The 243,793-nt window shown below is 38.4% G+C and overlaps 27 protein-coding genes across 30 annotated transcripts in view; 11 read left to right on the forward strand and 16 right to left on the reverse strand.

Annotated features, from left to right (window-relative positions):
- LOC145913956 (uncharacterized) overlaps positions 1-2,041 on the reverse strand; it is a 2,142-nt gene extending 101 nt beyond the window's left edge. Inside the window, exons 1-3 of the mRNA XM_083001725.1 lie at positions 1,650-2,041; positions 587-1,095; positions 1-486 (exon numbers count right to left, since the gene is read on the reverse strand). The exon at positions 1-486 is cut by the window's left edge and continues 101 nt beyond it. Of these exons, the coding sequence (XP_082857851.1) occupies positions 1-486; positions 587-1,095; positions 1,650-2,041 (1,387 nt within the window). The remainder of the gene's footprint in view (positions 487-586; positions 1,096-1,649) is intronic.
- A 4,214-nt stretch (positions 2,042-6,255) lies between these two features.
- LOC145913959 (uncharacterized) lies at positions 6,256-10,279 on the reverse strand. Its single transcript, XM_083001727.1, has 9 exons — positions 10,216-10,279; positions 10,052-10,134; positions 9,691-9,786; positions 9,232-9,340; positions 8,618-8,818; positions 8,135-8,240; positions 7,920-8,050; positions 7,105-7,274; positions 6,256-6,447 (listed from the first exon to the last, which is right to left on the reverse strand). The coding sequence occupies exons 1-9, from the start codon at positions 10,277-10,279 to the stop codon at positions 6,256-6,258; spliced, it is 1,152 nt and encodes a 383-aa protein (XP_082857853.1).
- Positions 10,280-12,944: 2,665 nt separating this feature from the next.
- LOC145913962 (uncharacterized) lies at positions 12,945-15,512 on the reverse strand. The gene is made up of 5 exons (XM_083001731.1): positions 15,248-15,512; positions 14,834-15,013; positions 13,901-13,993; positions 13,230-13,336; positions 12,945-13,052 (listed from the first exon to the last, which is right to left on the reverse strand). Exons 1-5 carry the CDS (start codon positions 15,510-15,512, stop codon positions 12,945-12,947), a joined length of 753 nt encoding a protein of 250 aa, XP_082857857.1.
- Positions 15,513-18,145: 2,633 nt separating this feature from the next.
- On the reverse strand, positions 18,146-21,597 carry LOC145914413 (uncharacterized). The gene is made up of 9 exons (XM_083002242.1): positions 21,534-21,597; positions 21,370-21,452; positions 21,017-21,112; positions 20,482-20,590; positions 19,897-20,097; positions 19,410-19,515; positions 19,196-19,326; positions 19,023-19,087; positions 18,146-18,355 (listed from the first exon to the last, which is right to left on the reverse strand). Exons 1-9 carry the CDS (start codon positions 21,595-21,597, stop codon positions 18,146-18,148), a joined length of 1,065 nt encoding a protein of 354 aa, XP_082858368.1.
- A 21,636-nt stretch (positions 21,598-43,233) lies between these two features.
- Positions 43,234-46,550, forward strand: LOC145914414 (uncharacterized). The gene is made up of 9 exons (XM_083002243.1): positions 43,234-43,297; positions 43,381-43,463; positions 43,736-43,831; positions 44,274-44,382; positions 44,764-44,964; positions 45,312-45,417; positions 45,516-45,646; positions 45,810-45,979; positions 46,359-46,550. Exons 1-9 carry the CDS (start codon positions 43,234-43,236, stop codon positions 46,548-46,550), a joined length of 1,152 nt encoding a protein of 383 aa, XP_082858369.1.
- Positions 46,551-46,985: 435 nt separating this feature from the next.
- Positions 46,986-51,486, reverse strand: LOC145914415 (sodium-coupled monocarboxylate transporter 1-like). Its single transcript, XM_083002244.1, has 12 exons — positions 51,435-51,486; positions 50,872-50,975; positions 50,277-50,465; positions 50,146-50,211; positions 49,960-50,079; positions 48,886-49,040; positions 48,670-48,810; positions 48,078-48,190; positions 47,864-48,021; positions 47,603-47,802; positions 47,413-47,525; positions 46,986-47,212 (listed from the first exon to the last, which is right to left on the reverse strand). Exons 1-12 carry the CDS (start codon positions 51,484-51,486, stop codon positions 46,986-46,988), a joined length of 1,638 nt encoding a protein of 545 aa, XP_082858370.1.
- Positions 51,487-57,228: 5,742 nt separating this feature from the next.
- On the reverse strand, positions 57,229-58,625 carry LOC145914416 (protein SLC31A2-like). Its single transcript, XM_083002245.1, has 4 exons — positions 58,509-58,625; positions 58,327-58,454; positions 58,168-58,199; positions 57,229-57,496 (listed from the first exon to the last, which is right to left on the reverse strand). The coding sequence occupies exons 1-4, from the start codon at positions 58,609-58,611 to the stop codon at positions 57,229-57,231; spliced, it is 531 nt and encodes a 176-aa protein (XP_082858371.1). The 5' UTR covers positions 58,612-58,625.
- A 1,672-nt stretch (positions 58,626-60,297) lies between these two features.
- LOC145913123 (uncharacterized) lies at positions 60,298-67,469 on the reverse strand. The gene is made up of 5 exons (XM_083000665.1): positions 67,113-67,469; positions 66,778-66,917; positions 64,920-66,657; positions 62,930-63,077; positions 60,298-62,599 (listed from the first exon to the last, which is right to left on the reverse strand). Exons 1-5 carry the CDS (start codon positions 67,358-67,360, stop codon positions 62,024-62,026), a joined length of 2,850 nt encoding a protein of 949 aa, XP_082856791.1. The 5' UTR covers positions 67,361-67,469; the 3' UTR covers positions 60,298-62,023.
- An 18,364-nt stretch (positions 67,470-85,833) lies between these two features.
- Positions 85,834-92,983, forward strand: LOC145913086 (sodium-independent sulfate anion transporter-like). Its single transcript, XM_083000620.1, has 12 exons — positions 85,834-86,417; positions 86,935-87,090; positions 88,606-88,767; positions 88,944-89,020; positions 89,176-89,318; positions 89,603-89,869; positions 90,036-90,147; positions 90,227-90,423; positions 90,617-90,731; positions 90,992-91,107; positions 91,344-91,474; positions 91,853-92,983. Exons 1-12 carry the CDS (start codon positions 85,935-85,937, stop codon positions 91,970-91,972), a joined length of 2,079 nt encoding a protein of 692 aa, XP_082856746.1. The 5' UTR covers positions 85,834-85,934; the 3' UTR covers positions 91,973-92,983.
- Positions 92,984-107,656: 14,673 nt separating this feature from the next.
- On the forward strand, positions 107,657-131,346 carry LOC145913181 (uncharacterized). 3 transcript variants are annotated; one of them, XM_083000745.1, is made up of 61 exons: positions 107,657-108,128; positions 108,794-108,967; positions 114,578-114,639; positions 116,103-116,215; positions 116,421-116,609; positions 117,008-117,286; positions 117,496-117,609; positions 118,211-119,049; positions 119,115-119,256; positions 119,322-119,375; positions 119,446-119,559; positions 119,619-119,672; positions 119,906-119,950; positions 120,027-120,080; positions 120,211-120,255; positions 120,386-120,439; positions 120,503-120,547; positions 120,610-120,663; positions 120,726-120,770; positions 121,176-121,226; positions 121,387-121,431; positions 121,567-121,620; positions 121,690-121,743; positions 121,846-121,899; positions 122,018-122,071; positions 122,296-122,394; positions 122,738-122,791; positions 122,871-122,915; positions 122,973-123,026; positions 123,183-123,236; positions 123,298-123,351; positions 123,420-123,473; positions 123,633-123,686; positions 123,808-123,897; positions 124,248-124,301; positions 124,368-124,421; positions 124,782-124,835; positions 124,904-125,065; positions 125,163-125,216; positions 125,305-125,358; positions 125,430-125,537; positions 125,776-125,829; positions 125,892-125,945; positions 126,170-126,223; positions 126,352-126,405; positions 126,554-126,607; positions 126,673-126,726; positions 126,846-126,899; positions 127,088-127,141; positions 127,299-127,352; positions 127,535-127,642; positions 127,851-127,958; positions 128,021-128,074; positions 128,216-128,278; positions 128,635-128,742; positions 128,803-128,838; positions 128,918-129,049; positions 129,261-129,405; positions 129,559-129,950; positions 130,291-130,437; positions 130,653-131,346. In XM_083000745.1, the coding sequence occupies exons 2-60, from the start codon at positions 108,825-108,827 to the stop codon at positions 130,429-130,431; spliced, it is 5,628 nt and encodes a 1,875-aa protein (XP_082856871.1). In that variant the 5' UTR covers positions 107,657-108,128; positions 108,794-108,824; the 3' UTR covers positions 130,432-130,437; positions 130,653-131,346. The 3 variants fall into 3 exon arrangements, with proteins under 3 accessions (XP_082856871.1, XP_082856872.1, XP_082856873.1); XM_083000746.1 differs by having other exon boundaries at positions 108,001-108,128; positions 108,814-108,967; XM_083000747.1 differs by lacking the exons at positions 107,657-108,128; positions 108,794-108,967 and adding an exon at positions 113,841-113,982.
- Positions 131,347-132,117: 771 nt separating this feature from the next.
- Positions 132,118-133,500, reverse strand: LOC145914417 (uncharacterized). Its single transcript, XM_083002246.1, has 4 exons — positions 133,249-133,500; positions 132,827-132,971; positions 132,573-132,679; positions 132,118-132,429 (listed from the first exon to the last, which is right to left on the reverse strand). Exons 1-4 carry the CDS (start codon positions 133,498-133,500, stop codon positions 132,118-132,120), a joined length of 816 nt encoding a protein of 271 aa, XP_082858372.1.
- A 426-nt stretch (positions 133,501-133,926) lies between these two features.
- On the reverse strand, positions 133,927-136,284 carry LOC145914418 (uncharacterized). Its single transcript, XM_083002247.1, has 4 exons — positions 136,033-136,284; positions 134,759-134,913; positions 134,438-134,603; positions 133,927-134,223 (listed from the first exon to the last, which is right to left on the reverse strand). Exons 1-4 carry the CDS (start codon positions 136,282-136,284, stop codon positions 133,927-133,929), a joined length of 870 nt encoding a protein of 289 aa, XP_082858373.1.
- Positions 136,285-138,553: 2,269 nt separating this feature from the next.
- Positions 138,554-140,350, reverse strand: LOC145913702 (uncharacterized). Of its 2 annotated transcripts, none has more exons than XM_083001448.1 (5): positions 140,233-140,350; positions 139,875-140,168; positions 139,497-139,641; positions 139,334-139,440; positions 138,554-138,982 (listed from the first exon to the last, which is right to left on the reverse strand). In XM_083001448.1, exons 2-5 carry the CDS (start codon positions 140,124-140,126, stop codon positions 138,698-138,700), a joined length of 789 nt encoding a protein of 262 aa, XP_082857574.1. In that variant the 5' UTR covers positions 140,127-140,168; positions 140,233-140,350; the 3' UTR covers positions 138,554-138,697. The 2 variants fall into 2 exon arrangements, with proteins under 2 accessions (XP_082857574.1, XP_082857575.1); XM_083001449.1 differs by having other exon boundaries at positions 139,875-140,165; positions 140,233-140,346.
- Positions 140,351-143,375: 3,025 nt separating this feature from the next.
- Positions 143,376-145,368, reverse strand: LOC145914420 (uncharacterized). Its single transcript, XM_083002248.1, has 4 exons — positions 145,117-145,368; positions 144,713-144,857; positions 144,504-144,610; positions 143,376-143,516 (listed from the first exon to the last, which is right to left on the reverse strand). The coding sequence occupies exons 1-4, from the start codon at positions 145,366-145,368 to the stop codon at positions 143,376-143,378; spliced, it is 645 nt and encodes a 214-aa protein (XP_082858374.1).
- Positions 145,369-150,186: 4,818 nt separating this feature from the next.
- On the reverse strand, positions 150,187-151,790 carry LOC145913662 (uncharacterized). The gene is made up of 4 exons (XM_083001398.1): positions 151,391-151,790; positions 151,180-151,324; positions 150,994-151,100; positions 150,187-150,881 (listed from the first exon to the last, which is right to left on the reverse strand). The coding sequence occupies exons 1-4, from the start codon at positions 151,640-151,642 to the stop codon at positions 150,648-150,650; spliced, it is 738 nt and encodes a 245-aa protein (XP_082857524.1). The 5' UTR covers positions 151,643-151,790; the 3' UTR covers positions 150,187-150,647.
- Positions 151,791-153,056: 1,266 nt separating this feature from the next.
- Positions 153,057-154,369, reverse strand: LOC145914421 (uncharacterized). The gene is made up of 4 exons (XM_083002249.1): positions 154,118-154,369; positions 153,765-153,909; positions 153,538-153,695; positions 153,057-153,380 (listed from the first exon to the last, which is right to left on the reverse strand). The coding sequence occupies exons 1-4, from the start codon at positions 154,367-154,369 to the stop codon at positions 153,057-153,059; spliced, it is 879 nt and encodes a 292-aa protein (XP_082858375.1).
- Positions 154,370-159,089: 4,720 nt separating this feature from the next.
- On the forward strand, positions 159,090-159,782 carry LOC145914422 (uncharacterized). Its single transcript, XM_083002250.1, has one exon. The coding sequence runs from the start codon at positions 159,090-159,092 to the stop codon at positions 159,780-159,782; it is 693 nt and encodes a 230-aa protein (XP_082858376.1).
- An 844-nt stretch (positions 159,783-160,626) lies between these two features.
- On the forward strand, positions 160,627-163,362 carry LOC145914423 (uncharacterized). Its single transcript, XM_083002252.1, has one exon. The coding sequence runs from the start codon at positions 160,627-160,629 to the stop codon at positions 163,360-163,362; it is 2,736 nt and encodes a 911-aa protein (XP_082858378.1).
- A 63-nt stretch (positions 163,363-163,425) lies between these two features.
- On the forward strand, positions 163,426-163,998 carry LOC145914424 (uncharacterized). The gene has a single exon (XM_083002253.1). It carries the CDS (start codon positions 163,426-163,428, stop codon positions 163,996-163,998), a length of 573 nt encoding a protein of 190 aa, XP_082858379.1.
- A 696-nt stretch (positions 163,999-164,694) lies between these two features.
- Positions 164,695-166,767, forward strand: LOC145914425 (carbohydrate sulfotransferase 11-like). Its single transcript, XM_083002254.1, is given in 5 exon segments — positions 164,695-164,722; positions 164,979-165,133; positions 165,308-165,560; positions 166,188-166,359; positions 166,575-166,767. Coding segments are annotated over 5 exon segments (801 nt in total).
- Positions 166,768-170,711: 3,944 nt separating this feature from the next.
- Positions 170,712-173,088, reverse strand: LOC145914426 (carbohydrate sulfotransferase 11-like). Its single transcript, XM_083002255.1, has 5 exons — positions 172,911-173,088; positions 172,295-172,449; positions 171,867-172,119; positions 171,119-171,290; positions 170,712-170,904 (listed from the first exon to the last, which is right to left on the reverse strand). The coding sequence occupies exons 1-5, from the start codon at positions 173,086-173,088 to the stop codon at positions 170,712-170,714; spliced, it is 951 nt and encodes a 316-aa protein (XP_082858381.1).
- A 6,741-nt stretch (positions 173,089-179,829) lies between these two features.
- Positions 179,830-180,810, reverse strand: LOC145914427 (uncharacterized). The gene is made up of 2 exons (XM_083002256.1): positions 180,711-180,810; positions 179,830-180,611 (listed from the first exon to the last, which is right to left on the reverse strand). Exons 1-2 carry the CDS (start codon positions 180,808-180,810, stop codon positions 179,830-179,832), a joined length of 882 nt encoding a protein of 293 aa, XP_082858382.1.
- Positions 180,811-185,554: 4,744 nt separating this feature from the next.
- Positions 185,555-187,985, forward strand: LOC145914428 (carbohydrate sulfotransferase 11-like). The gene is made up of 5 exons (XM_083002257.1): positions 185,555-185,732; positions 186,206-186,360; positions 186,528-186,780; positions 187,409-187,580; positions 187,793-187,985. Exons 1-5 carry the CDS (start codon positions 185,555-185,557, stop codon positions 187,983-187,985), a joined length of 951 nt encoding a protein of 316 aa, XP_082858383.1.
- A 5,742-nt stretch (positions 187,986-193,727) lies between these two features.
- On the forward strand, positions 193,728-196,194 carry LOC145914429 (carbohydrate sulfotransferase 11-like). The gene is made up of 5 exons (XM_083002258.1): positions 193,728-193,905; positions 194,379-194,533; positions 194,701-194,953; positions 195,597-195,768; positions 196,002-196,194. Exons 1-5 carry the CDS (start codon positions 193,728-193,730, stop codon positions 196,192-196,194), a joined length of 951 nt encoding a protein of 316 aa, XP_082858384.1.
- A 21,688-nt stretch (positions 196,195-217,882) lies between these two features.
- Positions 217,883-218,860, reverse strand: LOC145914431 (uncharacterized). The gene is made up of 2 exons (XM_083002259.1): positions 218,761-218,860; positions 217,883-218,661 (listed from the first exon to the last, which is right to left on the reverse strand). Exons 1-2 carry the CDS (start codon positions 218,858-218,860, stop codon positions 217,883-217,885), a joined length of 879 nt encoding a protein of 292 aa, XP_082858385.1.
- Positions 218,861-223,189: 4,329 nt separating this feature from the next.
- On the forward strand, positions 223,190-225,621 carry LOC145914432 (carbohydrate sulfotransferase 11-like). Its single transcript, XM_083002260.1, has 5 exons — positions 223,190-223,367; positions 223,841-223,995; positions 224,163-224,415; positions 225,044-225,215; positions 225,429-225,621. The coding sequence occupies exons 1-5, from the start codon at positions 223,190-223,192 to the stop codon at positions 225,619-225,621; spliced, it is 951 nt and encodes a 316-aa protein (XP_082858386.1).
- Positions 225,622-237,083: 11,462 nt separating this feature from the next.
- On the forward strand, positions 237,084-239,515 carry LOC145914433 (carbohydrate sulfotransferase 11-like). Its single transcript, XM_083002261.1, has 5 exons — positions 237,084-237,261; positions 237,735-237,889; positions 238,057-238,309; positions 238,938-239,109; positions 239,323-239,515. The coding sequence occupies exons 1-5, from the start codon at positions 237,084-237,086 to the stop codon at positions 239,513-239,515; spliced, it is 951 nt and encodes a 316-aa protein (XP_082858387.1).
- Positions 239,516-243,793: the final 4,278 nt, after the last annotated feature.

Here is a 243,793-nt window from a genome sequence, read left to right on the forward strand (position 1 = left end):
GTTTGAAGCATCGCGGAATTGACGCGTCTTTCAACAAAGGCACATGGTCCAACCAGACATTCCAATGCTCGACCACACTTTGGGGAAGTGGGTCGTCCCAACCAAGTTGTTGGTTGCACAGATTCTGCATCAGCCTTTTCATGGGAAGAACAAATGGTTGAATAAACCCCAGTGGGTCATAGACATAACTGATCATTGACAACATACCACGGCGAGTATATGGTTTTTCCTTTATATTTACACGAATTCCAAAACAGTCGTTGGCCATGTCCCACTGAACACCCAACGCTCTTTCCATCGGCAGGTTCGATAAATCCATGTTCAACACAGCACCTGAGCGGTCGTCCTGGTCTAAAGATTCAAGCACAACATATGAGTTGCTTCGAAATTTTGCTACATGAAATCCTCCTTCACGCAAAATGGCACTTACATCCTTGATAAGCTCAGTGGCCAGGGCAACTGTTGGCACTGACTTAAGACAGTCGTCTACATAAAAATTCTTTGAAACAGTCTGAACAACATGCGTCGAAAACAAGTCCTTTTCATCCAACCCTGCTTTTCTTAGCGCAAAGCTTGCACAACTAACTAGGCGAAGAGGTGGCACCAAACAAATGCACAAGAATTTGGTAGTCCACAGGGGTGCGTTTAAAATCGCTATCAGGCCACCACAGAAATCGTAGCGAATCACAGTCCTTTGGAACAACCTTCACCTGATGAAACATGCCCTTGATGTCGGCCGCAAAGGCAACAATTTCCTGGCGAAAACGTAGCAGCACTCCCACAAGACTATTGGTAAGGTCTGGCCCTTGCAACAGCTTGTCGTTCAAAGAGTATCCCTTGTGGGAAGCAGCACAGTCGAAAACAATTCGAAATTTGTTACCAGTAGCATGATGTGGTATGTACCATGTTTGCTCTGTACATGGCAAACAGTCCGTGGGTATTCTCCGCGCAAACCCTTGTTTAAAGTAATCCTCTATTTTTTCTTTGTACTTGTTAAAAAACTGGGTATCTCTCTCAAAACGCCGCTTTAGATGTAGCAAGCGTCGCTCTGCCAAGATTCTATTGTATGGCAGCTTCTGTTCGGGCGACTTCCAAGGTAACCAAAGGCGTCGATTTTTTAACGTTTTGTAAAATATTAAGGGTGACATTTCCAGGTTTTAGAAACACGCAAAAAACATTTCGTCAGTCGTATCGCCCTAAACGTAGGCAAACGACGCAAATTCCGTTTCATGTCACTTTGTTTTTACACCGAATCATGTTGTTGTAGCACTAAGTTTTAAATACTTTAATTATGGACCCCCTTACTGAAAGCGGCACATTTTTGTTTCACTCGGTCTATTGCAGTAATTATGAAATAACAAACAAATCTATTACGCAACAGTGCCATTTCTTACCATTATGCTACAACAACTGCTGCGCTGTGTAACAAACCACGAAACACTTGTGTTTGTCATGATGGTGAAGGTGATAATACAGGTCGTTTGAAACTAGCTTAACGCATAGTACAATATATGTGTGGTTTTTCTGGCAATAATTTTTAAATTCAAACAGAATCCAGGGGTGACAATGCATACGTTGTCACCCCTGTTTGTTTGTGAGGGGTGACATGTCACCCCAGTCAACCCTAAATCGACGCCTATGAAGGTAACCCAATCTGGTAATGTCCATCCACTTTGATGACACTCTTCTCCATAATGAAAATAGCGCGTTTGTCATCAAATGACAGTCCCGGGCCCTGATGGCCTTTCTCCTGAAACTCATTACTGTATAGTTGATCCAACTGACGATGTACTTTCGTGTCTGAATGCATGAAGTTGACACAGGCTTTTTGGCTGCGGTGTTCTCTTCCTGGGCCAAACAAGCACCAACCCAACCCAGTGCGTATAGCAACGGGGTCGCCTCGTGTACCACGCACAACACCGCGTTGTTCGTCTGGACAATCAATTACAGGAAATTCAAGGTCGCGGATGTGCTGATACCGCTTAACATCATTTACTGTGGGAATGCTACCCTGTAATTTCGGCAACTTGGGCACGACCATGACATTTTCCATAAAAAATCGTTCGTTCTCCTTTAAACCCTGCACTGATAACGAAACTTTACTACTGCGCAATGTCTGCGTTCCATTTACGGTGGTTATCGTTAAGTTGTCCTCCACACCACGTAATCCCAACCTTTCTGCCAAGACTTCAGAGCAAGGTGAAGTATCCGATCCGTCATCCAGAAATGCATGAGTATAGCAAGGCTCTGAAACGCACAGAGTTAGCTCGTAGCGTGGCAGCAGACGTTCCAGACACGCCGGCCCCATGACCTTCCACTGGTGAACTTGTGCGTTGACCCGATGGACCAGTAGGATGTGTCCAATGTAGTAGTGTGTGGTGCCTTTTGCCACAATCCTCTACCCGCAAAATGGTCGGGACGAAAGCAACGCGTGGCGTTCTATGAGCGACCGTTTCTTGAAGACCTCGCATTTCCACAAAAAATGAAAGGCTTCGCAATCGGGGCAGGTTTGAGTGGGTCGGAGGGAGTCGTGATTCACAAAAGTCTCCGTTGATACACCGTTGGTTACCGTTGAGTAGGTAGCTGCAACCCACTCGGGCAGCTTTCCTTTCAAGCTCGCTTGACCTTTTGACTTACGTTCGTCCACGGAAACAAACCTCATCATAGGTGAAAGACTATCCTCTGCCAACAGCTCAAGAAGATCCAACAAGGTTTGAAAAGTCACTGGCCGATTCCGCAAACGGAGTTCGGATGACTTTGTGATAAATCGTCTGATCGCGTTTTGTGGCAAACGTTGTACAACGGTCTCAATGTTTTGTGGCAAATCAAGTGTGTACCGACAGTTCCACTGACTAAACAGCTTAAAACTCACAGAAGCCTGTGCTCGAAAAGAACGCAAACCTCTGAAGTAGTTGTCTTTAAGTGGCGACCGGCAGGTCAATCTGTCCATATGTGCTCTAACAACAAGGTCTAATCTCCCATGTCTCCTGTGGAGTATATCCAATGCATCCCTGTATCCTAATTCGGGAGGCATGCTTTTGCATTCCAAAATGTTAGTCAGGGCGTCCTCAACGCAAAATTCACAGAGGTATCCCAACTCGGCGTCAGATAGATAAGCCTTGTTTATCTGTCGATCAAAATCGTTCATGAACTTGTGATATTTAAGAGGATCCCCGTCATATTTCTCTAACGTCAGTTTGGGTAAGTTAAAACCTTGCTTCACGGTTTCAACAAATACGTACAAATCTGAGGTAGTCGCCTGTGGACGTATTTTATGTGGTCCCAACGCTCGGTTGAGAGAACTCGTCTCAAATGTGCCGGCCCCAGTGGCATCTACGCTGGTGGCAACCGCTGGACTTCGGCTTCGTAACTGCGGTGAGGTCGCATCCTTGCGTAGATTCGCACGAGTCGAATTCACTTACTGTGTCCGCAGCGAATTCAGCCAATTCCACATCGTCCTGGGCTTTAGAGAGCTCGAGAACAAGATCCAACATTCTTGATTTTAAAGCACATCGACGCTTGAGTTGTTGAAGTCTTAAAGCGGCGGCATCAGCATTTCGGCGACACGTACACTCGCTGTGCTTTTGGGCAGGTTTCACAGCATCAATTACATCAAACAGCTGTTGTGATGTAGGCGGGACTTCTCCTGTGTCTTTAGACATAGATCTTCAATTTGCGATGGTGACCGAGATATCACCGGGGCAAACAAAATCTTTTTAAAATAATGTGGAATTCAAGTCCTTCCTGAATTCCACCTTACAGTTCTTTAACTGGTTGCATAAGGTCGGTCAAGTTTTAATATTCACGTTTATTCCAGTATTCTCGAAATAAATTTCTAGGTTGCCATTTTAAAAAGATTTAGACCACACCTGTATTCAAATAGAATGTTAAAGCACATACAGACTCATTACACTGGCCTCAACATTACACCAGCCTCAACATTACACCGGCCGAAACATGGGGATCATAAGATAGTAGATGCTTATTACGTCACAAGACGTCGACAACAAAATCACTGTAATGGCGGGAAATAATTATTTTGTACTGGGGAGCTTATTGTCCGTAACAAGGTGTAAATATTTTTATTTGCAATTCAGACCAAATGGATTGATTAAATCGTAGGAAAAAAAGCAACATATTATCTTGCAAAGCATGAATATGTACAAATTGAACTTACAGATTGTGCAATTAAATTTACTGAGCAGGTCTACAACAAAACACATGTCCTTTCACATAGCAAGGATTGTACATTGCCGTAAAAGGTTGACAGGGACCAGTTGTGTTTCCCCAGCTTGGCAGCTTGTTATACAACACAGAGTAACGCTCACTAAGTCTTGTTGAGTTCACCTTGTTGTCATTGCCAATGGACATCCAATCGCCCACTTGGTCTTTAAAAAGTGTTGTGCAGGTAAATCGGAAAAAAAAAATTTCAAGTACAAACTGTAACGCGCTATAATGTAATGTGTTTTTCACACTTATGTAACCTGCTATAATGTAATGTGTTTTTCAAACTTATGTAACCTGCTATGCTACGAAAATGATGCAATGAATGACTTGCAGTTCCGCACTGCCGAGGTAAACACTAGTGATGCTCCGAAACAGCTATATTTATATATTCGGCCGAAACTACGGTTCAAATTCGGCAAACCGAACTTTCGGTGCATCCTTATAGTAAACACCTCCGTTCATTGAACTGTCCGAGATAAGTTAAAATTGACAATTGATAGTGATCGCATTATGATAGCATCGTGGCCCCTGCGATTGCATACTTGCTCTATATAGATTCGTGCATATATTCTGTGGTTTTTGTGGTGAGAATCATTCTACATTTGGATCGACTTTGTGTAGAATCATCGTCTGTATTCTGCACGATATTTCGTTCCTATCTTTGGTGTCTATAGAATAAACAAACTAACCCAAGTTTGGTTTGTTTAGTGAAGCGAAGTTTGGAAACGCAGTTGCAGCAAAACACACAAACAACCAATAAACATCTTATTCTCTTTCTTGTTTTGGCAAATTTGTGTGCTGTTGCAAAGATCCCTTGTCGGTTTTACTTTGCAAACAGCCCTTGCACTTTCCCATGTCAAGTTCTTGGCAATATAGTACGAGTAAATTTTGTATGATTTATATTTTGTTTTAGGTATCTTTGCAACGTCTCATAGATTTCCCAAAGCTTGAAAACTCTTCGCAAATAAAACTGCTTTTGGAAGATTAGATACTGTTGCGTTTATCGCATGTTTTTCTGTAAACTTCGTGTATCCAACACCAATCAGGTAAACAATCTTTTATTAAGATGGCTAAAACGTACGGCAGCAGTCCAAATGAAACCACAAGCAAAATGGAATCCTGTGGAATCACCACCGTATGGGTGGATTCATCTTCACGTCCCCCACCAACAACACAGGTAAATCCAATTCATTATATAGTGGCACTGGTCAAAGGCGTCCGCGAGGCATGTCAGGGCGGATCAGCAAGTTACAACAGTTTAGAGACGAGGTTATTGATTTAGAGTCAGGGCGGTCGTTTGTAATTACTTTTGCACACGCTTGTGTTGTCCTTCTGTACGTGGGAAACCGGTCACGAATATAAACAATGCCAATATTACACTTTTCACATTAATATTCACTGTGTTCGCTACAGCCGAATTGGATATTATAAAAAGTAATTTTTGAAACTGTATAAACATATTTCGTACTGGTGTCGGTTGTAACTGCTTGCTATGAAGATTGTGGGGACTAATTGGGCAACTGGATATCAATTGGTGATGACAACATAGTGAACTCAACAAGGCTTGTTAGCGTTACTCTGTGTTGTATCATAGGCTGGGAAAACATAAAGTAGCATGTTGAAACTCTTTGCGGTTTTGCGTAGTTTTATTGTTGGTTTGCGGTGGCATTAAATGTGACATTAATGTTGAATTCTGCGAGCTGCAGACAGATAGCCACTGTTTTGACTTAGAAGGTCTCATCATACATATATAAATGTTGAGGTTTGGATAAAAATCAGGTGACCAGAGAATTTTTTGCCCAGCAAACCCCCCCAAAGTCGCTCTTCGTCCGTGAACCCTGCAATACTGTTTATACGGGTTTCCGCTTGTATTTTTGTTCACCTTCTCCCTTAGTTTAAAATAAAACAATAATTACAGTTGCTGGTTTAATGTTATCACAACTACTTGCGAAGTTGGTTTACAACCAAAAGGAGAATGCTTTTGCTGTTAGGATTAATCAATAATACAGAAAGTATAAACAGAGAAGGTCAATGCTCGTGTGAAAGTCCAGATAGATCGCAAACATTTTGACAAAGGTGTTCCATCATTTCCAAGGCTATTTGTTGGCCAATTCCTTCCACATCTCCATTAGATATAAACACATGCTCCTCCACTCCAGCTATGTCCAACAATTCTTGCATATTCGGTTTATTTATGTAGTTCATAAACAAGACATAAATCTGAAGTGTTAAGAAGTGCAGAAGTATTAACATGCTTTCCCATAGCAAGGCGGGATCGCCCCACTGCCCAGGACCTTTATTTTTGGCGATCTCTCGTATTTTGATCATAAGCTTCACAGGTTTCGCAGCCAAGGCATTGCAGTCAGTATGGATCAGCCACTTTTTCCGATAAATCGGAGCGAGATTTTAAAAATTCAGCTCCCAGTGAGGTTTGAACTCACGACCCTGAGCAAACCAGGCCAAACGCTCTACCAGCTGGTTTCACAACGTGTGTTGTGCCACTTGCCAGGCGACCTTCACATACGTAGGGGATATCTATCACAGTTATCAAGTATTACCATGCTTTCACATTGCATGGCAGGATCGCCCCACCGCGCAGGCCCTTTATAATGGGCGATCTCAGCACTCGTATGCTATAGCAGCTCAATGGCTGCAATGCCTTGGCTGCGCAGCCTGTGAACCTTGTGATCAAAATATATCAATATTCATCAATTTATATCAATATACACATGTAGGCTAAAGGAGCTTTGCAAAGTGCCAATATAATGATAACCTTTTTAATTGTAAACTAACATTTTTTCAGAAACTCTAAAATCTTTTGTTGCAAAGGTTTTTAGAAACTATATCTAAACATACCAACAATAGCAAAATACTTACTAGGACACCTTTGTCACGCAAAGCTTTGGCCACTTCTTTAACATCATCGTCAGAGTTTTTGTCAATAACAACGAAAATGACATCCATATGTTTGACGTCACGATGGTCGTCAACAAACACGTGATCTTTCACAAAACGAAGTGCATTTCCTGTGTTCACAACTCCGTCGTCTGTCGACACATCAGAACAGACATTTTTAATGTGACCGAAATTAGCAAGTTGTAATGTGCACTGATCCATATCGAATCGAATCATACCTGAGTGCTAATGACTACTACATAAGTAAACAATGAAAACAAAAGGTGAAAACAGCTGGGCAACTAAGAAAACCTTAGAGCAGTGTTTTCCAACATGTGGTTATCATGACACAGCATTCCATGTGGTAAAGCGAGCACCTCTTGGTTGTTTCATACAATTTTATAATGCTCATATTATCCGTAAAGTTACGTGTCGCTAGCTGCACATTCTTTATCTTCAGCGATACAACAGCAAAGTATTGCTAAAACAGGCGCATTGTAACAAAACAGCTTAGAGTATACCAGTGGCGAAAATCTTAAGTACATCTGTAACAACACTGGAAGCGCCGTGCAGTTAAAATATCGGTCGACATAGCCGGAAAAGTTGTTGCTGATGACGAATCTACGGATGCCTACTACATTTAACCACTGGTGTTTGTAAGCTTTTCTCAACTATTTCTGTGGCGCTTAGTTTATGGTGAAATATATGAGATTAATCTGCCTTGAAATCATCCATATAATCATCTGTTTTAATTTAATATTATGATTTAGATGAGGATTATAAGCGTATAAAGTTACTTGGCTCAAGCTTCCGAGGACTTCCGCCAGACGCCCATGACTGGTTAAGATGGATTAAGGTTGTTGGATGAACGATGCTACTATACAAAACCCTGGATGCACGGTAGAATTCCGGATCTACGCTCCATAACCTAACATTATGATATATTTATCTTAAACTTTGCAGCTGATCGTATCAAAAAAAGGACAATCCTAAAAATAAATGAGAAACTTACTGACTGAAACTCCACCAAAATGACTGCAGAATCATTCTTCGGGCGATTGCATTATGTCTATTAAGAACATAAACCAAATCGAATGGGGCGTACGGTGGGCATGGTCCTAAAAAGAAGTTGTTTAAGTTTCTTCAAAGATTTTGCGTGGATTTAGACTGAATAGTTTTAATTTAGGTTTTTATGTAAAAGTTCTGTTAACTGTTCTTTATTCTGTCTTAAATATCATTTATGATTTTGCATGGATTCGTATTTGCAATTTCTTTAACAAATAATGTAATATATTTACCCGACAATAAAGTACGTAAACCTGTAGTATCTCACAAAGTAAATATTCCAATGTTTTTTTTTGTTAGGTGAAAGCTTGTATACGTTAAATTTGCAAGATTCGCATAATGTTGCATTACGGACACATTTGTACTTTTTTGCTCGAATCCAAAATATGTTTCCGGCCCTTAATCAGATTATAAAAACACGTTTACTGACTGGCGCAACAGGGAGGGTCGTTTGACCACTGTCCGTTTTCCATGCAATGAATAGATGTAACTCCTTGAGGATTAAGATGGAAACCGGACTTTGTGCAGCGATACTGACACATCGAACCGATCCGATTATCGTTGGTACAAAAATACACCCCGTTCTCAAACTCCTTCGGCTGTCGAGGGCAAGACATGGCGCTCAATTTTCCTGTCAACGACACGACCTTACTTGAAAGTACTTGCACAAAATGATGAGCACATTGATACAGTATATATTACGTTAAAAAAAATGTGGGTCAAATGCATTTACAGGGTAAAATGCAAGATAAATTTACAAAAAAAGAAACATTTTTCTTCATCCACAGGATGTAAAAAATGTGGCTATTTTGATCGTAACGGTCAATGATTGGACAGTCATGGAAGTTATCATCAAGTAAGTAACGAGATAGACAAATGGAAGTTGATACGCCGTGGTGGGATTTAGGGACTAGCCTTTGATTTAAAAGCCATATTGTTTGATACATAATCGACATTATCAACATACTGATGACGCTCTCCTTTTTTTAGTTATTTGTTTTGCTTGTTTTCAAATATTGGAAACAAGTAAAACTAAAAATTCACCTGTGCAAACTTGTTCCAGGTTGCACGAATCCGTTTCACAGCAGCATTGACAAAGCGAAGAAGGTAAATTAGTGTTGCATTGATGTCTCCAACCGTATTTGTTCCAATTCTGCAACAATAGAAACTCATCAGTGGCGAATATCATTTTGTTGCAATGATTAGCCATGATATTTGAAAGATCACATTACGTACTGCGGCAATTTATTTTGACTACTATTATATTTCTTTATATACAGATGTGCGTTACAATAAAAAAACGTGCCCAACTAGAAGCCCACTAGTCAGAAAAACTGTCCTTTACCAAAATATTCCACAATATATATTGATGTCAAAATAAAACGAAAATAGTTAATGAATGGTTTATTTCATTTTTAATGAGAAACACTTTTCCAAGATTAAATTTTAAAAAGCAACCAAAGAAACAAAATTGTGTTAATGTTATAATTGTTACTTGGCAACCTGTTTCATGTCATTGAAGCAGGATTGTTTTTGTTTACACCGTCGAAAAATTCTCGATACAGAATAATCCCGACGGACAGTTGTAGCGCAGACATCCTTAAAGCAAAAAGTTGTTGTTAACATTTGTGAGCAATGACTGGCACATTATACAGATAACATCGTCCTGTTTATTTATGTTTAGTCCTATGTTACAATCAGTAAAGTAAATCGCGAGACTGGCCGAGCTATACGAAATTTCTTCACTGGTTTTCAACTTGTAGTGCACGCGCCAAAGAACTGAAGTTATAAAATGATGTAAAGCATTTCTACATCACATCTCAACTAAACCAGCAGGTTTACATAACACAACACAGAGACATACCTGGTTTGAAGTGCATGTCACAAGTTTTCCATACTTAGCACATTCTTCTTGATTTTTTGCAGAACACTGCCAACAACTCAGTCCTATCAAGTGCTCACTCGTTAAAAACATTATTTTTTGTTTGCTGTTCTATATTTTTGTATTTCAACACCAATCTAACTTACCATAAATGTGGGCAACAACGTTACACATAACGACCAATCGGAAGATGCAAATACTGGAAGCCATTGCTCTAGATGTGAGCTTGATGCACACCAGCTATCCACTTTAAGTTTTAAAAATATTTCACTTTTCGTGTTCGCAGTAACATTAAGCCCTGAGGGAAGGACAGTCTGAACGTCGGCCGGCGTTTCAACATTTACAAACCTTTCCGACAGCAAAGAAAATAGACGATCCTAATCATTTATCATCAACCGTATAAGAATATACTTTAGACACTGCTATAAAATGATTTATACGTTGATTGAAATACATACGTTGTATGGTTTTGAATCTTTTTTCGACATTCCGCCAAACCACAAGATTGTATTTTGTGTTGTTAGCAGCGATTTAACAACATTTTACTGACAACCGATAAATATCTGCTTTAGGCGACAAGAATTGCTTTGAACGACAGAGTCGCCGTAAGGTTTGGCCAGAAAACCTTTAGACGAACCGCAACTGCTCCCATGTTGAAGAAGCTCATTACAGTTTATGGATTGCAAAGCATTTTTTTTCTTTATTAAACATGACTGATTTTAATTTATTGTGTTTCGCAAAATATAAAATAAAAACAGTCAAACTGAAACAAAACAGTCTACAACAAAATCTTTAATTGAAATATAGGTTCATTATGATGTCATAATTATAGTGTTTTGTTTCATTGTTTCCCAACCCGTGGTACACCAGTGGTACGCGACGGCATTCCAGGTGGTACGCGAGTACCTTAACGTAATTTGCAAATTTAAGAAATCGTAACTGATCTCAAATTATTTGTTACTTTATCCCCTAGGTTGCTTTGTAACACTCAACTAGGTGATTCGCATCGCAATTGTTTTACCTTGAAGTGGTACGCAACCACAAAAAGGTTTGGAATCACTGTTAAATAAATACGCTGTATGGGTATTTTTAATGCTTTTTAAAAGAATTTTAAAATCAAATTATTTTAGTAAATTTTGGAAGCATTCAGTTATCTTCGTTATGATAACTAATTGTATGAAATTACTGTAATTTATAAGATATACTCTAAAAGGTCTTCCACATATAAACACACTTACATTCGTGTTATCCCATTTTAACAGAAAGGTCTTGCATATAGAATCAAACAAAACTTTTAGTTTTGTGCTATTGTATTTAAATTGAGCAAACTCTGGTGGTGAGTAGTTCAACAAATCTATGTAAAAAAACATACGGATAGGAAATACATTGGTAATTTAACTTTACAGCCGAAAACAAGCTCATAAATCAAATAAAGTTTAGGGCGACTGGCATTGCAGTTAAGTCATTATCATTGGTCAGGGTTTGCGCAGTGCGGCGATCCTGCCTTGCGATAGCATGACACACATTTGGGTTGCCCAATTACGGTGGTAGAAATCTCTTATGTAAACATGAAGGTCGCCAGGCAGTTTGTGCTCTTGCACACCAGTATACTTTTTCACCATATACCTTTTCCGACCTCTTACAGTAGTTCTGATGCAGCGTTGGGCCCGCTTTGCCCAGGGTCGATAGTTCAAATACCTTGGCCAATATCGGTGAACCTAATGATTGAAATACGATAGCTAAGATCGCCAAGTAATGGCATCCGCTGTCGATCGATCCTGCATTGTCATGCGATTGCATGAAAAACTTCTGCGTTGTTAAATCAAGTTTGTCAGTAGATCTCTCTTGAAACGTTTTGACCACTGAAGGCCCAAAAGCTAAAATGTGTTATGTAATGTTTGCTTTTGCGTGTTATAAGATCCTACATCGTAACACGCCTGTCTATGCTGCGATTGGCGAAAGCTTAGCGTTCCACAAGAGTACGTGCTGAGCTTTGAAAACAATTTTGAACAACAGGGTGCACAGCCCAAAAAAAGTATGCGGCCAATACATTTCTGTTCAAGTAATTGCTGTTACAGTAATTGAAATAAACACTTAAACACATTAGCAATAAGCAAGAACTTTTATGATCATGTTTAACGAAAGGGATATGACGCCATTATAAAGTGATAAAATACACAATGAACATAATGTTTTACGCGTGCCTTGCGTGGTGCCCTTCCGGCCTATTAGTTCCTTAGGTTTTTTTATTTGGTACATTCAACCTATGGCAACAGTAATTTATAAGTGGTTGATTTTTTCTGTTAACATGGAATTGTGCTGTTAAATGTAATAGCATTACAAGGCGGAGAAAACACACCCTTCTTAACCAGATCAATCACCAAGCTCGTCATTGCATGAATGCAAGCACCAGGCGGCGACTCATAATGGTGACACGTCTGGCTTGGAAAACGCCCGAATCCGCAACTACACGTAAACTTAAACATCGGCAGTTCTGGATCCAAAACGCAATATACCTCGTGATCGCCGTAGTGAACCTAAAAAGCAAGCATTTGGTCAAATAATGTCCCAATTTGACCTTGAAACTCAACCACCAGATTGTACAGCCCAGACAACTTATAATCGCACGGCTTTAGCCCAGCGTTTGCAAAAATTATGTTTCACGAGGGCTCATGTCAGTCCAATAAAATATAAATAAATACAGTGAAAAAATTGGGACACTAACTATAGCTTCAGTATATTTGCCACCTAAAAACCTAATTCTACAACTTTTGCTCCCATCTTCCTTACCAACGTGGCTGGATGGAACAAAGACATGGTTTTTAATGTGTTCACAATTGAATTCCAATTTCGACTATACTGGCATTGTGATCCTTCAAAGCAAGGTGGGCATGCACATGTCGGTGAAGGTAACGTCCAGGTTCTGTAGAAGCCACACGTGGTTTGTGATGCTCCCTTTGACAGAAAACAAATAGTTTAATTTCTGCGCAATTAGCCGGTATGGGTTGAGTGGTTTGGGGGTTTGGTTGGCGGAATGTTTTCGTGCCGGTGGCAATAAAAAGTGTAAAATATTATCAGTGACATTTCAAAAATCTAATGTTTTAAAATGCAAGGTCGGTGTAAATTCTACGGGACAACATGACATAAATAAACATCTTACCGTTAACACGAAGTTACTTTTACAAACGAAGTTGCACGAGGACAACATGAAGTTGTGAAAAGTGCATTGATCGATGCGGTTTCTGTCCGGTCGGATTTTGGGACAAGCTTTAAGAGGAAAACTTTACAATTAATGCTATGTGGTAATGGTTCTGTAAACTACATCGTTAACTTCGTTGATTGTCATGCTATCAATTAGTTTGCCATATTTTATATTAATATTTATACCAGACATAATATAATATATGCATGTTTTGGGTGACAAACGATAACAGTTATTTAAAGATGGTTTTAAACGAAATAATTTATTAATTTGGTTAGTTAGTCTCAAGTAAATTTGATAAGTATACTATAGAATCCTAGGTTGAACAAAACGTTGAGTTATTTGTCGGTTTAATACTTGATCACATATAAATAAATGAGCAAAAAAAGCCATAATAATATTGGTAAGTTGCAGACAGGGTGTGTACACGCACTGTTTCGACCTGTGAGGTCTCATCAGTGCAGCTGTTGCAGTGGCACTGTGCTAGCTTTTACACTAGCTTCCACTTTGTGGTACCTGTCCGGTCAACGTCGATCTGTTGGGTACCCTATACTGATGAGACCTCACAGGTCGAAACAGTGCGTTTGCACACCCTGTCTGCAGCTTACCAATACATGTAAATAACTTACGCGAAAGAAAATAGAAGAGAGTTGTCCCTACAACAATAAGAAAAATGACACAAACTGCGACGAGACGACATCGCGTTCCGTAGAATTTCATTCCTGAAACGACAACGGAAAACGTTTACTGGTGATAAGATATAGCTTTAAATCGAGACGCAAACCAAATGTTAAATTAAGTAAGGATCTATAAGTCTATTTGCACCTGCTTGTTGTATCGCATTGTGTTTATTTACACCTGATGAAGCGAGAGGTACTCGCGAAACCTAGTTTGCATTTTTGAATACAATAGTCAGTCTTTTTCAAAAGAGTGCCAAATCAAGATAATTAAGTTGGTATAAGTCTATTAGTCACTTATTTTTCTAAACGTCGGATTGGCACGTGTTGAAAAAGAATGATTAAATATTTCTTGACAACTCGAGGTTCTCCTCGCTTTATCAGTTGGGAGCAACGGGGAAATACACGCAAGGAAATGCGAAAAGAAGGAGAAATGCATGAAGAAACAAACAATAAGATAAAGCGTTACGGTGAGAAATTACTTCAGAGACAAGAAAACGGTCAGTGGTGATATACATCACGATTAGTCAAAAACCGGTATAGCATAACACTTACCGTATTCATTTAATCAAGTTTCTGATCCAATAATTACACTATTCACTCCGGATAAAGCGGGACGTTAATTCGCAATATATGGAATAATAAATCAGACGTTTTCAGAAATGCCAATATATGGCATGAAATAACAGGTATTGGACACACTAATCTTCCACTATTATACGATTAAAAAAAGGATTGAACGGATCTCTGTGTTTTTATGGTTAATAGGTCGTGGCGTTTTTCCCAGGTGATATACTACTTGTCGCATTTTTAACTCGAATGAAAATAGCGAATATTACAAAACTTTAGACATTGGATATAAACCCTCCAAAACTCGTACTGTACCTGCTTCATCAATATTTAAATTGCTGTTGTTCACATCACGTTGTGGTGCTTCTAAAGACAGGGTAGTAGTGACGTCAGTAGTAGTTACTTGAGTCAAGTCTTCTTCATCCCCAGAATCGTCGTCCAACGTTTCCTTCATGCGAACTTGTTTAGGTAATGTTTGGTCGCTCTCAACAATGCCTGTGGAAAAGTGATTTTCTTTCTTCTTGTTAGAAAAAGGGGTGATATTTGATATGCATGAGAATAATATCGTATCAAACAATTAATTTATTAACAGCTAATTTGCTTTGCAATCTCGGAAACGTACAAATATATCCGTTTTTTAAGAAAATATTACCGTTTCAAAAATTACTTCGGTCGTCGACACAACTTTTTTAACCAAACAAGAAAAACCTGCTGTTATTTGTTTCTTACTATTTTGTTGCAATAATGGCGAGGTTTCATCCACAGAGAGAGGTTGGAAATGTGGCCAGTTTCTCTGACCACGTTTTGCACGAATGATGCAAATATCATATTCAGTGCCACCTCCAAAAGGAAAAGGATCTGAAGCTTGGTGATTCCCTCCAAGATTGTAAAATAAATCACTTTCCTGTAGACTGGGGTTCGATTTTGATGCTAAACATGCTCTACAGTTTTCTTCAGTTTCTCCAGGTTTTGTAGTATCTAGATTTGCATTCATATCGTCCCTATTTCGCTCAGGATTTTGTCAACTGTTCTATGCGGGGTATGATGCCCACGTAACTGGACTTGTTCCTGTTGTCAAGTGTTCAAAAGTAGAAAACAAAAATATCGCTGCTTGTCAAATCACGATTTCAGCTAACTAAACTAAACCAGGAAATATAATTTTTGAGTTGTGCCCAAACCCTGATGAAATTTAGCCGCGCTGATCCAGTTGTTCCAGAAATATCCGTAAAGTTCGCCAACTAATTACACTGGCCAATTTCCTGGTAACTTTTCAGAACAATAATGTTTTCAGGTATTTTCAAGAAAAGATTAGGCAATTTTATAATAACTAACAAATTTTACAAAGTTTTCATTGTACAATTAAATACTGATGGTTTGTGATTTAATGATATGTATAATATGTGCGTTTACCTTTTGCCAGATGTAAGGTTTTTTAAAAATTGTTGTGGTTGTTTATCAACTTAAACTTATATGTTACAATCAAGCAAACGATCTGAAATAATAATAACATTGTTGATTGCATGGAAACGTTCGGCAACCATTGCAAATGTGTTATATTCCAAGTAAAATCACTAATAGAAAAATAACTTCAATTCTGCAAAACAGCTGACGTTGAAATCATTGGGTTGCAAATGGAAGACGACAGTTATATACGGTCTTGTTACTTAATTAAACTACTCGATAACAACACAAGCGCAATCTACATGCAAAAAGAAAATGGGATAGGAAGATGAGAGCAACTAAATTATTATTAAGTGTATATAATGTTGAATAAAACTGCCATATATGTTGTTTATAAGTTACATATTATGATGCTGCTGCAAGAAACACAACTACGTAATCTTTCCACATTGTTCTTTAAATTGAAACACAATCAAACTATGTATATTAAGAATTTGTTTCAAATCATTACTTGAATATTAACCAAGCAACTTGTAGCCCCCTGAAATGTAATCTCATATCCTCCGTGGTACGAATACAACCTGTTGAAAATCTCTGGCTTAGGCGGTATGTGTGTGCGGTAATTATAAGCACAGTTTTTGTATGCTTCTGACCCCATTAATAAACGTACTGCAGAAATATATTACGGAAAAAATATGCACGTTCCTGCCTCGGCACTTGCACGAAGTGTCTTCTTAATTCGAAATAATAATCTAAACTTTTGTAAATAGTTTTCTTTGCGGATCGTTGACGATGTCGCGTTGCACTACATGCAATGAGTCAGGTAGTTTTTCACGTAAAGCGTCTTGACTCCACAAATCACCCACATCGTGACTGGGCTAGACAGCAACGTATTTGACTCTACATGTTATCGTATGACGATTTGCTTGCACTTGTGTCTAGACCAGTGTCTAAACACAGCAATGCAGCCTTATGTACCAATATTTCAGATCATGTTGACACATGTGCATGAAGACGGGAATTGAATTGCGCCTGTAGTCATTTTTATTTAAATCTTGAAAGTGTATTCATTTATGAATAAATAAATACCAGGTTTTTTAAAATCAGTCTCACAATTTCCGAAATATCGACGTTTGAAATTTTGAATGGGAAACACTGGCGAAAATTTCCCAATGTTGAGAAAAACTCAGCGGAGCACTGATATCTGGTAGTTCCCGGGCTTGCGGGGTAAGGATATAGTGTGCTGCATTTTTTAACTGACGTGGAAGAATTGTTTTGGATATTATATATACCCTAATTTCATCCACGAAGGAAGGAGGACACTGTCATATATCTGGCAAAAACGCGAGAAGCGTTAATAGGAAGAGGTAAAACAGTAACGTGTCATCCGATAGCATGCTTGGCTCCATTGCGCAGGTCCTTACTTGGCGATCACAGCTAACGTATAAAAGTCAGAACAACGATACGTTTGTAAAATTTTGCTTGGTTTGCAGCCTTGTCTATTTGCTACATTATATTGTGCCTTAAATTTCCACGTCGGTATGTAAACAATATATGGTACAGCCGTAGTTTCGTTCGTATGAAGCACATCTCCCTTATCACTTCCTCAGTAAGATTACAACAATTTAATTTTAGTTTTATCAAAGCCCTCTATGTTTGTGATGTACCCTCGATACAGTTGAGGGTATCGTATGTTGATAACCTCTTACGGGTTTCATGTGAAGCCCTATTGAGGATTCGTGTATTCAAACCGAACCGCCCACGAACGGCACCTTATTCATTGTGTTATATACATTAGATTACAATGAATTCTGCTTTTCAAAACCGAAAAACCCGCCAGTACTTCGGGGTATTCTCCAACAAAAAAACATGTTGAAAAACGAGTTTTTCCTCGAAAATGTAATGCTTTGACACGTTGGTAGTGTGACAGAGGGTGTTTGCTTCAGCTGTAGTGACTGAAACAGTTTGAAATTACATAAATTGTTGTCATTTAAATTTGCATTTTGCATGATGTAATATGGTTTAGCGCAAGACAATTTCAAAATGTGCGAAACACTAGAAACCTTCAAAAATATGACTGACTGAAATCTCTTAAAAGGTATACACTGTTTTTGTAGCAAATCTGAAAATAAGCGTCGTATTCCTACCCAATGTCAAAGTTTAAAATAAAACAATAATTACAGTTGCTTGTTTAATGTTATAACAAATACTTGCGAAGTTGGTTTACTACCAAAAGGAGAATGCTGTTAGGATTATCCAATAATACAGAAAGTATAAACAGAGAAGGTTAATGTTCGTGTGAAAGTCAGATAGATCGCAAACACTTTGACAAAGGTGTTCCATCATTTCCAAGGCTATTTGTTGGCCAATTCCTTCCACATCTCCATTAGATTTAAACACATGCTCTTCCACCCCAGCTATGTCTAGCAATTCTTGCTTCGGTGAGGTTTGAACTCACGACCCTGAGCAAACCAGGCCAAACGCTCTACCAACTGGTTTCACAACGTGTGTTGTGCCACTTGCCAGGCGACCTTCACATACGTAGGGGATCTCCATCACCGTAATCAAGTATTACCATGCTTTCGCATTGCATGGCAGGATCGCCCCACTGCGCAGGCCCTTTACAAATGGCGATCTCAGCACTCGTATGCTATAGCAGCTCAATGACTGCAATGCCTTATCTGCGAAGCCTGTGTACCTTGTGATCAAAATATATCAATATACATCAATTTATATCAATATACATCAATTTATATCAATATACATTGATTAAAATCAATATACAAATGTAGGCTGAAGGATCGTCGACACCATGGCTCAGATTACTTTTAGGCTTCGGACATTTGTTTGAGAGTAAGAAAGTAATTACTTCACACAATGTAGTTTTTGGTGTGCAATAAACAAAATTGGCTGGCGAAGAGAGTAAAAATACAGAACCCACGTTAAATTTAACGTCGTTTGTTGTTGGATTTGTATTTTTCTATTCAGAAAATTAAATAAATATATGATCTCAATTACTTTAAATGGAGCCATCGGTGGTACGTGGCGGCGTTGCGTTACATCTCATGTGGTACGAGACCAAAATAGGGTTGAGAAACATTGCCTGGGAGGTTATGGGTTGCAATCGGCCGTTAGGAACGTTTAGTGGTGCTATTTCTGTGGCGCTTACTTTATGGTGAAATATATGAGATTAATCTGCCTTGAATTCATCGATATAATCATTTATTTTCACTTAATATTATGATTTAGATGAGGAATATCAGCGTATAAAGTTACTTGGTTCAAACTTCCAAGGACTTCCGCCAGACGCCCACGACTGGTTAAGACGGATTAAGGTTGTTGGATGAACGATGCTACTATACAAAACCCTGGATGCACGGTAGAATTCCGGATCTACGCTCCATAACCTAACATTATGATATATTTGTCTTAAACTTTGCAGCTGATCGTATCAAAATAAGGACAACACAAAAATAAATGAGAAACTTACTGCCTGAAACTCGACCAAAATAACTGCAGAATCATTCTTCGGGCGATTGCATTATGTCTGTTAAGAACAAAAACCAAATCGAATGGGGCGTACGGTGGGCATGGTCCTAAAAAGAAGTTGTTTAAGTTTCTTCAGAGATTTTGCGCGCATTTAGACTGAATAGTTTTAGTTCAGGTTTTCATGCTAAAGTTCTGTTAACTGTTCTTTATTCTGTCTTAAATATTATTTATGATTTTGCATGGATTTGTATTTGTGCATTTTCTTTAACAAAAAATGTACCATATTTACCCGACAATAAAGCACGTTACACTGTGGTTTCTCACAAAGTAAATATTCCAATGTCGTTGTTTTGTTGGGTGAAGGATTGTTTACGTTAAAATTTGCAAGATTCGCATAATGTTGCAGTACGGACATATTTGTACTTTTTTGCTCTAATCCAAAATATGTTTCCGGTCCTTAATCAGATCATAGAGACACGTTTACTGACTGGCGCAACAGGGAGGATCGTTTGACCACTGTCCGTTTCCCATGCAATGAACAGATGTAACTCCTTGAGGATTAAGATGGAAACCGGACTTTGTGCAGCGATATTGACACATCGAACCGATCCGATTATCGTTGGTACAAAAATACACCCCGTTCTCAAACTCCTTTGGCTGTCGAGGGCAAGACATGGCGCTCAATTTTCCTGTCAACGACACTCCCATACTTGAAAGTACATGCACAAAACGCTGAGCACATTGGTACAGTATACATTATGATAAAAAAATTTGGGTCAAATACATTTACAGGGTAAAACGCAAGATAAATTTACAAAAAAGGAACATTTAGCTTCCTCCACAAAATGTAAAAAATGTGACTATTTTATATATATTTTATATATATGATAGACAAATGGAAGTAGATACGCCATGATTGAGATTTAAGGACTAGCCTTTGATTTTAAAGCCATATTGCTTGATACATAATCGACACTATCAACATACTGACAACGCTCATCTTTTATTTCTTGTTATTTGTTTTGCTTTAACTTGTTTTCAAATATTGGAAACAAGTAAAACTAAAAATTCACCTGTGCAAACTTGTTCCAGGTTGCACGCATCTTTCTCACAGCAGCATTGACAAAATGACGAAGGTAAATTAGTGTTGCATTGATGTCTCCAATCGTATTTGTTCCAGTTCTACAACAATAGAAAGCATCAGTGGCGAATATCATTTTGTTGCAATGATTGGCCATGATATGGGCATTCACCAACGCTCAATAAGCAGTGCATATAGTTTTAAATCTTTTTCAAATCGGAATCAACTTTGTTATAATTGTTTTTGAAAGATCACATTACGTACTGCGGCAATTTATTTTGACTACTATTATATTTCTTTATATACAGATGTGCGTTACAATAAAAAACGTGCCCAACCAGAAGCCCACTAGTCAGAAAAACTGTCCTTTACCAAAATATTCAACAATATATATTGATGTCAAACAAAATGAAAATAGTTAATTAATGGTTTATTTCTTTTTTAATGAGAAACACTTTACCAAGATAAATTTTAGAAAGCAACCAAAGAAACAAAATTGTGTTAATGTTATAATTTTACTTGCCAACCTGCTTCATGTCACTGAAGCAGGAATGTTTTTGTTTACACCGTCGAAATATCCTCGATACAGAATAATCCCGACGGACAGTTGTAGCGCAGACATCCTTAAAGCAAAAAGTTGTTGTTAACATTTATGAGCAATGACTGGCACATTATACAGATAACATCGTCATGTTTATTTATGTTTAGTCCTATGTTACAATCAGTAAAGTAAATCGCGAGACTGGCCGAGCTATAAGAAATTTCTTCACTGGTTTTCAACTTGTAGTGCACGCGCGAAAGAACTGAACTTACAAAATGATGCATTTCTACATCACATCTCAACTAAACCAGGTTTACATAAAACAACACAGAGACATACCTGGTTTGAAGTGCATGTCACAAGTTTCCCATACTTAGCACAATCTTCTTGACTGTTTGCAGAACACTGCCAACAACTCAGTCCTACCAAGTGCTCACTCGTTAAAAACATTATTTTTTGTTTGCTGTTCTGTATTTTTGTATTTCAACACCAATCTAACTTACCATAAATGTGGGCAACAACGTTACACATAACGACCAATCGGAAGATGCAAATAGTGGAAGCCATTTCTCTAGATGTAAGCTTGATGCACACCAGCTATCCACTTTAAGTTTTAAAAATATTGCACTTTTCGTGTTCGCAGTAACATTAAGCCCTGAGGGAAGGACAGACTGAACGTCGGCCGGCGTTTCAACATTTACAAACCTATCCGACAGCAAAGAAAATAGCCGATCCTAATCATTTATCATAAACCGTATAGGAATATACTTTAGACACTGCTATAAAATGATTTATACGTTGATTGAAATACATACGTTGTATGATTTTGAATCTTTTTTCGACATTCGGCCAAACCACAAGATTGTATTTTGTGTTGTTAGCAGCGATTTCACAACATTTTACTGACAACCGATAAATATCTGCGACAAGAATTGCTTTGAACGACAGAGTCGCCGTAAGGTTTGGCCAGAAAACCTTTAGACGAACCGCAACTGCTCCCATGTTGAAAAAGCTCATTACATTTTATGGATTGCAAAGCATTTTTTTTCTTTATTAAACATGACTGATTTTAATTTATTGTGTTTCGCAAAATGTAAAATAAAAACAGTCTGCAACAAAATTTTTAATTGAAATATACGTTCATTATGATGTCATAATTATAGTGTTTCGTTTCATTGTTTCCCAACCCGTGGTACACCAGTGGTACGCGACGGCATTCCAGGTGGTACGCGAGCACCTTAACGTAATTTGCAAATTTAAGAAATCGTAACTGATCTCAAATTGTTTGTTACTTTATTCCCTAGGTTGCTTTGTAACACTCAACTAGGTGATAAGCGTCGCAATTGTTTTACTTTGAAGTGGTACGCAACCACAAAAAGGTTTGGAATCACTGTTAAATAAATACGCTATATGGGTATTTTTAATGCTTTTTAAAAGAATTTTAAAATCAAATTATTTTAGTAAATTTTGTAAATTTTTAAATTACAAAATTTTTTAAAAGAAAGTAAATTTTTTTCTTCGTTATGATAACTAATTGTATGAAATTACTGTAATTTATAAGATACACTCTAAAAGGTCTTCCACATATAAACACAATTACATTCGTGTTATCCCATTTTGACAGAAAGGTCTTGCATATAGAATCAAACAAAACTTTTAGTTTTGTGCTATTGTATTTAAATTGAGCAAACTCTGGTGGTGAGTAGTTGAACAAATCTATGTAAAAAACACACGGATAGGAAATGCATTGGTAATTTAACTTTACAGCCGAAAACAAGCTTATAAATCAAACAAAGTTTAGGGTGACTGGGATTGCAGCTAAGTCATTATCATTGGTCAGGGTTTGCGCAGTGCGGCGATCCTGCCTTGCGATAGCATGACACACATTTGCGTTGCCTTATTATGGTGGAAGAAATCTCCTGCATAAACATGAAGGTCGCCAGGCAGTTTGTGCTCTTGCACACCAGTGTATCTTGACCACCATAAACCCTTTCCAACCGCATACAGTAGCTCTGTTGGAGCGTTGGGCCTGCTTTGCCCAGGGACGAGAGTTCAAGTGCCTTGGCTCCAATATCGGTGAACCTAATGATTGAAATACGATAGCTAAGATCGCCAAGTAATGGCATCCGCTGTCGATCGATCCTGCACTGTCATGCGTTAGCATGAAAAATTCTCCGTTGTTAAATCAAGTTTGTCAGTAGATCTCTCTTGAAACTTCTTTGACCACTGAAGGTTCAAAAGCTAAAATGTGTTATGTAATGTTTGCTTTTGCGTGTTATAAGATCCTGCATCGTAGCACGCCGGTCTATGCTGCCATTGGCGAAATCTTAGCGTTCCACAACAGTACGTGCTGAGCCTTGAAAACAATTTTGAACAACAGGGTGCACAACCTAAATAAGGATGCGGCCAATACATTTCTGTTCAAGTAATTGCCATTACAGTAAATAAATGCTCCCTTGTAAACACATTAACAATCAGCAAGAACTTTTATGATCATGTTTAACGAAAGAGATATGACGCCATTATAAAGTGATAAAATACACAATGAACATAATGTTTTACGCGTGCCTTGCGGTGCCTTCCCGCGTATTAGTCCCTTAAAGGAAGTAGCTATTTTAGTTTGGTACATTTAACCTATGGCAACAGTAATCTATAAGTGGTTGATTTTTTCTCTTAACATGGAATTGTGCTGTTAAATGTACCAGCATTACAAGGCGGAGAAAACACACCCTTCTTAACCAGATCAATCACCAAGCTCGTCATTGCATGAATGCAAGCACCAGACGGCGACAAATAATGGTGACACCTCCGCTTTAGAAAACGCCCGAATCCGCAACTACACGTAAACTTAAACATCGGCAGTTCTGGATCCAAAACGCAATACACCTCGTGATCGCCGTAGTGAACCTAAAAAGAAAGTATTTGGTCAAATTATGTCCCAATTTGACCTTGAAACTCAACCATCAGATTGTACAGCCCAGACAACTTATAATCGCACGACTTTAGCCCATCGTTTGCAAAAAAAATGTTGCACGAGAGCTAATGAAAAAAAATTGAGACATTAATATGGCTTAACTATAGCTTCAGTAGATTTGCCACCGAAAAACCTAATTCTACAACTTTTGCTCCCATCTTCCTTACCAACGTGGCTGGATGGAACAAAGACAGGGTTTTTAATGTGTTCACAATTGAATTCCAATTTCGACTATACTGGCATTGTGATCCTTCAAAGCAAGGTGGGCATGCACATGTCGGTGAAGGTAACGTCCAGGTTCTGTAGAAGCCACACGTGGTTTGTGATGCTCCCTTTAACAGAAAAAAAATATTTTATTATCTGCGCAATGAGCCGGTATGGGTTGAGTAGTTTTGGGGTTTGGTTGGCGGAATGTTTTCGTGCCGGTGGCAATAAAAAGTAAAAAATATTATCAGTAACATTTCAAAAATCAAATGTTTTAAAATGCAAGGTCGGTGTAAATTCTACGGGACAACATGACATAAATAAACATCTTACCGTTAACACGAAGTTACTTTTACAAACGAAGTTGCATGTGGACAACATGAAGTTGTGAAAAGTGCATTGATCGATGCGGTTTCTGTCTGGCCGGATTGTGGGACAAGCTTTAAGAGGAAAACTTTACAATTAATGCTATGTGGTAATGGTTCTGTAAACTACATCGTTAAGTTTGTTAATTCTTATGCTAACAATTAGTTTGCCATATTTTGATTATATTAATATTTATACCAGGTATAATATAATATATCCATGTTTTGGACGACAAACGATAACAGTTATTTAAAGATGGTTTTAAACGAAATAATTTATTAATTTGGTTAGGTAGTCTCAAGTAAACTTGATAAGTAGAATCCTAGGTTGAACAAAACGTTGAGGTATTTGTCGGTTTAATACTTGATCACATATAAATAACTTACGCGAAAGAAAATAAAAGAGAGTTGTCCCTACAACAAGAAGAAAAATGACACTAACTACGACGAGACGACATCGCGTTCCGTACAATTTCGTTCCTGAAACGACAACGGAAAACGTTTACTGGTAATAAGATAAAGCTTTAAATCGAGACACAAACCAAATGTCAAATTAAGTAGGGATCTATAAGTCTATTTGCGCCTGCTTGTTGTATCGCATTGTGTTTATTTACACCTGATGAAGCGAGAGGTACTCGCGAAACCTAGTGTGTATTTTTAAATACAAAACTCAGTCTTTTTCAAAAGAGTGCCAAATCAAGATAATTAAGGGGGTATAAGTCTATTAGTCACTTATTTTTCTAAATGTCGGATTGGCACGTGTTGAAAAAGAATGATTAAATATTTCTTGACAAGGTTCTCCTCACTTTATCAGTTGGGAGCAACGGGGAAATACACGCAAGGAAATGCGAAAAGAAGGAGAAATTCATGCAGTAACAAACAATAAGATAAAGCGTTACGGTGAGAAATTACTTCAGAGACAAGAAAACGGTCAGTGGTGATATACATCACGTTTAGTCAAAAACCGGTATAGCATAACACTGACCGTATTCATTTAATCAAGTTTCTGATTCAATAATTACACTATTCACTCCGGATAAAGCGGGACGTTGATTCGCAAAATACAAAAAAAAAAATCAGACGTTTTCAGTAATGCCAATATATGGCATGAAATAACAGGTATTGGACACACTAATCTTCCACTATTATACGATCAAAAAAAGGATTGAACGGATCTCTGTGTTTTTATGGTAAATGGGTCGTGGCGTTTTTCCCAGGTGATGTACTACTTGTCGCATTTTTAACTCGAATGAAAATAGCGAATATTACAGAACTTTAGACAATGGATATAAACCCTTCAAAACTCGTACTGTACCTCTTTCATCAACATTTAAATTGCTGTTGTTCACATCACGTTGTGGTGCTTCTAAAGACAGGGTAGTAGTGACGTCAGTAGTAGTTACTTGAGTCAAGTCTTCTCCGTCCAAAGAATCGTCATTTAACGTTTCCTTGTGGCGAACTTGTTTAGGTAATGTTTGGTCGGTCTCAACAATGCCTGTGGAAAAGTGATTTTCTTTCTTCTTGTTAGGAAAAGGGTGATATTTGTTATGCATAAGTGTAAATCGTATTAAACAATTAGTTTATTAACAGCTAATTTGCTTTGCAATCTCGAAAAAGTACAAAGATTTAGAAAATATTACCGTTTCAAAAATTACTTCGGTCTTTAACACAGTTTTTTTAACCAAACAACATAAACCTGCTGTTATATGTTTCTTACTATTTTGTTGCAATAATGGCGAGGTTTCATCCACAGAGAAAGGTTTGAAATGTGGCCAGTTTCTCTGACCACGTTTTGCACGAATGATGCAAATATCATATTCAGTGCCACCTCCAAAAGGAAAAGGATCTGAAGCTTGGTGATTCCCTCTAGAATTGTCAAATAAATCTCTTTCCTGTAGACTGTGGTTCGATTTTGATGCTAAACATGCTGTACACGTTTCTTCTGTTTCTCCTGGTTTTGTACTATCTAGATTTGCATTCATATCGTCTCTATTTCGCTCAGGATTTGTCAACTGTTCTATGTGGGGTATGTTTGCAGACTATTTGCTATGATGTCCAGAAAGTCGGGCTTGTTCCTGTTAAAAACATCGCTGCTTCTCAAATCACGTTTCCAGCTAACTTTCCTAAACCAGGAAATAGAATTTTAAAGTTGTTCCCAAACCGTGATGAAGTTTAGCGGCGCTGATCCAGTTGTTCCAGAAATTTTCGTAAAGTTCGCCAACTAATTACACTGGCCAATTTCCTGGTAACACTTCCAGAACAATAATATTTTCAGGTATTCTCAAGAAAAGTTTAGGTAATTTTATAATAACTAACAAATTTTACAAAGTTTTCATTGTACAATTAAATACTGATGGTTTGTAATTTAATGACATGTATAATATGTGCGTTAACATTTCGCCAGATGTAAGGTTTTTCAAAAATATGTGTGGTTGTTTATCAACTTAAACTTATATGTTACAATCAAGCAAACGATCTGAAATAATAGTAACAGTGTTGATTGTATGGAAACGTTCGGCAACCATTGCAAATGTGTCATATTCCAAGTAAAATCACTAATAGAAAAATAACTTCAATTCTGCAAAACAGCTAACGTTGAAATCATTCGGTTGCAAATGGAAGACGACAGTTACATACGGTCTTGTTACTTAAATAAACTACTCGATAACCACACAAGCGCAATCTACATGCAAAAAGAAAATGGTCAAGGAAGATAAGAGCAACTAAATTATTATTAAGTGTATATAATGTTGAATAAAACTGCCGTATATGTTGTTTATAAGTTACATATTGTGATGCTGCTACAAGAAACACAACTACGTAATCTTTCCACATTGTTCTTTAAATTGAAACACAATCAAACTATGTATATTAAGAATTTGTTTCAAATCATTACTTAAATATTAACCACGCAACTTGTAGCCCCCTGAAATGTAATCTCATATCCTCAGTGGTACGAGTACAACCTGTTGAAAATCTCTGGTTTAGGCGGTATGTGTGTGCGGTAATTATAAGCACAGTTTTTGTATGCTTCTGACCCCATTAATAAACGTCCTGCAAAAATCTGCTACGAAAAAATATGCACGTTCCTGCCTCGGCACTTGCACGAAGTGTCTTCTTAATTCGAAATATTAATCTAAACTTTTGTAAATAGTTTTCTTTGCGGATCGTTGACGCCATGCGTTGCACTACATGCAATGAGTCAGGTAGTTTTTCACGTAAAGCGTCTTGACTTCACAAAAAAACAACCACATCGTGACTGGGCTGGACAGCAACGTATATGACTCTACATGTTATCGTATGACGATTTGCTTGCACTTACCAGTGTCTAAACACAACAATGCAGCCTGATGTACCAATATTTCAGATCATGTTGACACATGTACATGAAGACGGGAATTGAAGTGCACCTGTGGTCATTTTTATTTAAATCTTGAAGATGTATTCAATTATGAATAAGTAAATACCAGGTTTTTCAAAATCAGTCTCACAATTTCCGAAATATCGACGTTTAAACTTTTGAATGGGAAACACTGGGGAAATTTCCCAATGTTGAGAAAGACGCAGCGGAGCACTGATATCTGGTAGTTCCCGGGCTTGCGGTGTAAGGATATAGTGTGCTGCATTTTTCAACTGGCGTGGAAGAATTGTTTTGGATATCATATATACCCTAATTTCATCCACGAAGGAAGGAGGACACTGTCATATATCGAGCAAAAACGCGAGAAGCGTTAATAGGAAGAGGCAAAACAGTAATGTTTCATCCGATAGCATGATTGGCTCCATTGCGCAGGCCCTTACTTGGCGATCACAGCTAACGTATCGCGATATTTAGGTTTACAGTCTAAGCAGCCTAGACATTGCAGACTAGCTTGATCAGCCACTTTTTCCTGACAAGTCGGAGCGAGATGTGAAAAATCAAGCTCCCAGTGAGGCTTGAACTCACGACCCTAGGCTAACCAAAGGAAGAGGTAGGTGCATTTATTTAATATCGCGTATACCTTCGTTCAGTGACGTCAAATTTACATATTCTATAATGACCCCTACCCTACAATACGAAGTCAAAGCTGACGAATTTTTATCTCACAATATATTTGCTGTAAATTGTGGAAGCTTTGTTGTTGGACAACTTGTTGGTTGTTGGAGATCCTGATGCACGGGGAGTTACGTTAGCGCTTAGGTCAGTGAAAAATGTGTTTCAAATTTTCAAGTCACGGTCTTGTAAATCACAATGCTTCACCTTACCGTTTTACGAAAGGTTTGTGAAGAAATATAACGTATTTGCTAAGACTATATGCTAAACGTTGCTTAGCAACATCGAAAGATTCAGTTGTTAACTTTAGGAAATATTTAGGTTCATTGGCATCGCAGCCAAGGCAAGTGAACTTTATGCAACGCAAAAGCAACACTACAATAACGGCTCACTAGTAAAGTTCAAATACCTCACATTGGTTTTACTAAATGGGGGTCTTACTTAAAAATAGACTAAACAAACAAAGGAACACAAATCAAGAATTCAATGAAACTAGCAGAAGTTTCGAATTGAGTCAGCTGATATATTAGTAAAAAATCGATTTCGCCTGAACTGGCATCCTCAGTTTCTGCAAATTCGAAATTTCAAATAAACACAGAAAGTTATACGGTAAAATAAATCCAAGAATAAAATAAATTAAAATAAAATAAAATATAATAAAACTACTAAAGTTAAAAAGCAAGAAACCCTGTACTGCTCCCTTCCCCATGCACTACACTGCAATGGAAGGCGTTCAGACTTCAGAGGCGCAAAGATAAGCCGAATGACGTGACACGCAACGCTACACCACCTGCTGCACGAACGTACGCCGTAAACACAACACATGAGAACGTAGACAGGGCGATGATAAAAACCAATGAACAGAAATACGTTGCAACCGTAGGACACATCAATAAACCATCAACAAGATATTATTAACCGAATTCTGAGAATGATCATTTTTTCGATGTTTATTGAGGCCTGCGTAAGGTTTAACCATTTGGCTTCGCAAACATCCAGCCTGTTGACCATCGGTTGTTCAACAAATGTCACTGCAAAACAGCTGTCAATGGGCTGGTGTTGACTTGACGAGGGTGTGCGCTTAAGTAATGGTGGCGCAGGGCCGTCTTGTCGGTACTCCCCGTTTTGCATGTTGTCATATTCCAATCGGACCTATGTTGCGTCCATCGTTTTGAGAATTTATTTTTGGTCTGACTAACGTACTGCTCATGACAGATTCGGCACGTTGCAACGTAAATGTCATAACTTGCACAGGTTAGGTTTTGCGTTAGTTTGTATTCTTTACCTGTGTTTGTCGTTAAATTGGTGGTTTCAATGACCATAGATTTATGGTTGCCATGGTGTCCGCACATTGCGCACCGTCTGCAAGCGTAACTCCCCGCAGTCCTGCTGCAGTCTGTTTGCAATGCCAGTTGCCGGTAGTTGGTGAGAATATTTTCCAAAGATGGCGGTCGTTTGTAAACAATTCTTGCTTGGCTTTTCAATTCTTTCTCTTTATGCGTTAGTTTAAGCACTTGAGGAAAGGCGGTGCTCCAAGCAACCATTGGGATTTTGCCCTTGTCGGTGGCATCACGAAAGCGCTGTGTCCAAGTTCTTGCCTGTGCAACACAAATCACGGATTTCCTCATAATTCTGAGTATAAACTGATGATGGCATAAGTTTTTGCCGAAACGTTTTCTTTTAAACATGACAATGTTAATAACAATATGGGCCACAGTCTCTTTATACTCTAAACAAACAAACAAACCTAAAACTTGATATTTAGCGGCAAAGATATATTGACGATTTACGGTGGCTCTAATATCTCAAATTTTAAATAACGTTTTGTTTAGATATTGCATTGTATTTTAATGTCGTTTGCATAGAACTTGCCTTGGTATTTTAAATACTTAAACCCTAAATAATTATCACCAAGATACATACCTTGACAAAATTTCACGAAATTGACGATGGAAAAGAGACTGGCTACAACAAAACGCATTACCGCCAATCTTTCATTTTAATTAAAATTTCGGTACTTAATTGAAAGGTGATTTTTTTTAAAAATTGGATATGTTTGTGACTAACACGTAGATTTAGACCTTCAATCGGAACACTCGACACTCGGAAGCCACGATATCTGAAAAAACACTTTGCTAGAGGAATGTTTAGAGAAATGTTTTGAAGAAAACCCGCGTGATGGAGCAAGGAGACTGTTTTAAATAACATTGGCGTGGTTGAGTTAGAGGATTGTTTTATCTGATCTCATCAGGTCTCATCAATGCAGTTATGGTGTGACATACAACGATCTTGTTAAGTGTGACATACAATGATCTTGTTAAGTGTAACATACAACGATTTATCAAAAGGGGTGAAATGGTCGTGAAGATATCCGCATATTGTTTTTTCAGATATCGTTGCTTTTTTATGCTGTTTTCCGCCACGAGTGATAGCGACAGATACGTACAATTAAGTATTGGCTGCATATTATTGATCATTATTACACGACAAAAATATGTTACAACATGTTATCAATAAATTTTATCAAACAACAATAATGTCCAATAGTTGGCGTGTTTATTGGTAAACAATGCGCTTGATGGCAGTTACTATAATTCACTTCTCGCAGCGTTGACGACCATTTGCCAACAGTGCTAACAACTTTTTAAACTAAAATGCAATTATAACGGGATGTAGTGACCTGAGACACATGTACATGAAGACGGGAATTGAAGTGCACCTGTGGTAATTTTTTTTTAAATCTAGAAGATGTACTCAATTATGAATAAATAAATACCAGGTTTTTTAAAATCAGTCGCACAATATCCGAAATATCGACGTTTAAACTTTTGAATGGAAACACTGGCGAAAATTTCCCAATGTTGAGAAAAACGCAGCGGAGCACTGATATCTGGTAGTTCCCGGGCTTGCGGTGTAAGGATATAGTGTGCTGCATTTTTCAACTGGCGTGGAAGAATTGTTTTGGATATCATATATACCCTAATTTCATCCACGAAGGAAGGAGGACACTGTCATATATCGAGCAAAAACGCGAGAAGCGTTAATAGTAAGAGGCAAAACAGTAATGTGTCATCCGATAGCATGATTGGCTCCATTGCGCAGGTCCTTACTTGGCGATCACAGCTAACGTATCGCGATATTTAGGTTTACAGTCTAAGCAGCCTAGACATTGCAGACTACCTTGATCAGCCACTTTTTCCTGACAAGTCGAAGCGAGATGTGAAAAATCAAGCTCCCAGTGAGGCTTGAACTCACGACCCTAGGCTAACCAAAGGAAGAGGTAGGTGCGTTTATTTAATATCGCGTATACCTTCGTTCAGTGACGTCAAATTTACATACTCTATAATGACCCCTACCCTACAATACGAAGTCAAATCTGACGAATTTTTATCTTACAATATATTTGCTGTAAATTGTGGAAGCTTTGTTGTTGGACAACTTGTTGGTTGTTGGAGGTCCTGATGCACGGGGAGTTACGTTAGCGCTTAGGTCAGTGAAAAATGTGTTTCAAATTTTCAAGTCACGGTCTTGTAAATCACAATGCTTCACCTTACCGTTTTACGAAAGGTTTGTGAAGAAATATAACGTATTTGCTAAGACTATATGCTAAACGTTGCTTAGCAACATCGAAAGATTCAGTTGTTAACTTTAGGAAATATTTAGGTTCATTGGCATCGCAGCCAAGGCAAGTGAACTTTATGCAACGCAAAAGCAACACTACAATAACGGCTCACTAGTAAAGTCCAAATACCTCACATTGGTTTTACTAAATGGGGGTCTTACTTAAAAATAAACTAAACAAACAAAGGAACACAAATCAAGAATTCAATGAAACTAGCAGAAGTTTCGAATTGAGTCAGCTGATTTATTAGTAAAAAATCGATTTCGCCTGAACTGGCATCCTCAGTTTCTGCAAATTCGAAATTTCAAATAAACACAGAAAGTTATACGGTAAAATAAATCCAAGAATAAAATAAATTAAAATAAAATAAAACTACTAAAGTTAAAAAGCAAGAAACCTTGTATTGCTGCCTTCCCTATGCACTACACTGCAATGGAAGGCGTTCAGACTTCAGAGGCGCAAAGATAAGCCGAATGACGTGACACGCATTAACGCTACACCACCTGGAGCACGAACGTACGCCGTAAACACAACACATGAGAACGTAGAAAGGGCGATGATAAAAACCAATCAACAGAAATACGTTGCAACCGTGGGACACATCAATAAACCATCAACAAGATAGTATTAACCGAATTCTGTGAATGATCATTTTTTGGATGTTTATTGAGGCCTGCGTAAGGTTTAACCATTTGGCTTCGCAAACATCCAGCCTGTTGACCATCGGTTGTTCAACAAATGTCACTGCAAAACAGCTGTCAATGGGCTGGTGTTGACTTGACGAGGGGTGTGCGCTTAAGTAATGGTGGCGCAGGGCCGTCTTGTCGGTACTCCCCGTTTTGCATGTTGTCATATTCCAATCTGACCTATGTTGCGTCCATCGTTTTGAGAATTTATTTTTGGTCTGACCAACGTACTGATCATGACAGATTTGGCACGTTGCAACGTAAATGTCGTAACTTGCACAGGTTAGGTGTTGCGTTAGTTTGTATTCTTTACCTGTGTTTGTCGTTAAATTGGTGGTTTCAGTGACCATAGATTTATGGTTGCCATGCTGGTGCTCACACATTGCGCACCGTCTGCAAGCGTAACTCCCCGCGGGACTGCTGCAGTCTGTTTGCAATGCCAGTTGCCGGTAGTTGGTGAGAATATTTTTCAAAGATGGCGGTCGTTTGTAAACAATTTTTGCTTGGCTTTTCAATTCTTTCTCTTTATGCGTTAGTTTAAGCACTTGAGGAAAGGCTGTGCTCCAAGCAACCATTGGGATTTTGCCCTTGTCGGTGGCATCACGAAAGCGCTGTGTGCAAGTTCTTGCCTGTGCAACACAAATCACGGATTTCCTCATAATTCTGAGTATAAATTCATGTTGGCATAAGTTTTTGCCGAAACGTTTTCTTTTAAACATGACAATGTTAATAACAATATAGGCCACAGCCTCTTTATACTCAAAAAAAACAAATAAACCTAAAACTTCATATTTAGCGGCAAAGATATATTGTCGATTTACGGTGGCTCTATTATCTCAAATTTTAAATAACGTTTTGTTTAGATATTGCATTGTAGTTTAATGTCGTTTGCATGGAACTTGCCTTGGTATTTTAAATATCTTAACCCTAAATAATTATCACTAAGATACATACCTTGACAAACTTTCACGAAATTGACAATGGAAAAGAGACTGGCTACAACAAAACGCATTACCGCCAATCTTTCATTTTAATTAAAATTTCGGTACTTAATTGAAAGGTGATTTTTTTTTTAAATTGGATATGTTTGTGACTAACACGTAGATTTAGACCTTCAATCGGAACACTCGACACTCGGAAGCCACGATATCTGAAAAAACACTTTGCTAGAGGAATGTTTAGAGAAATGTTTTGAAGAAAACCCGCGTGATGGAGCAAGGAGACTGTTTTAAATAACATTGGCGTGGTTGAGTTAGAGGATTGTTTTATCTGATCTCATCAGGTCTCATCAATGCAGTTATGGTGTGACATACAACGATCTTGTTAAGTGTGACATACAATGATCTTGTTAAGTGTAACATGCAACGATTTATCAAAAGGGGTGAAATAGTCGTGAAGATATCCGCATATTGTTTTTTCAGATATCGTTGCTTTTTTATGCTGTTTTCCGCCACGAGTGATAGCGACAGATACGTACAATTACGTATTGGCTGCATATTATTGATCATTATTACACGACGGAAAGATGTAACACTATGTTATCGATAAATTTTATCAAACAACAATAATGTCCAATAGTTGGCGTGTTTATTGGTAAACAATGCGCTTGATGGCAGTTACTAATTCACTTCTCGCAGCGTTGACGACCATTTGCCAACAGTGCTAACAACTTTTTAAATCAAAATGCAATTATAACGGGATGTAGTGACCTGAGGCCTTGATAATTTAAATATTGAGCTACCTCATTAACAAGACCCGTTATGTTGGTAATGTTGCTTTATTTGTACCAACCACATTTGCGGAAAAGCACAAACAACTATAATTTATAGCTTTCGACAAAAAGTGATATATTAACAACCGCATATCACTGTACATTACCAGAGGGAAGTAACCAGTTACATGCGATCGTTTTAGCGGTTTGCATGGCGGTAATGCGTTTTGTTGTAGTCAGTCTCTTTTCCTTTGTCATTTTCGCGAACTTTTGTCAAGGTATGTATTTTGGTGATACAACAATTATTAAGGGTTTCAGTATTTAAAATACCAAGGCAAGTTTCTTGAAAACGACTTTTAAATACAATGCAATATCCAAACAAAACGTTATTTAAAATTTGAGATATTAGAGCTACCTTAAACTGACAATATATCTTTGCCGCTAAATATCTAGAGTAATAGTTCGAAATTATCTCAAAAAGCAAGAAGGTACTTTTTCTACAGGTCGAATTCGTGCAGGAAAGAGTAGCTTCGACCTAGGCACTACTGCCAACAGTATAAACATTACTGTGGCCTTTGAAAGATGTTTTACCAATATATCGAAGCACGTCGATGCCAGAGTAAGCACAACGTCATCGCTGAAGTTTGAGGTTTACGTTCTAAAAGTTAACGTATTATCTTTCGATGAAAATATTGTTCGGGTAAATAGCACTTCAGGGTGGAATCAAACATATTTTACTGTCCACTGGAAGCGTTATTACAGCAAATGTAAGTCTGTTTTTGATTTTGATACGTGTTTAAGCAAGCAGTATAATTCAAAATGTTGATTGCTGAATCAATCTAACCACCTTTCAGAAACAATTGTTTTGTTCATTGTATTACTATTGTAAATTACCGTGAATTACTATATGTGAATTACTATTTGATTTTTTTTCACAAATTGCACACACGGTTTACAAAGTTTAAACTAAATTAAGAACAATTATCACATTGCGATGATATACCTTGGAATAAGTAATTTTTCAATAAACCTAATTCCTTAATAAGTCTTTTTGATTTGTTTGAAGTTGTTAAGAAAAAAACTTTTGGATTGTACCATTTGAAATCATTTTATCTCGGTGAGAACTCGACGTGGGACAGCGCCCGAACTTTATGCAAGTCCAAACGAGGAAGGGATCTTTGCAACAGCACACAAATTTGCCAAAACAAGAACATCCTGATCACTGGAATTACTTGGGGGAACAACTGGACACCTATAATGTACATGGTTTCAAATTGGTATTTGAGCAATCTGTCCAATGTTCACCAGTTCTTTGGTACAATTCCTTGTCTATATTTTCATTATCTATATAATAATACCGTGACAAGGTAATGATTACTGCGACACTTAATACACACAAACAAAATTACTTTTTATATGATTTTTAACGCTGTATAGACACCAATTGGGCGACTGGATGTCGATTGGTGATGACAACATAGTGAACTCAAGAAGACTTTGTGGGCGTTACTCTGTGTTGTATAACAAGCTGCCAAGCTGGGGAAACACAACTGGTCCTTGTCCACCTTTTACATCACTCAACAACCCTTGCTATATTAAAGGGCATGTGTTTTGTTGCAGACCTGCTCCGCAAAACTAAAGTGTTGAATGCGCATGAAAAGGTCGATTTAATCGTGTATTTGTGGTTCTAAATAAAATGCAAATATTTAGTAATATGTTGGTCCATGTTCGGGAGACTTTGCATTCTGTATAATATATGCACAGCATCCTTTGAATTGCCTGTTTGAAAGAATATATTGCAGAAGTGTAATTTATTCTGAAATGATGCGCAAATAAAAGTTGCGAATGACCAATGTTATTGTGTGCTGTGTGCATATACTCTATTTCTTTGTTTTCATCGATTTCCCGCAGTCACATTTTAATAAATTCCTTTTTGACATCCTCAGTGATTATATGCTGTACGTAAATTGGTTAATTGTGACAGAAGGCGGCAAAAAAGGGGCGCGAATGACCGATAGTCTTGTTGTGGGCGTCGTGCTGTGTGTAGCGATTTTCGGTGTATTTGATGCAAAGCGTTATACCAGAGTATAGCGGAATTCACACCAGACGCGGTTGACGGCTGGCGACGCGGTTTCGAAGCGGCGGGGCATTCACACCGCAGCTTGCGTCATGCCGTGACGGCGTGATTTACTCGCTCGAAGCGTCTGACGGCAGAGTTAAATCTGATTTAACTTTTCCGTCAGCCGCGTTGATCTGAACTTTGTTTTCGCAGGGTTTTTGGCTTGTTACGATTAATTTTAGGTGGTTTCAGGTTATTCTATTTGCATATGGAGTGTTCGGTGATTAAATATCAGAAATTAATTAATGGATTACAATAATTAATGGATTTGCGGTAATTAATTTTTTAGACTTTGTGAAAACGTTTCTTTAACGAAATATTGTAGATCAGTTTCACTAACATAGTCTTTTGGTGCCCTTACAGTAAAAGCGAACCAAGTAATATATAAGTCGTGAGTAAACGCTCCGTACATGAATACTATATAGATTATTAAGTTAATTGTCTTATAATAAAACTAAATGAAGTTTACCATCAAAGTTTTTACGACACAAAGATATTTTCAGATATTGAAATGTTTTATCGTGTTGCCGCCAACCGCACTGCAGGTGTGAATCCCCTTCCCGCTTCAAAAAGCGCGGGAAAAATCCGCTACCGCTACGCATCGCCAGCCGCAACCCGTCAACCGCGTCTGGTGTGCAGAGCCCTTAAGGACTTGTATATTTTAGATTTGTTCAGTTTTTGTCAAAGTAAGAACCTGTTTAGTAAAACCAGTGTGAGGTATTTTGGTTTCTGTGGTGATCCGTTATTGTAGTGGGTTGATTCTGCGTTGTGTGAGTACCGTGGCAGAGATTCACCGCAAAAAATCATATAGGTCAACACACCGGGATCGTGTCTTCAGAGAAAGAAATAAGTGGCTTTGATTCAACTTTGCTGTTTTGGCTGCGATGCCAGTGAACCTTATAATTTCAATAGTTTAATAACCGAATCTTTCGATGACGCTGAGCAAAATTTAGCATATAGTCTTGGCAAATACGTTATATTTCTTCACAAATCTTTCGTAATACGGTAAGGTGAAGCATAATGTATTACAGGAACATGACTTAAAATTTGAAAATCCTTTTTTTACTGATCTAAGCGTTAAAGTAACTCACCGTGCAACAGGATCCGCTTGTTAAGTTGTCCCTCGTTGTCCTACAACAAAGTTTCCACAATTCACAGCAAATATATTGTGAGAAAAAAATGCATCAGCTTTGACTTCGTATTATAGGGTAGGGGTCGTCATAGAGTATGTAAATTTGACGTCACTGAACGAAGTTATGCGATATTAAGACGCGCACCTACCTCTTCTATATAACGCTTTTCGCAATTTTTTGCTCGATATCAAAGTGTCCCCCTACCTTTGTAAATGAAATTTGGGTGTATAATAACCAAAACAGTGCTTCCACGCCGGTTTTAAAACATAGTACATCATATTCCCACAATGCATACCCGGAAACTATCAGATATCAGTGCTCCGCTGCGTTTTTTTCAACGCTTAGAAATTTCACGCCATGCAGCTCCTTGTGCAGTTAAGACGCTTTTTGTGCAGTTAAGACCTGACTCATTGCATGCAACGCATGGCGTCAACGATCCGCAGAGAATACTTTTCACTAAACTTTAGATTAATATTTCGAGTTAAAAAGGGACGTTGTGCAAGTGTCAAGGCAGTAAAGCTGTTTAATGTTTCCGTAATACTTGTTTACAATACGTGTAATAAGGACAGGAGCATCAAACAGTGCTTAATATTACCTCAGGTACACCAGATCTTAAACCAAAGGTTTCCAACTGGGGTGCGCTGAGGTTATGCGATTACGTTTCAGGGGGCAAGAAGTTGCTTGTTTAGCTTTTAAATTACATTTCAAATGAGTAAAAGTTCAAAACAAATTCGTAATATACACAATTTGATTGTTTTTTTTTTCAATTTAAAGAGCAATGTGGAAAGATTACGTAGTTACGTTTCTTGCAGCAGCATCACAATTTGTAACTTATAAACAATATATATGGTAGCTTTATTCAACATTATTTGCTCAGATCAATAGTCAAGCACTTTTCTTTTTTGCATGTAGATTGCGCTGGTGTTGTTATCAAGTAGTTTAAATAAGTCACAAATCCGTAAAAAAATCAAGAAATTGGCCAGTGTAATTAGTTGGCGAACTTTACGGAAATTTCTGGAATATCTGGATTAGCGCTAAGTTCCATTTGTCACAGTTTAGGCCCAACTTAAAACATATATTTCCTGGTTTAGTTAAGTTAGCTGAAGTCGTGATTTGACAAGCAGCAATATTTTTGTTTTCTCTTTTTGAACACATGACAACAGGAACAAGTTCAGTTGCGTGGGCATCATAGCAAATAGTCTGTAAACATACCCCACATAGAACAGTTGACAAAATCCTGAGCGAAATAGAGACGATATAAATGCAAATCTAGATACTACAAAACCTGCAGAAACAGAAGAAACGTGTACAGCATGTTTAGCATCAAAATCGAACCCCAGTCTACAGGAAAGAGATTTATTTGACAATTCTAGAGGGAATCACCAAGCTTCAGATTGGACGACGATTCGGGGGATGAAGAAGACTTGACTCATGTAACCACTACTGACGTCAATACTACCTTGTCTTTAGAACCACCACAACGTGTGAATACCAGCAATTTAAATGTTGATGAAACAGGTACAGTACGAGTTTTGGTACATTACGTGTTTTAAAGGGTTAAGAAACTTGTGCGGGTTTATATCAACGTTCTCTAAAGTTTCATAATATTCGCTATTTTCATTCAAGTTAAAAAAAACAAGGAATATTTACGACATAAGTATAGTTGAAAATACGACAAGGAAATTATCTTAAGTAGCGTTATGAACCACTTACTGTAAGGAAACACAGAGATCTGTTCAATGCTTTTCAAATCGTATATAGTAAAAGATTAGTGTGGCCCATAGCACGGTCCAAAACGAAAAACAAAATTTCCGTTTCGAATTTTTGTTTTCGAAGACTGTGCAGAGTTGCACTATTATTTGTTCAGACTGGGCTCTCAGTATCCAATACCTGATATTTCATGTCACATTGGCACTTCTGAAAACGTCTGATTATTTTTTGACAATTTTTGCTTTACCTAAACAAAAACAATTTCCCACTAAATGATTTACCGCAGAGTTACACACGTTTTATTAAAGAACTCCTATCTGAATCAATACATTTTCCTCCTATCTTTGCCTGCAGCATTGTGACGTCAGACCCATTGTGACGCAAAGTCGGAACCATGAATCTCACTATTTGTTTCTGCATTAATTTCTCCTCGGTTCGCATTTGCTTGCGTGTATTTCCCCGTTGCTCACAACTGATGAAGCGTAGGGAACCACATGTTGTCAAGATATATTTAATCATTTTCTTTCAATACGTGCCAGAAGTGACAAACAGACTTACTATGTGTTCCTTAGTTAATTTGACACGATGGTTTGTGCCCAGATCAGTGTTTCCCAACCGGTGGTACGCGAGCAACCTTCCGTAATTTGCGGATATAGTTTCGAACAAAATGTTTGTTACTCATAGGTTACTTTGTAACACTAGACAAGGTGGTACGCGTCGAAATTGTTTTACCTCAAACCGGTACGCAACCACAAAAAGGTTGGGAATCACTTGTCTCGATTTGAAGCTATATCTTATTACCAGTAAACGTTTTCCGTTGTCGTTTCAGGAACGAAATTGTACGGAACGCGATGTCGTCTCGTCGTAGTTTGTGTCATTTTTCTTCTTGTTGTAGGGGCAACTCTCTTTTATTTTCTTTCGCGTAAGTTATTTATATGTGACCAAGTATTAAACCGAAAAAATCTTCAATGTATTATTAAACCTAGGTTTCTATCTAATTTACTTGAGACTACGTAACCACATTAATTGAGTATTTCGTTTATTACAATGTTTATCAAAATACGAAAAATCAAAAATGATCTTCAAATAACTGAATTCGCTTGTCGTCCCACTCATACATATATTATATTATGCCTGGTATAAATATTGATATAAACAAAATATGGCAAGCTAATTGATAGCACGAGAATTAACAAAGTTAACGATGTAGTTTACAGAACCATTACCACAAAGCATTAATTGTAAAGTTTTCCTCTTAAAGCTTGTCCCACAATCCTGCCAGACAGAAACCGCATCGATCAATGCACTTTTCACAACTTCATGTTGTCCACATGCAACTTCGTTTGTAAAAGTAACTTCGTGTTAACGGTAAGATGTTTATTTATGTCATGTTGTCCCGTAGAATTTACACTCACCTTGCATCTAAACCAGTTGATTTTTGAAATGTCACTGATAATATTTTACACTTTTTATTGCCACCGGCACCAAAACATTCCGCCAACCAAACCCCAAAACTACTCAACCCATACCGGCTAATTGCGCAGATAATAAACTATTTATTTTCTGTCAAAGGGAGCATCACAAACCACGTGTGGCTTCTATAGAACCTGGACGTTACCTTCACCAACATGTGCATGCCCACCTTGCTTTGAAGGATCACAATGCCAGTATAGTCGAAATTGGAATTCAATTGTGAACACATTAAAAACCCTGTCTTTGATCCATCCAGCCACGTTGGTAAGGAAGATGAGAGCAAAAGTTGTAAAATTAGGTTTATTGGTGGCAAGTTTACTGAAGCGAAAGTTAAGCCATATTAATGTCTCAATTTTTTTTCACTGCATTTATATATATTTTATTCGACTGACATCAGCCCTCGTGGAACATTTTTTTTTGCAAACGCAGAGCCGAAGTCGTGCGATTATAGGCTGTACAATCTGATGGTTGAGTTTCAAGGTCATATTGAGAAATAATTTGACCAAATACTTTCTTTTTAGGTTCACTACGGCGATCGCGAGGTGTATTGCGTGTCGATTCCAGAACTGCCGACGTTTAAGTTTACGTGTAGTTGTGGATGCTCGCCTTTTCCAAAGCAGAAGTGTCACCATAATATGTCGCCGTCTGGTGCTTGCATTCATGCATTGACGAGCTTGGTGATTGATCTGGTTAAGAAGGGTGTGTTTTCTCCGCCTTGTAATGCTGGTACATTTAACAGCACAATTCCATGTTAACAGAGAAAATCAACCACTTATGATTACAGTTGCCATAGGTTAAATGTACCAAATAAAACAGCTATTTCCTTTAAGGGACTAATAGGCCGGAAGGGCACCACGCAAGACACGCGTAAAACATTATGTTCATTGTGTATTTTTTCACTTTATTATAGCGTCATATCCCTTTCGTTGAACATGATCATAAAAGTTTTCGCTCATTGCTAATGTGTTTAAGTGTTTATTTCAATTACTGTAATGGCAATTACTTGAACAGAAATGTATTGGCCGCCTCCTTATTTGGGTTGTGCACCCTGTTGTTCAAAATTGTTTTCAAAGCTCAGCACGTACTGTTGTGGAACGCTAAGATTTCGCTAGTCTCAGCATAGACAGGCGTGTTATGATGCAGGGTCTTATAACAAGGTCAAAGAAGTTTCAAGAGAGATCTACTGACAAACTTGATTTAACAACGCAGAAGTTTTTCATGCCATCGCATGACAAGGCAGGATCGATCGACAGCGGATGCCATTACTTGGCGATCTTAGCTATCGTATTTCATTATAGGTTCACCGACAACGGAGCCAAGGCATTGCTTCCAAACTGGATCATCAACTTTTTCCCGACAAGTCGGAGCGAGATCTAAAGAATCAAGCTTCCTTTTAATTCTCGACCCTGGGCAAAGCAGGGACAACGCTCTAAGAGCTACTCTAGGATGTTGGAAAAGGTATATGGTGAAAAGATACAATGGTGCGCAACAGCATTAATTACCTGACGACCTTCGTGCTTGCGTAGGAGATTTCAAACACCGTGATTAGGCAACGCAAACGTGTGTCATGGTATCGCAAGGATCGCCGCACTGCATGCGCAAACCCTGACCTATGCCAATGACTTAGCTGCAGTTTTTCAATTATTATCAGTTATTTTTACTGAAGAAAAAAAAATCTCTTTGCAATCTATAAACTGCAATGAGCTCTTTCAACATGGGCGCTGTTGCGGTTTTTCTAAAGATAACTTATGACCAACCTTACGGCGATTCAGTCGTTCAAACCAATTCTCGTCGCTCAAAGCAGCTATTAACGGTTGTCAGTAGTATGTGGTAATAGCTCAGCTATCAACGCAACATGAAAATCTTGTGGTTTGGCCGAATGTCCGAAATAATTGAAAACCACAACGTTAGTATTTCGATTGTCGATTTAAATCGTTTTATAACAGTATTGCGTTTAAAATAATTTAAAATACATTTCCATACGGTGTATGATAAATGATTAGGATTGACTTTTTTTTGACGTCGGAAGGGTTTGTAAATGTTGAAACGCCGGCCATCGTTCAGACTGTCCTTCCCTCAGGGCTTAATGTTACTGCGAACACGAAAAGTAAAATATTTTTGAAACTTAAGTGGATGCCGATAGCTGGTGTGCATCAAGTTCCGATCTAGAGCAATGGCTTCCAGTATTTGCATCTTCCGATTGGTCGTTATGTGTAACGTTGTTGCCCACATTTATGGTAAGTTAGATTGTTGTTGAAAAACAAAAAAATATAGAATAGCAAACAGAAAATAATGTTTCTAACGAGTGAGCACTTGGTAGGACTGAGTTGTTGGCAGTGTTCTGCAAACAGTCAAGAAGATTGTGCTAAGTATGGGAAACTTGTGACATGCACTTCAAACCAGGTATGTCTCTGTGTTGTTTTATGTAAACCTGGTTTAGTTGAGATGTGATACAGAAATGCTTTACATCATTTTGTAAGTTCGGTTCTTTCGCGCGTGCAATTACAAGTTGACAACCAATGAAAAAATTTCGTATAGCTCGGCCAATCATGCGATTCACTTTACTGATTGTAACACATGCCAGGGTTGAAACATGAATAAACATGACAATAATATTTGTATAATATGTCAGTTTGCTTTCCAACAAATGTTAACGACAACTTTTTGCATTTAAGGACATTTGTGCTACAACTGTCCGTCGGTATTATTCTGTATCGAGGATTTTTCGACGGTGTAAACAAAAACAATCCTGCCTAAATGACATGAAACAGGTTGGCAAGTAACAATTTTGTTGTTTCCTTGATTGCTTTTTATTAATCTATCTTTGTAAAGAATTTCTCAAAAAAAAAATTAAATAAATTGTCCATTTTGCTTTTTCATTTTGTTTTAACTTATATTTAGTCGAAAACAAAGGGCAATTTTTTCAGTGTGCTTCGAAAACTTTTAAGAATTCCGAGAAACTTGCCATTATACGCACAGGTCATTTGCGGGGCACTCTGGTCGTGTTACGCACGTTTAGAGTGTAATCATTGACATTATATCCCAGGACGGAGCAAAGTTTTCATTGTAACACACATCTGTATATGAACAAAATATAATATTGCAATTATAAACAAAGTGGGTCGAAACTGCTTTAAGCGTTTAGGGAATACCCATGTCGCGTATCTTTGCAACAAAATGTTATTCGCCACTGATGAGTTTCTATTGTTGTAGAACTGGAACAAATACGGTTGGAGACATCAATGCAACAATAATTTACCTTCGTCACTTTGTCAATGCTGCTGTGAGAAGGATGCGTGCAACCTGGAACAAGTTTGCACAGGTGAATTTTTAGTTTTACTTGTTTCCAATATTTGAAAACAAGTTGAAGCAAATCAAATAACTAAAAAATGATAAGTGTCATCAGTATGTTGGCGATTTCGATAATGTATCAAGCAATATGGCTTTAAAATCAAAGGCTAGTCCTTAATTCTCCATCACGGCGTATAAAGTTCCATTTGTCTATCCCGTTTGGTGACGTACATGCTGCTGGATATAACTTACATTACTGCCCAAACCAATAGTTATGAACGTAATAGCCACGTTTAATATACATCTGTTGGTGGAAGCAAAATGTTCCTTTTTTTATCATAATATATACTGTGTCGATGTGCTCAGCGTTTTGTGCGTGTACTTTCAAGACATATGGGCGTGTCGTTGACAGGAAAATCGAGCGCCATGTCTTGCCCTCGACAGCCCAAGGAGTTTGAGAACGGCGTGTATTTTTGTACCAACGATAATCGGATCGGTTCGATGTGTCAGTATCGGTGCACAAAGCCCGGTTTCCATCTTAATCCTCAAGGAGTCACATCTGCATATTGCATGGGAAACGGAGAGTGGTCAAACGACCCTCCCTGTTGCGCCAGTTAGTAAACAATGTTTTTATAATCCAATTAAGGACCGGAAACATATTTAGGATTAGAACGGAAAAACACAAATGTGTCCGTACTGTAACATTGTGTGAATCTTGCAAATTGAACGTAAAATTGAAGTGAAATGCTAACAAGCTTTCATTCATTTCACCTAAAAAACAAAAAAAAATGTTTGTAATACATTTCAATGAGTAAAATGAACAAAAAAAATTCCATGCAAAATTGCGTAATATTGGCCACAGGACGGGAAACAATTCATGCATAACTTTAATTTAGCAGAAAATAATAACTAATCTGCACATCACACTTCTAAAATTCTGAAAAACAATTTATTTTAAAGGACCATGCCCACCGTACGCTCCATTTGATTTAGTCTATGTTCTTAATAGACATAACGCAATCGCCCGAAGAAAGATTCAAAAATCATTTTGGTGGAGTTTCAGGCGGCAAGTTTCTTATTCTTTGTCATATTGTACTCCTTATAGCGATCATTTTTGTTTAATGTAGTACAAAGTAAAGTAGTTGAAAGACATTATAATGTTAGGTTATGGAGCGTCGACCCGGAATTCTACCGTGCTTCCAGGGTTTTGTTTAGTAGCATCGTTCATCCAGAAACCGTGATCCGTCTTAACGATTCGTGGGCTGCCAGACAAAGTTCTCGGAATCTTGAACCAAGTAACTTTTTCTGTTTATCAGTCCTGTATCCCTGTTAAAATAATTTTAAATAAAAACAAATTAATGTGTGATATAATAAAGATTTAAACGTAACAACATGTAGTTAAGAATAATTATTTACATATTTTTAACCATTGAATTATTTGTTCTAATGTGTCGACAGACGACGGGGTTGTGAACACAGGAAATGCACTTCGTTTTGTGAAAGATCACGTGTTTGTTGATGACCATCGTGACGTCAAACACATGGATGTTATTTTTGTTATTATCGACAAAAACTCTGACGATGATGTTAAAGAAGTGGCCAAAGCGTTGCGTGACAAGGGGGTTCTAGTAAGTACGACAAATCATGTTGCCTGTGAGCAATATATTTTGTTTGTTATTTCTGAGACTGAACTTGAAAGCCGAAACAAAAATGGGTTTCAAAACGACTGTTGGCCTGTTGGACAAGTGTTTACCAAACAAATGTTAAAGCTATTAATGAAACGTTATTAATTTGACACTTTACAAAGCTTTTTTAGCCTATATTGGTATATTTCGGTAAAGCTTCATAGTTAACATATGCCAAACTACGTTCTGCTTCCGTAAGTTATACTTAAAATGACGTCGTTTTCAGATTTAACAGAAAAAGTTGATTAAACTATAAATGTGAGGCTGGTAGCGTACAGCAACTTAATTTATGATCATATTATAATTATATTTACTTCTTCAGATTTACGTCATGTTTATGAACTACATAAATAAACCGAATATGCAAGAATTGCTGGACATAGCTGGAGTGGAGGAGCATGTGTTTGTATCTAATGGAGATGTGGAAGGAATTGGCCAACAAATAGCCTTGGAAATGATGGAACACCTTTGTCAAAATGTTTGCGATCTGTCTGGACTTTCACACGAGCATTGACAAATACCGATTTGCATAATTTCTGTTTTTAAGCATGCAAAACAACAAAGTGTTTTGTTTTGTTTGTTAACTAACTCTTTTTGGTTGTATATTAACTCTTTTTGGTTGCAAATTAACTCCTTATGGTTGTAACATAAAAAAGTACTAAACAAGTGATTCTAAAAGTTGCTTTATTTGCAGCTTTGCCTTTGTGTCCAAAAAATAAATTTGCGAGCAGAGACGCGTATAAGCAGATTCAGAGACGAGGAGACACAATTATACGAAGTCACCTCGTTCAAACAGTTTCTACTTCTACCACACATTAAACTATTGTTGCCAGAAATGGCCCCGAAACTGACGTTCCAGTGAACATTTGCTGAATTTTTTTTTCAGGCACGGCGTGATATTATGCGGATAAATGTTGCTCTGTAACACTTCATAACAGTTGTAAAATGGCTACAACAGGGCTGTGTTTTGTTCCTGAGTACGTAGTGAGGTGTCCTGAAATTCTTTCGATTGTTGGTTTTCACAGTGGATTCGGTTTGTTAGCTCGTCTTCATACAAGGGTTCTTTCGGCTCCGGAACACCAAAGCGAAAAAACGTGCGAATTACTTTTGGAAATTTGGGGTTGTCGATAATTGGACAAAACAACAGAGGATTGCTCTTTGTTGGATCATTTGGACCTAAAAGGTTATATGGTTATACCAAGACATTTTTTTGGAGATAGTGTTGCTTTTTTTGATTATCGTCAAAGATTATATCAAAGCAAGCGAAATTGTTGTAACGAAATATAGCCTAGAGCATTTCACAATATTAGCCACCATATTGCAAAACTTGGCAAATTGTAACCAACGAGCATTGTGTAGAAATATTATTACATCACCTGTTAATATGGATATAAACATTCCAACAGTGAGAGAAATAAAAAGGCCCAACCCAGCGAGGTACCAAAATGATATTGCGTACACAAGACTGTATTCTTTGCGGTTGGCAGAACTGTTTCAAAATCAAACATTTTGTGTTAAAGCAAATTTTACAGTAAACTAAATAGTTCATTCTTAAATTCAACTTACCTATTCGCAAGCGAAATATCTGTAAATGTTAAATTTTCCAGGAACATCGGCTCTACTAAACATGTATCGTTGGTTACGTTACAACATTGTATAGAAACGGGCAACTTTCTTTGCGATTCCGGGGACTTGCCGAAAATAATCCCTCCCAAGGAAATCCAGAAAGGTATGATCGTCCCTATAATATGACCAACTAAAGCTCCCTGTGTATATAGAGGTGGATAGTTATAGGGTGGAAGTGGTGAATTGTAACAAGCAGCTTACCTTTGTGTTGCACCAAGGAAAAAACACACCAAGGGTAAAAACGCCAAGTACCGCCCCACTCAAGCTACCCTTGAATGATAAGACCATGGAAATCACAGTGCCGTCCAACAACAAGCACATGTATGCAATGCAGGTTATCATGATACCCAGAATTAGTGCTGCAATATATCAAGGTGATTTTTTTAAAAGTGGTGTTACGTGGTATGTATGGTACCAGAAAGTTTGCTGAAGATGTGTTTAAGAGAGCTGCTTAAATTGGGTCGAATCGGAATTAGAAAATCCTGGAGTATTTGCGCACTCACGGAGTTCAGTCCTGACGAAACAGTGCTAGACAAAAATAAGCATTTGAAAAGGATTTATTATGTCTATGTGTTACCAGGTTTACCTCATGGTTCCACTATAAGCTGCAGCAACAAATAGACCAGCCATTCCAGGAATAATGCGAAATACTTTTAATACAAGATATGGGAATATTTGATCCTTTTTCGATACAGCACCGGACGCAAGAGGGTCACAGCCTTCAAAATAAGCATACGCCACGCAACCGCTCAGATACGAAACACCACACAACATAATCTTCGGAAATATAGTTGTTAGAGCAGCTCTGAAACCAACACTCAATTATAACTATGATTTCCGGCCTTTTGAAGTCGAGGTGCAAGGATTAATAAATGACAAACTAATTTAATGCATTGAGCATAAGCTGTGGTAAAATTAAGTGTCGCAATCGTTTTTACATGATTGTGTAGAACATTTCCACAAACTTTATTGCGGGATTTTATTTTATGCAAAAGAATATATCTTACCTTCTAGCTTCGCGTCTGGTTTGACAAGATAAGTATCTCTGACACACTGATTGGTTTACGCAAGCATTAAAAGATTCTGATATACTTGCGCCGATAAATATCGTCCAAAATGTGCTTCGAATCGTTGGATCCGGATTAAATCTATTGATATTGAAGTATCACCTTTTGTCATCACGACATACTTATTTGGCCAAATATTACAACAGTTTTTCCTACTCAAAGAAGTTGAGACGCGCGCCTCTGTCCAACGCTGCCCACGTGTTTCCCAACCCTCCAACATCTATGGTAGCCATGACCAGTGCGGCAAGTGATCCAGAAAACATGATTACGAATTGAATCACGTCTGTCCAAACAACTGCTTTAACGCCACCCTTTAAAGAAAAAGTTGATAAATTTAAATAATATTTATGGAGTGTGTAAGGTTTGAACCTCAACAGCAAACCGTTGTATCCCAATAAACAGTTTATTAACAGGCTGTGGGAATAAATCCCAAGCCGGCGAATAGCTTGTAAAGTCTCAGTAATAATAGCAGTGTAACAGTAATACGATAGAACAAGTAGAATCGAATGGAATCAAACAGAATGAATTTACCGGTCTAAACTGGGCTTTTTAAAGCTCTCCATACTGAGAGCTGATTGGTCAATAATGTCACGTGATATCATGAGGCAGTCGAAGTAATACATACAAGAACATATGTGTGATGTGACATAAGCATAGGAGAACATTTTATGTGGTAAACAGGATGTTGAATGAATCACTTTACTCGAGAATATTCGATGGCTAAATCATTTGGGTTACATTATGGGATTATGCAGTACATGTGCAAAGCTGCGCGCAAAACATTACGCAATTCAAGCACTGGTTTCTGTGACGTATGTTACACACGCAAAACATTACGCAATACAAGCACTGGTTTCTGTGACGTATGTTACAAGTGAAACGAATGGTAATCTGAATTAAAAAATAATCGGTTTATTTTTAAATAAAATTTTGGTGAATAAATGAGATACTCCCGACACCATTAAGGGTTTCATACAATTTATGCGATAGGTATTTTTTTCTATTTTTGCCAAATGAGAACAAACAAACTAATTGGACATATATATATATATATATATATAGATCGAAACAGCGCCTTCTGTCTGCAGCTCACAGAAAATAATTGAACTCTCCATTGAAACGTGTTTTCGATTACATTTTATCATGATTCAGATTCGGTTAAATATACACTCCTGTCATTATTTCAGTATGTATAGGTGCACTTGGGGCATTTGTGCTATGGATACTGACCACAGTTGTGTAGAGAGTGCAGATACCGCTAGTTAAAACGATGCTCCAATGCAAACTGATAGGTGTCACTGCGTTCAAGGCAAGAGAGGGAGCGTACACTGTAAAACTCATGAAAATAACCTGAAAAGCAAAATAGATTACAAAACTACAGTTACGTGAAGGGTTGACAACTTATAATACATTTACCGATGAAACAACTTCGGATGCAGAAACAATCTTTCGAACCACGGGGTCGAATCTCATCTCAAGAAACTTGTTCAATGTTTTTGGCATTAGTTTAATTGTATTGCGACGTTGAATAAACAAAAAACACAAACCTGAAAGGAGGTTTTCACTTGCAACCTATGTAACAAGGGAATGTAGTACCAGATTGATGCAATCACGCCAGGGAGTGAAGTGAATGCATACCAAACCGCAACACTTCCATACAGATAACTTTCTGTAGGTGAACCGATTACCGTAAGGGCAGATATATAGGTAACAGCCAATGATATGCCGACAGCTATCTGTTGCGAAAAAATAATTTTCAAAAGCTACAGTTGATATAGTATGAGTTGTAAGCCGGGCTTTGCGGGTCTGGTTTTCGAGCTTGAGTTTAAAAAACACATTGTGCCCTTAAAATGTTGGGCCCGACTACAACTCCAAAATATTTCATTGGCTCAAAAATAACAACAACAAGTATCGTCAAATTAGTTCAAAACTAAGGAATGTTAATGTTCAGTTTGCAACGTAATGGGCGTTTCATTAAGGTAAAGGCGCTGGACATGATTTTTAATGGCAAATAAATTGGTACTTATATCAAGGCTAACATTACTCTTAAAAAAAATCCATTGTTATTCTAGGGTGAAACTTGTCGAAGGGTAACAGTTTACCAAAGAAACCAGCAATACAAAGATAAAATGTTGGAAATACCGGAGACATACTCTTCCCTCCGAAGTAGTAATTGTCCATATTTGCCTGGTTACGATCTTTTATGGCAAAATACACCCCGACCAATCCACAAGTGAGCAAAGAAGCTGAGAAGAAAACAAATTTAATCACACGTTGTGACGATCTACTTAGAAATGTAATACATGATTTCCATGTCATAACAGCACTAAAACAAGTAGCATGGAAACGCAAAAATTTCCGTAAAATTAAATAGCTTTTTACTCAAGACAAATCTATTTCGCTAAAACAAGTTTCGTCAGTGTCATAATCAAATAAAATCTAGCGAAACATATTTGTCTTTAGTAAAACGTCAACAGGTTTTACACCCCGGATTTAAGGATTTCCTTACTATTAATACAAAGTATGAGAGGTGGAAATCGAGGCAGCAATTGCAACAGAATGGGAAATAATCAGGATCTATTACAAACAACAGTAATAATAATAATTAAAATCATATTAACACCTGGCAAACAAGCTGAGGAGATCAGAAGATATCAAAAATTGATAAAAAGAAAATTTTACAATAATAAACCAACTCCGCAAACCTCCAAACACGACGAAGTCGACAAGTCCAAAGTACGATGTATCAATAATCATGTTTATAAGGTTTCCTAACGACAAAAGTTTTGTTAAAATTGTAGCGAATAATTATTTCGAACTTGAAACATAAAAGAAAGCACAACCACAGCCTTATCTCAACCAAACATTGCGGATTTTTTTCACATAATATTTGTTGAACAGTCGCATTTTTAAGGGTCAAACCAGTTGTCCTCAAAGTAAGGTCAGCGCGAAATTACTGATATTTAATTATAAATTTATGCCCAATTTTGATTCCATCTTTCCATCACCGACCGATGTTTTGTTATTCTACCACAGGTAATAAGGAGAAGATTGTTTGCACACAATTATTTCTGATCGTCGTGAATATTGTAATGGAACCGTCAAGGAAATTTTCGTAAATTTGATATTCATTGATTAAGACATTTGTGACGTCAAGTTTCTCCAAAAGACGTGAGCGACAATAAATATTCAGAAAATGTCAGGGGTCTGCTAAATTCACGTTTTTGGTCAGTTCTACTCTCTCTCAATTTTGCATTTCTATTTCTACCCATATCATTCGTTATCGCTGCGATATTTTGTGCTGTCTTTTGACACAAAGATATTTTCTTGGTCTGCTCTATATGCTGTGGGCACCAATATGCAGTAACCCTGTAACTTTAAACTGTTGTGATAATTTCATAATTAACTTACTCGGTTTTAAAGCAATTAATTTGTGGAAATTGTCACCAAAAGGTCAGTAATCAATAGGTTAACTTCTGTTCATTAGGTTTAGATCCTAATACAAACAGCTAACGTCTTTTTTGGTTTACAACCTCTCAAAGGACATGAATTTGCATGACAATGATAAAATACTATGTCACCTACACTAATTTTGACACAACGGTATATTTAGTAATGTTCCTGAAACATTTTGTTTCGCTTCATAATCTGCAAAACGCCGCACACAGTTCCATTTTTATCCGATACATAGAAAACAGTGGTTACCAAACTGCCGACTGTGGGTCCACCCAGTCCGCTGGGCTTAGCCAACCAAAACAACAACAGTTTTTAAACTGCGTTGTCAGAAAAGTCTCGTTTTTCCTGTTTCGAAAATATTGTTCAGATCGGGCCTTTTTCATTCCATATGTGACCCTATAGGTAAAATGTTTTGTTATCCCTGATATAAAACAACGAATATTGTGTTACTGTTGCTGCCAGACATACTTTTGTTGTATAGCAGATGAAACGTCGGAGTAATACACCACGTTAATTTTTGCTAAAAGATTAGTTTTTTTATTAAAACAACGAATGTCCAACGTATGCCAATCAGTGAATGACCGACAGGGTAAAGATTGCCATACTAGCGGTAAGTGCAACGCAGTTGGAAATATATAGGCTAGGACAAACTCTAGCGGTCACGGCTTGTTTTGTAAATCCAATCGGCCTGGCTACATGCCAACTACCAGGCCACTATAACTTAAACTTCATGCTGTTGGTAAATAACTTTGCGTCACGCTCTCGAAAAAAATCCTGTCACATATTCTGATACAACTGGATAAATTACGGCCATTTTCAACAACGCTATTGCAACGATCTTACCAAGCTGAAGTATTGTTATGTCATCACCATAAAGGTTACCACGGAGTTGCAATTTGTTGAATGCATGTGTGTGTAAGCAAATCCTGTTTCCTATGTGAACTGTTAAAAGCTAGTACATGTTATAGTGCAAATTATTTCCTCTGCTCTGGGCTGCCTGCGTTGCAGTCTTGGTCATTCTAGTCTACTACTATCTCTTGACAAGTGCCCGCCTCGGTCCACCATACGGACCGGGGTTGGGCATTCTATTCTATACTCTATCGGTTGCCACGTAAACTGCTCATGCGAAAAGGATTGATACTTACATTGCCCGCCTTTCGTCTTCATATTGACACTTGGTAAGAATAAAATTGTATATATAAATTCTAGCCCCAAGGTTCAGGCCTTTTGAGGGTCAAAGACCATAAACTCTATAAAGTGAGGTTCACCTATTAAGTCTATGCCTAAGCTAAACGCTACCTATTGCAGCATACACACTCCAACCACCAGCATGCTTGACCTCTAAATACAATGAAAACTGTTGCTCATAGTGAACTTATAACTACTCGTTTGGTTGGTGTGTGCTTGTGAACGCATTAAAACGGATATAGTTGGACACACGTACTGAGCTTTGCACTCGCTTTGTTCGTGTTTGCCTCCACAACCATACGATTTTATGGAGTTGAAACCAATGATTTAAAGTAAATGTGGTAAAACATGATATTTAAAACCTGTTGAGTAAATATGTATAAAAATTATTATAAATATGAAAGCAGCAAACTTTTGAGGCCTTCATTAGGTAAAGCAATAGCTAAAATTCTTGAAATATATGATTTTTTGTGGCAATTATATCGAAATAGGAGTATGCATACAATATGAACACGGGAAAGAACCTGCTACTGAATCGAACCATTGTGAAAGTTACAAACTAAACAAGCATCTATCTCGACTTTAAGAACTGACTTTTTGGCGTGGATTTATCAGGATCATTGCGCAACAATTCAACATAAATCACAAGAAACGCAGAAAATCGAAAAAAACAGGCAACAGGCTAACATCGCTTATAAAGTCATGTGATAGGTCAAAATGTAGGTTAGTAACTGTGAGTGGTTAAATAAATAAAGTGAGACTGCGTTGTACACATTCCAGAACACTCGTACACCCAAAACAAAAGATAAATTATACTGAATATATATATCTGAAAATATACACATGTCTGAATTGCTACGTCACAAATCTAACAAAACCACCCCTTATGGCAGGCGAAACGTTGAATAAATAAAATAACAATCCCTTTTTTTTGCTAAAACGTCATTTTGTGACAATTTCCGCATGCACCAACTGTATCTATAGTATCAGAAAAAAGTAAAATTAGTTAGCTGATGATGTGTATAGCTTCCTTTGTTCATCGAACATCAATAAAACACAAATCGATAAAATTTATCGTTATTTTGTCACAACAATGTAGGGGTGACCGGGAATAGCTCGGACAGTTTTGGGAAAATTGCTCATATTTTTTTGAAATTATGAACCACATTCTTAAATTTTATTTTGTTGTTAGAAGTAAAGCATTACTCAAAAAACAAAAGGTTTTTCGTTCGTTTTAGCTCACTAAAAATGTTTATTCAGCCCATTTTTTAAACAGGTCTCAAATGTCCGAAGTCACCCCGGTACCGGGACGTGACTGGGGACGTGACTGGGGATATATCGGACAGCAAGTTTTAACAGACGTTTTTTTTGTTTATTTAACAAATAACTGAAATCAAACTTGGCGCAATATCAGCATTGGGGCATTAGCGCATAAAATATCATTCAAGCTTTCAGGAATCGGGGCGTGGCCACTTATCGTTTCGACCCTTCCACATGTTCATGCTTTGGGTAAATCGTGTACGTTTAACGGCAGCACGGATATCATAGATTTTAGAGTCAACAAAAGATTTTTTATCTTTGGGGCTTTTTCTTACTGCCAAAATTCGATTATTTCATCCAGCCTCTGTTTATTCTCTACTATGACCGATAATTTTTCATAAAACTCCAAAATTATTGCCTTCTCGCGATTTTTTGCCATGATGTCCGAAGTATCCCCGACCACGTGACGACATAGAAATTCTTAAACTATGGCCGTATTTTTAAAGGTTACACAAAATCATCATTGGCCTATCCAAGAATACATATTTGATTATGCAATCAACCCAAAATTACTGCATTTTGATTAATTGTGACAGATATATAACCTTCCACATACAAATTGAAAAACTTGGTTTCACTGATAAATTGACTTTTTCGATTATAACTTTTTAAGCAGACATGATTTAATTCCAAAGTTCCTGTTAACGTTTGATGGAGACATAAAGCTTTTGTAAAAGTGTCTTAACAATACCTAATTGTGACGTAAAATACCTGGTCCGAGGTATCCATGTGTCCGAGGTATCCCCGGTCTCCCCCTATATACACAGATTATGCGCCTCTTCGGGTTTTCGCAGGGATCGCTATAAAAAAATAAATATTAGTGGTAATTTCACCTTGTTAATGAATAAAAATAGAAAAAATCGTTTTTAAATTTGGTTCCATTGCAAGTGGGTGGATTTTTTCCATTTTTTGCAATCTGATGAACTATTTGTTTGTTATTAAGACGTAAATCTATATATTAATCAGTGTACACAACACTAAGTAGCCACTAGACGCAGTGCAACAAACAAAACCCAAAAAATCGGTAATTATCCAAAAATACACGTATTTTATGATAATCTCAACATAACGGAAATGCCATGCTCCATAACAGACTTTGACTTTGATATCAATGTCATGCATAAGTTTGATGGTCTCCTTAGAGCAGCTTAGTAACTGAAAACGATCTTGCTGGGTGCAGACGATTCCGCATTGAGGTGACTGAGCAGTAGTAAGGTCATTGGAAACCAGATCTGTGTCACAGGAATCACGAGGAAGCAAGAAACAGTGACGTTGATGTATGTAGCCCATTTAGCAATATTGGCTCAATTGCCTCAACTGAAATAAATTTAATGTTTAAGTACTGGAAACTGAAATTATCCACGTGAAAAAAAGCATTGCAAATTATTAATAAACAAAACACATGAGGTTTTCAGGCTTGGCAGCCCAGGCAATGCACAGCCCAGCTGGATCAGCCACTTTTTCCTGACAAGTCGGAACAAGATTTGAAAAATCAAGCTCCCGGTGAGGTTTGAACTCACGACCCTGGGCTAACCAGGCCCAACGCTCTACCAACTGAGCTACAGGAGCTCAGTGGTTTCACGGGGTATATTGTGGCCAAGGTACACTGGTGCGCAAGCGCACAACTTGCCAGGCAACCTTCACATATACGTAGGGGATCTCTACCACCGTATCAGATAACGCAGTAATATTTCATGCAATGGCATGATAGGCAGGATCGCCCCACTATATGTGAAGGTTGCCTGGCAAGTTGTGCGCTTGCGCACCAGTGTACCTTGGCCACAATATACCCCGTGAAACCACTGAGCTCCTGTAGCTCAGTTGGTAGAGCGTTGGGCCTGGTTAGCCCAGTTTCGTGAGTTCAAACCTCACCGGGAGCTTGATTTTTCAAATCTTGTTCCGACTTGTCAGGAAAAAGTGGCTGATCCAGCTGGGCTGTGCATTGCCTGGGCTGCCAAGCCTGAAAACCTCATGATCGCGATACATTAGCTGTGATCGCCAAGCAAGGACCTGCGCAGTGGGGCGATCCTGCCTATCATGCCATTGCATGAAATATTACTGCGTTATCTGATACGGTGGTAGAGATCCCCTACGTATATGTGAAGGTTGCCTGGCAAGTTGTGCGCTTGCGCACCAGTGTACCTTGGCCACAATATACCCCGTGAAACCACTGAGCTCCTGTAGCTCAGTTGGTAGAGCGTTGGGCCTGGTTAGCCCAGGGTCGTGAGTTCAAACCTCACCGGGAGCTTGATTTTTCAAATCTTGTTCCGACTTGTCAGGAAAAAGTGGCTGATCCAGCTGGGCTGTGCATTGCCTGGGCTGCCAAGCCTGAAAACCTCATGATCGCGATACGTTAGCTGTGATCGCCAAGCAAGGACCTGCGCAGTGGGGCGATCCTGCCTATCATGCCATTGCATGAAATATTACTGCGTTAAACAAAACACATTGTCAAAAGCACTGCATCATGTAATTTAAAAAAACGATGAACCCAAACGTCACGGAAAACAGAAGCAAAATTTAAACAAAGCAAAATTGTTAGCTGTCTCCGTCATTGCAATTCACAACAGAATCATCATCTCTATTTGTCTGTGGTTCAGTGTCTTCGTTTGTTGCCTTCACGCTACGATTTCTTGCTGGTGGAATCCTGTAAAAGATTAAATAACCCACGGAACATCCTCCAATTGAACTGATGAAAATCCAGGGGTTAAAGGTCATTGCGGAAAGCATGAGCAAATAAGACCACACTAACAAGGTCACGTGAGTTGTTGTGTCAACCAGACGGCGTAAAATCGAAGGGGATTTTCTGAAATATTCGGGGAACAAACAATAGGTCAAAAACAAAAATTAATTAAATAATTTCTGTTTATTGTAAATTCGAAAACTAAATGAAGTATAACAAATTCATTATTGCAAGATTAAGGGCCGATTCAAATAGCAAACCATCACTCAGTTAAGATGGCATTGTAGTAATAAGACGTGGATCGAAATACTTTACCCAGATTATCCCTAGTGATATTTGCCTTGAGCATATGTAACCCGAATACAGAGGCGGTGAAGCGCTGAAAAGTGGTTTTTACTGGGGTTTGCTTCCAGTTGGTTATAATTCATCGATCTTATTGTCACTTGTGTTTATTTTATCCAGGTGTTAACTTTGAGCTTTGCTTTTGTTTTTATCCTCTTTTTATTAGAACAGAAACTGACGATGCCGTCATGGCGAAATAAATATTTTGGATCCCCTGATCATTTGCATGTTTATGCGCCATTTTATCGTGGTTTCTTATTCCGCTTGTAGGCAGTAGAACACCGGTTCAGAATACCAAGGGTTGTGAGTTCAAGTCTCAACAAGAGAGTGATTTATATTTCGCTTATCGGGTAACACTGGATATGAGCAAACTATTACTACGATGCCAGTTTGACAGATTAATATTTTTAGGGGAGTAAAAGCATAGATGATTTTAGTTACACTCAACGTACCTTTTCATCTCATTTGATTCTTCTTTTGAAACCTGAGGTATATTGTTATCATTACAAAACAATTTAAAAACATTCAAGTTGTGTTTATGTAGCTTAGGCCATTCGCGGAAAATGGTTGCTTACGATGTAAAGATATCACAAATGCGCAAAATAGCTTACATTTCTGCGCGCCTTTCTCCGTAGCGGTAAAGTCAAATAATCCCGTGCGGCGTAGTATGCTTGCAGGCTTTTTAGGTATTCGTGAACTAGGCCGAAGCAGAAAATTCCCAAACAGGAAAAAACAAGACCTGCAAACCATGCAATATTTTTTTTTATGTTTATAAGTGATACCAGCATAATACCTTTCGTTGAGTTGATTTCCCAAAACTTGAATAAATTATAAACGGGCAGTTCTTTGCTAAACCACATGCGGTGGCAGTCAGATTGGCCATCTTCACACGACATTCGAAAAATCGACTTTGAATTCTCCCTGTGTTTACAGAATTGCTATATCGCTATATACTTACAGTATTATTACTCCTACGTCATACATGCTATCTTTCATTATCGCCTCAAACGTTCACGGGAACATAATGGTGTGATAACATGCTTTGTTGTTTATTAGATTAAGCACTGAAATGGCTTAACGTGGTTGTTCCTAAATATGTCGACTTACACTCAACTGGATGATAAATGACTTCAAAATGTAGTAAGTTCTGTAAGTTTCTCAGCACATTTATTGCGCAAAAATGTCAATGCTATACCAAACGTTCTGGTTATCGGCATGCGAGACTTCATTAACTTACACACAAACAAATAAACCTGTTAAATTGCTCGTCACTAACTTGTCTGGACGATTTGATTGTTTGTCGTCTCGCCCTCGGTTGGTTATCTGCTGAAGGTGTTTTTTTGAGATCTGCCTCGGGGCGCGTTTTTACAACTCCGACTTCTTCAGACAACACGCATTCTTCCTCGTGCGGATTACGCATAACAGCTTTGTGCAACGTAAGAACGTCAAAAATGCAGATTATTGACCTTCACGGTTTAGACAGTTTATGCAGCGTCATGCGGCATATTTGAAAATTCATTTTTTAGGCGTCAAAATTTTACAAGATGAAGAAAGTTACAGAAACATTAGTCTAGAATGTAATTAGAACTCACTATAATCATCAAATGTTATTTTTCTTATAGATAAGTTAACATGGTAAATTTTATGTGCACATATGCTGGTATGAATCATTCATATATATAGTTTTGCTTTTAAAGTGTTGCTGGGCTTGATTTTAGTTTTCGATTTGGTCTGTATTGGAAAAATGAAAGCCAACTCTACTGAAGATAATAATACCTTTCATGCTGAAAACCTCACGAATTTTCATTGGGTTCCTGTTGCTGTGACAATCTGCGCCTTTTGTACATTTGCTGTTTACTTGTTACTGATAAGGTAAGAAAGTATTGAAATTTATCTGTGGGTTTGGCTCGAATTGTCAATTTTGTATGTCATTTTAACACAAATGCTATCTCAGAAATGAGCAACATATTTGTCTGTGTTGGAGTAATCGCGGGTCACACTGTTTCCTTAATTGTAAAGTAACGCAAGGATGTTTATTTACGCTTTTGGAAAGCAATATATGAAGAGCGACGCAATCGTATAGTTATCCTTAATTTTAGAACCCCGTTTTACCATGTCTGAGTGTATTTTTGATTGAAAGGTTGGGAATACTTGAAACTCGCCATCAAACTCATTCGAACAGTGATGCCGCCAACAAGGCATATGTAATAGAAAACAAACAAATAGTGGACAACAATGAAGCGTCTTTCTCGAAACTCGCACGTAATTACGAGTCATGCAGCGGGGGATCCAGGTTCGCATGATTGAACAATTACCTCCAAGCCTGTTTGTTGCCGTTGATTAAACCAATTCTTCAGAGACTTCGTGACTTTCTGCTCTATGTGCAAACTATTTCCAAGTGTGAACCGTTTATAATGCAGTTTACCTATTTGTGATCTGGCTTGTGAAAAAAGTTGTTTGTTTTGTCATTTGATGCAAATGTGTACACAAACGCCGTTAATCTATTTATTTGCCTTCCGACTCAAGGCGTTCAGAACTTCAACCTTACTAATAAGAAGCATCAACTAATAATTCATTAGCGGTCCTTTATTTCCGTATAATAATCTCAACTTCGATAAAAGCTATTAGAACGTGTGCGACAGCAAAATGTAAAAGGAAAGGTGTATAAATAAAATGGGACAGCAAGGTAACAAGCGAGCAAAAAAACAAAACCAAAACTCAGACAAAAGGAAACGCTTGACAAGGTTGTGAGAAAATAGACTACACGATAAGAAACCACCACAAATGCTTGCTTGTATGACATATTATTATTTATGTCATTTACGCATTAATTCACCTCCACGATGTGGGTTGGACCCTGCTACGGAACTTGGGGAATAAGACATAGGGAACCACTGTTTGGAAAAGTATATAGTACTGTAATTACACTAAACAATTACTAAATTAAAGTTGCTTTGGCTGCACCCGATGAGAATTCCCCGTTGCTGTGGAAACGTCGCCGTCTAAACAGAATATTTGTATTTTGTCAACAAAGGAAAGACCAACATTAAAAATGGCCAAAACCCAAGCAGTCAATATTTATCCATTAACAGAAACGAAATCTTTTCACTTCAAACAATGCAAATGATAATCTTAGCAAACAGATTACGTCATTGGCGACGTAGCAGTAGCAAGTTTGCACTTAAATGTTTCATAAATTATTTCTAAACGGGCGATTTGAGTTAGTGACGCCATAACGAAAATAGCAAAAGCTAAAGCAGAAAATAAATTGCATGGTGAAATCATTTAAAAAATTCCAGGTCAAAGTAAACGGAGGAAGTCTGTGATGAAAGTGTTACAGTTCGTAAAACACTGTTGCGGTTAAAACGTGTGAGGGAAACAAAGGAAGCTTAAGTTTGTTGTCCCAGATTGCAAACAAACGGGGAGTAAATATGCATCCGGCGATAATGAAGGAACATGGGACAAAAAACACAACAAATAATAACATGGGCAAGAAATGGTTTGAAAACAAAAATAGCGGGGATTGAAGACGCTTATCGACATTTGAAGCCATTGACACACAAGCATAGTCCGAAAACCTCATATAAACCCGAAACACAGTGAACAGATATGGAAATTTAACCGGCTTGCAGGATCTTATTATTCTAATTCTGAAGGTTGTGCAGAAGAGTGTGTTGTTATTGAACAAGCACACAGATTTTAGTAAAACGATGGATAGCGACATTAGGCGGAAAAAAATTTAAAGTATACTTGTCACAGTATGCGCCATTGCGCTGGGACACGACAATAGTGCAAATTGATAGTGCGAAAGCAGCATTGAAATATTTCGGTTTGATAACGCATTTATGGGGCCAGTAGTGGTAAAGCGTTGTGTCGACTCAATGCATTTTTACGGGAGTAAAATTAGTAAAAACAGATCAGCGGAAAAAACAAAAATATTAACTATATACGTCTGAATGCAATAAATAAGTAAGTGCACGCGATTTCGTCGGAATTCGAACGCGCAACGGACAGATGTTTGCGTTTTACGCTTGAAGCAACCTAATTATGAGCTTGTGTGATTTGCTTCCCTTTGATTAAAAACTGAAAATATTTCCTAACATAAAAATCTAAGGAAAAGTCAAAGCGGCGACTGTAACTTAAACAAACCGAGATGGTCAAGTCACGCTGCAACCCAGAATTACTACAATCGTTTCTCGTTACTCTGCGCGCACCAATCCTGGCCCCGAGCATATAGATCGCTGTCCGGGCATCAACATCAACCAAACTCATTTGGCGTCAAGCATCGTGCGCATGCGCATTGAGTAATCACCTCGCCATCTGCTGGAACTGCAGCATCTCCTGTTTTGAAATCTCCTTCACGATGGATTCTTTTCCGTGCATAGCTGAGCAGCCATTAAAAAGAATGAGCTCGTTTGTGTCTTTGTGCTCTTCTTTGGCTGGGACCACAATGATAGGCGTTGCGTCGGTAGGGCGCCATATGAGGGTCTGTGCGTTGTTAGCACTCGGCCGCACAAGGGCGCTAATGGGGATTTGTCCAACGTAATTACTGTTGCTGTTATTATCAGTACCGCGGCGGCGATTTCTTATGGGACTGTTAAAGAAGCTTTTTTCGCACGGGCCGTTGGTAATTAAAGGTTGCTTTTGGATGCGAGGAGCAACAATGCGAGATCTGCTCCCTAACTCCCGACTGGGATCGATGTCGATTTCGAGGTAGAACTTCCACCGAACAGTTTTAAGGACGATTATCTCCTTCGTGGTTTCGTTAATGGCTGCCAACCACGTGACAAAACTCTGGTCGCGGACGATCCTGGTAAGATGGGCGCTGGTCCCCTCGCTCACTGGGATGTCCCACGTCACGGAGGGGTAAAAGTTGTCGTTCATCTTAAAAGGAAATCAAAAAGGTAAAATAAATTACAAGGATAAAGGATTTGTTGAACTTCCCCATGGCACAAGTTTTCGAAACTAAATATTTATACAAAGACTGTGATTAGGAACGCAAATAGTTTTGGAATCAACTAATAATAAATAACCCTTACCAGTAGTTCAAAGACATTATGGTCGATGTGAGTTTACATTGTTATAAGCTAGCCCTTTTAAAGCCTTGCCGTATTGAAACAGGTACAAGCATCCCATACATGCAGTTAGAACTCAGTGGATGGCACACATAATTTGTAGTTTATAAAAAACAAGGCATTTAGTAAACTAACTGACCGTTAAGTTCATGCTTCGATATGAATCGGTCGGGCCAACGATGGTTGCGATTTCAGTCGTGTTGCCATACCAGGGATATGAAACCCCATCGCTGTCGCTCACCGCAGGAATTCGTCCGGATTTAAGAGCAGGGATCTCCCAGCTGGAGCTACAGAATAAATAAGTGGATATAAAAGTCGTCGCGACTCACTACATAGTTCGACGACTGAAGTAACAAGTAACGTATTATCTTAAAAATCTATAAAACGCCTTGTGCATGAGTTAGTTATACAATTAATGCACTTAACTGCATAGGTAAAAAAAATGATGTTGAATGTGATACAACATTCCAAATGTTTCACCGGTTTGCTCTATTCTGAACTAAACACCAAAGTTCAATGTTTGTTGTACGAGCAAAACCGTTGTTTCTATATCATGCGCAAAGTACCATGTGTCCCGTTTAAAGATTGGTTTAAATGAACTGCATGGCTTGCTGAAAGACATAACTGGATGCACTATAAGTTCCGTCCGGTTATAGCGTGAATGATCAGAGTACAAATGAATTATGACCAGCAACAGCAGATAGCCTGTACTTTATTGTTTTACCGGTTTCCTATTGTTCAGCAGCATCCGCGTTTTTAGTTCGCCCTAAATTGTCATTGAGTTGGATGTATGCAACGAATTGGTCGTATATCAGCTCTATGTCAACCAGTGTACATTGTATTCTTTTAAAATTATTGAGTCCCCAAGCACACAGCCCAGACACGCACAACGCAGTTTTAAGCAAGAAATTGGACAGAGGTATAGTGACATGTGTAGGTATATGTGTTTCTTGACCTGGTGTATGAGTCACTACATTAACGTAATTTCCGGCCTATTCAAAACGGAAAGTGAATTGGCCACCTCTGCTTTACATCAGCTAACGCAACAAGACTAATGCTACCATACAATAATAAAGCAATATAGCACCAATACATGTGAGCAACATCTAAGAGACTAGCTTTAAAAAATCATGTTAACGACAATAATGAGGTGTTCCTCTTGTTTCGTATTGAACTTTAGTGCAGTTGTTGCGCTCTCACTTTATAAACAAACGCCATTTTGCGGGGAAAAACGTTGTTGTAACTTCCAATTACGTTTCTTCAACACGATTTTCCTCAGTTCACAATCGTTTTTATTGAAACAACTATTTACTATTCATGACAAAAGTGTAGCATTGTATGACTACACTGCCTATAACGTTGGATGACTTCGATTGAGCGAGGCGTTTAAACACAAACATGAAGTCTTGATATGACGTTTGTCCAGTGCGCGTTTGTTTTGCGCTGTATACGTCACTTCCTGCAGTACATCCCCTCAATATCAGAATTGAAACAATGCAACAGGAAGCGACGAGTCGTGATGTTGTTGGGTTAACTTCACAGACGAGAGATTTATAAAGCCGTATTTTAGAATCACTAGCTGACTAATTTTTTTGTGCGAAAGATATACAAGGGAATATACCCACAATATCGAATGGTAGTATGTCGTCAGTTTTTGCGAGTTGGAAGTTTCAAAATTAAACAAAAATTTGATCATCAAATCAATTTACCACAGCATTACACTGAGAAATACAATTTTCATGGGTCATATACGTTTGGCTGCAAAGCGGATTTTTCTACGAAATCTTGCACGCGGGGTTTTTTGTCGAGCTACAGGGGAAGGGCTGGCTATTTCCAATAACAATCGATCAGACTCTTAACATTGCAGACTTGCCAACGCTTCGGAAACGTATTGCTGGTATTGCCAGATGTCCCAAGGGACAGGCCACGCAGAAATATGTGTATTAAATATTGTTTGCTGTAGACATAGGTGACCGAAAAAACACAAGTTGCGTTTCTTTAAACTAAATCGTACGAGGACCTATCGTTGGTAATTATATTTTGACACTGGGGGAAAACGGAAAGTATATCTTAAACACGTTTTAGTTTGACCAATCAGCATCAAGCAATGTGAAGTACAAAACACTCACCATCCAAGGTTTCCGTATTGGTTGATAAACTTCATGTAGTCACAGGCTTGGATCCAACCAACCGTCCACGTCTCTTTCCTACGTATGGGGGGCATAACTACTTGCGCGCTTGCGCGAAAGTAGGGAGTCCTGTACCTCAGAACTATCGGGGAATACTCCTCAATAACTGTAGGCGATTGATCGATGGTGGCTTGGACGTCGCTGTGTATGTTCGTGCGACAGGGACCAACCTTTGATTTGTTGGAAACGCTATGAAAGCATCCCATGTCAGTCTGGTCGGGGGTGATTATACCCAGGTTTCTGCTTTTGGGCGACGCTGCTTGAGCGGCGTACAGGAGCTTACTGAAAACCAAGGATGGATTCGAAGAGTGAGACGAGGAGCCGCCAAAAAGGAGGCAGAATGGATCACAACAGTGATGTGAATTACGATCAGCCCTTGCACTCTTCTGATGATCTGACTCTTCGAAACACTTGTGGTTGTTCGAAAAAGATCTTTGCTTCAGGAAGTTCTTATTGAATCCGCTGTAGCCTTGCGTTTGTTTGCTTCCACACGAATGCGATCGCTTGAATGCGTTCACTTGCTTGCGTTCAGCTGTGCCAGGTCCGCTTATCGTGATCAAGGACGACTCCTCCAGTGGTGGACTTCGACTAGTTTGATCACGTTTCGCTTGACAAGATGGACACTTCTCTTCGATCCTGCAGAGACAACGGACTGATGCCGCTATGTCTTGATCAAAGCTGTTGCTCTCGACTTGCGTTTCCTTTCGCAGTTTACCTTTACCGACCGGCTCCGGGCTTTTATTGAGGTTTCGCCTCTGATGCGGACGAAACGTCACTTTACGCACCTGTGGTGGGGCGTAAAACGCGTCGCAGGTCTTGGTGTGGACGAGCTGTGACGAGCACGCGCAAATTCGCGTTGATTGTCCTCGTACAGACAACAGGGTGTTGTGATTTGATGACGTCGTCGTCTGTGACGTAGACGACGTAGTAGTTGAGGTAGTCGTGTGACGTGATAGTTGGGGCGTCAGGAGACCCGTGCCTGAATTTTTTGCGACCACTAAGTCGCAAATACCTTTTGAAACAAATTCTTGTTCGACAAGGCCTGGGTTTTTAAGTCTTCTAGTTAGATAAACTGGCCTCTGGCTGGTTGTTGCATTCGTATTCTTGTTCCTCGTTGTAGTCAAGCAACTGCCGTTGTCCGTAAAATCGCCAAAATTGTAACCTTGAAGCGGGGACAGGTTGGCAAATCTGGCAGCCCGAAGGAGAAAACCTTGACGGTTTTCAAAAACTCTTTGACTTCTTTTGTACAAACCAGTATCCGAACTAATATGATTTTTTGTTGACGACAAAGAAGAAGTGGAAGAGTTGGCACAGGGAAAATGCTGCACCGTGGATACAGGGACCAGTTTGGATAAGGAAAAAAATGGGTTGTGGCTTTCTTGCTCCTTTTCAACCGAACCGAACTTTTCACAGGATCTGAGTTCTTCCAACTTCCCAGATTCAAAGTTCGTTTCTGTTTGTGTTGTGTCTAAACGTGAATTATCGAAGGAGGATAGAGGGTTTGTGTTGTAACTGAGTGATCTTCCACTAAGTTTGGCAAATATTTCTGCGCTGGAAGGATCGTCCTCTTGGGAAGTCAAACAGAAATCCGTAAAAATGTCTTTTTCTTCTTCACTTAATTCGCAGTTTATATTCGAGGATACAAGGGTCGAGTTGTCGTTGTTTTCGTTGGCGTTAGCTGAAAATAGTAAACTGTTTTACCAACTTCCAAGTTAGTTTAGTGAATCGCTGGCAAGAATAGTTACGTTACGTTTCGTGTTATTTGTTTATTTGCTAACAAAGAAATGTGTTTGCTTACCAGTAAAGATCGTTTGCTTTAGATCAGAAAATAATAAGGACGTATACGAAATTTGCTTGTCCGTGGTTTGTTCCTCTGATAACCGCACGCGTTTTGTTTGATTTAAATCTGCTGGAATATCTGTTTCTTCTTCTGTTAATCTGTTTACAAGAAACCAAAAAAATGCTTATTAATATAAACATACCCATGAAAATGCACATAAAATAAACAACATATCTGACTGTTTGATAAATTTAAATTTCAAATTCCCGGTATATCATTGATACTGCATGTGTTGTGTAATAGTTCAGCCGTACAATCCCGTTAGCTTTTACATGTTGTAACGATTAACTCACTGTATTTTTCTTTTGCGAGTCAATTTTCTGGTGTAGTCAAATGTCTTCGGAAACTTGACAGCAAACCTTTGAAAGTGGTTGTTTTCCCGAAAATCCTGTTTCACTTGGTCGCCCAGGTTTTGTAGCAGGTCCCGAACTAGTGACGTCAGACTTTGTTGGGGAATAGGGGCGTCCTTAACTCGACTGGGATGGGGAATAAAAGTCCTGTCGGGATTGCGTTCAACGTCGGATGGGCGCTTGTTGATCATTGAGCCGAAGATGAGGACGCGGCATCTAACATCCGGCCTCGGGGATGCACCGCTAGATGGGGATAAGGAGTGAAATGCATATCACGATAACATCAGCGAGTCGCCCTAATTTTCTGTGGGCACCAAACAATAGTTAAAGGCGATTTCTTGGAGTGTCAAGGTGAAAGGGACAATGATTAAAATTATCAACACAGGTTTTGTTATGTAAAGAGGATAATACGTATGCATACTGTCTGTAATTTTAGGCATTGATCGAGCTATGCTGGCTGCGACAAAAGTAGCGTTCTTAGTTCTGTTCCAAATTCTGTACAAAACTCTCACACAGGAAAAAAAATATTTTTAACAAAGAACGCTCAGGTCGTATACAACCAAGGACCGCCCCACTCGCCATAATCGGTTTCCAATACAATCAATGATGTTGACAACTAAACTCGTACTATCCAATCGCTTTCGCACTGGCAACGGAGAAAAAGATTAAAAAGGACTTGCGTCAGTTAAATTGGATGCCGTGTTCGGGTCAAGGCCTTAACTGTGCCTGTGAAATCAATTATCAAGGCAAGCATGCCAACTGCAACTGCCGTCTCCGTCGCTGTAGCAATAATTAAACTTCAACTTGCACAACCAACCGTCGATGGTAATGGAATGTAACAATATATACTGCTTTGATAATCTTTTCAAATCCATGACATGACTCGTACTGCAATATTCACTTCGTGAAACTTGTGGTAAATATGTGAAACTAATTTCAAAGCTTTATCAAGATAAAAGGGAAACAAAGGCTTAAATCTATTTATGCAGATTTCAAAGCTATATTTTTATGCTTGCAATGCATAAATCCATGCACACAGTTTTGTGACAAATATCAGACCAAACAAAAGACGAAATTTAACGTAGGTGTGATCGACACTTAAACATAATTATATTAGGACAGTGACGCACACCGTTGGCCTTGTACTGCATATACGCCCTAATGTAAACTTAGCGGGGTTTCCACTCATGGGGGATTTATGCTGCAGCAAAACAAAACATCAACAGTTCTAGGAAAGAAGCGATTACTTATCCATGCGGGCGGCAACAAATCTGCGCTTTTCGACCCTTAACGAAACCATAACAACAACAATTGTAAAATGACAACATTAGCATTAGGCTTTTGCTGCAATGTCTGGTGTTTTTCGCTGCTGTTTCTCGTGTGTGAGGTTACAGGAAGAAAAACTTACTTGTATTAAATCAAGTTAAGCAAAGCGTAATTTTCCTCGCCGCAAAATACATTCAGTCCTCTTTTTCTGCATAAAATCCCTTACACAGCAAAAAAAACTAACAGAAAAATCTGGTGGCCATTAATTTGAACAGTGTATTGATATATGAGCACAAAGGCATCAGTTGTTGCAGGTGTTAATATGGCGGCTGGGCGCTTCCCAGGGGTGCTAATGAAGACGCCAGCTTCGAACTATCTTGCCACCCGTTTCCTAAACTCCTGGGATTGCAGATTGTCGTAAACTGTGGGCTGAAACAGCATTCTTTTGCGAAGCAACGCGTTTTCTTACTCAGTAAAAAATCAACTAAAAGTAAAGCCTAGTAATATGTTGCTGGCCAAGCTGACGGCAGTAACACGATCTACTGGCGACGTCGCCGGCGGTATGTTGCCAACGACTCGTATGTCCTAAATGCAAAAAGAACGGAATTGTCCGATTGCAGTAGTTTCCTGCCTTGTGTGTGTACTTAAATGACAGGCATATGCAGTAATGTTTTGCCACACAAATGACCAAAACAAAGACCATTAATAATCTGCTCAAATTTAAACTTTTTCTGTACTAATTAACAATTCTCGTCCGCTATATACTGCTTCAACCTTTCCTGGTTGATATTTTTCGTACCAATCCTCACTGCATATGGCACCACTGCAAAGAGAAACGAGTCATAGGCCATATTATGGTGAGCCCATATGCATGGCAGTGCCCGCGCCCTACTCGTGCATTAGCATCTCGGAGTCGTTTTGCATTATTCAGTACCCGGCGGCCTGTGAAGGGCAGCGCTTTGGACGCGAATTCGAAACGCAACGCGTGTTGTTGCCTCAGCAAAATTTTGTTGTTTCAGCTAGATCATGTTGGCTTCCATGTTTTAACGTTATCAGCGTCAATGCAAACGCTGTCATGGCTAAATCCGATCCTGTCTTCCTGCTTGTGCATAAAAGCCAGCTGTAGCCGAGTCAGCAGCTTGTTGAAACATTATAAACCGCGTATGTCATTGACTGAGTTACCACGAAACATGGGCAATATGTTTGCAAGCACTATTTTGTGCATGGAACCACCCTCGCACTTTAGCAAGTACCTTCAACGCACGAAATCAATATTGAGAATCAACCATATGTGAGTTTCATCCTACTTACACACTGCTTCCTGGTTTAAGGAACTTTTAAACTCTTGCCGTAAGTAATTAGAACTGGAATTAGGTTTTGCAGTAGCTGACAACTCGGTGCCCGTCCAAATGACCTTGTTAGGGCGTAAGCAAACAGACCTGAATCGAAATGTTTATTTCACACCAGAATGTGACTGTCTGGGTCGATAGAGTGCCGTGGCAGCCTGCTTTTAATTTGCTCATGCAGGTGGTTGAAATCCGACTAACAGTGGACACTAATTTACATTTCGCCAAAGAGACTTAATTGAAACCTGCGGAATATATTTTGCATTCATAACCAAATCGATTTCCAAGTTGATTGGCAGTTTTCGAGTCAAACTAAGCTTTGTTGTTTAGAATTTAATTCCTTGCACAAGTAAAACCTTTTTGTTCATTTATTTTTTGTGCATTTATCTGAAATATCAGTCCTAGAGCTAAGCGCAGCTATGTATAAGCACTTAGAGAAGCATATGCATTCATTGCATTACCCCTAACGCGAAACGAAAGCAAAAGAAATTGAATCGATGAATTCCTCAGCTCATCCGAATTCCACAAGGCGCTTTCATTTCATTGTGCGCCTACTCCTCTTAGTTTCTTTATGAAAGGCGCTCATAATCGCTTGCGCTCGTAACGTATTCGCTGCGAGCTTTTGCAGCGCCTTGCCAGCTGGTACTTCGCTGACAGATGGGTTGAAAGGCATAGAGTGGACTGTTTCTCCACAGGCAACTGCCGCTACTGTTTTAAAAGTTATTAAATTTATAAAATACCCAAAGTATGTCCAGAAAAGTAGTTATTGCGACTTAAAATCAAACTTTACTCCTCAAAATAGTTGTCCGGATTGCCTCGCAGCTAAACCTCTTGTGTTCTAACGCGATTGAATAAGTCCCGATTGATTTGAATAAACAACATTTGACTCAAGCCAAGTCAAATTTTAAACCATTGGTCCACAACCAAAGATTAAACAACAAAGTAATTACTTCCTAAAATGGATCAGACAGTTCAAATGTAACCTCAAATCGGTTTTATTCACACGTTATCCATTCAGTACGATTACAGCATCGTGAGTATATACGGACTAGCGCAACTGACATTTTAAAGCAGTGGCGGCGGTCAATACACGTACAATGTAAGGTTAGACCGTATCATGGTAAATTCCCGGGAAAATGTAGGAAGTCCTCAACGCGCCAAACGTACAATGTTTAGTGTCCTTTAAACAGTCACATGCCAGGTTACATTTGGCTGCAGAAGGTCGACGTTTTACTTCCCCATCTGCGCAGTACTGTCATTTTAATTTCGTTTGTTTTAACTGACCCTCTGACAATTTCTTAACAATGAGTTTCTGTTCTGAACTACTGTGACAAAACGACAGCAAAACATGCTTTGTATGACGTCGCGATTTTGTAAAGTCGGTACTATCAGTCAAGACTTGTAAACTTAGTGCGGAATCTTGCTTTCATATACACCTAAATGTTTATATATCAAACTACAAAGTTTCTTGCTGAAAAATCATGACTTACTGTACACAGACAAAACTTTGCATGGTTTTTCTAATTTATGGTGTCTAATCTATGACAACACTTTATACGTTTTTAACAAATGCACACAGAACCTTACTATAATACATAGAATCCAGCACCAAGTCTATGTCACAGTTCATTGCGGTTTAATCAAAACTTCCAGGTTGCTGTGACGATTCGCCTTTACGTCATAAAGAGTAACGATCGTTGCGGTTGCGTCACATCCGCCAAGGCAGGTCTATAACTAACGCCTGATGGCCTATAGACCTTTTGTGTATATAAAATTGAATGCAAATGCCTGCTTTAATGGTAGCGCCGAATTTTTTAAAAATATTTATGATGTCATGGAGGACTGAATTGCCCCGAATTTCGTGAAAACTGTAGTTATTTGAAAAAAGTGTTCGAAAAGTTTATGATTTAAGAACAAATAATGAAAAACAGGCTGATGTGAAAGTATTTTGGCCTTTTATCAAATAACATAAATATCTTTAATGCAAAGGCAGTTCTTACTAACGAATGTACCTTGGGCATATCTACCAGCCACTTACATTTTAATGTCACAAATTTAAAACCAATGTGACAAAGCGGAAAAATAATACACAGAAGAAAATCGGCATTAATGGAAAACCGACTAAAGACTTTATATCTTTTTCACAGCATCCCTGTTGTTCATTGTGAGTAACTGTGTAAAAAATTTGCCATGTGGTTGACACGGAAGCAAAATCTCCGTCCTAAGGCGTCCTGTTTTGACTAATATGGGAAGTGATGTAATAAATGACCTCCACATCGTCACAACCACCGCTTCGCAAATAAAAACAAGCAGCGTAAAAACCCACTTAACTGAACCTGATTCACGTCGTGTCATATTTTTCATACATTAACATTTCCTACAATTGAACAAAATACTGACATGACAAAGCTTTTATACACAACAATGTCGTAAATCTCCAAACAGAGTTCGTTATAGCATACTTTGATCTGCCTTACCACACCGCTTTCCAAATATACAAGTTCTTGTTTTTCACCTACAATACCAAATTCTACATTAAATGTCATGCATAAAAAATTTTCTAATTCAAAAATTCTACATAGCTATCTAATACCATTTCGCTGTCTAATTCAGGCCCAGTATTTTTAGTATCTTGACCACAAGTTAATAAGGAAACTGAACACCCGCACCAAACATACGACCGTTGTCAACATTCGTTTGTGTTTTGCGAACTGTGGACCCGCTTTGAGAGAGAGAGAAGTCAGTTTCCGTAAATGCACGACTGTCACGTGACTTGTACTGCGTGGCATGACCGAAAATCGTGATGCGAATTCCGGAGATCAGTCCGGTCGCAACTCATCCCGGTTGTGAAACAAGCACTGAGAAATACAAGGTTAACACTTCTCAAATCAACGCACAATCCGAAGAGAAATGATAGAACTTCTACACTTCTACACTATATCGTTTCTTTCATGTCCATCTAAAATTCCAGTACTGTCTGTATCGTGATTACTGTATCATGATAGGTTTTTCTGAAACAACAAAGCATGAACGAATCTGCATAATTCATCAACAATTACATGAAGCGCCAGATCTGCCAATAGTTTAATACAATCTGCCTCTTCTTTGCAAAGCATATAGGCTACAGACATAACCAAAAACCTGACAAAATCAACAAGAACAATACACATTTGCTTGCTACCTAGTCCCGAAAAATTCATCACAGTGTGCAGCAAATGTTCCAGGGACGTGCATCGCATTTTCGGCCAACTTGGCGAAATCGATTTCGTTGCGCGCACAATATGTCGACGGTCGATAGAACGACAGACGACAGTGGCCGCCCTAATACCTTGCTGGTCCCCGAGAGGTCGCGCAATCAGAAGACACAGCCGTGATCAGATGCCGTTAAGCAAGATAAGAATGAATCGTGTCATTGCAGGGCCGGTGATTGGCTAAAATTGGATTGATTTCGCCCCGCTGTTGTGCTGACTAACCTCGCGACGGTAAGGCCATGTATGATACTTGGACCAAAGTCCAGCCCAGCATTTCAATACACAGTTGTCAAATAATAATAAGAACCTCAGATTTTTAAGGGAGTTTTGTCTCCCCAAAAATCTAAATGAGGTATCACGAAAACAAGCAAAAGTTTCTAATGCTGTGATGGCATTTTGATTTACACACATTCCAACAAATGCATCGGGATGGTTCTTAAATGCGAATTGAGCTATGATGGATTTTGTGTTGACATAGAATACCGATATTTTTCAGCTAAATTGACTTGTAGACATTATCTGTTTTTTTCCAAAAACAACTGAGGCAATGATGTGAGGTCAAAATACACACAAGCCTTGACGTTATTTTAACGGAAATATTTTACAGGGGTCCCCGGTCTAGAGCAAATGCAAATTTTTCAAGTTTTGCGTATATGGTAAACCATTGCCTGATGTGTTTATAATCAAATCCCCATTGTACCTAACGGCGCCGTGGAACGCGTCACCATCGACCGTCTGACTTCTGCTACAAGTTGCCCCACACAATCTGTCGAGCGATTGACACATGCGTGGTTGGAGGAGTAATTTGGTCCCTGGTGACAACACCAATATTGCAAAGAGCTTTCAATAACAAAGGTATCTGTAATTAACAAGTTATCTATAACAATCATGCGATGGCATGAAACATTACTGCGTTATCTATTACATTTAACGAAAACTGGAACTAACAAATATGCCTATCATGATGATCAGTAACAAAACGGCTATAGTTAGTATATAGTTGAATTGGAGCTTAGTTTGATAGGAACTACTGATGTGAATGCTGCGATTTAGTTTTGTGATAACTCGCAATTCTAGTTTTGACAATATGTTTATATTTAACTACAAGGACTATGCCAGACACACTTACTGGATATTTTCGTCCCTAAATCCCACATTTTGTCGTGTTACTCTACCTTAAAATCTACTAAGATACAACTCTGACCTGTCTAAAATCCTATGAGATTAACAAATAAAACAAAACATTGAAACTACGTTAAAAATAATAACCACTTGGTTACAAAGGAAACAAATTAGTAAGCAACGACCTGCTTCAACCGGTGGACGAAATAATAGAGTACACGTTGACATTTTTAAACATATCCGAGCTTATGACGGGCAGTGCTTAATTTTTGTGTGTGTGTTTTTTCAAATTTTTTTTCACACATTAGTTTGTCAGAAGTACATTATTGAAAAAACATGATATTCAATCCTACGCATCTGACTGAGAACAAGATCCAAAAAAGGCTTCCTCCTGATCAATAAAGGCAAGCAATTGTAGCATTTAGCGGTAGCTTTTCGTTTAGTCGGTCACATGCTTGCTAGACACCCAATTTGTTTCGACATTCGCATGTGCGCCAATCCCTTTCCACTTCCGCCAACAACGGAATTAAAAATGCCTGTTTAATACTTTTCAACCAAGGGAATGTTGCTGCGTGCATTTCTTTACTTGCCAACAATATAATGCCGTGATTTGAATGATCAAATTTAAAGATACTGCTATTTTTAAGCAAATTTAAAGAGTTTACAAAAAAGGTCTAGATAGACTGCAACCTTACATTTCATTAAAGGACGTGAAAATATTACTTTTACCAACACCCACAAGGCAAGGCCAAACGAGGATAAAGCCCAATACAGTATTCGTGATACTACGATATTTCAGTTGACTCACGAAATGGGCGCGACCTTCTGTAACGCTTTGTTGCCTTACAACGTGTTGCCAGTATATTTAATGAGGTTGTCTTGTAGCGATTTCCCGAACGCAAAAATGAAAAACGAAACTAATCAAAAAAGGGGCCTTTGTTGCGACCACTTTGTACTTCTGCCGTGGATCGACAGAATTCTAGTGGTCTCCGACCCTGAGAACACCCATGCATTATTCACCAGCACCAGCTCCCGTCTGCAGTGACGCCGTGGCTCTGGCAATCGATTTTCGAGGCCGCTTCTGAACTACTTGCATGTCGCGATGTCTGCCACTCTGGACTTTTAGCTGCTGTCCTTGATAATATGTTATGCGGACAGCAAGTCGCGTAAATTATTTACCTGCGTGTTGTTACATTTACTGGTTTGTCTGAACGAAGATAGGCACAAAATGGAGAAGTAAGCCAGGTCCAAAGACAGCAGATGAAATATTATTTTAGAGGAGCTTTGCAACTGCGCTTTTCATATACCGCTGTTCACTAATAACATATTAAATTCCTTTTATTTTTCGTCGGCTACGTGTTGAATATTTTGGAATCATAAACTATTACAGATAACCATAAGAACCTGGTTTTTAAACAGACCTTCTGAGACCCCATTTCCACTATGTTGTTTCTTCGCTTCGAATCAATGTTTTCGTAAAACTAACACATTACAGTTCACAATGGTTTAACAACGTGATAGGGTGACCATCATAGGTTGAGTACAATATGCAAAATAGGCGAGTGTAGCAGCACTCACGCAACACGACCTGCTGTACAACGTATGCATTTGTGCCAAATACAATTTGTGATGCGACCGCGAAAAAAAACTATCAACATTACTAGAAGCATAACCAAATTTTTAAAGTTTATGAATGACGAAGAAGCTATCTTAAATTTCAAAATTACTACTCAAAAAGCTTTGTTGATTGTTCGGTAACAAACGCCACAAAGTCAAGCGTAAAGCTTGCTGTGCAGGACCAGCAACGCACAAGAGTACTTTTTAATATCAATTACCGAAGCTTTATAAATCGATCGTGTTTCTATATTTAACTGTGCAAAACTATAGATAGAATTTTTTGGCTGCATATAAGCATTGATTAGTTCTCATCTACCCTATTACCTCCACTATAAGTTCCCTATTAGGCTTTCCTGTTCAAATCCCACGTCTATTCTTCATCTGTCTCCTCTTTCGTCTCCAGGCAAAGTTTCAAGTTTCATTCCAGACCTATTTAAAGTCTTCATACCCTCGCAAAATGGCAAAGCCAGCCTATCAATGACTCGCACTCGCTAAAGCACGCACAGAACTGCAAAACAATTTAGCCAACGTGGTGAATGCATACGCGTGCACATCCTATAGCACACACCCGTCTAATCGCTTTTCTGAACGCCTCGCGCGTGCATCTAATCAATCGCACACACTTGTGTTGCGACTAAAATCGGCCTGCGACATCTGTTAAGATGCTTTGGGGATATTGCGACTGACTCTCCAGACATACACGCAGGTTGTAGCAACTGTTCCGTTACCATGGAAAGGTTGGCGTTGGTTGCATGTGTTTGGTTGTTGCAGTCATTGGTGATTATGAAGTGCAAACATTCAATTAAACTTTCTGCAATGATATAAACTTTGGAAACTGGGCGTCACGAGAATGTTCCATATTTGGGTAGAACTTTTCTTTGTATTCTTCACAATCCGTCTGGTTTAAGTGCTAACAAGTATAACTAAAACACATGACCTAACCCTTTGATGTTGGTGTGGGTATTTCCCGAATAGGTGTTTCCGTGTTCATTGCGGGTAATACAGCAGTGTTAGTGGGACCATACGAAAAAGTATAAAAAAAGTTTTCCTATATGTCCAAACAAAACTAGTCATTGTGCAGTAATATCTAACATCATACAAGCAAAATTTGGTATAAACAACTTACAATGCCATGGATGGTGGATAAACACCACACAAAACAGCTGGGCGACAAATAAACATCCCATGGTCGTGTTTTGACTGGGACGTGAATGTATTGTTGTGTCTAAGAAAGTTTGGCATGATGAAATACTTCGTGGGCCGGTAAATCGTCAATGCCTTTTCGTTCGCAAAATTTATTTCAGTTGCGGTGACTTGTCGGTATATAACCCATGCTTTTTCATTGTGCTGCAGAACTCGATTTTCAAATTTCGATACAATTCTCCTAATTTTAAGTACATTTTGTATTTAGCCACATATATTACCTATATATCGCAACAAGCCTTTCTGTTTGGTGTATATTGGTAGCACTTGAGCAATGTTGCCAATCGTATGGTTTCTGATTCCAACTGTGTAGACTAAACTTAGTAATTAAAGGCTCTTCTGGCAAAAAGAAAAACTTGTTAGGACGACGTTTCGGTCGGTCTTCAATGTGTAGACTAAAATATTAACTCCACAACGCTACCTAGCGGAACCCGATATTGATGTATTATTTTTGAGTATCGATTTGCCAAAAAGTGCATGGTAAGTTAATAATTCATATAGAACAGTAAAAACCTAATGTGTTCATCTTATTTTCTTTGTTCTGTTTTGACAAAGTCAATTCAAACAATATCTTGAAAGTTGTTGAATTGGGATTTCGTTGGCAAATATCAGTGCACTCACATATTGGAATTGGAATGAAATGATACAACGCACATCAATGCAATTCGGCAGGTGCGATACATGTACTCCATTGCATAATTTAGCATTTTCTCCATTAAAACCAATTTCGTTGTTTTGCGCATTGGTGATATTAATGTTTTTTATGTTAACTTTTCGAACATAACTTTCTTCGCTAACTTATTTTTCTGTTTATTCACTTTCGTCAATTTCACACGCTCGTGGTTATTTAATGAAATATTTTTATGCCTGGAAGTTTCCTTCAACGAGTTTTCTGTTCGATTTGCTTGGATGTCATTATGTACGTGGTGGGCGTATATGAATGCGTTAATTAGCCGAACTACATAGTTATAATTCTCCAGTTTGACGAATTACAATAAAATGTCAGTAATTCTAATTCGCACCAAATTGAGTAAGAATTAGAATTACTGACACTTTTCTAGTTCTAATTTGAGCGGTTTTCAAATTGCTATTTTGTCTTTGTATTCAGAACAATATTTTACCTCTGCTTTTCCTTAACTGTATGCACACAAATAAAGGATTCCGTGCTACCAGGATTATATAGGAAAACACTTTGGTTAACATATTTTGACTTTGAAGTAAATCTTATGCTATGGCACATTAACTTCTTCAAAACAAACGACCTTTAATTTTTTAACCTTGGCCAACATGTGATAGCCTGGTGTGTCTTGCATTAACTCAATAGAGATTTCCATTACGATCACTGGTATATGGGTTGAGCGAATTTGCCATTGTGGCGACACGCCACTCATAATAACCACAGACTGGCGCATGATTCACAGCGACACTGTGTGATAGTTTGGTTTAAAAATAATCTGCGTTGGAGGGGGGTACAGAGCATAATGCCGATAAAACTGTTTATAGCACACTTTTTCTTTGTCATTTGGGCCCGAACCCAACCTTTAGTTATTTTGGGGGTTTGACAAAATATAGGTTATAAAGTAAAAAAATAAATATTTGCTACGTAATAAAATAAATAAGTTCTGAAACATTAACACGTCATGTTCGCATAGTCTTTTATTTTATTAGATTGCAAAAATGCATTTACCAGACAATGTAAAAGTAACCATGACACAGCAAATTTTAAAGTTGTCTTGTACTTTTCCACCCTCGTTTTACCCACGTTTGTTCTCACGCGGTGAAATACGGTCTCCATGGTACAAAAGCGGCCGGTCACGTCGCCACAGTAATTCTGTTTGCTCTGTAAAAGGTTGATAATTTTAGCGTTAAACTGCTTTTTATGTCGCTATATTAATTGCCTGCACCAGTTGGTTCAACAAACTGCTTATTTACAACTTCATATATTTTAGTGAAATTGTGGATTTTGTCACGTGACACTCCTAAAACGAATCCCAAAAATATATTCTTTACACGTGAATAGTTGGGTGCAACCAACCGTGCAAGTACATCGTGAACTTTGTGTTGCAAAAGCAACTTTCAAGCGGCAAAGTTTTACTTACAAGTAAACAAATTGTAACAAAGCAGCAAGCTTGAGGGGATGATGTTACATTTTGCGCTGCAGTAATTTTACCGTCGTTGTGACTGGCCAACCCGGTGGTGAAAATGCTAAAGGCAAGACCGAGGTGTTTACCCACATAAAATACTTTTGTTTCACGTTATATCGTATTATGTAAAAAGTTATGCTGTTACGACTTTAAAGGAAGATTATTACCATGGCTAATGCTCAAATCGCTTTTTTCCGAATTCATAGAAGCAATTAGACCGATTTTTTGCCGCACTGGGCTCCTGTACACTAAACCAAGTTGCAGTTGAAGTGTAGAATGCTTCCCTTTCTGGATCGTGCTCACAGATAACTTTTTCATTCATCGTACCAGCGCGTTTTTCCTTCAATTCATGCAGTATCATAGTTTGCATAACAATTTTATATTTTCAACGCATGATAAACAATATTTTTAATGTATTATCATACCACGTATCGGCCGTCGCCTTCTTAAGTCTGGTATGTGTACCACAGTTTAGGTAGTACAATTACAATGCAACACTGCAACCACAAGTCTCGAGTATATCACTGCTCTTCTGGCGTATCGGGGAATTGTCTTGGTAATCGCGCAGTCGGTTTTAGGTACTTCCGAGTTTCGTATCGACCAAATGACTGGCAAAGGAGCTAATTTTTGGTAGTTGCTTTAAAACGTACAAACAATCTTTTCCTTCCAAAAAAGTTTTTTTTGTGTCCAGTTCATACGGTAACGACCTCTTAAATATGACGGTTTGCAGGAAACAACCAAAAATAGACTTACTTAATATTTATTAAAAAAAAATTTTGAAACGGACAAACGTTGATTGGGCCACCCTTTCTTAGTGTTACAAAGTTCAATGGATCTGTAAGAAAAAACATATGATGAGCATATGTTGCAACTACAGAGTGCTTTCTGTCAATTGAGCAAAGTAGTTTTACCACCACCGACAATGTCATAGTAACAATGACAAAGGACTTTCTGAATATTCGTGATGATGAAATCAGTGGAAAGGTGGTGTTGTGCGTTTCCAAACTCGTTTTTCGCACGCTTGTTCGCATGAGATGGGAAATATCTCCATTGCGAGAAAGCGCTCGGTCACGTCGCTACAATGATTCAGCAATTTGCATAAAAATACCCAACATTTTTTTTTATTTGTTTGTTAGACCAACGTATCCTAGTTAGGAATAATCAGTTTGCCACAACCAGAAGAATACGTGATGTTTACGGCACTTCTAAAACTGTGTACTTTTTTCGCACAAAACGGAGAACAACAGCAAAAGTTTCATAGAGCAAAGGGTAGACGCAAACCTACATCCAGGTAATTTTTTCTTCCTTTTTCAGAACCATGCAATAATCATTTCCAAGACTATGTAGGTTTTAAATACTTCATTTTCAATTTTGCGACTACATTTTGCCTCTTCAGTATCCATTGCATTCCTTGCACGTGACTAGCGAGGTGCAACCAACCGTGCAAGTAAAATGCAAGCTTTGTGTTTGCAAAGCAAGTTCCCCACCAACCATCGTCAAGGTTAAGTTGAAAACTTTTGCAACATTGCACCTAAACAGCAAACTGGTTGATTATGCATTAATGCTTGAATATTATACGTTTTTAGGCATGAGTATGACCATAAGGTGCCAGCGAAAGGTAGGCGTAGAGTCTAATATCTAATTACGGGAAGGCTACTCCTGTTTTTTTTAAAATAAAGGTAAATTTACCGATGCCTGCACTTAACACAGTGCCACATTTTGTAGGTTAACGGCTTGACATCGTAAGATGGTGACGATTTTGTTTTATTTTAAGTCACAATACTGGTATCGGTTTTATTTTTTACTGCTAAACTTGGTACACATGGCATAAGACATTCATGATACGTAACAAAATACTTCTTTTAACGTCTACAATAAACCAAGTAAAAGTTATGCGTTTACCGAAATGAGAAACACGCAGCCTTAGCGTATGAGCAAATGGACAGAACGCTTTAGCAAGACGGTGCTAACCTAAGGCCTTGCACTGTAGCGCCAAAACGTCCAAACGTGGCACTAGCAAGCCATCGGGAGTGCAATTATGACAATGCTGAATAAACAAATACCTGACAATTGCGTCACTCGTCTTTGGACTTGTCAAGGGTGGATCTTGGAGTATTTGGAAGTGCTTGAAAGGCCAATGGAACTCGTAACTGTGTCAAGTCATGGTAGTGAAGCAGCGATATATCTAGCCAAATTTGTTTGTGCACATAATGTTTTGCTGTAGTTGGTGCAGACTTATATGTTGTGTACTTCATTGCTACTTGATTTAGTATAGCACCAACATATAGCATATTGTTAATCATGCAGCGATCCATTGTGATGTCATACAGAAACAGGCTTTTATCAACCGCAGTATGTATGACAATACAATCAACCTAACAGTATGTGGCACAATTACGGGGCTGCTCATCCGTAGTGTCACAAGGGTTCGTTTTTCTTTCTATAATCGGGTGCTGGTTTAAAGGCTGGTAACGCTATATTATGGGGAGTTGCCCTTCACAACTTCCCGACTTCGACGCTGCTCAATTCGTGATAAACGACCAAGGTTTTTATTCCCGTGACTGTATCCTGCCCGGCTTGCGTATATATGGCCCATCAGAAAGCTTGTTACCGAATTAGTGCCCGACAAGGTAGCAGCGTCCTATTATGAATCATTGTAGTAATTTGGGGTCGTTGTGGTGCAGGCAAGATATATTGAAACCCTTAATATTCATCACCAATTGCTACTTGGAACTGGAACTGAGGTATTTATATATTTGCATACAAGTTATAGCAGTCGGTATGTGGAAGCAATCGTAGTTTTTGTCTGAGTTACGAATTTGAATAGATCAAACACTCAGGTTGGAAACTGGAACAGTATTGAGCATTCATGCGTGACGAGGTACAAAGCGGAACAAATTGGTGTGATGAAAACATTATTAAGTCTGCCAAAATCTTTTGAAGTAGATAAAAGGTTCTGATCTTCAATGCATGTAATGTCCAGTGCTCTTTACCTAATAACATGGTTTTATTTCTTCGTGTTAACCAAATGATGCTTACACATAATGTTAGTTGTTTACGGGGCTCGGATTTAGTTGATTTATAATTTAATCACGATATTTATATTGTCTGTGGCATCTGAAAGTTCTGGCGCAAAACTGTAGTTAGGTCAGTTCTCTTTGATGCAATTACAGGGAGTTAAAGGTGTGCCAATAATAGCGTAAAAATTCTCTTACTTGGCATTAAAATACTGTATAACACTATTTCATTATTCCGAAAAATTAATTAAACATTACAAACATGCACTTTCTTAAAATCTAAAGTAGCGCCATGGGATGATATCATAAACACGTTTACGTAGGGCCAGTCGTACTCCCGCACGTCACCAACTATTGTTACGTCCTAAAAGCGTCCCGATGACTTATTACTAGTCATTTTAAAGTACAACTGATGCAACAGAAGTCTTGTTATGCATCAGTGGTAAGAAACACTAGAACCTTATGTTAGTTAACCTTACTTGAATTAATCGAATTTCTCACATTGCATCAGATTATAAACGCTTGAAATTGAGTTTGTTGATGTCAAGTGTAGTTACGACAAGCTTTTAAAACCATGAAGAAGGTTTGTGTATGAGAGTTCATCAGGATACGTCAGTTCACTGAGTTGTAATGATCGCTAAAAAATGCAAAAATATCTGTTATTTTTTACGGCGCAATCAGTTTGGAAGATCATGTTGTATAATTTTGCTCTGAATCATGTTTTGATGCAGATTCTGTTAACACACGCAATGTGTAAAATGCTATGGTATTATTGAATCGCATATATGTGTTCTTGATCACCCGTGCAACAACTGTGTTGGCCAATCAGTCGAATCGCTGTCAGGTTCAACTTAAATAAAAATATTATTTTATTCTCGTGCTAATTCCCTACAAGTTGAACCTAGCAGGGATTGGACTGATGGACCAACACATTTCGTTTTTAAGGTAACACATGAGGAATTTGATCTGGAAAGCCTTGATTCAAGTACGGCCCGTGGTTCAACTGTCACTTGGCAATGAACCAAAAATTTGCTCATAGTAATTGCGTTTTTATGGTTGTACGCAGACTTTGTTCACCTTTGTTCGCCTTTAAAGTTCCAAACAGAAAAAATCATTTCTTCGGTTTCTAACTTTTCAAACAAAAATCGCTTTGATTGTTAGTTGCGTTGATAATATATGAAATCTCGGATATGTATATCGCCCGAGGCTGGCGTATAGCGTCATCAGTGCATAGCGATCACGTGTCCCGGTGCCTGCGCAATGCTCGTTTCTATGTACAAAGTGGAAAGCGATAGCTAGAATGCAAAGCTGTTTTCTAATGCCTGGTAATGAGCAGAAGTGGCAAACAGTCCGGAAGCGGCTTTAACCTTGGGTGCGTAATGTTGTGAGGGTGGGTTAGAAGATGCTTTGAAAATGCTCATGGCGGATCGTATTTCTCCTCAACTGCCCACGTGAAACGCGTGCTGTTACCAGGAATGTTGTGATGCAAACAGGCAAGATGCGGGTGTTTGTTGGACTTGCTAATGCACGATTTGCGAGTATATGAAGGTGATCAGTGTTGGGTTTCGCTTGTGTTGACGTTTCTAAAGAGTTGGGTTTGGATCAATACGCGCTCCTATGCAAATAATCCCCTTCGAAAACAGTCGAAAACAAAGTTATTGATTACTTTTAGTTCGAAATTATAATAGTTTTCAAACCATTTGTGAAAACTAGTAAGAGGAACAATAATGGGGCAAATTCTGGGTATCCTTAAAACTCAGATAAAAATTAAGTACTTTTATGGTTATGTTTGCCAATTATGGATCTCCCGCAGTATAGTAAGCACATGTATTGGGTATATATGCACTTGTAGCGTAATCCTTTACTGTCATAGTTCTAGTTATTTGTTTTTAATCTGACAAAACGGTGTACCAACCGATTTAGTTCAATTTTGTTATTGCTGAAGTGAGCAATGCTTCATGCATAACCATTGGTTTATGACACACATTAATCCAGAAAAACGTGCTTTCGAATAACGGTTTCCAGCAAAAACGTACACTCGGTACAAACCTACTCCAAAGCAAAGCAAAGGAAGCTATGCATAGACATATAGTCAAACCATTAATCTTGCCAGCTGTAATCGAGGATGTTGTTAGTCACGTAGGAACGTTCTAAACCAAAACACAGCAGGTAAGATATCGGCCTTATATTTTCCTTCGACATAAGATATTTAAGGTAAGAATCAGTTCAACTTTCAAAAGTATTAACGCATTGCTAATGATTGCAGATATTTTTGTCGGAATAGAGACGTGTGTGGGGTGTTACGCGTTAATTCTTAATACCAAAGTGCATTGACGTATTGCATAAATCAGATGTGAATAAAAATGGAATCTTTATACCAAGCCTCGCCGGATGTTAAGCGAAAAGTTGGTTAAATAAAATCTACGAGCCTTGCGTACCAGAAGGTCAGTTGCATTAAAAATTACGTTATGTCTGGCAGCGCACGCAGCGCAATGCAAATGTTTATGTCCATGGTTACAGCAAGCGATTTACAATTGAAAATTTTATATACTTGCGATTGAAATCGACTAAACTATAAAGAACGTTTACAATGGAATTCTAAAACAATTCTAAATAAAATGTTCTTCAAATGAGTTAATTGTTATGTTCTTGATTATTTTAACACGTAATGCGTTGTAACAAGGACACACAACTAAAATAAGGAAGCGTGTCAAAATCTTTTTCTGCACCTCTTGATACACTTCTATATAATTGCTAATATTGTAAAAGCACCCATGATACACGACTGGAAAGCACTTCGCGAAAATCACCTGGTGCAGCAAAAAGGATATGAAGTTATTATGAAGTGACATCAGCGCAATGTTTTACGCGTGCCCATTGCCAACCAATGGCGTGCCAAGTTTTGCACACGTGCCTAATGTATTGTGTTGGTTGAAGGTAGAACATTTTTTTGAACGCGCGCTCGGGTTACATGCAAAATTAGGTTATTATACTCGTGGAGGCCTAACCCAAAACTTGTCGTTCCAAATTGATGCAACGCAGACCCAGAAAGGCAACGAAAAGAAAGCACACATAGTTGATTCCGAAATTTTTAACTTAGTGTTTCCCAGATGATGATTTATTAGTGCTATGTGCATCGTATACACTTAAACACAGGTTTTTGTTGTAGATGTTGACGTGTGACGCGTTCGTATTTTTTGGAATAGTTCAGTCTCATGGTTTGCCGACAAACCCTGACACAGTGTAACTGTATTGATTTTTCCAGATCATTTCATTAGTGATTTTATATCGATCAGGTATCGGGTTGACGAGACATTGAGTTACTTGGTTGGATTGTAAACGTTGTGAAACTTGTGATGCGTTTCAAAGACTGTGTATACACACTATATGCTAAAGTGTATATTGAAGTAGATAGCGCCTACGTTTCAGTGGTATTTGGCTTATCGATGTATTAGGAAGTTTTCTATTACTCAGTGGTTTCTTTGTCGCTTTATGTGGTGCGACTGACAACCAACCAAATGACAATAAATATTAGGACGCGAAAATTTCTTGGTAGCAATTGTATTTGGTGATGTAGCGATTCATTCAGGCAATCTACCTTATCCAAGGACCAAAGGACTCATACTGTTATTGTAGTATGAACACAAAAGTTGCAAGACAAGATTTTAAAACCAATCATTCTTACGCAATACAGGGATAGGTTGCGTGGTGCAACGAACCTCGAATACGTTGAATTAAAATAAAAACTCAAGAGTGCCTACGAGCGTGACACGTTCCACGAGAAAAAGGCCACAGAGAGATGACGGAGTCAGACAGCATGCATAAAAGCGACTCGGACTTGCTGCCCAACAGAACATACCGCCCTGAGGAAGAAGAAACCATCAGCAGCGTTGTAGACTTGACGTCACCTACGAAAGTACGCAAAGAGGAAATATTTGAGTTACTTTCATCTGACGATATGGATTCCAGCACAAACGGTGCAACGGCCATGGGTAACGCCGAAACAGACGTGAACAAAAACGAGAAAACCAGAGGAACTAAGCTGAAGGAATTTAAAAAAGGTGCCTCAGTCGTGGCAAACCGCACTAAATCCTGTTGCGGTACATATTGGTCCGATGTGTGTTCGGTGGATCATCTTAAACGACGGTTGCCGATCATCAACTGGTTGCCGAAATACAGGCTTTCAACGTTCAAATGCGATCTCATTGCTGGCTTGACGGTTGGTCTTACTGTCATACCACAAGGAATGGCATACGCGGACTTGGCTGGTTTGGAATTGCAGGTAAGCTTTGTTTATTCGTACCACGCTCAAAGTAGTTTTCCGTGTAGGTGTGCCAACCATAAGACTGATGACTAGAAAGCTGATGTGCATAACATTGCCAGCGCAGACCCCACCTACTAACGTAACATTACCTGTTTATTTAAACAGCTTTGAACAAACGTTGCGGTTCGCTTAATGCAAGCCCAGAGAGCGTTGTTATAGAAACATGCCAAATGTATATTGCAGTTAGGCCGCAAAATGTTACTGTTTTTTAAGCGTGTATTGTATCACAGGTGCGTTGTGGCCTGTTTTAAAATCGACGAAAGTGTTACATCCATAACAGCCAAATAGTTCCGTTTGGTAAAACCCAAGAGGTCATAAACTCAAAACGGCCTTGAAACTTTTTATTTTAATTGCTCGTTACAAAACTATATGGTACTAAGACAGGTGATGTGACAAGTTATTTGGTAATTAGCCCACGTTTAAACGCTATTACACTTAAGGTTCATGTTTAACGGCAATGCTTTCTTTTGTTCAGTATGGACTTTACAGCGCATTCATGGGTAGTTTTCTGTACGTTTTGCTTGGAACATCAAAGGATATCACCCTGGGGCCCACTGCTATTATGTCCATTCTAGTGTCTGAATATGCACGTGACCCATCGCTTAGCCACGACTCAGGACAGGAACATACAGTAAGTACAAAGCAAAAAATAAACCATTGGATTTAGTCCTCATGTGTTAGCACAAGACAATTCCTTGATCGCAAAGATACGACATAAATTATTCGAAAAAGTATAAAATTAAGTAAGTGTGAATTATCGCAACAGCACAACTACTGATATTAATGTAGTGTTCTGATACACCAGAAATGAAAGGTACCAAACTGCATGGTTTCAGATTATGGCGTTGTAATTGATTGGAACCGATCTCAGAATTGATTATTGTTCCATTTTTCGCTTTCACAACCCATTATGCACATTCAGGTCACCTTGATGAACACAATTAGCTTCTAAAGGGAAATCCTAATAAATAGCGCAACCTTTAATCAATGCACAGATATGTTCTGCCTCAAAATATGTGGATACATGTATTTTGCGTTGTCCACCCGACAGAAGCTCAAGGAAATAATTAAGCGCAATGACGAAACAGCACGTGTGCATATTCGAACGTGCATAAACGTCATCAATTTTTTAAGCGTATTAACAACAGTGTTCAACAAAATGCTCTTGGCGTTTTATTGTTAAAATACTTTTGTGGGTCACGACCTCTACACCAGCAAACTTTTGAACTTCATATCATACTGGAACTGTTCGAAATCATTACTAATGGACAGTGTGGTTGGTCAACCGTTGCTTAAAATCGTGTTGCACGCATACTCGTGGGTCTAAAACTTGCTCCAAAACGTTTCATGAACCGACCATTGTTTGTGTTAATTGAATCGCTTTATCACGAGTCAAGCGATCATCCGTCAACATATTTCACTCGCGGTTTCGGACGGAAGTGGTCGCATTCAGTAACCTTGAATCACGAATTTAAACGAAAGGCATTTCAGGGGACATTGATATGCTATTTTACGAATTGACAAATCTAATTTATTTTGCATTGAAAAAGCTACAAATCAATTCTATACCGCGCAAATCCATTCTATAATAAGTACCATGCCAATAAAAGTCCATTTTGTTTATCATATCAACGTCTAATTTATTACCATATTTGGTAAACGTCGTGCGTACAACACCAACCAACTACGGTTTCCGCCGAACCTGAAGTATTTGGCAAATTTCGCATCTCGGAATAACCCGGTTGCCCCATTATTTTGTTTGCGGACGGTTTAGGAACCTGTGCGCTTTGATAATCTCGCAAACAAGTTGGTGAAGGGCGAACTGTTTGAACCTGCTCTTGGCATGTGGTACCCCACTTAGCTGTGAACTTTGTGTTTGTTTCAACACGGGTCGAGGTTCCAAGTGGTCTGGTAACTCGACACCTGTGTCTTGATTGTAGCTGACTCCAATGCGAGTTTAAACTAGATGCGAGTTTAAACCCACAAACAGCATATACTCCCAATTAGAATTATCGAAAGCAAATTTTTTGCCTTTGTCCAAAATCGCAATACAGCTGTTAGTTTTATAACGATAATAATATACATAAAAACGAATCTCCATTATTGATAGTCCTTCAATGAGGCAAAGTTTCATTTACATTTTTAGACTAATGTGACGCTGGCCATTCTTCTGACGCTGGCGTGTGGAATTATTCAACTGTTAATGGCTGTGTTTAAACTTGGATTTTTGGTTCGATATATTTCCCATCCTGTTATTGCCGGGTTCACATCTGCAGCTGCCATCGTCATATCTATGACGCAGTTGAAGGTACGTTACGTAGTACGTTCAGTCATGTCTTTTAGGTTATTTAGCACGTTTTGCTAATCTGGTTTAATATACTGCATGTAATGATGTATCGCCCTGTTGTATTCAAGTTTAAGTAGTTATAGTTGAAAATTGTCTGCGAAAGTGATCATGTAAAAAAATTTTTCATGGTTTTGCAGAAAATATTTGGAATTCGTACATCGCGGGGTTTTTTTCAAACAATTTATGAACTTTGCGCAAAGATCGCCCAGACCAAGTGAGTCGTTATTATCATGCTTTTAATCTTACTTACATGAAAGTTCGATGCCCAACACAAGCAACAGAAGGATTGTACATTTGCCACCACAACCTCTTGTCGTTTTCTTATTTGCAAAACAGCAAGTTTTTCTTCTTAAACACAACATACTTTAGGCATTGGGACTTCGTCCTCGGTGTGTCCTGCATGATTGTCCTGTTTCTGCTCAAATACTCCAAAAACAGGTGGTCGAATAACAGACAAGGAGACAAAACACCAATTCGTGTATTGAGAAAAATTCTTTGGATATTTGGAACAGGTAAACTAATGTACAACACGCCTTAGTGAAAAGACGCCCGAACCTATTGCATTATTACGTAAATTACAAGGACCATTTTGTTTAAACAGCAACAGTTGGATATTTGGTCAGGGAATTTGTGCGTTATGCAATCATCAAATCATGCGATACGCCGATACCTAAAAGCAACACACGTGTTTCACAGTGCTTACATAATAAAACGATTGGTTGTTAAAAAATATTACATGTGAAAATTTGCTTTTGTTACAACGCCACATAAACGAAATGTTATAAACGATTCACAGGTCGGAATGCGGTCATTGTTATTCTCGCTGCTGCAATCGCTTACGGCATCACCGACATCGAAATTCCAGTGGATCATCGCCCACTCACACTCACCCAAAACATTACTGGTGGAATCCCCCCATTTCGTGTACCTGATTTCTCCTACACTGCCCCAGGAGGGAACACAACCATGGAACTTCCAGACCTTCTCTCGTCGCTAGGTAGCGCCCTTGCTGTCATTCCACTGATGGGATTTTTGGAGTCGATCGCCATAGCCAAAGCCTTCGGTAAATTTATTGCTCTTTACTCCCACTTAGCGGTAATTGTATTTTTTCGCCATTTTGCTAACATAGCATTGATGATAGGCATATTTGAAACATTTGACATAAAAATGATATTCAAAAATATGTCTTCAGGGTATTCTGCACAGACGTTGTTTACAATTTTCTGTAGGTCGCAAGAACAATTACAAAGTTGATGCCACTCAAGAATTGGTCGCCATCGGCGCTGGAAACCTTTTGTCAGCTTTCGTCGGTTCTTATCCAATCACAGGCAGTTTTGGAAGGTTCATATTTTAACATTGGTTGCTTAACGAATTTCAGTTGGAGTTGTGGGTTTAATGTTTCTCATATGAATTTTAACAGATCTGCGGTGAATGCACAAAGCAACGTCATGACCCCGATGGGAGGAATTTTTACCGGTCTTGTTGTTTTGCTTTCACTACAATTTCTATCTGATGCGTTCCAGTATATTCCTGCTGCCGCTTTGGGTGCTGTGATTATTATGGCTGTAATTAACCTGTTTGACTGGAAGGGAATGAAGCACATTTGGCACATTAATAGTAAGTTGATTTGCCCCAGTACATTTCAAGTAACCGGTAGTTGACAGAATAACACAACCAATTCTTGTATGTCGACTTATTAATGAGTTTTTTATTGTTTTTACTAAACAATCCCAAAAATGCTATAGATTTTATATTATTGAACATAAGCTATAAAGAACTACAATGACACATGTATATTTTCTAACAACAGAAATTGACATTATTCCCCTTGTGTTCACTTTCTTCTTGTGTTTCTGGGATATTGCTTACGGAATCATGGCTGGAATTGGAGTCTCCATCCTCCTACTACTTGCCAACCACGCAAGGTGAGCATCCGAATTTTTATTATGAACAATTCAACCAAGAAACTTTCTTCATAGTGGGGATAATTAAATGCGTCTAGCTGTAGTTTATTACCTATATTTTATATTTGTAAGACGAATATCTTTGTAAGATTTCGTGGTAGATATACGACGCAGTGACTTAACGGAAAGTAACAAAAATTTGTTGAAAAGCTAAACAAACTCTGTTCCTTTTCTGCCTTAACAGTAATATAAAGTTTTATTTTTCATATTCTTTTGTACAGACCCCAAGCCAAAATCACACGTAACGAAAACACGGTAACATTTTGTATAAAGCGAGGTCTCGACTTTCCGGGAGCTGAATATATTGAAGAACGTCTTGTTGATCAAGCAGACGAAGGTATGCGAATTTTAATTTGATGTGCAACTGATGCGAAATACATTAGACAGTAATTTGGAAAAGTTTATGTGTTGCGATTAACCGCTGTTTTGAGACACTTTAAATTCAAAGTGTTTTGATGAGTGTACAGACATTGTCGCGTTTAGAAGGAGATAAAATTGTGCCAATCTCAGACTGTTGTTATGTGGGCGACGTTACATTGCTCAATTGTTTAATCAGACTTTATTTCTGTTTAGACAAACTGACAGAAGTTGTGGTTGACTGCTCATATCTTACCGAAATGGATTACTCCGGTGCAGAAGCTTTCCTGCATGGCGCAGAAGCTTTGAAGAAACATGAGATCGGTTTAAAGTTGTGTGGATTAAAGGTAACTGCACTCATTTATAGCAGACACTGTTAGCACAATTTAAGTGTTTTGAAACGGTATGTTCGACACGAATATGAAGAACCACTTTTGTCGACTCGTCTGCATCGCCGGGTCTGCTATAGCTAGGCGACCCCATAATTATTTTGTCGCGAAAATAATCTATGCTTTTATGAAACCTTTACCTAAAACTCTTGCACGAAGGAAGAATAATCTGGTCAGACTTTATTTTGAGTAAACATAGAACGCCACCGATATTACAGTGGCGAACTTATTGCCACTCAGTAACTTGGCCTTATACAAATTTATTTTCCGAAGTGAATAAATATCTCAAATAATATTTTTAATTGTATATCTATACTGGTTATTTTGCTATTTCAGAAGAGGCAACAGAAAAAGTTACAGAAAATGAACCTTTCCAAATTGGGCGTTAAATTTTATCCCTCATTGGACGAAGCAAAATATGACGAGAGCAGTCAAATTCCCGAGCACACCGTGTAAACTATTATAATTTTACAACCGCTAGGTGGCACTAGAAGTTATAAGTTGTTATGCAAACAGTGCCTTACGTTTTAGCTCCTACCATTTGTGTGTTGCTTTATTTTTTTATTCGCCATTCCTTCAGCACTATACTCACATCAAGTGACTTCGTCCTAAGGATTTGATGAAACCAAGGGTTTCCAAAACAGTATTTTGTCTTGTAAATATTTCATTTCTTTTATTTAATTGCACATCGTTTTCTTCAACTCATGAGTGTCAACAAATCGCTTGTTGCAAACCTATCCAAACATTCTATCCGCGTATTCAACCGGTCTCCTTGTTGTTTTGTGACTTAAATGTGTTCCCAAAATGTGCTACAAAACCCGAAGAAAATAATTAACTCACAAAAAGTTTGTTTTCTTCAAAAATGCGTTTAATTTGGAAAAAACTTGTGGAACCGCAAACGTATGTTTTCTAAAAACGAAATATTGCAACAATTTCCTATTGCAAACCGACCAAGCATTTTAACAAAAACTCTTTCTATGAACTGATATTGCTTTTCGCCTGTGGCCGAAACTTTTGCACACGGTTTTGTTCTGCCAACTAATCTGACTAATTTGCATCTTACGCTTGTCTCATTTTTAGGAGATTATTGTTGTGTTTCATTTCTGCTGAAAATTTCAAACCTTATAGTATTTAATTGACGCACATTGTATGTGTATAGCGTGGTGTATTTGCACAAGGGTAATTGTTGGTGCTTCGGGGAGCACAGTTGCTACAACGCTAAACATGCTATTTGTCTTCAGTTATGCACGCAGCAATTTATTGCAACTTCTGTAAGTATGGAGCAAAACCCAGAAACAACAATAACGGTTGGTGGCATTTGGTCAATTATTGTAGTGTTGCTTGCTTGACGTTGTGGAGACAATATTACCTGGTTTCACATTCCAATTGCTTGTGCTCATGAGGGTTTATTGCATGCCGGCGGTGAAATTTTTTCGGACAGATCAAATAAAATTAAAGTGGCCCTGGCGTGTTGGGTGCAGCAGAATTGCAGAAAAGTCCTCTGGCAAGATTTACGATGCCCTGGGCCCCATGAGAGTGGGTATATCCGGTGCTTCCCACCAAGGCAAATACTAGTCTTGGGGGCCCATGGATATAAAAAGGGGTCAACGATTGTCATTGTTTGCTTTCAAATTAGGAGATTTCTACAACAAACGCTCACAAATTTATGCGATCTTAAAAAAGGTTTTTTTAAACCGGCCCATCCCCTCATTGGAACGCCCCAATGTACGTAGTTTAGCGAATAAGTTGTTTATTAATTTCCTATACTTGTATCATATTGGTTTAAGTCGTGAGAAAAGTCTTTGCGTACAATAATCCGAACGTCGCGTATATTAAAATGCATAAATAAACCGACACTTGGGCGTGCTAGAGAAGCATATAGTTTGGTTACGTGTTATCGGTCATTTTAACACACTTACATGTGACACACTTTTACATAAGTTTAAATTTAAGTTCCATCTGTTACCTTACTTTAAACAGAGACTTATTTTACTTCTGGTATCATCCATACGACTGGATTAGGAAAATCAAATATTGTTCGCAGAAGAATGGATTTGAGGTAATGAGAGTTCAGGAACAGTGAAATGCATTTCTCCGCATAGGAATGCAAACATCAAGTGAAAACTAAACCAATATTGGCTGACCGTTAAACTTGGGACGTTAGGAGCGTGGGTGTAACGGCAAATACGTTATTCAATATAGAGTCGTATTCAGAAATAGCAGAATAGTCAAATTGATGATCTTCAAGTGTTATGATCTCTATACAAAAGAAAACAGACCGCGAACTTTTAACAGGGTACAAAATGTGACTTTTTAGGGCACAAACTCATGAAAATTCCGATTTTGAAACAGGATTAACTCCATGCAGAGTTACATAACAAATGAACCCAAAGCAAACACACAAAAGGTATCATTTATACTAAGTAAATCGCATGCCGACTCTGGACAACCTGGTTTAAGGAGCAAATAAAAAAACACCCAAATATACACGCTATATGGTAAAGATTATCATGTGTCGTATAACACAGCTGTGGCTTTAACACAAATCCAACAGATTATGCCACCACTGCTGCTTGATGGAATTGACCTTCAATGTATGTTCCACATACATTCATTCATTTATCATTCTGCGTTTCCAGTGAATATTTGTGAACATGCACGATTCCCTAAATCAGGTTTTCGATGCTTTAGCCTTTAGGGTTTCCATTACCCAAACACACACAAAAAATGACACTTTGTCACAAATAATTGTGGCATGCGGTTATGCAATACCTGCACTATACGACTGAAACTAAGTTATTAAAATCAGGTTTGGACAATTGTAACAAAATATGGGGCTTTTTGGCTATAAATTTCCGATAATGGCGTAATGTGATCAACATAGCGTAATGTGACGGCAAGCAGGATTCGAGTTGTCCAACTCTAATGCGATTTGGGAAATCCTTTAAAACATTAATATTCATTTATTGAATGAAGAACTTTTTCGAAATTATTGCTTTTTGCTTCTTTATGATGTGGATGGCAACCCTGGCCCATATAGAATGCCAAGCAGTCGCGCTTCATAATCCACAGTTGTTTATGGGTGTTGTTTGGAACATAGTTCGAGGAAAAATAGGGAAATTCTGCGCCCGCTGGTTTGAAACAGTTTGCACCATTAACTGCAGCTCAAGGGACTTTTTCTTCGTAGCAAACCAACATAAAAATCATAGCTAAATTTCAAATGAGATAATATTATTGCTCTGCATCGCCTTCCACAATAGCTGTGTTTTTATCGTTTGAAGAAAATGCTAAACTTAATTCGCACTAAACGAATGATGTAAACTTGTGGGCATTGTGGTACTTTTATGCGTGTTGTATCAATGCGTAAATTAAACATCGCAAATGACGCAGAACCGTTTGCAACACTTCTCCTTTACAAAAGTTCATGTTGTCGTTGTAGTGCACGAATACGTTGGGCCAAGCGTGGATTATGCGGACTGGTCGGTCCAAGAATTCGTATTATATGGCTTCTTTTTAATGAATTGCATATTTTGGTTCAAAACATCATTACATAAAAACATACTCTACCAACCAACAAAATAGTCTCACGATTCCGTCACCATATTTAAAGTTTGTAATAATCCCAACGGAACAATAAAACAATAAAGGTTGAAGAGTTGTAAAAGCGCCAGCGCTAAAACCTACGTACGTAAAATGACGAAATTTGTATCAGACGAAATCGCCTTCTTCCTGCGGTGTCTGTTCCCTGTTCAACACAGCAGCAGACGCCGGTGGTGATATTATTGCTAGTATTCGTGTCAAACTTTCGACGTTATGCCGGTGGCTACAGTGGGTTGTGAGCCGGTAAGAAGTCTGGAATCGCTTCTCGTCATCTTAGCCCATCGCAGATAAACTTGACTTTGTAGCTGAGCGCGAACTGAGCCCAGTGTCTGGCAGTTTACGCAGTGGATTTAGATCTAGTCTGCGGCACGTGGTACTGTGTTATTCATGAGATGGATAAGATAGCGCTAGGCCTGGTCTACCCTGTGAGTGAAGTGACATGTCTGTACTACCAGATTAGAAGCAAAGTTTTTACTTTTTAAGAACACATCTTTTGTTGAATAAATGCTAGTTGAAATTCAGCAAGTTAGACCACTACAGATGGCGAAAAGTTGTAAACTTTAATTTCAATTATCGTTGCTGAGTCTCATTTAAATGCGTTTACACAATATGAGACTCAACTTGTACAGCTTTTGTGGTTTATTGACATTCAGACCTTTCTGGAAACTGTCCAGCGAATAAACACAGCTTCCATTCTATTGTTTACTTTAAGCTTGCGGTTTACCAGCTGGTAGAGTTGACTGTAAACTGTCATACCTATCTGCTGTTGTGTTTGTTCAAAACACATCTGAAACTTTGTAGTGAACTTTGTTTAACCGAAATTACTTATTTGGAAAACGGTTGCTGTGTGGCCTTTTTTCTTTGGCAAACAAGCCGTTGAACCACTGTACAGTTTTGTTGTTTCTCCTCAGTCGTTGTATTATGGCATATTTGCATAAGATGACATCAGGTTTTGCAGCATTGGTAAATGTCGTAGCAGGGTTTTATGTTTACTACTAGTTTAACCAAGAAAATAACTAATCAGTTTACCTTCACTTAGTTGTAGAACATTACCTACGTGTTATTAACCTGACAATAAGCGGTTGTTGTTTTGTGTGAATGTTCATGAGTGTGTGGTTTTTAAATGACTGTACGGTAGAGGTAAACGGAAACCTTTCTATCATCGCCAGTCTTCCGCGTTGCGCGTGAATTGCTGTGAGCTCGTCTGTTGGACTGTGAACGGATAGGGAAATTTACTGAATTGTTGCATTTTACCGTCTTGGTCGTTTTGTCGTTGTCTTTTTAATTTGTTTGCTTTGGAGATGCTGTTCCTCGCTTTGCCGGACGAAAAAAAATCTTTCTTGTGAAATACACAAACCTTTCTAGTAAACAATTTTATGATAAACCCGTTGACATTGTTTAAAGTCTGGTGCTTTATAGAAATACAGTACCGTTCATCCACTGATGTTGTTGGCACGTAAACGATATCTAGTTGTAATCAAGATTTAGCTCAAGTGAGTTTGTCAATTTTTCTGAAGAAAATGTTACATTACACATCTAAGCACTTGACCAGGTTCGGCGATAAAACGACGCACGCGACAAGGATCTCCTTTATTGGGCGCTCTGTTGACTGGAGGCACTGGCGTGTAGATCACATCTAGATGAAGGAAACCAGTCTTTTGGGTTGAAAACCTACAGTCTGCTGCTTGCTGTCGGTTGCCCGCCTCACGGCCCGCGACTTTCGAGAAAAATGTGTCGTCTCGGTTGCCAGTTTTTGCTCTCTTCCGCCGCGGCGTCGCGCCTTTCCGACACACACCACCTCCGCACTGCGGTGACGTCATTTTTTGCTCTAGCGTAACTTCTAAATCAGTACAGGGAACCTTTGTGTGGCAATTATCGCGCTGCCCAATTATATGAACAATAAGTGTGCAAAACTCATCATATCCACCATTCTACTTGTATGAGTAATAGAGTAGCTTGTGTCTGTTCGTTGTGTATGCGCATCACGTAGGCCGGTGCATACGGCATTTCAATCACCCCATATTGCGTACTGTATTTTAATGTTTTATTTTGTGCAATATTTATTTAGGTTAAAAAAAAAAACTTTTTCAGTTGATGTCAAAGATTTGATAAAATGCCGCAAGCACCGGCGCTGTGCATAAACAAAGCGCGTTATTTTTAGATACGTTGCTCTGTACAAAATTCAATACTCCAGTTGTCATATAATACAATAAACTCTGTGGTTGTTGGTATGTATGAATATGTATATTAGTCAAAATAACAAGTGTAATAAGTTCGTAATACGATTGTTAAAACAAAAATATTACCGTTACCACCAATCTTGTGTGTGCAGCTAACCGTAAATATATTTTTAACTTTGCAATTGAAGGTATGCTTTAGTCCCTATTTTTAGAAAGATTATTTCATACTTGCCTTTGGAAGAATAACTATCAAAAACTTGTCATTGCCAATAATACAGGAAGCGATATGTTTCGTCTTCCGATCTAAACACAGTTTGTTATTTACGGATCTTCGCTGGTTTTCCAACACCAGTCTTCCGTTTTGGTGGGTGTTGTATCGGAAACCATTCTTTTATGTCACATAAGTGGCGAATTCACTGAGCCTACAAGTTTCTCTTAGCTGGGAGGAAATCGAAATATACAGGGCGGATAAAGCACTCGAGCGACCACTCAACAACACTGCTTTCTCCGGCGAGAGCTATCGTAAACCTTCACGGCTGCGGTTCGAAAAGCAAATCCATTTGTCACTTGAGCATGTCTTTCTGTAGACGTTGCAGAAAATTGCCTTTGCAACTGGGAAATTGCTTTTCTGTGGGTAAAAGTTGTTTTGAGAGGCAATAATGCTGTGACGTGGCATAACCAAAAGTGGTTGTGGTCGTAGCTGGTCGTTTGTGTCAGATATAATAAAGGATGAACGGAAAAATATCTTGCACCTATCAGGAACTCCCTCTGTGGCTTTCAGCTGCAACGATTTGCTTTTTTGTAACTAAGCAATATGGAATATATACATCTTACCGCTATCTAAGACGTTGCATATTGATAATTTGTTTATTTTACTGTTTGTCGCAAACTTGTTTTTATTTCTTTCACCTAAGCAACCTGAAAACAAATCTTCGACAAGTATTCGAACCCGAAACGCAAACTGGAACATCGCCACTAGAAAAATACGTTAGCAGAAAACATTAGCCTCCATCGACGTTGTTTGTATTGACTGCATTTACTACAAACAAGGCAGCTTTTCACGGGTATTGGGGCGTACAAAGGGACGAATGTGACCCCAACAAAGGTACCCATCTTTGTTCTAATAAGCAAAGCCAAACAGAGAGCTTTGCGTTCTGGAAAAAGCCTCGTTGTTTTCTCTGCTAACCTATCAACCATTTTTCCCTTGTTTACCGTAAGTCACTTTAAGTGCTTGCCCTGTCACTTAACTTGCCGCTTATTGTCGTTACTCAAGTAAGGTTTGCCGTCTTTTCCGGTTTTCAAGTGCTCTCGAACGACTGTCTCTTGTAACGTTGGTCGCTCGTGCCCTTTCGACTAAATTGGTCCATTTTTGAATATTTTCTAGGATGATCTTGTGTCAAACTAGAGAGTCCCACTTCAAAGTAACATCCATGTTGCTACCAGTTTTGCTCATCGGCTTAAATCCTTTCATGCGATACCGATAATTACACTCTTTTCGACATTCAGGAAGTTTGAGGTTAATGCCACACTTTTACGAGATGTAAAATTATTGTTGAATACGTGCATTTATGACTTTACTCCACCGCAAATTTAGATAGGAAACCGGGGATACTCGTATTGTAATGTTTGTAGATCCTCACTTAGTGTAGCATCGTTCAAAAAGGTGTTTTGATAACCTGTTTAAGTGACTTTAACTTGGCACAAAAGCGCTGTCCCGTCTTTGCGCTGCAACGTGTCGAATTTGGTCCATGTGACACGCTGACCCGACAAACGAGTGCCAAACAAACTTTTCGTTTGGCCAATATATTGTTCCTGGCAAATGTTGCTACATATATACCACTTCTGTACGTCAAATGTTAAAAAACTTAGCCAATTGCAGTTTGCAAGAGTGTAAAAGATTCTGTAACGACCGTTCGTTCACATAGGACACATATAAAGCCTTTTAAATGCTGTCACCCAAACGAGTTTCTAAAGCACCTCTTGACTGGTGCAAAACAAGATTACGTTTGTTGAAAAACCAAGCACCGCAAATTTGAACGTTGTCAAAAATAAATAGTTAAATAAAATAAATGATTTTACCGCGTAAATGCTGTGTTTGTTTCCACCGAATGTTTTCAACGCCTTTATCGCTTTTGCCTCTCCCGTGTTTTCTTATCTTTTGCTCCGTGTTCTCAACGCTTCTACCGGTAGTGTATGGCAGGTTTTCAGTTGTGTGCAGGGCGTAAGGGGGTGGTGAACCTTTTCATTTTAATCCCCTTTGGATTATTTTTATAGGCACTGACGATGCTTTTGAAACCGAAAAATATTTGTCTAAAATGCTAAAGCTGACTGTTTTTTGGGGAGATAATTGTTTCTGTGCTTGTGGCATAAATTATACATAAGGTGCAAATCGTCATAGCTAATGCAACAGAATGGGAAATGATTTCCAGAATCGATTAATAAAGAATAAAATTTTTAACTTTCGGTTCAGTTTCATCTCAGAAAAATTTTGAGTGTGCCTCACTTTCACGTCTTTGATCAGCGGTTAGTTTCTTTTATCTTCGAACGCGATTAGGGTCACACATAGGTCAGATAGTCAGAAACCGCCCAGTGGTGGTTATTAGCTCACTGTCCTGCCCGTGCAAATAAATCTGTTGTGTGGTTTGTTTGTTCTTCTACGTGGGGGCTTCGCTATATGTGTGCGTTAAGCACTGGCGATCTCGCCTGACACAGTTGACAGGATTTGTGCCGCTTTTATTTGCCACTGGCAATAAACACAATTTTGAGGTTCTTTCATCGCGATTTATGCGAAGAAGGCAAAAAGCCATGTGTGTTACATGAACTTAAGGATACTAAAGGAAACGGAGGGCATTTGTTGACAGTACTGTTGAGCTTGAGTAACTAAATAATAACCGCACAGTAACTGCTATTTTAGCGATAGAGGCATGCAAGGCAGTATAACCAGGTCAGTGCAAGACAATTTTGTTACATTTCGTCTATAGTTTGCACGGGAATTTGGTGCACGAAGACCGGTTTAATTTCTACCGAGGGCATTACGGATGTTCAGTCTTCCGTGCGACAATGCTGCCTTTGTTCACGCGGTTGCACTGTTTGTTGCTATTCGTCCGCGTGATATCCCTGTGATGGGCTTCGGTCCACATGTAAATGCGATCATATCACTTCCTGACGACCGCAGGTTTAGAAGCGTGCTCTGTCAGTTGCTAATTTCCTTTTGATTTTGAAATCACGCTGTCCGATAATTATCAGGACTTTTATTCATTTACAAATAATTTAAAGCTGTTTTTCCGATATCGCGCTATGCTAATATTAGTTTGTGTTCTCGAGCAGATTGTGCCTACCACTAACCCTGACGGTAAATGCGTTGCTTTGTGCGAGTCGCCACATGTCCACATTTTTATCTTAATGTGTATTCAAGTTAGGGGCTTTCCCAAGCTTTTATGCCTTGTCGGCAAACCATCATTTAATATCGTTGAATTGCGTGTAAATATTTGGCGAGTGCGCTTTTGTTGTACTTGATTTTTTCGTCGTTTTGCTTTCGTCTGTGTGATGTGCAAGCCATTACTTAATAGTGTCTGCTTTAAAATATTTGTAACGGAAAAAAATGCTTTTGTTTTGAGCGTATAGTTACCGCAAACGTGTTCCAACCTTAAACAAGCTACAGCTGTCTTATCCCCGCATAACATCCTTCAAACTGCAACTTTTGCGTCAGTGCATGTTTCCGTTCCAAATTTGGCCTGACATTGTAGAGATTCAGACTTCAGTTCGTGGAAGTTGATATACGGTCGTCGTATGACTTGCTGCAACTGCAAGTTCGTTTGTCAAAGTCATTGGCGTGAAAGCTTTGCACTTACGGCGTTTGCAACTGTCAGATACAAATGGGAAATGCTATATTCTGTTTCAGAGTGATTATGCCATACAGGTTGTCAAAAAAATAATTTAAATCTATATGTTTGATTGCAATACAAGAGTTACGTCTTATGTTCCGCAATGCATCCATAAAAGAGTTGTATTTTGAGCGAAAACTATAGTACATTCTAAATGATTAAACCTCTAAACCACATTAATCTTGAAAAGTCACGTAGCATGTTGTTTTCTATTTATCTTGGAGGTGCGTGCTCTGTAAGTGATGAGACGCCTAATCCGTTACGGTTCAACGAACTTGCGAGCACTCTTAGTGAGATAGGTAAACTTAAATACAGGAAAATTGTATTTGTTTTATATGGAGTCAAACCAAGCAGTTCAATGCAGAAAAATATGTAGCTTATATTGTTTTGGTTGCACTGGTGCATATCAAAGGCTGTTGCGTTGATGTTGGACATATATTGACAACTGTTATTTACAACTTTTGTGTTTGCTAAACATGTTGTGGATATCGGGGCAATGATGTATTTCCTGTACAAGTGATACTGGTTTCGCTGTTTGCGAGCAAACCACAAATATACGTTATAATGGCGATTATGGGTCAAATAAATTTCGGTGTAGGATCTTGGCAAGGATTTACTTTGTCCTTTAGAACCGTTACTTTTTGTCTTTTAGACACAAAATGTCGCACTACCATAATTTAATAGGTCAAAGTAAATAAGCATTTGAAAAAAATCTTAAATTTTCTTGAGCAAATTGTAACGAGAGAACTCTCGGATTTTTCTACATGACGTCTAATTCAGCCATTGAGCGACATATTTAGAAACTGTTTATACCTCAGTCAAGTTTGCACAACAAGGAGCCGAACGTGTTTTCCTGCGGTTTCACGAGACCACACCGGTTTATTGTCAATTCAAATACGCGATCACATCCAGCGTTATATCATTGGTTTGTTTTGACGCGGCCTAATACTTTGGAAGTAAATTCTTGCAAATGTATGTACATAATTATTTTTATAACCTAAAAAAACTATTGGACTAATGCAGTGTTTTCTTCATATTTACGTTGATTAAACTTCCGGTTATTCACACAACCGCCGTATACTATTTCACACGTCACGTTTTCAAACATCCTTATCTCTTGTGGCCCCGGTATGCGGCCTGAAAGCACCTGCCATGTCTTTGTTTCGTTTCGCGTTACTCAAAACCTCGGCCCGCCCAGCCTGCAGATTTTCCGATTTGAACAGATCGTATCTTCTAAAGCAAACAAAGAGTCAGCCTGCAATTTGAGCCATTTCGCATTATTATTGCTGCGTGAAATCCGCACTGCGCCGTCTGCAGAATCGCTGTTAGGGCCAGAACAAGCCATAACAAACTTGTTAAAAGGTGAAGATTCCTTTTCATCTCCAAGTGGTGCCAACTAGTCGAAGATATGCATTTTAAATGAGGCACTTTGACCGCACAGGCGTTTGGCAACTCTAAAAAGTCATCTGTGTTGACCATCAATGCTTTTGTTTGACCTTTGGCCTTAATTGACCAACCTGCATGTTTATGTCGGCATTTGAGCTTTCATTTTCGTCGCTCAGGCTAATCTTCTGGCGGCCTTGTTTTTAAACAAGGGCCTTTTTGGCACAGTTTTACTTTTTGATGGTCATCCCAAATTACTGACCGCAGTTTGCACAAGTAATAAATAACTTAGTAATACCGCACAGTGCATCATAAGTTTATGTAAACGTTCTATGATTGGACATTGTTTATTTGTTTATGTAATTAAACTGTTGGGGTTCTATGCGAATGTCCAATGTACAAATGTTTAAAAAAGGCAGACTAAAGAAATCACCGTATTTCATGAAAATTTTGCATTTTGCGAATCTTGTATTTCATAATATATCTCACAGTATTGGTGTATGATGGAAACTTTGAGTTTTTTTGCTCCGAATAGTTGCAAATTATCTTTATATTGATCGATGACGCCTCGCCACAAGCTATTCGCGCACAAAGCCACAGTTCAGTCGTCACCAAAAGAGAAAAGCCACGCGGCGTTTGGATGACGATGTGCCGGCGAATTTCAACAAATTCGGTCCTTGTCTTGTGGTCGCTGTTGAGCCACCCCAGTATGCTGTTGCTCCAGGGCCCTCTAATTATATTGCTGTTTACGGAAACCATCAGAATAGGCTCAGACTGTTGTCAGGCGTGCAGATTTTGTAGTATGTGGATTACCTGTGAGCTTTTCTGTGATAGAACATGTTTGGCCGTACGTGATTTACTTGTCGGTAAACTTGTTAGATTTTAGATTTCAGAGTTAGATTTCAAGTTCGTCATATTTTTGAAAAACGCTACAATTTATAAACAGAGGCACGCAATTACTGCAGGATAATTTTGTCAACAATATATCATTTGCCCAAGGCAATTCCAAACTGAACTTTTCTTCAAAATCACAGGGTGAACTTTATTACACAGAAGAATCTTAACCTTTAACCGCTAACTTCCTTCGTCTTCTTGTTTACACGCCACAAAATACTGAAACCCAGTGATTATCGCCCTGAGTAATCTCATTACATTGTCGAGTACGTTTTTGCTCCTGAACAATATCGGTTAGCAAAACGCAATTACGCACCGCTCGCCTAGCTGAAAATCAGCCTAGGAATACTTGATGTGTGCTGCCTGTGCAACCATCCATGTGACCAAGTTCATGCCGGGACCCAACACCAAATACTCACGCTATGTTAATTAAAAGCCCTTGCAAATCGATACCACCATCGTGTAATTTAAGTAAAACCCTTTTTGCGCTTAAGTACTTTCAATAGATTAGCTCATTCACCGCAAACTTGTTACATTGAAAAGTAGTCAATTTGCGCATTAATGTTAAGGATAATGTTAAGCTATCATTTCTCCGCTTTTTATACGCAGGTTGGTTGTAACATTGTTGCATATTTTTGTCTCACAGAATAGGTAATATAGTTTTATAATTAATGTTTCGCCTCAGATATTGTCTAACTCGACAAGAAAACAATTTATCCGTATGTTATGCTTGAGCCTGCTGTTTTAACGGCAGGGCAGGGTTGAAAACAAGTAAAAATGGCGTCATGGGAATTGATTCTCAATAGTTTTTCTTTTACGCAGTCTACCAAATGTCACTTTCTGACAAGGGATGTCTGAAATACGTCATACCTCGAAACACTGACCAACATTGACATATAAAAAGAAAAACTCCGTTACCGAGTATTCAATGCTAAATGTAAGACCGGGGCTTTTGCGTCGCAAGAATCGACATATTTCTGACGTCAGTGCTTCTCTTTCAAATCATCACGTGACACACGTGGCTGCTTTAAGTGATCGTGACATCAGATTTACATGGCATTACCATCGAACGTTTAAATGACGTTCGCCTTTCCTATAGCCCGACTTTAAGCAAACATTGCCGGTCGATTAGCGAGGACTCGTCGAATGAAGTTATATGTTTGGTGCGACGTTTCATCGCCCAATTATAATCTAATTAGGAAGCTCTCTGTGCAAAGCGATCAAACGATCTTTGCTATTTGCTAAAAAAAAATGCTAGGATCAATTGAAGGACCTCAGCTTGATGCCATTTCCTCGAAAGTATGTGGGAGTACTCTATGAGGCACTTTGGTGTGCAACATTGATCGTTGAATTACAGGGAATATGTGTTGAAGGCAATGGTTAGCGTATCGCATTACTTGGAGGTATAATTTTGGGCAGAGAGTAGAATGATTTGTACTCCAGCTTTAGAGTCCACAGACATTTTTGAAATGCCCAGGTGCAAATATTGTCTGTGCGGCATAAAACCATTTGCAGTGTAACTGAAGGTTCGTATGAACGTTTGAAAGTGCTTTTTATTTGTGTTGGGTTGTGCTGAGTTGTGTTTTGTGTTAAGATGTGCTGTTATGTCTTGCTGTGGTGCCAAGCGCGGTCAACGTTTGACGCTGTCGGCAAAATTTCAGATAATATTTTTGTGTTATGGCGATTTGGAGATCTATGTTTTGATTGAAACAATCTTGTTAAAAGGCAGACAGTTAATGTTCCAATGGAAACAGTAACTTGGTAAGAGGTAAGTTACTCCCATGCTGTCAGTCTAATGATAAAATTGCTCCGTTTCCTCGAACCACGTTTAAAACCAGCCTGAAGTAACACCCAACGCATGTAACGCGAGTTTCAGTTCTTGTCTTTCCAATGTGCACATACTGCACGCTTGACTGCACACAGTTTGTATGCGTCTGTCGCCTCAAAGTTTCCGGCGTTTTGTACACACTGGTGACACCTGTATGTCTTAAGGCGCCCCGTTTCAAAACATTGGCGCTAGTGGCGAATTTCTTTTATATCGTGTCAATCAATGAGTCCCCAGGTTCTTGAAATAGGCATGTGTTCAACGGTACGTTTAGCTAGTATTCTATCTCAATTATGTTTGGCTAGTTTTAAAGTGCAACGTCGCAAATAATACAATAAGTTTTATTGCAACGGTTGACATAGTTATGCCACGAAAGGAACATTTTTCTCCTATCAGGAGGAGAACAAAACTCACACTTGCACCCATTTAACTATTTGCCTACTGTTCCCAGAGGCTCCATTTTGACGGTTATACTGTGTAAAGTCGCAACCGCATAAAAACCATGTGGTCAGTACCTGTGTGCTCACAATCAGTATTGTGACGGTAACAGACGATCACGTGATTATAGCCTCAAAAACTCAAACAAATCGTTTTTTGGCCGGCACCACGAGCTGTCATTGAATGCAAACATTTCCAGGCAGGTCCTTTTGATCTGCCCAAAGATCACAGTGGCGGTGAACTTTTGATCCCAATGCGCCCTGTGCTACTATGCTGGCCGCGTTTTAAACGCATGGGTGTTCCCTTGGGGCCATTTGGGTCACTGCTCTGCTGCCCAGGACAATTAAAATTGGGATCTGGGACGGTCGTTGCGGTAACACCTATTTTTCTGAAAACTTTGATTAAGACGGAATTTCTAATTTTGGAGTTTAAGGAGGTTATCGTGTTAGTCAGCAGTGGTTAGTTGTTGTGTATTTTCTTGTAAATCAACATCAGTTAGTGTTAGATCCTATTAGTAGTCTAGTCTTTTTTTATTTTAGGTTTGTAGTCATCATTGTGTTCGTTTCTCGGTAATCACCCTGGCGGTAACAGCTAATGTCTGCAAATTTTGTCACTATAAACAAAGAGTAGTTAAGGACACAAGAAATCAAATAAACTTGTTATCGCATATAATCTTGATCATTCACATTGAGAAACCTGAAGTTTCCAAGGTATTGAAATTGGCGAAAATTAACTTATAGTCAAGGTGATTCCGAACAAACATTAAATTGTACCAGAACGTTTCCCCATTTAGGCAATAGCGATTGACAATTACCGATACGTTATCTATTGCTGGGCAAGCCATGACGATTGTATTGTGCGAGACAATATGACCGGGGTGCTGTGGTAAATGCTCTTTGTCCCGCTCAGTGATATACCAAAACTTTGCAGTTGAATGACACGTCCATTTTCAGCCCTACTTAAAACTTCGAACAGGTGCGAGGAAAATTTTCGAGCTTCCGAAAGAATGGATGTTTATGGTGGCAGACAGGTTTGCGGTTAGGTCTCATGTTCGTATTTTGGGCGTCGGCTTTCAGATTCGTGTAATTGTAGGTGTAATTTTAGGATACACGTGGTTTTTGTGGAACACAGTGGATATTGAGAGGTAATGATCAACCGCATGTAACGATAGGTCCGCTTTTTCACTGTTTCAGAAACGAATATTTTATAGGTTAAGCTTATATGCATCTCACCTGTGATTGTTAAAGTGAACGTTTATTTTATTTCTAATTCGTAAAAAATAATAAACCTCAAAACTTCGGAAGAATTGTGGACTGAGTTTGCAATCAAACTACGTTTTAAGCCCGTTGTCTGTACAACGTTTCGTTCGTGAGCACATGTCCAGCTGTGGTAGCCGATGCAAAGTTGTTGAGGTCTGTGTGGGTCCTTATATGGCGTGTCCAATACAAACAGGTTTTAAGTGGCACGGGTGGGTTGCAGTCAATTCAGCTTCGTGAGAATATGTCGCAATTACTCAGACGATTCGTTAAAATGATCGAAATGTGCGCCCGACTGTAAGTTTGGTCTATCGCTGGTAAATACTACTTGGCATTTAGTTTTGCGTGGGCTTTATACAGAAACGCCCAACGTGTTTGCGTTGAAAGGTGTTGTCTATTCATTGTCAGGTGAACTTCATGTGTCAACCTTTCAGTTTGTTATCAACCATTCCAAATTTGGAATGCGTTATACAAATTATTATAGTCAGGACACACAAGGAGATTATCGACTGTTGTTACAGTGCCCATTGGTGTTATACGTAACGCAATTTTCGGCGTTACATTTGTTTGTCAAATATCACCAAAATTTAGAATATTGAGCTTTTATGCATTTGTGTGTAAAATATTTGTTAAAAAGCTTACCATTCAGCTTGCTAAACTCGTTGCATTTTGCAGCTTAATTACTCCCATGCTTTACCGAGAATGTGTTAAGCGGGCGTTGACGGCGTTCGAATAGAATCCCTGAACAAATTCGTCCGTGATCGAATCAACCAAGTGCAGACCACGCTTGGTCGACTTCCAGTTCCTTCGGTCGTGGGAAGGTTTTCTGTATCGAAGCAAGTTGCCATTCACAGCCGTCTGCTGCCATAACAAATTCCTTGTCATTTCCACTGGATTGGATTACAACCTTGGCACATTTCGTTCAAACTTCTTCAAGTTGTTAGTACGAAGGGTTGAACCATTAGCAGCAGAATCAAGCAACGTACTGATCCTGTGTGTTCGGTGAAGTGACGTGTTGGATTACGTCACTAACACGTAATTGACTATGTTTTGCAATTTGCGACAACTCTGTGGCAAGTTGGATTTGGAAGAATTTGAATCTTTGTCGTGTGTTTGTGCAAAAGGGGAGTTTTACCTGAAGGCAGTTCGCAGGTACGTAGAATTTATTGAGTTTTGTCGTTTTAATTTTAGTCTATGATTGGCCGCACAAAGTTGGGGAACTTTGGGAAGCAATTTACATGACGTAATAAGAAACGTTTGATGCGTTTGATAACAAATATATTCAACACGCTAAGAAAACAGAGTCGAATTCGTGCAGGGATGTCACGTGATCACCAAACTGGCTACAGATTTTAAAAGTTGCATTAAGCCGTGACGATTGATGCACAATATCAGAGAATGCTTAGTAAGGCAGCCAAAATAATTGGTTGTCAATATATATACCCCCATATTTTACAATGTAATAGCTCACTTATCCTCTTATTACGGATTATTGCGCAAGGCGTAACAAACCACAACCGGTTTATGTAAAATTAAGACCCCTCATGTGCATTACTTATATGCTTATTTTTGCGCACATAAAGATCATTGGTTGGCGGTCAAATATCATTGGTTGCCGGTCAAATATCTTCGGTCGTCGATAATATGTATGGCGGAGCTATAATGTTTCGTTAAGCATTAAACTATGGACAGTAGAACCGGAATGCCCGAGATCGTGAGTTCAAATCTCACCGGGAGCGTTCACCCTCCTGCTTGTAACAAAAAAGTGGCTTCGAGACCATTAAAGTATTTTTAATGTTGATTTCTATTTACTGAAGTTGAGTGGAGTCGTTTGCAGACACTCCACCAATGCACTCCCGCCGCGCACCATACATCTCTCATCCGCACCACGTCACTCCCCTCCTACGTCATCAGCCCGCCACCCTCGCCGACAGTTACCTTCGACCTCGAGCGTGCCACCTTGTGGCCACATCCCCTTTACAAACGTTGAGGTAAGTTGGGTTTCTTTATGATAAACTGTCTTCAAAGCATTGTTTGAACTTTTTGGATAATTCTGCTTTGCCTGCAAGACTTCCGCAACACCGCGTGCTCAATAAAGCGAAACACGTTTAAATCTCTTCTGCAGCATCGTCACGCGTGACTGCGCACTCGGAATTCGTTTTCGTGGGCAATCTTTGACCTGTTTCAACCTATTAAATAGGAGCCACTTCGATTTAAACACCTTCGTTTAAAGTACTAAGCTGTCATGCGTAATACAGTACTGTTTTATCCAAAAGTTATTTGATCAAAAGCAGATTTCACAAAAAAAAATATCGCGATAAACTTAAACTGTGCTTTTATATTTGGAGATTTGCGAATTTGAGGTTCGTCTACGCAACAAGCATTGCCGGGGGCACTGAAAAGCACGTGTTGCCTCACCACAACCGAACACACGCTGCATTTTTATTTTCATGGGAAGGCGAAATGTATTTATACATTGCTATCAAAAACACGCAGAATTAATTGCACGCTAAAACAAAGTTCAGCGTAGACTAGGTGCTTTTGTGTTGTGGGAGTTTGTGTTGTTTATGTGAACAACATCCGCCTTAAGATACATTCGTAGACTCAACAATCGTAAAGTGTTTGCATGGCCGTTGTTTAAAACAAACGATGGCGTTATCGCATCACAAATAGGTCAAATATGGGTTGACCCTAGAAGAGAAAGGTTAGGGGCTCACATTTCATTGCAATCCACCGGGAGTGCCAGAGCTCCACCAGGCGTCATTCTCCCTCTTTAGAATGTGACGTAATCGCCCAGCGATGACGTAAGACCCGGCCCGGCTTTCGCGATACCGGCTACATCAGCAATGATGCGTGGCGGCGAATTTTTTGAAGCATGACGTTGCAGGTGCGTCTTGTTTCATGTGGGTTCATTTATAAGTTGGAATATATTGTTTCGGACGACGCTATATACCGTTTCACAACAACCGAAGTCGTAGAAGCTGCACAGACGCGTTGTTGGGTTCCGGAATTTTGTCCAAAGTCGTTCTAAGGACGGGAACGCCGTACTTACATCCCCAACTGGATAAGTGGGTTCATATAGACCATGCTTTCTCCAGATTGTCGTTTTGATCAACAGCATGTAGAAATTGCGGGTGTGTTTGATAAGGCAGAAAGATATTGTTTGATTAACACATAAAATTGTTGTGACTTCTTTTCCAATGAAAATCACGTTCTGTGTTTGTTTAGCCATAAAACACGGGTATGTAAGACAATTACGTGTATTTTCCAACATTTAAGAAAGCGTGAAGGGCAAATTAGTTTATGGGTTTCGTCGAAAGCTTTTCTGGAATCCACAGTAAGCTTACTGAGGCGAACAGAGTGCATTAGGCTTTCAATAGGGCGGAAAGGGTTAATATTGACCAAACACAAATTTTCGAGCAAAAGTGAAAAAAGTTAATTCTTAGTCAACACTCTCTCTTCGTTCACGAATTGTCTTCCCGTTGTCGTTTTAGAAGGTTACACAAGACTAATGTTTTGCGAAACTATATAATGAAAACATAAAGATGAACACGAAAATTTCACAACAAATGAAATATGAAGAAATTGAAATTGTGGAAAACATAAATGTTAAACAACGAAAACAACAATTAAACAAACCAAGTACTTGAAATTACGCATGAGTACAGGATTCTTATGGTGGCATCGTTGACAATATATGCAATTTTATTCTTAGCATAATCCTATCTTATACATGTTGACATTTGCAAAGAGGAATTGATGTTTTACTAAATATATTAACAAATATTTTTTTAATTGGTTGTGTGCAGCATATGTTTCCCATATGTAACTGCGACAGCCTAAAAATTACGAAATCTTCCCAAACCGGATGAACCTGCAATAACGAAGTAAATAAGCCGTACAAATTCGCCACGAATGTGTTGCAACGACGGCTTACAAGATTAACCTGCTAATACCAGAACATCGACCATCTATGACCTGTACTTCCACTGACCCACTGGCGATTTGGGCGGGAGCCAGTTTAAGCCAGTGTACAGATTGGCTTTTCATGATAGTGGAGAGGAATCTTATCTTATTTGACCTGGTCTTAGCTCTGGAAATAGTGATGATGGATTGTGATGATGTGTGTTCACCGGTATGTTGGTCTGCAGGTTGGGATGGGAGTTAGGTTGACATTTCGAAATTTATTTTATCAGGACGTCACGACTTTGGGGAAATAATTCCGCCAAACTCGCTTGCGTTCACCAAACACCAAGCAATGTTAAAAAATGTTGATAGAACAACATAATTAAGCAACCTCATATATAAATAAATTCCTATACAGCAATCAGCATTTTTACGCGTAGATTAAAAAAATACGCATTCATGTTTCCAATATCTTTAACCCTATTATAATATTTGCGAAAAGAGTCATCATCCTAAAAAAAATGACAACGTGAAGATTGACGAAATTCTAACCACAACGCAACAGGGAATTTCAAGTGGAAAGATAACGTAGTCGACCCTCGAGGCCCCTTCGCCATCGGTTGTAATTGTATCCTGTCACATAAACACAAACCCTGCATATCGTTGCAACTTGCAGTGAGCATAGCAAGCAAAATACAAAAATCATTTGACCACAGAGACCGCCACTTAAAATGTCTGTGTGAGACCGTCTTGGTTTTTAAATGTTGAAGTGCTCAAGATATCTGTCAACACTTCGCGTTCGAAGCGATGGTAACTGGATTTGTCTATTCATTGTGAAGCCACAAGCACTTGTTATTTGCAGTGTAAGTAATAGGACTCCTTGAAGGTCGGAAAACAAATGTCGAATCCTAAATAACGTCATACAGTCAAAAATAGTCGGCTTACAGTCAACCTTGATATGGACTAGTTACAACCGGTCGCCACGGGATTTTGTGTTTCATGAAACTCTATTAATATGCGCACTTTATTTTAGCGAGGAATGGCCAGTGCTCTTAGAACTAACGCAAGTTTGTATGTCAGTGTAATGGAAGGCATTTAAAACGCGATGGTACTGCCGGCGATATTGATATTTGATACTTCTGGACATCTGGGCATTATTATTACCGACGCATACATGCCATAGTCGCGTTGCCCATCTACGTACCAAAATAGTACATGAACTTTCCTGCAATGTTGCCAACAGAAAAGAGCAACGTTCGTACCCAAAATTTTGAAACAGTCAGTTGCATAAAGATGTATTCTGTCTCTCTTCTCTTGACTTCACGTGAATGTTGCAAAACATGTTGCCTTTGCAACCCTGTAGTTTTCAACACTTGAATTTCACCTTGCTTTTCGCTCAAAGTTTACTTTGTCAATAACATAGACCAATTATGACGTCAAAAGGAATCGCATCGGGGCGTGTAAATGCATCTATGACAACACACAGCGCTTTGTCATAGCAGTTGTTCCACCAAATAAGAGGTCGCTGGCCGAAGATTAGAGGTTGACTCTCCGAAACATCTGTTCATAGCCTGCTGGTGTTGCAGGTTTGCACAATGCCGCCTTTTGTCGTTGTTTTGTCCCGAGATAACAGCTCGTTTCCGCTGGCGGGATTGGGTGCAGACTGTGCGCGTGTTCACGTTTCTTGGCAATTTCATTCTCCGTAAAGACCAGTTGAACCTTTACGTTTTAATGCATATTCAAGACAAAAACCTACGACATTTGCCCATATGATTATCGTAATTCTACTTTTTTAAATTTGCTAAAAATGACGTCATGGACTACTGGTTGTTGTTGTTTTCTTAACATATGTAAGAAACTGCTTAGCAGATGTACAGCATGTGTACATATCAAATGCTGACTCTACAAATTTGACAAATATGAATTACTATTCAAGCAGCTTCAAATATATCACACTTTACTTTCAATATCAACTTCTAAAGCGCCGACCCCAAGTGTGAAAATTTTTCGCCAAGTCGAATCCATTTCACCACGTCTTTTCACCTGGGATACGTGAAACACCGCCTGGGCCAAGAGACAAAGCGCTCCCTTGTTCGTCTCCACTTGCCAGCCACCGCACTCGTTGGCAGCGTGGGAATACTTGTGACAGAAGCTTTGCAATGGGTAACTTAACCCAACTCTCAAACTGCTTCGTCGCCTGGCAAAATAACGGAGCAATGCACTTTCAACTGTTGGGTGAGATGGGTGAGGAATCACCCCGACGGAACGCCGGGGGCATGTAAGACTGTGCGTTGTCTTTGAAGTAATCGTAAAGGGTCGTTGCGCTTGGTAGCGAGTGTAAAACATCTTGGAAAACCTGATCTCAACGGAAACGTTTTGCTGTGTACAAAGAAAATTTTTTTTTTAAATCGTGTGCAAATTGTAGAATCCCAACGCGAAATCACATATTAATTATAATGGTGGATACGTAACCCGACAAACAGAAATTCCGAGACTTTTTGCTATCATTGCTTACATTTCGCATAAAATTTGCTCATATTCTTTGTCGAGACTTAATGGCTTCCATCCATCCATCACCAAGATGATTAATCCGATATATTTATTCATATTCCGGTGTTCACATGGAGCCAAACCGCAGTCCGCCTGAACGCCACGAGACCCCGCACAGCCGAAGGTCACCAATCGTGGCATCAGTGACTTGTTCAGGAAGTCTTTGGCGGGCGCGTGAACATCACAAACCCACATTGGGAAGAAAGAGTATATAGGATCGCGAAGAACCGGAAAAACTTCGTGATTCGGGTATCTGGTCAAGAGGATTATAGGACAAAGGAGCCTCAAATGGCTACGAGGGCTGCGCGCGTGCTTATCAAAGGATTGCGTTCCGCGCTCCCTAATTTGAGCAATTGCCATGCTGCGGCGGGGGGCGTGTGATGCAACGAGGTGTTGGTAAAGTCCAAACATTTACGGGTTCGTGAACTGTCGTCGCGATCTATATCATGGCTGTTGGATTGCTTGGCTTCTGTTTTGTCATCAATACTTGCCTGCAGAAGGCCGAAGCCGTTTCCTGTCGACCAAGAATCATGCGTATTGAGACGTTGAGGTAGAAATAATTGCTAGTTTTTACTATCGCGATAGCGACATGATGCTATATTTGTGTGGGGTTTTATTTCTTAATATGAGATACGGTTTTTAGTCGAGGTAAAGAAACAAGCAGGTGGTTTTGAATGTAAGAAAACTCTAAGGTATTTTCTTGCTAAATCGCTCTGTTGTAAAGCAGTTTTGAAAAATAAAAAATATTACAGGCGACATGGAAACGTTTATTTCCGTAGGCTAAATCAGTCACCGTTCTTACTCAAGACAGTTATATTTCGCTAAATTTGAGCAACGTCGGTGTCTCTTTCGAATAGAATCCAGCATGCACTATTAAAAAGTTCATATCAGGTTGATACTAAACACTGTATAATTCTGCGAACTGCAGACTGTATAATTATTTCTTGCAACGCTGCTTGGAAACACAAAGCGACGAAATCTTGTCCGAGCGACTGTAATCCTGTAAACAATACCACTGACCAGCTTGGTCAACGAACTTTGGTGTTGCATTAGGTTGGGTTTTGGCCAAATCAAAAGGAAATTATTATGCGACGGGCATTCGGCCAGGTTCAGTTTAACTCTTTAAAGCAGATTTATTTTTACAGATTCGCCACTTTTCTGTTTGCCTTCGTGTTATTGCCTGCGCCCACGTTACAACGCCCACAAGGTAAGAAGCATTCGTTTTTAAATACTTTTCAATGGAAGCCAATCCTTGCTTCAAAACACAAACATTTCTTTTAATTTCCGTTTGGGGCAGCAGAAAAAGTCTTTGGACAACGTCTGCTGCAATTGTATAGAATAACTTTACTAAAAGCACTCAGTCCAAGTATTGGTGCATGGTGTCCGATTGAATTGTTTGCTCGGCAACACATATGTGTTGTTCGAGTACAACAAGAAGGGGGCCTAGTTTTTCCACTTAAAACTGCTTTTTATTTAGTGGAAAATGGGTTTGGTTTGATTGGAAGATTAGATTAACCAATTTAAGTTTCTAATTACGTTACCAATAAAGAAAACGTTTATTTTGTAATGGCGCCACCTTGCGGTTAAATATTCAATCATTGTATACCACCTTTGGTCGCACTAGGTTTGTGCAGAAATATTTGCGAGCGTGCTTGCAAGCAGAAATTTAACACATTTAAGAGATATAAGTTTTGTTTTGGATCGATTCCAATAACAAACCAGTAACGATCTTAAAAGCAGTGTTCCTGTAAGTCGACGGTAAATGCATGCTTTGTTACATACGTACCTCTTTCGGAAACCAATTTCCAGCCTTTGCCCAAAGGTCGAACGGGTTTTTGGCTCTAATTGACTGAGTCAACGCATTACTTAGTATTGTTGCTAGTTTCCATGGCGAGAAGTTGCCCCAGTAGTGACTTGTTTGCTTTCAAAACCCACTCAACATTTCTAACAATTGGGAAGTGTTATGTCTAAATTTCTGGTGAAGCAACTTGTCAAACTTCGTGATGTAAATTTTCGTCATTGTTCTTTTTGCAAAAGAAGAATCAACGTCATTTGCAAAAGAAATTTTTTAGTCCTAGAATCACATTTTGCAAAAGAATATCACAAAAGCCACGTGGATTACAAAAGCTGAATCTTTGCAACAGAACACTAACCGCCGATCGCATGGTATCCTGCCGCGAAATACGTCACACAGCACGAGAAATTTCAATAAACGCAAAGCTTTGCTGGTTGATGCTGAGCAGACGGTTTGCGGTATGCATGCCCTGTGTCAAAAGTAGAACCTCCCCGTGAAACGGAATTTCGTTCTTATAAATATCTGCGCCGAATTTGTTTTCTCATTCAGTTGATAGGTAACTGCGGAACGCATCAGCGTGACTATTATTTTAGCAAAATGATGAATGGCTTGAGTTTTTGTGCTGATACTGCAAAGGTTTGTGTCCATAATATACTGTGGATATCTGCTACAATTAAGAGTCATGACTTTCAGTGTAAATTAAGGTTTGAATGTTATTATTATTTCTGTACAGCTTTTACGTTTTTTATTAGATATGAATTTTTCAGTTTTATCAAATTTGCACTTTAAAGTTTCATGAAACCGATCTTTTGTTCCTGTAAATATTCATGAATAGATTATTAAATTAAATTAATCAGTTGATTAATATTTTCTAGATTCAAATATTCTCCAACGCCTTCAGTTCTCCGATTCGCCTTCGTCTGTCCGCACCCCATTTTCCATCAATCAGTCAGTTTTCATACCACCCGGATTTCGTAACCTGATAAGGGTAGGTAGAAATTGAACCGCGAAACTTCGTCAGTACATAAGTGTGTTTACGGCATTTGTTGAATCCGCAGCTAAATGTTGCACCACAACGGTTTCCATACTGTCGGTTAAGTTTCACATTCACGTAGTTCGGTACAGCGTGACAAACTTGTGCCATAGCAGTAGCCGCAAAAGCCAAGCCCTAACCTACGACCGATATGTTTCAGCCTATCTGGCAAGTGTTCGATCCAGACGTCTTCAATTTTGTCGCCAATCCAGCGTCGGGTGGTGTCAAGCCTGAAGGAAAGCAGGCTTTGACTCTGCTTCTCTCATATCAAGCTCACAAACCATTACGGAAGTCTGTTTACTTATTTTCAATCCAAGATAGAAGAAAACGAATGCATTTTGCGGTGCAGGTAATTTCATTAACAGGGTTGATATTTATATTATGTTTGACTAAAAACTGTCGGAAGATTTTTTTTCTTTTTTTAAAGGAGGAAATTAGAGAGAAAATATTGTTACTTTTATTCATATTAATTTTAACTGGAACCAAACAATTCAGTATTTTTAAAAAAATGTCGTATATTCGTGACATTTTTGTTTGCTCCGTGTTTAAAAATCTGTCATAAAAAATGTTTGCGTGCAAAACGGATTAGTACGATCTACTTCAAAATATAAAAAGTAAGTAATTACTTGAAATAAAACAATCACTGATTAAATGGTTGAAAATATAGAGAAGGTGTGGCAAAATACGGGGCTCCCGAAAATCATTTTCCAAGTGTACAAAACCTTCGCACCTTTCATTGCCTTCCAGATATCTTCGAAGTATTTAATTATAACGTCCCGCAAACGGCGACGTAAATTTCGTCTTGGAGATGCGGGAATCACACCACAAATACCCGGTGCATCAGACACATCCGGACCAACCAGGTTGGCTATAATCGTTGCTGACGGATACATAGCTCTCATTCGGAGATGCAACTCGGTGGTCACGGTCCGTCGATTCTCGTCCCTTCGTCTACGTCACATGATCAAGCCGGGATTGACTTATCTGGTGTTGGGAAAGCCCCGAAAAAACACGCGTACCTTCGAAGTATGTTGTTAAGATTGTTTTCAAAACAAGAATTTCTCCACGTTTTTGCATGGCAACTGCAAGCATAAAGATGACTTTAAAAAAATTCATGTATTATACTTTGAACTTACTTTTATTTGACATTTATCCGTTATCCTGGTTCCCGTGCAAAATATAATTGTTGATAATTTACTTTGTCAGTTCGGGTTACAAACTTCCTTTTGTTTCAGGGAGTTTTGTGTGAACTAGTAGCTCGTCGCGGCAAAGTATCGGCCAGTGATTTGTGCACGCACGAATGGAAAAATTGTTCTTTTCCGGAAACGTGGCCCACAGCACTCCATAAAGTAAGAGCAATTTCCTAAATATTCCCATTTTTTAGTTTTTCCATTATTTTACTTTGGCTGAAGTACGTGTTGCTCGCGCATTACCCTTGGCTGACATTATAATACACTTGAATATCCGACGAACTGACCTTTCGGCACAATTAAACGTTGATTTTATTCTGATGTCGTTTCGCTTGTTACGTAATAGACAACAACTTCTTTTGAACCCAGGATATTGTCGGGCGATTGACTGATGTCACTAATCGTCCGCCACTTGTTGTGATTTGTCTTTCCGCGTTCTTTCGCCCGACCACGTGATGACGCAAGCGGTGTAAACGTGATCCTTTCTTGCGAGTTTCTTGTTATATACGTTAAAGTGCAGCATAATAACCCTGACGAAGCCTTGTTGTGTAACAGGCGAAACGTCCGTAGAATAAAATCAAAGTTTAATTGTGACGGAAGGTCAGTTCCTCAAAAATTACAATATGCCTCAACAGCAACAACAGCATCACAACTTTACAATAAATGCGCTATGATTTTTATATAATGTTGCTACTTCTCCATATACATATTGGTAAATATGCAAAAATCTTCCCTAAAAATGTCCATTACTTTTACTTAGAACGCAAATTACGCTGAGGAGGTGACAACAACAACCCAAGAAATCCCTTCAAACTCGATTAACTTGAAAAGTTCCAGACCCGACACTACGGCGCCTGTCTCCCCGCAAGACGCCAGGGTCAAGATTTCCACAACTGAACCTCCGATTACCCACAGTATGGTGATAAGCCAACTCCCGAGTAATGTTTTAGCGCCACCTCGAAGCCGTGACTCCACGGCGATTGCCAATCGCCATGCGTCGCACGATTCTACTTCAGCATATCGCAGCCAATCAGCATACGACACGCGTTCGAATCAACCAATCACCTCAAGCAAAACCGATACCTCTTCAAGTGGAACTACGCGTACGTTCCTTCGTAAAGTATTGTGGCGTGCGGAAGCAGTAAGGACAGAAAACGCCGTTACTCGAACGTTTACGTCAAAAATCCCGCCTATTTCAATTCAGAACATTACCGGCGATAACCCTGAGAACGGAACCGCACAGACACTGTCCACTTTACAAAAGTATCACAGTGCACTATCGCACACGGCATCGCCAGCGACACCTAGCGACCAAGTCCCCACCGCGGAAGCCTATGCAAAGTCACGTCGTCTCTACAGCTCTGTAACGTCATCGCACAAATTATCTCACAAAAACAGCACTTTAGGAGAAATTATAGAAAATACGCAAGTGACAACTCTATTAATGCGCACTTCACGTTCCACTGATGATGTGATAACTGCAAGAAGCGAAACTGTGACGTCATCAATGGACACAACAACTGTGCCGGAAAAGTTACTGAAATTATCCAAATCAAATCAATCTCATGATCGAATTGAAACTGGTTCAAAATATATAAAGTAAGTAATTACTGACCGGGATATGTGTATTTGTTAGGTTTAACATTATGTTCTTTTCGTTTTAGAGTTCACGTATTCTTGTCGGATAGTCAACTTCACAACGTTATCAACGGAAGCTTAATTGATCTCAGAGTTTGTTCCCAAAAAGACGAAGATGTTTATTTTACGTGTGGCGTGATCGGTCCTAGAGGAGAGCGCGGACCCCCAGTAAGTTTTAATTCGTTGTTGTAAACGATATTGTTTCGGTAGATTATTTGATATGTTTTACATAGGGAAAGCCCGGCCCCCCTGGGTATGCAGGTTTTGAAGGAAGAGTCGGTCCCACGGTAAATTACTGTGAATATTATCACAATACAATTAAGGTTTAACACAATATCTTAATGTTTCGTTGGTCAGGGCCCAAAGGGTTACAAAGGCCGGAAAGGTTTCCGAGGAGAACCAGGAATTCGGGGGTCCAAAGGACACCAAGCGGTGCCTCTTCTTGGACCAATTGGTCCCAAGGGTGCTAAGGTGAGGTAAAACTTACGTGTTTGATGACTAGTGTTGATATTTGTTGTGTTTGTGTCCAGGGTGACGTCGGTGAACCAGGGAAGGATGGTGAACAAGGGGAAAACGGCTTAAATGTAAGACTTTAAACTTCTGTACCACTTTGTAGACACAGAAAGGCACAGCAAATGATTTACAATGTTTGCTTGCTTTTGTCAATGTTCATACTTTCCTTGCGAATCGGCATCGCCATTTTTGTTTTTTGCTTAAACCACCTAACATTCATGCAAATAAACGCCGAAAACCGCGTTAAATCTACAAACTTCTTCGACCTTGAAAAGTGGTTTACTGTGTGTTTTGTTAATTGCAGGGAGAAAATGGGAGTCCCGGCTGGCCTGGTCCTCCTGGTTTGGTGGTAAGTTCGTATAAGTTGAAAATATTTACACCATGTCACTTGCAAATCAATCAACATTTATCTTTTATGTTTACAGGGTTTTCCGGGTTTAGTGGGACCTCCAGGAGAAGAAGGTGTTTCCGGCAGGCAGGTGCAGTATATATTAATGTTAGGAAAAAGACCAATACATAAAGTACAAAAACGAATCTATTCACAAAAACAACAAACAAACAAAGTTGTTCGCAGCAATTGTTTAATTCGGTTTTGTTTATTTAACGTAGGGTGCTTCAGGAATTCCCGGCAGACGTGGACTCAGAGGCCTTCCGGTAAGAAATAAGAGATCGCACGTTAGCACCGAAATGTCTGAGACTCCCTGGCATAATATTAACTTAGCTGTATATTATCTACACTTGTAGTAAGATCATTTAAGTAGTTTTAACTTTAACGTCTTCTCAGGGCGATAAAGGATTTGGTGGCAAGACTGGCGAAATCGGATACGTTGGACCTATGGTAAGCTACTGTGGTTTGCATTCAAGCATTTTCCATGTCCTGCACATGTTATTTTTAATTCAGGGCCTCATGGGTGATCGGGGTGAAAAAGGAAAAATTGGATATATGGTATGTTTTTTTAACTTTCCTGTCTTCATGTAACATGCTAACCAAGGATGTTTTATTGGCAGGGAATAAGTGGAGAACCAGGTCCACATGGAACTCCGGGAGCTGACGGTAAACCGGTAAGCTACCTTAAGTTTGTCAAGTATGTTAAACCATACAACCATAACCTGTATTGTCTTAGGGTCCTATTGGAGGTGATGGGCCTCCTGGTCTAGCTGGTGAACCGGTTAGTAGCTGGAAAATTGTTTTTTTTTTCAGTACGTGGTATTATTGGCAAAAAGCGTTGCGTAAATCAACTTGCGTCCACAATAAACGTGGGGTCCAAAAGATTTTCCCAAACAATAATCTTATTACTGCCGATTTGGCAGACCAGGGATGAAGTTCGTTTGTCTGTGAAGATCTTGCGGATATTAAGTGATAATGCAACAACATTTTGTTGGATTTAAATTTTCGTAGTTTATAAACTTTGTTACTACATAGTTTTTACTAAATTGGAATAGTGGTCCACGGACCCAAACAAGATAAAAATAAACCTGTCACGAATGAATCATGAAATCATGAAAATCATGGTTTTCATTTTCGGAACAGTTTATGCTTAACTTTTTACATTTCCTCATTTTTGTATTGTCAGGGATCCCCTGGTTTACCTGGAATAAGAGGACCACTCGGCCCGCAGATAAAGGTACATTTATTTTCACCAGTATCGTTATGAAAACCTTACGAAAATTCTTTATCGATACCAAAAACTGCGTTTGATATTATTTGTGCCAAATGTCTTGATTTCAAACCAGTTTTAAATGACAATTTTTTACCCAAACGTTGAAACTAAAATATTTTTGCAGGGCTGGATGGGAGAAAGAGGATTTCCAGGAATCAAAGGTGATAAGGTGACTTTCAAGTCTTGTTTATTAAGTTATTCGCTGCTTCTTCTATAGTTCTTGTAGTGTACTAAGGTTCATTTTGCTTTAAGTTATGTGTGAGCATGTTTAAATTGTAAGTTGCTAAATAATATTCCAATGCAGGGAAATGTTGGTGCTCGAGGCGCAAAGGGAAAATATGGATACAAAGGTCCACAGGTAAAAGGTTACGGGAAACACACTAATGTCTCTCTCTCTAAATATTAACTATTTGTTGCATTTTGGCAGGGTGATGAAGGCGCAAGGGGAAAATTTGGAGAGTCTGGTGAAAAAGGCAAACCGGTCAGACATTTGTTTCCCTATAGTATGACTTTTCAAATGCCGTGCAAATCATGCAAATTAGTAATTTTTAATATTCTTAACGGTCGGATATTTTGCATGCAGGGGATTCCTGGAGACAGAGGTCTGAGAGGCGAACCTGGAAAACCCGGTCCACCAGTGAGTACGTCCGTTTTTACCATTACCTTCATGAAGTTTTTACTTAGAAACAAAGCGATGTATCACATTTTCCAACATTCACAACCGATACGTGTAACGTTTGTGTTACCATTGCCAGGGACCACCAGGTCATCAGGGAATCAAGGGAAGATCTGGTTCCGACGGAAAAAAGGTTGGTTATATAAGTCATACAATCCGGCGATTAGTCCGTATTTTTAACACGAACAATTCAGCCCAAATAACCCATGTAATTCATCTTTATCTACAGACGTATAGGTGCATTAAAAAACGGGTATCGAGATTAATCTTACGTCGTTATATGGGCTGTAATAAAGCTTTCTAAACCCTGATTTTATAAACACAAAATACTTTATAAACAGTATTGTGACTTTTCAGGGTGAATTCGGCAGAAAAGGCATAGAAGGCCCTCCTGGATTAAAAGGGGAACTTGGAGACATCGGTGATGAAGGGCCGAAAGGAAGTAAAGGATTAGTGGTAAGTGTGATAAAAACATGCAACAAAAACATCATTATTAATAACATTCTGGTTTCTGTTGCTGCCAGACATATTCTAATTTAATAGTCTGCTCTTCTGCCACAATAAAAACGTAACTTTGTTAACCGACGTTTCGCCTGTTAATTTAACGTCGGTTAACAAAGCAGACTATTAAATTCTGACTTTTATGGAAATTTAAAATATTAAATTTAGCTGTTGTTTTCCGCAATTGTGTGAAATATTATTTTTAAATTTTACGTATTTACTTTTGATTGGACTTTTACGATTCAAAATATTTTATTTTTAAAGTATTGGCAGTACGAATTAATTATCCTATTTTCAGGGTTTTCCCGGAGACATAGGATTGCCCGGACAAGTTGGAGAGGACGGTGTGCCGGTAAACCATACAGTGTCTTTTTGCCACGATGAAAAGTAGCCAAACACCAGTTTAATATTTTATGTACTTTCTCATGTAGGGAGACAAAGGGCAAATTGGAAGTAGCGGAGCAATCGGTCTAGAGGTAAATGTGTTTATTTCAGCAAAATTACATCAGATATAATGTACATTATAATGCTAGGGAGCTGAAGGATCTGTTGGTGATAAAGGATATCCTGGGATCGAAGGCCCTCAGGTTCGTATAAAATTTATGAAATTGTCGCAGTCTTGAAACATAGAACGTGGCTTCAAATAACATAAGGATAGAACCCTAAGTTTAACTTTGTTTTAAAAAAAGATGATTTTGAAATCCCGTCATATTGTTTTAATATGAAAAGTTGTTTTTTTGTAGGGATTTCGTGGCGTTAAAGGCAGAAGAGGACAACACGGCCCCATAGGACCAAGAGTAAGATTTTTTCGATCTTCTTTTGAAGTTTTTTCGTTTTGTTATTCACTTTTTTGCATAGGGTCATCCAGGAATGCCGGGACCGCGAGGACCCCAAGGAAAGCCTGGGAATCAGGTAATTTGTTTCACCCAGTACATGTTTATATTGATGATCATCGAACGTCTTTCATTGCTTTTAAACAGGGACAACCAGGGCCACCTGGACCAGAAGGGATTCAAGGAGTTCCTGGTTTTAAGGTAGCCAATAATTTCCTGTCTGCTCTAACGCTTAGCTGATTGTTTAAATATGTATTTATATATGCAATACGTTCGTTGTGACATATTATTTTTCGGAAAATTTACTAATTTGTGACCGTATTCATTAAACATAAAATTTACCAACATTCTAAATTACAGGGAGTCAAAGGAAACGTCGGGTTGCAAGGACCGAGCGGAACTGACGGAGCCAAGGTGGGAATATTTCGTGATTACGTGTGTTTTGTACTTACTTACACGACATTAACAACAATATTACGAAATAGACACAAATTGCGATATTGCGCTGAATTAAAAATGGATTTTTATTGTGTAGGGAAATTCAGGACGTAGAGGTCGACGGGGTGAGATTGGACCTCCTGGATTAAAAGGAGAAGTAGGAAATAAGGGAGAAACCGGTTTGTTGGTGAGTAATAATGATTCTTTTTTATATTTTATTACAAATAAGATTAGTTCTACTTCCATTGTCACGGGTTTTCAACGGGGGGCCTTAAAGGTTAAGTTAAGAACAAATTGCGAAATTTTTTTTCCGCCCCGAATTCTTCTAAATACCAAAAAAAATTCTTAAAATTGGTCCGTTTTCGTCTCACAATAAACAAGGTCTTTCAACACAAGTTCAGTGACATAATAAGAAAGCACTTTAGCGAAAAATCATTTGTTCTTCGAAAGCTGCCGTCAGGGGTTGGGGAAAAATGGGGTATATGTAAATATTAAAACAGGATTATGATTTTCAATAGCGAAGTCTATCAATTTTAGGGACTTAAAGGTGAAAAGGGTGAAGATGGCATTGTTGGTCCTGAAGGAGATCAGGTATTTATTCAGTAGTGTTGTTGCTCATAATTAATCACAAGGTTAATGTGCGTGTTTTGTATTCAGGGCAAACCTGGAGTTTCGGGTGTAAGAGGAATTCCGGGCGACGTTGGTTTGCAGGTAATACTGCGCCATCAACCAAACTGTCAAACATTCAATTTTTACCAAGGAAAAAATTTCTAAGCACTGTTTAAGATATTTTTAATAAAATCAAATCTATGCATATTTGGTAATTCCTGTTAACCGATTCCGGGAATCACTCCTATTTCCGACCCATGGCAACGATTTCCAGATTTCGCTTTTGACGACATTTATGGAAAGATATGCTTTCTGGGTTTTATCTATTTGAATAAGACACTGAAGATGCTTTATAGCGAAATTATTTGTCTCACACGAAAGTCATTGGATTTAAACCCAGAAAACATATTTTGCCATATTTGGTAATTGCATCACTTTATTGTTAATTGCACTACTTTATAGGGACCTTATGGCACAAAAGGAATACCTGGAACACGTGGTGAGCAAGGACAAAAGGTTTGTACAAAAGTTGAGCGTTGAACACGTGCCGGTCAGATTACATAGGTTTTCGTGTGGTTTGGCAGGGAGACCGCGGACTAGAAGGACCCCAGGGGCCACAAGGGGCCACAGGAACTCGTGGTATAGTTGGATTTCAAGGTTTGGAAGGCGTGATTGGACCAGATGGCAAAAAGGGCGAAATTGGCAACAAGGGAAATATTGGACTCAAGGGAAAAAACGGAGACATGGTACGTGTTGCTTTGGTGACGTAACAACAGCACATTGTTACTATTTTTAGAACAATTTTGTTGGAAAGTACTGTAGTTGATTAATTTTACATTTTAGGGTGATTCGGGTCCCAAAGGAGATGTTGGAATGCAAGGATTCCAGGGACTTCAGGTAAAAATGTTTCCTTTTGTACCTTGTTTTAAATAAGTCAGTTTGTACCACGCTCTGCTTATTCCTGATGATGTCAAATTATTTTCAGGGTACTCCAGGCAAGACAGGAAAAGCAGGAGAGAAGGGAACCAAGGGACAAAAAGTGTGTTGTTATTGAATTGCGCCTAAGCGTTGGGCAATATGCATGTACCTGAATCTCGTTTTTATACGTAGGGTGAAACGGGTAAATCAGGAGTTAAAGGAAATGTCGGAAGTCGTGGAGAAACGGGAGAAAGAGGAATTATGGGAATGAAAGGTCTTCGCGGAAACAGGGGTCCACCGGTAAAGTATTTTTGATTTCTGGGACAAATTTTTCCATTAAAGTTTTACAGCTTCACTTACGAACATAACTTACGGCTTAGTAAACTTTCAACATAAAGAATACAGCCAACATCACATTTGTCAAGTAGAAATGTATGTTTAGTTGTATAAGCTGTTTGTTTTTGTTAAAAGTGTACAGCGTACATACTTGACATTTTGTATTTTTTGAACGTAACATAACGCGTTGTTTTATTGTCAGGGTAATCTTGGAGACATAGGTCGGGACGGTGCAGCAGGACACAAGGGCTACATTGTAAGTATCTCGGTAAAACTGTTTTTGGCAAAGCATGAACGATGAAAACTGTTTTGTGGTAGGGACTAATGGGATCCAAAGGCAAAGACGGTGCAACAGGTCGCCACGGAGAACAGGTGAATTACAAAAATAATTTCTGTTTTTGCAACGAAATCCCTGATGTGTCAGCCAAATGCTATAACTGGGAACACAATACTGTTTTTTCATGTTCGTTATTGTCGAATGACTTTTGTGTGTTAAAAGCAATGTTTGGTTGAAATATTTGATCATTTTTTAATACCACCCTCTTTTCACACACATTTATTTCATACGATTATAACATTATCATTATTCCATACAGGGCGAACAAGGAGATGAAGGGAGAGAGGGATTACGAGGAACCGACGGTGTTCCGGTAAATAAAATTTCTTGTCTTCAAATTTAAATTTGCCGTGTCAGGCTTGGATACTTACGTACATTTCACACCCTTGATATCAAAAACATTTTCACTCTCACAATATGATATTATGTTGCATCCCAAAGGGTCCGCCAGGTGCTACGGGAGACCGGGGATTGCCTGGAAACACTGGAAAAGAGGTATTACGTGCGATAAATTGTATAAAAACACTACAGAATTATTATGACCACGTGGATTTAAGATTTATTTAAACCAAATAAATTTTTTTTAAATTTGACGTATCATTTATTCCTATTACAATATAACGTATTGCTTATTTTGCGGCAGGGTAAGCCAGGGCCAACTGGAACTAAAGGCCCACCGGGATATCCTGGAGATACGGTAAACAAATAGTTTTTTATCCGTTTTAATGATCCGTGCTTATCTAATGTAAACTCTTTGTATAGGGTGTAGTCGGAAAGCTCGGAAAGACTGGTTTGCTAGGAGTTAAAGGAGAACCGGTGAGTTTTTCTGAAACAAATTAGGGTAATTTAGTTGCAGTTGCTAGAGGTATTTTCTTGGAAATGTTGGTCTGTGTTCATAGCTTGAGCGTTTGCTTGTTGACAATGGTATGGTTTAGGGTGTCAATGGATCCAAAGGAGCAACTGGTTCTAGGGGACAACAAGGGCCGCCGGTGAGTGACTGTTTAATGTAATTTACAATCAGTTAACGTAAGTAATATTTCATAGTAGTAGCATTGCTGCATGACTGATGGTTATATGGTCCAAGTTGTAAGCTTTATGTTTTTCGGATGATAAAAAATACATTATCAATACACACAGTAATACTGTAGCTTTGAAATCCTTTCCATTGTATATCTAGGGGACTGTTGGGAAAAAGGGTGTAATTGGTGAAAGAGGCCCGGATGGACCACTGGTAAGAAAGTAGTTTAAATTGTTACACCTTGATCCAGAGTGTAAAGAACTGAATATTTAATTTGACATTGGTTATTATACATATATTGTTTTAAATTAAAAAATCGATTATTCAAACATTGGGAACAATTTGTGAAGTTTGACAAATATTTATTTAGGGTTTACGAGGACTGACAGGAATTTCAGGCAGAGATGGATCACCTGGGCCAAGGGTAAGGTTTTCCGTTTTAAAATCATTCTGTTCCTTAAACAAGACTTTACATTGTGACCCACATATCCTTATTATTTACCTTCTTTGTCCTTTGGAAATTTAACCACCCTGACATCACATTCGAGCTTGTTTTTCGAAGATCCTGTTTGAACAAAAGATATTTTTGACAAATTGTGGTTTTAGGGAAACGTGGGAGATCCGGGTACAACCGGCAAACAAGGTTTGCAAGGTCCAGAAGGTTACATAGGACTACCTGGTGCTCCCGGAGATCGTGGACCAGTTGGTGAAAGGGTAACAAACCGCTTAGTAATTTAAGCTGCTAATTTTAGAACTTCCTGCTGAATCACACGCGGTATTTGAAACAGGATATACATTAAAAGAATTGATTTTATCAAAACTTTAACAACAGCAAAGTGGAGCCATTAATATAATTTCTGTGAGATGCAGACAGATGACCACTGTTTCGACCTATAAGCTATCAGTTGCAATGTTTTTTCAGGGTCCCTCTGGAATGAACGGACTTAAAGGTGAAACAGGAGCCTTAGGTTCCGTTGGTGCAATTGGATTACGCGGCGACAAAGGAGAACTGGGACTGAAAGGAATACCGGTATAGAATAATGGAGATATAATGTTGTGATTTTATTTAATTCTGTTATTGTTGTTCTAAAGGGAATTCCAGGAAACATAGGTTTACAGGGACCTCATGGAAACAACGGTCCCGTGGTACGTTAAATCACCTTTATGTAACATAAGCACTTCAATATTACGAGCACGTTGTGTGGCCTATATATTGACGTATTAAAGAGTATTACTAACAAGCTTCACGTCACCTTTTTAAATCTTTTGATCCGTGGTAATATGCAGGGACCAAATGGCGACCGCGGAAGACAAGGAAGCCCTGGACGAAAAGGATTTCGCGGCAGAGACGTAAGTGGGGGTCTGGTCATGATTACAAGGTGTATCTGTTCGAAGTAACTGAAAATCTGTAATTGAACAGTAATATACATGATCAGATTTCACAGCTCTTGCTCTTACTGTGACATCCCTGTGTGACGTCATAATTGCAGGGAGTCAAGGAAGTGCAAATGTCGTCAAATCTTCTAACGTCAATTAAAATGAGCAACTTTCTTTTTTAAAATGATGATTGTTGCATTATTACACAGCTTTAGTACAAAAGCAAGGGACCAGAATACGTTACATACATTTTCAATTATACACTAACGACGGAAACATATTTACTCATAATTTATATTTGCCAATGTAAGTCCTTTGTTAAATAACAGGGCTCTCCCGGATTAGATGGGGCCGCTGGGACCATCGGAGCTAAAGGTGTTATTGGACAGCGAGGGTATATGGGTGACGATGGCGACCCCGGAGTAAAGGGCAGCACAGTAAGCTTTTCAATATCCACAGTAAATAAAGCAATTTCAACATTATGTAACTTGTTACAGGGCGACCAAGGACCTCCTGGACCACCTGGTCCTCCGGTATGTTGATATTATATTTATGTGTTTCATTGGACGTGGGTGCTATTGTATAAAATAAACACCAATAAATATACTTCAGGGAGATGTTATTCCTGTACGAATTTCAAGTGAATCAAAGATAACTAATTTGGTGGGACAAAAATCGGCCACAGTCAACCGAGAAACTCTTCTAAATGATTTTCCGTCAACAGTGGGTTTAGAATCCCCAGTGGTAAGTGGTACATATATAATGTTTTACCTAATATATGTACAAATACATTTCTACTTTGTCACTTTAACCAAACTTAGAGTTGGAGAAAATTTTAGTTTTATTTTTACCATATTCAATAATTTTCGGCTTGTAGTTTTTCGTTCCGTTGTAGACAGAAAGGAATTTTGTTTCTCGCTAATGTTTCGTTTGCATTTATTTTAAACAAAACTAGGCATCTTTGGGACGTGAACAACTGAATAGACTTCATCAAGATCTTATCAGTGTAAAGACAAAAGATGGCAGTAAAGAACATCCTGCGGTGACCTGCAGTGACCTTTTATTGACGAATCAGCAAACCGAGTCTCCAACACGTGATGGTAAGGTTAAAAGCCTTGATAGCCTACAAATTATGAATCTCGTTGCCAATTGTAAACTGTGCCTCAAGGCAGCTAGCCCAGTGATTCAAGCAATAAAACACTAATATGTTACTTCAAAAACTTACACCGGTTACAAAACGTTTTTTTTCTCAGACAAATATTGGATAGATCCAAACCAAGGATCTTCTGCCGATGCGGTTAAAGTTCACTGCAAATTTGACGAACAACACTTCATGTCATGTTTTCCGGCGTCAGTGATGCGTGTCAGAGAGCGCCGATCGGTTCCAGTTGGCCGCGGACGCCGAGGAATTGGAACCATGGACACTCAGATTCAATTCCTTCAGCTTCTGAGCAACGCAGCTGAACAGCAAATCACACTTGGCTGCTCAAATCATTCAAGCGTGATACGTGAGGAGATTTTGTCTGGTAACCGACCGTTAACGCTGCACACTCATACTCAGAAAACTGTTCATTATTCGACGGAAAAACGCGGAAATTTGCCCAAACACACAATACTGCTGAACGCAATCGCCAAGAACTGTAACGTAAGTGTGACTTACACAAACTTTTAATGATAAACTATTGATTAGATTTAAATTGTATCGTAAAGTAAATATGTCACACTGACTCCCACTGTGCTGAGAAACGAATTTAATTATAAAGTCGCGATTTTGAATTTACCGAATTACTAATCTTCACATATGTGCAAAAAAGTTGCAACCGCAAAAGTTTGTTTTTAAGATAAAATATTTACACGTTTTGCAAACATATACGAGTGATTGGCCTCAACCTATGTACTGTCAAACTAAAGCGTGTTTCTTATTCACCCTGGTGTGTTTATTTCCCATTTTTTAACGTCGAGTAACATCGCGTATTTACATCCAGTCGGAAATCCCCGGCATCCAGCGACTAGTTCTTCGTCTGAAAACTCAAAATGCAAGAAATTTACCCATAACCACTGTAAGTTGGTCCGACCATTTTCCACCACCTGTTGATTTGGATTACGGCGAAGTTTGTTTCCGATGAAATGTGGTGAGTTAACACACAATGAAATGTTCTAAGAAACTTCAATTGGGTTTGATGTGGAAATTATTTAAGAAATATTTGAAAATATGATTCTATGACCGGTCTTTTGTTCAACAAACAAACAAATGTTTTGAAAATATTATTCTTGTATAGATTTTTTCTTTGTTTTAATGTCTTTCTTAATTTCACACCAAACACCTAAATGTGAAAATGTTTTTCAGCTGCCAGAGTACGACAATAACACTACGAAACTTATCGACACTCCAAGATCAGACAGAGGTCGTTGATTCGCGCACAGCGCCGCGAAGGACAGAAAGGGTGATAAATATTCAGCCGGGAGTTGGCGCAACAGAGCACTTATAGTTTTGCGGCGCTTGGCGTCATTTGTTACTTTTTGCTATTGCACAAGTAGACAATTGCTTGATAATCAATATATACAGCATCTTATCTGCGTCGCTACCTCAGCGCAAAGTTTGTTTTTTTTCGTACTTTTCTGATTTTTATGTGAAATAGTAGCATTCTCTTGTACGAGTTTTTTACCGAAATTGAAAATATTCGGAGTAAAATTGCTGACATGTAGACAAGAAATAAACATCCAGAAAAATCTCTAAATATATGAATACTGTGTAGTTGTCCGTGAGCTGTGTTCACCTAACTAAAGACACCATTACATAAGCTCCGCGATTCAAATTTGTGCGGAAAAAATTTTTGCTTAGTTTGATTTTGCTTCCTACTGTTTCTGCCTATTTCCGCCATTTCAGTCGCGTTGCTGCCTTTTTTTGATTCACGCCGTTCAGCATCTAATTTTTTTGTTTTCTATTTTTATTGCATTCGTATTCTGTTCGCGACCTTTTTTTAATCGAGATTTAATATCATTTTTGTATTTTTAATAAACTTGGTTTGTGTGGCAATTTTGATCGTTGGTATCTTTGATACTTTATCAATAAACTGAAAGGTGCAGTGGAGGAAATGTTGTTTTTTACCCAAAATAATGAACGTAAATCATTAACGTAATCCTAATTTGTGTGCGCCAAACAAAATAAAGTTTGCAATGTCGTGCAGTTGCTGCTTAGAATTGATGAAATAAACAGGGAACAGATGTTGGAAGTTGCAGGAAAATAGGAGCACTTGTGTGTTTTGAGAAAAAACATTGTTGAGATTGCTCGAATAATGGAACATATATGCGAAAAAAATGTTACGCAAATTGCAAACGGCACAAAATTCCGTTTTTACGTTTGTAACGTTGACAAGATGTAATAATTCCAATTTTGGAATAAAACAACGTTTTCGTGTTTGTGAAATATTGATGGAGCATATCACTATGAGCTCTTACCAAAAAGATTACTAATTTTAAGCAAAGTCGTTCGTGCTTTTGTGCATGAATTGTTACAAGAACTATTAATTTAGGTACAAAATTAGAAATATCCATGAATTATTGGCACAAAGATTCCAGATCGCACAATTTAACAAAATTTTTTCGTATTACGTGTATTATATACCACATTACGATATTCTCAGACGAGATACCTCAATCCAAACAACCTCAAAAAGTTTATTTTGTCAACCATATTAGGTTCAATGTGTTATCAATCATATTTACGGTTAATAATAACAAATACGTAGATGCAAAAAAGAAGAAAATCTTGGGATATAAAGGTAGATTTTTCCTTGTAATAAAAAAAATTATCATATATTGCAATTATTCCACAATTTTGTACATTTCTCTGCAATAATATCGCAAACCATAATAGTTGCGGACGACCAAAATAATTTGTATCCAACAAAACTGGTTGTTATCGCAAACAACGAAAATGGAACAATAGCTTTTCGAAATAATATTGCTACGATTTCGCTTGTCTGTGCAAATTCTTTCACAATTCCGCTCGCCTTGTTCTCGTGTGGGAAAACTTGATCTGGAATTTCAATATTAAGGAACTCGCACAGAGGACCCCAACCCTCCTGTACTTTGTAAACAAGTAGCTTGTCTTTTGGAACGTTCTGCAAAAATTAATGCAGTAATTAAAGTATAATAAGTTGCTATGAAAAATGTCATTTATACAGCAGGAATCAGCCTGTTTGCTCGGTGATCCCGACGGATCGGACCTGTCTTGTCTGATATACAAAATAACATTGTATTTTACCTTTAGTACATCCTCATTGTGAAACCTGTAGTGAGCTCTCATTATTCTTTCATGCATTGGAGTCAACCACGGACGGGGAAACATCACCATATGCCCGATAAGATCGTCTGCAAACGAAACATAGCCTATCATGCTACCCAAAATTCAGAACTATTAATATTGCAACGCTAACTTTAGCCCTAATTTACGAGAGTATGTATGGTGACACAGATTTAAAGTGTGGCAAGAATATTTTTTGACCCATAGAGACTTACTTGTGTGTTTCTGATATTTCCAACGAGGCCACGAGGCAGAGCTAAATATTGTCAAATACCACAGTGCGTGACTTTCATTGAGTGTCTTTATTTGATGAAGAAAGCTTTTATACCAAGCATCTTCATCTCTTAGTGTCAAAACTACCTGCAATAATTGTTGGTTTGTTTACGCAGAACTAACCGTTAATCTACCGTGGGCTGCTTATTATTAACTAAGCGATAAGTAGTGACAACAACACAACCTTGTCGTTATTTACTGCCAAGATATTTTGTACCAAAACTATATTTTTTCCGTTCTTAACTACGAATAATATGGACCTACACAGTTGGTGTAAAATAAACATGTTAATTAGAGTAAATATTAACATATATGGCGAACATTAGCTAGAAGTGTTGTAAGAGTATTTAGTGTTACCGAATACCTTGGCGTCAGGAAACGCAGTAATCAGATCTTTCCAGTAGTGGAATACAGGTGTGTCGGTCAATGCATCCACTCCATTAAACATCATTTGTATATCTTCCGCTGTTGCTTCGCCATCAAATATTTTGTACCAACCTTTGTATGCATAGAAGTAGTTTTCCATAGAGTCATACGTGTTCAGACCTAACATTCTGAATGCCGATGCCATTGTCTTTGTTCCAGTTTTCGAATAACCAACAAGTATTACCTTCATTTTGGACTGGTTAATTTAAAAAAAACTGAATACCTGCGCTTTGCTTTGAACAAACTGAATCCAGAATCAGCCGCAATGTTGGGCAAACAACTAAATGATTTGCTTCGCGTTGCGATTTGCCAGAGGGTGTTTACATACCAATCACGCTGTAGCGACGTGCGCAAAGTGTACCCGGAATGCCTCTTGCTATCAATGGTCAACAAACCGTCTGCGTTCGCTATCAGCTGTTAACGAAGAATTTCAGTTTCTGATGACAAGCATGGACTCCTAAAAAACAGCTTACAATAAACATTATTTAGTTTGCAATTTATTGGTGCCATGTAAGTGCTGACGAAAGTATATTTCAGCCAGAATACGAAATAATAATCTGATGTACCCATAACGTCGATTGCGACCACCACCATTGTATAAATATAACATATTCGTTCACCATTGATCCCAGAATTTCGCAAGTCCCACAGAAACAAAGTCACAAACAAAGGATGACGTCACAAATTTGTAACCGACAAATGCAGTTAAAAATGCAAACACTGAAAAAGGAATGATGGCTTTGCGAAACAGAACAGCAACGACTTTATGGGTTTTTGAAAATTCTTTCACAGCTTCCCCCGACTTATTTTCATGAGGAAAAGGTTGGTCGGGAATTTCAAGATCCAGAAATTGACATAAAGGTGCCCAACCATCCTGAACTTTGTAAACCAACAACTTGTCTTTGGAAATATTCTGTGGAATCGGAATATTATACGTTAATTTGAGTAAGCGATACTAATGTTACATGCAAGCATATGCGAAATATATTTATTAATGGAAAACCTTGTCAAGCAAACGACGTATGTTTCATTGAAATTGTCATATTTTAGTTAGCCATTAAGATATCCGGAGATTTGTTATACGAAAACTCATTTAATATACGAGAAAAAAACTGTCTATGGTTTACCTTTACTAAGTCGTCGTTGTGATATCTATAGTGACCTCTTATAATTTTTTCGTTCATGAGTACTACCTTTGGCCGGGGGAACTGCTCTGTGTGTCCAATGAAACTATCTTTAAAAGTCATGAATGTTAAAAGATTGTTACGATACCAAACAAAATGAACAGTCGGCCTTTAAGAGATAAAAAATGCCGCCAGTTCCATAACTGATATTTTACTTGTTAGTTTCATTGGTAATTACGTTGCCGGATTTCAACCGATCGAACACTTTGTGGTTTTATCTGTTCCATTATACAGTTTTGCATTAGTAACCAATAGTAAACTGACACAAACATACTTGTTTTCAGACGATACTCGTGCCTCGCCCAACATCCCGAACTAAATGTAACCAAAAACCAGTGTGCGAAACTTTCATTGAGAGTTTTTACTTGATGAAGAAAGCTTTTGTACCAAGCGTCTTCGTCTCTGATGGTCAGTACAAGCTGCACAATCAAAAAAGTTTGGTGTGAGAGCTACAGACAGGGTGTACACACTGCTCGACCTGTTAGGTCTCATCAGTGCAGCTGGTGACCGTGACACATGCTAGCTGGTAGACTAGCAGGTACACAGATTTCCACTTGTGGTACCTGTCGGTCAATCGTCGATATGTTGGGTATCAAACTATAGGTACCAATCAACATAGACGACCAACGTGGAGCGCGCTATGACCAAACAACTGTTTGGGTTCCAATAGCGCTATCGGCTCGGCTTTCACCCAAATCATATTATATGCGCAAAAGAGCCATTATAGTCAATGAGAGCTGCAGACAGGGTGTACACACTGTTTCGACCTGTTAGGTCTCATCAGTGCAGCTGGTGACCGTGACACATGCTAGCTAGTAGACTAGCAGGCACACAGATTTCCACTTTGTAGTACCTTTCGGTCAATCGTCGAAATGTTGGGTACCAAACTAGATATCAATCAACACAGTGTGTACACCTGTCTGCAGCTCTCATTGACCATTATGGCTCTTTTGCGCTCAAGTTTTGGTGTGGTTATGACTCAAACACCTGATCCTGTCGATTGTGAAGTCTCGTATAACTACTAACCAAGTTCGACCAAATGAGAAATGCGTGTATTGTTTTGGAAGAGAGTTTGTTACACCAGGTCTGGAGGTCAGTTAACTTTAGCATACAAAGGGCCAACTAAACCTTGTGCCATTAGATTAAAACACCGAGCTGCAAAGCCTAAGTTAGCGGAGTTTATATTGAACATTTTAGACACACGAAAATTATGATAACAATATCACGTATGCATACGTTTTAATCGTCAATCAAAAGCGCTTATCATAAAGTTATGTCCAAGCGCCACAAAAGAGTGTTTTGACTGATATTTACATTAACATATTATCTTCCTTATATTAGCCTGTCTCTGCGGAGCCGAAACAGAGAGGAAAAGATCTACATGCGGACCCGTTGCCGCTGTTTGCCGACCTTTGCACAAGGTGGAAACAGCGACCAATCAATCCACTTATATTGACAGCATATGTGGTTGAAACGGCAACATCGTTGTTATGCAACGTCAGTCTTCCCGAAGATACCATGAAATTTATCTTAATTACCTTTGCTTCAGGGAATGCTTCATGTAGTTCCCTCCAGTAGTAATATACTGGTGTATCAGTCAGTGCATCAACACCCTCAAATGTCGTACGTATATCCTCTGGTGTTGCTTTGCCGTCAAAAATTTCACACCAACCTTTGTACGCATAGAAGTAATTTTCCATTAAGTCGTAGGTGTTCATTCCAAGTGTTCTAAAAGCTGATGCCATTGTCTTTGTACCAGTTTTTGAATAGCCTACCAATATCACTTTCATGGTGGATTTTATTGTCTGCCTTTGAAAGTGCAATCGAAATGAACTCCTAAAATCATGAAGTAATGTCAAGTAGTTACACATGCTTACTTTTTTACAAACTGTATTTTAGAAAATTGTTACATTACAATTCACTACAAGGGCACCAATTTGCAGGAAATATATACTGCATAAGGTAATAATTGCACAGGTGCAATAAGTTTGTAGGTGGCGAAAGGTCTTATTTTCCTGAATGTCCCTCCCACCTATCACTCTGCGTTTATCACTGGCAAACCAGTTGACTTGTTTAAGTCCCAGTATTAATAATAATGCTTTGCAATAGCGAGTATAGAATCGACATGAACATGTAATATACTGATACACTGCTTGATATATATACCGGTAAACTACACTGATAATGGCAATGTATTGCGATTCATAAACGGTGGGTCACTTGGCTATAACAGCGGCCACAAAGTACAAGAGGAAAACGACAACGTTCCGCAAATACAGTTAAACTTCTCTTCGTCCGCTGCAGTGCCAGATATGTGCAGTTTGCATTCTCTGAATTCATTTGTCAATATGTGCAAATGTCAATGATTAATTGGTTTTTAGAAATATTACCCCCAGTGAACGAAGTTTGCTGGTAAGGAGGCCATTGACCTTTATTTATCAGTTGTGTGGCATTTCAACCGTAATACCACACAACACTCAAAAGCACCAAAAAGAAAAAAGGGCACGCAAACACCGCTCGTAAAATTACGTGATGGGGGACAAAAACAGACACATCGGGGCGCAACATAGTTACAACAATTTGTTTTATACCGCCGGATAATACGCGCATTTTTCTTTATCATTAACACATCCGTATAGTCTCGCTGTATGGCAATGAAGTATCACTGTATTGCAAACGCAAAGTCGGAGAAATAAACTACGTTATGTTTGGCCAGAATATCAGTTCTATTGTAAATTGCACCATGTCTGGCAGCTATAGCAGCCAATTAATTGTCCTGTGGGATTGTTGCCCCTTTTGCTTGACAACATTCCACAAACATTTTTTAGTTATGCAGAATTGCTTTTAATGTTTGTAGCACCCAGGTAATTCCATATTCGGCATTAGAAACAATAGGTGCTGCGATCTTGTTTATCGCAGCTTAACTATTTCTTTGCAAGACCTGTTCCCTGGACCTCATTACTACAGTATTATTAAACAATTGAATTCCTTGCTTTTATATGTTAGACAGTGTTTCTATCAATGTTAGTTGTGCAGGGGGGAATCCCCTCATGTCAAAAAGAGTGCAGATGCATGCCGGTAGGTAGTTGCCATTGCGAACTTAGCATGTTTGTGGAAGTGTTAGTTTTATTTTCGTGAAAACAAATTTATTCACATTTGAAAAATTCTTTCATGATTCTACAATTGTAGTGCTGGGCATATATACGTACGTACGTTCAAGATCGGAAAGTTTATAATTTGAGCGAGGAATATTTTTTCGGCGAACTTTGATTGCGCAAGTGTTACGCAGACCAGTCAGCGTTTTTCGTGTGATGTATTACTTAAGGCCGCATATCAGTATTAAATCCCAAAAATCTAGTTTTGAAGGCTATCACCATTAACACCCATACTGAGTGATTTGCCTTTTTTGCCAACAACAATTCCTGTGGTCAGTGACCCATGAAGATCTACTGGTACTATTCATAGAGAAAAAAAAATTGATTGCAGCTGCATCCACCAAAACACAGCAAGGATCTGAGGAGCCTCCAGGAGGATCTTTTGTCCTACAGGACAGCAAAAACAGTCCCAGGGGGCAACCAAAGCAACTTTCCTGTGACAATTTTTTTTGCCATTGCGTAGAAAAGGGTTAGGGCCCACATTAAATTGCAAATTGGATGAGGTTTTTGTGATTCATTTTTTCGCAAAACCATCTTACATTTTTTGCAGCCCATTTAGCTAAAAAAAATGACTGATCGGGGACCGAAATGACCCCTAGGGGGTGCTTTAAGCAACTATTTTGCAACTAATTTTCACCTTACTGCGTAGCCAAGAGGCGGGCCTAACATAAAATCACAAATTAAGGTATACTTCTGTGATTCAATTTTGAGCTACATTCCCTTGAACATTTTGATGGTTTTTCAACTAAACTTTTCACAGCACCCTGCACCAAACGTCTGATTACCGGGCAAAACTATAATAGAATTACTGATATGCGGTCTTAATTTCTACACAGATTGCCGATAAAATTTCGAAAAACTTGCATCAAAGATAGCACAAAATTTATTTTTCAATCTGGTGTTTTTTTCCAATACTACATACGTTTGCTGAACAAACAAACCGAAATATAATGCAATTGAATAACAACAGACAACAACATGCCCACATGTGATTGGTTCCACTGAATTGGGAACGGTGGTATCTTTCCAGGTTGTGGTTTTATAATGCTTAAAACCACGTGGTCAAACCTGAAAGTAACCTTTTGCTGGAAATATATTTAAAGAGATTGTAACCCGCATATCCTGTGAAAAGTGTAAGAACAAATACTGATCCAATGCTTTGTAGAAGCATATTTCGGTAAATATAATTGGACTTTGTCCAGTCTTTTATGAGACTACTTCTTTGATTCTTGTGGGGAAAGGGTTGTTCAGGAATGTCAACACCCAAAAACTTACACAGTGGATCCCAACCATCAGATACTTTGTACACAAGCAGTTTGTCAGGTGGAACTTTCTACAAATATTTGTTAAGTTTGGGTAATTTGCCAGATAATATAGAAATAAATCAAGAGTTTAAACAATATAACTCTAGTCAATGAAGTTCTGGTGATAAGATGGTAAAGAAAATAGAGTTAGAATTTCTTTAAACTGTTTAAGATTACTAAATTACAACACATTTTACACAATAAAATCAATAAAAAAATAAGGAATTGCTGTCTCATTAGAGAATACTGACAGGTAAAATCTGTCTATGCTTTCTATGATCTAGCTAGCAAATCCTACTAAGAAAAAAAAAAAAAACTAAAATAAAAACATATATTGTTCCACTTCCTAATCTCTAATAACCATTATCACTTGCCAATACCTCAAGCACTTCTTGATTGTGTTGGCGGTAATGAGCACGTAACAGTTTTTCATGATGAATTTTCACATAGTTTGAAGGCCAAGGCAACACCACACCAACGAAACTACCTGCAGCCAAAAGGACATGATACATTCAATATTGTCTAGGCATACATTTATTTTACCCATATAATAACGATATGGTCGCCTGATTAAACTTTGAATAGAAAATGTATCAATAAGCATCATTAGGTAGCTTTTGTTGAATACTTCAGTGTGATTAAGGAAGCTTTTGTACCATGCATCCTCATCTCTTATTGTAAGAATGACCTGTAGCATATGCAAAAGTTATGGCTTGTCATGTTAGTGTTGTAATTACTGGTGTTTATATAATGTTTATTGCAGACAAATTTGCATTAACATTTAATCTGTCTAATCATCTTTGGAGGATTAAGCCTACAAGCTAAATAACTGCAGAACATGAAGCCCGGAAACATTTTAAATTGTGTATAAATCATACCTTATGTCTATTTAAAAATTTTTTATAAGTGGTACTTCCTTACTTTAGCTTCCGGAAAAGCGTTGCACAAATCCTCCCAAAAATAAAACACCGGTGAATCTGTCAGTGCATCAACTCCTTGAAACATCTTCTGAATATCAGCTGAAGTTGCCTCACCATGAAATATCTTCATCCACTGCTTATGCAAGTAGTAATAGTTTTCAAATACATCATATGTATTGAACCCCAACATAGTAAATGCAGCAGCCAATGTTTTTGTCCCAGTTTTAGAATATCCAGCTAATATCACTTTCATTTTTGTTGTTTTCTTTCAGAACTTTACATCGGTCTTCATCTGCTGTAAAGTTTTTCAAACAACATTATTTTTTAACAAAGATACTTTGGAAGATTTAGGGACTTACATGGCAATTAAACTTAAGAAATCCTGTTTTCTTTGCCCTCTGCAATAATGCACCTGCCGACTGTTTCGCTTGTTTCCTGAAACTGGCTTTTGTGACTTATATAGAGGCTTAATATTCTAAAAAGAATAAAAAAAAAAACTGTTGCACCTGGATGGGTCAGTAAACAGCAAGGATTTGTAAAACTTCCTTGAAGATTTTGTGACCTACAAGGGGGCATATAAACAGCCCTGGGAGTTGCTTAGGCAATAATTCAGCAACTTTGGTGCTATTGTGTGAAAAATAAATCGTTTCTATTGTGGTTATATGCATGGCCCATCTCTCCTGGACTTATTTTTCTGCAAAATTCCAATTGCATTTTTTGTTGCTCTTTCACCCCAAATAATGTCCATCAAGGGGTGGATCAAATGCTCACAGTCCCAGGGGTAAAAAATGCCTTGCCCGCCAATCAATTTTGCCCAGAATGTGTAGATGGGGGATGGATCTCTCATAAACGAGGCCCGTAAATAATTCATATTTCTCTTAGCACAGCCTCAAGTTTGTCCCGGCACCAAGTAGCTACTTGATTTAAAACGCCCAAATCCCCATTAAACCTGCCTGAAACAGGCTCAAATTCGCCCTGGCAACAGCACATGCATATGTCCTCACTCAAGCGTAAAATTTACCCCCATGCATGATTGCTTTGTGACGTCCTCCTTCTTTATGACAAAAACTACAGGCCCCATCTCTGTATTTCTATGGGAAAGAGTTGCTTGGTCGGGAAATGCCCTTGTCGAACTCCTGCGTAACAGAGTTAATTGTGTGTAACAACGCAATGGGTCATGCATGGGTGCCGGTGTTTTGGTTGAATGAGCGCAGATAAACAGGCTGTTGCCAGGGCAATTTTTAGCGAGTTTGGAGCAGTTTTACTTTGTTTTCAGGGTCATTAGTCAGGCAGTAAATTTGTGGGGGGTGCTGTTAAACATGTGGCAAAAAACTACCCAAAGTGAAAAAAATTAAAAACAAGCACATGCATGAAATTATTCAGTGAAGTATTGAAGCGTTTTTGCACAAACAACTTTACATTTTCGGCGCGTTAGTTACAAGTTGCGTCGACGGTCTTCTTTGAAAGTGTGTAAGGGAAGTACCTTTTGAAGAAAGTTCCTCGAATTGTTCGTTGCAAATGTCCGCTGATGATGCAGCAATCGCAGTCGAATGGCGAGAAGTTGCCTCCGCGCGTTGTCCTGTGATGCTAAAGAAATCGTGAGATCCAACAAAAATCGTCCGATCCGGAGAACATAGGATCTGAGCCGGGTTCCTCGGGATGGCAAATATGTTGTTCCAGTCGCTCCCACAGTGGTTAATTGTATGCCTGTGTTGTCAAATCGTATACACCTGATAGTAAACAGGTTGCTGGACGGTTTGTGTTTATCGAAAACCGTCTTGCTGATCCACCACGAGTTACAATTTTACTGTCCTGGAGTCTTGAAAAGGCAAAGTAACGATTGCATTCAGTTGCTTTAAAGTGATGAAAGTCTGTTGCAAAAAACTTCATTTCGCTTGTTGGCTGACGTAGAGAGATGAAAAATGCGTGCTCACTGTCCCATGATTGGTTACCAGTTTGGAAGGTACGCGGCTGCCCAGGAAATTGGTCTCGATGAAGGTCGACTGGCCTGTTGGCTATAATTGCCAATAAATTGTCTACCCGCCTCACTCGGCTGAGATGCGGACATGCGGATTATCCGGATAATTGTTTTCTATTGGAATGCAATCAAGTCGGAGTTTGGGCCGAACAGATTTAGAATTAAATACAATGGAATAAAATGCTCAGAAAGGCGAAAGCGTTACTGTATAAAACAGGCAGTCACGTGATATGCGAGAGAAAGGCAGTGGGGTCGTAAACACCATGTGGATATGAAAGTCTCTGGTGCATTACTAAAGATAAAATGTCCCAATCAAACAAAAACATCCCGAATGATGAGATACGGAAAAAAGTTCTTACCAAAGAAGCTTCCAACTGTGGCGCTGTCCCACATGCTAATCTGTTATGCAATGTTATACACATTTTTGCTCTCTAAAACAAATTAATCATATATCAAAGGCGGTATACATGACACACCACCGCAATTACAAGCGAATGTCGCTGCAGCTTCACTGCCTTGGCTGCGTGTAAACCAGTAAACCTTATGAACGAAACTACGACAGCTGAGATCGCCCAGTACAAAGGGGCGATCCTACCTTGTCATGTGATGGTATGTAACACTTTTGCGTAGTCAGTTTCGTGTAAATTCGGTTTAACCGAGTCCGAATAATGTTCGAAGGAGTGCATGAACCGCTTGCTGACAAATGGGAATCGACATCAGAAGACATTTTTACCACCGATATAATTCTGAGAATAAAAAGACTGCCCCATACTGTTATTAACATTGCCATGTTTAAAACGTTTCGGCAAAAACTTATGCCATCATTAGTTTGAATGACGCGTTTGGTGCAGCTCTATCATTATAAGGAGCTGACCCGACCGACGTCACAGATAAGGCTCGCGCGGGTAGTGATGTCATTTTGCTTTTATTTTTGGCCAGTCTTTTTATTCTCAGAATTATGAGTATGAGTAATTCACCGATATAATGTTTTGGGAACCTAAAAATCAATTCGGTGATGATTATAAAACCTTGTGGTGGATTCAAGTAGTCCTGCGCGTGTAAAGTAAGAAGTTAAAGTCATCATGAAATTCCTGTTGCTGCCAGGCATATTGCAATTTCAAAATGTACTGCTCTTCTGGCATAAAATATAACGTAGAAGAAATACAGCACTTATATTTTATGCCAGAAGAGCAGTACATTTTTCAATGAAAAATCATTACTTTGAACTACAATGTACGTTGTGACCTATATTCCCTTGGAGTAACGGTAGCATCGTAAGTCACAGATACGTCTCAAATAAAAATCAAAAAACGTAAACCCATACAATAGGGTGCAACAGGTCAATTGGCAGGCCACAGTTTGTTTGTAAAACTTTTGAACAAAAGCTTTCTGTAGTCTTAATTTGATTAAACATTTGTTTTACATAACACCACAAAACATGTAAAGCACCACAAACAATAAGGAGGTTAAAAGTGAAGCAACGACCATTCCCTGGAGGACGAAACCTTGCCATAGTTTTGCGCTTCAAGTGGCTTCAAAAAAATTACTTCCTGCTTTGTTTTCATGGGGAAATGGTCGATCGGGAATTTCCTCCCCAAGAAACTCGCAGAGTGGTTCCCAGCCATCAGATACTTTGAACACCAACAATTTTTCCGGTTTAACGTTCTGTAAAACAACTTAAAGCATCGAATAAACAGCATTTACTTAGGCGATTATTTCTTTTTAATAGCGGGTCACAAACAGTAAAACTAGTCGATGGCATCTTTAAAAGCTGCAAATCTAATTGATCTGCGCTGTTTAATTAGATTTGTGCAATGTGCGAAAAGTGTTACATGCTATCACATGACAAGGTAGGGTTGCCCACTGTGCAGGCCCTGCTTGCATACTTGGCGATCTCAGCTCTCGTATTCAAAGATAAGGTTCACTGGTTCAAGGCATCGCAGCCCAGCCGGATCAGACACTTCAGCTCCCCTAGCTCAGTGGTTATAAGAGCCTTGGGTCTGGTTGGCCCAGAGCCATGTGTTCAGACCTCGCGGTCACGGGGAGTTACTCCGACTTGTTGGGAAGCTTGGCTACAATGCCTTGGTTGCGACGCCAGTGAACCTTATCTTTGTATGTACGCAGGGCCTGCACTGTGGGGCAATCCTACCTTGTCATTTGATAGCATGTAACACTTTTCACAATTTTTGGCATAGTACAGCGCACCTTACCGGAATTAGATTTAAGGCTTTTAAAGATGCCATCCACTATAGTTTTACTGTTTGTGACCTGAAAAGAAATGATCCTTCAAGTAAATGGTTGTTATGTTTGATCGGGTATTTTTAGAATTCAAACTTTTGGTACATACACATGTACTTGGCCAAGGGGACAATACGACTTTTCAATATGGCATTTGGTCTGATTTAGTGTAAATGCAGGCTATATCAAAATCCAGCAATAGAAAGAGTATGGATATAGTTTATCAAATTTTTTTATCGGCAAGGTGGTAATAAAGCAAATATTACAAACTTTCCAATAACGCTAGCAACCACGTGGAAAACCGGCGAAATCCATAAACGAAAAAGAAAATGACAAATTTTCGACGAAAGTTTTATTTTTGTAAACGAGGGATTGTTTTTGTGGGACAAAAATAGAAACAAGCGCAACCCTTACCTTCATAATACGACTTGTATGTTGTCTATATAGTGCAAGAAGAACTTTTTTGTGATGAAGTCGCATTGTGCTGTATGGCCATGTCGCATATTCCCCTAAAAATCTACCTAATATATGAGGTACAACAACAAAAGAGTTTCAAAAATATTCGAGAATGGCCAGTACCTCATAATCGATGAGGCACGTTTACCAAACGTTTCAATATATACCTTGGAAAGTCAGAAATGGTCTTCTCATTATAAACGCCGGAGTAAAGACTTTCATTAACCACCAAGTGTAACTCCTGTTGCTGGTGTCTACTTGTTTTAATAGACTTTGGTACCAAGTATCTTCGTTTCTAACAGTAAGGACTATCTAAACATATATTACTATTTGAATAAGTGATAATGACGAGATCTATAAGTAGGGGAAACATATATATCTGTAAAAGCGAAGATCTTCTATCTGACAAAAGACACATGACTTTTACATAAATCTAGTCAAAAGAAGTCCGATACGCTTTGTTGGTTATTAGGTTGCCGGCGATTCCGTTATATCCTAAATTTTTAATATGGAATTAATAATTTGATTTTGCGTCCTGTGTTTGTTGAATCATGAAGAAAATCTTCATTACCTTCGCTTCAGGAAAAGCGTTGCTTAATTCTTCCCAGTAATGAAAACTTGGCAAATCTGTGAGGCTATCCACATTTTTAAACATTTTTCTGATGTCGCCAGAAGTTGCCCTGCCCTCAAATATCGCCATCCACTCTTTGTGGAGGAAGCAGAAGTTTTCCAAAGTATCGTAGTTGTTATATCCAAGCATTCTGAAGGCGGCCGCCATCGACTTGGTGCCGGTTTTTGAATAGCCAGCAAGTATAACTTTCATTGTGAAGAATATATCTGACAAGATAATAACCCCCTGAAACCTCACGCACTGTGATGGTTTCAGCTAAGTACAATGTAGTCGCTTGAAAGCACACGCGAGAGTCGTGCGATGCCTTTTTTGTGGCGCAATCGGAAACTTTGTCGCTTGTATCAGACATATACATATGGCGAGAATACAAGATATTTCGTTTAAGGGTGTTTATTTTGTCTCATAAATAATTGACAAACAATTTTTTTTAAAGCATAATTAACTGTAAAAACGATTGATTTTAAAACTAGTTAGAATTTGCAAAAACTATTGGATAAAATGTCAAAAGAATATTATTTTTTGCGACCAAGAAGCTCAATCAGACCAACAATGGAATTTTAATGACTTTGTTGAGCAATAATTTGCTCTACTAATATTGTAACACCTGGCTGAAACTTATACATTTATATAACAGTGGAAAATCATCGATTGTGTATATTTACAGCAAATATGTGTATGTTTTGTATGTTCAAGCGAATAATGCAGGTCAACAGAAAACTCGTGCCAGCCAAATCGCACATAAAAGCCTCTCGTTCAAACTTATTGATGCAGAACATAAAGTCTTGCATTCCTAGACAAATGTACGCCTTCTTGTTTAAACAATGCTCACTTTCTAAACATTTACTCAGACTCAAGGTTATTCTTATTTATGTAAGTTTTGTTGGTTCGTTTCTGTTGTTTGGTACCCAGTTGGGATGACCGAAAGGTACCACAAAGTGAAAATCTGTACGTGAACCTGCAGTGTAAAAGCTAGCGCAATGTCACAGTCAACAGCTGCACTGATGAGACCTTACAGCTCGAAACAATATGTACACCCTTCCTGTAGCTCAGAGTGCCCAGTTTAGACGACTGAAACCCCACAAACACTGTCGAAACGCTCTCAAATTCACCCTAGCAACAGCACATGCCCAATCAACCAAACATTTGCCCCATTGTACCCCCAGCAGGACATTGGAAATATTTTGTTCAGGACATACAAAATTTGATTACCAAGCTGTAAATGTTCTTTACAAATGTTGCTCTTCCACAAGTAAGCAAAAGGTTACAAGAATCAAATTTTTTTTCAATTAAATTATGTAAGGTTTACATTGCATGACTGTGGGGAAACAAACAATAACATGTGCAAAAGAGACAAGAAACCTTTATATCCAATATAGAACAAGTTTTAACATTAAAGAATGAAGAAAAGTAAGGTGAAATTTCACGTTTGGCAAGATAAAGCTATATAACACATAGCAAATAACTAACATCTTGAAAAAAAATTATAAAAACTGCATCTAGCATTACCAAAATAAAAAAAAACAGCTCGTAATAAATTGTTACTGACGCTGCCAGGCATACTTTATTGCTGAATACAGCTTTTCCTGTTCATCGACGTTTCTCGACGTTTCGGCTGTTATCCAGCAGCCTTCAATAGGAGGTATGAATGTAAGTTGAGCAATGTGGACAATGTTGAGGCACAAAACAAAGAAAAAACGCTACAATAGAAAAGAAGAAGTAAAAAAAGAAATGGCGAACACACAGGTTATTATGGTTTTTGAAGTGCGAGCGAGGTTTAACGGCAGAATTTCCTAGCAGGTGTCGGTACACTGGGGGAAACAGAGTTGGCTTTTGTCATTGAGTGACAACGCATACGCATGTTCCATGGCTCCTCTTATACCTGTCGGACTCGCGTTCCAAATTCATCGTTCTTGTGAAGTTCACCGCATTTCCTGTTTCGGCCGCATGGTGAGAAAGAGATGTTTTCTCCTCATGGTTGTTCACTTTCCCACTGGTGTTCCTCAATTTTAGCGCGCAGCCAGTTTCCCCAATGCACACGTCGCTGCACCCACCGCAGAGAATGCTGTAGACAACACCCCTCGTGTCCAGCTTATCATGCACGCGGTCTTTCGGGTGGGATATGAAGTGACGCAGGGTAGCGGCCGGCCGTTCAAAAACCTGAATGTTAAAGTCGCCAAGCAGGCGTTTGAACGTTTCGGAAAGATCAGAAATATACGGTAATACAACTATACCCGCGGGCTGCCCCTCATCACTTCTCTGCATCAAGCTTCGACTAAGCCTGCATGTGTATATAATAAGCGTACCACCGCCCTCTTGTGTGCGATCGGGTTCGCGGAACGAAACGAAACATACCTGTTGGAATGGGTGGGCTTGCGATACACCCTTGCAGAGAGAGTGCCCTGCTTCTCTCTTCGAACCAGAGCATCTAAAAAAGAAAACTCACCCCATCGCTCGCGCTACATGGTGAATCCCATGCTCGGTTCACTAGAGTTGAGATGCGAGAGCAGTGACTGGACGTCATCCCGTCGCACGACAACGAATGTGTCGTCCACATAACGTCTCCAAAAACTAGGAGGATTAAACTGTTCTCAACCGATTCCATAACAGTTTTCGCGACCACAACGGAAAGTGGGGACCCCATGATGGCAGTACCGAAAATCTTTATAAAATTTACTTCTAAAGTCAAGGTAGGTTGCATCCAGGCACAACCTAAGGCAATACACAATGTCCGACAGCGGCCACGAGAGCAACGTTGTCCCAATGTCTCGTCCATGCGTAATCTCTCCGCTGCTTCGTCCACCGCTAGCTTTACCGGTACGTTGGTAAACAAGGAAACCACAAAAAAATACACCATTTCGACTTCTTCGTGCACACACAGCTATTTTATCTACTGCATTGCCTGGGCTGCTAAGCCTCATGATCGCGATACGTTAGCTGTGATCGCCAAGCAAGGACCTGCGCAGTGGGGCGATCCTGCTTATCATACCATCGCATGTAATAATACTGCGTTGTTTTCGCCAATACATGTTTGTTTAAGGTTTTTTTTTTGTCATACAAAAAATAGGCAAACAATTTTTATTTGAAGCATAATAAACGTTGAATACAATTGAAGCTTAATCAGTCCAGGAATTAAATATATTAAAGACCCTAAGGCCTGATCAAGTCGAACAAAATCTAACTTTAATGACCTGAAAAATAATTAATTGTTAACCTGACGTATAAAATATGACTTTTTAGTAGTGAAACAAAAAATACTGTGATGTGCGTTTCAATAGCATCTACATAGACCGTATTCATTTTAGGCCTATTATGTAGTTCGGTCGTAATTTCAAATTTTTACGCATAAGCAACAACAGTGCCAGTTGCAAACTTGATTAGTTCGGCTGTAATTCTTTTGCAAGTGGCGGATTTATAAAGTCGATAACCTGCATAACCAGCAAAAAGCGTCAGTAGCGAGAATGTAGCAATGCTTTCAAACAACAAGCTTCGAGTAATTTTGTCGGTTCTGGTAAATTCGCGTACGATGTTTCCATCCACGTTTCTGTGTGGAAAGGGTTTGTCTGGTATTTCTTTTCCCAGGAACTTACACAATGGCTCCCATCCTTCGGAACATTTATACAGAAGCAATTTGTCTTTTGGTACTTTCTGAAAAAAAAAAATTTTTGTTTGATATTTTGTGCAACATCAACACAGAGAAGTGGATGCAGAGTTATTCCTAAACAAGATGAACCATTTAGAATCCAAAGCAAAAGATTATTTCAATAGCGAAAACAGGTTTACAAGGCTTACATGCTTTAGTTCGCAGCCAAGCTGTGGATTAGTCGCTTTTTCCAGACTTTACCAGTTGTGCTACGTGGATCATTTTACTTTGCCGAAACTTGTAAACATCTACGTGTCGCTCATAAAGAGACATTAATTAAACAAAAACTTGATTAACCTTTTGTACTCTTTCGTTGTGTTCTCTATACAGGGCACGCAGAATTTTCTCGTGGTGAAGCCTGACTTTGGTAAATGGCCATGGAGTCACTTCACCAACAAATCTTACTGCAGATACAAAAATCTAGCCACAATTTACTTCCAATGTTTCTTTCGTCGGAGCTTTGTTCAGCTTTATAATGAAGTACGACTTAAATCGTTCTAGGTTTTACACGTATAACGAACCATGGCCACAAGCCACTGTTTACATGGTTAAAATTAGTTGAAATCATACATTTAATTGTAGATTTTACAATGTTAACAGTTTAAACCTTTCCGCCGACTCAACGGTTGCAAAAATCTATGTAGATGTTGATATTTTGCAATACATGTGGATTACTATCAACATGCAAACTATGAGCTCGAAACAAACGTCCACGCAATTTTATGGTAACTGATGATAAAATGCACAAGTTTTTTGTTTGTGCTTCTGCAACAGGGATTGCTGGAGTGTTATCTACAAATACTTTACATTGCAAGAAACTGATTTTTGATACGTTTCCGTACCGTATGAAAAATTCTTTGAGCTGCAGACAGATGGCCACTGTTTTGACCTATAAGGTCTCATCAGTGCAGCTTGCTGTAACTATCAGACGACTTTGCCAACCAAACGGCCAGACGAAGACTTCCAATTCCTACAATTAAAAGTTTTCGCCTGCCCGATAGGCCGACAAAGACCTCACAGATTTCATATTATTGGCTGGCAATCATTTTGGCCAGTATATTTATTCAACACCCAGCACAGAGTAACTACCAGATTTAAAACGAATAAAACCGCACAAAAACTGTCGAACCGTTCTTAAATTCGCCCTTGCAACAGCACATGGAAGCCCGCTCTTGCACATAAGTGCTCAATCAACCGCAAAATTCCCTATATTAACAGAAATACCGATCTGCGACCTTTGGAGAACCGCTGCTAATGTGGATTATATGTTACCTGTTAAGGTCTTAAAGCCCTCCATGGCTGATGGCTATATTATTTTATAATAGAAAAGTTCATTATTTATTTAACATTTTTACTGATATTTATTCGGCTACATTGCAATTCAAAAATTCGACGTGGGCTCTTAATGTCATAAAGACGGCAGCAAATTTAACAATAAATGGAATTTACAATGCAAGGTATTGCGATTTTTTTCAGGACATACAAAATTTGATTACAAGGCTGCAAATGATCTACACAGATGTTGCTGGTCCACAAGTAAAGAAAGGTTAACAATCACAATTTTTATAAATTACATTATGTGAGGTTTACATCACATGACTGGACATACAATACAAGAAAGTTTATTATCACGTATGCAAGAGAGACAAGAAAACATTGATACGCAAAATTGTACAAGTTTTAACACTAAAGAATGAGAAAAAATACAGTGAATTTTCAAGTTTGACAAGATAAGGCTATGTAATACAGAACAAATAACTAACAATTTGAAAACATTTTGAGAAAAACTGCATCTAGCATCACCAAAATAATAAAAATAGCTTGTAATATTTCAGATTGTATAGTTAGCCTTATACAACACATAGCCTAATGCAGTAGCCCCAATGCCTAACAAGGCTATCAGCGATGGTACAGCAAACCATTTCTTTACATTTTCCATAACAATGCTTCCCCGTTTATTTTGATGTGGATATGGTTGGCAAGGAAGTTCTACTCCTAAGAAGTTGCATAAAGGCTCCCAACCGTCAGATACTTTGTATACCAACAGTTTGTCCCTTGGCGCATTCTGCATGATTGAAAACAGATGTGAGTTAGTATACATTGAAAATACACTGTAACTTAAAAAAAACACCAACAGCCTTCTATGTGTTACACACACAAGTAAATGCAATAGTTACCTTCAAAACGTTTTCATTGTGCAGCCGATAATTGTTTAGTAGAACTTCTTTATCAAAAGGGATTATTTTTGCAGATGGCCAGCTGCAAGATTTACCAATAAACCTGGCTGCAATTAACAAATCAATGCATTTTTTTTCTTCAATAAAAAAATATTCCAATTTTAAAAAATGAATTTAACATGGCACCTGTGTGGACAAGATAATTTCGTAATGTTGTGTGGGGCAATAGAAATAAGTTCAAAATGCGGATGAAGATATTATTATTTTGAACATTAAGTTGATTGATCATTGCTCCATACCAAGATTCCTCATCCCTTAATGTAAGAATAATCTAAAAAAAACAAACAAAATAAGTGCCAAAAGAATCTTTGCAACTGGCAGTTACACTAATAAATACCTTTGCTTCAGGAAATACTTCACTCAGCTTCTCCCAATACAAAAATGCTGGAGTATCAGTTACGGCATCAACACCTTCAAATATTCTGACAATTTCATCACTGGACGCCTTACCGTCAAATATCTTTGTCCAGCCTTTGCGCAAGTAAAAAAAGTTTTCCATGTAGTCATATGTGTTGTACCCCAAGATAGTAAAAGCAGCAGCCATGGTTTTTGTGCCAGTTTTAGGGTATCCAGCCAAAATCACTTTCATGGTTGCAGTAATTTTAAACTTTTAACTAATCACAGGACAGGTTACTTCTAAAATTGTTTACGAGACATGATATAATACAACTCTAACAATATGTAAGTCTGACCACATAATCATCATATATTTCGACAAAGTTTTCACAACATGTTCAGGCCAGCCAACCAGTACCAGTCGTCACACAATAAACAAACAAAATTAATTTACACATGCAACTCTGCTGTTTTACGAGGCAAAAAGGCGTGTTTTTGCACAACCTACAAAACCAAGCAAGGAATAGAAATTGGTCTTTGTAGTTAAATTAACAAAAAAAATTCAAACAGTCAATTTACAAACTACAAACCAATACAAAGCGATATTTTATAAACCATATAAAATTAAACAAATGCTCCACCTCAATGGTATTTTTACAGTCAACAAGAAAAGATTACGAGTTATTTCAATAGGGGGAAATAATATTGCCCATGTCTTGCTGTTGAAGGGTCCAGAATAAATTACTTTGACGGTCTTCCAACGCTGAAAACCTGACATGAAGGAACGCGTATGGTTTGTCGGAAGGTTTTGACGGAACTCCACATCAAGTCAAGAATCTCGAGAATCTCAGCCTGAAACCCAGTTAGGCTGGCCGCAGGTCCCGTAACCGATGGTCTGTTCTGGGATCTAAGTTCGATCTGAGACCAAAGCCGAAAACCGGACTAAGCTGTGAGACCAAAAGTTAAACGATCTGTTTATTTGTGAAAGAGTCGCGAATAAGAGCGACAATAGACTTGCTGGGATTACGCGACGAAGGAGACCTAAGAAGAAGTAAGGTGCAAGTTAAAGGTGAAATGCGAGCGAGATAACTAGCGAAGGCGTCAGATAGAGGGGGTGTAAATCCAAAATAATAAAAAGCAGTTTCGACGGACCAAGTTTAAAAAAAATATTATATGGTTTCGAAATATGAAAACCCGGAAGTCCCTACCATGTTTTCATGAAATTACGTTATTATGCCTATATTCGTTGTTCGTAACTCTATTTTGTATGAACTGTACCAAGTCTCAACTGTAGTCGTAGGGCAGTTCACAAATTCGTTTCTTGACGATCTAATCCAGCTTGAAATATATAGCACAACTAGCAGTAAGCAATTTTACAAGAAAGCATATAGTTACTAATACTCAAAAAACAAAATTCGAGTTTTAACCAGTTAGTTACATCGTGACTGTTTCATAGATTTCGGTTTTAATTGCTTCTTTTAATTTTTACGTGCATTTCTATATTTTATTTCTGCAGAAGGTTATTTACGACATGTTTGGCGTTGATCTTGTCACGACAATTGCCTGATGTAAATCTATTAAACAACTATTTAATTCAGATTTGTTGTAAACATATAAAACACTGCTTCTAAAGCTTTTTTAAATGCCATCTATAAACCACAAATGCGTCATTTCTTTGACGTACGTAACAAAGTTTCAATAGCACCTGTGGCATATTTTGCAGTCAACCAAACCGCCTTTGGAAGTAAACTTGATTTGTAGACCCGATAACCTGCGTATCCTGTTACAAGTAACCATATGGACATTGCAATAGCGCCGTTGCGCATCATCTTCCGAAGAATTGGACTTGTCTTCTTCTTTTCTTGAACTATGCCCCCTTTCTTGTTCTTATGCGGAAATGGTTGGTCGGGAACATCAACGCCAAGAAAGTTGCAGAGTGGAGCCCAACCTTCGGACATCTTAAACACCAGCAGTCTTTCCTTTGGCGCTTTCTATGAAAAGTTGCCTTGTATCGGATATTTTCTTGTTGTTCAAGACGATTTTATGTTAACTGGCCATAAATCTAAATCTGAAAATAGACCTCCGTCTTCATTTCGTGTTTTAATCAACCCCGTTGCCACTTTATTTAATTGGTCAATTGTTTATTACTTCCCAACCCATATTAAAGTCACGACAGATTACGGCTTTATTGGATGCTGTATCTACCTCTTGCACATATTTATTGTGTTGATTGTAAAATGCTCGAAGCAGCTTTTCATGGTGCAGTTGGTAATTGCCAGTCGGCGACAAAACTCCAAAAAATTGTCCTATTAAAAAATACCAAGTGATTTTAACATTGAAAACACAAACCACTCATTTACATTGGCACATTATACCTTGAAATCGGGTGTAGTGACGCCTGAGGAACGTGTCAGGGTTTATTGCATTTATAATCCATCCCAACCAGCTTCTGTTGCCGGCTTGTATAACTCCTACCAAACTTTCGTACCATTCGTCCTCGTCTCTAATGGTTAAAACTATCTGTAAGCATGAGTTGATAGTTGTTATTGTTCTGTAATATTGTTTTCTTAGTACTGCTTTCTAAACATCATAGTGTCCGAATGAAAGTTTTATGCAAATCAAACCCGCGATGAAAATCCCAAAATTTAAAGTTATATTGTGGTAAAAGGTCACTTTTTCAAATGACTACTACAATTTTTATTTACATATATCTGTTGTTTGCGCAAACCTTTGCATCAGGAAATGCCTCGGCCAATTCCTCCCAATACAAATACGCCGGGGCGTCAGTAATGGCATCGACACCTTCCAGCATCTTACGTATATCGTCGTCACTTGCCTCACTCTTAAACACTTTCATCCAGTCATTGTAAAGATAGTAGTAATTTTCAAGGTAATCGTAGGTATTATATCCCAATATGGTGAAGGCATCTGCCATCGTCTTCGTGCCCGTTTTGCAAAACCCGGCAAGTATGACCTTCATCTTTACGTTATCACAAAAACTAAGTCTACCTGAAATAAAATCTCCAATTCACCTTCTCTGAGTACCAGATATATTAAAAAGATCAACCAAAACTTTAAAAACCTTTGAGTACACAAATATCTAACAAGTTCCTGTAGTTAAACAAATATAAGTTAAATATGTTTGACTTTACATGTTAGTTGAAGTTTAAGAGTCTGCATCTAACATATCTGAGTCAAAAATGTATATCTGGTACCGAACTACTACACTAAATATGAAGAAACAACTTTGAAACATTACTAATCCTGTGTCAAGCAATCCATGGCAAATTGATAAATTCCTGTTAATTATAATTTTTTTGTCAACGGGCAAACAGTATTCTTTTTTGACCTTGTATAGGCCTACCCTATACCTGTAACATTGTATGGCAAACATGGAAACTTATTTTATTGCTTGTTTTAGTGGCCCATAATCTACAGTAATCATCCACATCCAAAGGCTGTTAAGAATCAGAAACATATTCTTTGAACTATTGCAATGTTTTACCAACAAATTGTGCCGCCCTGACGCCTGGGATTTTTTCCAAACCGCATATTGACGCCTGACACACAATACCTGTTCCTGATCACCTTCATTCATCCTGCCAACTAGCTTGAATCTTTGGGTGATCTACCTTCTTGGACAAATTTATGGGCATCGACCTGGATGTTTACATAGACGTGTATGAGCAACATAAGACTATTACACGTGCGTATCAGTCTTTATATGTCTTCGAACTTAACTCGCGGTCCAAACCAGGAAAACATCATTCGCGGTCAATGTTGCTGTATAGCGATGTCACGTCCAACGTGACCAATAAAGTGTTGGAGTGAAGGTTTTTAATGGTTGACAAGTGCTTAATGAAATCCGTTGGGTCTTGAATGTGGCTTTGCTGATTGAGCGTGTGGCTTCAAAATTCTTTCGACGTATCCGGATATTCCCTCCGTAAGCGTTCCCAAGCCGCTTATAATTGGGAGTCCTGGATTGTTGGGTTTGTACACCTTGGGTAGTAAGAAAAATACGCATGGTGTCGGATCTTTAGGAACTAGAGACGCAATCTCGTTTCTCACAACTTTCGGAAACGATTTAACCAAGTTCATCAGTTCCTTTCTGCACTCAGTTGGATCCGTTCCAGCTTCTGGTAATATTACACGTTATCTAGCTGACGGCGAGCTTTATGTGTGCAAAAACTACAGCGTCCAGAACAACTACAGCGCCTCCCTTATCAGCAGGTTTGATAACAAGATTTTCACACTTCCTTAGTTGATGGACAGCTTCTGATTCTTACGTCCTTCCGGAGGTGTCCGCTCACTATAGCGAGGCTTTAGAGTTCACCTTGCCCTTGTAGCTTTCCTGTGTGTTGGTTTCCTTGCCATGGAAATATTCTGCCAAGCGCATTCGGCGAAAGAACGCCTCTACATATGCGCATACTTCAATTCTGTCTAACGTTGCCGATGGACAAAAGTTGAGGCCTCTTCGCAGAAGCTATGTTTGACCACTGCTTAGGTTCTGCCCAGATAAGTTGATTATGTTCGTATCCCCTTGTTTGTTGATATGTGAACTAGGGTGCGCCTCCTCTCGCAAGTAGTGTAATTTGCGATTCTTATTGTTAATTAGTTTCTGCAGAGTGGTGTTGTATTGGGTTCTGGCCCAATCAACAGTTTCCGCGTTCTCGCCACCTTCAACACGAATGTTCTCAGTTAATTTATTCTGCTTGCTGTACATTATTCTCATCAGGTGGTTACGCAGTTTTACTGATGCCTTTTGGCACAAACGATGCGACAGCTTGGTTTTGAAAGTGTGTTTCGGCGGATTTTTCAATCTGAGGCCCTTCGGTATCAAATTCTCCTGTTTACATTTGGCGGGAAAATATATGTTCGACCTTACTTGCGCAAGTTCCTGTATCAAATGGGCAAAGTGCCATTGCTTACGGCTTATCAGTAATAGCCTATCGGCAACCCCCTAATCTAAAGAAACTTTTAACTAACTCGACACAGACTGCAACCAAACAACAGTTGGGAACTCGTACTTGCGAAAGCATCAGGTGCTCTCTATGCAAATTGGTTAACCCGGCGAACCACATTACCACTAGTAATAAAAGCAACAATTGTGCACCAAAGGGGTCATTCAGTTGCAAATCAACCGAGTCACCACAAATTGCAAATTTTACTGTCCTGAAGTCTTGGAAGGGCAAAGTAACGATTGTATTCAGTTGCTTTGAAGTGATGAAAGTCTGTTGCAAAAACCTTCATCTCGCTTATTTTTGGTTGCCGATGTTTCATGGTAGTACATTCCAACAGAGGGGTACCAGTTTGCAGGAAACGTAACTTCCCCGTCAATTGTCTCGATGATGATAGCGCGATGAGTCTCAATAGCTCAGCACACGGTTTGTATACATTGTTTGCGATTGGTATGCGATGGTTGCTGGAAGCTTGCAGAAAATATCATTAAATATAAATATTTGTTGTCAATTGTCTTTTTCTGTCAATTGTCTCGATGATGATAGCGCGATGAGTCTCAATAGCTCAGCACACGGTTTGTATACATTGTTTGCGATTGGTATGCGATGGTTGCTGGAAGCTTGCGGAAAGTATCGTTAAATCTTTTATTTTTTTCCTGTGTCCTTATCTTTTTCGCGTTTTCTCAACGCTTCCACCCGTTGCACGTTGCAAGTTTTTGTGTGTGAAGGGCGTGTTGTGAGGTAGTGGAAAGCCATTTTTATTTTAACCTAATTCTTGCTTAATCCGTAAAGATTACATGGTAAGCACTCTTCGCTAAGTTTTGAGAGGTCGTTTGCAAGTGACGTGTTATGATTCGCATATCATTGTAAGGTGGTGTATAAAGATTATATAGACTGATTTGTATGTATAAAATGATATTTGTTTGCAAGGGCAATGGAAAAAGCGAAGAAGCAACACGTGCTAATTGTATGTCTCATTCTATCCGCATCAATGATGCTTTATGAGCTACGTAGCGTACAAAGTATAAACATGATTAAAACGGGAAGGGATATGTCAATTTCGCCCTTGTACAAAACTAAAGGAATGCTAACGGAACAAGAGGAAATTGAAGATAGTTTGGAAAAAGACAACAGAGAATTTATGAGACGAATGAAAAATAGAATGGAGGAGAGACGGAAAAGGGCACATGACACTTGCAAAAAGTTAGGTATAATAAAATTTGTTGTAAACTATAGTCTGCGACTGGTCTGTAACTGTAGTATAACTTTGTTTGATGGAAAAATAAATAAATCTTACTGTAGATTCCCAAACCAAAATTTCTTTCTTTTTTGTTACTGTTTTCGTTATGTTTTCTATGTTTGGCACAACTCTCGTTATTATGTGACAAAGGCTGCGCAGTAGACGTGCGCGTGCAGACCGCATGGTTATGTTTTTCATTGCTAGTTGTGTTGCCAGTTATTGTAGTACATATAATAATACTCATTCTATTTGAATAAGGATGTTAGTTGCAAAACGCGAAATAGTTTGTTGACTGCTTTGCAACAATTGAAAAGTTTACTGGATGTTGTCACTACTGATAATTTACGGAATAAGATCGGTCGCAAAACAGTTCGGTAAGTGCGATTGAATTTGCCATAGTGTGAATTTGTTTATATATTGAATGTACAATTGTGTTTCTTTAACTAGAAACCGTTCCATTCCTGGCGCGTTGTTGTGCCGGTCGTTCCTGTATCGAATACAAGTGTCTGTTGTGTTTCGCGGGCTCGACTACCTAGAAGATTGGATGGGACGCGTTTGGGCTAAAGGCCAAAAAACTGCTGTGTAGCGTGTAGCGCCGCCGATCCGCAGAAAAAGCACGTTACATACAAGTTTCGAACTGTCATTGTTACAACCGTTTGTGACGTCACAACATGCCTGTCCTGACAAAGAAGAAGAGAAAACGGCTTGGCTGTGCATTAAACCAGTTACAAGATGATTACCTCGATGCTGAGAGGGTGATGCTCAACCGCGAAAAGGAAAAACTGCAAGAAGCGTTGCTTGCCGAAGAAGCAAGCTACACCGAGGTTATGAACCTATGTGAAGATATGTCCGATGAGGCCACGATGCCGGGAAGTGTGTCTCGAAAAAGGGATTGTTTTCGAGGCAAGAACGAATTTGACACTCGCGTCAGGCAGTGGCTGCGAGACATTTCAACACCGGTGCCTGTCTCGGAAGCTAGTAGCCGTTCACCGCCCGCAAGTAGAACGTCGAAACGATGTGAATCCACTATTCACACTGGGAGCGTAAGATCTTCTAGGAGCTCGACATACAGTATTAAGTTGAAGGAAAGTCGTGTGAAGCTAAACCTTGCTCGATTAGCACGCAAGCAAGATGAAGAAAGAAAAGAAGAAAGAAAATTGGAGGCTGAAATCGCTGATCGCGAATCTCAACGGAAGTTAGAATTAGCAGAAGCCGAACTGAACGCATGGGAAGAAGCTGCTAGTGTTTGTTCGTTAAATTACGAACCTCGAAAAGACACAGTGTGTCCCAAGAACCCTGATGAATTAGTGATCGAAGATCATAAGCCAAATGAAAAATAGGTCAAGGAATTCGAACGTCCTAATCGCCAAAAGGTACCACGTGATAATATTTACTCGCCTCATAACGTACATACCTCTACGACACAGTTTAGACCTCATTATACGGAGGTTGGTGAACGTTTTCTGCCAAAACCACAAATAACAAAGTTTGATGGCGACCCTATGGACTATTGGTCATTTGCAAATCGGTACAAAATTCATATTGCTAGCAGATTGGACTGTGATGATTTAAGACTTACATACTTGCTGCAACATTGCACGCCGAGTGTCAATGAAAAGCTGAGGCACCATACGTCATCCTCAAACCCTGCAGTCAGCTACGAACTTGCTTGGAAAGAATTGTACGAACGCTATGGTCAACCACATATCATCGCTCGTTGCTGCGAGAGGAAGTTGCAAGAAAGTCCGAAGATTGGACGAAACGACCCCGACGGTTTGGAGAAGTTGGCCGTCCTCCTTAAGAGATGCTGCGTATCATTGGAGGAAATCACTGGTATGTCTACCGTAGATTCCGTCGGTTTTATTGTTGCTATTGCTAGCAAGCTACCTGTGGAGATGCAATGTAAGTGGGTATCTGTATCTGTTGCATTGCAAAGGGAAACGGGTAGAGTCGCGCGTTTCGTGGATTTTGCAAATTTCGTTGTAAAGCAGAGTGAGGAAGCCAACTCGATATATGGGAAAGGTCTCTTTCCTTCAGGCCCCGAAAAGAATCAAGGTATCAAACGACAAAGGGCGACGTCATACAACGCCATTGCTACTACTAGTGCACAGAAATCGGTGCAGAACGAACAACAGTCAACACAACGAAAGAGACCGTGTCCTTGTTGTGCAAAGCCGCATGACGACAATTTGTGAGAGCGAAAGGTTTGTGTTTCCGATGTCTTGAAGTGGAACACATGGTTGTCGATTGTAGCAGTAAGACGGTTTGCCATGAGGAAGGTTGTGGAAGTGCATACCATCATGTGCTACTGCACAATCCGGCGAGACCTCGACCGACGGACGCATCTTCGGAGGACAAAAATGGAAATGACTCTGCGTCTTTGACGCAGGGTAGTTGCTTGAATACCGTGGGCTGTCATGGTAGCAACTCATTGTCCGCTTGGTTAGACATTGTTCCTGTTCGAGTCCGCGTCGGGGACAAGGAAATTGAAGCATATGATCTGCTGGACACTGGTTCGGACAAAACCTTCTGTGAGAAACGGCTGATCAACATGTTGGATGTTGAGGTAGAAGGCGAACCCGTTCGTATGCAGCTCGGGTCGATCAATGGTGCAAAGGAGCTGAACACCGTGAAAATCTCCATGTCAGTACTGCCCTTGAGGGGAGGAGAGGAGTTCAATTTACCGGAAGTGACGCTACTTGACGAAATCCCTGTCCCGCCTGAGCATGTCCCAAAGTTTGGAACACCTGTTCGTCCCAAGCATCTGAAGGGAGTACATTTACCGCAAATCAAAGGTGGGTCTGTCACATTACTTATTGGTACAGACAACTACTTAGTTCATCGATGTTTGGAGAGTCGGTTCTCTCCTGATCCGGAGTACCCGGACGCTGTCAAAACGCCTCTAGGTTGGTTGCTAAGAGGTTATGCTCCACAGAAAACCTCCAGGGGCTGTAGTTTTCTGTTGCAAGGAATTGAACGTTTCAATTCCTTGATAACATCGATGACGTCATCGTGACCGATGATGGTGAAACTTACCCCATGCGAAGTGGTGATTTGGGGGATGCCGAATCCTTCCTCCAGTGGCTCCGGAGCAACAGGGAAGCAATGGAGTTTGGATTGAAGTTTTCAGCAGAAGACGTCATTGCATATGACATCATGGCCAAGCAAGTGGAACACAAAGATGGACATTACCAGTTACCGCTGTTGTGGAGAAATTCGGCAGATGTTCTTCCCAACACTTTGAAATTAGCACAGAAACGACTGTCTGGTCTTAGGAAGCGTTTGTCACGTGATGCAAGTTTAAGTCAAAAGTATGTTCAGCAGATGCAAATCCTTTTGGAAAAGGGTTATGCCGAACGGGTACCAGAAGAAGAAATTAGTACTGATGGTCGGAAGTGGTACCTTCCTCACCACCCCGTGGTAAACCCAAAGAAGCCGGATAAGCTTCGAATCGTTTTTGACTGTGCCGCAAAGTGCGACGGTAACTCTATCAACGATCACTTGATGAAAGGACCAGACTTAATGAACTCGTTAGTTGGAGTGCTTCTGAGATTCCGCAAAGAAGCCGTGGCTTTGGTTGCGGACATAGAAGCCATGTTCCATCAAGTACGCGTCACGCAGCAGGATCGTGACGCCTTCAGATTCTTGTGGTGGCCAGGAGGCGACGCACTGAAGGATCCTGTGCCTCACCGAATGACTGTTCATTTATTTGGCGCGAAGTCGTCCCCAAGCTGCGCCACATTCTGCCTACGTGAAACCGCACGTGAATTTGGGAAGTTTTTTGATCCTCGTGTTGCCGAGGTTGTGAGAAAAAACTTTTATGTGGACGATTGTTTATTATCAATCCCCACAGAAACAATGGGAATTAAAATGGTGGAAAATTTGAGAAGTCTACTGTCCATGGGAGGTTTCAGGCTGACAAAATGGTTGTCATCGAGTGATGCTGTGATGGCCTCTGTTCCTAACGGAGAAAGGTCCAAATCAATCCAGAACATTCCGCTTGGCGGAGAGGTACAGGAACGTGTTCTGGGAATCAGCTGGCGTCTTCCGGAGGACGAGTTTGGATTTAATGTCGTCCTGCCGGACAAACCGATTACGCGACGTGGAATGCTCTCTGTGACAAACTCCCTGTTTGACCCCCTTGGACTCGTTGCACCCGTGGTCCTAGAAGCCAGATTGATCTACAGGGACGTGTGTCGACAGAAGATTGGATGGGACGATGTCGTGCCGACCACGGATCAAGCCAGGTGGCGAAAATGGCGAGAAAGCCTCTGTGACCTTTGTGAGGTAAGAATACCTTGTTTTTATCGAATGACCACCAATGCGTCCAAAGTACAGTTACATGTTTTTGCTGACGCTTCGTCAGAAGCACGAGGTTGTGCTTGTTACCTGAGGTCAGTAGATGACCGCTCGAACGTTACGTGCTCTCTGGTGATGGGCAAATCACTACTTTCCGGTTCAGGAAGGCAAACCATACCACGACTGGAACTGGAGGCTGCTTTGGATGCAGTAAAAATGTCACGAACAGTGAAGGAGGAACTTGATTTAGAAGACTGTCCTTGTCTGTTTTGGACTGACTCATCCATCGTGCTGCAGAGTTTGCACGCCGACAGCAAGAACTTTCCTATATTTTCGCGAAATCGAATTACACAGATTTTGAATCACTCGTGTGTCCATGATTGGATGCACGTACCAACCGACGAGAACCCGGCTGATGCAGCGTCTCGCGGTGTTACTGCCAATGCACTGTGCAGTGGAATGTGGTTAACCGGACCTGAGTTCCTGCGAAAGACACCCGACCAGTGGCCAAATCGATTTACTAAGAAACCAACTACTGCGGAGGTCTACAAAAGCTTTGACTTGGAAAGAATCAAGGCGGATGTTTTCCTCACAACGCTCGAAGAAAAAGGTACTGATCGTTTGATTGTCTATTTTTCATCACTACATCGTTTGAAGTTGGCAACTGCATGGTTGCTCAGGTTTAAACGCTACTTGTACTGTAAAACTAAAAATAAAGAGGTGACCGTGTCACACCCTCCTATATCCGTTGACGAATTAAAAATTGCTGAGTCAGAACTCGTCAAGTTTGTGCAGCGTCAGCACTTTGCTGATTGGCTTGCATCGCTACCCACGGGTAAACTGCTGCCAAAATCTGCGCTATATAGGCTCGACCCTATATTGAAGGACGACATACTTCGTGTTGGCGGCAGACTCGACAACGCGACGTTGAGCTACGAAACAAGGCATCCGGCGATTCTGCCAAATGATTGTCTTCTAACGGAATTAATTGCCCAAGAAGTGCACGCCCAAGGTGCGGGGCATGCTGGTATCAACTACACATTGAGTTTGTTGTGCCAGCGTTACTGGATAGTGAACGCCCGAGCGACTGTTCGTCGGGTTATACGCCATTGCTTGTTTTGCCGACGAAGAAATGCCAAGCCAGGACAGCAGCTGATGGCTGACCTGCCTCCGTCCAGATTGCAGGTTGACGAACCACCATTCTCACACGTCGGTGTGGACTATTTTGGACCTTTGCTGATCAGACAACGCAGATGCGAAATAAAAAGGTACGGATGTCTGTTTACGTGTATGACGACACGTGCTGTTCATTTAGAAGTTGCTGCCGACCTAACTACAGACGCCTTTTTGAATGTCTTGAGGCGATTTCTCGCACGACGTGGTCCAATATCACACATTTACTCGGATAACGGAACCAATTTCGTCGGTGCTAACCGCGTTATGAAGGAAGACGTGGAAAAATGGAACCACAATTAGATCTGTGACTACTTGCGCCAGCGGAAGGTGAAGTGGTCGTTCAACCCACCAGGAGCAAGCCACATGGGTGGAGTGTGGGAACGGATGATCAGAACCGTCCGAAGAATTATGATGGCGATTTATCCTGAGGGAAAACTAGACGATGACGCCCTACACACGTTGCTGTTGGAGGTGGAGAACATCATAAATTCACGACCTCTAACTGAAGTTTCCCTGGAGGTTGGTGAAGACATGCCCTTGACGCCAAGCCACCTATTAAGAATTAACCCATCGGTGGGATTGCCGCCGACGATGACCTACCCGAGCGATTGCTACGCCAGACGCCGATACCGCCTGGTTCAGCATGTTGCCGATGAGTTTTGGCAACGATGGCTGAGGGAGTACCCCCGGACAATCATCTCCAGACAAAAATGGCACACCAGGAGAAGTAATTTTTCCAAAGGTGATATTGTGCTACTCGCCGATGATTCTGCTCCACGATGTCGATGGCCTCTTGGAAAAGTCACCGAACTATTCCATGATAAACACCAGGTGGTGAGGAGCGTTGCAGTGAAGACGGCCGGCGGTTTCCTCAGGAGACCCATCACTAAACTCTGCGTGGTGATCCCCGCGCAGGAGAATGAGACTGAGTTGTGAATCTTTGTTCGCTGTAAAAATTGGTTTCCCAATTTGGGGGGAGGATGTAGATTCCCAAACCAAAATTTCTTTCTTTTTTGTTACTGTTTTCGTTATGTTTTCTATGTTTGGCACAACTCTCGTTATTATGTGACAAAGGCTGCGCAGTAGACGTGCGCGTGCAGACCGCATGGTTATTTTTTTTCATTGCTAGTTGAGTTGCCAGTGATTGTAGTACATATAATAATACTCATTCTATTTGAATAAGGATGTTAGTTGCAAAACGCGAAATAGTTTGTTGACTGCTTTGCAACAATTGAAAAGTTTACTGGATGTTGTCACTACTGATAATTTACGGAATAAGATCGGTCGCAAAACAGTTCGGTAAGTGCGATTGAATTTGCCATAGTGTGAATTTGTTTATATATTGAATGTACAATTGTGTTTCTTTAACTAGAAACCGTTCCATTACTGGCGCGTTGTTGTGCCGGTCGTTCCTGTATCGAATACAAGTGTCTGTTGTGTTTCGCGGGCTCGACTACCTAGAAGATTGGATGGGACGCGTTTGGGCTAAAGGCCAAAAAACTGCTGTGTAGCGTGTAGCGCCGCCGATCCACAGAAAAAGCACGTTACACTTACAATAGTCGGATAATTTACCAATCCAAACTCCAGACAAATATTCCCCAATTTTTATAGTTTAAAATTATGAGTTAAATTATGGAGCACTACTCTGAACAACAATGCTGTACTTCAAAAAGCAATCATCATGACATCATGGTTTACGAATAAAAGCATTTTTCACAAGAAACATTTTCAACAAACATTGGACAAAACGCATAATATAGAAAGACTTTCGTGCAGATAGTACAGAAATAATAATCGGTTTCTAAAGGAAAACGTCAGGACATTCTGTTTTTCTAGTTGTTTCATTCGTTGACGACTTGTTGTAAAGTGATATTCGCATTTTTATTAGTCAAAATTGATTACATTTTTATATGCAGGTCTCACTGGGTCCGGAAAAGACATGGTCGAATTACTTTCGTCAAAGAAATTCGAACTTGTTTACTGTCCAGTTCCTTAGACCGGTTGCTCAAACATGAAGCGGGTTATGTTGGGTCTAAATGGATTTGGAAACAACACAGAAAATATATTTCCAGTGAGACTTTTGTTGCATAAAAGAGTCATAAAATTTTCTTGATTCCTTTTTTAAGGAGTTAGAACGAAAAACTTTTAAGATTACCGCACTGTCATGTTTTGCCGCTCAATGATTTTTAATTTCGAACTCTGTTTGTATTAACACTTACTCAAACCAAACTGTGGCTATTTACAGAAAAATGTGATCGGTCAATCACACCTCCTTCATAAATTTGTTGCACGAAACTTTACAATCAGAAGTAATGGCTTCCCAGATTTTGTGGAAAAGCAAAACTACACTCGTTTCATTGTAGTGAGACATCCATTTGAACGTGCATTGTCAGCTTACAAAAACAAACTTACCAAGCAATGGAATGCCAAAGTACCTCAATTTGAAAAGAGGGCCAGACTTATGCGTGAAAAATATGGCACTGAAGATCGAAGAAATGGTGAGAATGAACATTTTCCAGTGTTTTATATTTTGTCGCTGCGTTGCCTGAAACATAAAAAAAAACACTAACAATCCGGATTAAATAGAGTTTGTACCATTCTACCAAAAAAGCGTTTTTGTTTGTTTATGCATTCATCTTGGTAATTACAAGTTCGATGTTATTTAAACAATTATATAGTTTAATGTACTTTTAGAACCATGTTAACTTCAACCGTCCTGTTGTAACTTATTATTTACTTAACACACGATCTTAAACGCCTATGCAATTATACAAGTTTAAAAATGAGTTGAAAAAATGCATTTTTGTGACAAAAACTAGTCATTAAAAGCAGTAACTTTCATACCCACGTTATTTGAATTATTTCTTGCTGACTTGGTCAGGAAAACTAGTAACCTAACGAATCTTTTTATCGCGGAATAACAATCTGTACTGAGTTTATAAATAACGCACTTCTGATTTAGTTGACATGCCTGTAGAATAAAACGTCTTAGTAATCTTCTGATTAATTTACAAAGCAATGTGATTCACTACGTAACGAATCGTTTCTGGTGGAAATTTTTTAGCAACATTTATATAGAAATTTCATCCGCATGAAAACAAATGGTTCCTCTGTTATATTTTCAGCTACTGGAGAGATTCCAACATTCACTGAATTCATTGATTATATTTACGATGCGAACAACACAAATATTAACGGGAGGGATAACCATTGGAACAGTGTGCGGGTGGTTTGCCATCCCTGTCAAAATGATTTTGACGTCATAGCCAAGATAGAAACTATCGAGGAAGACATAAAGTAAGCGCTTGGCAAGGCGTGTGTAAAAAAATATGTTTAAAAAATGGAATAATTTAAACTGAAACAAGAGCCTGTGGTAAAAATGTTTACTAAAAGACAAAGTTTTTTACTAAAAATAAAAGAATCTACATAACGAATATTCACCAACGGAAACTTGTTTATGTAATTTAAATTTTATCTCAGTAGACTTAACCGCGTTAATTGTGGCAATATAGGTATATTCTTAACCTTGTTGGTGCTCCAAGGAGTCTCGAAATGCCCAAGGGTTATTCTAAAAGTGGAAAAAGTGAAACAAATATCTACACTGATCCCGAGTTTAAAGATCTGGGCAGCGAAAGTTTAAACAAGTTGTACCAAGTTTACAAGTGGGACTTTGAAATGTTTGCTTATGATAAATCTGAACCATAGGAAAGACCCCCTAAACAGTAATGTATGCAATTCAATGAATAACATCATTAGCGAAAAAATATACTTTGTTTTGTTGTTTATTTTGTATGTATTGTTATAGTCGAACATGCCACTGATAAATATTTTAAGTTGTTAGTTTTCTTGAGTATAGTAAACTTTACGTCGCTTTGTAGTCGAACATGCGACCAAGGTTTTTTCCAGGTTTTAACTGCATTATTTCTTTTAATACTTTAAATGAAAGCTATAGTGAGAGGCCCAGTGCAACAAAAAATAAGTTTGAAATTGCAATGAAGGTAACACAAACTGAATTTCTTAAAGTTAAACTTTTTATGCGTGAACCTGTATGCGGCTTTTGACTCTTTAAATCTTTGACTGATAAATACAGCATAGGTTAGGGGTAGAACACTAACTTGAGAATATTTCAGTGAATCACGACATAAAAGCTTGAATAAGGGCTTGTTCATTGCAGAATTTTTAGCAATTAGCTAGATGAGGTGCATAAAAATTCAGAATCTCCAAAAAGTCTACCGAAAAGTTACTGTTTTGTTAGCAGGTAAGTTGAAATCAAGGTTTAAACTCAATGTGGGTATGTTGCTGTTTTAATCATTTTGTATTTTTTGTATGATTTCTTATGCAATTGTTATTGGTCATCGTTTTGCTTTCTGCAACTTGAAAATGTTGAATAGCATTGCACGCTCGGGTTTAAAAATTAATTAAATTGAACTTCACATGCAGAACGTTAAGTATATACAGCTTGCGATACACATAGTGCAACAAAATCCCTTATGCCGCCAGGGACAATTACATCTCAAAAAGGGGAAAACGTCGTCTTTTGCAATGTACGCAGCCTTTTGATGTATTTGGTTTTTGTTAATGGTTCAAAGTTTGGCTGGGCATAAAATCTTAAATCACATGATATAAACTTGAGGAACGATTTTAAGTTTACGTGATTTCTGTCTTGTATATTTTGTTTATTTTCTAAAGTCAAATCAAATCAAATCATGTGCACACGCTAATGAACAATGCACAAAATAAATGGCACCGATAAAACCATCAAGGTTATCACGTTAGGTTATCAATTCGTGCACCCATAAAAACCCAGTGCCGTCACGTGCGCAATTTTTGTTGACAAACATTAACCTGCTGTACATTAGATTGTTACCAAGGTGCAAGGTGTCTCACCCACGACATTGAATTAATTGAGCAATGTGTGTTTACTGTGATATGAATAGCCAGCAGGTAAACACAGGCCCACGTAAGTATTGTCAGAAATGTAATATTGGTATACACAATACATTGTATGCAACATCAAAAATATGAACATTGAGGCGAGGTGGTGGGAGTGATATTTCGTTGGTGACTGATGACATCCGAGTGTGCGCCTTTACTGTACCTAGTAATGCAATAGACAGATTACATAAGCAGCTCAACGCTCCGTGAAAGCCGCCTGCCACAGAAGATAAAAGCTGCTTTCAACGGTATTCTACCTTGACGCAGAAATCTCTTTTTCTCCCCTCCCAAGTATTTGTGACAAAAAGTGATTTGATACCGCGGATTACAATGATTGTCCTTCTGCGTTCACAAAAATGAAATGAAATTTAAAGATAAAATGGTTGTGATTATATAAACAACTAGTGGAACTTGGGGGTATCTTTGCAGCAAATGTTTAAACGTCGATTTGTAGCTGCGTTGTGGTAAAGGGTTGTGTTATGATGCTTCACGAAAATGTTGACAAAAATTCAGACAAGAGTTTATCGTTAACTGGTGGATGCTGATACAATGTTAATGTGAGGCGCTGACTGCAACATGTTTTTTTGTTCGCAGGTTGTCGACAGTTAAGGAAAATATTAAAACATCGGGACACAACCAGATCGCAGACCATACAATAATACATTACCATACAATATTAAATTTCGCAGTTAATGATCGCTAGCATGTTATGTATAGACTTATGTGAGATTGCTTCCTGTCTGTGTCCCGGTGTATTAGCATTTTCCAGAATTTATAGTGGTATCGTATATCGTCTGGCGCATGAAGTATTGTGTTTGTATTTCTGCAAGGCTAAGTGATAAGCACTTCACAAACATCATTAACCCTGAGTACGGAGGGGCTTCAATGCCTCTCTGTACTTAAACATTTGGGTCAATGTTATCAATTCTGTCCAGCATTTTCAAATGGTTTACGAATCCATTCTCCAAGAAGCATAAGTTCTTGTCGTGATTGAGACATCTTGCACCTTGATAACAATCTAATGTACAGCAGGTTAATATGTGTCAACAAAAATTGCGCACGTGACGGCACCGGGTTTTAATGGGTACTTGAATTGACAGGATTTTAACATACAGCACAATTCGCTACAACAACGTTCTGGTGTCTTTTTTAACCAAGCAATCCACCAAATACATCAAAGGGCGTTTTTGAGATGTAATTGTGCCTGGCGGCATAAGGGTTTTTGTTGCACTAACATGTGTATCGCAAGCTGTATATACTTAACGTACTGTATGTGAAGTTCAATTTAATCAATTTTTAAACCTGAGCGTGCAATGCTATTCAACATTTATAAGTTGCAGAAAGCAGAACGATGACCAATAACAACTGCATAGGAAAAAAACAGCAACATACCCACATTGAGTTCAAACCTTGATTTCATGTTACCTGCTAACACAAAAAGTAACTTTTCGGTATATTTTTTGAAGATTCTGAATTTTTATGCACCATATCTAGCTATTTGCTTAAAATTCTGCAATGAAAAAGCTCTTATTCAAGCTTTCATTTAAAGTAATAAAGCAAATAACGCTGTGAAAACCAGGCAAAAAAACTTGGTCGCAAGTTCGACTACAAAGCGACGTAAAGTTTACTATACTCAAGAAAACTGACAACTTAAAATATTTATCAGTGGCACAAGGATTAAGAAACACGTCCCAACATTTGTGTAAAGGATGATGTAGACACTGTATTGATGTTAAATCACTGATTTAAACACTCACAACGCGTGCGGATTCGCCAAAGGCTTGTTTCATTTATTTATTTTATTCTGATTTTAATTTGTTTCATTGGTTTTACTTAAATAAGCTTTCCGCTCCATGAAGCCAGAACGGAGAAAGATCCACATGCGGTTTTACAGCTGTGGACTCCCAACCTCTGGTCTTATGCGTTGCATCGCAAGGTATCGTCAGGGGGCACTGTGTATTATTTTGTTTAATTTTGGCCACGCAGTTTACAAAAATACATGATGTGAAATAAAATAACTCCATTATTATTATGTTGGTTTCCTGTGTAAGTCTTACATACACAGTATCGCTATTAACCACCGCCTGAATAGTAGGCGAAAAGACCAGTTGAAAACGATAATGTACCAAAGCGAACTAATGGGCTGAAATGAAACACAATCAATCGCCATATATTTCAAATTAAACTTGAAACCAGTACAGAGAAAGATATAACATAACCACGAGTTTTATCAGTCTTAGCGCAACGTTTCAAAATCCGACGTGAAGGTCAACAAATCAGCAAACTGATGACAACATAAATTACTACTGATGCTGCCAGACATGTTTTATTGCTGCAATGCGGCTCTTCTGGCAATGTTTTTAATATATCAACCTTTTAGCCACAATGCAGCAGTCTTTATCAGAATATGATGAACACATGCACATCCTGATGAAGGCTGCTGCATGGTGGCCGAAACGTTGATATAATAAAATAATTGCCAGAAGAGCCGTATTGCAGCAATGATGACAACATAATAATCCAACACTTTCTACTTGTTTTTCTGACAGCACTTTCTGTGTAGTTGAGAACAATGGTCATAAATCTGCAATAAAACACAATATAACAATACAAACAAAATAAACAACAAAACAAAATATATTTTTTCGCATGTGTAAATTAAGCTAATGATGTTATTCATTGAATTGCATACATTACTGTTTGGGGGATCTTTCCTATAGTTCAGATTTGTCATAAGCAAACATTTCAAAGTCCGACTTGTAAACTTGGTACAACTTGTTTAAACTTTCGCTGCTCAGATCTTTAAACTCGGGATCAGTGTAGATATTTGTTTGACTTTTTCCACTTTTAGAATACCCCTTGGGCATTCCGAGACTCCTTGGAGCACCAACAAGGCTAAGAATATACCTATATTGCCACAATTAACGCGGTTAACTCTACTGACATAAAATTTAAATTACATAAACAAGTTTCCGTTGGTAAATATTCATTGTGTAGATTCTTTTATTTTTAGAAAAAACTTTGTCTTTTAGTAAAAAAATTTACCACAGGCTCTTGTGTCAGTTTAAATTATTCCATTTTTTGAACATATTTCTTTACACACGCCTTGCCAAGCGCTTACTTTAAGTCTTCCTCGATAGTTTCTATCTTGGCTATGACGTCAAAGTCAATTTGACAGGGATGGCAAACCACCCGCACACTATTCCAATGGTTATCGATCACGTTAATATCTGTATTGTTCGCATCGTAAATATAATCAATGAATTCTGTAAATGTTGGAATCTCTCCAGTAGCTGAAAATATAACAGAGGAACCATTAGTTTTCATACGGATAAAATTTCTACATAATTGTTGCTAAAAAAATTTCCGCCAGAAACGATTCGTTACGTAGTGAATCACAATGCTTTGTAAATTATTCAGAAGATTATTAAGACGTTTTATTCTATAGGCTTGTCAACTAAATCAGGAGTGCGCTTTTTATAAACTCAGTAAAGGTTGTTATTCCGCGATAGAAAAGATTCGTTAGGTTACTAGTTTTTCTGCCCAGTCAGCAAGAAATAATTCAAATAACATGGGTATGAAAGTTACTGCTTTTAATGACTAGTTTTTGTCACAAAAATGCATTTTTCAAACTCATTTTTAAACTTGTATAATTGCACAGGCGTTAACTGGTAAAATCGTGTATGAAGTAAACATTAAATCGTGTATACAAACTATATAATAGTTTAAATAACATCGAATTTATAATGACCAAGATGAATGCACAAACAAACAAAAACGCTCTTTTGGTATAATGATACAAACTCTATTTAATCCGGATTGTCAGTGTTTTTTTATGTTTCAAAACAGTGAAAAATATTCATTCTTACCATTTCTTCGATCTTCAGTGCCATATTTTTCACGAATAAGTCTGGCCCTCTTTGTAAATTGAGGTACCTTGGCATTCCATTGCTTGGTAAGTTTGTTTTTGTAAGCTGACAACGCACGTTCAAATGGATGTCTTACTACAATGAAACGAGTGTAGTTTTGCTTTTCCTCAAAATCTGGGAAGCCATTACTTATGATTGTAAAGTTTCGTGCAACAATTTGATGAAGGAGGTCTGTTTGACCGATCACATTTTTCTATAAATGGCCAAAGTTTGGTTTGAGTAGGTATTAGTGCAAACAGGGTTTGAAATTAAAAATCATAGAGCGGCAAAACATGTCAGTGCGGTAATCTTAAACGTTTTGCGTTTTAGCTCCTTAAAAAAAGAAATCAAGAAAATTTTATGACTTTTTTATGCAGCAAAAGTCTCACTGGAAATATATTTTCTGTTTTGTTTCCAAATCCATTTAGACCCAATATAACCCGCTTCATGTTTGAGCAACCGGTTTTAGGAACTGGACAGTAAACAAGTTTGTATTTCTTTGAGGAAAGTAATTTAACCATGTCTTTTCCGGACTCAGTGAGACCTGCATATAAAAATGTAATCAATTTTGACCAATAAAAATGCGAATATCACTTTACAACAAGTCACCAACGACTGAAACAACTAGAAAAACAGAATGTCCTGACGTTTTCCTTTAGAAACCGATTATTATTTCTGTACTATCTGCACGAAAGTCTTCATTTGTTATGCGTTTTGTCCAATGTTTGTTGCAAATGTTTCTTATGTAAAAAATGCTTTTATTCGTAAACCGCGATGTCATGATGACTGCTTTTTGAAGTGCAGTATTGTTGTTAAGAGTATTGCTCCAAAATTTAACTCATAATTCCAAACCATAAAAATTGGGGCATATTTGTCTGGAGTTTGGATTAAAAATTATCCAACTATTGTAAGATTTATTTATTTTTCCATAAAAGAAAGTTATACTACAGTTACAGACCAGTCGCTGACTATAGTTTACAACAGTAAACAAACATTTTATTATACCTAACTTTTTGCAAGTGTCACGTGCCCTCTTCCGTCTCTCCTCCATTCTATTTTTCATTCGTGTCATAAATTCTCTGTTGTCGTTTTCCAAACTATCTTCAATTTCCTCTTGTTCCGTTAGCATTCCTTTAGTTTTGTACAAGGGTGAAATTGACATATCCCTTCCCGTTTTGATCATTTTTATGCTTTGTACGCTATGTAGCTCATAAAGCAGCATTGATGCGGATAGAATGAGACATGCAATTAGCACGTGTTGCTTCTTCACTTTTTTCATTGCCCTTGCAAACAAATATCATTTTATACAAACAAATCAGTCTTATAATCTTACATATCATTCCTGAAAATCAATCTTTTAGTTAGTTGACGTAGAAGGTTGTATGTCAATACTTTGTGTAGCGCATAAAATTTATACACCACCTTACAATAATATGCGAATCATAACACATCACTTGCAAACGACCTCTCAAAACTTAGCGAAGAGTGCTTAGCATGCAATCTTTACGGATTATTTTTAACATACGTGTCAATTCGTAATTAGCTGGCGGATTAAACTTGCTCTTCCATATAACTAATAGTTTCCATTAGAACAGCGTCGCATAAGATTAGAAGAATGCTCTGCATGGATGCTTGTGAATTGAATCTGGGAATCAATTCCCATTCTGTTGCAAGTGGCCTTGACGATTTCCACCTTATTTTAGGTTAAAATAAAATAAAATGACTCTGCACTACCTCACAACTCGCCCTTCACATAACTAAAAACCTGAAACGTGCAACGGGTGGAAGCGTTGAGAAAACGCGAGAAGGTTAGGACGCAGGAAAAAATAAAAACGCGGTGATGATAAAACACGAGAATGTTAGGACACAGAAAAAATAAAATTCCCTATTTCCCGTGTATTTATTTTTTTCCTGTTTCCTTATCTTTTCAGCGTTTTCGTGTTGTGACAAATATATTTCTTTTGTGAGTGAAGAATCTATTTATTTTATTTTAACATAATTCTTGCTTTGCTTTTTTATAGACACTGATGATGCTTTTAACAAAGCGAAATATATTTGTCTAATTCAACAAGACTGACAGATTTTAGCCTGGAATGAAAGTTTCTTAGATAGTGTTATACATGGACATCACATCTTGCACGTAGGAACGGAATCAATACTATAACAACAACAAAAACAATTAAATTTATATTACCGTTAAAGTAACATTTTGTAACATACGTCACAGCAACCAGTGCTTGTATTGCGTAATGTTTTTGCGTGCAGCTTTGCACATGTACTGCATAATCCCATAATGTGACCCAAATGATTTAGCCATCAAATATTCTCGAGTAAAGTGATTCATTCAACATCCTGTTTACCACATAAAATGTTCTCCTATGCTTATGTCACATCACACCCTTGTATTATATTACTTCAAGCGCCTCATGATATCACGTGACATTATTGACCAATCAGCTCTCATAATGGAGAGCGTTAAAGAGCCCAGTTTTTACCCGTAAATTCAGTCAAGTCAAGTCTAGTCTTCGCCATTCTATTTGCTGGCATCCTAACAACGTTGTATTGAAAGTTGTTATGTACCGTCGTAATGAAGATGATAACAGAAATGAATACAATTATTCGGGAAGAGATCTTGGTTCTGGGTGCTTTATAGAACGGGGCAGAAGCAGGTTTAACCATCAAAGAGACTCAATAACCGCTCAGGCCATCGAGACACCGTTAAATATCTCTGAGACCCTTAGAGTTATTTACAATTTCAAGTAAAGCCACAATTGTTATTTGTTGTAATTCAATTGTAACCAAAATAAACCGTTTATATTTGCGCATCCGGTGGGCGGTTATAACAGAACAACCAACTCACTTCCTCAACTGAATGTCAACATAACCCGCACCCTTACCTATTCGGTGGCTACTTATATGGGATATAAAAGTTGATGCATTCCTGCCATTTTTGTGACAAATACACACTTTACCTTACTTTTCGAAGAAAGCTATACGAACACCAACATTTCAACATCCACTGACATCACATTGCACAATGGCTGTCAAGTCAAGAAGATTTGAATTTGTTTCACTTTTCTCTCACAAAAACGTTACTCAAATCTCGGTTGTATGCATAAATATTTTCCACAAGCTTCCAGCTACCATCGCATACCAATCGCAAACAATGTATACAAACCGTGTGCTGAGTTATTGAGACAATTGAGAAGGAAGTTACGTATCCTGCAAACTGGTATATGGTGGCCCATATACCAGTTTGTCTGATACGTAACTTCCCCGGGCCTGACGGCACTATTGGTTGAGATTTGATTGGCCATAGTGTTTCCATCTTGTATTTTTCCAATAGTGCCGTCGGGCCCCGTGTAACAATAATCATAAGATAAACAAAGCCGAGCCAATAATATGAATTGTGTAAGCTGCAGACAGATAGCCACTGTTTCGACCTAAAAGTCTCATCAGTGTAGCTGGTGTGACTGTCAAACGACTTTGCTGACCAAACGACCAAGCAAAGACTTTCACTTTGAGGTGATTGTGCAATCACCGCCATTGGGCACCAATCTAGGTGCAACGTTACGTAGAAAATAAGGTGGAAACATATGGCCAAGCAAAAGTTGAAACAGTCGCCATTTGTATTCAGCATACAAAATTGATATTATTGGCTCAACTTTGTTTATCGAAATATAATTGTCTAATTTAACAAGACTGACAGACTTCAGCCTGCAACTTAAGTTTCGGAATTAGAAATGTAGTGCTCTTCTGGCATAAACGTACTGTATTTTACGACGTTTCGTCTGCCATGCTGCGAGACTTCATCAGGTAACGCAACAATTGAATCACATTGAAACACACAAGGGCACAAAAGAAAAAGAAAAAAGGGGGAACGTTGACACCGCTTGTCAACTTACGTGCTAGAGGCAGAGGCCCCAACATTGCAGAAGACACAACAATTACAACAAATTATTGTAAACTGCCGGAAAGAAAACACAATGTTCTTTGTTATTGACGCAACCACTATTTTTGTGGATGTGCAACGACTCAAGAAATAGCCGCTTGGCGTGGTCCAGCTCCATTTCCAGGACTTGGGCTCTATCAAAGTCAACTTTATGTCGCAATGTCATCGCATGATTGGCCAACGCAGTCTTGCTGGCATCTTTCGATGCGACATCACGGCGATGCTCTTTCAGTCGCGTCTTGAAGGCCCTCCCGGTTTCGCCGATGTATACACCACTGCAATCCTTGCATGGTATTGAATAGACCACCCCCTTTGGCTCGAAAGCCTCCGTAGCAATGGGTCGTCAAATTAGATTGCCAAGCGTTGTATGAGGCTTCGTGTAAACTTTTATGCCGTAATCCGACATCAATCTTCGCAATGTCTCGGTAAGGCCAGGGACGTAGGGAATTACAAGTTTTCCGCTAGTGGGCGTTTCATGCTTCTGGGTTAATGCCGTTCTCGCGCTTAACATCCAGGCAATTGGTTTGTTCGCAGCGCATTTTTTACGACACTAATCTCTTTTGCTTGGTATTCTAGCCTTGAAATGTGGGCCTTGGCTCTATCCATAAGCGATCTTACAACCGCCCTTTTATGTTCTATCGGGTGTGTGAGTTGGTTTTCGATGAACACGAGTATTGATAACTCCATCCTTGTCCCGGTAAACTTCTACATCCAAGAAGGGTATTTTGCCACCACTCTCCTCTTCCAACGTAAACTTGATGGAATCCTCGACAAAAGGCATTTCCGCAAAACACTTTTCACCGCGGAATGTCCTTTAATTATCCAGTACTTGAGCCTTAGAGAAGAAAGAACATGTAGCACCCCACAATGTCCTTCTCTAATGTGGCACTGCATGACTAGCAATTCGGTGACATGGTGCCGATACGACATGATGATTTGATGCATAAGTTCTTGGTCCAAATTCGCTCGTTGCAGTCGTCCTCCAACATACAGTACATCCTTAACGCGACACGGGTTGGGAGGACACTAATTAGATTTGTAATTGAGTGTAGTAGTATGGTGCAAAGCTTCTGCAAAACTCTCATAGTTCAACAAACATCTTACATCCTCCGGAAATGACTTTCGTTGCACAAGTCGAAAAATGCTCAGTGTCGCATTTGTTATCTCGTGGGTTGTAAGTCCCTCAACTTCAAATGTTGGTCTTCTATCCTCTCGGCGAGAGAATTTCCAAATTATCCACCTTGTTTTCTCCGTAAGGTCGCACCTTGTTTGGTGCCCAAAGGATGACGGTGATTGTATAGTCACCACAAAGTGTAAGTCTTTGCTTGGCCATTTGGTGGGTTTCACTGCATAATGTTCTTCAGTGCGAAAACAGCTGATTTCAAATGGTTGCCTGTTAAGCCAGTCCAAAGTTTGGCGCCCAATTATCATAAAAGAAGCGTCAACTCTCCAGGCACGACACGCATTTAAGACTTAATATTACCATTAATATATCATCCAAGTGCTTCTGAAGTTTGCTCCAAACATATTCGCTAAACTTATCATCAGGTAATGCAACAAATGGATGGGAAGCTCGTAGAAAAATTCTGATATTTACTGTTTATTAAAGACTGCGATATACATTCCGTCTTCATTTCCGTCACTGTTTTTTTGTATTCTGTGTGCGTTATCGCCTTATCGCAGTTCTACGTCACTGCCCTTTCTCCCCCCACAACACCTTTAGTGCATTCTCTCGTCGTTTCTCTTGTTACCACAGCGGCTTGTCGCAGAAAACAGTTTTTATCGTTTTAATCGCTTTAGTTTTTTTGTCTTGGAAGTCCCGAAAGTGGACTTCCACTGTTGAGGTTTTTTTGTTTTTGTTGTGGTTTTTAATTTGTTATTGCCATTCTGTTTTAGACAGAAACTGAAAATGCCAATAGCCGAAATTAATATTTCTGTAATAAAGATCTTATTCTTGCACTGATCGTCTTTTACGCCTTTGGGCTCTAGGAATATTACTGATGAAAACTGTTAAATCGTTGTCTACCTAGAATTCATATTCCAGAAAAATCTCTATACATACATCAAGCACAGTATATATGTTTAAAATATATTTTATTGTTCCGGATAATTTTTTGAGTCCCGTTCTTATGGTTAAATTCTCGAGTAATGATGTTTATCTGCAGAACAAAGCGATGCTAAAGTATTCTAATTTACACTTTTAGGCAAATGCAAAATTAATTTTATCATTATTTTAGACTAACATTTCGAAAAAAGTTTTACCATACATTGCTAACATGATTTCATGTTTTCGCAAATTGTTTCTCTCATCTTCATTCATGTCCGCCACCTCCTCCAGTAACATCAATTCTAAAAAAAATCCAACCAAAAAATTGCAAAATGATATTATCTGGATGGGAACAGAAGAATGTATACATAAAGTTGTTGCAATCTCATTGCTTTTGCTAAAAACTGTGTTCGCCGAAGCGTGCGTCTTTTCTTTTTGTGTAAATTGCTTATTGTACATAAACGAATGAAATAAAAACTGTCGCTTTGTGGCATTAGTTGCTTTGGTACTTGCCAAGTGTTTTTGTTTACGAAGCGGTGGAATCGAGTAGAGACCAACTAATGAAGGCTTCAGCAGATCGTACTTTAACGCTTTCAACTTTTTACTACCTCGTTACCACAAATATAGATAAACTTTAATCTTGTAATATTGTGGAACTTTATGAAGTAGAAATTACTTTCTTACCATTAGACTCTAGTCTCTGATCTCCTCTGCGTCGTCTTGTCCACCCTTTGGTTAAATCGATGCTGAAGAGCATCAAGCAAGCAAGCATAACGACAAGACAAACTTTATTCATTTTATGTCAGCTATTGTTGATAGTTAACTGGAACAAGAAAAAATAAATGAAAAAAATCATTGTGTATGCAGAACAACAAAATAATTTGGATCAGTTTAAACCAAGGTATTGCAACGTATGCCGCAAATACGAGTTCACTTTAGAGATGTTCCTTGAGCCTTGAGGCTAGAATTTGACAATCCCCTTTCTTCTGGTTTCGTACTAATCAATCTTCCAATTTGCATATACAATTTTATTCTTAAGTGCAGTATGAAGACACAATGTTAACTTCAATCCTTTTAACATAAGCAGTTTACGTGGCAACCGATAGAGTATAGAATAGAATAGCCTACGCCGGTCCTGACGGTGGACCGAGGCAGGCAAACCGTGCACTTGTCAAGCGATAGTAGTAGACTACAATGACCAACTGCAACGCACGATGTCACATGAACTAACATGTAACCGTTCACATGAAAACAGGATTTACTTTATAATTTTGCTTGGTAATTATAAGAACGTTGCAGTCCCCTGATGGCAGGCTGTCTATCGCGCACCGTATCATGATATGTATAGATATATCGCTGTGTTGACTTTTTTCTACTGTTGTTTTCCGTTTCATTGCTGCGACCGACGCCATGTGCAAAGCTTCATTTGTTTGTGGCAATCTTTTCCTGGTAATCAAAGGACGTTTTTTTGTTGGCAAAATTTATACATCCTGTTTGTCTGCAAAATTAAATGATGCTTGTTTTAAGATAGGTTGTTTACTGATATCTCAATCTCCGAAACTTTAGTTTCAGGCTGAAATCTGTCAGTCTTGTTAAGTTAGACAATTATATTTCGATAAACGAAGTTGAGCCAATAATATGAATTGTGTAAGCTGAATACAGATGGCCACTGTTTTATCTTTTATACTGCTATTTTTGTTGCTAATTTATCGGAATTGCTCTTCTGGCACTTAGTTTCTAAAGTATTTATTTGAAACCAACGTTTCGTCTGCCATCCGGCGAGACTTCTTCAGGGTTATGTCAACAGTGAAGCATCACGCGCATAAAACACTAAAAACGCAGGAAAAACACAAGGAAAAGGGAATAGATAACATTGGCACCGCTTGCATCGTCACGTGAACCAGGTGTGTAGCGGGGCGTAACATTTACAACAAGTTGTTGTATACAGCTGGAAAATACACACATTGCTCCTTATCGTTTACACAATGGTCGTTTTTGTGGATGTGGAGCGTCTCCAGGAACGGACGTTTTGTTTGATCGTCTCCCACCTCTAGGATTTGCACCTCATCAAAGTTAACTTGGTGGCCGAGTGTGGCATCGTGTTTCGCCAGTGCTGTCCTCTGGCTGTTCTTCACTGCAACGTCGCGGCGATGCTCTTTCAACCGCGTCTGCAACGCTCTCCCGGTTTCATCGATGTACGATCCACCGCAGTCCTTGCACGGAATGTAATAGACGACGCCTTTTGGTTGGGCCGTACCCTTCTCGATAGGGTGAGACAACATCCTGCCCAGTTTTCTGTGTGGCTTAGTGTAGACCGCAATACCATAGTCCAACATCATACGCCTTAGCATGTCTGTTAAAACCGGAACATATGGCAAAAAGATCGTACCGGTAGTTAGCGCTGTTTCTTGTGGCTTGACCGCAGGCTTTCTTCTAAACATCCATGACGGATACAGATTTTTCCGCAGTGCATTCTTTATGAACTTCACCTCTTTATCACGGTCTTCTTCTCGGGAAACCAGAGCCTCGGCTCTATCCATCAGCGACCGCACTACCGCTGTCTTGTGCTGTATCGGATGTGCCGACTTAAACGATAGGTACCGATTGGTGTGCGTCGGCTTGCGATACACACGAGTGCTGATCAAACGATTCTCATCACGGATAACCTCTGCATCTAAAAACGGTAGTGCACCACCACTTTCCTTTTCTAAAGTAAATTTGATTCAATCTTCCACATGGTTAAAGTGGTTAAGGAACAACTGGAGCTGTGCTTCATCAACGATGGCGAAGGTGTCGTCGACATAACGCTTCCAGTAACGGGGAGGATGCGCTAAAGTGGTGAGTGCCTTATCCTCAATTGTTTCCATTACAATATTCGCCACCACCACAGGGATGGGAGAATCCATCGCAGGACCAAACACCTGTTGGTAAAACCCTGAAGAAGTCTCGCCGGATGGCAGACGAAACGTTGGTTTCAAATAAACACTTTAGAAACTAAGTGCCAGAAGAGCAATTCCGATTAAGTTTTACCTTTTGCTTGGCCATGTGTTTCCACCTTGTTTTCTACGTAACGTTGCACCTATATTGTGCTTGATGGCGGTGATTGTACAATCACCTCAAAGTGGAAGTTTTTGCTTGGCCGTATGGTCAGCAAAGTTGTTTGACAGTCACACCAGCTGCACTGATAAGACTTTTTAAGTCAAAGTCGTGTTTTTACGTATACTTTAAACGAGGTTCCAATACAGCAGTGAGCAAACATTCGGGAAAAAATCATACCAAATTTAACTGGCGGGACAATAGGACAGTAAAAGTGGACAAAGAGTGTTCGCACTGTCCAGATCAAAAACTAAACTGTTCATGCATTGCAGACGACATATTGTAAAAGCCTTAGATCTATCAATCTCACAAGCAAAGGAAACATTTCGACAAATAATAGGAAAAGAAAGGGAAAAAACGCGTTGTTCCGCGAAACAAACAATTCATATCTCAAGACTAACTCTTTTCTAGGAAATGCTTTTCACAAAAAAATCTTTGCGAGCAACTGTTTTTGCCTTTTGAAGTTGTTAATTCAACCTAAGAATATGAGGAGTGCGGACATTTCCCAATATGAATTTTTTGTTGTTGAGATAATCTTTTTTTTCCATTTTTTTTTTTATATTGTGTATGAGCTGCAGACAGATGGCCACTGTTTGGACCTAAAAGGTCTCAACAGTGCAGCTGGTGTGACTATCAAACGACTTTGCTGACCAAACGGCCAAGCAAAGACTTCCACTTTGTGGTGACTAAACAATCACCGTCATCTGTTGGGCACCAAACTAGGTGCAACTTACGGAGAAAACAAGGTGGAAACACTATGGTCAAGCAAAGCTCAACCAATAGCGCCGTTAGGGCCCGTGCCAGCTTACACAAATCATATTATTGGCTCCACTTTGCTTATACATGCGATTGTATGAAACAGTACTGCTACGAATTTGTAATAACCAATTGAGTTAAGTTGGTGCTATGAGGTCAAATTGCTACGACGTACCAACTTTTATTAGATAGTCAAAAACGTTCTTTACAGCAACGTTCAAAATCAATGTTTCCTAGACATTCGTTGTAACATTACTTATACGTAAATCTGTCGACTCGAAACTACGTCTTGAAAACGTTTTTGAAAACGTCAACCACATACGTAGAAATAACGTTCTCTACAGTAACGTTCAAACCAACGTTGGCTTGACATTCGTAACAATGTTATGTTTACGTAGAAATGTCGACTTTAAACGACGTTTTAGTGACGTAGCTGCTTACATTGCGAATGGACATTTGTTTTACGTTGCATTTTACGTCACAGGATTCGTCTCTAAAACGTTTACGCGAATGTTTCTTCAACGCAAAAACATTGACTAGTGTCACGTTGTTTAGGCATAGTTTCGGAACGTTGGGCTAACGTTGCAATTAGCGTCTAATCTTCCAACCATCTGACTATTTTGAAACGTTCCTTTCAACACCAGATATACCTTAACATAATTAATAAATTTTTAATTAATAATTTTTGTTCTATCTTATCAACGCCAGCATAACAAACTACACCTGCAGTTTGTCAACATAAAGTGATTTAATAAAATAAATCCCAGCACAACAATACTATGCTATATCCGTCAATATGAAGGCTGTGCCGGTGTTATATAATCCGCTGCTGGAATTGGGGTACTGCAAAAACAAAGCAAGAATATCACCAATCAATATAATTATAGTTTTATACAACAGTGTTACACACTGAGACACAGTTTCAAAATTTACACAAAAGATACCTTTTAAAAGTCGCCGCATTGCCTTTTCTCTCCGCATTGCCTTCTCGGTGCATGTTCAAAAAAACAACCCACTTCCTTCGATTTCTTGGATGCAGAATGTAGTTTTTCGGCAATGCTTTGGTAATGAAACATTTTTGTCACAATCAAATTTGCTATTCGCAAAAAATGGAAATTTAATTTTAAAGTGCATTTAACAAGCCGTGACATGTACCGCGACATTAAATGTCATGCGCATAGCAAGTATTATCTGGAAAAGAGATTTTTTATACACTACAATTATAACTTACCACCCTATAGTTGATTAAAACAATCCGCTACAAGTTCATTATTATAGTATCCAGACAAAACCAGCACCTATTATTCATTTGTCCTGTGGGCGTTTGTTTTTCCACATCCCCAGACGAAGTACCGCTGAGAAAATAGGATATCTGAAAATCAGGTTTGGGTGTAAGATTTAAAAACATTTTAATGTCTTTGATAATTGTTGGAACCAACGTAACTGTACATGAAAAATAGCAATATATACAATATTGAAGTTAAATTACTTTTACTTTCTGTAGGTTCCTTGTCCTGCTTTTCAGAATCATTTTGTCATGGAACTTTTGAGGTCAACTTTACCAACAAATAATTTCACAGTAAAGCCATTTATAAACGATTAAGCTGCAAAACAAGCTAAGTAAATCAAAGGCCATCAACAAAGACAACATTTTCTAAATAGCACTAAACAAAATGTATGCTGTAAGGGTATGCTATAACAACACGACGACGCCAACTAACGACAGCTTATATTCCACAGTGCCTTTTTTCTTTGACCGTCTTGCGCTTGCTTGTTGTATCGCATTGTGTTTATTTACACCTGATGAAGCCAGAGGTACTCGCGAAAGCTAGTGTGCATTTTTTAATATAAAAGTCAGTCTTTTTTAAAAAAAAATGCCAAATCAAGAGTAGTCCTGACAGTAAACAGGTTGCTGGACGGTTTGTGTTTTTGTGATTCACCACGAATTGCAATTTTACTGTCCTGAAGTATGGGAGGGACAAAGTAACGATTGCATTCAGTTGCTTTGAAGTGATGAAAGTCTGTTGCAAAAACCTTCATCTCGCTTATTTTTGGTTGCCGATGTTTCATGGTATAGTAAATTCCAACAGAGGGGTACCAGTTTGCAGGATACGTAACTCCCCCGTCAATTGTCTCGATGATGATAGCGCGATGAGTCTCAATAACTCAGCACACGGTTTGTATACATTGTTTGCGATTGGTATGCGATGGTTGCTGGAAGCTTGCGGAAAACATCGTTAAATATAAATATCTATTGTCAATTGTCAATTGTCAATTGTCTTTTTCCTGTCTATTGTCTCGATGATGATAGCGCGATGCGTCTCAATAATTTAGCACACGGTTTGTATACATTGTTTGCGATTGGTATGCGATGGTTGCTGGAAGCTGTTATAAAATATTTATACATACAACCGAGATTTGAGTAACGCTTTGTGAGAGAAAAGTGAAAAAAATTCAAATCTTCTTGACTTGACAGACATTGTGCAATGTGATGTCAGTGGATGTTGAAATGTTGGTATTCGTATTGCTTTCTTCGAAAAGTAAGGTAAAGTGTGTAATTGTCATCAAAATGGCAGGAATGCATCAACTTTTATATCCCACATAAGTAGCCACCGAATAGGTAAGGGTGCGGGTTATGTTGACATTCAGTTGCGGAAGTGAGTTGGTTGTTCTGATATAACCGCATTGAAAATAGTCCACCGAATGCGCGAATATAAACGGCTTATTTTGGTTACAATTGAATTACAACAAATAACAATTGTGGATTTACTTGAAATGTTACCTTAACGGTAATGCAGATTTCATTGTTTTTGTTGTTGTTATAGTATTGATTCCGTTCCTACGTGCAAGATGTGATATCCATGCAGAGCATTATCTAAGAAATTTTCGTTTCAGGCTAAAATCTGTTAATCTTGTTGAATTAGACAAATATATTTCGCTTTGTGAAAAGCATCATTAGTGTCAAAAAAAAGCAAAGCAAGAATTAGGTTAAAAGAAAACAAAAAGATTCTCCACTCACAAAGGTAATATATTTGTCACAACACGAAAACACGGAAAAGATTAGGAAACAGGAAAAAAACAAATACACGGGAAATGGGGAATTTGATCTTTTCCGTGTTTTATCATCACCGCGTTTTTATTTTTCCTGTGTCCTAACCTTCTCGCGTTTTCTCAACGCTTCCACCCGTTGCACGTTTCAGGTTTTTAGTTATGTGAAGGGCGAGTTGTGAGGTATAGTAGAGAGACTTTTTATTTTATTTTAACCTAAAATAAGGTGGAAATCGTCAAGGCCACTTGCAACAGAATGGGAAATGATTCCCAGAATCAACAAGCATCCATGCAGAGCATTCTTCTAATCTCATGCGACGCTGTTCTAATGGAAACTATTAGTTATATTGAAGAGCAAGTTAATTCCGTCTGCTAGTTATGAATTGACATGTATGGTAAAAATAATCCGTAAAGATTACATGGTAAGCACTCCTCGCTAAGTTTTGAGAGGTCGTTTGCAAGTGATGTGTTATGATTCGCATATTATTGTAAGGTGGTATATATAAATTTTATGCGCTACAAAGTATTGACAAACTACTTTCTACGTCATACAGTCTTGTAAAGCAACTAACAAAAATATTAATTTTCAGGAATGATATGTAAGATTATATAGACTGATTTGTATGTATAAATTGATATTTGTTTGCGAGGGCAATGGAAAAAGTGAAGAAGCAACACGTGCTAATTGTATGTCTCATTCTATCCACATTAATGTTACTTTATGAGCTACGTAGCGTAAAAAGTATAAACATGATCAAAACGGGAAGGGATATGTCAATTTCGTCCTTGTACAAAACTAAAGGAATGCTAACGGAACAAGAGGAAATTGGGGATAGTTTGGAAAACGACAACAGAGAATTTATGAGACGAATGAAAAATAGAATGGAGGAGAGACGGAAGAGGGCACGTGACACTTGCAAAAAGTTAGGTATTATAAAATTTTACATACGGTTCTGTTTACTGTTGTAAACTACAGTCTGCCACTGGTCTGTAACTGTAGTATAACTTTCTTTTATGGAAAAATAAATAAATCTTACAATAGTTGGATAATTTACCAATCCAAACTCCAGACAAATATTCCCCAATTTTTATCGTTTATAATTATGAGTTAAATTGTGGAGCAATACTCTGAACAACAATACTGTACTTCAAAAAGCAGTCATCATGTCTTCGTGGTTTACGAATAAAAGCATTTTTCACATAAGAAACCTTTGTAACAAACATTGGACAAAACGCCTAACAAAGAAAGACTTTCGTGCAGATAGTACTGAAATAATAATCGGTTTCTAAAGGAAAATGTCAGGACATTCTGTTTTTCTAGTTGTTTCAGTCGTTGACGACTTGTTGTAAAGTGATATTCGCATTTTTATTGGTCAAAATTGATTACGCTTTTATATGCAGGTCTCACTGGGTCCGGAAAAGACGTGGTTAAATTTATTTCGTCAAAGAAATACAAACTTGTTTACTGTCCAGTTCCTAAGACCGGTTGTTCAAACATGAAGCGGGTTATGTTGGGTCTAAATGGATTTGGAAACAACACAGAAAATATATTTCCAGTGAGACTTTTGCTGCATAAAAAAGTCATAAAATTTGCTTGATTCCTTTTTTTTAGGAGCTAAAACGCACAAATATTAATATTACCGCACTGTCCTGTTCAATGATTTTTAATGTCAAACCCTTTTTGCACTAATACCTCCTTAAACCAAACTGTACCCATTTATAGAAAAATGTGATCGATCAAACACAACTCCTTCATAAATTTGTTGCACGAAAATTTGCAATCATAAGTAATGGATTCCCAGAATTTGTGGAAAAGAAAAACTACACTCGTTTCATTGTAGTGAGACATCCATTTGAACGTGCATTGTCAGCTTACAAAAACAAACTTACCAAGCAATGGAATGCCAAGGTACCTGAATTTAAAAAGAGGGCCAAATTTATGCGTGAAAAATATGGCACTGAAGATCGAAGAAATGGTAAGAATGATTATTTTTCAGTGTTTTATAATTTGTCGCTGCGTTGCCTGAAACAAAAAAACGCTAACAATCCGGATTAAATAGAGTTTGTACCATTCTACCATAAAAGCGTTTTTGTTTGTTTGTGCATTCATCTTGGTAATTATAGGTTCGATGTTATTTAAACAATTATACAGTTTGAAGTAATTTTAGAACCATGATAACTTCATCCGTCCTGTTGTAACTTATTATTTACTTCATACACGATTTTACCAGTTAACGCCTATGCAATTATACAAGTTTAAAAATGAGTTGAAAAAATGCATTTTTGTGACAAAAACTAGTCATTAAAAGCAGTAACTTTCATACCCACGTTATTTGAATTATTTCTTGCTGATTTGGTCAGGAAAACTAGTAATGTAACGAATCTTTTTTATCGCGGAATAACAATCTCTACTGAGTTTGTAAATAGCACACTTCTGATTTAGTTTACATTCCTATAGGAAAACGTCTCAATAATCTTCTGATTAATTTACAAAGCAATGTGATTCACTACGTAACGAATCGTTTCTGGTGGAAATTTTTTAGCAACAATTATATAGAAATTTCATCCGTATTAAAACTAATTGTTCCTCTGTTATATTTTCAGCTACTGGAGAGATTCCAAGATTCACTGAATTCATTGATTATATTTACGATGCAAACAATACACATATTAACTGGAGGGATAACCATTGGAATAGTGTGCGGGTGGTTTGCCATCCCTGTCAAAATGATTTTGACGTCATAGCCAAGATAGAAACTATTGAGGAAGACTTAAAGTAAGCGTTTGATAAAGGCGTGTGTGAAAAATATGTTCAAAAATGGAATAATTTAAATTAACACAAGAGCATGTGGTAAATTTTTTACTAAAAGACAAAGTTTGTTACTAAAAATAAAGAATCTACACAACGAATATTCACCAACGGAAACTTGTTTATGTAATTTAAAGTTTATTTCAGAAGACTTAACCGCGTTAATTGTGGCACTATAGGTATATTCTAAACCTTGTTGGTGCTCCAAGAAGTCTCCGAATGCCCAAGGGTTATTCTACAAGTGGAAAAAGTGAAACAAATATCTACACGGATCCCGAGTTTAAAGATCTGGGCAGCGAAAGTTTAAACAAGTTGTACCAAGTTTATAAGTGGGACTTTGAAATGTTTGCTTATGACAAATCTGAACCATAGGATAGATCCCCCAAACAGTAATGTATGCAATTCAATGATTAACATCATTAGCCTAATTTGACAAGCGAAAACATATTTTGTTTTGTTGTTTGTTTTGGATGTATTGTTATATTGTGTTTTTTTGCAGAGTTATGGCCTTTGTTCTGAACTACACAGAAAGTGCTGTCAGAAAAACAAATAGAAAGTGTTGTATTATCATGCTGTCATCATTGCTGCAATACGGCTCTTCTGGCAATAATTTTATTATATCAACGTTTCGGCCACCATGCAGCAGCCTTCATTAGGATGTGCATGTGTTCATCATATTCTGATAAAGGCTGCTGCATTGTGGCTAAAAGGTTGATATATTAAAATCATTGGCAGAAGAGCCGTATTGCAGCAACAAAACATGCTTGGCAGCATCAGTAGTAATTTATGTTGTCATCAGTTTGCTGATTTGTTGAACTTTACTTCGGATTTCGAAACGGTGCGCTGAAACTGAGAAAACTCGAGGTTATGTTATATCTTTCTCTGTACTGGTTTCAAGTTTGATTTGAAATATATGCTTCATTTCAGCCCATTAAATCGCTTTGGCATATTATCGTTTACGACTGGTGTTTTCGCCTACTATTCAGGCGGTGGTTAATAGCGATACAGTGTATGTAAGACTGCACCAACGTAATAATAATGATGTTATTTTGTTTCACATCATGTATTTTTGTGCACTGCGTGGTCAAAATTAAACAAAATAATACACAGTGCCCCCTGACCATAGCTGTACACTTTCGATGCAACGCATAAGACCAGAGGTTGGGAGTCCACAGCTGTAAAACCGCATGTGGATCTTTCTCTGGTTTTGCTCCATGAAGCGGAAAGCTTATTTAAGAAAAACCAATGAAAAAAATTAAAATCAGAATAAACAAAATAAATAAATTTGCAGAAATTATAAAGAATTCCGCCCAGTTAAGACATCTTGCCTTGTGTGTGATGGTGTCGCCTACAAACGTGTGTAATATCGCGAAAATTACATACGGTTGCACACAGGGACCAAAAACGATCCCATATACTCGCATGCGAGGAGGGACTGCGGAAACAAGATCACTCCGCATTTCTGCAACGCAAAAACGTCAGAGAAACATCGAAGAGGGAGGAGCTACAAAGGCTAAATTCGGTCGATTTAGAAAATGTCAAGCACCGTCACAAACACTACCACCCAACAACAGATGCCGGCCACGACGTGGAAAGGTCACTACTCTCCCACCAGCACCACGCAACACTCAGCCAACAGCACCACAAAAACCTTCACCGAAAGCAAAATCCAAGTGTTTTGTAGGTAAGATAAAATAAAAAAAATAACAACTTAATACCGATAACTATACTCACTGCTGTAAAGGCTCCACGGGACAGAAAACACAAGCAGCAACGTACAGAGAACAGTCCAAAGCACTTGTCGCGACATACCACGATGTGCTACAGGTGAAATAACAACAAAACTGTTTGTTGAAGCTTTAAGCAAATATATTTTGTTCGATCCCCATTCTGTTTCCGCATTGAGGCAATTGGCAAAAACCTACTTTAAAGGTAAAATATTTTAACCGAAAATTAATCAACAAGTGAAGCGACCAAAACGCTTTTGGGAAAAGAACATTGTAAAAATAACCGAAGCCCTTGCTAATGTTGACAACCTTTGTGCTTCATCAAGCAGTTTTGTTGAAGGCAAGGATGTTATGTTTCTACGGGAAACGCATTTTGTGATTGGTCACTTGACGCATCCGCTTCTGATACCCCCGTTAAAATTAAGGAAGAAACGTTTTCTCATGCGCCTGTTAAAACTGAAGAAGAAACGTCCTGTATTACACCTGATAAAATTATAAAAGAAATGTCTTGTAACGCATCCGTTGACAGCGCAACAGCTTGTAATGTCCCTTTGCAAAAGGGAGGTAGTAGCATACCCAATGAACAAATCGGAAAATAACTGAGGTTTTATCAACATTTCCCAGTTTTGACTCATCGAAACACACCGATTGGTGTTTGTTGATTAAATCCCTTTACAACACAAATTTCGCCAAACTTCAGTTAAAGAATAAAATAAAATTACTGAAACGTATTTGGGGAAAAATAAGGAGAACATAATTAACGTCTGTTCTTCAACGTAATTTTGTCACTGAAAACATAACATTGGCAGACTCAAACAAAGAATTAAATAATACCCCTTCTCCTGTTCTACACGACAATATCAGTTGTCAAAATGTTCATTTTAATGACGAAACGAATGATGGAAATGTTGATAAAACCTCATCGAACGACAATGTTTGCAAATTATCTAAGAGAACAGCTCAGTGCTCATTTTATCCGGCAATATTAGCATCAGTCAAACCGAAATTTGGGAACCAAACTCTTTTGAAAAATCTGCCACATTTACTTTGACTGAAAACAATTTCAGGTTGATCGTTGGATCCGTTCGCAACAGACGCTGCACAGGTAAAGACTGGCCTGACATTATAAGATATGGGATAAAAAGCAGTAACCCGTATTGCAGTTTTATAGTTATCGATCAGTACTGGAACCAGAAACACACTTCAAAGCGATATTTTAATTGTAAATTGCGGTGTAAATTTGAATTTTGTGGTTGCGTGGCTGACGTTGATTTAAAATCCATGACGTTGCGCTTGTTTTTATGTTAGCTATTCTAGAGTACCACGACACAATGTTGCAACAGCTAAATCGTGCTCCCTACAAGGCGGCCGTTTAGAAAACGTAAAAAAAAGGATTAGAAAACTGTGTTGTTTCTAAAAAACAATTAGAATATTGTAAAGGTCTAGATGAAGACGTTTTAGTATCTGGTAATATTAAGATGGCGTACCATCGAAATCCGTTTTGCAAAAAGCAAGAAATGCGGCTATTAAAATCGATGTACCACCGGGTAATGAGGTGGAGGCGATTATATCGATTCAAAACAAGCAAAAAAATTCTATTTCGTATGAGAAGAATAAATAACTCTGCACTTTATAACACGTCGCCTAGTATAATGCTGTGGTCCCAACAATCTTTGGAAATTTTTCACGATCGTACTAAGCACGATATAATGTACATCGATACCACCGGAAGCGTTAAAAAAAATCGTTTGCTTTTCTATGAAATTGTAGTTAGAAATCCGACCAAATGCACCGCACCTTTAGCTGTTGCGACATATGTCACCAATAGGCATAACGTCCTATCGATGTCTCATTTTTTAAAAACGTTTAAAAGTGATGAAAATAAATTTGCTGGGAAAACAAGAGTAAAACTTTCGAATCGTACGTTGATGTCTTTTTCATAATATGACGTTGGTGTTATTCTGTTGTATCTGGGACGAAAACCAAGAGACACTTAAACGAAAAACCGTTTCTTCACTTATGCACGAGTCATATTATGAAAATGTTGAAACAACTTTGTGTAATAAATGAAAAAAGGCGCATAGAATCTATGTATATCATGGCATTGTTAGTGGCCGCTACCAGTATGGAAGAAATCGGCGACATTTTGTTTCACGCAACACGGCTTGGTCATAGTGTTTCCACCTTGTTTTTTCCGTAAGATGCACCTAGTTTGGTGATCAAAGGATGACGGTGATTGTATAGTCACCACAAAGTGTAAGTCTTTGCTTGGCCATTTGGTCAACAAAGTCGTCCGAAAGTAACACCAGTTGTACTGATGAGACCTTTTAGTTCGAAACAGTTGCCATCTGTCTGCAGCAGCTTACACAATTCATATTATTGGTTTCACTTTGCGGGGCCTGGCCGAACTATTGGTTGAAATTTGCTTGGCCACAGTGTTTCCACCTTGTTTTCTCCGTAAGGTTGCACCTAGTTTGGTGCCCAACGGATGACGGTGATTGTATAGTCACCACAAAGTGTAAGTCTTTGCTTGGCCATTTGGTCAACAAAGTCGTCTGAAAGTAACACCAGCTGCACTGATTAGACCTTTTAGGTCGAAACAGTTGCCATCTGTCTGCAGCAGCTTACACAATTCATATTATTGGCTTCACTTTGCGGGGCCTGGCCGAACTATTGGTTGAAATTTGCTTGGCCACAGTGTTTCCACCTTGTTTTCTCCGTAAGGTTGCACCTAGTTTGGTGCCCAACGGATGACGGTGATTGTATAGTCACCACAAAGTGTAAGTCTTTGCTTGGCCGTTTGGTCAGCAAAGTCGTCTGAAAGTAACACCAGCTGCACTGATTAGACCTTTTAGGTCGAAACAGTGGCCATCTGTCTGCAGCTTATAAACAATTCATATTATTGGCTCCACTTTATATAGGCCATATACCAGTTTGCAGGATACGTAACTTCCCGTCAATTGTCTCGATGATGATAGCGCGATGCGTCTCAATAATTCAGCACACGGTTTGTATACGTTGTTTGCGATTGGTATGCGATGGTTGCTGGAAGCTCTTATAAAATATTTATACATACAACCTGAGATTTGGGTACGTTTTTGTGAGAGAAAAGTGAAACAAATTCAAATCTTCTTGACTTGACAGCCATTGTGCAATGTGATGTCAGTGGATGTTGAAATGTTAGTATTCGTATTGTTTTCTTCGAAAGTTAATGTAAAGTGTGTAATTGTCACAAAAATGGCAGGAATGCATCAACTTTTATATCCCACATAAGTAGCCACCGAATAGGTAAGGGTGCGGGTTATGTTGACATTCAGTTGCGGAAATGAGTTGGTTGTTTTAAAATAACCGCATTGAAAACAATTATGGCTTTACTTGAAATGTTACCTTAACGGTAATGCAGATTTAATTGTTTTTGTTGTTGTTATAGTATTGATTTCGTTCCTACGTGCAAGATGTGATGTCCATGCAGAGCACTATCCAAGAAACTTTCGTTTCAGGCCAAAATCTGTTAGTCTTGTTAAATTACACAAATATATTTCGCTTTGTTGAAACCATCATTAGTGTCTATAAAAAAGCAAAGCAAGAATTAGGTTAAAATAAAATAAAAAGATTCTCCACTCACAAACGAAATATATTTGTCCCACACGAAAACGAGGAAACGATTAGGAAACAGGAAAAAAATAAATACACGGGAAATGGGGAATTTTATTTTTCCCGTGTTTTATCATCACCGCGTTTTTATTTTTTCCTGTGTCCTAACCTTCTCGCGTTTTCTCAACGCTTCCACCCGTTGCACGTTTCAGGTTTCAGGTTTTTAGTTATTTGAAGGGCGAGTTGTGAGGTAGTGGAGAGCCTTTTTATTTTATTTTAACCTAAAATAAGGTGAAAATCGTCAGGGTCACTTGCAACAGAATGGGAAATGATTCCCATGCAGAGCCTTCTTCTAATCTCATGCGACGCTGTTGTAATGGAAACTATTAGTTATGTTGAAGAGCAGTTAAATCCACATGTTAGTTATGAATTGACATGTATGTTAAAAATAATCCGTAAAGATTACATGGTAAGCAATCTTCGCTAAGTTTTGAGAGGTCGTTTGCAAGTGACGTGTTATGATTCGCATATTATTGTAAGGTGGTATATAAATTTTATGCGCCACAAAGTATTGACAAACTACTTTCTACGTCATACAGTCTTGTAAATGCTACTAACCAAAAGATTGATTTTCAGGAATGATATGTAAGATTATATAGACTGATTTGTATGTATAAATTAATATTTGTTTGCGAGGGCAATGGAAAAAGCAAAGAAGCAACACGTGCTAATTGTATGTCTCATTCTATCCACATTAATGCTTTATGAGCTACGTAGCGAAAAAAGTATAAACATGATCAAAACGGGAAGGGATATGTCAATTTCGTCCTTGTACGAAACTAAAGGAATGCTAACGGAACAAGAGGAAATTGGGGATAGTTTGGAAAACGACAACAGAGAATTTATGAGACGAATGAAAAATAGAATGGAGGAGAGACGGAAGAGGGCACGTGACACTTGCAAAAAGTTAGGTATTATAAAATTTTACATATGATTCTGTTTACTGTTTCAAACTATAGTCTGCCACTGGTCTGTAACTGTAGTATAACTTTCTTTTATGAAAAAGTAAATAAATCTTACAATAGTTGGATAATTTACCAATCCAAACTCCAGACAGATATCCCCCAATTTTTATAGTTTATAATTATGAGTTAAATTGTGGAGCAATACTCTCAACAACAATACTGTACTTTAGAAAGCAGTCATCATGCCATCGTGGTTTACGAATAAAAGCATTTTTCACATAAGAAACATTTGCAACAAACATTGGACAAAACGCATGATAAAGAAAGATTTTCGTGCAGATAGTACTGAAATAATAATCGGTTTCTAAAGGAAAATGTTGGGACATTCTGTTTTTCTAGTTGTTTTAGTCGTTGACGACTTGTTGTAAAGTGATATTCGCATTTTTATTGGTCAAAATTGATTACGCTTTTATATGCAGGTCTCACTGGGTCCGGAAAAGACCTGGTTAAATTTATTTCGTCAAAGAAATACAAACTTGTTTACTGTCCAGTTCCTAAGACCGGTTGTTCAAATATGAAGCGGGTTATGTTGGCTCTAAATGGATTTGGAAACAACACAGAAAATATATTTCCAGTGAGACTTTTGCTGCATAAAAAAGTCATAAAATTTGCTTGATTCCTTTTTTTTAGGAGCTAAAACGCACAAATATTAATACTACCGCACTGTCCTGTTCAATGATTTTTAATGTCAAACCCTTTTTGCACTAATACCTACTTAAACCAAACTGTACCCATTTATAGAAAAATGTGATCGATCAAACACAACTCCTTCATAAATTTGTTGCACGAAAATTTACAATCAGAAGTAATGGCTTCCCAGATTTTGAGGAAAAGCAAAACTACACTCGTTTCATTGTAGTAAGACATCCATTTGAACGTGCATTGTCAGCTTACAAAAACAAACTTAACAAGCAATGGATTGCCAAGGTACCTGAATTTAAAAAGAGGGCCAAACTTATGCGTGAAAAATATGGCACTGAAGATCGAAGAAATGGTAAGAAAGATTATTTTTCAGTGTTTTATAATTTGTCGCTGCGTTGCCTGAAACATAAAAAACACTAACAATCCGGATTAAATAGAGTTTGTACCATTCTACCAAAAAAGCGTTTTTGTTTGTTTGTGCATTCATCTTGGTAATTATAGGTTCGATGTTATTTAAACAATTATATAGTTTGAAGTACTTTTAAAGGCATGATAACTTCAACCGTCCTGTTGTAACTTATTATTTACTTCATACACGATTTTACCAGTTAACGCCTATGAAATTATACAAGTTTAAAAATGAGTTTAAAAATTAGTTTGAAAAATGAATTTTTGTGACAAAAACTAGTCATTAAAAGCAGTAACTTTCATACCCACGTTATTTGAATTATTTCTTGCTGATTTGGTCAGGAAAACTAGTAACGTAACGAATCTTTTTTATCGCGGAATAACAATCTCTACTGAGTTTATAAATAGCTCACTTCTGATTTAGTTGACATGCCAATAGTATAAATCGTCTTAATAATCTTCTCAATAATTCACAAAGCAATGTGATTCACTACGTAACGAATCGTTTCTGGCGGAAATTTCTAAGCAAACAAGATGTAGAAATTTCATCGGTATGAAAACTAATAATTCCTCTGTTATATTTTCAGCCACTGGAGAGATTCCAACATTCACTGAATTCATTAATTATATTTACGATGCGAACAACACAAATATTAACGGGAGGGATAACCATTGGAATAGTGTGCGGGTGATTTGCCATCCCTGTCAAAATGATTTTGACGTCATAGCCAAGATAGAAACTATCGAGGAAGACTTAAAGTAAGCGATTGAAAAGGCGTGTGTAAAAAATATGTTTAATATAAGGAATAATTTAAATTAACACAAGAGCATGTGGTAAATTTTTTTCTAAAAGACAAAGTTTTTTTACTAAAGGACAAAGTTTGTTGCTAAAAATAAAAGAATCTACACAACGAAAATTCTCCAACGGAAACTTGTTTATGTAATTTAGATTTTATCTCAGTAGACTAACCGCGTTAATTGTGGCAATATAGGTATATTCTTAACCTTGTTGGTGCTCCAAGGAGTCTCGAAATGCCCAAGGGTTATTCCAAAAGTGGAAAAAGTCAAACAAACATCTACACTGATCCCGAGTTTAAAGATCTGAGCAGCGAAAGTTTAAACAAGTTGTACCAAGTTTACAAGTCGGACTTTGAAATGTTTGCTTATGACAAACCTGAACTATAGGAAAGATTTCCCAAACAGTAATGTATGCAATTCAATGAATAACATCGTTAGCTTAATTTACACATGCGAAAAAATATATTTTGTTTTGTTGTTTATTTTGTTTGTATTGTTATATTGTGTTTTATTGCAGATTTATGACCATTGTTCTCAACTACACAGAAAGTGCTGTCAGAAAAACAAATAGAAAGTGTTGGATTATCATGTTGTCATCATTGCTGCAATACAGCTCTTCTGGCAATTATTTTATTATATCAACGTTTCGGCCACCATGCAGCAGCCTTCATCAGGATGTGCATGTGTTCATCATATTCTGATAAAGGCTGGTGCATTGTGGCTAAAAGGTTGAAATAATAAAAACATTGCCAAAAGAGCCGTATTTAGTAATAAAACATGCCTGGCAGCATCATTAGTAATTTATGTTGTCATCATTGTGCTGATTTGTTGAAATTTACTTTGGATTTTGAAACGGTGCGCTAAGACTGATAAAACTCGAGGTTATGGTATATATTTCTCTGCACTGGTTTCAAGTTTGAATTGAAATATAAGGCGATTGAATGCTTCATTTCAGCCCATTAGTTGGCTTTGGCACATTATCGTTTACAACTAGTCTTTTCCCCTACTTTAAAAAAGGTTGTTAATATCAGGCGGTGGTTAATAGCGATACAGTGTATGTAAGACTTATAAACACAGGAAACCAACATAATAATAATGAAGGTATTTTGTTTCACATCATGTATTTTTGTAAATTTTTGTAAACTTGTGAACAAAATAATACACAGTGTCCCCTGACGATAGCTGTACACTTGCGATGCAACGCACAAGACCAGAGGTTGGGAGCCCACAGCTGTAAAATCACATGTGGATCTTTCTCCGTTCTGACTCCATGGAGCTGAAAGCTTATTTAAGAAAAACCAATGAAAAAAATTAAAATCAGAATAAACAAAATAAATAAATAAAACAAGCCTTTGGCGAATCCGCACGCATTGTGAGTGTTTAAATCAGTGATTCAACATCAATACAGTGACTACATAATCCTTTACATAAAATGTACGGACGTGTATCTCAACCCTTGTGCCACTGATAAATATTTTAAGTTGTTAGTTTTCTTGAGTATAGTAAACTTTACGTCGCTTTGTAGTCGAACATGCGACCAAGGTTTTTCGCCTGGTTTTAACAGCATTATTTGTTTATTACTTTAAATGAAAGCTAGTGAGAGGCCCAGTGCAACAAAAAATAAGTTGAAATTGCAATGAAGGTAACACAAACTGAATTTCTTAAAGTTAAACTTTTTATGCGTGAACCTATATGCGGCTTTTGACTCTATAAATCATTGACTGATAAATACAACATAGGTTAGGGGTAGAACTCTATCTTGAGAATATTTAAGTGAATTACGACATAAAAGCTGGAATAAGAGCTTGTTCATTGCAGAATTTTAAGCAAATAGCTAGATATGGTGCACAAAAATTCAGAATCTTCAAAAAGTCTACCAAAAAGTTACTTTTTGTGTTAGCAGGTAACTTGAAATCAAGGTTTGAACTCAATGTGGGTGTGATGCTGTTTTAATCACTTTGTATTTTTTGTATGATTTCTTATGCAGTTGTTATTGGTCATCGTTTTGCTTTCTGCAACTTATAAATGTTGTATAGCATTGCACGCTCGGGTTTAAAAATTAATTAAATTGAACTTCACATGCAGAACGTTAAGTATATACAGCTTGCGATACACATAGTGCAACAAAATCCCTTATGCCGCCAGGGACAATTACATCTCAAAAACGGGAAAACGTCGTCTTTTGCAATGTACGCAGCCTTTTGATGTATTTGGTTTTTGTTAATGGTTCAAAGTTTGGCTGGGCATAAAATCTTAAATCACATGATATAAACTTGAGGAACGATTTTAAGTTTACGTGATTTCTGTCTTGTATATTTTGTTTATTTTCTAAAGTCAAATCAAATCAAATCATGTGCACACGCTAATGAACAATGCACAAAATGAATGGCACCGATAAAACCATCAAGGTTATCACGTTAGGTTATCAATTCGTGCACCCATAAAAACCCGGTGCCGTCACGTGCGCAATTTTTGTTGACAAACATTAACCTGCTGTACATTAGATTGTTACCAAGGTGCAAGATGTCTCACCCACGACATTGAATTAATTGAGCAATGTGTGTTTACTGTGATATGAATAGCCAGCAGGTAAACACAGGCCCACGTAAGTATTGTCAGAAATGTAAAATCTGTATACACAATACATTGTATACAACATCAAAAATATGAACATTGAGTCGAGGTGGTGGGAGTGATATTTCGCTGGTGACTGATGACATCCGAGTGTGCGCCTTTACTGTACCTAGTAATGCAATATACAGATTACATTAGCAGCCCAACGCTCCGTGAAAGCCGCCTGCCACAGAAGATAAAAGCTGCTGTCAGCGACCTTGACGCAGAAATCTCTTTTTCTCCCCTCCCAAGTATTTGTGACAAAAAGTGATTTGATACCGCGGATTACAATGATTGTCCTTCCGCGTTTACAAAAATGAAATGAATTTAAAGATAAAATGGTTGTGATTATATAAACAAACTAGTGGAACTTGGAGGTATCTTTGCAGCAAATGTTTAAACGTCGATTTGTAGCTGTGTTGTGGTAAACGGGTTATGTTATGATGCTCCACGAAAATGTTGACAAAAATTCAAATAAGAGTTTATCGTTAACTGGTGGATGCTGATACAATGTTAATGTGAGGCGCTGACTGCAACATGTTTTTTGTTTGTAGAAGATAATGAAAATTGTATGTTATCGCTTTTGTTTGTTTAACCAACATTCTTTCATTAACGCACGTCACTCTTTAATTCGCCAAGTCACGATACTCGTGCGTTATAAATCTTATAAGTCCGCTCTAGCACGTGAGAGAAATTCATCTTGGTCAGCTTAGTAACACCGGACTTTTCCGCTGACCAAAGCCTTATGATTTTTATGTAATCTACGTTTGTTTATGACATTTTTACCCGGTCAACACGCCTGAAAGTTAGTCGTTATAATTGACTGCTTGGGCTGTAAAGCCAGACAGTTTCCGAACCGTACGATTGAACATTTGTACTGTCTCAACGCTATCATTGGATATTACGCGAACTTCATCATTGAAATTGCAACTTTTATTGTGAGTACTCGAATGTCTTACTAATTTTAATACAACCCAGTAATTACTAATTGCACAGTGTTGGAGTCTTTTTGGAGTTATAGTTAGGTTTTGTGTTTCACCGAGTAAACATAGCATAAAAGCTACAGTTCGCAGGTTGTCGACAGTTAAGGAAAATATTAAAACATCGGGACACAACCAGATCGCAGACCATACAATAATACATTACCATACAATATTAAATTTCGCAGTTAATGATCGCTAGCATGTTGTGCATAGACTTATGTGAGATTGCTTCCTGTCTGTGTCCCGGTGTATTAGCATTTTCCAGAATTTATAGTGGTATCGTATATCGTCTGGCGCATGAAGTATTGTGTTTGTATTTCTGCAAGGCTAAGTGATAAGCACTTCACAAACATCATTAACCCTGAGTACGGAGGGGCTTCAATGCCTCTCTGTACTTAAACATTTGGGTCAATGTTATCAATTCTGTCCAGCATTTTCAAATGGTCTACGAATCCATTCTCCAAGAAGCATAAGTTCTTGTCGTGATTGAGACATCTTGCACCTTGATAACAATCTAATGTACAGCAGGTTAATATGTGTCAACAAAAATTGCGCACGTGACGGGCACCGGGTTTTAATGGGTACTTGAATTGACAGGATTTTAACATACAGCACAATTCGCTACAACAACGTTCTGGTGTCTTTTTTAACCAATCCACCAAATACATCAAAGGGCTGCGTACAATGCAAAAAACGACATTTTCCCGTTTTTGAGATGTAATTGTGCCTGGCGGCATAAGGGTTTTTGTTGCACTAACATGTGTATCGCAAGCTGTATATACTTAACGTTCTGCATGTGAAGTTCAACTTAATCAATTTTTAAACCCGAGCGTGCAATGCTATTCAACATTTCCAAGTTGCAGAAAGCAAAACGATGACCAATAACAACTGCAAAAGAAATCATACAAAAAATACAAAGTGATAAAACAGCAACATACCCACATTGAGTTTAAACCTTGATTTCAAGTTACCTGCTAACACAAAAATAACTTTTCGGTAAATTTTTTGAAGATTCTGAATTTTTATGCACCATATCTAGCTATTTGCTTAAAATTCTGTAATGAATAAGCTTATATTCAAGCTTTAATGTCGTGATTCACTGAAATATTCTCAAGGTAGAGTTCTACCCCTAACCTATGCCGTATTTATTCAGTCAAAGATTTAAAGAGTCAAAAGCCGCATACAGGTTCACGCATAAAAAGTTTAACTTTAAGAAATTCAGTTTGTGTTACCTTCATTGCAATTTCAAACTTATTTTTTGTTGCACTGGGCCTCTCACTATAGCTTTCATTTAAAGTAATAAAACAAATAACGCTGTTAAAACCAGGCAAAAAAACTTGGTCGCATGTTCGACTACAAAGCGACGTAAAGTTTACTATACTCAAAAAAACTAACAACTTAAAATATTTATCAGTGGCACAAGGGTGAAGAAACGTCCCAACATTTTATGTAAAGGATTATGTAGACACTGTATTGATGTTGAATCACTGATTTAAACACTCACAACGCGTGCGGATTCGCCAAAGGCTTGTTTCATTTATTATTTTGTTTATTCTGATTTTAATTTTTTGCATTGGTTTTTCTTGAATAAGCTTTCCGCTCCATGGAGCCAGAACGGAGAAAGATTTACATGCGGTTTTACAGCTGTGGTCTCCCAACCTCTGGTCTTGTGCGTTGCATCGCAAGTGTACAGGTATCGTCAGGGGGTACTGTGTATTATTTTGCTTAATTTTGGCCACGCAGTTTACAAAATTCATGATGCGAAATAAAATAACTTCATTATTATTATGTTGGTTTCCTGTGTAAGTCTTACATACACAGTATCGCTATTAACCACCGCCTGAACAAGTAGGCGAAAAGACCAGTTGTAAACGATAATGTACCAAAACGAACTAATGGGCTGAGATGAAACACATTCAATCGCCTTATATTTCAAATTAAACTTGAAACCAGTACAGAGAAAGATATAACATAACCTCGAGTTTTATCAGTCTTAGCGCACCGTTTTAAAATCCGACGTAAAGTTCAACATATCAGCAAACTGATGACAACATAAATTACTAATGATGCTGCCAGACATGTTTTGTTGCTGCAATACGGCTCTTTTGGCAATAATTTTATTATATCAACCTTTTAGCCACAATGCAGCAGTCTTTATCGGAATATGATGAACACATGCACATCCTGATGAAGGCTGCTGCATGGTGGCCGAAACGTTGATATAATAAATTAATTGCCAGAAGAGCCGTATTGCAGAAATGATGACAAGTTTTGACAACCTTATAATCCAACACTTTCTTTTTGTTTTTGTGAAAGCACTTTCTGTGTAGTTGAGAACAATGGTCATAACTCTGCAATAAAACAAAATATAACAATACAAACAAAATAAACAACAAAACAAAATATTAATTTTTTCGCATGTGTAAATTAAGCTAATGATGTTATTCATTGAATTGCATACATTACTGTTTGGGGGATTTTTCCTATAGTTCAGGTTTGTCATAAGCAAACATTTCAAAGTCCCACTTGTAAACTTGGTACAACTTGTTTAAACTTTCGCTGCTCAGATCTTTAAACTCGGGATCAGTGTAGATATTTGTTTGACTTTTTCCACTTTTAGAATAACCCTTGGGCATTCCGAGACTCCTTGGAGCACCAACAAGGCTAAGAATATAGCTATATTGCCACAATTAACGCGGTTAACTCTACTGACATAAAATTTAAATTACATAAACAAGTTTCCGTTGGTAAATATTCATTGTGTAGATTCTTTTATTTTTAGAAAAAACTTTGTCTTTTAGTAAAAAAATTTACCACAGGCTCTTGTGTCAGTTTAAATTATTCCATTTTTTGAACATATTTCTTTACACACGCCTTGCCAAGCGCTTACTTTAAGTCTTCCTCGATAGTTTCTATCTTGGCTATGACGTCAAAGTCATTTTGACAGGGATGGCAAACCACCCGCACACTATTCCAATGGTTATCGATCACGTTAATATCTGTATTGTTCGCATCGTAAATATAATCAATGAATTCTGTAAATGTTGGAATCTCTCCAGTAGCTGAAAATATAACAGAGGAACCATTAGTTTTCATACGGATAAAATTTCTACATAATTGTTGCTAAAAAAATTTCCGCCAGAAACGATTCGTTACGTAGTGAATCACAATGCTTTGTAAATTATTCAGAAGATTATTAAGACGTTTTATTCTATAGGCTTGTCAACTAAATCAGGAGTGCGCTTTTTATAAACTCAGTAAAGGTTGTTATTCCGCGATAGAAAAGATTCGTTAGGTTACTAGTTTTTCTGCCCAGTCAGCAAGAAATAATTCAAATAACATGGGTATGAAAGTTACTGCTTTTAATGACTAGTTTTTGTCACAAAAATGCATTTTTCAAACTCATTTTTAAACTTGTATAATTGCACAGGCGTTAACTGGTAAAATCGTGTATGAAGTAAACATTAAATCGTGTATACAAACTATATAATTGTTTAAATAACATCGAATTTATAATGACCAAGATGAATGCACAAACAAACAAAAACGCTTTTTTGGTAGAATGATACAAACTCTATTTAATCCGGATTGTCAGTGTTTTTTTATGTTTTAAAACAGTGAAAAATATTCATTCTTACCATTTCTTCGATCTTCAGTGCCATATTTTTCACGAATAAGTCTGGCCCTCTTTGTAAATTGAGGTACCTTGGCATTCCATTGCTTGGTAAGTTTGTTTTTGTAAGCTGACAACGCACGTTCAAATGGATGTCTTACTACAATGAAACGAGTGTAGTTTTGCTTTTCCTCAAAATCTGGGAAGCCATTACTTATGATTGTAAAGTTTCGTGCAACAATTTGATGAAGGAGGTCTGTTTGACCGATCACATTTTTCTATAAATGGCCAAAGTTTGGTTTGAGTAGGTATTAGTGCAAACAGGGTTTGACATTAAAAATCATAGAGCGGCAAAACATGTCAGTGCGGTAATCTTAAACGTTTTGCGTTTTAGCTCCTTAAAAAAAGAAATCAAGAAAATTTTATGACTTTTTTATGCAGCAAAAGTCTCACTGGAAATATGTTTTCTGTTTTGTTTCCTAATCCATTTAGACCCAACATAACCCGCTTCATGTTTGAGCAACCGGTTTTAGGAACTGGACAGTAAACAAGTTTGTATTTCTTTGAGGAAAGTAATTTAACCATGTCTTTTCCGGACTCAGTGAGACCTGCATATAAAAATGTAATCAATTTTGACCAATAAAAATGCGAATATCACTTTACAACAAGTCACCAACGACTGAAACAACTAGAAAAACAGAATGTCCTGACGTTTTCCTTTAGAAACCGATTATTATTTCTGTACTATCTGCACGAAAGTCTTCATTTGTTATGCGTTGTGTCCAATGTTTGTTGCAAATGTTTCTTATGTAAAAAATGCTTTTATTCGTAAACCGCGATGTCATGATGACTGCTTTTTGAAGTGCAGTATTGTTGTTAAGAGTATTGCTCCACAATTTAACTCATAATTCCAAACTATAAAAATTGGGGCATATTTGTCTGGAGTTTGGATTGAAAATTATCCAACTATTGTAAGATTTATTTATTTTTCCATAAAAGAAAGTTATACTACAGTTACAGACCAGTCGCTGACTATAGTTTACAACAGTAAACAAACATTTTATTATACCTAACTTTTTGCAAGTGTCACGTGCCCTTTTCCGTCTCTCCTCCATTCTAATTTTCATTCGTCTCATAAATTCTCTGTTGTCGTTTTCCAAACTATCTTCAATTTCCTCTTGTTCCGTTAGCATTCCTTTATTTTTGTACAAGGGTGAAATTGACATATCCCTTCCCGTTTTGATCATGTTTATGCTTTGTACGCTATGTAGCTCATAAAGCAGCATTGATGCGGATAGAATGAGACATACAATTAGCACGTGTTGCTTCTTCACTTTTTTCATTGCCCTTGCAAACAAATATCATTTTATACAAACAAATCAGTCTTATAATCTTACATATCATTCCTGAAAATCAATCTTTTAGTTAGTTGACGTAGAAGGTAGTTTGTCAATACTTTGTAGCGCATAAAATTTATACACCACCTTACAATAATATGCGAATCATAACACATCACTTGCAAACGACCTCTCAAAACTTAGCGAAGAGTACTTAGCATGCCATCCTTACGGATTATTTTTAACATACGTGTCAATTCATAACTAGCTGGCGGATTAAACTTGCTCTTCAATATAACCAATAGTTTCCATTAGAACAGCGTCGCATAAGATTAGAAGAATGCTCTGCATGGATGCTTGTGAATTGAATCTGGGAATCAATTCCCATTCTGTTGCAAGTGGCCTTGACGATTTCCACCTTATTTTAGGTTAAAATAAAATAAAATGACTCTGCACTACCTCACAACTCGCCCTTCACATAACTAAAATGCAACCTTAAAAAATAAAAACACGGTGATGATAAAACACGGGAAAAACAAAATTCCCTATTTCCCGTGTAATTGTTTTTTTCCTGTTTCCTTATCTTTTCAGCGTTTTCGTGTGGGACAAATATATTTCTTTTGTGAGTGGAGAATCTTTTTATTTTATTTTAACATAATTCTTGCTTTGCTTTTTTATGGACACTGATGATGCTTTTAACAAAGCGAAATATATATGTCTAATTTAACAAGACTGGCAGATTTTAGCCTGGAATGAAAGTTTCTTAGATAGTGTTATACATGGACATCACATCTTGCACGTAGGAACGGAATCAATACTATAACAACAACAAAAACAATTAAATCTATATTACCGTTAAAGTAACATTTTGTAACATACGTCACAGCAACCAGTGCTTGTATTGCGTAATGTTTTTGCGTGCAGCTTTGCACATGTACTGCATAATCCCATAATGTGACCCAAATGATTTAGCCATCGAATATTCTCGAGTAAAGTGATTCATTCAACATCCTGTTTACCACATAAAATGTTCTCCTATGCTTATGTCACATCACACCTATGTTCTTGTATTATATTACTTTAAGCGCCTCATGATATCACGTGACATTATTGACCAATCAGCTCTGATATTGGAGAGCGTTAAAGAGCCCAGTTTTTACCCGTAAATTCAGTCAAGTCAAGTCAAGTCTAGTCTTCGCCATTCTATTTGCTGGCATCCTAACAACGTTGTATTGAAAGTTGTTATGTACCGTCGTAATGAAGAAGATAACAGAAATGAATACAATTATTCGGGAAGAGATCTTGGTTCTGGGTGCTTTATAGAACGGGGCAGAAGCAGGTTTAACCATCAAAGAGACTCAATAACCGCTCAGGCCATCGAGACACCGTTAAATATCTCTGAGACCCTTAGAGTTATTTACAATTTCAAGTAAAGCCACAATTGTTATTTGTTGTAATTCAATTGTAACCAAAATCAACCGTTTATATTTGCGCATCCGGTGGGCGGTTATAACAGAACAACCAACTCACTTCCTCAACTGAATGTCAACATAACCCGCACCCTTACCTATTCGGTGGCTACTTATATGGGATATAAAAATTGATGCATTCCTGCCATTTTTGTGACAAATACACACTTTACATTACTTTTCGAAGAAAGCTATACGAATACCAACATTTCAAAATCCACTGACATCATATTGCACAATGGCTGTCAAGTCAAGAAGATTTGAATTTGTTTCACTTTTCTCTCACAAAAACGTTACTCAAATCTCGGTTGTATGCATAAATATTTTCCACAAGCTTCCAGCTACCATCGCATACCAATCGCAAATAATGTATACAAACCGTGTGCTGAGTTATTGAGACAATTGACAAGGAAGTTACGTATCCTATATGGTGGCCCATATACCAGTTTGTCTGATACGTAACTTCCCCGGGCCTTACGGCACTATTGGTTGAGATTTGATTGGCCATAGTGTTTCCACCTTGTATTTTTCCAATAGTGCCGTCGGGCCCCGTGTCACAATAATCATAAGATAAACAAAGCCGAGCCAATAGTATGATTTGTGTAAGCTGCAGACAGATGGCCATTGTTTCGACCTAAAAGTCTCATCAGTGTAGCTGGTGTGACTGTCAAACGACTTTGCTGACCTAACGACCAAGCAAAGACTTCCACTTTGAGGTGATTGTGCAATCACCGCCATTGGGCACCAATCTAGGTGCAACGTTACGTAGAAAATAAGGTGGAAACATATGGCCAAGCAAAAGTTGAAACAGTCGCCATTTGTATTCAGCATACACAATTGATATTATTGGCTCAACTTTGTTTGTCGAAATATAATTGTCTAATTTAACAAGACTGACAGACTTCAGCCTGCAACTAAAGTTTCGGAATTAGAAATGTAGTGCTCTTCTGGCATAAACATACTGTATTTTACGACGTTTCGTCTGCCATGCGGCGAGACTTCATCAGGAAAAACGCAACAATTGAATCACATTGAAACACGCAAGGGCACAAAAGAAAAAGAAAAAAGGGGAAAGGTTGACACCGCTTGTCAACTCACGTGCTAGAGGCAGAGGCACCAAACATTGCAGAAGACACAACAATTACAACAAATTATTGTAAACTGCCGGAAAGAAAACACATTGTTCTTTGTTATTGACGCAACCACTATTTTTGTGGATGTGCAACGACTCAAGAAATAGCCGCTTGGCGTGGTCCAGCTCCATTTCCAGGACTTGGGCTCTATTAAAGTCAACTTTATGTCGCAATGTCACCGCATGATTGGCCAACGCAGTCTTGCTGGCATCTTTCGATGCGACATCACGGCGATGCTCTTTCAGTCGCGTCTTGAAGGCCCTCCCGGTTTGGCCGATGTATACACCACTGCAATCCTTGCATGGTATTGAATAGACCACCCCCTTTGGCTCGAAAGCCTCCATAGCAATGGGTCGTGAAATTAGATTGCCAAGCGTTGTATGAGGCTTCGTGTAAACTTTTATGCCGTAATCCGACATCAATCTTCGCAATGTTTCGGTAAGGCCAGGGACGTAGGGAATTACAACTGTTGCGCTAGTGGGCGTTTCATGCTTCTGGGTTAATGCCGTTCTCGCGCTTAACATCCAGGCAGGATATTGATTTGTTCGCTGCGCATTTTTTACGACACTAATCTCTTTTGCTTGGTCTTCTAGCCTTGAAATGTGGGCCTTGGCTCTATCCATAAGCGATCTTACAACCGCCCTTTTATGTTCTATCGGGTGTGCCGAAAGAAACGAAAGGTAGCGATTCGTGTGTGTTGGTTTTCGATGAACACGAGTATTGATAACTCCATCCTTGTCCCGATAAACTTCTACATCCAAGAAGGGTATTTTGCCACCACTCTCCTCCTCCAACGTAAACTTGATGGAATCCTCGATGCTGTTAATGTAGGTCAGGAAGTCTTGCACTTTTGCTGTATCAAGAATGGTAAACGTATCATCCACATATCGTCTCCAGTAATGCGGAGGATGCGCAAAAGTGGTAAGGGCTCTCTCCTCGATAGTTTCCATAACAATATTAGCCACTACAACGGATATGGTGGAACCCATCGCCGTCTCGAACACCTGTTGGTAAAACTCACCCAGAAACGAGAAATACGTCCCGTTTAAACACAATTTAAGTCCCTCTGCAATGTCTTCCCGGGACAACCACTTTTGCGCATCCTCCGCGTTACTGGGATAAATTTTGTTGAAATTTCAACGGTATTGTCCACATAAATGTTTTTTCTCAGGAGACACGAGGATTAGAAAACTTTCCAAATTCACGTGCAGTTTCACGTAGGCAGAATGTGGCGCTGGCGCAGCTTGGGGACGACTTCGCGCCAAATAAATGAACATTCATTCGGTGCGGCACAGGGTTCTTCAGTGTGTCGCTTGCTGCTGCGTGACGTGTACTTGATGGAACATGGCTTCTGTGTCTGCAACCAAGGTGACGGCTCATTTGCAGAATCTCTAAAGTACTCCAACCAACGAGTTTATCAAGTCTGGCCCTTCCATCAAGTGATCGTTGATGGGATTACCATCGCACTTGTGCGGCACAGTCAAAAATGATTCGAAGCTTTACCGGCTTCTTTGGGTTGACCACGGGGTGGTAAGGAAGGTACCACTTCCGAGGTTCGGCAAAACCCTTTGACTTAAACTTGCATCAAGTGAGAGGATTTGCATCTGCTGAACATACCTTTGACTTAAACTTGCATCAAGTGACAAACGCTTCTTAAGACCAGACAATCGTTTCTGCACCAATTTCAAAGTGTTGGGAAGAATATTTGTCGAATTTCGCCACAACAGTGGCAACTGGTAATGTCCATCTTTGTGTTCCACTTGTTTGGCTATGATGTCATATGCAATGACGTCCTTTGCTTTCCAGTTGCTCTGGAGCCACTGTAGGAAGCATTCAGCATCCCCCAAATTACCACTTCCTCGGTCACGATGACGTCATCGATGTTATTAAAGGGATTGAAACGTTCAATTCCTTGCAACAGAAAACTACAACCCCTGGAGGTTTTCTGAGGAAGATCACCATCCCGCAACCAACCTAGAGGCGTTTTGACAGCTTTCGGGTACTCCGGATCATGAGAGAACCGACTCTCCAAACATTGATGAACTAAGTAGTTGTCTGTACCAATAAGTAACGTGATATATACCCACCTTTGATTTGAGGTAAATGTACTTCCTGCAGGTGCTTGGGACGAACAGGAGTTCCAAACTTTGGGATATGCTCAGGCGGAACAGGAATTTTCGTCAAGTAGCGTCACTTCATGTAAATTGAACTCCTCTCCTCCCATCAAGGACAGTACTGTCATGGGGACTTTCACGATGTTCAGCTCCTTTGCACCATTGATCAAACCGATCTTCATACAAACTGATTCGCCGCCTACCTAAACATCCAACCTGTTGATCAGCCGTTTCTCACGTAAGGTTTTGTCCGAACCAGTCACCAGCAGGCCATGTATTTCAATTTCCTTGTCGCCAACGCGGACTCGAACAATGTCTAACCAAGAGGACAATGAGTTGCTACCATGACAGCCCACGGTATTCAAGCAACTACCCTACGTAAACACAAACCTTTCGCTCTCAAATTGTCGTCGCTCAGGATACGATTTTCGTTTAATCCTTTAGAGCCACAGGGGTCACCGGTGACCCCATGACTTTAAAGACTCATACAACAAAGGTTTTTGTTTTTTCGATTTTTTTTACTTTTAAAGCCCAGAATCTACATAAAATTTTAAAGCCGGTAGATGTCGCTATAGCGATTTGTTTGATTGACAAAGCAACCACACCGGAAAGAAACGCAAAAGTGCTTAATAAGCTACATCTACATATGTAAAAAATATCATTAAATTGGTGAACAATTTGCAAATAAAGTTGGTAATCCTTTAGCTAAGGCCTTGTATAATATCTATAAAAAATTAATCAGAATTGTTCTTCTGGCACTTAAGTTTCTAAAGTTTTATTTGAAACCAACGTTTCGTCTGCCATCCGGCGAGACTTCCTCAGGGTTATGTCAACAGTGAAGCATCACGCACATAAACACTAAAAACGCAAGAAAAACACAAGGAAAAAGGGGAATAGATAACACTCACAACAAGTTGTTGTAAACCGCTGGAAAGTACATACATTGCTCCTCATCGTTTACGCAATGGTCGTTCTTGTGAATGTGGAGTGTCTCCAGGAACAGACGTTTTGTATGATCGTCCCCCATCTCTAGGACTCGAACCTTGTCGAAGTTAACTCGGTGGCCGAGTGTGGCAGCGTGTTTCGCCAGTGCTGTCGTCTGGCTATTCTTTGCTGCAACGTCGCGGCGATGCTCTTTTAACCGCGTCTGCAACGCTCTTCCGGTTTCACCTATATATGCTCCACCGCAGTCCTTACATGGAATGTGATATACAACGCCTTTGGGTTGGGCCGTACCCTTTTCTTCGGGTGCGACACCATTCTGCCCAGTGTTCAGTGTGGCTTTGTGTAGACCGCAATACCATAGTCCAACACCATACGCCTTAGCGTGTCTGTCAAAACAGGTACGTAGGGCAAAACGATCGTACCGGTAGCTGGCGCTGTTCCTTGTGGTTTGACTGTGGGCTTTCTTCTAAACATCCATGACAGATACAGATTTTTCCGCAATGCATTCTTGATGAATTTCACTTCTTCTTTAAAATAGAAGTATATCTTTAACACACTCCACATTCACAAGAACGACCAATGCGTAAACGACAAGGAGCAATGTATGTAATTTCCAGCGGTTTACAACAACTTGTTGTAAGTGTTACGCCTCGCTACACAACTAGTCACGTGACGATACAAGCCATTGTTATCTATTCCCCTTTTTCCTCGTGTTTTTCTTGTGATTTTAGTGTTTATGTGCGTGATGCTTCACTGTTGACATAACCCTGAGGAAGTCTCGCCGGATGTCAGACGAAACGTTGGTTTCAAATAAAACTTTAGAAACTTAAGTGCCAGAAGAACAATTCTGATTAATTTTTTATAGATAATATACAAGGCCTCAGCTAAAGGATTACCAACTTTATTTGCAAATTGTTCACCAATTGAATGGTATTTTTTTTACATATGTAAATATAGCCTATCAAGCACTTTTGCGTTTCCTTCCGGTGTGGTTGCTTTGTCAATCAAAAAATCGCTTTTGCGACATCTACCGGCTTTAAAATTTTATGTAGATTCTGGGCTTAAAAAGTAAAAAAAAACGAAACCTTTCTTGTATGAGTCTTTAAATTCATGGGGTCACCGGTGACCCTGTGGATCAAAAGGGTTAAACGAAATTCGTACCCTGAGCGACGATAATTTGAGAGCGAAAGGTTTGTGCTTACGTAGGGTAGTTGCTTGAATACCGTGGGCTGTCATGGTAGCAACTCATTGTCCTCTTGGTTAGACATTGTTCCCGTTCGAGTCCGCGTTGGCGACAAGGAAATTGAAATACATGGCCTGCTGGTGACTGGTTCGGACAAAACCTTAGACTCGAGCGGCCGCGCATCTGATCGGAGGTGAAAAGGCTCAAAATCGTGCGACAAGTTTTTCAATCAGAGTTAATCAACTATATTTTGTTTTTTTAAGAAACTCTATATAAACCTATGGAAAATGCTGCTTCGATCCATTTCGTTTTTACAACGAAGTACTGTCAAAATTTACAGCTATCTTTTTACAAGTTTTTTTGAAAAGTTTTGAAATGTCTTCTTCCATGTTCAGTGGTTTTGATATAGTCTGCAGCCAGAGAAAGGTATGTGTACTTGATCTTTTATTGATGATTTGTTGTGGTTAATGGCATAAGATACTTTTACAGTCCAGCAGAGTGGAGAGATATGAACCGGGCATCTCTGGCAAGCAGACAGTGTGGAGGATTCCGGAGAAGAGTGTTCGGAATCGGTTGCTGCTCCTCTCGGACAGCAACGCCAGGCGGTTTGTATCTCTGTATACAGTTAAACCAAGCGATGACTTTTGTTCAGACTTTGCGGCTCTGACTATGCCCGGAGGAAGGATTGACCATGCGATCGTTTTATCAACATTTTCCAGTTTTGACTCATCGAAACACGCCGATTGGTGTTTGTTGATTAAATCCCTTTACAACACAAATTTCGCCAAACTTCAGTTAAAGAATAAAAACAAAATTACTGAAACGTATTTAGGGAAAACTAAGGAGAACATAATTAACGTCTGTTCTTCAACGTAATTTTGTCACTGAAAACATAACATTGGCAGACTCAAACAAAGAATTAAATAATACCTCTTCTCCTGTTCTACACTACAATATCAGTTGTCAAAATGTTCATTTAAATGACGAAACAAATGATGGAAATGTTGGTAAAATATCATCGAACGACGATGTTTGCAAATTATCTAAGAGAACAGCTGAGTGCTCATTTTTATCCGGCAATATTAGCATCAGTCAAACTGAAATTTGGGAACGAAACTCTTTTGAAAAATCTGCCACGTTTACTTCGTCCGAAAACAATTTCAGGTTGATCATTGGATCCGTTCGCAACAGACGCTGCACAGGTAAAGACTGGCCTGACATTATAAGATATGGGATAAAAAGCAGTAACCCGTATTGCAGTTTTATAGTTATCGATCAGCACTGGAACCAGAAACGCACTTCAAAGCGATATTTTAATTGTAAAATGAGGTGTAAATTTGAATTTTGTGGTTGCGTGGCTGACGTTGATTTAAAATCCATGACGTTGCGCTTGTTTTTATGTTAGCTATTCTAGAGTATACGACAAAATGTTGCAACAGCTAAATCGTGCTACCTAAAAGGCGCCCGTTTAGAAAACGTAAAAAAAAACGAATTAGAAAACTGTGATGTTTCTAAAAAACAATTAGAATATTGTAAAGGTTTAGATGCAGACATTTTAGCATCTGGTAATATAGAGATGGCGTACCATCGAAATCCGTTTTGCAATAAGCAAGAAATACGGCTATTAAAATCGATGTACCACCGGGTAATGAGGTGGAGGCGCTTATATCGATTCAAGATAAGCAAAAAAATTCTATTTCGTATGAGAAGAATAAATTACTCGGTACTTTATAACACGTTAACACGTCGCCTAGTATAATGCTGTGGTCCCAACAATCTTTGGAAATTTTTCACGATCGTACTAAGCACGACATAATGTACATCGATACCACCGGAAGCGTTATAAAAAATCGTTTGCATTTCTACGCCTATGAAATTGTAATTAGAAATCCCACCAAAGGCACCGCACCTTAAGCAGTTGCGACATATGTCACCAATAGGCATAACGTCACATCGATTTCTCATTTTTTAAAAACGTTGAAAAGTGATGAAGATAAATTTGCTGCGAAAACAAGAGTAAAACTTATTATTTGTAATGGTTCCATGGCGATAATTCGCGCTTTTTGACGGAATACATGACAGAGGATTTCGAATCGTACGTTGATAGGTGTTATTCTGTTGTATCTGGTACGGCTGCCAACAGACAATTAAACGAAAAACCGTTTTTTCATTTATGCACGAGTCATATTATGAAAATGTTGAAACAACTTTGTGCAATAAATGAAAAAAGGCGCATAGAATCTATGTATATCATGGCATTGTTGGTGGCCGCTACCAGTATGGAAGAAATCGGCGACATTTTGTTTCACGCAACACGGCTTGGTCATAGTGTTTCCACCTTGTTTTTTCCGTAAGTTGCACCTAGATTGGTGCCCAAAGGATGACGGTGATTGTGTAGTCACCACAAAGTGGAAGTCTTTGCTCGGCCGTTTGGTCAGCAAAGTCGTCTGATAGTCACGCCAGCTGCACTGATGAGACCTTTTAGGTCGAAACAGTTGCCCTCTGTCTGCAGCTTACACAATTCATATTATTGGCTTCACTTTGCGGGGCTGACCGAACGATTGGTTGAAATTTGCTTGGCCACAGTGTTTCCACCTTGTTTTCTCCGTAAGGTTGCACCTAGTTTGGTGCCCAACTAATGACGGTGATTGTATAGTCACCACAAAGTGGAAGTCTTTGCTTGACTCTTTGGTTAGCAAAGTCGTCTTATAGTCACACCAGCTGCACTGATGAGACCTTTTAGGTCGAAACAGTGGCCATCTGTCTGCAGCTTATACACATAATTTGACAAATTACCTTCAAGCTTTTCACATTTTTGGCAATTTTAGTCATTGCTTCCACCTTATCACATTCCACAAACACAACAGAAGGTTGTGAGTGCATAACTTGGTTTGTGATTTCCTATGTATACAATACAAAAAAAATTTAATTTGCATGGAGGATTTTTTTCAGCAGTTGCTAATTCGGACACTACACAGATATCAGTAATGTAATATATTTTGACATAGATTATCTGTAAAAAATGTAAACCATTTTTACCATTCTGGATTGCCATTTTGCAAAATTTAAAAAAAACATTATTCATATTGACCATATAGGATGTAACATGTTATTACCTACAGTGTAATTCGGATTGCATGTAGTAAGCATGGCACCACATGCAATGGCAGCAACCACAACTATTGGATGCGCTCATAGCCATCTTTGCCAGTATATGTTTTTTTCCGTTGTTGTCGGCGTCACTCTACAATAATTGGCAATGAAATTATACTAAACACAAATCAGAGCAGGTAAATAACAACAAACCAAACAAATTGCGAGATTGTGGAAACCGAAAATTACCGAAAGGGATTTTATTTACACAAAAATTAAACAAAAAATTAATAGCATTGAGCATAAATTGACAATAATTGTTAGAGTGACAATGGTCAGAAAACACTTCTTCGTAATGTTGCCTAACACAACGCACATATCTTGGGCAATATTAATCTTGAAAATTTGTAAGGAATATCGAATATGTACGCCTGTACATCTTAAAGTGACTTCTCATAAAACTGTATTACTCAATACCCATCAAAAAAATAAAAATTTTGGTGCAAGGATCAACTTGTAGTTTTGCCATAATGTTTGCACAGTGAACTTCTACTTGATTTATTTGGAAAAAGCGCAGTCCTGGGTTTTCCGCAACAGTTTATTTCAAAGCAGCGCAGGGACTGCGGACTGCGATGGATTTAAAAATATTTGGGAGGAGATAAAGACAACTGTTTGTTACGTCATACGCGCAACATTAATTGCGATTATTATGTAACAGATTAAGATGCAGTTCAGTAAGTAACATCCAGCAGTTGTTATAACGTCATGGCTTGATGAATGAACGGTTATAAAACAGAAAGAAACATTACGATATAATTATAAAACAACACACAAATTATCTGAAAATGTCGCAGACCGAATTAACTATTCGGAATCACTCAAAAGTCAGTTTGTTAAGAAACGCAACTTATCACGCGAATTAGGCAAAGATCCGGTTCAAAATGGGTTTCACTGCATAATGTTCTTCAGTGCGAAAACAGCTGATTTTAAATGGTTGCCTATTAAGCCATGCCCAAAGTTTGGCGCCCAATCATCATAAAAGAAGCGTCAACTCTTCAGGCACGACAAGCATTTAAGACTTAATATTACCATTAATATATCATCCAAGTGCTTCTGCAGTTTGCTCCAAACATATTCGCTAAACTTATCAACAGGTAGTGCAACAAATGGATGGGAAGCTCGTAGTAAAATTCTGATATTTACTGTTTATTAAAGACTGCGATATTCATTCCGTCTTCATTTCCGTCACTGTTTTTTTGTATTCTGTGTGCGTTATCGCCTTATCGCAGTTCTACGTCACTGCCCTTTCTCCCCCCACAACACCTTTAGTGCAGTCTCTCGTCGTTTCTCTTGTTACCACAGCGGCTTGTCGCAGAAAACAGTTTTTATCGTTTTAATCGCTTTAGTTTTTTGTCTTGGCAGTCCCGAAAGTGGACTTCCACTGTTGAGGTTTTTTGTTTTTGTTGTGGTTTTTAATTTGTTATTGTCATTCTGTTTTAGACAGAAAGTGAAAATGCCAATAGGCGAAATTAATATTTCTGTAATAAAGATCTTATACTGGCACTGCTCGTCTTTTACGCCTTTGGGCTCTAGGAATATTACTGATGAAAACTGTTGAATCGTTGTCTACCTAGAATTCATATTCCAGAAAAATCTCTATACATACATCAAGAACAGTACATATGTTTGAAATATATTTTATTGTTCCGGATAATTTTTTGAGTCCCGTTCTTATGGTTTATCTGCAGACCAAAGGGATGCTAAGGTATTCTAATTTACACTTTTAAGCAAATGCAAAATTAATTTTGTCATTATTTTAGACAAACATTTCGAAAAAACTTTTACCATACATTGCTAACATGTTTTCATTTTTTCGCAAATTGTTTCTCTCATCTTCATTCATGTCCACCACCTCCTCCAGTGACATCAATTCTGAAAAGAATCCAACCAAAAAAATGCAAAATAATATTATCTGGATGGGAACAAAATAATGTATACATAAAGTTGTTGCAATCTCATTGCTTTTGCTAAAAACTGTGTTCGCCGAAGCGTGCGTCTTTTCTTTTCACATAAATTGCTTATTGCACATAAACGAATGATTTAAAAACTGTCGCTTTGTGGCATTAGTTACTTTGGTACTTGCCAAGTGTTTTTTGTTTACGAAGCGGTGGAATCGAGTGGACTAATTAAGGAAGGCTTCAGCAGATCGTACTTTAACGCTTTCAACTTTTTACTACCTCGTTACCACAAATATAGATAAACTTTAATCTTGTAATATTGTGGAACTTTATGAAGTAGAAATTACTTCCTTACCATTAGACTCTAGTCTCTGATCTCCTCCGCGTCGTCTCGTCCACCCTTTGGTTATATTGATGCTGAAGAGCATCAAGCAAGCAAGCATAACGACAAGACAAACTTTATTCATTTTATGTCAGTTATTGTTGATAGTTAACTGGAACAAGAAAAAATAAATGAAAAAAAACATTGTGTATGCAGAACAACAAAATAATTTGGATCAGTTTAAACCAATGTATTGCAACGTATGCCGCAATACGCAATAGTAGTGTTTAGTTCAGGCATAGAGTTCCAAGGTGAACCTCACTTTAGAGATGTTCCTGAGCCTTGAGGCTAGAATTCGGCAATCTCCTTTCTTCTGGTTTCGTACTAATCAATCTTCCAATTTGCATATACAATTTTATTCTTAAGTGCAGTATGAAGACACAATGTTAACTTCAATCATTTTAACATAAACAGTTAACTTGGCAACCGATAGAGTGTAGAATAGAATGGCCTACGCCGGTCCTGACGGTGGACCGAGGCAGGCAAACCGTGCACTTGTCAAGCGATAGTAGTAGACCAGAATGACCAACTGCAACGCACGATGTCACATGAACTAACATGTAACCGTTCACATGAAAACAGGATTTACTTTATGATTTAGCTTGGTAATTATAAGAACGTTGCAGTCCCCTGATGGCAGGCTGTCTATCGCGCACCGTATCATGATATGTATAGATATATCGCTGTGTTGACTTTTTTCTACTGTTGTTTTCCGTTTCATTGCTGCGACCGACGCCATGTGCAAAGCTTCATTTGTTTGTGGCAATCTTTTCCTGGTAATCAAAGGACGTTTTTTTGTTGGCAAAATTTATACATCCTGTTTGTCTGCAAAATTAAATGATGCTTGTTTTAGGATAGGTTGTTTACTGATATTTCAAACTCCGAAACTTTAGTTTCAGGCTGAAATCTGTCAGTCTTGTTAAGTTAGACAATTATATTTCGATAAACGAAGTTGAGCCAATAATATGAATTGTGTAAGCTGAATACAGATGGCCACTGTTTTATCTTTTATACTGCTATTTTTGTTGCTAATTTATCGGAATTGCTCTTCTGGCACTTAGTTTCTAAAGTATTTATTTGAAACCAACGTTTCGTCTGTCATCCGGCGAGACTTCTTCAGGGTTATGTCAACAGTGAAGCATCACGCGCATAAAACACTAAAAACGCTGGAAAAACACAAGAAAAAGGGAATAGATAACATTGGCACCGCTTGTATCGTCACGTGAACCAGGTGTGTAGCGGGGTGTAACATTTACAACAAGTTGTTGTATACAGCTGGAAAATACACACATTGCTCCTTATCGTTTACACAATGGTCGTTTTTGTGGATGTGGAGCGTCTCCAGGAACGGACGTTTTGTTTGATCGTCCACCTCTAGGATTTGCACCTCATCAAAGTTAACTTGGTGGCCGAGTGTGGCATCGTGTTTCGCCAGTGCTGTCCTCTGGCTGTTCTTCACTGCAACGTCGCGGCGATGCTCTTTCAACCGCGTCTGCAACGCTCTCCCGGTTTCATCGATGTACGATCCACCGCAGTCCTTGCACGGAATGTAATAGACGACGCCTTTTGGTTGGGCCGTACCCTTCTCGATAGGGTGAGACAACATCCTGCCCAGTTTTCTGTGTGGCTTAGTGTAGACCGCAATACCATAGTCCAACATCATACGCCTTAGCGTGTCTGTTAAAACCGGAACATATGGCAAAACGATCGTACCGGTAGTTGGCGCTGTTTCTTGTGGCTTGACCGCAGGCTTTCTTCTAAACATCCATGACGGATACAGATTTTTCCGCAGTGCATTCTTTATGAACTTCATCTCTTTATCACGGTCTTCTTCTCGGGAAACCAGAGCCTCGGCTCTTTCCATCAGCGACCGCACTACCGCTGTCTTGTGCTGTATCGGATGTGCCGACTTAAACGATAGGTACCGATTGGTGTGCGTCGGCTTGCGATACACACGAGTGCTGATCAAACCATTCTCATCACGGATAACCTCTGCATCTAAAAACGGTAGTGTACCACCACTTTCCTTTTCTAAAGTAAATTTGATTCAATCTTCCACATGGTTAAAGTGGTTAAGGAACAACTGGAGCTGTGCTTCATCAACGATGGCGAAGGTGTCGTCGACATAACGCTTCCAGTAACGGGGAGGATGGGCTAAAGTGGCGAGTGCCTTATCCTCAATTGTTTCCATTACAATATTCGCCACCACCACAGGGATGGGAGAACCCATCGCCGTACCAAACACCTGTTGGTAAAACCCTGAAGAAGTCTCGCCGGATGGCAGACGAAACGTTGGTTTTATTAAACACTTTAGAAACCAAGTGCTAGAAGAGCAATTACGATTAAGTTTTACCTTTTGCTTGGCCATGTGTTTCCACCTTGTTTTCTACGTAACGTTGCACCTAGATTGTGCTTGATGGCGGTGATTGTACAATCACCTCAAAGTGGAAGTTTTTGCTTGGCCGTATGGTCAGCAAAGTCGTTTGACAGTCACACCAGCTGCACTGATAAGACTTTTTAAGTCGAAACAGTGGCCATCTGTCTGCAGCTTACACAAATCATATTATTGGCTCCACTTTGCTTTTCTTATGATTATTGTGACACAGGGCCTGGCGGCACTATTGGAGAAAACAAGGTGGAAACACTATGGCCCAGTAAAGCTTAACCAATAGTGCCGTCAGGCCCCACAAAGTGAAGTCAATAATATGAATTGTGTAAGCTGCAGACAGATGGCCACTGTTTCGACCTAAAAGCTCTCATCAGTGCAGCTGGCGTGACTATCAGACGACTTTGCTGACCAAACGGCCAAGCAAAGACTTCCACTTTGTGGTGACTATACAATCACCGTCATCTGTTGGGCACCAAACTAGGTGCAACCTACGGAGAAAACAAGGTGGAAACACTATGGCCTAGCAAAGTTCAACCAATAGTGCCGTTAGGCCCCGTGTCAGCTTACACAAATCATATTACTTTGCTTAATACATGCGATTGTATGAAACAGTACTGCTACGAATTTGTAATAACCAATTAAGTTAAGTTGGTGCAATGAGGTCAAATCGCTACGACGTACCGACATTCATTAGATAGTCAAAAACGTTCTTTGCAGTAACGTTCAAAATCAATGTTTCCTAAACATTCGTTGTAACATTACTTATACGTAAATCTTTCGACGCGAAATTACGTCTTGAAAACGTTTAAAAACGTCAACCACATACGTAGAAATAACGTTCTGTACAGTAACGTTCAAACCAACGTTGGCTTGACATTCGTAACAACGTTATGTTTACGTAGAAATGTCGACTCGAAACGACGTTTTGGTGACGTAGCTGCTTACATTGCGAATGGACATTTGTTTTACGTGGCATTTAACGATCTGATTATTTTGAAACGTTCCTTTCAACGCCAGATATTCCTTAACATAATTAAAAAAATTTTAATTATTAATTTTTTTTTATCTTATCAACGCCTGCATAACAAACTACACCTGCAGTTTGTCAACATAAAGTGATTTAATAAAATAAATCCCAGCACAACAATACTATGCTATATCCGTCAATATGAAGGCTGTGCCGGTGTCATATAATCCGCTGCTGAAATTGGGGTACTGCAAAAACAAAGCAAGAATATCACCAATCAATATAATTATAGTTTTATACAACAGTGTTCACACTGAGACACAGTTTTAAAATTTACTCAAAAGATACCTTTTAAAAGTCGCCGCATTGCTTTTTCTCTCCGCATTGCCTTCTCGGTGCATGTTCAAAAAAACAACCCACTTCCTTCGATTTCTTGGATGCAGAATGTAATTTTTCGGCAATGCTTCTGTAATGAAACATTTTTGTTACAATCAAATTTGCTATTCGCAAAAAAATGGAAATTTAATTTTAAAGTGCATTTAACAAGCCGTGACATGTACCGCGACATTAAATGTTATGCGCATAGCAAGTATTATCTGGAAAAGAGATTTTTTATACTCTATAATTATAACTTACCACCCTATAGTTGATTAAAACAATCCGCTACAAGTTCATTATTATAGTATCCAGACAAAACCAGCACCTGTTATTCATTTGTCCTGTGGGCGTTTGTTTTTCCACATCCCCAGACGAAGTACCGCTGAGAAAATAGGATATCTGAAAATCAGGTTTGGGTGTAAGATTTAAAAACATTTTAATGTCTTTGATAATTGTTGGAACCAACGTAACTGTACATGAAAAATAGCAATATATACAATATTGAAGTTAAATTACCTTTACTTTCTGTAGGTTCCTTGTCCTGTTTTTCAGAATCATTTTGTCATGGAACTTTTGAGGTCAACTTTACCAACAAATAATTTCACAGTAAAGCCATTTATAAACGATTAAGCTGCAAAACAAGCTAAGTAAATCAAAGGCCATCAACAAAGACAACATTTTCTAAATAGCACTAAACAAAATGTATGCTGTAAGGGTATGCTATAACAACACGACGACGCCAACTAACGACAGCTTATATTCCACAGTGCCTTTTTTCTTTGACCGTCTTGCGCTTGCTTGTTGTATCGCATTGTGTTTATTTACACCTGATGAAGCCAGAGGTACTCGCGAAAGCTAGTGTGCATTTTTTAATATAAAAGTCAGTCTTTTTTTAAAAAAAATGCCAAATCAAGAGTAGTCCTGACAGTAAACAGGTTGCTGGACGGTTTGTGTTTTTGTGATTCACCACGAATTGCAATTTTACTGTCCTGAAGTATGGGAGGGACAAAGTAACGATTGCATTCAGTTGCTTTGAAGTGATAAAAGTCTGTTGCAAAAACCTTCATCTCGCTTATTTTTGGTTGCCGATGTTTCATGGTATAGTAAATTCCAACAGAGGGGTACCAGTTTGCAGGATACGTAACTCCCCCGTCAATTGTCTCGATGATGATAGCGCGATGAGTCTCGATAACTCAGCACACGGTTTGTATACATTGTTTGCGATTGGTATGCGATGGTTGCTGGAAGCTTGCGGAAAACATCGTTAAATATAAATATCTATTGTCAATTGTCAATTGTCAATTGTCTTTTTCCTGTCTATTGTCTCGATGATGATAGCGCGATGCGTCTCAATAATTTAGCACACGGTTTGTATACATTGTTTGCGATTGGTATGCGATGGTTGCTGGAAGCTGTTATAAAATATTTATACATACAACCGAGATTTGAGTAACGCTTTGTGAGAGAAAAGTGAAACAAATTCAAATCTTCTTGACTTGACAGACATTGTGCAATGTGATGTCAGTGGATGTTGAAATGTTGGTATTCGTATTGCTTTCTTCGAAAAGTAAGGTAAAGTGTGTAATTGTCATCAAAATGGCAGGAATGCATCAACTTTTATATCCCACATAAGTAGCCACCGAATAGGTAAGGGTGCGGGTTATGTTGACATTCAGTTGCGGAAGTGAGTTGGTTGTTCTGATATAACCGCATTGAAAATAGTCCACCGAATGCGCGAATATAAACGGCTTATTTTGGTTACAATTGAATTACAACAAATAACAATTGTGGATTTACTTGAAATGTTACCTTAACGGTAATGCAGATTTCATTGTTTTTGTTGTTGTTATAGTATTGATTCCGTTCCTACGTGCAAGATGTGATATCCATGCAGAGCATTATCTAAGAAATTTTCGTTTCAGGCTAAAATCTGTTAATCTTGTTAAATTAGACAAATATATTTCGCTTTGTGAAAAGCATCATTAGTGTCAAAAAAAAGCAAAGCAAGAATTAGGTTAAAAGAAAATAAAAAGATTCTCCACTCACAAAGGTAATATATTTGTCACAACACGAAAACACGGAACAGATTAGGAAACAGGAAAAAAACAAATACACGGGAAATGGGGAATTTGATCTTTTCCGTGTTTTATCATCACCGCGTTTTTATTTTTCCTGTGTCCTAACCTTCTCGCGTTTTCTCAACGCTTCCACCCGTTGCACGTTTCAGGTTTTTAGTTATGTGAAGGGCGAGTTGTGAGGTATAGTAGAGAGACTTTTTATTTTATTTTAACCTAAAATAAGGTGGAAATCGTCAAGGCCACTTGCAACAGAATGGGAAATGATTCCCAGAATCAACAAGCATCCATGCAGAGCATTCTTCTAATCTCATGCGACGCTGTTCTAATGGAAACTATTAGTTATATTGAAGAGCAAGTTAAATCCGCCTGCTAGTTATGAATTGACATGTATGTTAAAAATAATCCGTAAAGATTACATGGTAAGCACTCCTCGCTAAGTTTTGAGAGGTTGTTTGCAAGTGATGTGTTATAATTCGCATATTATTGTAAGGTGGTATATATAAATTTTATGCGCTACAAAGTATTGACAAACTACTTTCTACGTCATACAGTCTTGTAAAGCAACTAACCAAAAGATTGATTTTCAGGAATGATATGTAAGATTATATAGACTGATTTGTATGTATAAATTGATATTTGTTTGCGAGGGCAATGGAAAAAGTGAAGAAGCAACACGTGCTAATTGTATGTCTCATTCTATCCACATTAATGTTGCTTTATGAGCTACGTAGCGTAAAAAGTATAAACATGATCAAAACGGGAAGGGATATGTCAATTTCGTCCTTGTACAAAACTAAAGGAATGCTAACGGAACAAGAGGAAATTGGGGATAGTTTGGAAAACGACAACAGAGAATTTATGAGACGAATGAAAAATAGAATGGAGGAGAGACGGAAGAGGGCACGTGACACTTGCAAAAAGTTAGGTATTATAAAATTTTACATACGATTCTGTTTACTGTTGTAAACTACAGTCTGCCACTGGTCTGTAACTGTAGTATAACTTTGTTTTATGGAAAAATAAATAAATCTTACAATAGTTGGATAATTTACCAATCCAAACTCCAGACAAATATTCTCCAATTTTTATAGTTTATAATTATGAGTTAAATTGTGGAGCAATACTCTGAACAACAATACTGTACTTCAAAAAGCAGTCATCATGTCTTCGTGGTTTACGAATAAAAGCATTTTTCACATAAGAAACATTTGTAACAAACATTGGACAAAACGCCTAACAAAGAAAGACTTTCGTGCAGATAGTACAGAAATAATAATCGGTTTCTAAAGGAAAATGTCAGGACATTCTGTTTTTCTAGTTGTTTCAGTCGTTGACGACTTGTTGTAAAGTGATATTCGCATTTTTATTGGTCAAAATTGATTACGCTTTTATATGCAGGTCTCACTGGGTCCGGAAAAGACGTGGTTAAATTTATTTCGTCAAAGAAATACAAACTTGTTTACTGTCCAGTTCCTAAGGCCGGTTGTTCAAATATGAAGCGGGTTATGTTGGCTCTAAATGGATTTGGAAACAACACAGAAAATATATTTCCAGTGAGATTTTTGCTGCATAAAAAAGTCATAAAATTTGCTTGATTCCTTTTTTTTAGGAGCTAAAACGCACAAATATTAATATTACCGCACTGTCCTGTTCAATGATTTTTAATGTCAAACCCTTTTTGCACTAATACCTACTTAAACCAAACTGTACCCATTTATAGAAAAATGTGATCGATCAAACACAACTCCTTCATAAATTTGTTGCACGAAAATTTACAATCAGAAGTAATGGCTTCCCAGAATTTGTGGAAAAGAAAAACTACACTCGTTTCATTGTAGTGAGACATCCATTTGAACGTGCATTGTCAGCTTACAAAAACAAACTTACCAAGCAATGGAATGCCAAGGTACCTGAATTTAAAAAGAGGGCCAAATTTATGCGTGAAAAATATGGCACTGAAGATCGAAGAAATGGTAAGAATGATTATTTTTCAGTGTTTTATAATTTGTCGCGGCGTTGCCTGAAACAAAAAAACGCTAACAATCCGGATTAAATAGAGTTTGTACCATTCTACCATAAAAGCGTTTTTGTTTGTTTGTGCATTCATCTTGGTAATTATAGGTTCGATGTTATTTAAACAATTATATAGTTTGAAGTAATTTTAGAACCATGATAACTTCATCCGTCCTGTTGTAACTTATTATTTACTTCATACACGATTTTACCAGTTAACGCCTATGCAATTATACAAGTTTAAAAATGAGTTGAAAAAATGCATTTTTGTGACAAAAACTAGTCATTAAAAGCAGTAACTTTCATACCCACGTTATTTGAATTATTTCTTGCTGATTTGGTCAGGAAAACTAGTAACGTAACGAATCTTTTTTATCGCGGAATAACAATCTCTACTGAGTTTGTAAATAGCACACTTCTGATGTAGTTTACATTCCTATAGGAAAACGTCTCAATAATCTTCTGATTAATTTACAAAGCAATGTGATTCACTACGTAACGAATCGTTTCTGGTGGAAATTTTTTAGCAACAATTATATAGAAATTTCATCCGTATTAAAACTAATTGTTCCTCTGTTATATTTTCAGCTACTGGAGAGATTCCAAGATTCACTGAATTCATTGATTATATTTACGATGCAAACAATACACATATTAACTGGAGGGATAACCATTGGAATAGTGTGCGGGTGGTTTGCCATCCCTGTCAAAATGATTTTGACGTCATAGCCAAGATAGAAACTATTGAGGAAGACTTAAAGTAAGCGTTTGATAAAGGCGTGTGTGAAAAATATGTTCAAAAAATGGAATAATTTAAATTAACACAAGAGCATGTGGTAAATTTTTTACTAAAAGACAAAGTTTGTTACTAAAAATAAAGAATCTACACAACGAATATTCACCAACGGAAACTTGTTTATGTAATTTAAAGTTTATTTCAGAAGACTTAACCGCGTTAATTGTGGCACTATAGGTATATTCTAAACCTTGTTGGTGCTCCAAGAAGTCTCCGAATGCCCAAGGGTTATTCTACAAGTGGAAAAAGTGAAACAAATATCTACACGGATCCCGAGTTTAAAGATCTGGGCAGCGAAAGTTTAAACAAGTTGTACCAAGTTTATAAGTGGGACTTTGAAATGTTTGCTTATGACAAATCTGAACCATAGGATAGATCCCCCAAACAGTAATGTATGCAATTCAATGATTAACATCATTAGCCTAATTTGACAAGCGAAAAAATATATTTTGTTTTGTTGTTTGTTTTGGATGTATTGTTATATTGTGTTTTTTTGCAGAGTTATGGCCTTTGTTCTGAACTACACAGAAAGTGCTGTCAGAAAAACAAATAGAAAGTGTTGTATTATCATGCTGTCATCATTGCTGCAATACGGCTCTTCTGGCAATAATTTTATTATATCAACGTTTCGGCCACCATGCAGCAGCCTTCATCAGGATGTGCATGTGTTCATCATATTCTGATAAAGGCTGCTGCATTGTGGCTAAAAGGTTGATATATTAAAATCATTGGCAGAAGAGCCGTATTGCAGCAACAAAACATGCTTGGCAGCATCAGTAGTAATTTATGTTGTCATCAGTTTGCTGATTTGTTGAACTTTACTTCGGATTTCGAAACGGTGCGCTGAAACTGAGAAAACTCGAGGTTATGTTATATCTTTCTCTGTACTGGTTTCAAGTTTGATTTGAAATATATGCTTCATTTCAGCCCATTAAATCGCTTTGGCATATTATCGTTTACGACTGGTGTTTTCGCCTACTATTCAGGCGGTGGTTAATAGCGATACAGTGTATGTAAGACTGCATAAACACAGGAAACCAACATAATAATAATGAAGTTATTTTGTTTCACATCATGTATTTTTGTAAACTGCGCGGTCAAAATTAAACAAAATAATACACAGTGCCCCCTGACCATAGCTGTACACTTTCGATGCAACGCATAAGACCAGAGGTTGGGAGTCCACAGCTGTAAAACCGCATGTGGATCTTTCTCTGTTTTTGCTCCATGAAGCGGAAAGCTTATTTAAGAAAAACCAATGCAAAAAATTAAAATCAGAATAAACAAAATAAATAAATTTGCAGAAATTGTAAAGAATTCCGCCCAGTTAAGACATCTTGCCTTGTGTGTGATGGTGTCGCCTACAAACGTGTGTAATATCGCGAAAATTACATACGGTTGCACACAGGGACCAAAAACGATCCCATATACTCGCATGCGAGGAGGGACTGCGGAAACAAGATTACTCCGCATTTCTGCAACGCAAAAACGTCAGAGAAACATCGAAGAGGGAGGAGCTCCAAAGGCTAAATTCGGTCGATTTAGAAAATGTCAAGCACCGTCACAAACACTACCACCCAACAACAGATCCCGGCCACGACGTGGAAAGGTCACTACTCTCCCACCAGAACTGTTTGTTGAAGCTTTAAGCAAATATCTTTTGTTCGATCCCCATTCTGTTTCCGCATTGAGGCAATTGGCAAAAATCTACTTTAAAGGTAAAATATTTAAACCGAAAATTAATGAACAAGTGAAGCGACCAAAACGCTTTTGGGAAAAGAACATTGTAAAAATAACCGAAGCTCTTGCTAATGTTGACAACCTTTGTGCTTCATCAAGCAGTTTTGTTGAAGGCAAGGATGTTTCTACGGGAAACGCATTTTGTGATTGGTCACTTGACGCATCCGCTTCTGATACCCCCGTTAAAATTAAGGAAGAAACGTTTTTTCATGCGCCTGTTAAAACTGAAGAAGAAACGTCCTGTATTTACACCTGATAAAATTGTAAAAGAAATGTCTTGTAACGCATCCGTTGACAGCGCAACAGCTTGTAATGTCCCTTTGCAAAAGGGAGGTAGTAGCATGCCCAATGAACAAATCGGAAAATAACTGAGGTTTTATCAGCAACATTTCCCAGTTTTGACTCATCGAAACACACCGATTGGTGTTTGTTGATTAAATCCCTTTACAACACAAATTTCGCCAAACTTCAGTTAAAGAATAAAATAAAATTATTGATACGTATTTGGGGAAAAATAAGGAGAACATAATTAACGTCTGTTCTTCAACTTGTAATTTTGTCACTGAAAACATAACATTGGCAGACTCAAACAAAGAATTAAATAATACCCCTTCTCCTGTTCTTCACGACAATATCAGTTGTCAAAATGTTCATTTAAATGACGAAACGAATGATGGAAATGTTGGTAAAATATCATCGAACGACGATGTTTGCAAATTATCTAAGAGAACAGCTGAGTGCTCATTTTTATCCGGCAATATTAGCATCAGTCAAACTGAAATTTGGGAACCAAACTCTTTTGAAAAATCTGCCACATTTACTTTGTCTGAAAACAATTTCAGGTTGATCGTTGGATCCGTTCGCAACAGACGCTGCACAGGTAAAGACTGGCCTGACATTATAAGATATGGGATAAAAAGCAGTAACCCGTATTGCAGTTTTATAGTTATCGATCAGCACTGGAACCAGAAACGCACTTCAAAGCGATATTTTAATTGCAAAATGCGGTGTAAATTTGAATTTTGTGGTTGCGTGGCTGACATTGATTTAAAATCCATGACGTTGCGCTTGATTTTATGTTAGCTATTCTAGAGTACCACGACACAATGTTGCAACAGCTAAATCGTGCTCCCTAAAAGGCGCCCGTTTAGAAAACGTAAAAAAAGAATTAGAAAACTGTGGTGTTTCTAAAAAACAATTAGAATATTATAAAGGTCTAGATGAAGACGTTTTAGTATCTGGTAATATAAAGATGGCGTACCATCGAAATCCGTTTTGCAAAAAGCAAGAAATGCGTCTATTAAAATCGATGTACCACCGGGTATTGAGGTGGAGGCGCTTATCGATTCAAGATAAGCAAAAAAAATCTATTTCGTATGAGAAAAATAAATTGCTCGGCACTTTATAACCCGTTAACACGTCGCCTAGTATAATGCTGTGGTCCCAACAATCTTTGGAATTTTTTCACGATCATACTAAGCACGACATAATGTACATCGATACCACCGGAAGCGTTAAAAAAAAATTGTTTGCTTTTCCATGAAATTGTAGTTAGAAATCCGACCAAAGGCACCGCACCTTTTGCTGTTGCGATATATGTCACCAATAGGCATAACGTTACATCGATTTCTCATTTTTTAAAAACGTTTAAAAGTGATGAAAATAAATTTGCTGGGAAAACAAGAGTAAAACTTATTATTTGCGATGGTTCCATGGCGATAATTCGCGCTTTGTTGACGGAATACATGATAGAGGATTTCGAATCGTACGTTGATAGGTGTTATTCTGTTGTATCTGGGACGGCTACAAACAGACAATTAAACGAAAAACCGTTTCTTCACTTATGCACGAGTCATATTATGAAAAAGTTGAAACAACTTTGTGTATTAAATGAAAAAGGCGCATAGAATCTATTTATATCATGGCATTGTTGGTGGCCGCTACCAGTATGGAAGAAATCGGCGACATTTTGTTTCACGCAACACGGCTTGGTCATAGTGTTTCCACCTTGTTTTCTCCGTAAGGTTGCACCTAGTTTGGTGCCCAACGGATGACGGTAATTGTATAGTCACCACAAAGTGTAAGTCTTTGCTTGGCCGTTTGGTCAGCAAAGTCGTCTGATAGTCACGCCAGCTGTACTGATGAGACCTTTTAGGTCGAAACAGTGGCCATCTGTCTGCAGCTTATACACATAATTTGACAAATTAACTTCAATCTTTAACATTTTTGGCAATTTTATTCATTGCTTCCACCTTATCACATTCCACAAAAACAACAGAAGGTTGTGAGTGCATAACTTGGTTTGTGATTTCCTATGTATACAATACAAAAATAAATTGTAATTTGCATGGAGGATTTTTTTCAGCAATTGCTAATTCGCTGGACACTACACAGATATCAGTAATGTAATATATTTTGACACAGATTATCTGTAAATTTTTGCAACAGTGTATGGAGTGTAAGCCATTTTTACCATTCTGGATTGCCATTAGGAAAAATTAAAAAAAAAATTATTCATATTAACCATATAGGATGTAACATGTTATTACCTGCAGTGTAATTGGGATTGCATGTAGTAAGCATGGCACCACATGCAATGGCAGCATCAACAACTATTGGATATTCTGGACGATTGCCAAGAGCCACAGCAATAACATCACCTTTCTTAACTCCCAGATTTGCCAGACCTCCAGCACATCGCAGGATACTCTCATACACATCTTTACCAGTATATGTTTTTCCGTTGTTGTCGGCGTCAATCTAAAATAATTGGCAATGAAATTATACTAAACATAAATAAGAGGAGGTAAATTAAAAAAAAACTTTGTTTACAGGAGGTATTTTCCAAACGAATTGCGTGATTGTGGAAACGGGAAATTACCGAAAGGGATTTTATTTACACAAAAACTAAACAAAAAATTAACAGCATTGAGCATAAATTGACAATAATTGTTAGAGTGACAATGGTCAGAAAACACTTCTTCGTAATGTTGCCTAACACAACGCACACATCTTGGGCAACATTGATTTGGGAGGAGATAAAGACAACTGTTTGTTACGTCATACGCGCAACATTAACTGTAATTAGAATGTAACAGATTAAGATGCAGTTCAGTAAGTAACATCCGGCAGTTGTTATAACGTCATGGCTTGATGGATGAACGGTTATAAAACAGAAAGAAACATTATACGATATAATTATAAAACAACGCAATAATTATCTGAAAATGTCGCAGACCGAATGAAATATTCAGAATCACTCATAAGTTATAGTTTGTTAAGAAACGCAACTTATCACGTGAATTAGGTAAAGATCCGGTTTAAAGCGGGTTTTACTGCATAATGTTCTTCAGTGCGAAAACAGCTGATTTTAAATGGTTGCCTATTAAGCCAGTCCAAACTTTGGCGCCCAATCATCACGAAAGAAGCGTCAACTCTCTTTGCACGACAGGCATTTAAGACTTAATATTACCATCAATATATCATCCAAGTGCTTCTGAAGTTTGCTCCAAACATATTCGCTAAACTTATCATCAGGTAATGCAACAAATGGATGGGAAGCTCGTAGCAAAATTCTGATATTTACTGTTTATTAAAGACTGCGATATTCATTCCGTCTTCATTTCCGTGACTGTTTTTTTGTATTCTGTGTGCGTTATCGCCTTATCGCAGTTCTACGTCACTGCCCTTTCTCCCCCCACAACACCTTTAGTGCAGTCTCTCGTCGTTTCTCTTGTTACCACAGCGGCTTGTCGCAGAAAACAGTTTTTATCGTTTTAATCGCTTAAGTTTTTTGTCTTGGCAGTCCTGAAAGTGGACTTCCACTGTTGAGGTGTTTTTGTTTTTGTTGTGGTTTTTAATTTGTTATTGCCATTCTGTTTTAGACAGAAACTGAAAATGCCAATAGCCGAAATTAATATTTCTGTAATAAAGATCTTATACTGGCACTGATCGTCTTTTACGCCTTTGGGCTCTAGGAATATTACTGATGTAAACTGTTGAATCGTTGTCTACCTAGAATTGATATTCCAGAAAAATCTCTATACATACATCAAGCACAGTACATATGTTTAAAATATATTTTATTGTTCCGGATAATTCGTTGAGTCCCGTTCTTATGGTTAAATTATCGAGTAATGATGTTTATCTGCAGAACAAAGGGGATGCTAAGGTATTCTAATTTACACTTTTCGGCAAATGCAAACTAAATTTTGCCATTATTTTAGACTAACATTTCGAAAAATTTTTTACCAGACATTGCTAAAATGTTTTCATTTTTTCGCAAATTGTTTCTCTCATGTTCATTCATGTCCGCCACCTCCTCCAGTGACATTAATTCTAAAAAAAATCCGACCAAAAAATTGCAAAATGATATTATCTGGATGGGAACAGAATACATAAAGTTGTTGCAATCTCATTGCTTTTGCTAAAAACTGTGTTCGCCGAAGCGTGCGTCTTTTCTTTTTGCATAAATTGCTTATTGCACATAAACGAATGATATAAAAACTGTCGCTTTGTGGCATTAGTTGCTTGGGTACTTGCCAAGTGTTTTTTGTTTAGAAAGCGGTGGAATCGAGTGGACTAATTAATGAAGGCTTCAGCAGATCGTACTTTAACGCTTTCAACTTTTTACTACCTCGTTACCACAAATATAGATAAACTTTAATATTGTAATATTGTGGAACTTTATGAAGTAGAAATTACTTTCTTACCATTAGACTCTAGTCTCTGATCTCCTCTGCGTCGTCTCGTCCACCCTTTGGTTATATTGATGCTGAAGAGCATCAAGAAAGCAACATAACGACAAGACAAACTTTATTCATTTTATGTCAGCTATTGTTGATAGTTAACTGGAACAAGAAAAAATAAATGAAAAAAAACATTGTGTATGCAGAACAACAAAATAATTTGGATCAGTTTAAACCAAGGTATTGCAACGTATGCCGCAATACGAGTTCCTATAGGTGAACCTCACTTTAGAGATGTTCCTCAAGCCTTGAGGCTAGAATTTGGCAATCCCCTTTCTTCGGGTTTCGTACTAATCAATCTTCCAATTTGCATATACAATTTTATTCTTAAGTGCAGTATGAAGACACAAGACACGCAACGTGAACTTCAATCCTTGTAACATAAGCAGTTTATGTGGCAACCAATAGAGTATAGAATAGAATGGCCTACGCCGGTCCTGACGGTGGACGGAGGCAGGCAAACAGTGCACTTGTCAAGCGATAGTAGTAGACTAGAATGACCAACTGCAACACACGATGTCACATGAACTAACATGTAACCGCTCACATGAAAACAGGATTTACTTCATAATTTTGCTTGGTAATGAAAGAACGTAGCACTCCCCTGATGGCAAGCTGTCTATCGTGCACCGTATCACGATATGTATAGATATATCGCTGTGTTGACTTTTTCCTACTGTTGTTTTCCGTTTCATTGCTGCGACCGACGCCATGTGCAAAGCTTCATTTGTTTGTGGCAATTTTTTCCTAGTAATCAAAGGACGTTTTTTTGTTGGCAAAATTTATATATCCTGTTTGTCTGCAGAATTAAATAATGTTTGTTTTAGGATAGGTTGTTGACTGATATCTCAAACCCCGAAACTTTAGTTTCAGGCTGAAATCTGTCAGTCTTGTTAAGTTAGACAATTATATATCGATAAACGAAGTTGAGCCAATAATATGAATTGTGTAAGCTGAATACAGATGGCCACTGTTTTTCCTTTTATACTGCTATTTTTGTTGCCAGGCATACTAATTTATCGGAATTGCTCTTCTGGCACTTAGTTTCTAAAGTGTTTATTGGAAACCAACGTTTCGTCTGCCATCCGGCGAGATTTCTTCTTCAGGGTTATGTCAACAGTGAAGCATCACGCGCATAAAACACTAAATACGCAGGAAAATCGCAAGAAAAACGCAAGGAAAAGGGAATAGATAACATTGGCACCGCTTGCATCGTCACGTGAACCAGGTGTGTAGCGGGGCGTAACATTTACAACAAGTTGTTGTACACAGCTGGAAAATACACACATTGCTCCTTATCGTTTACACAATGGTCGTTTTTGTGGATGTGGAGCGTCTCCAGGAACAGACGTTTTGTATGATCGTCCCCCATCTCTAGGATTTGCACCTCATCAAAGTTAACTCGGTGGCCGAGTGTGGCAGCATGTTTCGCCAGTGCTGTCCTCTGGCTGTTCTTCACTGCAACGTCGCGGCGATGCTCTTTCAACCGCGTCAACCGCGTCAACCGCGTTTCACCGATGTATGCTCCACCGCAGTCCTTGCACGGAATGTAATAGACGACGCCTTTTGGTTGGGCCGTACCCTTCTCGATAGGGTGAGACAACATCCTGCCCAGTGTTCTGTGTGGCTTAGTGTAGACCGCAATACCATAGTCCAACATCATACGCCTTAGCGTGTCTGTTAAAACCGGAACATATGGCAAAACGATCGTACCTGTAGTTGGCGCTGTTTCTTGTGGCTTGACCGCAGGCTTTCTTCTAAACATCCATGACGGATACAGATTTTTCCGCAGTGCATTCTTTATGAACTTCATCTCTTTATCACCGTCTTCTTCTCGGGAAACCAGAGCCTCGGCGACCGCACTACCGCTGTCTTGTGCTGTATCGGATGTGCCGACTTAAACGATAGATACCGATTGGTGTGCGTCGGCTTGCGATACACACGAGTGCTGATCAAACCATTCTCATCATGGATAACCTCTGTATCTAAAAACGGTAGTGTACCACCACTTTCCTTTTCTAAAGTAAATTTGATGGAATCTTCCACATGGTTAATGTGGGTAAGGAACAACTGGAGTTGTGCTTCATGAACGATGGTGAAGGTGTCGTCGACATATCGCTTCCAGTAACGGGGAGGATGCGCAAAAGTGGCGAGTGCCTTATCCTCAATTGTTTCCATTACAATATTCGCCACTACCACAGAGATGGGAGAACCCATTGCCGTACCAAACACCTGTTGGTAAAACCATAAAAAGTCTCGCCGGATGGCAGACGAAACGTTGGTTTCAAATAAACACTTTAGAAACTAAGTGCCAGAAGAGCAATTCCGATTAAGTTTTACCTTTTGCTTGGCCATATGTTTCCACCTTGTTTTCTACGTAACGTTGCACCTAGATTGTGCCCAATGGCTGTGATTGTACAATCACCTCAAAGTGGAAGTCTTTGCTTGGCCGTATGGTCAGCAAAGTCGTTTGACAGTCACACCAGCTACACTGATGAGACTTTTAGGTCGAAACAGTGGCTATCTGTCTGCAGCTTACACAAATCATATTATTGGCTCACACTTCCTTTGATTTCTTGGATGCAGAATGTAGTTTTTCGGCAATGCTTCTGTGATGAAACATTTTTGTTTCAATCAAATTTGCTATTCGTAAAAAAACGGAAATTTAATTTTAAAGTGCGTTTAACAAGCCGTGACATGTACCGCGACTTTAAATGTTATGCGCATAGCAAGTATTATCTGGAAAAGAGATTTTTTATACTCTATAATTATAATTTACCACCCTATAGTTGATTAAAACAATCCGCTACAAGTTCATTATTATAGTATCCAGACAAAACCAGCACCTACTTATTCATTTGTCCTGTGCGCGTTTTTTTTCCACATCCCCAGACGAAGTACCGCTGAGAAAATAGGATATCTGAAAATCAGGTTTGGGTGTAAGATTTAAAAACATTTTAATGTCTTTGATAATTGTTGGAACCAACGTAACTGTACATGAAAAATAGCAATATATACAATATTGAAGTTAAATTACTTTTACTTTCTGTAGGTTCCTTGTCCTGTTTTTCAGAATCATTTTGTCATGGAACTTTTGAGGTCAACTTTACCAACAAATAATTTCACAGTAAAGCCATTTATAAACGATTAAGCTGCAAAACAAGCTAAGTAAATCAAAGGCCATCAACAAAGACAACATTTTCTAAATAGCACTAAACAAAATGTATGCTGTAAGGGTATGCTATAACAACACGACGACGCCAACTAACGACAGCTTATATTCCACAGTGCCTTTTTTCTTTGACCGTCTTGCGCTTGCTTGTTGTATCGCATTGTGTTTATTTACACCTGATGAAGCCAGAGGTACTCGCGAAAGCTAGTGTGCATTTTTTAATATAAAAGTCAGTCTTTTTTTAAAAAAAATGCCAAATCAAGAGTAGTCCTGACAGTAAACAGGTTGCTGGACGGTTTGTGTTTTTGTGATTCACCACGAATTGCAATTTTACTGTCCTGAAGTATGGGAGGGACAAAGTAACGATTGCATTCAGTTGCTTTGAAGTGATAAAAGTCTGTTGCAAAAACCTTCATCTCGCTTATTTTTGGTTGCCGATGTTTCATGGTAGTACATTCCAACAGAGGGGTACCAGTTTGCAGGAAACGTAACTTCCCCGTCAATTGTCTCGATGATGATAGCGCGATGAGTCTCAATAGCTCAGCACACGGTTTGTATACATTGTTTGCGATTGGTATGCGATGGTTGCTGGAAGCTTGCGGAAAACATCGTTAAATATAAATATCTATTGTCAATTGTCAATTGTCAATTGTCTTTTTCCTGTCTATTGTCTCGATGATGATAGCGCGATGCGTCTCAATAATTTAGCACACGGTTTGTATACATTGTTTGCGATTGGTATGCGATGGTTGCTGGAAGCTGTTATAAAATATTTATACATACAACCGAGATTTGAGTAACGCTTTGTGAGAGAAAAGTGAAACAAATTCAAATCTTCTTGACTTGACAGACATTGTGCAATGTGATGTCAGTGGATGTTGAAATGTTGGTATTCGTATTGCTTTCTTCGAAAAGTAAGGTAAAGTGTGTAATTGTCATCAAAATGGCAGGAATGCATCAACTTTTATATCCCACATAAGTAGCCACCGAATAGGTAAGGGTGCGGGTTATGTTGACATTCAGTTGCGGAAGTGAGTTGGTTGTTCTGATATAACCGCATTGAAAATAGTCCACCGAATGCGCGAATATAAACGGCTTATTTTGGTTACAATTGAATTACAACAAATAACAATTGTGGATTTACTTGAAATGTTACCTTAACGGTAATGCAGATTTCATTGTTTTTGTTGTTGTTATAGTATTGATTCCGTTCCTACGTGCAAGATGTGATATCCATGCAGAGCATTATCTAAGAAATTTTCGTTTCAGGCTAAAATCTGTTAATCTTGTTAAATTAGACAAATATATTTCGCTTTGTGAAAAGCATCATTAGTGTCAAAAAAAAGCAAAGCAAGAATTAGGTTAAAAGAAAATAAAAAGATTCTCCACTCACAAAGGTAATATATTTGTCACAACACGAAAACACGGAACAGATTAGGAAACAGGAAAAAAACAAATACACGGGAAATAGGGAATTTGATCTTTTCCGTGTTTTATCATCACCGCGTTTTTATTTTTCCTGTGTCCTAACCTTCTCGCGTTTTCTCAACGCTTCCACCCGTTGCACGTTTCAGGTTTTTAGTTATGTGAAGGGCGAGTTGTGAGGTATAGTAGAGAGACTTTTTATTTTATTTTAACCTAAAATAAGGTGGAAATCGTCAAGGCCACTTGCAACAGAATGGGAAATGATTCCCAGAATCAACAAGCATCCATGCAGAGCATTCTTCTAATCTCATGCGACGCTGTTCTAATGGAAACTATTAGTTATATTGAAGAGCAAGTTAAATCCGCCTGCTAGTTATGAATTGACATGTATGTTAAAAATAATCCGTAAAGATTACATGGTAAGCACTCCTCGCTAAGTTTTGAGAGGTTGTTTGCAAGTGATGTGTTATAATTCGCATATTATTGTAAGGTGGTATATATAAATTTTATGCGCTACAAAGTATTGACAAACTACTTTCTACGTCATACAGTCTTGTAAAGCAACTAACCAAAAGATTGATTTTCAGGAATGATATGTAAGATTATATAGACTGATTTGTATGTATAAATTGATATTTGTTTGCGAGGGCAATGGAAAAAGTGAAGAAGCAACACGTGCTAATTGTATGTCTCATTCTATCCACATTAATGTTGCTTTATGAGCTACGTAGCGTAAAAAGTATAAACATGATCAAAACGGGAAGGGATATGTCAATTTCGTCCTTGTACAAAACTAAAGGAATGCTAACGGAACAAGAGGAAATTGGGGATAGTTTGGAAAACGACAACAGAGAATTTATGAGACGAATGAAAAATAGAATGGAGGAGAGACGGAAGAGGGCACGTGACACTTGCAAAAAGTTAGGTATTATAAAATTTTACATACGGTTCTGTTTACTGTTGTAAACTACAGTCTGCCACTGGTCTGTAACTGTAGTATAACTTTGTTTTATGGAAAAATAAATAAATCTTACAATAGTTGGATAATTTACCAATCCAAACTCCAGACAAATATTCTCCAATTTTTATAGTTTATAATTATGAGTTAAATTGTGGAGCAATACTCTGAACAACAATACTGTACTTCAAAAAGCAGTCATCATGTCTTCGTGGTTTACGAATAAAAGCATTTTTCACATAAGAAACATTTGTAACAAACATTGGACAAAACGCCTAACAAAGAAAGACTTTCGTGCAGATAGTACAGAAATAATAATCGGTTTCTAAAGGAAAATGTCAGGACATTCTGTTTTTCTAGTTGTTTCAGTCGTTGACGACTTGTTGTAAAGTGATATTCGCATTTTTATTGGTCAAAATTGATTACGCTTTTATATGCAGGTCTCACTGGGTCCGGAAAAGACGTGGTTAAATTTATTTCGTCAAAGAAATACAAACTTGTTTACTGTCCAGTTCCTAAGACCGCTTGTTCAAATATGAAGCGGGTTATGTTGGCTCTAAATGGATTTGGAAACAACACAGAAAATATATTTCCAGTGAGACTTTTGCTGCATAAAAAAGTCATAAAATTTGCTTGATTCCTTTTTTTTAGGAGCTAAAACGCACAAATATTAATATTACCGCACTGTCCTGTTCAATGATTTTTAATGTCAAACCCTTTTTGCACTAATACCTACTTAAACCAAACTGTACCCATTTATAGAAAAATGTGATCGATCAAACACAACTCCTTCATAAATTTGTTGCACGAAAATTTGCAATCAGAAGTAATGGTTTCCCAGAATTTGTGGAAAAGAAAAACTACACTCGTTTCATTGTAGTGAGACATCCATTTGAACGTGCATTGTCAGCTTACAAAAACAAACTTACCAAGCAATGGAATGCCAAGGTACCTCAATTTAAAAAGAGGGCCAAATTTATGCGTGAAAAATATGGCACTGAAGATCGAAGAAATGGTAAGAATGATTATTTTTCAGTGTTTTATAATTTGTCGCTGCGTTGCCTGAAACAAAAAAACGCTAACAATCTGGATTAAATAGAGTTTGTACCATTCTACCATAAAAGCGTTTTTGTTTGTTTGTGCATTCATCTTGGAAATTATAGGTTCGATGTTATTTAAACAATTATATATATTGAAGTACTTTTAGAACCATGATAACTTCAACCGTCCTGATGTAACTTATTATTTACTTCATACACGATTTTACCAGTTAACGCCTATGCAATTATACAAGTTTAAAAATGAGTTGAAAAAATGCATTTTTGTGACAAAAACTAGTCATTAAAAGCAGTAACTTTCATACCCACGTTATTTGAATTATTTCTTGCTGATTTGGTCAGGAAAACTAGTAACGTAACGAATCTTTTTTATCGCGGAATAACAATCTCTACTGAGTTTGTAAATAGCACACTTCTGATTTAGTTTACATTCCTATAGGAAAACGTCTCAATAATCTTCTGATTAATTTACAAAGCAATGTGATTCACTACGTAACGAATCGTTTCTGGTGGAAATTTTTTAGCAACAATTATATAGAAATTTCATCCGTATTAAAACTAATTGTTCCTCTGTTATATTTTCAGCTACTGGAGAGATTCCAAGATTCACTGAATTCATTGATTATATTTACGATGCAAACAATACACATATTAACTGGAGGGATAACCATTGGAATAGTGTGCGGGTGGTTTGCCATCCCTGTCAAAATGATTTTGACGTCATAGCCAAGATAGAAACTATTGAGGAAGACTTAAAGTAAGCGTTTGATAAAGGCGTGTGTGAAAAATATGTTCAAAAAATGGAATAATTTAAATTAACACAAGAGCATGTGGTAAATTTTTTACTAAAAGACAAAGTTTGTTACTAAAAATAAAGAATCTACACAACGAATATTCACCAACGGAAACTTGTTTATGTAATTTAAAGTTTATTTCAGAAGACTTAACCGCGTTAATTGTGGCACTATAGGTATATTCTAAACCTTGTTGGTGCTCCAAGAAGTCTCCGAATGCCCAAGGGTTATTCTACAAGTGGAAAAAGTGAAACAAATATCTACACGGATCCCGAGTTTAAAGATCTGGGCAGCGAAAGTTTAAACAAGTTGTACCAAGTTTATAAGTGGGACTTTGAAATGTTTGCTTATGACAAATCTGAACCATAAGATAGATCCCCCAAACAGTAATGTATGCAATTCAATGATTAACATCATTAGCCTAATTTGACAAGCGAAAAAATATATTTTGTTTTGTTGTTTATTTTGGATGTATTGTTATATTGTGTTTTTTTGCAGAGTTATGGCCTTTGTTCTGAACTACACAGAAAGTGCTGTCAGAAAAACAAATAGAAAGTGTTGGATTATCATGCTGTCATCATTGCTGCAATACGGCTCTTCTGGCAATAATTTTATTATATCAACGTTTCGGCCACCATGCAGCAGCCTTTATCAGGATGTGCATGTGTTCATCATATTCTGATAAAGGCTGCTGCATTGTGGCTAAAAGGTTGATATATTAAAATCATTGGCAGAAGAGCCGTATTGCAGCAACAAAACATGCTTGGCAGCATCAGTAGTAATTTATGTTGTCATCAGTTTGCTGATTTGTTGAACTTTACTTCGGATTTCGAAACGGTGCGCTGAAACTGAGGAAACTCGAGGTTATGTTATATCTTTCTCTGTACTGGTTTCAAGTTTGATTTGAAATATATGCTTCATTTCAGCCCATTAAATCGCTTTGGCATATTATCGTTTACGACTGGTGTTTTCGCCTACTATTCAGGCGGTGGTTAATAGCGATACAGTGTATGTAAGACTGCATAAACACAGGAAACCAACGTAATAATAATGATGTTATTTTGTTTCACATCATGTATTTTTGTGCACTGCGTGGTCAAAATTAAACAAAATAATACACAGTGCCCCCTGACCATAGCTGTACACTTTCGATGCAACGCATAAGACCAGAGGTTGGGAGTCCACAGCTGTAAAACCGCATGTGGATCTTTCTCTGTTTTTGCTCCATGAAGCGGAAAGCTTATTTAAGAAAAACCAATGCAAAAAATTAAAATCAGAATAAACAAAATAAATAAATTTGCAGAAATTGTAAAGAATTCCGCCCAGTTAAGACATCTTGCCTTGTGTGTGATGGTGTCGCCTACAAACGTGTGTAATATCGCGAAAATTACATACGGTTGCACACAGGGACCAAAAACGATCCCATATACTCGCATGCGAGGAGGGACTGCGGAAACAAGATCACTCCGCATTTCTGCAACGCAAAAACGTCAGAGAAACATCGAAGAGGGAGGAGCTCCAAAGGCTAAATTCGGTCGATTTAGAAAATGTCAAGCACCGTCACAAACACTACCACCCAACAACAGATCCCGGCCACGACGTGGAAAGGTCACTACTCTCCCACCAGAACTGTTTGTTGAAGCTTTAAGCAAATATCTTTTGTTCGATCCACATTCTGTTTCCGCATTGAGGCAATTGGCAAAAATCTACTTTAAAGGTAAAATATTTAAACCGAAAATTAATCAACAAGTGAAGCGACCAAAACGCTTTTGGGAAAAGAACATTGTAAAAATAACCGAAGCTCTTGCTAATGTTGACAACCTTTGTGCTTCATCAAGCAGTTTTGTTGAAGGCAAGGATGTTTCTACGGGAAACGCATTTTGTGATTGGTCACTTGACGCATTCGCTTCTGATACCCCCGTTAAAATTAGGGAAGAAACGTTTTCTCATGCGCCTGTTAAAACTGAAGAAGAAACGTCCAGTATTACACCTGATAAAATTATAAAAGAAATGTCTTGTAACGCATCCGTTGACAGCGCAACAGCTTGTAATGTCAAAAGGGAGGTAGTAGCATGCCCAATGAACAAATCGGAAAATAACTGAGGTTTTATCAGCAACATTTCCCAGTTTTGACTCATCGAAACACACCGATTGGTGTTTGTTGATTAAATCCCTTTACAACACAAATTTCGCCAAACTTCAGAAGAATAAAATAAAATTATTGAAACGTATTTGGGGAAAAATAAGGAGAACATAATTAACGTCTGTTCTTCAACTTGTAATTTTGTCACTGAAAACATAACATTGGCAGACTCAACCAAAGAATTAAATAATACCCCTTCTCCTGTTCTACACGACAATATCAGTTGTCAAAATGTTCATTTAAATGAGGAAACGAATGATGGAAATGTTGGTAAAATATCATCGAACGACGATGTTTGCAAATTATCTAAGAGAACAGCTGAGTGCTCATTTTTATCCGGCAATATTAGCATCAGTCAAACCGAAATTTGGGAACCAAACTCTTTTGAAAAATCTGCCCATTTACTTTGTCTGAAAACAATTTCAGGTTGATCGTTGGATCCGTTCGCAACAGACGCTGCAGGTAAAGACTGGCCTGACATTATAAGATATGGGATAAAAAGCAGTAACCCGTATTGCAGTTTTATAGTTATCGATCAGCACTGGAACCAGAAACGCACTTCAAAGCGATATTTTAATTGTAAAATGCGGTGTAAATTTGAATTTTGTGGTTGCGTGGCTGACGTTGATTTAAAATCCATGACGTTGCGCTTGTTTTTATGTTAGCTATTCTAGAGTACCACGACACAATGTTGCAACAGCTAAATCGTGCTCCCTAAAAGCCGCACGTTTAGAAAACGTAAAAAAAAGAATTAGAAAACTGTGGTGTTTCTAAAAAACAATTAGAATATTATAAAGGTCTAGATGAAGACGTTATATAATATAGACATGGCGTACCATCGAAATCTGTTTTGCAAAAAGCAAGAAATGCGGCTATTAAAATCGATGTACCACCGGGTAATGAGGTGGAGGAGAAATCCCACGAAAGGCACCGCACCTGTAGCTGTTGCGACATATGTCACCAATAGGCATAACGTTACATCGATTTCTCATTTTTCAAAAACGTTTAAAAGTGATGAAAATAAATTTGCTGCTAAAACAAGAGTAAAACTTATCATTTTCGATGGTTCCATGGCGACAATTCGCGCTTTGTTGACGGAATACATGACAGAGGATTTCGAATCGTACGTTGATAGGTGTTATTCTGTTGTATCTGGGACGGCTACCAACAGACAATTAAACGAAAAACCGTTTCTTCATTTATGCACGAGTCATATTATGAAAAAGTTTAAACAACTTTGTGCATTAAATGAGAAAGGGCGCATAGAATCTGTGTATATCATGGCATTGTTGGTGGCCGCTACCAGTATGGAAGAAATCGGCGACATTTTCTTTCACGCAACACGGCTCGTTCATAGTGTTTCCACCTTGTTTTTTCCGTAAGTTGCACCTAGTTTGGTGCCCAAAGGATGACGGTGATTGTATAGTCACCACAAAGTGGAAGTCTTTGCTTGGTCATTTGGTCTGAAAGTCACACCAGCTGCACTGATGAGCTGAGTGCTCATTTTTATCCGGCAATATTAGCATCAGTCAAACCGAAATTAGGGAACCAAACTCTTTTGAAAAATCTGCCACATTTACTTTGTCTGAAAACAATTTCAGGTTGATCGTTGGATCAGTTCGCAACAGAGGCTGCACAGGTAAAGACTGGCCTGACATTATAAGATATGGGATAAAAAGCAGTAACCCGTATTGCAGTTTTATAGTTATCGATCAGTACTGGAACCAGAAACGCACTTCAAAGCGATATTCTAATTGTAAAATGCGGTGTAAATTTGAATTTTGTGGTTGCGTGGCTGACGTTGATTTAAAATCCATGACGTTGCGCTTGTTTTTATGTTAGCTATTCTAGAGTACCACGACACAATGTTGCAACAGCTAAATCGTGCTCCCTAAAAGCCGCCCGTTTAGAAAACGTAAAAAAAAGAATTAGAAAACTGTGGTGTTTCTAAAAAACCATTAGAATATTATAAAGGTCTAGATGAAGACGTTATATAATATAGACATGGCGTACCATCGAAATCTGTTTTGCAAAAAGCAAGAAATGCGGCTATTAAAATCGATGTACCACCGGGTAATGAGGTGGAGGAGAAATCCCACGAAAGGCACCGCACCTGTAGCTGTTGCGACATATGTCACCAATAGGCATAACGTAACATCGATTTCTCATTTTTCAAAAACGTTTAAAAGTGATGAAAATAAATTTGCTGCTAAAACAAGAGTAAAACTTATCATTTTCGATGGTTCCATGGCGACAATTCGCGCTTTGTTGACGGAATACATGACAGAGGATTTCGAATCGTACGTTGATAGGCGTTATTCTGTTGTATCTGGGACGGCTACCAACAGACAATTAAACGAAAAACCGTTTCTTCATTTATGCACGAGTCATATTATGAAAAAGTTTAAACAACTTTGTGCATTAAATGAGAAAGGGCGCATAGAATCTGTGTATATCATGGCATTGTTGGTGGCCGCTACCAGTATGGAAGAAATCGGCGACAT

The sequence above is a fragment of the Ascidia mentula genome, chromosome 9 (assembly GCF_947561715.1).
Source record: "Ascidia mentula chromosome 9, kaAscMent1.1, whole genome shotgun sequence".
Lineage (NCBI taxonomy): Eukaryota > Metazoa > Chordata > Ascidiacea > Phlebobranchia > Ascidiidae > Ascidia > Ascidia mentula.

Bases quoted from the DNA above. Each gene is read 5' to 3' on its own strand.
- LOC145913959 (XM_083001727.1), bottom strand. From the start codon at position 10,279: ATGGCTTCCAGTATTTGCATCTTCCGATTGGTCGTTATGTGTAACGTT. The intron at 8,051-8,134 runs GTAAGTTTCTCA...TCATAATGTTAG, and splicing joins TTTTGGTGGAGTTTCAGTCA to GTTATGGAGCGTAGATCCGG. The intron at 7,275-7,919 runs GTAACTTTATAC...ATGTGTCGACAG, and splicing joins TCCTCGGAAGCTTGAGCCAA to ACGACGGAGTTGTGAACACA.
- LOC145913962 (XM_083001731.1), bottom strand. From the start codon at position 15,512: ATGAATGCAAATCTAGATACTACAAAACCTGGAGAAACTGAAGAAAAC. The intron at 13,994-14,833 runs GTACAGTACGAG...TTGTCGTTTCAG, and splicing joins TTTAAATATTGATGAAGCAG to GAATGAAATTCTACGGAACG. The intron at 13,053-13,229 runs GTAAGATGTTTA...CTAATTGCGCAG, and splicing joins AAAGTAACTTCGTGTTAACG to AAATTAAACTATTTGTTTTC.
- LOC145914413 (XM_083002242.1), bottom strand. From the start codon at position 21,597: ATGGCTTCCACTATTTGCATCTTCCGATTGGTCGTTATGTGTAACGTT. The intron at 20,098-20,481 runs GTGAATTTTTAG...TGTCGTTGACAG, and splicing joins CCTGGAACAAGTTTGCACAG to GAAAATTGAGCGCCATGTCT. The intron at 19,088-19,195 runs GTAACTTTATAC...TTCACCATAAAG, and splicing joins TCCTTGGAAGTTTGAACCAA to TAAGCGCCACAGAAATAGCA.
- LOC145914414 (XM_083002243.1), top strand. From the start codon at position 43,234: ATGGCTTCCAGTATTTGCATCTTCCGATTGGTCGTTATGTGTAACGTT. The intron at 44,383-44,763 runs GTGAATTTTTAG...TGTCGTTGACAG, and splicing joins CCTGGAACAAGTTTGCACAG to GAAAATCGAGCGCCATGTCT. The intron at 44,965-45,311 runs GTTAGTAAACAA...TTTATTTTAAAG, and splicing joins CGACCCTCCCTGTTGCGCCA to GACCATGCCCACCGTACGCT.
- LOC145914415 (XM_083002244.1), bottom strand. From the start codon at position 51,486: ATGATTATTGATACATCGTACTTTGGACTTGTCGACTTCGTCGTGTTT. The intron at 50,080-50,145 runs GTAAATGTATTA...TTTGCTTTTCAG, and splicing joins CATCCGAAGTTGTTTCATCG to GTTATTTTCATGAGTTTTAC. The intron at 48,022-48,077 runs GTACCATACATA...GATATATTGCAG, and splicing joins CATCTTCAGCAAACTTTCTG to CACTAATTCTGGGTATCATG.
- LOC145914416 (XM_083002245.1), bottom strand. From the start codon at position 58,611: ATGTCGTGTGAAGATGGCCAATCTGACTGCCACCGCATGTGGTTTAGC. The intron at 58,455-58,508 runs GTATTATGCTGG...CATGGTTTGCAG, and splicing joins GGAAATCAACTCAACGAAAG to GTCTTGTTTTTTCCTGTTTG. The intron at 57,497-58,167 runs GTACGTTGAGTG...CGAATATTTCAG, and splicing joins GAATCAAATGAGATGAAAAG to AAAATCCCCTTCGATTTTAC.
- LOC145913123 (XM_083000665.1), bottom strand. From the start codon at position 67,360: ATGATCAACAAGCGCCCATCCGACGTTGAACGCAATCCCGACAGGACT. The intron at 66,918-67,112 runs GTGAGTTAATCG...TCTTGTAAACAG, and splicing joins ACTCGCAAAAGAAAAATACA to ATTAACAGAAGAAGAAACAG. The intron at 63,078-64,919 runs GTGAGTGTTTTG...TTTATTCTGTAG, and splicing joins CAATACGGAAACCTTGGATG to CTCCAGCTGGGAGATCCCTG.
- LOC145913086 (XM_083000620.1), top strand. From the start codon at position 85,935: ATGACGGAGTCAGACAGCATGCATAAAAGCGACTCGGACTTGCTGCCC. The intron at 90,424-90,616 runs GTAAGTTGATTT...TTCTAACAACAG, and splicing joins GCACATTTGGCACATTAATA to AAATTGACATTATTCCCCTT. The intron at 91,108-91,343 runs GTATGCGAATTT...ATTTCTGTTTAG, and splicing joins TGTTGATCAAGCAGACGAAG to ACAAACTGACAGAAGTTGTG.
- LOC145913181 (XM_083000745.1), top strand. From the start codon at position 108,825: ATGCACTCCCGCCGCGCACCATACATCTCTCATCCGCACCACGTCACT. The intron at 125,946-126,169 runs GTGAATTACAAA...TATTCCATACAG, and splicing joins CAGGTCGCCACGGAGAACAG to GGCGAACAAGGAGATGAAGG. The intron at 126,224-126,351 runs GTAAATAAAATT...TGCATCCCAAAG, and splicing joins GAGGAACCGACGGTGTTCCG to GGTCCGCCAGGTGCTACGGG.
- LOC145914417 (XM_083002246.1), bottom strand. From the start codon at position 133,500: ATGAAGGTAATACTTGTTGGTTATTCGAAAACTGGAACAAAGACAATG. The intron at 132,680-132,826 runs GTAAGTCTCTAT...TTTCGTTTGCAG, and splicing joins GAAATATCAGAAACACACAA to ACGATCTTATCGGGCATATG. The intron at 132,430-132,572 runs GTAAAATACAAT...TAATTTTTGCAG, and splicing joins ACAATGAGGATGTACTAAAG to AACGTTCCAAAAGACAAGCT.
- LOC145914418 (XM_083002247.1), bottom strand. From the start codon at position 136,284: ATGAAAGTGATATTGGTAGGCTATTCAAAAACTGGTACAAAGACAATG. The intron at 134,914-136,032 runs GTAATTAAGATA...TTGATTGTGCAG, and splicing joins AAGCATTCCCTGAAGCAAAG to CTTGTACTGACCATCAGAGA. The intron at 134,604-134,758 runs GTCAGTTTACTA...TATCTCTTAAAG, and splicing joins CTGAAAACAAGTATGTTTGT to GCCGACTGTTCATTTTGTTT.
- LOC145913702 (XM_083001448.1), bottom strand. From the start codon at position 140,126: ATGAAAGTGATATTAGCTGGATATTCTAAAACTGGGACAAAAACATTG. The intron at 139,642-139,874 runs GTAAGGAAGTAC...CATATGCTACAG, and splicing joins ACGCTTTTCCGGAAGCTAAA to GTCATTCTTACAATAAGAGA. The intron at 139,441-139,496 runs GTAAAATAAATG...TTTTGGCTGCAG, and splicing joins ACCATATCGTTATTATATGG to GTAGTTTCGTTGGTGTGGTG.
- LOC145914420 (XM_083002248.1), bottom strand. From the start codon at position 145,368: ATGAAAGTTATACTTGCTGGCTATTCAAAAACCGGCACCAAGTCGATG. The intron at 144,858-145,116 runs GTAATGAAGATT...ATATATGTTTAG, and splicing joins ACGCTTTTCCTGAAGCGAAG to ATAGTCCTTACTGTTAGAAA. The intron at 144,611-144,712 runs GTATATATTGAA...CTCATATATTAG, and splicing joins ACCATTTCTGACTTTCCAAG to GTAGATTTTTAGGGGAATAT.
- LOC145913662 (XM_083001398.1), bottom strand. From the start codon at position 151,642: ATGAAAGTGATTTTGGCTGGATACCCTAAAACTGGCACAAAAACCATG. The intron at 151,325-151,390 runs GTATTTATTAGT...TGTTTTTTTTAG, and splicing joins AAGTATTTCCTGAAGCAAAG to ATTATTCTTACATTAAGGGA. The intron at 151,101-151,179 runs GTGCCATGTTAA...TGTTAATTGCAG, and splicing joins AAATTATCTTGTCCACACAG to CCAGGTTTATTGGTAAATCT.
- LOC145914421 (XM_083002249.1), bottom strand. From the start codon at position 154,369: ATGAAGGTCATACTTGCCGGGTTTTGCAAAACGGGCACGAAGACGATG. The intron at 153,910-154,117 runs GTTTGCGCAAAC...TCATGCTTACAG, and splicing joins AGGCATTTCCTGATGCAAAG to ATAGTTTTAACCATTAGAGA. The intron at 153,381-153,537 runs GTAATAAACAAT...AACTTTTCATAG, and splicing joins ACTTTAATATGGGTTGGGAA to AAAGCGCCAAAGGAAAGACT.
- LOC145914422 (XM_083002250.1), top strand. From the start codon at position 159,090: ATGGACTATTGGTCATTTGCAAATCGGTACAAAATTCATATTGCTAGC.
- LOC145914423 (XM_083002252.1), top strand. From the start codon at position 160,627: ATGCGAAGTGGTGATTTGGGGGATGCCGAATCCTTCCTCCAGTGGCTC.
- LOC145914424 (XM_083002253.1), top strand. From the start codon at position 163,426: ATGGGTGGAGTGTGGGAACGGATGATCAGAACCGTCCGAAGAATTATG.
- LOC145914426 (XM_083002255.1), bottom strand. From the start codon at position 173,088: ATGATCAAAACGGGAAGGGATATGTCAATTTCACCCTTGTACAAAACT. The intron at 171,291-171,866 runs GTAAGAATGAAT...TTATATTTTCAG, and splicing joins CACTGAAGATCGAAGAAATG to CTACTGGAGAGATTCCAACA. The intron at 170,905-171,118 runs GTAAGCGCTTGG...GTGGCAATATAG, and splicing joins ACTATCGAGGAAGACTTAAA to GTATATTCTTAGCCTTGTTG.
- LOC145914427 (XM_083002256.1), bottom strand. From the start codon at position 180,810: ATGGATTCTCCCATCCCTGTGGTGGTGGCGAATATTGTAATGGAAACA. The intron at 180,612-180,710 runs GTTATGTCGACG...AATTTACTTTAG, and splicing joins TCCTCCCCGTTACTGGAAGC to AAAAGGAAAGTGGTGGTGCA.
- LOC145914428 (XM_083002257.1), top strand. From the start codon at position 185,555: ATGATCAAAACGGGAAGGGATATGTCAATTTCGTCCTTGTACAAAACT. The intron at 186,361-186,527 runs GTGAGACTTTTG...ACCCATTTATAG, and splicing joins ACACAGAAAATATATTTCCA to AAAAATGTGATCGATCAAAC. The intron at 187,581-187,792 runs GTAAGCGTTTGA...GTGGCACTATAG, and splicing joins ACTATTGAGGAAGACTTAAA to GTATATTCTAAACCTTGTTG.
- LOC145914429 (XM_083002258.1), top strand. From the start codon at position 193,728: ATGATCAAAACGGGAAGGGATATGTCAATTTCGTCCTTGTACGAAACT. The intron at 193,906-194,378 runs GTATTATAAAAT...TTTTATATGCAG, and splicing joins TGACACTTGCAAAAAGTTAG to GTCTCACTGGGTCCGGAAAA. The intron at 194,954-195,596 runs GTAAGAAAGATT...TTATATTTTCAG, and splicing joins CACTGAAGATCGAAGAAATG to CCACTGGAGAGATTCCAACA.
- LOC145914431 (XM_083002259.1), bottom strand. From the start codon at position 218,860: ATGGGTTCTCCCATCCCTGTGGTGGTGGCGAATATTGTAATGGAAACA. The intron at 218,662-218,760 runs GTTATGTCGACG...AATTTACTTTAG, and splicing joins TCCTCCCCGTTACTGGAAGC to AAAAGGAAAGTGGTGGTACA.
- LOC145914432 (XM_083002260.1), top strand. From the start codon at position 223,190: ATGATCAAAACGGGAAGGGATATGTCAATTTCGTCCTTGTACAAAACT. The intron at 223,368-223,840 runs GTATTATAAAAT...TTTTATATGCAG, and splicing joins TGACACTTGCAAAAAGTTAG to GTCTCACTGGGTCCGGAAAA. The intron at 224,416-225,043 runs GTAAGAATGATT...TTATATTTTCAG, and splicing joins CACTGAAGATCGAAGAAATG to CTACTGGAGAGATTCCAAGA.
- LOC145914433 (XM_083002261.1), top strand. From the start codon at position 237,084: ATGATCAAAACGGGAAGGGATATGTCAATTTCGTCCTTGTACAAAACT. The intron at 238,310-238,937 runs GTAAGAATGATT...TTATATTTTCAG, and splicing joins CACTGAAGATCGAAGAAATG to CTACTGGAGAGATTCCAAGA. The intron at 239,110-239,322 runs GTAAGCGTTTGA...GTGGCACTATAG, and splicing joins ACTATTGAGGAAGACTTAAA to GTATATTCTAAACCTTGTTG.